The sequence below is a fragment of the Camarhynchus parvulus genome, chromosome 4 (assembly GCF_901933205.1).
Source record: "Camarhynchus parvulus chromosome 4, STF_HiC, whole genome shotgun sequence".
Lineage (NCBI taxonomy): Eukaryota > Metazoa > Chordata > Aves > Passeriformes > Thraupidae > Camarhynchus > Camarhynchus parvulus.
Window position 1 is genome coordinate 9,106,962 of NC_044574.1, and position 288,358 is coordinate 9,395,319.

The 288,358-nt window shown below is 40.4% G+C and overlaps 3 protein-coding genes across 8 annotated transcripts; 2 read left to right on the forward strand and 1 right to left on the reverse strand.

Annotated features, from left to right (window-relative positions):
- Nucleotides 1-30,273: 30,273 nt before the first annotated feature.
- Nucleotides 30,274-176,443, reverse strand: ZFYVE28 (zinc finger FYVE-type containing 28). 3 transcript variants are annotated; one of them, XM_030947288.1, is made up of 14 exons: nt 176,185-176,443; nt 109,609-109,749; nt 91,818-91,955; nt 89,133-89,335; nt 87,327-87,416; nt 84,903-84,992; nt 82,156-82,257; nt 72,830-74,194; nt 61,294-61,398; nt 47,057-47,211; nt 46,330-46,446; nt 44,649-44,753; nt 33,460-33,563; nt 30,274-32,578 (listed from the first exon to the last, which is right to left on the reverse strand). In XM_030947288.1, the coding sequence occupies exons 1-14, from the start codon at nt 176,221-176,223 to the stop codon at nt 32,447-32,449; spliced, it is 2,886 nt and encodes a 961-aa protein (XP_030803148.1). In that variant the 5' UTR covers nt 176,224-176,443; the 3' UTR covers nt 30,274-32,446. The 3 variants fall into 3 exon arrangements, with proteins under 3 accessions (XP_030803148.1, XP_030803150.1, XP_030803151.1); XM_030947290.1 differs by lacking the exon at nt 61,294-61,398; XM_030947291.1 differs by lacking the exons at nt 30,274-32,578; nt 33,460-33,563; nt 44,649-44,753; nt 46,330-46,446; nt 47,057-47,211 and adding an exon at nt 57,322-57,859.
- Nucleotides 176,444-177,045: 602 nt separating this feature from the next.
- On the forward strand, nt 177,046-229,918 carry CFAP99 (cilia and flagella associated protein 99). Its single transcript, XM_030948037.1, has 16 exons — nt 177,046-177,139; nt 179,796-179,923; nt 191,110-191,254; nt 193,305-193,399; nt 199,359-199,471; nt 201,605-201,785; nt 206,763-206,843; nt 209,880-209,945; nt 210,881-210,940; nt 214,824-214,912; nt 217,152-217,356; nt 219,065-219,206; nt 219,993-220,144; nt 222,243-222,448; nt 228,855-229,014; nt 229,626-229,918. Exons 1-16 carry the CDS (start codon nt 177,046-177,048, stop codon nt 229,791-229,793), a joined length of 2,085 nt encoding a protein of 694 aa, XP_030803897.1. The 3' UTR covers nt 229,794-229,918.
- Nucleotides 229,919-235,027: 5,109 nt separating this feature from the next.
- Nucleotides 235,028-251,394, forward strand: RNF4 (ring finger protein 4). 4 transcript variants are annotated; one of them, XM_030948046.1, is made up of 8 exons: nt 235,028-235,054; nt 241,613-241,768; nt 242,231-242,351; nt 243,082-243,161; nt 244,411-244,420; nt 245,512-245,677; nt 248,274-248,322; nt 248,649-248,918. In XM_030948046.1, the coding sequence occupies exons 2-8, from the start codon at nt 241,760-241,762 to the stop codon at nt 248,796-248,798; spliced, it is 585 nt and encodes a 194-aa protein (XP_030803906.1). In that variant the 5' UTR covers nt 235,028-235,054; nt 241,613-241,759; the 3' UTR covers nt 248,799-248,918. The 4 variants fall into 4 exon arrangements, with proteins under 4 accessions (XP_030803906.1, XP_030803907.1, XP_030803908.1 ...); XM_030948047.1 differs by having other exon boundaries at nt 235,054-235,147; nt 248,649-251,394; XM_030948048.1 differs by lacking the exon at nt 235,028-235,054 and adding an exon at nt 235,493-235,787.
- The last annotated feature ends 36,964 nt before the right edge of the window (nt 251,395-288,358 follow it).

Genomic DNA, 288,358 nt, shown 5'->3' on the forward strand with positions numbered 1-288,358 from the left:
AAACATCAGCAGAAATCAAGAAGCAGCAAATGAACAGGGATTGCCTTGCCATCAGGGAATGCTAGGAGGTGGATACAGGCTGCACCAAGAGCAGGCACAGGAAATCTGCTGAGTCCCAAACCCCTCTGATTTATTGCCCTGGTGCAAACCATCTGCCCAGCACATGGTCAGTCAACCTGACGCCTCTAAGAAATCCCACCTGAAAACCCAGCAGGCTGAGACAGGGCAGAAGGGACCACTTGGGTCATAAATACTGCTCTGTGTTTCTGCAGGGAACTGAGCTACATATTTCACTCAGAACGAGTGAGTGATCGAGCTGGTGAGGAATAAGGGTGGGGGTTTTTGTTTTATGGGAAAAAATCTGCAATTTTGGAATTTGTATTCTACTTCGAAGCAGGTAATAAATTTGTCATGGACTGCAATTCCAAAATTGCTTCACATGAGGTAGATCAAAGTGTTTGGTGTCTATGAAATCTGATGTAGGCCTTTAAAAATCATAAATTGTCTTTTTCTATAAAACTGAAAGACATTGAACCAAAACATTCCAAAATATAGAAAAATCTGGAGCAATTTGAGGTTATTTAAATTTTGTCCAATTCAAAGCATTTCTTCAAGAGAATTCTTTTCCCAACACATCAGCATTTCCAAGCAGAAAAAAACACTGGTCCTGTTTCTCATCCCTGGTGTTGTTCTTGCGCCTCTGCTCAAAAACTCCTAAAATTTTGAAGCTGGAGAAGGCGGCTCATGCTGGCAGCAGCTTTGGGGAATAGTCAACATGTGCTGATGAGAGCCCTGGACATGCTGGGATCTCCTGGGATACCCAGAGCAGACACCCAGGCATTCCCCCAGAGCCTTGTCAGCCAGGCACACGTGGCCAGCCGGTTTCTGTCACCACAGGCAGAGCTGGAGGGCAGCGCACACGCGGCTGCCTCTGCACACAACAGCACCCTGACAGGCATTTTCTTGTCTCAACAAATTACCCTGAAGTGCCCTAAAATATTCAGTTTGCTGGAAGGAATTGGAGAAATGTGAGGATGTAGGTTATGTTTTGCTGAGCTGACCAGAAAACTCTTCCTGCAAACAGTCAGGGCATGATATAGCACGGCAGCAGAAGGTGAGAAGGAGATGAAGGCACAACAAAGCAAAAGTCTTGCAGTGACATTTGTCCTGGAGTGTAAATTAAGAGCTGGAAGGGCTTGGTGACAGTCCAGCACACACCAACAGCAGGGTGTGCATCAGGAGCCAGAGGTGACAAGCCCAGCCTGCAGGACCAGCTGCTGAGGCAATGCTAAAGGTAGTCTAAAAATAAAGCACTTATCAGGGTGAGAAGGGCTGAGTATTTCATCACTCTGCCTAGATCGATGACTAGCAAAGCATGAGCAAGGAGGATTTCTGTTTTGTTGGGAGCTGTTTTCTGATTCACAGTTTCCTGGGCTTGGGCAAATACCTTCCATTGACTTAAATCTGTGAGAATGTTGTGTGAGCCCTGGGCTGCACCATCCCTCACCCACTGGCATCTCTGCTCCTTTTGGGGCAGGACAGCAAAACACAGCATTTCTACAGAAAAAATACATAAAACACATGGCTGGCCCAAAAGCTGTAAGAAGCAACAGGTTTGGGGCTCAGCTCCTCCTCTGCCCACCTGCCCCACATGGAAAGGCAAGCAAACCTTTCCCTGCCATCGGAAAAAAAGCTTCACCCCATGTGAGTGACTTGACAAACTCTGTCCTAGGAGATTTGTTATTTAAGGGACATTTCACTGATCACACGGGTAGGTTTGCTTCTTAAGGCCTTGCATCTCAGGGAGACAGGCAGGGAGAGGGCAGGGAAAGGAGCCTGGCAGAGGCAGAGCGTTGGCAGGGCAGTGCTGGTGGCACTGCTGGACCCACGGTGCTGGCCGCCTCTCCACAGGCTATAGGCAGACTCTGAGTTGCACGGGGCAGCTTCACACCCTTGTCCACATGCTGGGACAACCTCCATACACCTGTGGCATCCAGCACCAGCCGCTCCCGCAGCACGGATTCTCAGGCTGCTTTCCCAGAGCTGAGGCAAGGAGAGCTCTGCAGGGACGGAGGGATGGCACAGACACGGTGACAAGCTCAGCGCTGCCATGCGAGGCACGCTGCCGCCGCACCGGGACCATCACCGTGGGAAAGCCTTTGATCTGACCACAGCTCCCGGGGCCGCCTGCCGGACTCCGCTTCCACTCGGGTACCTGCTCTTGTAAACAGCGGCGCCCGCGCACGCAGAAGCCACATCCTGTCATCCCCTTGTGCAATCTGCAGGGCCAGCTCCTCCTTGGCCACAGCGCGGAGGTTGCGACACAAGGGGAGCGACACGTCCGTGTGGGGCAATGGCAATGCGGGGCCGGTTCCCGTCGGGGCGCGGCCCCGGCTCCAAACACCCGCACGCACCCGGGGTTTACTTTTCAAGTGACCAGTGCAGCCTACGTGCATCGGGAGATGGTTTCTGCAAGTAATTCTTCTCCACAGGAACATAGAGCTGACTTTATAATTCATGCATGCCTGGGAAGTTCAATCCAGTCCCACTGGAGTAGCAAGCTTGGTAGGAGTTTATTTATTTAAAAGAGTGCATGCAGTAGCATAGAAAAAAAATCAAATCTATCAGAAACCATAAGTCTTAATCCTAATTTAGCTTCGCTTTTCTTAAAATATGGTCTAGGGAAACTGCTTTTAAAATGTGGCTTCCCTAGTATTGCAATCCCCACACAATACTGTTATAGTACAATAATTAAAACATTTACAAAATGAAGATAATCTATGGCTGATCCAAGTTTCTATGGAAATTTGGAGGCTATGCTGTATGCAGCTGTTCCCAACTAATGCAAAGGTTGGCTGTAACTTTACTTCTGAGCCCATTTGTAACTTGGGGATAATTTATCCATTCTGTTTACACAGTTCTCAGCTTGCACAGCCCTAGAGTGCAACATTGCTATGATTCCCAAGCAAAAGCGTGCTTTATCCTCTTGGCTCAGCCTGAGCAATTAGTGTTCTTAGGCTTAACGAGGCAGCTCTGCTGAAAGGTGTGGGTGCTTGCTCTGGTGTTGCAGACATTGCACTGAATGAGATCTACCAGAACAGCGGATGCACAAGGAGTGGACTGCAAACCCTGCTCACACTGGCCTGTTGTACCCCTAGATTTGGCAGAGGCTCTGCCAGATGATGGGCTGTGGGTATGAGCCCATCCCCACTGGTTCCAGCTAATGGGTTTTGGTGAGCCCATGAAGGGTAAACAAAGACCAGAGGAAGCAGAAAAAAAGACAGTTTTTCCCCCAGGATAAAGCTGGCATCTTAAGGGTAGGAAATTAGTTCTCTCTGAAGTCTTGGGGCACCTTTATACATGCCACCTTCTTAACACTTTCACAGACTCAGATCAGGGGAAGCTGTTGGATGACAAAGAAAAAGGGAAGAAACACCTGAAAAAGGATTTTAAATACAATGATGAAGGACTTTTGGAGCTTACGTTATAAATCAGGGTGATGAAAATCTGGACAACCTGCAACTTCTTGTGGGAGAGCAGAGAGCAGGCACTTGCTACCTGCTCATCATCATGACGTGATTATGTTTTACATTCACTAACTTATCTCCAGTTAGTCCGTGGCTGATACAAGCAGTTTTCACTTTGCAATGTTAAATTACTAATGAAGAAAGTATTAATAACCTCTAAGCAAAGAAAGTTGGTCAGAGGAGCAAAGCTCCAGCAGCTACACAATGGCCCCAGGGGTGTAAAATCTTCAAGCCTCACTGAAACAACAGCATGAAAATCTGCTTTTTACAAAGGGAGAGAAAAACTCTGCCAGTCAGGAGTGCACAGAAGAAAATCTTTCAGCTGAAGTAAGGCCAGAGGTTCCCATCCTGAATAAATATTTAGCACCATTCACCAAATGAATCCCTTAGCATTAGTTTAAACTCAAAGACAGAAAGTCATAAAGCTTCACAGTGGGAATTAAAAAAAAACCCAAACAACTAAAAATAAGCCAAAATACACAAAAGAAACCCCCAATCCCAGTATTTTAATTCCTGTTTGTATTTAGCCACTGCAGGACAGCTGAGTTACAATTGGGATGGAGGTGGTGATGGCTCAAAAGTGTCATTGATTTTAGAAAGTAACTGTATCCAGAGGTCCTCAATCATTTTCCAGTGAAAATAATTTGCAAATAATGATACATATCCCAAGATATTAAAAAGTCTGTCAAAGGGGTCCTACAGGAATGCTGGAAAGTGACTTTTGACTAGAGCATGTAGTGACAAGACAAGGGGTATAGCTTCATACTGACAGAGGGCAGGTTTAGATTAGATATCAGGAAGAAATTCTTTACTGTGAGGGTGAGGACAAGGGATTTGAATACATTTATGTTGCATTGTATAAGCATGTAAGCCAGGCTGAGATCAACCTGAACTCCTCTGCTTCCCCAAAGGGCAGGATGAGCTCAGCCCCAGCAGGCACAGACTCTGCTCTGATGGATAGCAATGTCCTGTTCATCCTCCTTGATCTCCTTGACTTGTGTGTGGGGAATAAGGAAGGGGGTTTGATGTAACACAAGAGTGATTTCTTAGAAGACAACAAGATTTGCTGAGCTGCCTGTGCTAAAGGGTTTTTGCAGAAGCACAAGTCTCTCTCTGTCCATGCCAGGGTTTGCAGCAATAAATAATGGGTTCACTTGGATGCATTCCTTATTGCCTGTGGGAATCCTGTTGCTAAGTCGCACAATTATGTCACCGTGGAGCATCTATGATTTTTTTTGTAGTTGGGTTTCTTTGGTTCCTCAGAAAATCTTCTGGGCATACAGGTTTCCTTAAAGCAAAATCTTAAATTTCCAGTTATGTATTACCTAGATTTTGGCCATCATCTTACCTGTAATCTGGACAGCCCATGAAAACTTGTCTTCATATGGTTCTCTGCTGGGTTATAACAGCGGCCACCTCGTCAGAGCTGCTTACTTTCCTTTTCGGGACAAAACAGATAAAATATTTCAGTGTCTAATAGTATCTGTTTGGATTCATCTGAGTTTAACAATCAGGTCTCCAATGCATTAAGAAGTAATTTGCAGTCTGCGTGCTTTCTAGCCTAGAGAAGCTCTGGATGCCCCCTCCCTGGAAGTGTTCAAGGCCAGGTTGGAGGGGGTCTTTGATCAACCCAGGCTAGCAGGTGGCATCCCTTCCCATGGCAGATGATCTTTAAGGTCCCTTCCAACCCAAACCACTCTGTGATTCTGGTTTGCAGGACACCAGCTCTCTTACTCTGATGGCCAGTTTTGTTGTTCCTATGATTACCCTGTTTTAAAGTCAGAGCCTAAAACTCTGCATGTACTGAAATCTCTCTCTGTACACATAAAGGCTTTGGATTAAAAAAAAAAAAATTAGATTCTGGTATTTTCTTTGTGACTCCTATGGCTACATGCATTAAACCAGCTCTGAGGTTAGACAGCAATTAGAGCAAATGTTAAGATCATCAGCCACTCAGGTCTGTTAAGGCAGAAAACTATTTTTGAGGCAATCCAAGAAACACAGCCCAGCTGTCCAACAACAACACACCTTCCTCATAAAGACACAGGTTTTTGTGCAGCTGCATCTGACCCCTGAGCTCAGAGGAGCCCGAGTGCCAGCTAATAATGCAGCTGCAATGCAGATACATCCTGGGAGCACATTGCCCTTCAGTTTGCTTTCCCAAAAATGGGGGAGGCGTGTGGTGTCCGACTGTGTCCACCCAGTCAGAGAGATACAAGAGAAACCTGTTACAAAGAGCAAACTGAGCCAGACCTGAAACTGTGACAAGATGGTGTAAGCTGGGATCCAGGAGCACGTGAGCTTCTCTTGCAGAACCAGTTGTCCTGATCCCATGCAACTTTGGGTTCCACTGGCAGGGAAGATCCTTTTTCCTGTCAGAAGACAGAGCATGTCCTTCATCAGGCTGCAGCATTTGCATGGCAGAATGCATTCCTGATAGAAATAGCCACAAACTTCCAATTAATTAACAGCTAAAAATGACTTTAAAGAGGTCTTTAATATTTCTTTTTTAACCTCCTCTGGTCCCCTTGAAATTCAATAAAAGAAAAACCTGTGTTAAACTTCTAGGGTGTTTTAATTCACTTTAATTCTCAAATACATCCCATACTTTTAAGAATAAGGGCTGTTGCCTAATGTTCATCCCAATGGCACCTTCTAGGCCATACTGCAAGGATCCATTAAGGTGAAGGCTACATCAACAGCCCTTCTGTTGTACAGCTGCTTTGCCCAAGCAGTGTGGCCATGGTGCTCCTGGGATCCAGAGCAGGGGGGTGGGAGGGCAGGAGCTACCTGGTGGGAGCTTCACAGGATCTCCACTGGCATGGGGGGAGCTTGCAACCACAGTGAAACAAAGGAGGGGCTTTGGTAACAAAACTGACCTTTATGAATATGCTGGTATCATGTCTGCAGACCCTCACAAGATGCCTGTTGGTAAGGAGGAAGGAGCAGGACATGTGCACACATGCAGGGCACACCAGGAGGCATGGGGACTTTTAAGCACCTGCTTTAAAATGATTCAAACCATGTTCTTTTCAACCCTACCTCAGGCAGGCCTCTAACATGTTCCTGGCACCCACACACTGCCTTCTCAGGGTTTAGTCCTGCAATCTGCATCCATCCTTCCCTCTACTATTTGATCAACAAGTTTGTAAAATGCTGATTCTGCAGGGATTTTTCCATTTTTCTCTGAAATGAAACTGTCACATGGAAAGGAGAACTCATCTGTTGTACCAATGTGTGATATAGAAGGGATGCAGATTGCAGAACAGAAAAAATAAGAAAAACAAAAAGACATCAAGGCCATCTTTAAAACAGAAGCAAGACATATTGAGTAGGGAAGAGCTAAGTACCTTGTTTATATACATCTCAAGTGCTTTTTGTTTGTGGAATAAAAAAGAAAAAAGATATCTGGATGTTCATACTCACATGGAGACATTACAGGATCATTACACTTGTAGACTTCCTGTCTTCCCCAGTCCATTAAAATCCCATCCCCACACCTCAAGCAAGATTTCCCTGGAGATGTCACCTTCTTTCATCACATCTAATATCTAATAAAGACATATGAGAATTTAATAACAGACTGCACAGGGGAAACTTCTGTTCAAACAGCCAAGGTTACAGCTGATGAGTTCCTGCTACAGATGCTGAAGAAGTATAAGAGTGACCAGGAAACTGCAGGGTTTTGTTTCGGAGATCGTGCCAGCAAAGCCACTGATATCACCCCAGCAAACCCAAAATTTGTATGAAACAAGACATAAAAAGCTTGTCCAGCCTTTCCAGCTTCATCTGACTGGGTCCAGCTCCCTGTCACTTGGCTCTACAAATTCACAAAATTCTTTGGAGAGGGACTGCCTTCTCCAAAATATCCTGAGAAAACACAGCAAGTGAAAGAGACCAAAGTGGTCAAAGTGAACTTGCACCCATCTTTATCACACTTGCTGAATTTAACAGAGTATTCCTGGATTGCTTAAAATAATCTGCTGCCCTGCTTGAGAAACCAGCCCCTTATTGGTCTCCTGCTGGAATAAGTACTTGCATGAAGAGTGCAGTGTTTTATGCTTCATATGTTTTATCTCCCAGCCCTGATACAGTTTCCACAGCCAAAATTTTCAGGAAGGACCATTGGATTTGGATACTGAAATTGAAAAACCTTAGGAAGATAATGTTTTGGGTATTTTTATCTGGAGGTGAGCAAGCATTGTCATAGCAGCGGCCTTGTATAAAACCATCTCAAAAATTCCAGAAAAACTAGGAAATGAAGGTTGCAAAAATACCACATCATTTCTAAAAATTGTGGCAAGCTAAAATAAAGCACACTGACCTGACAGCTGGGTCTTGAGGCTCTGTATGGCTTATTTATGCAGTGCCTGCCAAGTCCTTTGTCACTCATCTTTTACAAATCTGTGTTCACGTATTCATTCTGCAGAGGTGTACTGGAATGTTTTTCTATAAATGCTTTTCCTGCCAGAGATGGGCAATTGGCTTCATGATTCTTCTCAGGTGTATGTTTAGATGGAGAAGGGAACAAGCCAAGTATAGACAGATGTCTGGTTACAAACATTATATATGTACTATGAGGTAAATAAACATGAGAAATGGAAAATGTTTATTTACTGAGAGATGAGCCAGACAACCAGGGGCAATGCCCTTAAGAGTTAAGCTCCCAGTTTTGCCACTGGTTTGCTGAGGAGGACAGATATGCAAGGTATTGGTGATAGCTGCACCCAGGTTATTATTGAGTAATAAGACCCTTTCACTCCCCCTTTCTCACTAAATTTGTGAATTCAGTTTTTGCCACACTAAAAAATCTCAACTTTTTCTTTTCAACTATTTAATGCAAATTGCCGGATTTCGTGTATGCTTCAGGAGATTCCTTCCAAAGTGGAGTAGGGTTGGTATTCATTTCTGGGCTTTCTCCCAGAAATATCTCTATTTTTCTTCTTCCTTCACAGGCTCACTGATTCCCTTGTTCTGGGCTCCCCACGCTTGGTGTCCTCATCTGGAGATCTCACAGACCTGGTACATCACACATTTGTGTGTCACCACTTCTGCCACCCCAGGGAGTCCTCACTGCTTTGCTGCCAGAGCATTGAGCCATGGGGAAGAAGAGATTTGTAAGGCCCAGAAATAGTCTTAGGGAGAAGAAAGGAAATGCTGAGTGTTGGCTACTTGGCAGAGGCTGCATGTCTGCTGCTGTTGTGGAAAATGCCTGGGAGGCACCATTAACCATTGCTCTTTGCTACAGGCTGGCTTGTGTCCACACCAAGCACCAGCCTCTCTGAAGGGCAGTGGTTACCTTCATGCTGTGCAGCACTTGGCCTGGGTCTCCTCTGAGCTGCCTGCAGAGCCCCACAGATCCCAGGTCAATAACTATTGCATTGGGCACTCTTTTTTACATTTGAAATTCTCTAAGTGGTGAAAGGACTGGGTGGCAGCCTGCCAGCATGATGGTTTTCAGCAGGATCTGAAGGCATTTTAGGTTTTACAGCTCAGCATGGTGGACAAGTGGGCGTGTGGTCTCCTGGGATAGCTGGAGGACCTCCAGGGTAGAGTCTGGTCCAGCTCATGCCAGGCTTCTTTGTGCAACCCTGGAAAAAAGCCCTGTCAGTCGTGTGGAGGTTTCTCCTTGGGGGAAACCAGTTGGTTTGCTCTGGAGCAGAGACAGGAGGGAGCTCATATGCATGCCACAGAGACAGCCGGTGAGCAGAGCCCGGGGGGAACAGAGGCAGCCAAATTGGCTGTGCAGACAAAAGGAGCTCTCATACCCCCACCATGGTGTCACCCAGTGAGATGTTAAACACAGAACAAGCAGTGCAATTTTTCCTGACCATCACCTGCAGGATTGGCAGCATGTCCCTCGCTGGTCACTGTCACAGCCATCAGTCTGGAGGTGACTCTGCCATGTGCTTCCTCAGCCACCATGAACTCCTTGAGCTTTGTCAGATGAGGATGATCTTCATGCCTTGGCTCTGCAATTTTTAAAGGTCAGTATGACTAAACAGCAATTCTTCTGTATCTCTTTCAATTAGCCTTTGGTTTTAGGCCTGTATAGGGGTTTAAACTCAGTCGTAACCTTAAGATGTTAAGATACATGAAACACCTAAACCCAAATGAAACAGCACACAACTGGAGGGTTTCAATATCCCCCCCCAATCCTATTTACAGTCCACATTTGCTGTCCTGATGATATTCTCTAGCATACACAGTCTATTTACAGCAATACATGAAAATGTTTACCTTAAAATATAAATGTAATTATAAAGGTATAATTACAGATATGCTTGCACCTCTTTGAGCCACCTCAAATTACAGTTTCAAATTATAACAATTAAAAAAGATCAAATTAATGACCTTGATTAATTTCATTACAGAGTGGAGCGAGCACCACTCAGCACAGGGTAAGCTTACACTGCCTGACCTCATTTCATCCAGCCTCTTCCTGCAACACAAGAGCTCCTGATGGCACATCAGGTGAGTCGTTCCTCCCAAAGACAGTTGCTAAGCAATCAGCTGCAGGGTTATAAATGTTGAGTGCTTGATATACAGCACAGGGAGGTAGAGATTAAGTCTTTTTTTTTTTGTCTTTCCAGGTATTAAGGGAACCAGGGTGGTTCACCTGAACTGCACTGAAGGAGTTTGGAATGAGAAATCAACCCAGATTTAAGGCAGCCTTCAGTGTTTGTGTACAGATTGAACTGATTTATCGTGCGTGCTATGTGCGGAGTTGCAAAGCCTTGCTATATTAGTGATTTAAAAAGAGGAACAATTTGATTTGTCATTACTAATAGCGATGTAACTAAATTAGTCTCCCACATATTTTATGCTGATGAGGTCTTGCTTAGATTTCCCTTTGTAGATTTACATCCTCACTAGCTTTAATCACAGCTACGAAACATATCATATGAGTAATACTATTATGAAATACTGAAGTCTTTTCAGAGGGGTTTAGAAACCCAAGAAAATCATAGAAGTCAAAATCAAAGGTAAGCTTTAACATTCAGCCCTATGTTGTACATTTGATTAAATATTAATTCACAGCAATGTGTTGGGTACTTAGAACCAAGCTCTCTTGACCCATTTGAAATGCACAGTCACGTATATAAACTTGGCATTTGAAAAAGGACAGGTCAATGCTGTAGATCCCACTTAAATATTTTCTACAGTTCTTGCCTAATTAGCGGTCTAACCCCACTCATATAAGTTGTTGACTTGCTCGCAATTGTGGAATTAGGAAAATATTGCTGTAAGATAGATATGCAGACTTTGAAAAATTAGTCTCTCTCTTCAGTACATTTTTTTAGGATTTTTTGTTGTTGTTGTATTTTTCTTAGGCCTTTGTTTTTGTTTGTTTGTTTTTAATTGGTGTGGGGTTTTTTTGGGGGGGAGGGGTATGTTTTGTTTCTTTAGCAAAACAAGAGATGAAAGGAAGACAATCAAATCCTGGTTTACTCAAAGAATTTGACTTCCCCTACCAACAACAGAAATCACATCTGGAGAGGAACATTAGGAATTGGGCTGCTTTCTGGTTAAAAAGAGGGGGGAAAAGCCACTGGGTAACTTCCTGAACTACTTAGTGGGATACAACGTGAGCAAAGCGGAGGCTCATTTTGCAAGCAGGGAAGCTGAAACATCAGACTACAGCAAGGCACCTCAGCATTTGTCTTCATCAGTGAAGCTGGGAGTAGACAGTGCAGGTTAGCAGAGTGTTGCCTCTGCCTCTGCCCTGCAGCTTCTCACAGTGGTCATTACAGCCTTGGCCATGGCCAAAACATCCACAACTATCAGTGAGCAATTTGCTACTGTCAGCCCTTGCTTTGACCATCAAATAAATGCAGCACTGGGATGGAGACACTTTTTTTTCCCATCCACAGTCATTCCTCAGTGCCAACATCTTGCACTGAAATTTCTTTAAGGTTTTTGCTTGTGTGAAACTGTTAATAGCATTTCATTTGGTATCAAAGCTTTGATCTCCCCACTTAAATACCACATTAATGCAGAGCTCCCCTGGGTGGATGAGTTCACAGTATTAGTTAACCTCTTCTGCTGGAAGTCTCAAATATGATTTAGAAATAATTCTGTGCATTGTGACAGAAACAAAAACTCATCTTTAATTAAAAGTATAAATAAAAAGAATTTCTATCCTTCGACTAACTCAAATTCAGACAGCAGCTTTGTGCTGCTTTTTCACTGCACTAAAGGAAAATTCAAATTCTGCATGCTCAACATACAAGTCTAACTTCTGGTCAGAAACCAGGGCATTTTCCTGAATACCATAAGGCACCTGTGAGCAATAAGCTAGGTAAATCCTCAAAACATTTAGATTTTGATCCTTCTTTTGGGAATAGAAACTGAGCTGCAGATTTTGGGAACACCCAAGTTTCATTACTGCTGTCAACCTGTAAATGTTGTAATGCTATTTAAAACCCCTCTAAGAAGCCCTTCAAGGTGTTGTTAATTTGATCCACAAAGGGATCAAGCTCAAATTTTGCAAGGAGCCTCTCAGTCACTACCCACAGATTTCTGACTTTTAACTGAGAAGGTGCTTGTGGGTGCCTGATCACGTAAATGCTGATGGAGCAGAGCTGTCTGCAGCCTGAGCTTTCCACCTCTCTTCCCAGTAGCTGTGGGGTGTTCTCAAGTACAAAAACAGGTTTATGGGGATTTTACCAAAGCAGCGCCAGAAGGCTGCTTTTTGTTGCCAGTAGCAGTCACTTCATTGCAGGATCAACCCTACACTTATTGGTGGGAGGGGTTGTTTATGTAATTACATTTTTGTGATGTATTTCCAGGCTCTGACCTGTAACCAGTCAATTGAGTACTGCAATCACTAAGATGTGTGCTCATCCTTCTGCCCCTGTATTTCTTGCCAGCCTGGTCCTGGGCAGGAGCAAGGCTGCTGTGGTGGCTGCAGCATCAATCCTGCAATCCTTCACTCTGTCCATAGGCTGGCAGAGCTCAGAGCCCACATCTTGTTTGGGATGACTTCTGCAGGTGCTGGATCATTGTACAAAAGCAAGAGCATCACCACTAGCACATCCAGCATTGTCCTGCCACCGTGCTGCTAAGCGGACTGAATCTCAAGTTAATTCCACTACCGATGTTCCCTTATAATCTCAAGGGAAAAACAAACCCCTGTTTAGAGTGGACAGGGCTGCCACCTGGAGGCACCCCAGTTTTCCTACATAGTCAGTGCAGAGAGGGAAGCCTCTGTGAGAGGTGACTGCAGCTCCAGAGATGTCTGACTGCTCCTGCAGGTCATTTATGCAGCCACATTTCGCTGCTGGGAGTCGTCAATTTTGGCACCACAGTTAAGCAGAGGCTCTATGCTAGAGGCCTGTCTGGGGTTAAGGATTTAATCAGGGAGCACAGTGGTTATTTGCTCCTAAACTCAGCCAGAGCAGTCTCAGGGGTTTTCTCTCCAAGGCCCATGTTCAGGCAGGACCCAAACTCCCACCTCCCCATTGATGTAAAACATAAATAAACAAGGACCAAAAGCGCTTCCATCTTCCCCAGTTACCTCAGGCAGCTCACAACCCCCTCAGCCCTCCCTGATTCCCTCTGGTCAGTACCAGACTGGTTCCTTTTCCAACAGGAGCCTTGCAAAGGCAGTGCTGGGTTCCCAGAGGAGGGGCAGGAGCTCAGCAGGGTTGCGACAGGGCTTGTGGCACAGCAGCGCTGCATCAGAGCCCACGTCAGGCGGTTTGAGCAAGAGGAAACAGCTTCAAAGAATCAAACTTCTGCAGATCTCTTGAGAAGTCTGGGGCAAGGAAGAAACAGAAATGCCACCAAGTACCCAGAAATTTGCCCTGTCAGTATATAGTGATCTTCAGCCCACTCCCCCTCTCCTGCCCAGGCTGGGGGATGAGTAGTTTTGCCTTGCCCAGAGCAGTTTTTGTTGGTTTTTTGTTGTTGTTGTTGGGGTTTTATTGTTTGGTTGGTTTTTTGGTTTGTTTTAGTTGTTTGGTTTTTGCGGGTTTTTGGGGGGTGGTTTGTTGTTTTTTGTATGACATTCTGGGCAGCAAAGCAGCTGAGAAAGTAGGTGGAAAGGAGTTGAGGAAGTGCTTGCTGCTCCTGCCATCTCACCTGCTGTGCTGGCCAAGGTGTTTTCTCCACCTTTGTGACCACAGCTGTGTCCTGGTACTTTGGCAACACCTGGAAGTGCAGTTCAGCAGCAGTAAAGAAAGGGGGAAGGAAAGGAAGGAGCCTCCTAGGAGAACACAGGAGGTCTGTGACAGGAATGAGAAACCTTCAAATATTCATGTCCCACTAGAAAGTCACCATCAGCCTCTGCTCTTCAGGGGCATCACTGGGAGATGCACCTGAGAGCTGCCTCCAGAAAAGGTTATTCTCACAGAAATGTGGCTCTGAGTTTTCTTTTTCCTAAATAACTGATGTAGGGAAAAGGCCAGTGGGACTGTGGGAGTTCCAGGGTCCATGCAAACACCACCATTTTGGCATCCATTTTTGTTTATGTGCAATATGGGGAAGACAGAACCTGATAACACATTTTGGGCTGTGACTTACCCACAGGTGACATTTTGGGCACTGTCTATAAGGAGATGCTTCAAATGAGCAGAGGTGCTGCAAGCCATCACCTGGCAAGCAAATGAGTGCCCACTTCTTTGCCCAAAGAGAAGATTTATTCCCCCACCCCCAAAATACTGATAAGTGCAGGGTTTTCCTCAAATCTCACAGTTAGCATGGTGCCACAGGGAGCCATTCCCAGAGGAAAGGCTGTTTTAACCCATCTCCTCCTAAAGCCCTCTCAGGAGGAGGCCTGGGGTAGACCCCTATTATGTTAGCAAAAACAAAGAAAAATCAAACCAACCAACCAAAAACCCACAAAAACAAAATAAAATAAACAAAAAAACCCCAAACCCAAAACAAAAGGAAAAAAAAACCCTTTTTCCAAACCTGTTTCATTTTCATTTTTCAATATAAATTATACAGGACATGAATTTATAGGCAGACATGAAGTGAATTCACAAAACTGGTTAGGGTCTCAAATCTCTTTTACTTGCCTTACCCAGAGAAAATCTTACCTTTCATTGCCCCTGCCCCTTGCCTTACTCCTAATTTTCTGTTGGCTCTGGTTTCTCAAACCATGTGAAATTTTCTCTCTCTCCCAGGCTGGGTGTCCTCAGTTTGCCAAGGCTTCTGCTTGTTGCGCTCTGTGCTTTCATGCTGAAAAATTAATGTGGAGATCAAGAGCTGAACTCAAACCAATGAACATTGTGGGGCAGTTAAGGACTCCAAACCCAAATCTTATTTGAACATTCCTCCCACATCTCCTCCCACAGAAGCAAAGACCTTCTTAGGCAAAATTGCCTCTTGACATCCCCAGTTTGTATCTCATCTGAGGAGGATCAGGGAAGAAGTCAGTCTGACACGAGGAAACTTCAGCTGAAGTGGAGGACAACAAACCACAAGGTCAAACAGCTTCCCCCATCTCAGTCTCAGCTCAAGGTGACAGCATTCCCCACCCCTGGAAAGGAAAAGAAGGACTGTACTGCACCACAGAGCATCTACACAGCCAACAGCAGAGTAAACTGCGGCCCGCAGGATTTTACCCCCGTATGTTCACAGACTGTTAATGTACAAAACTCATGTTCTCCAGTTTGTTTAAAAACATTCAGTGCCTTTTGTTCCATTTTCTTTTTAATTATTATTTAATGTGATTTGTGGCTTGCTCCTCTCAGCTCAGCTCCAGCATCTCCCTGGGCCTGGATCCTCTCCTATCACTGACAAGCACTGTCTTTGCAGTTGGGTCTTGGTGCTAAAGGAAAGGCAGTTTTAAATTCCCTTTTCACCTCTCTGAAGATGGAAGATTATGGAAGTATAGAAACACTCAGGGATTTGAAAAGCAAGTATCAAAAGAAACCTTATTCTGAAATATATTTACTGAGTCCTTCTTTTAAAAGGAATGAAGAATTTTCTGTCCCATAAGAGCTTTCATTCAGCACAGACTAGCAGCACATTTCCAAGGGGAAATCAGAACACAAATGGTAAAATAAATAATATTTCTCCATCCAAAACAGGCCAAAGATGAAGAAGTTATCCTTCATCTCATCCATGCAGTAAAGATGGGTGCCCAACCAGTGCAGCCCAGTGTTCAAGGGACAGTTGTGTCATTTAACTTGGCCCATCTGGAGGTTCAGTCGTTTCTCAGCAAATGCAATCACTTCCATTAAAAATATTTTAAAAAAAAAAAAAAAAAAAAAAAAAAAAAAAATAAAATAAAAAAAAATAAAATAAAATAAAAAAAAATAAAATAAAATAAAATAGTCAAAGAAAAGTTGTCATTTTATTTCTGGAATGATGTAATGCTGCCAGAACAACTGCACAGGGTTTCGTTGAGAAGGAACTCCTTCATCCTTTCAATGCCCTTTGGGGTCCCTGGGGTGATAGGGCCACATCAGGACAGAGCCCTAGGACAAAAATCCTACTGTTATTCAAACACACTCTCTGAATGGGGTTTTTAACAGGCAGTTTTCCACCATTTTTAGCTTAGTCATAACTACAGGTGTTAGGGTGAAACTGTCCTCCAGAGGTTGCTGCCAGCCTAGGCTATGTTCAGACTCCTCACTGCAGACATCCCTCTCCTCCGCCCTGCAGAGGGTGGGCTCCCTGCTCTTGGTTTTGATAAGCAGGAGGAAGAGGGGATGCTGCCCCTGACATGAGCTGGGAGATGTGCCTGAGAAAGGGCAGCTGCACTGGCCTTCAAAGAATTTCTCTCTTTTTAAATAACACATCAAGATACTTTTTTTTTCATCTTTGTCCCCATTTTCACAAGAAATCCCAGTGTAATTTCCATGCTAATCAGATGAGAGCTTGCAAAATATATTTCCTTCAAGATGTAGAGGAATGCATTAAGTTACCTCCAGGTGACCTGTGACTCCGTCAGTGACACACACTGTTTAAATCCACGCAAACCAAAACCTTGCCCGTGCCACAGGCAAATACCTGGCTTTTCCCATGCTGCTCTCGTGGAGCTGGAAATGCTCGATGAGTGAAGCCTTAGTGATGCATTTCAGCAATAATTCATACTCCATACATAATTTAGGACCTCTCTGCAGTCCCCTGTAACACGCGCTGTACCGCGTGTACACACAGGGCCAGACGGCAGCTTTAAGGAGGCTCCAGGCATAATCCACAGAAAGAAGAAGTTTGATCCATCTCCAATTTGCACCTGCCAGATCATGAAGGGAGCTAATTGGATTAAAATATTGTAATTATCATTTCATTTACATGCAGTAAAACCTTAGGGAAACATTTTAAATGGCAGAAAATTTGAGGATGCAGTCTCTGAAGTCTGCTTCTTAAAAGCCTAATGCTCTCTTGCTTCTTCAATTGCCTGAGACTAGACTTTTATTCCCAGGAAAAGGTGAGTTTGATGAGCTGCTGGTGCAGTGCACAGACCACAAAACACTGCTGGGTTTGATCATGATCATATTTGGCAAGAGTACTTGGATGCTTTTGATATCACCAGTCCACTGTGACTGTGCCCAACTCTCCCTGCTGCCCCAGAGGAAAAATCAGCTTTAAAACACCCATAAATACACATCCAGTTTCAGGGGTAACCATGAGTCTAAAGGAGGAGTGGAAAGACACTCCCTTGGGCTATAGCAGCAGCTCCCATTTCTTCTCCACAGGGAGACAGTGTTTTGGAGCCACAAAGCTGCCCCTGGGGGTGGTGGGGGGGAAGTGAAGCAGTTTCATCCCAGAGAGGGTTAAACTAGGAGCAGCACCTGGCCCCACAGACCTGCCTCACAAGTGGGACATGTATCCCCACATAGGGCTGGAAAACCACCCACCTTCTGGCACATCTCCCAGGAGGGCATTGAGCAGGTCTGTGGCAGCCCAGAAGCCTTGGAAGCAGCAGGCAGCAGGGATGAAGTGCTGAACCTGTGCTGGTGCTGTCGCCAAAGAGCAGGGAGAGTACGCACACATGGTGCTGCACAGTTCCAGAGCCTAATGAAACAGAGCACAGGAAAGGCCAAAAAGAACTCAAACCCTTGTCTCCTCACACCTAGTGGGTCCTCTTTAGGGGATATAATTGTGTAGGGCAGTAGATTTTCTTGGCAGATTTAGAAGCCAGAGCTGGACTTTCCCCACTCGCACAGCTGAATACCTCAGCCAGGATCAGGTGTGCAGCCATTGTCATCTGGGTGCTCAAAGGAGAGTTCAGCGTCACAGTAAGCCTGATTAACTTCTGTATTTCTTCTGCGAAGGGGATTCAGGAGTAAACAGTCACAGCCATGATGGGAAATAACATATCATGTTACAAAGCTTTAGTTCTCACAATCACCTCAGGGTCTGCCCTGTCTCCTGTGGAGCTGATGTGGAGCTACTGGTCAAGAGCAACTTCAAGCATCACTGAGAGGCCAGATCTACACATGTAGAACTTGATGTGCTCATCAAGAGCAGAAAGATGACAACATCAGAACAAGTATTACCCTGATGAGGGAAAAAAAGGAAGGAAACTCCCTTTTAGGGAGTGTATTAAGCCTTTAGATGAGGACAAAAGGCTTTGAGGAGTATAGTGTCTAATTGAGGCCCTGCTCATGCCAGCAGTGAAGCATGGGAGCACATGAGGGCAACTTTAGCAGCTGCCTCGGCGCCTTGCTGTTGGCAGCCTGGAGCCTACCATGGACACACTTACCTGGTCTCAAGGTTGTGGTTTCTTTTTTGGTACAGTCAACTCGATACACAATACATGGATCTGATTTTCAAAGGGCAAGCACTCCACCCAGTCTGGAACCTGGAGACTTTGTAAGATGTGTCCCATTAGACAGGCAAAAATCAATGCCTGCTCAGTCATTAGTCATTCTGGAAACCTCCGCCTTGGTGAGTCAGCCTGGTATCCCTGTTTCCAGTGTACCAGTTTCGGAAATATTTCCTTTTTCTGCTACCCCAAGCTTTCCAACCTGAGCTGCACAGGCAGGAGCCAACCTCCCTGAGAAACTACCCAGATGGGAACATGGCATGAAACTCATTTCTGCTCTCACCATGTCATATCTAATGCCTATAAAAATACTTATCTGATGAGTATCCCTCTCTCCAGAAACAGAACAAACAAGCAAATCTCACCAAAGCAAATTATTGGATGAACCTCTGTTAAATGCACGAGCCCAGGGGAAAAAATAAAAGTCTGAAAAGTAGAATTTGCTGTTACCTTTTTTTGGCTGAGATACCACCAAGAAGGGCAGCACCAAAGGTAGTTGTTCAGAAACACCAGAAACACAGCTGGATCAGAAACAGCATTGCCATTCATGCAATGGTTCTTAGAAGCTTTAGGTCAACCATGACAGTTCTAGCCTGGATTTCTGGTCTCCACCTGGCCACCCCAGAAAATCATCCTGTCTGCCCATTTCTGACAGGCACAGCCTGCTATGGACTACAACAGAGAGTTAATCAGTGTAGTTCTTGTTACTAGAACAGCCACAACTGCTGTGGGTGCATATGATACATGAAGGCACCTTCAGCTGCTCCCCGTTGAATTTCCTAACCTTAGCTGGACACCATGGGAGAGCCCTTCCAGGTCTAAGCCTCTGAATGCAGTCACAACATCATCCCAAGGCTGGGGCATTTTACATCCCCACTCAACAGGCTTTTGCCAATCCTATATCTGACTTCTACTAGGAATGTATATTTGGTCTTTCAGGTCTCCACATTGGAACAGTGGCAATATAAAACTGACTTTGCTACAAAAGACAAAGCAGGTCAATGGAAATAAAACTTTTCATCACTTAGCTGCTTGGCAATGAAACTTTCCCACCTCCTCTCCTTGGAAAGTACCAAGAAGACTCCCAGCAGATTGCTCCCCCAACCAGATACATTTATATGGTCACCCATGAAATGTGCCTTCTTCTTGTGACGGGACAGGAAAAGGAGGTGGCATGAAAAGGATATTCTTCAGCATAGGAAGGAAAACATGCCAGCTAAAAGAAGACTTAGCTTCTGCCTAGGGGTGCCCAACTCTGAGCTGCATCAGATTCCTGCTGTTTCCAAGGGGAGACTTGCAGGACAATGAAACAGGGACATAGATGGCCCAGTCTGGTCCTCTGTGCTTTGGAAAGGACACTTACGTGATGGGAGAGCTGCTGTCTGCCACCCTGCAGAGGAATTTTGCTTGTGGTGTGAACTGTCTGCCTGGGCGCTGTGGAACGGATCGCTCAAGGTTAAATTGGATTAAACTGTTACAGCTCCACTTTCCCACGTGTGGTTTAAATTTAAACTCTATAAATTTCATGGTGAGTTATTAAAACCTTCTTGGCAAGGAGAACTCATCTCATAGAAAAAAAAAAATCTTCTCCAAGTTTGCAAACCCACAGGGAGGCTTTAAGTCAAGTTAACAGTGAGATTTCCAAGTGGAGGGGAAGGAAAAGCTGAGGCATTTAATCAGTGGCATGCAGGAGCCCTGCAGGGCAGCCTGGCCCCACTCTGCCATGTCAGCTGCTCACCAGGTTTTCATGGTCAGCGCCCTGGTCCCACGTGCCATGCCCAGCGGCACAGATGCTTCTGGAGCAGAAGCTGAGCACTGCGCCGTATGGCACATTCAGAAACAGCAGGACCTTCTGGGCTGGATGCACGGAAATTTTTGTAAATACTTGTCAGCATAAATTAACAAACAAGCCTTGGGAGGCCTTGAAATGTCATTCTTCCGAGAAGTTTCATCCTGCCTGTTTTTCCTGGTATCACCCAGCCATGAAGTGATCTTTTCATGGAGTGGATGTAAAATGCCATGCTGAGTTTCAGTAGAAACTGCACAATGATCACAAGTATCAGGCACAGGGATGGCCAGTTCTGCAGGGCTACTGCTCCTCCCCAGGCTGGAGATGCCCTCCAAGAGGAATCTTTTGCCCTATTGTTCCCTGAACCTATGAACCAAAAACCATGGGGGAGACCCCTGACAAGTGCAGGAAGAGAAACAAGTGGAAAACTGAAAGGAAAAACAGCCCTAGACCAATGATTTGTGACAGAGCAGCAGAAAAGCAGAGCTCCTTCCTTCCCACCCCAGGACAGGACATTAAACAGAGCTTTGGCAAGGACAGCACAGCAGACGCACTCTTGCACTCTCCAGACTCTAAATCAGAGGACTAAACTGCAAATCATTCAGAGCTGGTTTCTGTTCTCAGCTGTCATAGCACTGCAGGAGCAACACCAGCCCAGGCTGTTCTGCTCCACGCATTTCCGAAACTTGCCTTGGATGTGCTGCTGTAAATGTTTGCAAACCACTCTGGTCCTCCCAGTGGCTGAGTGGATTTTTCAGCCCAAAGTCTCCAGCAGACTCCCACACCAGCCAAGGTGGGCACAGTTGTCATCTCTGAGACGGTGAATTGCAAAGCTCCTGCCCTCGCCCTTACAGAGCCAGCAAAGGGCTGAGGCAGCCATGCACACTGGGCATGGCCAGGCCAAGGAAACTGAAGAGCAGCTGCTTTGGGCACCCAGTCTTGCCTGCACAACCCCAACTGCCCAGTTCCATTTCTAGACAGCTTGAGAATAGGAAAACACTAAAACGGCCTCTCATATCCGGCTGCAATTCCACGGGGATCTGGAGGCCTGGCTACTTAAGAGGCTTGCTGGCATTTCCTTCTTAATTGGCAAACAGCACTCGAGCAGCGGCCGGTGGCGAGTGCCCGGGCTGAGGGGCTTTGAGTGGACTCCGGCGAGGGATGAGCTCCGTCAGTGCTGGCAGCCCGGCGCTGAGCCAGCTGCGGTTTTGTTTGTTTCTATTGGTTTAGGGTTTTTTGTTGGTTTTTTTGTTTGTTTTTTGTTTTTCAAGTGGGGCTGGCGATTAACGGGGCCGCGGCGTTCCGGGCCCGAGCCCCCTGGCCGCCCCCAGGCCCGCAGGCCGCGGTGCCCGACCCGCACTGCGCCCGGCGGCCGCACGGGGTCACACCGAGACTGCGCCGCGCCCGCCGCCCCGGCCCACAGGCCCGGGACAAACCATCCATCCGCCCCGGGAACAAACCATCCGCGCCGGGAGCCGTGCCTGGCACAGGGGACAAGCGCCGCTGCTTTCTGTCCGGAGAGCTTGGGCATGAAAACACGAATTGCTGCTCTTGCCCCAGCCGGGAGAGCTGCGCGCTCCCCGCCAGGCTCGGCGGCTTCACGCTGCAGATCGCGGTCTCCTGTGGGCTCACTTGAGGCAGGGGCGCTGGGGCCTCCCTCGGTGCCATCCCGGGCGATCGGAGGCTCCGAGGCGCTGGTGCCAGACCCCAACACCGGGTGCCAGCTGCCAGCACCCGCTGGGGACGGGGGCCCCGGAGGACAGCGTGATCCCTGCCGCTGTGCCAGCTCTTGAACCGCTTACATTTGACCCAAATAATGTGCTCTATGTTGGCTTTAACGCTCCTGCGTGACAGCAGAGCAGAGGATGGAAGGACTCGGCACTCACCCCCCCTAACACAATCGGCTTCCACGCAGCTCAAGCACTTGACCTAAAGTCTAATGACTCGGCCGGGCAGAGCCCGGTGCTGTGACAGCAGCAGAACAGCCTGGCTGTGAAAGCGCTGCCCGCTCCCTGTCCCGCGCGGCTGGGACAGCAGCGGTGCAAAAATTGTTATTCGACAAGAAGAACTGGAAAGAACAGCTTTGCTGCATTTTAAATATGAGACGTTTGTTTTGTTGGAAGGTGATTTCAGGATGCTAGGGTGGGCCTTAAAAATACTTAAAAGTTCCAGTGAAGAAAAATAACATTGCAGCTGCTGGATGCAACGGATGCAATGCAGGAGCTGCATTTCGTGCTCCCTCAGAGCAGGGGGACAGGGGACTATCGGTGAAGGCGGGAGGGAAGGGAAGGAGGGAAATTTCAGCACGTGGCAGACTTGGAAGGGCTTGTGCAGATCAGTGATGGCAGAGCAGAGCCTCGGCACAGCCGGGGACAGCGGGGGAATGTCCCAGCACGGGCGGGATGCGCTGGCTGGGCGGCGGCGCAAGCTCTGCTCCCGCGGGTGCTGCGCCAGAGGAGCCCACGCCGGCACCGCCACTGCTGCTGCTGCCAACCACTGCACACAACATTGAGCACAGAGGGCTGCTGAAACAAGCAGATAAAATATGTGTTTGGAAAGAGTGAAACAATCAACAAGGGAGCTAGGAAAGCTGAGCGGCCAGGGATTTGGGTGATGGCTTGGATGTGCTTACGCAGCCCAGGATCCGTGGGGCAAACCTCTAAGATATTTCCCTGAGCAGCTGGGCAGAGACAGCCATTACTGAGTGCAATTAACTGCTTCATTACCACCTAAGCAAAACAAACCCATCAATCTCTGCTGCATTTACCAAAAGGAGAGACTGATACCAAGATACAAACACTGTGCTGCAGACTGCAGGCATGGCACAGTGACTCTGCTGCCCAGACAGTCCCTGGAAGCAGATTTTACATACCCCACACTATTTCAGGTGTGCTGACACACACCAGTGAGCCAGCACTCAGCACCCTCAGGAGCTGAGCTGCCCCACAGTGTTACAAACACCTGCTGAGAGGGAGCTGTAAGCCCAAGTGGGAGTAATGGATTTGAGAGCAGTTTAGCCTTTTAAGGTCCACCTTTAGGCACCTGGACTTGATGCATCCAGCAGGTTTTAACAAGCAAAATGAAGGCCAGAGACTGCTTCTAGACAAGAGCAGATTACCAAAGGGAACCTACAGGGTACAGATCACTTTCAGAGGATCAGGAGAAGCTGTGGTTTTCAAGATGAAGCCCAGAGCCACCCCAGGGTCAGAGCTATCCACCCTTCTTTACAGCAGCATAGACATTTCCTACAAGCTCTTTTCTTCCCACCAGACACATCTCTGATAAGGCTTCAGGTGACAGGCAGGGAGTAAAAGGTCCTCTGGCATGCAGGAGGAACAGGGATAACTGACTCTGAGATCCAAGGTTAAGCTTCAAAGGACCACTAAAACATCAGGGGCTGGAGACTTCAGCATCTCTAAAACCCTTGGTCTACTGAGAAGATTAAGCTCTGAGTACAGTAAAAAGAACTGCACTTACCTCTGTGATTAGATACAAGTGATTTATGAAAGGGATTATTCATGGATGCTTGAGATAGCAGGACAGGATGAGCTGATCTTGTGTTCCCGAGTATTTTAATAAGCTCTTCTGTAGGATGGAGATAACATACCTACAGCAGTGTGAGGGCACAGTAACCAGTGCTGGTGCTGTGGTTGGCAGGGGAAGATCAGGAGCACTGTGCATTGTACAAGGTTAAACTGAGGAAGGAGTTACTGTACAAAATCCTACAGACTCTACTGTGGCACAGTGTTGCAACATCTCTGCTGTGGGGAGGCCCAAAAAAAAAATGCTCACAACAGCCCCTTCATCCTGACCATCTCCGGGACAGGGGCTCAGCAGAAGTGGTGGGAGACAGAAGCCACTTCTCATGCTCAGGCAGAAGAAAGAGATGGCTCCCCCCTCCAGTCCTTCACAGCTGGGTGAGCATATGAATAAATCCCTCTTGTGTAAAAGAAAAAAAAAGTTTACTTCCATCTTCTATTGTGCCTCACTGTAAGGTCTGTGCAGGGCTGGCCACTGTGGTTCCATGCCTGGTTCCTCAGGCAAACCTGCTGCTCTGTGTCCAGCATTTGTGAAGGAAAACAAAGCAGAAGGATCATCTCTTCTCCAGCTGCAGGCAGGGTGTGTGGAAGAAGTAATTCTAGACAGCCATGCTCAGCTCTCACACTGTCTCTGGGACATTGATGGTACCCAGAGCCCAGCCTGGCCTGTGCAGGAGAGATGTGTTCAGCATGACACCAGTATTAATGAGCACAGCAGGAAATCACAGCCAGCTCACAAGGACAGGAGACTGTTCTTGGCAAACTGGGAAGTGACTCCTGTAGCTGATTAGGAATTGCACATTGGGAGGTTTCTGTGCTCAGGGATTTTCCTTCCCCTCTTTTAGATACTGGGCTCCTAAACGGGAGTGGGTTCCTCCCTGAATCCCTCTTCCTTGTGTTTGATCCATTACCTTTCTTTTCCTGCTACTTGTAAGAGCCCAATGCCAGTGTGACTCCAGCCCTGGTGCAGGATTAGCTCTGGGGTGAAACAGGAAGATGGAGAGCACTGGTGGCTTTGCTGCATCCCTCCTGTACATCAGCCCACAGAGAAATCCATTGTCTTGGTAACTTCCTGGACCAATTTATAATCTGAGACCACAAGGACCCTGACCTCTGTCACAGGGTAGCCCCACTGAGTGCTTATTTCTGCCTTAGTCCCCACATGGGTGGCTGCAGCACTGTGCCTGTAAGAAGCACCTGATGTTGTTTGTTAAAAATACTCGTGCTCATAGGTATAGAGTTCATTACAACAATCAGCTCACTGTTCAACAGCTGGTTATGCACAGAGATTTAACATCTTCTTTCTCACCTGTGTTTGTTCAAGTTGACTCAACTTCTGGCCCATTCTGGTTCCCATCAGACCCCTGCCAGGAGGAGCCTGGCCTCCCAGACCTGTGCACCCAGTGTAGGCATTTACTGATGGCGTCTGCAACCCTATCTCTGATACATTCAATAGATTGCAACTCTGAAAGTTTCCAAGCCCTTGGTCACTCCCATGGCTTTTCCCTCACAGCAAAACACACCAGGAACATTTTTAGCAGGACTCTTTCTCAACACCTTCCCCCAACGAGTTCCACCCTCCTTTGTGCCAGGTTCTTTATCCATTTTATAAATACCATAAATAAATGCAAACACTGCAGAGGCTGATGGAGCTGAACACCAGCAGCACAAGAGCACAGAGCAGCCAAGAAGATACAATTTGGCAAGAACAGCCTTCCTCTGGCAGCCAATGCTGTGACAACATCTGAACCTTGGGAAGGCACTGGAAAGGCTCCAGGAGCAGCACATGGGGCAGAGGGTTTTATCACATGGAGCTGGTGTTCTCAGCAGCTTCTGAGCTGTTTGTTCTCAGAGGAAGTGCTTTCATAATTGCTTGATTTGAGGTTAATGATTTTTCTGTTTAAAAACAACCTAATATTATTTAATGATTGGTAGTTATTTGCACTCTGCAATTAGAACACGCTATGAGAATTATTTGTTGCAGGAATGGGAATTGGAGATTTTCAAGAAGTGAACACTTTTTTTTCATTTCTTACTGCAGCAAGCAAGCAGAAAATACATGTAAAAATATAATCAACAAGCAAAAAGACAATAGCCTCTCTGTCCCCTCCACCTGCTAAGGAACAGTGTTTCTTTAACACTGGGTGGGAATAGATAAGTAGCACTCCCAATGGGTTTTTCTGCAAGCTCACTGAAAATACCCTTAATGCAATAGGTAAGACAACATCTTGCACGTCCCTTGGGAGTTGCTTTTAGCAAAACAGCCTGTGGAAAAAAACAAACCTTTGGGCAGTGTCCCTTGGGCTGTCAGCTCCTTGGCTTCTTTCTCCCTCCAGCCTGGACAGGTCTCAGCTCCCCAGCTCAGGGCTGCAGCACCTGTGGGCTTGTGCCTGGCAGTGGCAGAGGCTGGCACTTGTGTTGGGTATTTTCACTAAGCACTCAAGATACCCTTAAGCTTTCACACTTTACATCAGCCTGAATTTTGGATTCTTTACTGCTGCTTTACTTTGGAGTCTTTTCTTTGTTCTTGTCCCAGTGTAAGTCGAAAGTTGCATGGAGGCAGCATCTGGATGCAAGTCTGCATCCTCAGGTTTTCACAAAGCACCTTTTGAGACAGACACCAGACACAGCCATATTTCAAACACTCCCTACAGGAAAGAAATATGGAAACATTTTCCCTGAGACTCAGTTTAGAGTCTAACTCCAATATCATTCCTTTAAAGAGAAAAAAGCAAGAGAAAGGGCAGAAAGCAGAATGTGAGGAAAAAACATGACAGGGAAGAACACCTGTCAGGTGTACAGGTGGGCAAGGTTTTCCCACTTTGTTCTCCAAGCAAGGCTGATGTTCTGTCCTGAAAGAAACTCTAAAAGACATGACAATGACAGGGTATAAAAGAGTCACTGAATTCATTAGTGGTAGTTTTATATTTTGTTCCAAGACACTTGGACCAAGTGGAATTTTCTTCTTTGAACAGAGGTTCTTTACAGGGGAAGTATAGCAATTTCCTTCATTATTTTTTTTAAATTAAGGAAGAGTTATTTCTAGACAAAGAAGTTACAATCACTGGCTCAAACCTGTAAATTTTGGTCCCTTGTACCTTTCCAGCAGCTACAAGTCCTAGACAAAAGCAGGTAGTTCAGAGATGGACACCCAGGACTTTTGGACTACTTGGGGTTCAGTTTTTACTGTATAATTTCCCAGTATTTGAGAGCATCATGGAGTCATTTCTTTTAAATATATTTATGAACTTGAAGTGATTATTTTTCTGTTTATATCTTCAATTATTAATCTCCAGCTTTCTGCAGATAAGCCAAAGAAAGTGAAATCAATTAAAAAAACCAAAACAACACAAAACTAGCAGGCTTTACTGCTGCATAATAAACAGAAAAGCTGCTAGTGAAGCAGCAATAACAAACGATCTTGACCAGAAAAAATAATTATTAAGTACCTCAAGCTGTCATCTCAGAGGCTCCCCAAACACAGAGGAAGATGGCATGGTACAGGTCCTCTGGGGATAAAGCCAGGATAATCTCACTGCTCTTTACATACCTGACAGGTGCCTTCCCATGACCAAGGATCTTACTGGGACAATCCATGCAGAGCCATTGGCCCAGCCCTGGAATGATGAGGGACAACTTTCTTCAAATTGTCCAAAAAAGGCTGAGGCACTTTCACATCATTTTCAGACACACCTCTTATGAAAGACAGGTATTTTTAACATGTTTTACAGGACATCAGCAGAGAGGTTAGCAGTAGAAATGCCATTCAGGACTAGCTCTTACCATGATCTTCAACTGTACTGACAAGTCCATTGGAACCACAGCCTAATTCCAGCTAAAAGCCTGAAAGCTGGCAATTGCTGGTACATTATGTGGAAAGCAGTCACCTCAAACACCCTCCCTGCTGCTGTTTTATATCATTTTTATTAACTCAGTGAATAAAAAAGTCATGGCAGTAACACCAACATTTTATTGCCCTGTGAAGAACTATGTAAAAGTGCAGAAATACATAAATAAGACTTTCTAGAGTAAGACATGAGTTTAAGTGCTTGCTTAAGTGGTGTGAGTGCCTGGCCTGGGGTTATTTTCAGAAAATAAAATCTCAGTATTATGTGAGGTAGTTACAAGCTCAGTAAGCTCTGCCATTCCCAGGCCCAGTGGTCCCTCCCACCCTGGGCTGTGCCAGACACTTCAGGCTCCTGAGAAAGAGCAGATGGGAGCAGCACTCACAGCTGGACATGAGCAGCAGCCCCTCTGCAGTCACTCATGCTCACAGGCACTGCTCCCCAGGGGTGGGAGGTTGACAGGGCCCCACTGTTGGATGGTTTGGACACAGGATTTTCCCTTTTGCAGACAAGTTCAGTCAGAGCCCTAAAAGGCTGCTGGTTGTTTGCAGAGAAAAACTGAGAAAAAAAAATCAGCTTCCTACCTTAGAGTAAAACATGAGGGAAAATAGTTCTTTACACTTCAGAACCTTCATGTTTAGTGAAAACAAGAAATGAAATGAGTTCATGAAAGACTAATTGCCCAGTTTGTTTTATGCATGAGCCCCAGCATTCCTAGCACATGCAGTTACAGCTTGTTTTCAAAGAGACCAATTACTTCATTAAAACATCATCTTCACACTTCCAGAGCTGCTTTAACAAGTCTTCTCCTCTTCATCCTTCTGGCCTATTATTTTACCATTTTTTGGTTTAAGAGCAAAGGAAAAAAGAGCCAAATGGCGATATCTATAATTTACCAACAGCTATTAAAACCTGAGAATTAGGATCTATCCTTTCTCCACCACAAAGTAAAGGAATACTGCAGAACTTTAAACAGCTTGGTGCAAGACCCAAGGTGGTATCTCAGGCAGGATGCTACTGCAGGTACAAGGACACCAAGAGGTTTGAAACAAGCCTGTGCCTGGGAACTTGAAGGGCAAGATCAGGAAACAATAAAGATGAAAGCTCTTTGAGTTGTCTTTATATTTCACTATGTGTAAGATATTCATTGAGGCCACAAAGTCTAGTTTATACACAGCAGAAACTGAAAGCTGAGGGAGGTAAAGGGTGAAAGAGGAGAAAGAAAAAGAGCTAAATCCCCCCCAAAAGAAGTGAAAAGGATGCCTACAGAGATGACAAGAAACATAAAACATAATTCAGTGAAATGCCATCATTAGAAAATAGAGTTCACAGTAAGCTCTAGACTGCAGCACAAACCTTGGTTCCAAATGAAGACATTTGAGCCATCACAGTCCCTGTGAGGAAGCAGAAAGCAGGAGTCTCCATCCTGCATGTGCAGGAGCAGAGTGCTGCAGTCCTGGCGCTGGCAGGGAGATGCTATCGGGGGTTGCCACGGAAACAGCGGCGCAGCCCCAGCAGCTTTGACTTTGCAGGAACTGAGAGTTCAGCGAGGCTCTGAGAGCTGGCTCCTCCAGGGCTGGGATGGGGCTGTGTTTGAGGCTTTCCCACTTCCCCACCCGAGTACAGGCACAAGCACACACAGCCCGTTCCCTCCTCCGTCCTTTCAGCTCAGACAATGCACACAGAGGTCACTCCTCACCCATCACTTCCATCCAGGTTCCCCTCTTACATACCTGACATGCTCTGTGAAAGCTTTTCAGTCTGTTTGAATGTTCTGGACAGGGGTATTCCCTGGAAGCAGAGGTATTTTACTGAAGTTCTTTTCACTGCAGAGGAAGCCTTGATATCCACCAGCTTTACAAACCCAGAGAGAGCTGGAAATGCTGTACAATTTGTACAGAGCCAAAAAGGATCACTCCAGAGTTTACTGTAATTACTTTTTTCCCCCTGGAAACAGGTGTTATTCAGAAGGGAACTGTCATACAGCAGAGTCCAGCACCGGGTGAATTATTGCTGTCTTCGGCAATGCTGCTCTTACCTTATTATCCTCTTCACTCCCATTGTGATACCCCCAACAGGAAAACTGCTGTGAAACATGTTGTATTCTGGAGAAATCCCCTTTTTGATTAAAAAGTCCCTTTAGGATCAATTTCTACTGTTCACTTATTCATACACACCTGAAGGCAGCATTATTTGCCCATAAACATTATGCATGTTAATTCAGATACAATCTCACATTTGTGTGCCAGTTTCCCATCAAGTTTCCCCATTGTTGCACCACTGAAGCCAAGACCCCAATGTAATGGAGCTGTAACATGTTTTCTGTTCAGTGAAATGGCATCCCAGAGCTATGCAGCATTAAGTCCTCTGGAAAAGAAAATAAATTCCCATAAAACCTTTAACAGCTGTATCTCATACAGGGGGCAGAACAAAGCAGCACTGGGCATTTATATTTCCCAAGGATAACTGTGCACAGAGATCCAAGGAGCACTGTTTTCATTGCAGATTTGTATCCCCCACAGGACAGATTATTCAGATGTGACACAGGCAGATCAAACATGCCCGATGACTGAAGTGGCCATTGACACAAGATATTTTGGGAAGGGAGATTTTCAGCTGGTGGCAAGAGATAGCACGAGGCAATGCTAAGTGACAGGCTGGTATTCTAGCTTTGATTTACCACCCCTTCACTGTATGGGTGACTTCCATCTTCAAATTTAAACTCATTTCTTTCACGTTATTTGCAAGGTGAGAAAGAGTTAAGGCCAGTTTGTTTGACAGGATGGCAGCTGTCACTCCATGTAAACAGACCCCAAATGAAAGAGCAATCCAGCACATGGAAGTAGAAAGTCCTGACACTTTAATTATCTGAAGAGATTACAAGATGAAAGTCTTGCTTGAGGCAAATGTATATTAGTATTGATATAGTCATTGTGCTTTTCAGTAAGAGAAATAGGAGTCTGTATTTACATAAGAAACTATAGTGTCTGAGATCTTTAAATATCATATTTATGGAAATGATTCTGAATTACAGCATTTACAAAATAAAAACAAGCTTAAATAAATATTCAGTGCATTAAATAAGATTTTTTCCACAGAAGCAACTTTTTGTGCATATTTATTTCACAATTGAAGTTTGTTGCAATTTTTTTATCCTATAAAAGAAGCATTAAATTTCTTGTGTGTTTTTCTGTTTTTTTTCTTCCTAAAAATAAAACTGCAATAATCATTGCAATGTGAAGCCTGAGATTTAAGCCTGAATAAGTATCATTGCTTGCACCACATTACCCATCTCCCACCAATCACCCAACCCCATGCCTTTCCAAACTCTAGTGAATGCAGACACTCCAACCCAAGGATTTCATGAGAAGGATTTCAGGGATGTAATAATAATAAAAAATATAAATAAGTGAGGATAACACATCAGAGCTGACATTGTCTACAAACAGCATCATAAGGCTTGTGCATTACACATCAACTAAGTGAAGCTGTTTCATCTGAATCAAAATGACAGTAGTGCCAAACTGCAGCACCCTTATATGGCTCATTAACACTGAACAGTAAACCACTGAGCAAAGGGAATGTCCCCAAAAAATAAATAAAATTTAAAAACAAATTAACACTGGCCAGTTTTGCCTTATCAGTTTGAGAGACGACCTTTCTCAGGCGTGATACCACAAACAACTTCCTCACCCATTTCTGTATTTCTCACTTTGAAACACAGTGTGTAGTGCCACAAGTCAGGAAAGGGGGCACAGCAAAGAGCTCTTGATCTCGTTCCCTCTGTAACCACAGCACACACTGCCTTGCTTTTCATGTGGCCAGCTCAAAGCAGGTCCAAATGCCTTTGAAACCTCAGTGCTCAGGGAGCTCTTACTGCAAATAGTTCGTGCAAGATCATAGCATGAATCTGTGTGAGTCTCATTTCTTTCCTGTCTGAGTGGAGATAACAATTATTCCCTGGTGTTTCAAATAAATACAAATGTCTTCTGAGTTGTTAGCATGAGTGAAGTACCAGTATGCACTATTTTACACAGTTACTCTGCCAAATGTGGACAACAAGTACCCTTCTCTGGCTGACCATACTGTGAGAACTTTTGGATATCTCATTACATATTTGCCTTTTAAAAAACCTCAGTATGGGAGAAATAATTTGTCTTGTCTACTAAATTTTGCTGCCAAACTGTCAAAAACCTCTATTATAATATGAATTCGTTTATTTGGTAACCACTTCCTCTGAAGTATGTTAAGTTTTAAATGCTGATATAGAAACCAAACTTCTGTGTCAGACTTTATTAACAAGATTTAGCCTAAATGATCCAGATTATAAATACTTCCAAAACTCCAAACTATGGAAATGGAAGTTGAAAAAATTCTTAGAAGACAATTTGGAGTTATTGCTCTGCTTGGTAAATAAGAGGCAACAGAAATATACTGTTTTAGGGCCTTCAGGGCTTCCTATGGGAGTCACTGAAAATTTTGCCTTTGTAAATATTGAATACAGATTTGAAATATATTTGCTTTTTTTAATCCTAGCATACGTAGCAAAAATCTAGACATGGGGAGGTTAAATGGCAGCAGGTGGGAGAGTGCTGATGCCCACAGCCATGCTGGGATTCCAGTGGGCACAGGAGTGTCTGAGCTTTGGGACTGATCCACTGGGGATGGACTAATTAACTGGCTACTCTGTTCCTAGCATGTAAGATAAGCAGCAATGCCTGTCCAATTCTCTGAGCCCTATTTCCTTCCACACAGTGCATTTGTTCTGCATATGGCATCGTAACATTAATGTTATAAATTTATGGAAGACTGTACTGTAGCCTTGGAGCTACAGACGCCTCGTAGTTCCCTTTAGCAGCTTAGTAAAATGCAATAAAAACTGTCTGTACAAAATTTATAATAATGGATGTCAAAGCCTACGTGCCCTCACTGGGTCCCTCTTTCAAGTTAATTCTTGGCTTAGGTCAAATATATCAGTCCATGTAAGACTCCAGAAGACACAGCAGTAGTTTAATTTGTCAGATACCAGCTCTGTCACTATAGAAAGGAGTGACATGGAACATGTAACAGTGAGTGCAAACACGGACAGGCTTCATCTGGCCATAACGAGGTAATGGAGCAGAGTGGGAGGAACAGCGGGAACAGAAGATCTGAAAAACAAGAGGGAAATTTCTCTTCAGTTCCTCTGAAGAACAGGATGGGACAAAATTGATTTCAAGGGAGGGGCGAGAAGATTGTATGAGCTGGCACCAGCACTGTCCTCAGCAGAGCAAGTGAAGGGCCCCAGCAGGCAATCCTCACCCAGTGTATCTGGCCAGGGTGAGGGTGCCCAGCACTGACAGTAGCCAAGGCTGGCCTGTCCTCCTCTGCAGCTCCATCAGAGGTGCAAAGAAGCATCTCTCCCTTCGTTTTAAAGAAAGGCATGGGGAATATTTGTGAATATCTCTGAATTTCATACTCCTGCAAGTCCACTAGGTAGTTAAAGAAGCAGCTTCTTCCTTTCTAACTTGTACCCCAGCCAGCAAGTGAAATGGGATTGCAGATTTCTGGCTTCCTGTGGTACATGACTGCTTTTTTCTCCCTCGCTCCCTCTTCCACCCCCACAAACTTGCAAAGCAGCAGCCCTACACACCAGAGTGATCCTCCAAAGGTTTGGGAAGAAAGCAAAGGGACACCCTGTCCCTGCAGCTGAGCTGTGTGTGCATCACCCCTGGCAGTGCAGGCTGCCCTGGCTCTTTAGAGCTTACAGCAATAGTCCACAGTGACTCTGTTGGGGTGGGGAGTGTTCTAGGATCTCATCAGGCAATTCTGCCTTTAGCTTTATACACTTATTGCTGTATAAAAGTCAAACCCCTCCCCAGCCCTTTGTAAACATAAGCTGAGAGTTGGCAGCCCAGGCACACAGAAGCACCTGTGAATTGAGAAGCCTGGCTGAGTGTGCACATTTTGCTGTGCAGCCAGGTTCTGTGGTGCACATGAACTTGCTGCTGGCTTTGGTGGGACTTCTTTACAGCCCTGAGTGAGTCATTACCTTGCCACAGCTCCTGCAGTGGTGCTTCCTGCGAATGACTGTGAAAGGAGCCTTGCATGCAGTGCAGTAGCTGCAGACTTCATCTGGAACCCAGTCAGGAGGATCTGGCAGAAACACAGCAACAAAAGGGAACATCAATCAAAAAGGGAATAAAACCAAATATGTGATTACCAGATCCACAAGGAAGGAGGGAGAGTAAAATATAACAGCAGCTGCTTTCCATCTGCATTCCTCCAGGTGCTTTGCAAACAGTAGCTGAGTGAGTTCAGGATGCCCAGGAGGGCTCAACTCCCCTCTTCTCTGCCAGGCACCCACCTTTGGGCAGAGCAGATCAGGCATTAAAATGGCCTATGACAGCTTTGGACTTGAAATAAAATCTATCTTAGTCATATGCAAGTCCAGGGAAAAGGAGATAAGCAAAATAAAGCAGGAAGACAAGAGATGATTAAAGCAGAACTGAATCATAAATGTTTTTATCAGTGCCACCACCATCAAAACAAGCTTTGAGCTGAGATCATTGCCAGCCTCTTCAGCCTTCCCTCCAGAAAGACCAACTGCTTTTCTGCAATTAGGCAAGCAACTGTACAGGTAATAAACCCAAAGCCTGATTACCATCTGTTCAATTATTAGGACTCTTCCTGGAAGTCACCAGTAACTAGAGCAAAACCACAAAATCAAGTGTACACAGCTCAGCAGAGAAAGAACTCGCCCATTACCACGGACAGCTTGTTTCAGTTGTTTATGTCTCCTGTGAGCTCTCCAACCTCCCATAAAAGACAAGCAGGGAAATGATTTGGTTTTGGCAAGGCAGAAGGTATTGGGCTCCCTTCTGTCGAGCTGCTTCTGCTCACGACAGCCTGACATGACCTCAAAGAGTCTGGAGTTACAAGTGTAGAAATGATGAAGCTGACTGCTTGATCAAGTTGGTAAAAATCTAATGAGTGCAAAGCAAGTTCTGTCCAGAAGGAATCCATGGACAGGGTGAACATGAACTGCTGGGTGTATTTATCCAAGTTCCCTCCATGCAGCTCCTTTCTGAGTATTATTTACAATTTGCAAGCCATGCAATTGCTGATTTATAAACCTGACAAGCAAGATCCCTACCTCAAGGAGCATACTATCAAACAACAAAATATATGGTGCAGTTGATGCAGAGGTTAAGAGGACTATAGCTACAGGCAGAAAGATAATTAAATGAAAAATCCACTGGTTTGTTCCAACATAACTATGACCAGTTTTCATGTGTTTGTCACATTGCAACATTTGTCAAATTAGAAGTACAAAGGATATAGCATTCAATGTAAGAAACTGCTCAAAAAGCAGATTAGTAAAAACAAAGAAAACTTAGAATTTGACTCAGCTTTTATAGGCTTCTCTAAACTATTTTAGAGGTTGAACCAGCTTAAGAAAGCTATCCTTCACTTCATGAGCACATCAGTCTGATACAGGTTACACCTACAGGACCAGTAACCAAACCCAGAAGTTGATGGGCAGAGAAATTACTGATGTGGTGGAAAAAAAAGGAGATTGCACATAGAAGTCTTCACCTCATCCCTGAGAGCAGTTCACCAGAAAATGTTCTGTGGGGACACAAGGCTACAAATCCCTGGTTCAGAGGCAGGGTTTCCTTCAGCAGCAGGAACTGCCAGCTTAAGTCAAGCATTAATAACAGTTCAGCCAAGACATTTTTCTTTCCACTTTTTTTTTCCTTTTCTGCAATCTCCCTAGGCATTACATGTATCTTGCCCAGTGAAATTTACTCCTAATATCAGTTTATGATGTAGATTTTGAAAACTTTGTCACTTTCTCTTATCTAAAACCATGGCAAGCCTGATGGAGAATCCCCATGTTCCAGGAGGCCCCTTGGGTTATCAGCTATATCCCAAACAAAAGGCAAAATATGAACCAATAACAATGCTCCTGTTTAAAACTCGTCTCTATATAGATTCTGTTTTCAGGGATTTAACTATCCATTGATTCTCACTCATTTTGAACACCGCAAAATTTAGGAAATTATTCAAGCTCTGTGCCATCTCCCTCTGCAGGCCTGGTGGAAGCAGGGTTGCTAAGATGCTCAATTTGATACTGATGCTTTATAAACTGCATTGCAGGGTGGGCTACCAGGTTCAGACAGCTACTGATTCTAATATTCACAGAACAGCCACAAAGCACAGGCCCTTCCTGTACCCCCTGCAGCATCCCAAGGTGATGTGCCACTTCTGCAGCAGCTGCAGCCATCATCACTCCTTCCCTCACATCACAGCTAGGTCACACACATTATAAGCCAACACAGGCCCACCCCAAAGACTCTAAAACTCAGCAGCAGAAAGCAGCTTTCTTATCAGCTGTTTCATTTTTTTTTAGTTTCTTTGAGGGGCTTTTTTTGTTCGCTTTGTTTTTTGTGAGGGAAAGATAGTTATTTTTTTCTTCCCTCCCCTATATTTTTCTGTTGTTGCCCTTGAAGTGCAATGCTGAAAAAGTTCTTTTTAAACTGATCTTGCACAGATTTGCCTCCATGCTAAATAGAAAAAATAACTGCAAGAAAACCCCCAAAACCCCAACCCCCCAAAAGCAAACAACAAAACCAAACAAAAAAACCAAACAAAAAAACAAAACCAAAAAACACCCAGCAAATTTTGATAAATAATGACCTCAAACTAACAGTAATCATATAATCTGTAATTCACAGTTACAGAATCACTTGACTGACAGATGAATTAATCTGAAAACTTTTGTTTTTGTAACTTGGTTTTCATAAAAAATAATTCACAACTTATTGGCAGTGTACAGAAACAGCACAACCCTCTCCACAGAACACTCTCCCACAGCAGAGGGACTCTCTCTGCCTCCACACTGGTGTCACCTCAGCTGATTCACTGAACGTGAGTGTCACTAGGGTGGCCAAAGGGCACATTTCCCCAGACAGTGACTCAGCAGCAGTACCCGTGCCCCTTGCCTCAGGGGCTTTGTGCCCTCCCAACCACTCACACCAAGATCTGCTGCACTGCAGCACACCCCCAAATAGTAACACTTGGTTATGTAACAGCTTTTAACATTCAAACTGCTGTACAAATGTAATTGCTTTAATCCTCACCACCCAGCTACAGTCAGCGTGTGGGGAGAAATCAGGAGAGGGATGTCTTGCACAGAATCAAAGCAGTGCAGCACTGAAGTGACATTTGAAATGGGGAACTTTGGGCCACTACCCCAAAGCCTTTCCTCCCAGCTGACTGAAAATGCCCTTACACTGACTACAAACACAGAGCTGTGAGAGTTAGAAATCCAATGCAGTGCTGGAGTGGAGCCGAAGTTCTCCCCCTGGCAGGAAGGATGAAGTCCTGGTTTGGTCTCTCTGAGCCCATAGAAGCCCCAGTGGATGCCACCCCTTAGTTCCCTACCCCAGCCTCATCTCACTCAACCTTGGGAGCAGCCCCTGACTTACACACATCAACAACTGAGTCACTGGGCTTTTTATAGAACAGTTTATTGAAATACTCTCTGAAGAGCCCTCTCCTGAGGGGAAAAGCTTCCATGTGAGGAGCAGAGAGTGCGTTACACGAATTAAACCCCGAGCACGAGCCTGGAGCTGTGCAGGGAGCAGGGCAGCAGCACTGCACCCACAGGCTTTCCATGTTGCACTCCTTCTCCAGGCTATGCTGCTCCATTAGCTGTGCATGCTGCAGCAAATACCAACATCCAGTCTCTAAAGCATTATCTGCCTGTGCTTCAGGGATTTGGACAGGGAAGGGAGGGAAAACCTTGTTCCTGGGCTAATTGGCCCAGTGCTTTATCATGCAATGAGAGTTTGGAGAAGTCTGCTGGGAAATGGATGAAGTCCACAGCACAAACATCAAAGAGGAGGAGGAAGGGAAGGAAGGGATTAATGAGACAGAATACAGATATAAATTTTAGAAGAAAACATTAAAAGCATTCATAGGAAAAAGGCAGAGAAATGAAGAGAAACAAGTATTTAAATGACTAAGAAACAAGTTTAGAGAAAGGAAAAAGCACAAGATAAAATTAAATAGTGCTAGGACTGAAAAAGGCTCTTAACTATTCAAGCTTGCATGACAATTTCTCGTAAATCATGAAATTTTACAGTATTTTTATTTATTCTGTAGCTTTTAGCATCCACCTTTATGTGTCTACGTAATGTCTATCTCATTAGGTAAAAAAAATTTCTGCTCCTAAAGTTAAAAGTCAGATAAATCCAAGATGCTGGCGCTTGAAGAAAACCATAATCATGGACAAAAAAAAATCACAGACAAAAAAAAATCACAGACACTGTAAACTGTCAAAAAGAACACATTAATTAATTTGGCATTAAATATGTGCATTATACCTAATGCAGTCCCATCTAATCTTAGAAAACCAAGATGATCATCTCTCTGTCAGAACACAAGAGAAGAGAACATGGATCCAGGTCTATCAGCTGTGATGACTGAAACATTAGCCCAGAAAGCTGAAGTTTTTTCTGTGGTGCTGAGACACAAGAGACCAATGCAGAGAGAGAAACAACCCCAAAAGTTGTTGGAGCTGGCAGAAGGCCTAGGCAGCAAATCTGTACTCTGGTAGGAGACAAATCAGAAGCAAGCACACCACAACTCCCTGCTGAAGAGCAGCTGCTAAATCCTAAACTTGTGGTGTTTGTGTTACAGCCAGACAATTCAGAGAAAACACCCCTTTCTGCATCTTTTGTTTTTATCAATTATTCCTAATGCACAACTCAAACTGAAAGTTCCTCCTGCATTAGATTTCAGAGCACATCATGCAAAATAACCCTGATTACACCAAGCTGACCTGCAGAGTTCTGCTCCCACAGCATCCTGTGGAACTGCCACCGCTGCAGCGTTACCCTCACTGCTGCCAAAGGGGTCAGATGGGGCTGCTGGATCTCTCTGATCAAAGCAGGATTGCAAATTCTCACAGTTTAAAGCAAGGAAAGTTGAAAACTAAGGTGACTTGACTTTACCCCCTCACTTCAACTGCCACAGCAAAATGAACCTTTTTTGTCCCTCATCACACCTGATTTTCCACGTCATTCTGGGCAATCTCTGACTTTGATGTAAGATTCCTACCATGCAATTGTACCAAAGTAATTTTTGTCCTTGCTTAGAAGATTCAGTGCTGATTACAGCCAACTTGACATTTTTCAAAAAATAAATTTTTATGCTTAATATAATTTGATGAAAATTCTGGGGCTAAGGGAGAAAAGAGGTACAGACTTCTTAGCTTCAGCTCTGGTCAAATGACTTTGTTAGGATGGAAATTCTGTGCAAATCTAGAAAGCTTCCACCAAGACACAGAGCTTTGTTTGTTAGGATGGAAATTCTGTGCAAATCTAGAAAGCTTCCACCAAGACACAGAGCTTTGCAAACTTGGGCTCAAGCCTCTGCTCTGCCTGATTCAACATAACCTTGGAATGATGTCCTGTGTCCATTCTGTCCAGGTACATGACCAGCAACTCATTCTTTGGGCAAATTAATTATTTATATAAAATGGAGCAAGTCTCATAGAAAACACTGGTTTTCACTGAGATATGGGTGAAATCTTTACTTTAAATCAGATGGAGCAGAGACTTGGATCTTCCATCTAACCATTAGCAAGAATATTCTCTGTAAGACTTAGCAATCATTATAAAATAGAGAAAAGTTGATAATGAAGATCTACATAAAACATACCAGAACACTCAAAACATGTATTTATTACACAAAACCTAATCAAAATCCCAGTTATGATGTTACAGAGTTGAATAAGTTTGTTCTTTGCAGTATTTAGGGGATGTTTTCTCGTAAGTGCTGCATAGAATTCTCAACAAGTTCCACATAGTGCCAACAAAGAGGGATAGTCTTTGAGAAGGGAAAAGGCTTTGAGCAAGTTCCTAAAGCCTAAATCAGATTGAATTACTGCACTACAACCTAAAACCTGTAAGAATCCTGTAAATCTACATGCATGATTAAATATGTTCAGTTGATTATAAAACATTGGCTCCATATGGAAATTTGATTCCTCTCTCACACAGCATAAGCAGAGCTGCTAAAAAAGGAAAAAGTGAAAAGTTATGTGGACAGAACACCTTTCACCAATGAAGTGTGCAACAGTTTAACTTTCATTTACAAGGTGTTGCTGGTCATCATCATAAATAACAGAGTAACCACAGGCACAAAGAGGACAAAAGAAAAACTGAAGCATTCAGCTGGGGCTGACAGCTATCCCCAGAGCCATGGTGATTAGATTCTGCACATACAGGAGCATGGGTGGGTTTTTGTGACCCAGGAACAAGAACAAGAGCCTGAGCCTGGGACTGTGAACTTCTGAGTTGTGCCTGTGCTGCTGGATAGAAAGCAGTCAGGGCCCGTGACCAAACAGGAGAGGGTGGATGGCAAGGAATCAGGGAGAAATAGAGTGTGCTGTGAAACAAACAGATGCTAACACTACTTGGCACAAGCAGGTATTTGCACTGGCAGCCACAGCAAATCCATTATGTCTGCAGTTTTTAGTAGGTGCTAGCATGCAAGGCAGTTCTGTACAGATGCTAGAGGGATAAGGAGTGAAGATGCTGGTATGGCTGCAGAGACAGCTGAGATGCTACAGCAAATATTTTCATGGAGCACCAACAGCTTCATAATGCTTGCTGGCTTCCTTGAGAAAAATCTTCAGATTTCTAAATATCTCATGTTTGGACAAGAATTATAACTCACTTTCTTAGCCTGCCTTTAACTTCATTAAATGGATCATTCAAAATATTCACGTTTCCCTCTGTTGTAATATATGTACAGTAAAACTCAGATTTGCCCACCTTTAGTATTAAAATCATCAAACCCACAAGGATAAATGTAATGCTCCCAAATATGGTGAGCAGAGTCACACTTAAGCTTTATCCCATTAACAAACTGATAAATTAAAACAATAAAAGGCAATAATTCTCAAGTCAAAGAAGTTAAGAAGTTCCTCTCTGTGTGTGCACATCTATGTACACACATGGGAACCTGCTAAGCAAATACAAAGCAAGTTCTCTGTAGGGCTAGAAATATGATGCCAGATGCATAAATGGCAGAAAGACACAAAACTTCTACTTCCCCAGAGTTTGGTGTTTCTAGAGCTGTACTGGATATTATGAATGACACAGCTCTGCCCTGATCAGGGATGCATTGACACTGGGTTAAATAAGAGCAATTTTCGTACATTTTCAAGATTTCCTTTACACTGTGTGTGACCCATGCTGCCCATTCTCAGTCAGCTCTCATCCAACTGTGCTTTGTCCAAGCTGGAGCTCAGGAACTCCCCAGAAAGGTTCTTCCTGTGCTGGTTTGCAGCTCACCAGGGCACAGGGAGAAAGGCAGTCCCATGGAAGTTCCAGCACATAGGCTCTGTCTGCTGTTACTGCAATTCAGAGCCCAACCTTTTTGCCCAGTGGTAGCCTGCCACTACAATTTGATTTGAGTTTATACACAGAATTTTGTACTCCACTTGCCATCACTTCCATCATACAACCAGGACAAGAAATTTTACTGTATTTAAAAAATATTTATTGAATATTGCATAAATTAATATCCTGCCATAGGAAAATAAAATTGTTTTACACTCTCTCCCTATAAATATATATAATTTCTTAATACTCCATGAAGTATAAATGTATATACTTCCTTGACAAAAATCTTAGAGCATTAGGACAACAAAGATTAACATACAGACCATAGGCTCATGCTTGTTTTGGAATGCCAATTAATCTGTAGTTTGTTGTATTTCAACCTTCAGAAGGTCACAGGATTTAACTCTTAAACCCTTGCCAATGTCAGCTGGCTCATAATAAAAATTCATATTTGTTTTATGTCCTAGACCAGCTGGTGGGTTTTATATACAATAAGAATGAGAAGTCTGACAAAAACAAGTGATTCATCTTCATAATGTGAGTAGAGGCTAAAACATTCAGTACAATCTTAAGGCCATTTATTTGTTCAGGTTACTGGGCTTGCTTTCCATTTTTGGGTTTGTTGTTTTTTTAATACCATTGATTGAATACAATCTAAAACATTTGCTACATTCAGTTAGAGGGATTTATTTGATAATAGGGAAGAGCTTTCCTGGCAGGTAGCTGGCTGGACCTTCTCAATTTGATACATACTCTGCCACAATGGCAGAAGGGAAGAGCTATGATGTGCTCCTTTGCTTTCAATTGTTTTCACTTTCAGTTGAAATAATTGAGTGACCTGAGGTATAGAACTGAGGTACAAAAAAGAATTAATTAACTTTGATGCAATGCTCTCAGTCTTTGTGTTTAATCCCCTTACAGTGATAATTGTGGTGTATTCCTGTACTCCTTCTGACGGCCGCTGACCCAGATTTGGCCTGAAGGACAAACCCACCAAACTCACTGCAAGCAACAGAGAACAATGTTCAAGCAGCAAAAGTTGCCTTATCCACCAGACATCTTCCACCTGCACCCAAACATCACCCAAACAACACCCAGGGGCTCTTCCTTCTACACTGGCCAGCAAAAACAAGACACATGGGGAGGTGTTGTAAAGGGGAAAAGGCAAATGGCTGCTGAGGTTAAAATCTTGGTGGAACATTATGCTCCATGCTGGATGCCTTAGGGATGGCAAAACCATGTATCCCATTAACTGTCCCTGCACACCTCAGCAGAAAAAGTCTGTACAGTGTTGCCAGCAATGACAATTTGTGATCCAAAGGGACAGGGATTCGCATATATTGGAGGTGAGGGGTGTTTCTAAAGTTCCCACAAATTCAGCAAATTGTCCCACTTCAGATGGCCTTTTTAGTAGCCTTTCTGTGATTTCTTGTGTTTGGAAGGTGGAGCTCATCTCCATACTCCTCAGCATCCTGTGTCTCTTTGGGATACACAAAATTCCTGCCCATCAGGAATGGAGCCAATTAAAACTACATTCTTCTATTGACACAGTCAGAGGAGCTGCACTGGTTTGTAGATATTTACAGCATAACTACTTACACATAAGCCAAGGGAGGCTCCCAGAGAAAGCCTGCAAGGAGGCTGGTGCAGACATGGCCAAGCCTCCCAGTGAGCCCCAAAGGCAGAGTACCTGCAGGAGCACCTGCTAACTGGCTTGGTTAAGAGGATATGTTAGCATGGGACATCACTGACAGCCAAGCTCATCCTGGCTTCCACATCTACTTATTCAAATGGGACTTGCTTATCCCACAAAGATCTGCTTCCTACCATGCAGACACACATAAAACATCTGCTATTACGGAATAAAGGTGCAGGCAGGGGGTTGCTTTGGTTGAAGCTATCTCATATGCTATAAATACCACATATCTGGTTTTACCATTCATTTAGGGTAGGGACATAACTGATTCACACTGCCTGGGTGCTGCAGGGCCTTTTGAATCTCCAAAGATTCCCCTTCACTGTGTTGGTCAGAACATCACCTAAGTACCCAGACCATTGTCCTCTTATTTCAGTAAATAACATCCCAACTCATTTCTCCAAACATGAACCGTTCCCCATGCCAATAGCAGCTGCCATGAAAGGCTGAAGAACCTTAAAAGCTGAACAACATACCAGGGAAAAAAAAAGACTTTGCTGTGACAAAATGCACATCCACTGTGAGAGGGTTATGTAGCATCCTGCAGTTCAGACTAACTGGCTTTTAAGTTCTGTAAGTCAAATTCACCAACAGCATCAGCATCAATCCAAAACAAAAGACAAAGAATTGAAGTGGAAGAGAAGGAATAATCTTGCACTCTTATGCAATACACCCTATACATGGTAAGGATTTTGCTTAAAGATTTGTTCCTTCCTGCACCTTCTGTGACATTCTGAATTACAGCACAATAGAAAAATCAATTAAAATGACTACTGAATAGTTCTTTATCTGCCTCCAAATCATCTTCCTCCAGAAGAGATAATATTTCTACAGTGCATTATACATGAATTAGCCCTGCTGTTCTAAATAGATTAGATCCTTTAGCCTGCAGCTTCAGAAGGGTAAGCAAGCAAACCATGGGTTTTATATAAGCACAAAATAAGTTATATTTCTCTAAAATCTAATCTTTAAGAGTTCATTTTTTCCCTCTGTGATATCTGACCTTTTTTACAAATGACATGAACCAATATTTCTTTTCTGTTGGTCACCACCCTCCACATACAAGCAGAGACACACACTGCTTTGCCACCCAGCTCTGTCATCCTGCATTCCAAACCTCTCACTGGAAGGACAGTAGTCTATGTGGACAAATATAAAACAATAAATCAACGTTTTAAAGCACAAGGGAATTACTGCACACTTGAGTTTCTGGGAAGCTCAGAGACAGTTTCATAGCTGATGGTTGTCTTGTACTTCTCACTTGACCACAGCATATTATGGCTCTGGTAATTGGGCTCCTGGAGTGCTGAAACCACCACTTAGCCTTGAAGATCAAAGCTGATTGCTTTCTTGTTTGCTTCATCTCATATATCTCTTTTCTTATTCTTTGACTGCAAGTGCTCTGATATCTTTTAATCAATTTTTTATACTGAGTTTGCCAGAATAGGACTTGAGCCCATAACTAACTCTGAAGAAGCTCAGATTAATAGAAGAGAAACAACTTGTGAGCTTTCAGAATACTTGAACCTCAACCAAAACTCTGAGACTTACATGCATTTTTCATTCTTACCATGTACTCAGTGAGATTTGAGCAACCTCAGCAGACTTATCTAAAGCTATCATTTTCTTTGAAATAATATGGTGAAGAATGTGAAAACATTAGCCAAAATATCTTGATCAAAGACAAAAGTAAACAAAATATGAAAGGTACTCCTACCTTGGGATAAAGCAGCACATCCACATGCAGCAAACGATACGAAAACCCTCTCAAGATTTGGCTGAGACCTTACTTAGGGCTTTGCATCTCACACAGCCCTCAGAAACTCATCAGATGTAACATCATACACTGTATTAAAGCCTTTACTATACAGACCCTTTCTGTACTAATACAGAGCAATTCATAGTGAATATGAGCATTTGTGGATAAGAGTTTCATGAGGCTGTTAGAAAAAACCTGAAAGAAATATGCTCAGTTTACTTTCTGCCTTTGTCTCTAAACCAGCATGACAACATTTTATACTCACTTTCCAGAGCCAAACATTAAAAGACTTTTCATTTTAATGATCACTTCTTTTATACATCAGTGTTGTCTCATTTTAATTCTTAGAAAAAAGAAAATACCTTCAAAGTCCCCATCTCTGGCTTTTGCTGCAAGTTCTGAGGATGATATACTTTCTTGACATAAAGCACAGTCTTCCAATGCTGCATTCCTTAAACCATGATTAACTGTAAAACAATTTAAAAAATACTCATTTTCCCAATTTTCACTTTAAAGATTCCTGTTAGAACTTTTGGGATTAGACCACAGTAACACCTTCTTAGACTTCTTGCTTTTTCTCTACCCTGACACAAACAGTGATTTACAAGTCTCCTGTTCTGCTTTGGGATGACAACAGAAATGAAAGAGGCTGTTATTACAGGACATGCAGTCTTCTTCCTTCTGCTATTTTAGCTGCACCTACATTTTATTTCCTAATTCTTAACTTGGATCCTTTAACACAAGTAGGTTTTGAGAACAATGAGAGTCCCAAGGTGAATAACATACATCAAATCACACATGTCAAAGAGAAACTTCACCCCAAACCTCCCATTTTTCCACTCATTTTGTTTATGCTTACTGTTGTCAATACCTTCTTTTTTAATGCAGGAGTTCATCCACTACAAATTACAACCATCCAAGTACACTTGATTAATATATATTTCCCAGTGATAGTTCTTTACAGCTCCAGTTTCTTTATTACTCTTATTTGAAGGTTCAGGAGCTCTTGTGTACTCTTTCTAGCAATTCTGTCTAACCTCATTTACTTATTTTTTTAACAATAAAAAGCCAGTCTATTTTCACATCATGACAGGCTGCCACCATAAAACTGTTGTGGAAGTTTCAGCCAGAAGTAACAGAAGACTGTAATGCACGTTGTGCATTATCCCAGTGCAGAATTGGGACTGAGTGTAGGTTTTTTCTGCTGACTTGATCCAACTTTTAAACTAAGTGTTTCACATAAAAAACTCAATGCTTTTAAATGAAACTGGGAGAAAGAAAAAGTTTTCGATCTGGAAGAAAGGAAGTAAGAAAACAGAGCGAGCTCTGGTCACTTCAGATGCTGGTATTTCTAATGATAACAAAGGACAAAGGTAATTGCAGCCTTGCTGGGATGACACTGTTATTCTTAGATAAGTTAGCAGACTTGCCACTTAGAAAAGAAATAATAAAAACGTTCTCAACGGGAAAAAAAATCTTTTTTTGGTTCATGATCTAGTTCTGGTTCCATTACTTTAATTATCTAGAAGTGAAATGTGGTATTTTTCTATTTTGAAGCCAAATTCTTCAATTTGTTCAAGACAGGACAAAGATTTCCGCATCTTAGGATGCTCTAAGATGAGCATTCCCATCTTATAGTCTGTTCTTTGGTAATTTAAAATGTACCCACTGTGAAACAAATCTTGGGGGGAGGAAAAGAATCTACAGAGTCCAAACTCTGCATAAATCATGGGCTATAAACTATATGGGCTACAAACACTGTGCTGCTGTTAAATATAGGAATATGGAAACAGCAGATGAACTCTGAGGACTTTAACCCTTTAGTATTTGCCTTAAAATGAACTCCTGTGTTCCTAAACAAGGCTTCATCCTGTTTACAGTCTGTTTCCATTACTCCTTTTAAACTTAGGTGAAATCACTGTACAGTGAATCCTGTCAAAAAGATAACAATATGTTAGGGGAATTTGTGTCAAATAGTTTATGGATTCCCAGTGGGGTACCAGCAGAAATTCATTAGAGAAAACAAATGTTTACAACTTTTACCTTTCTTCTGCTTTTCCTTGTCTTCTGTTTCAGGTTTGGTTGCCATAACTTCAAACAAGGTCTTCAAGATACTTCTCAGATCACTAGCATAGTTTGTCTGCAGCTGGTCAGCAACACCTTGGAGTTTGAGAAAATGGGTAAATCAATTCTAGACTGTTACACCATCCTTTTAAAAAGTATTTAAATCTGCCTGTTAGTACCCAGTAATGGCCTCACTTATTTTGAGGGGATCACTTGTTCACATTAGAAATAAAATTGAACATCTGATTAAACTAATTCTCCTTAATGGCCAAGTTACATTCTGGTTTTTATGCTACCTGCAAGCCAATACATATATTCCATATCCTTTGGCAGGAAATACTGAGAGGTTAATTTTCCATGAAAACAGAACTGCTAAGTCAAATTTCATTCCTTGAACACAACAGGGCATCACCAGGGAAAAACCAAACCTGATACAAGTCCAAATTCTTCAACTTAGTCCAATTCTAGTCCAAGTCCCATTCTTCAATTCTTAGATTACAGGGCTATTATGTCAGCATCTCTGACTCTGTAAGTTCCAAACAGGTAACAGGTCCTTCTAAACCAGACTACAACTGAGGCACCAAAACCAGAGACTTCCTGAAACTTCATCTCTAGTCCTTTCCACCACAACTTGATGTGCAAAAACTCAAAAAATTAAACCAAAAACCCCCTGAAAAATAGTTTAATAATTCAGTGATTCTCATACCTGAGATACAGACAAAAAGGCGGTGAATAAGATCGTTACTGCCATGAAATCTAGATCTGATCTTCTCTCGTGTGGCAATTTTGGCAGCCTGTAAAGCCAGCTGGATTTCTTCCTGATCAATGTCATCAGATGAACAAGAACTTGTCATTAAACTGCTGTCAGAGAAAAAAAATAATGTAAAGGAAAGGAATGTAAATCTTCACTCAGTTGTTCAGGATGTTCAGCAAATCCTAAAGGATTTATGACTCAGGCAAGACTCTATAGTGGCAGAACTAATTCCTGTAAATTCTGGTTGAAGTTAATCAGCACACAACCAATCACCAGCACCTTTGATTTTCACTCTGTGACAGCTGCAAAAAAACTTGAAGCAGAAAATCACTTGTCTGTATTTTACTGCATTTTTCCTTACAAAGTGCTGCGCCATTTTTCACATTAACTTCTTCTAAAAGCTCAATCCTGAGACCATAACTCCACCAAAAATCCTGAAGGGGAATATCAACCTAAAAATGTGAAGGTCAGTTCTGAAGTCAACTTAGAAATTGACGAAGATATAAGTTATCTGAAAAAAAGAAATAAATTCTGAATTATGTTACCTTAATATAGCAAGATCAGAGTCTAAATATAACTTCGCAAAAAAAATGGGAAGAGCAGCAATAAAATATGATTTACACAGTAGAGGTAGGTTAATTTCCTTATAAATGTAACATTAGAAATAGCTGAAATGTCAAACTATTGTGAAGAATGGCTCATCAACTCTAAAGAGATTTAAATGTGCCACCAAATGTCTACTCAAACTTTTAATTTTTTGTTAAAAACCAGATGCCAGACATTCCACACTTTCGCCACCACCACCCCTACCACTTTTCTTTTAGAGAGAAGAAGCTTGAAACAACCTGAGACAGCAGGGAAGCCTTGGAGAGAATCTTCAAATATCAGGAATTACCTTACATATTTGTAAATCAAGATGTTAAAAACAGGCAGCACTTCAGGGAAAAGCAGCACTTTGCCCCTAAAAACTCTGAAATGAGACTAGAGCACAGGATGTAACTATATTGAAGTCCTAAGGATTCACTGTGCTGACCAAAGGAGACAGGAGCTTTATTTGCATTCAAGTCAGAGGAAACATAAAACCATTTTTCTCCACATACTGGAAAGAAATTAATATAGCCAATTATTACCAAAAAACTAGACTATTTTACTTAAAATCATATTTTTGATGTCCAAAACTCCAACACTCTTTACAGACAAACACCGTGTTAAAAGAAGAGTTACTAACTGCATGCATAAGTAGCATGTATAACAAAAAAGTAATTTCTAACACATTTTGAGTTCAATCTGCTTTTGTCAGGTGCAGAAACATTCACCATCTTGCAGATCCCGTCCTTATGGCAGTATGCATGAACAGTTATTTTGGGAGAAGACACATAGGTAGCATTATTATTTATAAAAAAATTTTATAGGATATAGTTTTCCAATTCTACCTGTAGGCTCCACAGGTAATCCTTTGAAATATAAAAGAGAAATAATTATGTCACCCAATCTTAAAAGCCCTAGGCAAAACAGACTGAAAATAAATAAGTACTGCAGATTAATTACTGATAGAAATATCAATGGAAGATGTGTAGCATGAGTACCTTAACTGGCCCCAATTCTTTCAAACACAGAGCAAAGACTAGGCTTGCAGGAGACTCATTTTATTCATGTTATCTGTTGCTACTAACAAAAGAAAATTCTTGTAAGGAGATGTTATTTCTATGTTTACAGTTCCAGCAGCACCATGACTGACTAGGCCTATCAAAGACACTGAGAATGAAGTGAGAATTCTCTTTGAATTTTCCTTTGCTTTTCCATAGGGGATTTAGTAGATATTAGAAAGCAAGCCTGCCAGCATGGAAAGGCCTGTGTTCAGGACAATGAAAAGGTCATGTACAAATGCGGCTTACAAAAGAATAAACTGAAAGGCAGCAAGAGCCAGGAGGAGATTCCTGGCTCACAAGGGTATGCAGTCAGAAGATTCCTGTTCACACAAACCCTCTCACACACAGATAAAGGACTCTGCCTGGCAACAGGGCCAAACAGGCTCTACTTTTTGTTTTACATTAAGAACTTTCTTAGTGATACACACATATGCACCATAAACTGCTCTCCAAGGCAAGCATGGACTCCTGACAAAGCCAGATGCAATCTGTGTAATTATTACTTTAGAAGAAGTTAATGTGAATAACACTAGCTTTTAGAAGTTGTTAATGTGAATAACCCTAATACAAGGTCTCTTCAAAACTCCCAATACACAGAAACTTTAGTGCAGGGGAAAAACAGGGCCACTGAATCAAGGATGACTTTTCCCTCCAAATCACAGCTGAAGAAATACTTCAAAGGAAGGTGTTAGATGGGCAGAGAGCTGTGAAGAGTGCTTTCCAAGAATAAAAGCTACTTGGTCCTTTGCTGTTTTGCAGAAAGGAAGGAAGGCTAATTCCACAATTCTGACCAATTTTAATAATAATGTTTGCCTTTCTGAGCCTCCTCCAGCTTGGAGGAATGCAGTTTTACCTACTTCATTCCGGAACGTGGTTTGACCTACTTCCATTGCAGACTATTCTGTCAGGTTTTGTGGTGTGTCATTAAGACTGGCCATGTCACCACAAGACTGGCTGGGACACTTTTTTCCCCAAAATCCCCAGCAGAGAGCACATGTGAATTGCTCCAGCGCTGTGGGATGGAAGGTCAGCATGTCTGTACAATCACATTTGTGACACATTTGCATATGCACACTCCCATGTAAACCACAGTATCCACATACAGCAGGTTGAGAAAAGAGGATATTTTGTACTTGGGATTGCTTGTACTACTACAAAGCAAAAAAAAAGAACACTCCAGAAAAATTTAAAACTGGACCTAAGAATTTCTACAGAGTCAGAAACAATTACTCTGCCTTTACCAACACAATCAAGTCCAACTAAGACAAAAATGACTCTCAAAGAACATCTAACAACCATCAGTTCTTTACTTTAAAGTATATCTGTTAAAGAATGTAGCCAAAACCACAATATTTTAGAGACAGTAAGAAATACTCTAAGAACAGAAACATTTCAAGTGTTTCAGATAAACAGCAAAAGAGACAGCTATTTTTTAATATGAGAGTATCCCAAACAGTAATGACTGCATCCATGCAAATAGATTCTCATGATTTTGTATATTGATACTATAGAAAACAAACCTGAAATGTGATCTACTGGGTGCAGCTTACCTTTTTTTTTCCTATAAAGAATATCTTTCCTACTTGGCTTATGTAACATGGATAATTTGGATCAATATTTTCAGCCAATACCAGATATTTGGGAAGCATTTCATTCATATCCTACTACACTTGGATGTAGAATGTTTCACAGCCAGCATCCACAGAATCATGTCTCACTGCACAATACAAACAGCCACACTACTGCCATAGACAAGTCCTCATTTTCTCAACTATTTGGTTGAAAGGAACCCTGAATAACCCAATGAATTAAGTTACAAAGAGGTAACACGAAAATACACAAGGAACCCCTTGTGAAACATTTATAATATAAATAATGCTTATCATGCATTAATTTTTCAGGCTGTAAAAACATTGCAAAGCTAACACATCTGAAGGTGAATATTAAGAAATAAGATGTTATGTCAAAGGTTGATTCCAAACAATAAATCTGCTTTTACCTTATAAAGGAACAGATACCCTGTGCCAGATAAAATGAATTAGTTTTTTGTTTAACTTGGCTGCAGCCACTAATTTTAAAATTACATTTCATTTATTACATGAGAAGAGTTGTATGACTCTTCCAACACTTTCAAGGTGTATCTCTACACCTTGCCTGCTTCCAAGGCTTTACTGTGAAATTTAGCCAAATATGTACAAGCAAACAAAAGCCAATAATGTAATTGTACACAATTAAATCTTTCACCAAGATGCAATCTGCTTGACAGCTTTTGTGTTTCAAAGGACACTTCTGAGCCAGTTGAAGTAGCAGTACTCATACATAATGGAAAACAGGACTGTGGAACAAGAAGGTTATGAGAGACATTTTCAGAAAGGGACAGACATTTCAGGTAACTATCTGTGATACTGTAGGCTTTGGGCTGTGCTTGTTGGTCATTGACAATCATCCAAAATCAGTGAAAGCAGCAAAGTCTAAACCCAAACAACCAAAGTCACCAATTCAAAATTGGTCCAAATTTAAATATTTTACATTTGTGCTCAAAACATAGCAACAGCTGTAGAAATCTGTGTCCACTCACAGATGTCTCCTTTCAAATTTGTCTGGAAATGTTTGGTTCTTTAAACCTGAAATCTGCTCTGCATGAATGCAGAATGTATGAGATTCTCTGAAAGAATTTCTCATTATTGACACACCAACCCCCAGAGTATCTTAAAAATGCATTAAATATACAACAGTAACAGACAAAAATAATTTAAAAGCTCTATGTTTCAAACACAATGAATACAAAAAATCAATTGAATTTTCATGTTTTCAAATTAATCACAAAAAACTTTTAAAAATACATGGCTTAGTTTTTTGTTTCTTTATCTTTTGAAATCTTAAATCAGAAGCAATAGTGGATCACTTCTTGCAAAGGAGAAAGCCCAACAGACTCATTATACTCTACATCACAGAATCAGAGAATGGTTAGTGTTGGAAGAGAGCTTGAAAATTATCCAGCTCCAATATAAATATGTGGTGCAATTATGTCACCAAATTGAAAAGGAAATTAAGACCACCCTTTAAGTCTCTGATTTCAGGCAAGGTCTTGAATGACAACTGATTTCCAGGAAAATATCTCAGAAGATTGTCAGTGGTACCTGTAAACAGAGAGGGCTCAAGTTTCAGCCACACAAACTCATCCCAACCAAGTCTAGAAAGAAATCTCTATAACAATATTACAAATGTTTACTTGAAAAGTGTTGATAGATAATTTAATTACTAACCTCACCATTTATGTTATCCAAATACCTGTGACATCAGGGATTCCCATTCACTTGCTCTGGGAATCTCCAGCAAACTACACAAGCAGGGGCAGAAGTAGAATGTAACTCTCTGCAACAAAACAGGTAACACCTTCCTGCTGTAGTGGGAATTTACAGCTGTGATTCCACTTCACAGTGAATTCAAAATCCATGCATTAAATGGTACCATTCTGTTTCATCACATTTTAAGACCAAGGTGCTCTCTAGGAAAGTTTGGTGAGTGATGTACAGTAGCAGGTGAGACTCTTGACAGTAGAGAAAGGTGAAAACTTTCCAAGAAGTTTTCTGTGATTTCAGACATTCCGAATGTTCTACACAGAAGGACATTACACTCATAAAGCTTGCTGGAAGTTTTTACAAAGTGTCAGTAGCCCAATTCTTAAATATAGATTAGTGTTCATTTTAAAATTGATGAGAGACTGTCTACAAATGATAAAGCAGTGCAATTCTTAGGACTTAAATGATATCAATTCATTTGCACCAGTTGGCCTTAACAAATCTCTCATATCCATTATTTAACACCACAGGTATGGAATAACTAAAGATATATACATGTGTAAGTGTGTCATGTATGTGAATTTCCTCATATACAGAGGTACATTTAGAACATTCTAGTTCTTACAATATTTCTCAAAACACATTACCATGAGCTCCCCAACTTTCATTGTTTGCTCATACAGAGTTTAGCACAATGGCCACCTTATGCTCTGTGTACAATATCAATAACATATATTTTTTATCCAATCTACAATATTTAAGATTATCTCCCATTTGAATATTTTCATCCTTATGGTAAATGAAAAAAACCCAAACCAAAATGTTTGCAGGCAAATCTATGTAAATGATTGCATACAATTTCTGAAACAATTTCAGCAAGTTGGTACATTGCTCCCACTGATATTTGTGTAGGCTGTAACTGGAAATCTCACCACTAACCTGTCAGCCAAGCTATTATTCCTCTGCTTCAGAGGGCTGTAAGTCAACTCTGGGTTCCAGTTTGCTAAAAAGAACAAACAGCAACTCCAAAGGCCATGTAAAGGTTCAAACACAATAGTTCAGGGAAGACAAAGGTTGCATCCATGAGAAATGACAAGAGGAAAATTACAGGGTTTAGGTAAGAGATATGTAATTCCTATACCAGTAAGAAAAAAACCCCAACCTACTTCCCATCCTGCTTTTTGCAGTACCTCTGGTGTTTCTCTTTGGATACTCTCAGCAGAAACACAATAAACAGTAGGCTAAAACTTGTTGGTTTCTAACATCTGCTAGTTTTGATATGGTTGGAAGAGAAACTGTGAGAACCATGGCTTCTTACAATTATTTTAAGTGAAGTGAGTGGCTACACACTCAATTTTAGAGTCACTTAAACCCAAGCCAGAACATTATATGCTATTATTTAGGTAATAGCATACAGTTTTTTAGCTAAGGACTATGCTTTAAGGAATGACCCCAGAAGCTACATTTAAAGGAGACTAAAAAAAGCTTTAATGGAGAACTTTATTTCTTGTCTTTTAAACCCTAATATTTTATAAGTGAAGAGGGTTTTAAAATATAACCAAATATAAACCCTTAGCTATTTCCTCTCTCTTCTAAGATAAACAGGTCAAGAGGGTGAAAAACCCCCACCAATCAACCCAACCACCCTTAAAGCACACCAGGGCTTTAGAACCTTGTCTTGAGAAACAAATAATGTAACTGCATGCAAATCCCTCTAGCTAGAAATCACCAAAAGAACTGAACTTGACTGGACAACATAATTACCCATGTGTGAGCAATGCCCAGCTCCATCCACAGGACATGTGCTGGAAGCCCCATCTGCTGTCAACCTCCTGAATTCCTCAGGGGGGAATTATTTTTCACACACTGCAAGATTTGCAGAAGCCTGTCCTTAGCTTCTCTTGCCCCTGTAGAGGTGGGCAATCCAAGGCTGGCTCAGTAAAATAAGGAATTTGTCTAACAAATTCCTAGGTGGTATCTCCAGTCAGGAAAAAGTCCTGAGCATTGAACTCTGTTGAATTTGAAATCAACAGCAACAACTTCTGCTCCAGACCCTGGCAGCTTCTGTAGCTCTCCACTCTGCTGGAAGAATATCTTGAATCTTTCCTCAGCTATTCAGACCTCAAACTGCAGAGAATTCTCACTTGGACTTTGCAAAATCCACAGCTGGTAAAGCAGCATCTTGCTAAACAGATCCGCTGTAAGAAATTCAGCCTAGGAGAATTTATGGCTTACTCAAACTCATCAACACTCTGGACTGGGTTTTCAGATGAATGCAAAGATACAGAATTTCAAATGGAAATTAAAATAAACAACACAGCCAGTGCAGAATTTATCAACTTTAACAGTGCTCTCTCCCAAATAGCTTTTTTGATAATTATAGATAAAACTTCTATAAGTATGCATATGAACAAATAACTGAAGAGCATTAGTAATCAACAGTGGTGCTTTCTAACCATCAAATTTAATGTCAGAGACTTGCAAGGTACCACACTTACTGCTTTTCCTAAATTAAACCAAAAAGGGATAAACCCTGCAAGATAAAGTTATTGTAAAATTCAAGAAAAAACAGAACAGAAAAACCAAAAAGTTACAATATTATTTGGGTTCTACTATGACTTTTTTCAATTCCACCGTGACATTTTTTCCACCACTTTCTGGTAATCAAACTTGCATTTAAAGCTCTCAATCATTCACTCACACAGCAAAAGGATAAATAAAATGAGATTAACAGCAGAAATATTTAAACTTCAGAAATATATATTGAACTGGAAAAACTGAAAGTGAAATCCACAAATAGTATAGAACTTATGATGAAATGGTATGTAAAACCAGCTCTGGTATCCAAGCCAGGGACAGAGATGTATCAGTCCCAGTTTTTACACTTTATGCAGAACCTGACAAAGGACAGGCAGAGCTTGGATACCTGACATAAATATTTCAGGGCAAAGATTAATTTTATAGAGCTCATTAGCAATGTCCTCTGCCATAGGCAAGCCACAGTTCTTCATCACAACAAGTGAGTTAATTCATTAAGCATCCAGCTCCTGCAGATCCACTTCCCAGCACAAGGAACTCTGAGGGATATGGAAACTTGGTAGCATGATATTTTTATGTTGCTTCCATCAGTTCCCTCAAAAAATAATACAAAAATGAGCAGCAGAAACATGAATGCATCCTAGGGTCTAGGAGAATCCCACAGAAATTCCATATCCAGATGTGGTAGCCAAGGCTGAGAAAAGTTAATGGAAATTTTAGATGGAACCTTAAAATTTTAATTAGAAAAGACAGCTTTCTATCTATTTTTCACCATCAATACAGCTGTAAGCATGAGGAAATCCTCTCTTTTTTCCTCCAATCTAATTGTGGTTTTACAATGTATCTTTAGACATGGACAAAAACTCTGCAAAAACTGCAGTTACTATAGTGATTTTAATTACACATAATCTGAAAACTCCCAAACATGCTATTCTAAGGGTTTTACTGAGGGAAAAAACACTAATCTGTAAAATAAAACCTAATTTCTGAAAGCTAGTAATTTTGTTCTATTACTATCATAGGGAACACCAAGTGACATTCAACAGCAGATTTTTTACACATCACTAAAATGAAAATGATTATAATTGTGGCCAAATTGCTAAAAATGAAAATTGCAACTGAGCTATGTAGAAACAAGAACACAAGCCCATTATGATCACTTTGTGTCAGTCTCCAGCCATATGGTATGTTTGATATGCCACTTGGAATACAGCCCCCAAATGGGAAATTTGGAGTGTCTACCAATTCTGCCAGAACTGTCTAATTGCCTCTGCCACTGATGCTAGTCAGCCTAAAATACTGCCCTGTTTTACTTGATTTACACAGAGAGCAATATATTCTATATTTACTTCAACCACATTGAACATTTTAACACCTCTAAAATATGAAGTTTATAATTTTAATAGGGAAAGACCAAAAAACTTCCAGCAACTGAATTCTCACCTTCCCACTGTAACAAGCACTTGTTAGCGTTAGCTGCCTGGGTTATTCCTTGGAAAAAATAAAATCTGCATCCAGTTACTTGTTACTAAAGACAAAGATTTGCATAAAATATAAAATACTCTGTAGACTATCCTAGAAAGGAACACTATAACTTAGAAAATGCGACACCATTTTGAGATTTAATTTTTTTTGTCTTGCAGGGTGAAGAACAAGATAGGCATAAAACACATCAAGAAGAATCCTGGCGGTGAAAACCCAGAGACATCTGCCTCAGTCACACACGTCTCACTGACTAAAATCAGAAGCAAAAGCTGACAGACCTCATCAAAGCTGACTTTTTGTTTTGCTGGTACTGCTCAGCTGGTTGTTGGGGCAAGGGATTTAGCAGCTGAACAAAAAGACTCTATACAGCAACCTATTTATGAGTGTATTAATACTGCCCTCACACTGCTTGAGTGACAGAGCTGTGCAAAACAGCACAGACTCTCACTGCCTAAGAGACACACAAACAGTTTGCAGTTCAAAATCATTAGGCAGGAATAGCATCTATAGTGGAAGTGATTCAGATTTGCTCAAGGTATAAAACCCCTTTCTCTTCCCACAGCTCTGCTCACGGAGCTCTTTATTTCCAGGACTCCAGCAAAAGCCACGTAAAGCCATTACTAACAGCCTTTTTGTGGTTGTGAGCAATCTCTCCATAAAGAGCAGCTCTACAGAAAAAAAGGAGACAGAAAATCTACAGAAATGCACTGATCAGACCCAAAATGACAGTACCAAACTTTAATGCAGAACGAATCTGTCATTTTGCATAGCTACAACATGAGCTGAGCATGTTAACAAAGGCAAAAGTGCAAGACAGAAGAACTGGAGACAGAGCTGATCAGGTGGACTGACCAGTCAGTTAAAATACATTGTTAATGTATTTGTTGTACTCCATATTACGATCTACAAGTTCCTCAGAGTAGCTGTGGTCTCTGCTAAAACCTGCAGGCATGTAATTTGTGCTGTAGCTTTGATAGCTTAAGCTCTGGACCATGAGATGAAAGAACTTAATTCTCCTACTATAATTCACAGTCCTGGAGAACAACCAAGTTCTTTTTCCTTCTTGAATCCTTTTCAAGGCTGAGTTCTACTGATGAGAAAGCACTGTATAAAACCTGCTTCAGTAAGAAACTGTCCTCCCACATGAATTTTGTTTGGTCTGTGAGATGGGCAAGAAACTGGCTCAGAGTCCTCACTCAGAGTGCTGATCCATGGTCTGTACCTGGGCTGGCAGCCTGCCACGAGCGGGAATCCCCAGGAACGGACACTGGGCTTCACTTGTTCAGCATCACCAAAACCATCTGGATGACAAGAGTGCGAGCACCGTCCCCAGGCCTGCTGGTGACACCACACTGGGTGGTGAGGTGGACGTGCCAGCAGGGAAAGCCATGTCACAGAGCAGGACAGGCTGGAACAGGGAGCTGCCAAGAGGAGTGTGGAGTTTCACAGGGACAAGTGCAAGGTCCTGCAGCAGTGCTGACACCAAAGGGCCTGGCACAGGCTGGGATCCTTTGCTGAGGGGGACCTGGGGGTGCACAACAAGAGCTGAACAGGGCTCAGCAGTGAAGCTCTGCAGCAATGACAGCAAATCAGATGCTGCCATGCACCCACAGGGGCACCACCAGCAGAGATGAGAGATGTGACCATCCCAAACCCCCAAGAGCTCTTCAGGCCACACCTGGAGCACTCCTGTGTCCGGCTGTAGTCTACACAGCTCAAAATGGAACAGATGGACTGGAGAGCATCCAAAGGAGAGCCATGAAGATGACGGAGAACTAGCCCTATGAGGAGAGATTGAAGGAATTATATCAGTATTTCATTCCCTGGAGAAGGCTCCAGGGGACCTCATCACTGTACATAAAGAGTGGCTACAGAGAGGATGGGGGTTGACTCTCCACAAGGAGCCACATGGAGAGAACAAGTTGTACCAGGGGAGGTTTCATCTTGATAGAACAAATATTTTACACTAAGAACGATCAATGTCTGCCCACATATACACAAATACAGATATTCTAACTGAAATATCTAGATAAATATCCCACTCTAACTGCTGGCAGATTCTTACTGTTTTGGCATAAACTTGAGTCACAATTCATTGCAGATACTGCCTTTTAAGACTGTAAACAATGTGCTAAAACTTCACCACCAATTTTTTTACATGACTAAAATAGTAGAAAAATATACCAAAAAACCCCAGTAGTTAAGCTGCAATGACATATTTTAAAAAAACTCCAACCTGTTGACTAGGGAAAGTATCTAGTGTAACAATAAGGATAGTTTTAAGAGTTATTACTTATATTTAAAGTTCTCATTTATTGGCTCCTTATAACCTTAAAATAAAGAAGTAGAGTTTACCATGTACAGTTTACTCTAGGCAGACAAACCCTCAAACATAGATTCATAATTTCTTTCTCCCTGGCACTCTTAAAACAAAAACTCCAATGAGACTTGAAATCCACTAATTGTAACTACCCTGTTCTTCTGTTGTCTCACTTATTTTTCCTTATCATTCCCAAATCAACATTTTTCTTGCATTTTCTAGCTGCCGTCTTTCAGAGAACTTAGGTCCAAACTTTGAGCATATCATATTATTCCTTGCTGAGAAAGTTGACTACTGGTATGGGCATCTCAAGTCTGGATACTGCCTAAAGAATATTTTAAAAAAATTATCTTCTGAACTGGGCCGAACATTTAACTTCTTGACCCCCAGACCTCTGAGACTAGAAAGAGGAACATTTTACATAGATCAGGTACCAATGAAATCAAACTGTCCTTAGCAAAACCATTTGAGAACCAAAACCACTGTTTTGAATGGTGCTTTGGGATCCAAGAGTTGAAATTTTCTCCCTGGTTCTCCATTTGGAAAACAATAAATGCCCATTTCTACAGAATTCCATATATTCAATACTTCATTGTCTCAAATCAATTCCATCATTGCTATTTAATACACAATTAGTTCAACATTACTGCTGCAGTTAAACTGGTTTTGCTATTACAGCCAAATTTCCTGAAGATATTCCCAAAACATGCTGCAATCTGACAACATGACTGTCAGTCTCAGTACTGATTATTTAATAGCACAAACGAATTGTTTATGTTTCACAGGAGGATGAAAGAGCACATAACTGCATTTCAAGAATTCTATCTTTTGCCAATTATTTTTCAGATAAAATTGCAAATGTTACATTTAATGTCTAATTTTTGCTAAGTGTAAACATCAAGAAATTAGATACACTAAAATTGCATATTTCAGAAGAAAAAGAAACCAACTCCCAAATTAGGTATTATTTTGGATATTCATATGGCATCATGGAAAACCCAGTTATTTCAGACAAGAACATTTTAGGGATTTTCTTTGCAAGGAACATGTTTGTTGCAGTAAACAAATAATGCAACTCTAGAGAAGCTGTTTAATGGCCAAATAAAACCCTCTAAAGAGAAAACAGAGGAATACCTAAAAATAACATATTCGCAAAAATTATACAAATAGATGCACTGAATATTACATTTCTATGCACAAAGATCTATGAACATACTATTGTAAAGCAGTGAGACTTAAGAGCTGGGGCTTTTTTCTTTTATTTCATTAAAGTGAGCCATTAAAAGAAGTTTTAGCTGTTTTTAAACTATATTTTCCAAAATGGGAAACTTCTGTCATTACAGTCAAGCAAGCATTTTGCTGGTTTGTAGTACTGGGCCACAAACTACATCTCTGGTAATATCCATCAGATTGCAGAAAAATGGACAACTTAGATTTCATCAAGCCACCCAGGGATGATACAATGTTGTTTTTTAGTGGACAAGAGCACAAAGGCACATGTGCAAATACTGCCTGAAAAATCAAACTTTCTTTTTCCTAACTGTCAATACAACTGCAACATCAATGGACAAAGGCAGTCCAGGAAGGCCTTCCAAAGAGGTGGTGCATCTAATCAAGGCTTATTCTCACTGCTCCAGTTATTCCTGAAGAGTCACTGAGGCTACACCTACCATCCATTCACACAGCCCTGTGTGAAACAGTCTTCAATGTACACAGTACTTGGAACAGGGCAACTGTTGCATGCAGATAAACTGGGTTTTGTTTGAAGAACAGTCAAAAGGAAATGTATTTCAAAATGAAAACAATGGAGAACAGTTTTTGTTGCGTCTTTCTGCCCTTATTTTAAAAATACAAAACTCTAAAAAGTTGAACTTGAAGACAGGTATATCCTAAAAAAACCTCCAATTGTTATTTGTAGTATTGCTTCTATCACTATTAGAAAAGTCATCTTATCTCCTTTTTTTATCCCCAAACCTAGATGAAATTTCAAAATCCTGAAGTTCAAATGAAGTTCTGGGGAAAGAAAAACAGATGAAAAAGAGAGGATAAGAAGCAGTGGAGGATGATCTACATCAGCTGAAGTAGTGGTATTTCATCTGTCTGTACCAGAGCAAAAACGTTATTGCACACAGTGCATGCGATACATCTCATACATGTATGTTAATGCAAACAGTGAAAAATGCAAAGATCTCATTTTTATGTTTTAGTTACAGTTTTCTGTCCTAACCTTAATTCCATTATCACTCTCGTTAAGTGCTTTGAGTAAAACTGAAGTTAAAACTCCCATGCAGTTTCAGAAGATGAGAATATAAAATAGTATTGCTAAAAACACCAAGGTCATGGTTTCAATCCCTGTATGGGCCATTCACTTACAAACCGCGCTCCACAACATCTGTGGGGCCCTTCTAACCCAGAATATTCTGTGAAGTCAGAAGCAGCTCTTCACTGTATTCTTACCAGTGTTGGCCAGCAACAGGGTGTAAGTTAAACTGTTAACTGGAACATCTTTTATTTTACAAGGCAAAACTAAATGGAAAAGACATGTTTTTTAGAAACCTAAAGGCTGGCTAAGAAAAACATTTGTAACTTGTCAAGCTACAACCTGAAGTGTCTTCTGAGAATTGCTACATGGATAAATAAAAGTGAGATCATGGACATATGTAAGTGGTTCCTGCATGCATTAAAAACTTTTCCATAAATAGTTGTCTCATTTGTCACAGCACTGAAGAAAGCTGGCAGGTTAAAAAAAATAAATAAAAATCAGAAAGCGCACCTGTTGTTCAAAAGGAAGAATACTCAGAAGTGTTGCTGTCACTTGATTAATCCAATGAAAATTTTTAACCAAGCATAACTCAGTAGCATTTGTCAAATCTGACTGCAAAGTGATGTTATTACCTCAGAGCGTAAATGCTGGAGAGACTACAGGTAGTGACAGAAACACTCTCATAGTCACTGCTGGAGATGGAGCTGAGGGGGGAATCACGTAAGCCATCCTGAGAACTGGAAAAACACACGGAGACAAAATGAACTGCTGAAGCGAGCAAAGGCAAAAACAGCATTGAGATAAGTCATGGCTTGGCATGGGTTATTCAGAAATAAGAATAAACTAGCAGTTGCACTTTTTTGCTCTTCAGAAGATGATACAAACCTATTCTGGTTTTTTTCCCAAAAGGACAGGCAATTCAGCAAAGTCAGTGGGCACACATCTCACAATAACCTTCAATTTAATTCATGCCATACAGTTAAAATATTCAGGAAATAACTGTGAGTCTTACATTTTCATTGGAGATAGAGGAAATAGCTTGCCCATGCTGCTAAGTGTGGTATAACCTTAAATTGAAGACAAAGCTGAAAGTTCATAAAGTCATCTTGGGTTTCAGGCCAAGGCACAGTAATGCATACACTTCAAAAACTTCTGAATATTGTGACAAGTCTGACCTATGTTTGCTCCCCATTGGATGGAAATTCCCCATTGTTTTCTGTTAGAAAACAGAACATTGACACTTGGGTGATGGAGCTGAATACACCCACCCCTAAGTGTGCTCAGTCCCTCCAAGTGCCATATATGTACCTCAAATTTTGTGCTTTGAGCCAACAGAGACCCAGGAAGGAGCAGTCCCATGGCAAACCACTGACACTTCATTAGCAGAAATCCACTAGCTACTAATTAAAAGGATATGACTAATTTAAATGAATGGTACACAACTTGTCTCTGGCATCCCTGGACTAATGAAAAGCCTCTAAATAACACATCATTTCAGATCTTACACCATATTATCAACATAAACTAAAATTAGAGGAGTAAAAATAGTTTCATAAACACTTATAAAACTATCTTGTAAAGACCTATTTCTTGTTTGAATTAGAATTTACTGCTCAGCTACTAGAAATTCCACAAACTGAGAAAAAAAAAATTATATGAGATAAGAAAATACGTAATCTTGAGCAGAGATATCAAAGTTGTATTGGCTCTAGGCAGTGCAGAAGATTCACTCAAGCCAGCTGAACTCAAATGTTCAGTCAACAAATTTTTGGACAATACAAAGAGAAACCTAAGAAACATCTCCAGTTAAAAGAGAGGTACATATATAGGTCAGGGTTATTTCACCTTACTTCTCCACAATTATGAATAGATTTTTTAATGTCCTTTTGCTTTTTAGATATATGCAAGCCAGTTATGTTTCAAGCTCTCTTTTTCTGCCAAATTTACTATTACAGCTATTTTTTCAGCTAGAAGTCTGGAAGAATGCTTAAGGGGAATTCTTCAAAGCAGTGCATGGAAGGTATGTGCTCTAATCCCACTAAGAAATAATAGGATTTGTTTGCATACCTCCCACTAATCACTTGGAAAATGTACCCCTTCATGTTTCTCATTTCTGACTGCCAATCTGAAAATAAATCCCAAGTGTACCATGCTTTAGTTGAAAGGAGAGACTTCACAACCAGAAAATAATTTTATCAGACTTGAACAAAAATCTATTTAACTTTCATTCGTTTTATGTAATTTCCCTTGCTAATTCTGCTCATTATGAAGAGATATATGCATTTAAACAAAGGCTTACTCTTTTATAGCTCATCACCTTTACCCATCCAATCTTACAATATGGTCATGCTACTAAAATGTAATTTTACTGTCTGTTTTACAGCAGCTGAGTGATATTAAAAAAACCATTAGCACACAATTTCACACCATGATTAGGCAGGTGTGGTGGTGTGCTCACCCCCCCTTTTCTTTTTAAACAAAAGCAAGAAATGGCAGTTTGAATGTCTGTACCCAAACTGGGTGCTGGGGAGACAGGTAACACCACAGGAGCCAAGGGCCATACATCTTGCACAGCAGCTGAGGGTGACCCGAGCACACACCAGCCAAAGTACAGTGGGTATGCAAATATGACTGTAAGTCACTCATCTCAGCCCAAAAATAGTGGACAGCCCAGGGCCTGTTGAGCTCTCCTGTGTGGCAGCAGCCTGCATGCCAGGATCTCTCTTGTAGGGATGCCTCTCAAGGCTGAGTGAATCCTTACCACCCCAGATACTGAGCAAGTGAAACTGGGAATAAGCGTGCTGAAATGAGGAAATATTAGCTAAGTGACAAAAAGATTGACTGCACGTACATAAATAATCCTTTAGACATAAACCATTGATCAGGTCTGGGACTAAGTCAGGATCCAGCTCCTCTCTGAACCTCAAGACTCAGTGAAAGGATCTCCTTGGCAACTTTGTTTGACCCTGTCCTCTATGCACTAAATACTGAAGTGTACCTTGTCACTGAACCTTGTTAAACTGCTCTTACATTTACCATGGAATTTTGTTAACTCATTGTCTCACAGCAAATACATCCCTGCTTCTCCCTTGCAAGTCAAGCACATCACTCTTTTCCTCAGAACAAAATAATTTTTGAACAGCAGAATCAGGAAACAAGAACAAGTAGCAAACTCAGCATCTTCTTGTATGCTCTTCCACCTCCCCACCATTTCCAGATTTTGCCAGAGTAAAAATCCTGCCCACTGATTTGGGTAGTAATAATTTTTCTGAAAGATGTCAGGTTTGCTGACCTTCAGTGCTTTCTTTGAAGCTCTGCCTGCTATATTTGCAGTCCAATCAAAATATTTCAGTTACCAGTATTTAGGCACTTTAATTTTCTTAGGTTCTTAGTTTTCTACTTTTTTGTTTTAAAGAATTTAAGATTTAAAGTTCTTCCAGAGAGCCCAAAGGGCTTACATTTTTCCCAAGAACTCAAAAGTTCACACGTTTTTGGGGAGTTAAATGGAAATGCACTAGGCTAAAACATAAACCAAACCAAGCACCACCCTAAAGTACCACCTCTCTGCTAAAAGCAGATATTATTTATTAACAACATTGACCCAAGACATGAAATCACCTTCTATCATCAGCTACCTATATGGAATGGACATTCTGAGACAGAAGGCAAAGCAATAAAGCACCTTCATGGTAAGCAAACCAGTGAGCATGATGAACACAATGGCCCACAGCCAGCTGGCATGATCAACTATCGCAATGCTATCTTTACTTTCATCTTTACAAATGTCTTCTGAACAGGCAGTAAGCCTCACCTCATCTCTCCTCCACACTTTGCCTTTCATTTCAATCTTCTCTCACTCCATGCCAGTTCCTATCAGCACAACTCTTTCTCACCAGTTTCATCATCTCACCAATTTTTAAGCCTTGCCTTAGCCCAGTTTGCCATTCTAAACTGCTTTATAAATGCCTTCATTTCCTACTTCTCAATTTTTCTCTTGGGGCACAAACCTGACCATGCTGAACAATCTGCTGACTTCAGGATGAGATATCCATCCAGTCAGTCATCATTTGGCAATGCAAACTGCTTGAACACACTTGACACAAACCACACTCACAAACATTTGTTTGTTGTAATAAACCATGTGTAGTTTAGGGAATTACAACATGAAAACATTTTTCTCATTCCTGTGTATCCATACACACTGAATCATTGTACTGGAAACAGTATTTATGATTTACAGTGTTTATTACTGATTCATATTCAGGCTCTAACTCTTCACATAAGAAGTTCTATGTTTATTTAGTACTAAGAAATGGGAATCCAATAATGGTAACTATTTTATACTAAGTGTTATACGAACTAGCTTTAAAAAAAAAACCCTTAATAATCACTTCTTTCCCTCTCAGTACACACAGTCTTGGGATAACTGTAGAGTTTTCTTAATATTAATGTCTGCCTGAAGATCCTCTCTGCTTTTCTAAGGTGCTGATAGATCCTGAGGTGAATTGACCTGTTTTTCCCATCTCAAGATTCCCATTGTCAGCTGATGATGGCTCAGCACACACACTCATTAGCACAATTATAAGAGATAATCTGTGCATAAAGCCACATTCTGCAGCTGGGAGCTGCTAACCCTTCCTTTCCACATCAGCCCACAGCTGACCTGAGCTTCATCACTGTCATGCTCATTTGCAGTAATGTTGTTTTGGACTGGGATTCATAGGCCTGCTTAAAATGGGGAATGTGGCAGAAGTTTCTTTCATTTGTAGGTCTTAAACACCTACAAGTGCTGTTTTAAAAATTGCATTCTAGCACTGGATAAAACCACTATCCAGGCTCATCAAAACATAAACATAATTATTCAGCACTTCAGATAAAGTAACAGAATAAAGATTTGAGGACATGGAGCAAAGTGACATGGGGTGTTATGGCTGCCTCTTTTCATGGAACACTGGCAGACTGAACCAATGAACCCTTCACTGAAAGCTGTTGGCCACTTTTTGTAACTATTCTAAAAAGAAAAAACAAACTGAAAGCCACCTTTATTTTATCCACACTTTTTTGTATTGGAATGTGTTTCTAGCCTCTTACATTTAATTAAACCTCCGCTTCAGGGGACAGTTTCTTCATGAATGCTACTAATTGAATACAATTACATTTCATATTACAATAGCTACTTGGCACAAGTATTGTTTGACTGGCTCACTACACTTGGGCTGACTAAAGCCTCGTGTCACACCAAATCCACTCAAAATTATCTTTTAAAACTTTTTAACCTGTTATTTCAGGAATCCCTACATTGAAAGCTAATATGTTTCCCTGCTTCAATTGATATTTGGACCTAGGTAAAAGGGAGGCTGGTATCAAACAGTGACACCAAAGCTTTGTAACAGTAGTGGTGTTATAGGATACTGCACAAAATCAGAGTTCAGCAGGCAAGGTAAAACACTGCCATTTCAAATTTGAGACCTGTGTTGTTAAAAAGAAGGGGAGGAGGGACTGAAAAAATTAATTTCTACTGAATCTGAATTTGGCTAGTTGCACAAAGGCAATAAACAGAATACTAGAAGGGGAACAAAGAACTTCAATCAACAGCCAGATAAAGGATTGCTTAAGGGAAGTTTTGTAGTTAAAAGGCTGATGTTTGATTCCCAATCAAGTACTATTTGCTTTTTGCTCAGAATTTTTGATAAGAATTTTTCTTTCTCCTGAACAGCCAGTTAGAAGACTAATCAGTACAAGACAATAAACAGACATATTTTTGTTTATGTGAACTTGCACAGCTGTCCAATAATCTTTCATGAAAAAGCCAACATTTTCATGTAAAAATATACACAATTTTCTTAAATCTTACTGTGAAGGAAATATTCCAGAAAAGTATGAATTGAAGACATTTAATCAAGTTAATCTGAATTTCAATATCAATTAATTTAATTTTTATAAAGGAATACTTGTAGAAAAGCTAGAAACTCAGACAAGCTAGAAAGGCACTTTGTGTGAATTTGGTTTTGGCTTTTTTAACAAATATTAGCCATCCTCCAAATACAAATGGCTGAATGGCTGTTTTCCATGCATTTATAAAGGTGGAATGGCTTATCTTCAAGTTGCTGCACTGAATATGTGCACACATCACATGTTGCTAAGGAGTGAACAAAATAAAGTACAGGCCAAAAAACATCAAAATTAGAAACCAACTGTCTGAAACAGGTGTTCATTTTTTAATGAAGTTATTCTAATATGCTGAGGAAATAAAATTTTTAATGTATTACGATATAGACTACAGTAAAATGTAAATATTGGACAATATATACAATTTAGGATTAAAGAATTGAAAGACTAAGAAAGGAGACAACTTGATACCAAGCTCAAGAACAAATTATTCCTCTTATTCTAGAGTTGCAATATAGATCAACAAATAGCAAAACATGCTCTTCCAAGGACACCTCATGCTTCCTCCTTACACTGCAAAAGCATGGGGCAAAATATTCTGATTTTTGGGCCCCACAAGTAAATGCAAAATTTGCCAGCATCCAACAGCTGATGGACACAGCTGGAGCTTGCAGGAAGGCTGAAGGTAAGAAATTCTCCTCACTACCAATGCAGCTCCTTTTGAAAACTGTCACTGCAAAAGGCTTCATCAAGAATACATTCAAACTGATCAAGGAAAATGGAAAAAAATTGTAAAACTTAAGTTAGACATTTTAAATAGATCTGCAGTGGAAAAAGTGAGAAACTGCACTTAATCCCTTTTGTTATATCAGAACTGTTCTGAGGTCAGTATGTAGATAAACAAACATGCAACAGAAGCAGGTATTTAAGACTAAAACACGAAAACACCAGTGTTTTATGACAATATCAAACAATTTGCCAAACTTCATAAAACATTAGCAGGTTTACATGGACTCCTCAGCTCCAGAAAGAACAGAAAGACAAATATTTACAAAACACACACAAGAAAATATCTTCCCTCCTTGTAGTTTTCTTTCTTCTCTGAAAGAGCATGAATAATATTACATTTAAATGAACATTTAAAAGAAAGAATCGGTATAGTTTGCTTCCAACTGAAAAACAAGGAATACTAGATAGAGATTTAAAGCTTGGTTTTGGGGTTAACTTATATTCTTTTTTACCCCCAAACACCAAATGGTGTTTTTTCTGTAGTTTTATCATCTTATGTTCTATTCTTACATGGCTTTTTTTAACTGTTTTTCTTACACGACAGCCTTTATTTATCACCTTGTCCCTTCAGCAAGCCAGACACTGCATCTTTGTTAATGCTTTTCTCATATTTGCATCTCATTAGCACTGCTGCCCAAGACTTGTGTGCTGTTGGTGTTTTATATCTTTGAGATACAAGCAAATAATAAAGAAAGATATAAAATCAGCTAACACTTCAAAACCCAAGCAGCAGAGACCTGTCAATATCCAGTGGTGGCTGTCTGTGATGGTGTGACTCCATCAGCACACAAGGGAAGGGCTGTGGAATGTCATTGAGCTGCACTTCTCTAAAGCCTCTGACACAGTCCCCCAGAACATCCCTGGATGCAAACTGGACAGAGATGGACTCAGTGCATGGACTGTATATGGATAAGAAATTGGCTGGATGGTCAGATCCAGAGGGCAGTGGGCAATGGCTCTGGACATCAGTGACAAGTGGTGTCCCTCCAGGGAGCCTACTGGGACCAGTGTTGTTTCACATCTCCATTAATGACGCAGATGAAGGGATTGAGTGCACCCTCAGCACATCTGCAGGTGACACCAAGCTGGGGAGTGCAGCTGACACACCTGAGGGACAGAACTCCATCCACAGGGACCTGGACAAGCTCCACAAGTGGCCCATGGCAATCTCATGGGCTGTAACAAGACCAAGTGCTGGTGATCCAGGGCAGCTCCCAGTGACAGCACAGGCTGGGGATGAACAGATCCAGAGCAGCCCTGAGAAGGACCTGGGGGTGCTGTGGCTGAGAGGCTGGACATGACCCAGCCATGGGCACTCCCAGCCCACAAACCTCCCTGTCCTGGGGTCACCCAAAGCACCGAGGGCAGCAGGTGAGGGAGGGCATTCTGCCCCTCTGCCCCACTCAGGTGAGACCCCACCTGCAGCTCTGCATTCAGCTCTGGGGCCCCACCACAGGAAGGACATGGACCTGTTGGAGCAAGTCCAGAGGAGGCCACCAAGAGGGATGGAGCACCTCTCCTATGAGGAAAGGCTGAGAGAATTGGGATTCTTCAGCCTGGACAAGAGAAGGCTTTAGGGTGACCTAACTGGGGTCGTCCAGTACCAGAAGAGAGCCCACAGGAAGGATGGAGAGAGACTTTTTACAAGGGAGTGACAGGATGAGGAGGGGTGGCTTCAAACTGCAGGAGGGAAGGTTTGTATTAGATAGAAAGAAATTATTAACTGTGAGAGTGGTGAGCCCCTGGCACAGGTTGCCCAGAGAATCTGCAAAGGTCTCATTCCTGGAAGTGTTCAAGGACAGTTTGGACAGGGTTTTGAGCAATCTGGTCCAGTGGGAGGTGTCTCTGCCCATGGTAGTGGTTTGGAACAAGATCTTTAAAGTTCCTTCCAACCCAAACTATTCCATGACTCTATGAAATCTTTAGTAGAAGAGTGTTTGATCTTTACTTTAAACTCCACTGAATTTTGAGGCTAGACAGAGAAGCCTGAAATACCAGCTATTTCAGATACAAGGATTATTATGGTAAACCCATCTGGATCACAGAGATTATACCTATCATGTCATATTGTATAGTAAAATAGTTTAGACTTACTAAAACAAATGATTTGTATCACAACAGTCACATTTGAGAGCTGCTTTATTCAGAAAAGGGAAAAAAAATTTTCTTCTACCTGGTGACTTACAGTAACTAGAAAGTAAATACATTTATCAACTTGATAAATGAGCCTATCCTGCAGCTATTCCATGTGTATGAGATTGCTTATTGTTCTAGCTAATGGGTCCATCATTCTGAAAATAATCTACTGTCTCCAACATTTCCCCTATGGTTAAGCTGGCATTCACAAGCATGTAATAGGGAGCAGTCACAGAAGCCTCATGTGATCTGCCAATTTAAAAATCAAAAAGCAGTGATTAGTCATTGCCCAGGCAGCATGAGTGAGGAAAGGTCCACAAGTTTTGTAACTGAATTATCTCTTTTCCTGATAACATGACTAGTGATTCACAGGCAAGACCCCAATCTTGTATATATACATTTAAGGCAAAAATAGGATCTATCCATAGGTAACTTTTTAATCTAGCTCTCAGTAGAACCCCAGCATCTACATCTTTCACAGAATATACTAAGGAGTTAGTATCAGAATGCTTCCAAATAAAGTAGCAACAATCTAGTAACAAAACACCTCCATCCCTACTGCTCTACTCCTGCAAGGGTGGAATACTTGACAACTAATAACAGATGTACTGTAGTCTCAAAAATGAATATACCTCATTAGAAGTAACCAACAAAGTATCTGTGTAAAAGGCTATGGTGAAAACAGAAGATCCAACTAACCTGTTAACAAAATACTCAAAAACATTCACCCAAGAGTTTTAGAACTCAAGAATGAATAAGATGAATTATTAAGCTCTCTTTTAAAACTTCCTTGATGCCTGGAGTCTTAAGCTGGCCATTCCTAAAAAAAAAGGACTCCATAGGGATTCAAAACAACTCAAGCTCTGCGAGCCTGATGATCACACCAAGCAACTTAATATGTATCTAAAGCTAAAATAAGTAGACAGCAATATGAAGGTCTGTCTGGGAAGATATAAGGTGACTTCTGCAGAAGGAACCTCTTGGGAGCTCTGTGAAGGGGTCAAGAAGCTTGTGAAAAATGGTGATTCATCTGTCAAGCCTCTGGATTTCTGAAAAGGTTCTGTCAAAATGCTTCCCTAGAGGCTTGTAAGAAAACTAAGGAGCTACAGCGTAAGAGGGAGGGGCCCAAAAGGACAGATAATTCTTAATCACAAATTGGGAGAAGCTGTTAAACAATCACTTCTCAGAAAGGTGGGATTTCAGGGTTGAGGTTCTTCAGCACCCTGGAAGCTTTGTTTTTGCCTATGATCTGCAAAAACAGGGAAAGCAATGAGCTCTGACAGGTTACCACCAATGCAAAATTATTCAGGGTAACAACCAGAATAGACTGCACAACTGCCCAAGATCCTAAAGTCTGAGTAACAAGTAAAAAAATGGCAAGACTTAAACACATGGAGAACAATTTCAGCATCAGATACAGAATGACAGCCTCTGAGACCACAAGCAAAATCCTGGGGCTTTAGCAGACAACTTCAAAAAGAATCTCAGCACACCACTTAGTAAGAATTCCAAGTCAAATACTGAAAACCATTGAAAACAACTGAAAACAATTATGCCACTGTGCACATCCACAGTTTGCTCATATCTTGAGTAAGTGCAGCTCTGATTCACTTATTGCTAAGAGGAAATTGCATAATTGAAAATTGTTTAGGGCAAGAGATAAGGCATGATCAAAGGTACAGACAATTTGTGGACAACTTCTGAACAAGCAGGCTCTGACTTTTCCAATCTGCAAAAGTAACCACACTGACAAAATGTGACTTAGGTCTACAAAATCACAACAGGCAGGAGAGGCCAGACAGGAATCAGGAGCAAACAAATGCAAACAGGAAGACAGACTTACAGAACTCTCCGTAAAAGGACAATTCTCAGATAAAGTTTTAAAGAATATTAGCAGAGGTTGGATAAGACAGTGGAGAAATTACTACATTCATAAAACATGGGAAGCTGAAATGGCAGCTTACAGATATATATAATTTTATTCTATTTTTCAGACCTGTTCTCAAAAATTCATTTAATATCTATCCTACTCAAGGCAAAAACTGGTAGACAAAGAGTCTGAATTTTGTATTATTTATGAGGAAACTGATTAAACACAGCAATTACTTTTACACAGTCTTCCATCTGAAGTGCTGTAAAATCATGGAATGTCAAAGGGATTTGTGAATTACATATTAAAATGAAGTCCACTTAGAAACCCTTTTGTAAGGCCTTGAATATGATCATACTTGCAAGCCTAAAATAGCAAATAGTCAGAATAATGAAATAGGTAAGTAGAGTTTTGGGCATGTTAAGTCATATTTAACCTGTAAAAGCAATTAGGTCTAGGCCAAAGAACTCATGATTCTATTTCCACTACCATAATTCAATTGGTATACTTATTTCTGTAGCTTTTATATTGTGGTTATGCTTTGTGGTTCAAGCTACCTCCACTGTGTTATCCTGAACTCTGTGAACATAACAAAATGAGAGAGCCTGCATCACACGCACACAGAAAGCCAGCTGTCACAGAAATACAGAAAACAAAGGTAACTTATCTCTAATGTCTTCCCTCTGCTTCATGACATTAATACTTCAGGGAAACTGAGGACTCACTACAAAACAGGTTATCCTCTAAACAGTAAACCAAAACCAAGTCAGGTTTTCTACTGATCTGTGTAAGATCTCTTGTGTCTAATCAAAGTTGAGCTGAAGTGTGGCATTTTCTTTATTACAGGTATTATGATGTTATCTCCCTGGTATCAAGTAAGTTCCTTACTGTCATTAAATATACAGAACCTTAATCCATGACCTCCACTCTTCTATCAACTTTGGCTGAGATGGTCCAACAGGTTTAAGAGCCACTTTGCTCTTTGTTAGGCTCCTTCAGCACACACACATTGTGTGTGCCCACAGGCAACATGGTCACATCAACCCCTTTCTCTCCAAGGAAGCCAAGGTAAAATGTGTTTAGATAACAACTTAATCCCATGCACTGATGCAAAAGTTAACTTTTTAGTATTTGCCAGACACACTTCTCCAATAAAACAGCAGAGGACAAGGGAAGTAATGACCCAGGTACTGTTTAGCAGCAGTGCCCTCTTGGATACATTAAGCAGGTAATGTAACATTGATTTCAATGATACAGAGACACTGGATGATTAAAATTCAGATTTCCAAATCTTCTGTAGAAAAGCTGATGTCCAATAAAAAGCTATCTGCATTAAAAAATATAGATGGATAAATTCCTTAATCCTGCAACACTCTATTGTCCTTAAAATCAACACTAAGGATACACCAGTCACTGCAGTACAAGGATACAGGAATTTATGCACATGCAAATTACTACCAAGACATCAATCAAGTTGCTCTTACCTTGAACTAGATCTTGACTTTACATCTTCCTTTGCTGTCCTTTCACTACTAGCATCTTCATTGTAGTCCATTTTTTTATCACACAGTTCTTTCCTCTTCTCCCACTTCTTCTGCTGATTTGAGATGCTTTCTGCTTCTCCTTGGGAGTCACTTTCTACTTCTACCTGTGAACCTGAGGAATGTGCCAGGCACTTAGAGGAGGTTGGCAGTTTTTGCTCTTCACTGCCAAAGTCTCTTTCTGCTAACAAAGCAGAAGTTTCAGGTTTTAATGTCTCCTGCTCAGGGACTGAATTGTCCAAGTTATCTACATGGTCCATTTCCTTAGACTTTACTAATGTGTATGAAGCATTTACAACACCTCCTGCAGAATGTTTAGTCTTTAAACCTTCAACACCGTCCTCCCTGCTGTCTTCACAGCTGCCACAACACACACAGGAATTAATCAGGCAGTTTGTGGCAGCTATACTGAGTTTATGGGACTCATCCTCCTCCTCATTTGCTAATGGATTAGCAGATCCAGGAATACAACTAATAGCTGCTTCTGGGGTTGTTACTGGGGATTCTGAGCTAGAGGGAGATTTAGGATTGAATATTACAGTAGCAGATATTTTCATTCCCCCTGTCCTGTGCGCGATCACTTCCGCCGTTTCCGCGTCATCGGCGTACGCATCCCAGCCATTGAGGTATAACTGTGAGTCTGCCCCTTCCAGACAGCTGCATGAATTTGGAACTGAAATGCCAGGCATGTGCTTGCCATCTTCAACATTGTTATTATTGCTTAAGTCACTTTCAGCATCTTTTAAAAGCAAAGTTTCCTCAGTCTGATGGCCATTCTCATAAAGCAAAGCATCTCTATATTGCAGGTTCTGTTTTGAATCGTGGCAAGGGTTATTCACCCAAGCAAAAGTATCACTTACTGAATCCAACCCTGCCAGAGCTTCTCCTGCTCCATCTAGGTCATCCATAAAAAACACTCTGTCCTCTTCATCAGTTAAGTTGTCAAGATGGTGTCTTGTTGGTGAAGCTTCTGTGCTAGAACTGTTTCTTAGGCTAGCTCTGTGAGCTGGAGACTGACAGATGCTCGGAGGGGAAAGCAGAGAAGACATTTCATCGCCGACTCTGTGCACCATCCTGTTCAGCTGCTCCAGCTCCTGCTCATCATACTGCATGGAACAAGCCAGCTCAGCCTCTGTGTTCTCAGCTTTTGCTGAAAGTTCCTTAGGAGGCAAAGCTGCAGTTATTCCTGGTGCAATGACAGAGGGTACTTCAGGATCTGCTCTGACAGGAAAATCCACATCTTGGGAGATGCACAGGTTACGTTCCAGTGTGTGCAGTTCATCCTCGGTCAGCGTCTGAAGGAGATCCCTGAAAATGGAGAAATACACACATCACTTGTCATTTACAATCATGAGGCATTGATGTCACAGATTTCAAAAAAGCTTTTACTGTTAATGCAGAAATCTAGAACTTGAGGGCACAGAATACTTTTGACTGTGTAATTCAGTGCATTTGGCATTCATATCCAGAGCATGTGACTACTGATGCCTGAATTTGAGATTACTCATGCAAATAGAGGGCATAAAATTATATACATGCTTGCAGTGAAGCCTCAAAATAAACCAAAACACACACAAAAATGGAACTTGTCCCCTCCCCATCATTTGTAGTGAAAATGTCACCCACAATTAGATTTATTTCATCATTTTACTTTTTTAATTCACAAATTTGGCTTTGATTAGCAAACCAATTTTCCATCCTTCAAGTTGATTCAGAAAATTATTCTGCAAAACAGTACTGCAGAAGTTTCACAGCATTACACTGCCAGATAAAAGAATTCAATAAAACAGTAATATTGCTTATGCAACACTGGTACCTGGAAGCCAAATCACTGAAACTGGGATTGGAAGTTGGTTCTCTCCTGCCTCAAACACTGAACTCAATCTCCTGGCTCTGTCTGGCATAAACTTCATTTTCTTCACAGTGGCTACTATGGGGCTGTGTTTTGGATTTGTGCTGGAAGCAGTGCTGATAACCCAGGGGTGTTTTGTTGTTGCTGCCCAGGACTCACACACAGCCAAGGCCTTTCCTGCTCCTCACCCCACCCCAGCAGCGAGGGGGCCGGGGGTGCACGAGGAGCTGGGAGGGGACACAGCTGGGGCAGCTGACCCCAAATGACCCAAGGATATTCCACACTATATAGATGGCATCAGGCTCAGGATATAAAGCTGGGGAAGGAGGAGGAAGGGGGGTTGTTTGGAGTGATGGCATTTGTCATCCCGAGTCACCGTTACGTGTGATGGAGCCCGGCTGCCCTGGGCATGGCTGAACACCTGCCTGGGGAAGTGGTGAATTTATTCTTGGCTTTGCTTTGCTTGTTTGGGGCTTTTGCTTTATCCATTAAACTGTCTATATCTCATCCCATGACTTTTCTTCCTTCTACTCTTCTGCTTTTCCCCCCAGACCCACTGGAGGGTGAGCAAGTTGGCTGTGCAGGGCTGAGCTGTCAGCTGGGGTGAAGCCACAACACCAGGTCATTAAGGACTAAATAAAGCTCCTGCATGATGTTAAGGACAAGGCAGGTCTGGAAGCAAACACTGAGCAATTTAGCAAACTGTGTTTTCTATAGACATGCAGCATCTCCAGTGTTACCAAGTGTCCTCAGTACTGCAGTTTAGGACTATGGGCACCTGAAAACAAAGTGTTATTAAGTGCTTGGTAACTTAAAAACAAATCTGCAGACACAGCAGCATGTAATTTTAGGCCTGAATTTGATTTACATTATCCTTCTCAATTAGAAGTCACATATACAAATATCCTCTGTCAAGAACTGCTGCCACCATTTCCAAAGATCAGTAAGTGTATTTTAGCATAAAAAAAATGCAAAACCTGTTCAACAGAGGTTAGGAGTCCATTATTCCTCATGTGTTTAGGAATAACTTGTAAGCAGGTGACATACAGTTGGCATAATAACAATAATATGCACATATTAAAAGAATTCCCTTAAAGGAGTAACTTTGGTATAAAGAAGAGGCCAAAAACCACCAAAGAAACATTCAATACATGTCACACCTTGATTTCCAGTAAATGGTTTACATTCTTAACTTTCTAACTCAAAGATCAAATATTTTTGCAAGTACTACCAATTTTTCAAATAGGTCAAAATATACATCACTAGTATCTGACCTGTATATCAGCTACCTTCAGTTTGAAAAAGCTAACAGTTTAGACAAACATTCTTAAGTCAGAAAAAAATTATGGCTATTCCACACCATTAACATTTTATTTCTTTTAAAAAATCTTGCTTTATATGAGTAATATGACCCTGAAAAAAGTTCTAAGCTTCCAGAAGTACCACTTATAAGAACAATTGCACTATTGTATCCTCCCTTTTCACACTCTGTAACAGAGAAGTCAGAATTTCCTAGAATCGTTCTACCTGCATCTTCAAATCTAAGGTTTGACAATTTTTTTTTGTCATAAAAAAGTAAGAAAGGAAAATGGGCAATCTTTGTTAGACCCACCTGCCTAATAAGCTATAAACCAGTACTGCTATTTAGCATACTAGAACATTTTAAATACCTATATATTCCTTTTGTCTACACAGTATGCAGTGATACCACCTTATTATTACTCAGATCTTGTATTTAACCAGTGGCTGTAAGAGATTAGGCACTTGAACATCACCTTAAAAACAGAGAATGGCTTAAGTTTTAGGGCCAACATAAAAACAGTAGTATTCTCATCAGTTATTTTGGAAAAAATTATACCAATAGGATGGAAAAAAACATAGAATAACATGATTTCTGCCATGAAGCTTTGCATTATGAATTTCCATTGTGTTAGTGAAGAAACACTAACGTAGAATTTTATAAACAAAGTAATGTGAGATTTTAAAAACAGTTGGGGTTTTAATTTTTAAAAACCACAACAAACAAGAGTAAGCACAGAGATGTAACAGTGAAGGGTTTAAGCTTGTCCCTCACATATTCAAAAGTGTAAAGACATAGGAAATTTCTGGGTTGGGCCAGGGTCCATCAAGTAGAGAATCCTGGCTCCTCATGGGTCCTAAGAAGAGCAAAAGCACAGGACAGACCCACAGGGATCCCTGTGAGTGCATCCTCATGGCTGCCAGCAGCCAGGAATCCCTGAACCAAGGCAGCATCCCTGTGCTCCACAATCCACAGGGAGCTTTTCTTGCACAAACTAAAAACTGTGTGTCAGCAACTGAGCAACAGAAAACTCCTTAAACATCAGCTACACTTCTCCATACACCACAGTCACACACACTTCTCAAAACAAGAAAAGAATGAGCAACTTCTACAAACAGAGACTGTACCAGCAACATTCAAAGGAATTTGCTTTCCATCCAAGCCCATCAGTATAATTGAGAATGATCCACTGGGCCCAGGGAAAATCTAAGATTGAACCTTTGGACTTGCAACATCTATTCCGGGGTCTTATTCAGTACAGAACACCCATGGCAGCACCCAGGATTAGTGAATGTCTGCGTGTCCAGAGCTACTCTGCTTCCCTTCCAAAGGCTCAGAGAGCCTGGCTGCTCAGACCTATCCAACACAGGTTTCACACATTCACTGTAAATTCAGGGCTGGAAACACATATTTACTTTATACTGGCTAGCTCCATGGACTTGAGTAATAAATTCTAATTCTGCCAATAACAACACCTCAAAATTTAAGAGCAACTGTATGCAGTTGTGAGGATAGTAAATAAAGCCTGGTTAAAAAAATAATAATAACAAGAACAACAACAACCACCAGTGGAATCAGCTGACAATCCTCACGTCTTTTTAGGTGAGTCAGATCCATGTAGCCTTGGAAGAACAACATAACCAGCTGAATTACACATGGTAGTCTATCAGCCCTGTAATTTCAGTAGAGAAATAATCCTGCTTTAAATTCAAAGGGAATATGCTCATTTTCCTAATCCAAACACTGGAAATTTTGCTATTAACAAATACAGCTTATTCTAAAAGAGGTTCAAGTAATTATCTTCACTTCTCTGGTTAAAAATTCCCTAGATTCATCAGTCATTTTTAAGGATGACAAATGTTTGAACAACAGGTACCTTTTAGATACACTGTACACTAGATTATACAGGACTCACTGCCAATCTGTCATGTTGTAAAATGACTATGAAGATACTGAAAATGAATGTTAACCAATATATGGAAAGAAATGTGACATTTTACCACTAAAAACTGAACATCAAGCATCATCAGTAAACTTTAAGCTTTAATTAAACTGTAGCTACTTCAGTGGTTCATTTCCTTTTTGCCGAAGAAACTTTAACTCATTGTGCTTATATGGACAAAAAGGATTTCTCTCTCTGCTTACATTACTCAGAAGCCACAGGTGAAGTCAGCTTCTGCAATCCACCCTCAGGGGCTGCAGTGTGCTTTCTTCTCACAGGGGCTTCAGAAAATACTGAATTTTAAAAAGTGCATGTTGAGGTTTAACCTGCTTTTTACTCTTTTGGCATTGTATCACAGAAAGGCAATCTAGCCTTCAAACTACAAGGAACATTCTTCTTTCAGGGGTCACAGCCACTCTCAGAAAAACAAAGCAAGTTCTTCAGATGTGCTCTGCCTGTTACAAGCAGCAGTAGAGACTTGCTCTGCCTACTGCAAAACCAATGAACATATTTTACTCTACTGCCAATATCCAGGGTACAGAAATGACAAAAAAGCTTCAAAGACATGAGGCCATATGTCCTTAAAGACAAGTTCAGCTTAACAGAGGTCAGGGCCACAAACCTGCACATTTCTCAAGCCTCCTCCATTAACTTTGCTCCTATTCTGACTAGAATTTTAAACTGCCTTGTTGTCAGAGAACAGCTTCATTGCTATTGCCAGCCTGTGCTTCAGTTCATGCTCCAAAGGGAGCACAACCAGCTGCCCCAATGGAGTTGCCACTGTAGGAGCCTGCTGCAGGTACAGGGATGCCAGACACATCCCCCCACTCCTGCCGCGCCCTGCTCTGCTCACCAAAGTCCACAGATGTGTCTGACACCCCCACACTGAGAAACCAACACTGAGATATGTGACAAATTGCACTGACACTCCTTTACTGCCACAGTTTTGAATCAACTCCAAGTTTTGAACACAGCCACCTCAGAAAAACTAATCCAGTTTCCCCCCAACCACTGTGCACACCTAATTTAAGGAAAACAAATTTACACTGCCCCCACCCAATTCTTTAAAACACAGAGTGTGTATACTGCATTTAATTTCTAGTCAATGATACAGAAAGGTTTCAGTGTATTTAAAGTGGTATGATCCTCTGATTCTGCACCACTTGATGTGCACCTCCCTTGATTCTGCACCACCAAAATCCACGGGGACCCTGCCATCACTTGGAATGGTCTAGAAACAAGCACCAGGAAAGCAAAGAGCTCTGAAACAGGGCAGGATAAAGGAGTGCTGCAAAATCCCAAGTTTGCTGACTTTTGAAAATCCCTGTACAGCAGCCTCAAAGGAACATATAGTATAGGTAGTGTTTTATCACAAGAATGTTCAGTGTGACAGGCCCTCAGTGACATATCTGTGCACAGAGCAGGTGATGTGATCTGGGTATTTCCTAAGCAGAGTGCAGCAGTTTGGCAGAAATGGTTCAAACACCTTTGTTTCAAAGGGACAGGGATAGCACTACTACATAATTATGCTTTGGTAGATGTAATGCTAATGTTTTACACACAAAATAAAAGTCAACACAAGCACCTGGCTTAGATATTAATTAAAACATTCAAAGCCATAATTTGCTGCTCAACCTTTCCAAAAACTCAGCAAGAACCTTTACTGCTTTTTCTCAGGGTCTCAACAATCTCTATTGTTTTCAAAGTTGTCAGCCACCCGTAGGACACCAAAAATTTTCATACCTAATAGATATTTATCTTCTCTGCTAATTCTGATTTAATTATGTGGATAAACATAATTAAATATAGTACTTATCTTTGTCTTATGGATATTTTAGGATAATACAGTTTAAAATTAATTACCTGTAATCCTACAAAATAATCAGCTCTGTCTATGATGTTACTCCATGAGCTAAAATACTTAGTTGGCTAAAAAGTTATAGAAATTAACAGAGAAATTCACTGGGATGTGATCACATCCTGCAGTAAGAGGTTCTATATTCTTACAGCAGGCACACAACTGGAATACAAAATGCAGCTGTTTTTAACAGAAGACTTCTGAATCTATTTTCATGTCTTAACTGTTGGTGCTGGAGACTGGAGAAAGACTCCAGGGAAAAACACTCTTCCTCTGTTGGGGAGCAGAAGTATTGGTATCAAATATCATTCCAGCTTCTTCATAGGTTTCTAAGAACCTTCTCACAGAGTATGGATTGCAGCTTGATGAGTTAAAAAAAAATACTGATAAGGAAAAAAAAACCCTACACAGCTTAGGGACTTTTAAAATTAATTCAATTACTCTGTATGAACAGCACACTTATTTGCATCTCATTGTTATTTTCATTCAATGTATTTTCCATTCAAGATTATTACTAAAGGATCTTTCTGAGCTCAGTTCTTGCCACTATTTGAGTTCCTTCAATTCAGAGACTGCCAGACATGGAATTTCATATTACTTCTTGCTTGAATTTTTGCTCTGATAGATGTTATCTCAGTAAGAACACTTTGCCAACTTTGTCTCCTAGACAACTGAAGTCACATTTTTTAATGTTCCCTTTCCTTTACAGAATAAATACAAGTCTTAAAGTATATCAGAACTTAGACAAAATTGAATATGAAAGATTTCTATTTTCTAAAGTTTGCATTGAAAACTGTAGTTATTGAACAAACAAGGATTTTACACATTTGTTTTCAATCCCAGAGCTACATTCAGTAAAAAATGAAAATTAAATGAAAATTAAATGGGCTGAGCAATACACTGACTTCATTGATTTTCATTTTCCACGTTGTGGAATATGAGGAAAATAAAGCAGAAAATAAAGATTATGAGAAGAATATTAGCTTTTAAATATCTTTTTGGCTTTAGACAGCAAGTGGAATGCTGGGGAAAATATCTGCAATAGCCACATATTGGGAATAAGGCATTTTAATGTGAACTTCATGGACTTTTCAAGCTTCAGTACCAATAAAGCTTTTTCCTCCTTCTAACTTCAGTTTTGCCCCTCAGTTCATGTTGTTATTCTTAACCCAGTGTTTTAAAATACCATAATTACTCAAAAAACCCCAATAAACCAAACATGTTCATTTGTCAATTTTAATTCTCAGATTTCAATATGAATATCACTAATGTACCTAAAAATAAGACTTCTAGACAAAAATACTAGGAAGCTTTCAAGGGACACACAAGGATGTGGTCTAGGTATTTATAAAGGCTAACTTTAGAAATAGCTCCCCTCTGAACCACCCCTGACAGAGCTCACATTCTCCCTCAGGAGATGCCTCACCTCTAAGGGATGAGAGGCGATCAATCTGGATATAAACTATGTGAAAACTATTCTTGTATCAGACTGCCACCATGACATCCAGGGAAGGCAATAAACTGCTGAAAATTGGACACAGGGAAAAAACCCAAACCTTTCAAATTACCTCTAGAGATTTCTAGGAACAAAAGTTGCAGTTGGTCTATAAATCTGAATTATGAGAAAATAACAGGGGTAATGGATTATGAAATTTTTTTAACACCCAGATAGAATACCTGAAGAGTGAACATAAAGATCCTTTAAAGATACAGCTCAATTTCTCCAAAGTAACAGATCAGTCTCCTAAAAACCTCAGCTAAGAAAACAAGATTTTAATGTTCTTTAAACTTGAGCCATAGCCCACATCTCCAATGGGTAACCCACACTGAAGCATTATGGAAAGAAGTATAAAGTGATTCATCCTGTAAAAAACAAATTTACAATATGAAAAACTGATAGTCATTTCTATTAGGTTAAGAATTATCTGAGTATTGCATCATAGCATAACAAGAAAATGTAATAAGCCCAGTTAAGCAGAAACATGGATGCTAATTAGAAACAGAATCTCCCAAAAATAAACTCTAACTTTAGTACTTCAGGCATCATCTAACCAGAAGGAAAATGTGAAATGCTATAAAATGATACTCAAAAAAAAAAAAACCAAAAAAACTATCGCAGAGATTAAAAGTTCAGAAAACTACCATGAAATGAAAAACTACATTTAGTTATTTCATGGGTATATCAGGCTGATGAGAGGAAAATGCTGTTTATGGTTGACATAGCAAACAGAAACACTTTCTTAAGCATTTAGGAGTTTTCAGGGCTCTGATTTTCACTTCAGAAGAGAAGCAATTACAACTATCATTTATTACTTGCCTTATTTTTCTTAGCAAAGTGTGAAAAGGTCTGAAGAGCTCAGACATATCTTCTGGTTTATGGTCCAAGTTTAATGGTCCCTCGGAGTAGACAACAAGGCCACTGTAATTCAAACACATGCATGAACACACACAAATGAAAATTTTATTACACAGAGCAACCACTGAATAGTCAGAAAAGCAACTGTACATAAGCATTAGAACAACATTTAACTACATCTCATTATCTTATTTTTGTCTTATTCACCCACAGCTAGAATTAGATGCTATTTAAAGTAACAGGAAAAAGATCCCTTCCACTCTGTTCCCCTTTCTTAAACATGGCAGAAAAAGCAATGGAAGCATAAAGGGAAGAACAGACATTTATTTCAATGCTGCAGCTGAATTAAAACAAAACACAAAAAAAACCCCAAACCCACAAAGAAAACCCCACAAAGGAAACCTATTATCAAGTACATTGGGGAAGGGCCACTGATTTGAGATATTGCAGATGGCATTTCCTTTCCAGTCTATAATTTCCAGGTAAGGAAGCTGACTCCTGAGCTCCTAGTTTTCTACCTCCAAGATAAATATAACATGGTATTGACATATGGTAAAAAAAGAAAACAGATTTTCTAATCACATAAAACACATTTTGAAGAAACCATGCTTTTAAATCAACTCAGCACTTGTACAAATTTCCCTGGAAAGAGGTAAATTCACAATCCTGAGAGCTTGCAGGTATTTCACTGTAGGTATCTCAACAGCCCCTCCTGACCAAATCATCACTGCCCAAACCTGTTTGTGTGCCATGGATTAAACAAAATTCACCTTCAGATCTGCTGTGCCACACCATACAGGGTCTGAGAGGATTCCCAAAGGCACCACTTTGCTTAAAACTATCTCACTTTGCCTAAAACTATTTCATCCTGTGCCCACTGCAAAAGCAATGTATGTTTCCCAAAGGCAACCCATTCTCACAGCTGAGATTCCATCAGTTTTCTTTTTCCAAGGCCATTTTCCCTTTCCTGTCCATAGTGTCAGTGCTCTGTTACCCAAGATATTTCAAAGGCATGTTCCTTTCCTTAAACTCAAATTCCATATTGCTCCAGAGAGCTATCCAGCACCCAAATCACCCACAGTAACACAAGTCAAAGTCTTTTGGTCCCCAGCCCCTCCCTAGCAAGCACCTGTGTGACCACCAAAGACTCTTGGAGACACAGCAGCAGAGCTGCTGTCAGCAGCTATATGAATTTCTCTGAAGTATTAAAAAAAAAAAAAGACTAGGGAATTAAGGTTTTGAGGGCAAGAGCAGGGAAGAGGAGAGGGGAGCCAGAAAAAGTTGCTTTCTTTGCAAGTCACTTTTTTTTTTGTGGCTTAAGACAAATTATCTTGTTGCCAGGGTTACATAATTTTATCTTTTTCTCTATGCTTGCCAAGCTTCAACAAGCAGGCTGCCACCAAGTGAAGCAGTTATTGCTGACTCTTATGTTCTGCATAAGCAAATGTTACTACTCTGCTCAGTGAAAACTCAAGGCTACTCTACTCAAACTTCTACCTGATGCAACTCACTGCTCCTTTGGCTTTCAGGCAGTTTGCTTGCCAGAATTTAACTCTTGGAAGAAATTAAAAAAAAAAAAGTGGGCTAGAAAGTGGCACTACAGAAAAAAATAAAAATATCATGAAATGGCTTCTGTGCATGTGTAACATTTGAAAGAGCTCTGTGATACTTCATGACAGTCATTTAGTTTCTTATCAGTAGATAATTCTCTTCTTCTCTATCCTTCTTTGTAGTTTGGGATAGACATGATCTATTTGCCAGAGAGCCCTGGTTTTCCAGTTTGTGTTGATGTGTTCTCCTTCACTGCGTCTTCCAGCAGCTTCGAACTGAGTTCTCACATTCCTGTTGTCTTCCAATAATCAGATTATTACTGCTATTATTTTTAGAATGACAGTTAGAGACAATATACCATTTAACAGGAACAACAGGCCACAGGGATTTCCTGAGGAGAAGTGTATTACACTCAGGATCTGAGGGTTTTTATTTCCCTCAATTATCCTACTTATATTAGCTAACTGTAAAACATTCACAATGGTAAAATATTAAAAATATGCTGGCTTTACTCCAGAGAAACTGCTGCCTTAGTAAACCATGAAGACTCATTAGGAAAAATGCATCTGATTTGTTCAATATTGCAAAAACTGCATGAAGCAAAACCACTGTCAGTTTAGTTGAGTGGTCAATACAAGGCACAAATCTACACAAAAGTTACACATGTTAACACTTCCCTCCAAGAGAATTAAGCCTAACTCAACAGTTACAATGCAGTTTGCCATGATAACTCCTTCTGAACCTAGAGTCATTCAGAAAAAACACACACATTTAATTGAAAATGTGTAGTTTTCAAGACTTGTATCCTTATGTCATCCTATTTTTGAGTGTCACAAAATATGTGCTTTCAACAGATATTTCTAAGAACATGATATTACAAAGACTGATGTTCCCAATTTTTAAATTTTGCTGGAGGATGCTTGGTCAATTGTTCCTGCCTGCTCTATTTCGAGATCTACCATCTTTCTTTTTTTTGTCTTGCTATTCTACATTAAACTGGTAATGATTTAGAACAAAACAATCCTCCCCTTTAATTTTTTTTAAAGTTAAAGCAAAATCAGGTGAAAGACAGACCATCAAAATTCTAAACACAGCTTTTCTAATCTTCAATAAACCTTTCAATGAGGCAGAGCAGAGAGCAGTTAAAAATTACTTACCATACAATGGCTAATCTTGGAATTGTAAACATTAAAGCTGGTTCATAGTCATCTATCATATCTTGAGTGAGGTATCCAAGCCTTAAGGCTCTAAGCAGAAGAATAATATTACTTAGTAAGACATCAAAGTCTTGAAGAACACATTTCACTAAGGAAAAATCTGAAAAAATTGTTATAAGCCAAACCAAACTAACAGTATTTAACAGTATTATGCACTGGGTTTGTACTATCTAAACCACTATGTATATAACTGATTGCTTAAGTCTCTGCTTTAAAGAAAAAAATAGTACAATAAAAACATAAATGCAAGAAAAAAACCCTTTAAGCATTTAAAGCTTTTATAGTCATTCAAAACACAATTCACTTTTATGAAATTTGCTCTATTTACTATTTCATGTCAAGCTTCAGCTTGACACTGAAAACCACTGGTGCTGGCAATTTTTCAAATAAAAGAAACATTTTTAAAGTAATAGCAGAAAGTACTTGGTTTCATTTTCAAATACAAATTGCTCTAATTATCAAGGTCAATCTCCCCCTTGACTAATAAAAAACCTAAAACACCACCCACGAACAGCCCAGTTCTACACAATAACTTACTGAAGTCTAGGGATTTAATATTTCGGGGAGACTTCACTGTCCTCAAATAACTTCTCAAATGTCTTAAGCCCCTTTTAAGCTAAATCTCATTTTGCTTGGATTTTTTATTTTGCTATATTTTCCAGGCTGCTTCACAATTTCCAGATTTCACCATATGTTTCATAACACCCTCAAATTTCTTCTCTGACTTGTTCACATCAGTGTGTAAGATTGTAGTGAAAACTGCACATGAGTCCTGCTTTTGATCCCCAAAAGAATGGAAATAACTTTTTCTTATTCCTTGTCAGCATTTTCCAGCCAGTACTGCTGGGGGTGGATGGGACACAACCACAAAGCAAACCCTGGTTGGTGCCAAGAGTGGACGGACACACTGGTGTGTCGCCCATCCTCACTCCCTGTTCCTTCCTACAGCCCAGACAGATTTCCCGAAGCTACAAGTAAGAAACCATCTTTTTCCTCTTACTGGGCAAATGCAGAATCCCAGAACTGTCAGGGTTGGAATGGACCTCTGGAGATCACCCAGTCCAGGTGACACAGGAACACATCCAGGTGGGTTTGGAATGTCTCCAGAGAGGGAGACTGACTCCACAACCTCCATGGGCAACTGTTCTGCCACCTCAAAGTAGAGAAATTCTTCCCCATGCTGGTGTGAACCTCTTTTGTTGTAATTTATGGCTGGTACTCCTTGTCCTGTCCCTGGGCACCATGGAAGAGAGTCTGGCACCATCCTCTTACACACACCTTTGAGATATTTGTGTGCATGGATCAGATCCCCTCAGTCCTGTCTCTCTAATAGGACCAGCTCCCCCGGCCTCTCCTCCTAAGAGAGATGCTCCACATGTGTATGCCACAGGTGAGTATGTGCATGTGTGGTGGCTCCCTGACTGATGGAAGGTAATTCCTCCTACTTGTGACCTTTTCTGAGTTGTAATCCTGTCCCCAAAATGCCTGAAACACCTCTGATCTTGGTGGCATGTACAGATTGTGGTAGTGTGCTCTCCACTCCTCCATTTCTTGTTGAAAGGATCGACCACACCAGACCCAGGGTCCTCTTCCCAAGCTCTCCTGACGTGACAGTGAAACCAACACTTATCCTAAGGGCCTCTTAAGTCAACTGGTATCTAATAATTCTACACAGAACATGATACATTAATTTCTTTCCTAAGAACAGTGCTGCACTGCTCAAGACCTCACTTAGGCTGAGTATTTCACATGCTGCTCCCCTCTACTGCCCATCTGCAGGCTACTTAATCTGTCACAAGGGAGAAGAAAAAAAGCTGTTCAACACAGTATATTACAAATTCACACTTTTCTTGGCACCTTATACTTCTAGAAGAACCTATGGACTGCTGAATGAATTTCTTTCATCATTCTCCCTTCATACACATAGAGTCAAAGACCAGTCCTTTGAGATTTTCAAGAGCTTTTATGAGTTCTTTATGAAAATCACTGGAGGTTCACAGATTATTTGAATCATCTCCCCATGTATTCTTGCATGAAACATCATTAAGTCTTGATGCCTTGAACAGACTAAGCTTATTTAAATGCTGAGTCTTCATGTACACATCTGTAACTAGGCATACCAGCAATACAGTTCTTGTTGGATTATTAACTCTTGTGTTTTGTTTTGTATTTTTTTAATGTAGAAAACAAAAAACCATTGTTTTGTGCCTGCCAAGCATGCTTAAAACCTTTGAATTTGGAGAGTTACTAGAAATGCAAAATACCTGGTGTTTTATGACAATTCTTCAATATTAATAGTTAGTGTACTTCAATAAAAACTCAGGCAAAGCAAACACAAAAATAAAGATCTAGTCCTTAACTTACCTCTCCACAGTTTCACAGAACAGTACAATAACCTCTTGCTGTACATAGTATTCTTTTGGAGACTTCACAGGTACCATGGCTGACACGTAACTACAAAAAATATAAAATAATGTACCACTGTTTCACGTGCTTTAACAATAAACCAAACATAGGAGAAATCATCTTAGAAACCTAAGATGATTTCCTGCACCAATTTGTATTTATTTCAACAGCACTCACTATGAAAACTGTACCATGTAAGAATCTATGAGAAACACAGCCAAATTACTTACTGTAGTGGAATTGAAGCAGCGGAAGTCAGCAGTAATTTAGAAATATTATAATTATATTGCACATTTATGATACAATGATGTAATTATGATAGCACATTTAGCTATCAGAACCCTTTACTGTGTGGCACAGTGCCTTGGAAGGATCTTTACTGTCCCATCTTAAAGACAGAATAGTTTACTCTGCATTTCCTCAATTAAAAAAATCTGACTTAAAACAAACATTTTATCTATAACAATTTTACCTGAAATTAGATGAGTAAAATTCAGTTACCCAGATGACACAGTTTATGACACCTAAAATTTGGCCTCATTTCTGTGTGGAATTACTAGCAAAAGCACTAATTCAACAAGGTAAGAAACACTGGTAGAATTTCGGTGGTTTTCTGTCATTCTGCTACTTAATTGGTAATTTGTAGAATACAAGTAACACAGAAAGGGAAGAAGCTGTTTGCAAAACAATGGTGAAGAAAAATGCTGTACATAGAGAGTGGCATTGACAGGCCAAAAACTGCACAGACACTGCCAAGAACCAGTTACTGATGTCACTGGTGTCTGCACTCAAACCTACACTTAAAAACATGTTTTTAGACAACATTTTCAATTAAACTGTTTTCAGTGTAAGAGAATAATGATGCCTTTTCTAATCAGATTGAAAGAACTCAAGAGAAAAACAACTTTGAGGAAGGGCAAGCAGTGAAGTGGGACATGACAGTCTATAGATGATTGCCAAGAAATATTAAAAGACTACCCAATTCTAAGAAACATGTTCTGCTGCTAAGGGCAGCAGTGACTGTGTCATATTAGATCCATAGATAATCCTGCCCATTATCTTGTCTGTGGCCAGCACCACAAACATCTAACACACAGCCAGGTAGCTGGCTACACTCTAAAGCACAGTGCCAGACTGGTCAATGTGACCCTTGATGCAAAATAGCATCACCCCAAAAAGTTATTTTTACTTAAGCTATAAACCTCAAAGTTATTTTTCAATCACAAGTTTTCAAATCAGTGATTTCCTGTGGTTAATTATGGTTCATGTAAAAGCACTTCCTCCATCAGAATTCAATTTGCCTTCCTAAATTCACTGGGTACATCTTGCTTGTACCACTAAGCACAAGAGAACAAAACCTCTGTCTCTAGAATATTCATTATCATTCTTTTCTTTTTAAACATCTATTTGTTGTTTTTTCTCTGACAAAGAAAACATTAAGAGATTTATGGTTTCCTTTTGTGCCTTGGAAATTCTCCCTCAAATGCCATATGCCAGTATGCAAATGGGGGACTATAGTTTAGTTGAAGAGAGTAAATGTTGATTGCTAAAAAGCTATTTAGTTTTTATTATTGCTACACTGGAAGGAGAAATCTAACAATACACAAATTACTAAAGAATTCAAATACAATGACAAAAAAATTACGTCCTCTTTCCACTCAAAGAATATAGAGTTAAAGAGTCAATTTCCAAAAGCCAACAAGCCAAAAACCAGCTGCAGTGGCTAAGACATGGCTCACAACACAATTACTTCATCTCTTCTACCTTAATTCAAACTCAGCAAAAAGGACATCAAAATGCTTGAGGGAATCTTTCATTTTTTCTGTGTAGAGGTTCAAATCCCTTAAGGCCTGGTCACGGATGATATTTCTGACTTCCTCCAGGCTTCGGGTCAGGTCCTTGGCCAAGGGCCTCATGGCCATACTCTCAATTTCACGATTCATAATAATTGAACCAGCAGCCAAACACTATGAAAGACATGAAGAGATAAAATATTAGTTTTTACAAAGTAAAAATACTTCTAATAATCAAAAACGAAGCACAAGATGTGCTATTTAATAAGATGTGCTTTTGAACAAGGACAGTACTTAGCCCCCGTTGGCTGCAAATTATTAAATAAGTGAAAGATTTAAGGCTGGTACGTCAAGAGTCAAAAGCTTTCACAGAAAAGGTTAGGGAGCAGCTCAGCCAGGGAGAGATGAGGAAAGAAAAAGGTTAAAGTACAAGAATGACTCAGGGTGACCACAGTGCTGACAGAAGAAGTAAAGTGATTCTCCCACCAGTTAGGCAATAAACATTAGTAGCATAGATCCTCTATGCACACACAGATTCCTTAGATGAAAGATATGGGAATCCGGCAACACTACAGTCCCTGGACTGGTTTGATTTGGGCTTTGATCTGGATTTTTTCTTTTATTGTAAAATAAATCTCTTGCTTATAAAAAGAACAAATTCAACTGCAATGTCTTTTTCAGCAAAACTGCTCACACTGGCTATCACACAGGAATCCAGTTAGGCCAGTATCCTGCTTCCCACAGAAATCATGATGATATACAAAAATCAGGTCACTGAGTGATTCTTCCCTTCCAGTATCTGGAAAACAACTATTTAAGACTCCTTGCCCCAGGCACTTTACATGGACTCTCTCTGACCAGCTGAAAAAGACATTAACAGTAGACTTTGACTGTAACACATTAATAAAACTTGTTTTAAAATCTTGCCACTAAACACAACTGCTGGCTTTCTTCTTTTATGGTTACATTTGGAAGACAATGAGCACCAATACAAATCACACCTACTGCATTAATAGAAATACTTCTGCTAACAGAGAAAATACAAATTTGCTCTCAAAGATCACGTTTTTTTTTTCCCCTTTTTAAAATCTCCATTTGCAGCTGTATCACTCCCCTCTCCCAGGCATCCTGTGGATGGGAGCCACAGTATGAGGAACCTGCAATCCCAGAAGGGATCCTTTCTCAGCAGTCTGATGCATTGATTTGAGGGCACTCAGAGAAGATCGTGTGCTTACTTCTTATCAGCCAAAGCAGTGTTTGTGGGAAGTATGGATAGAGTAAGTGTTACCTGCTGAGAGGGATTCTCAGCCTGATAACTCAGTGATTGTACTGACAAGGACAGAAGTGTGTACTCATAAAGCTCACACAACCTTCTTGCTCCATGAATTTACAGGAGGACAGTGCCTATAGCAGTAGGAGTTGGCATTACATCACCACTGCATATGTTCCTTTCCCTGAAACCAACAGGTCTCTCCAGCCTGAGGGTTGCACAGGGAAAGTTGGATTTGGAAACAGGTTTAGCTTATATAACACAGCAGTGAATAAAACAAGACTTAGGACAGGATTACAAAGCATTGACATACCAAATTAATTTTGTAAATTCTATCTGACTTCTCTGACTCAGAGGAGCCCACAATTAACAAGTGTCAAAGCAAGTTTCAGGAACAGAATATATGGAGGCATATCGCACTGAACAAGATGGGAAATCTTGATGGAGAACATGCACTCGAAAAAGAAAGGAGAAATTGGTAGAGGGAAAAAAAAGGATATTAACAGGAGGCCAAGGATTGCTTCAAATACAGGAGAGGCAACACTGACAATAAGACCACAACATGACGTCGTGTGGTGGGATGCCTGGACTAACCCCAGTCTCAACAAATCCATGGTGTCACCTTAAGGCCAGTAAAGTGACGAGTTTATCACTAAAGATGCCACAATGATTTACTTTTTTTAGCCAAAGACATCAGTACTAATAAATAAATATCTTGTATATTGTTTTGACACTTCAGGCTTCCTTCGGTTAAATAACAGAAGCTTATTCACTACAATAATTCCTTGTTCCCACAGGTTGCTCTAGAAGCAAGTCTTTGAGAGAAACCAGGTAAGAGAAGAATAGTGGACTTGAGTGTTCTGCAGAGGAACTATTGTATTTTTGGCATACACATTAAACAAGGAAGCTATGTGCAACAAATGACAGCCTGAGGTTGAATATTTAGGATGAATTATAGCATAACAGAGCCATTAAAATAAAGTGACAGCATGCACTTCTATTTGTTGGAGATGAACTTTTGTCCCGTTAAAACTCCATAATACACTTTTATTTGTTTGTAAGATCTTTGAAACACAAGATGGCTGATCAGAAAAAAAACCCAAACAAAAACATCACTCAGATGCTAACCCACAAAAGAAAAGTTTTTCACTATAGAATACTGACAACACAGAATTATGAAAATAACCTGGTATGTTCTTAGCCCAACCAAAACCAAAGTTAAAGAACCCCATTTCTCTGAGCAGCCCCAGAGCAAGTTCTCTTGTTTATTCTGCCCCGTAATTCCTTTTTGGACCTCTCTCAGAAAAGCCTGAAAAGGTTCTTGTGGCTTTACACAACAAAAAAGGTGTCTATTAATCCTAAAGAACAGAGGTGTAACAGACCTACCTCTGCTCCAAACCAAAGCTGTCCTGCAAGGTTGTCATGGCGAATTTCCTCTGGAAACTTCACACAAAAGTCTCTATTGGCCCGTTCATGTGGAATGCATTCATCCATGATTTGGTTTATGATGTTCAAAACATTATCCTGAAGCAAAACACAGGATACCATATATACTGTTTGCACAGAAAACATTTTTTCCTCTAAAATAGACTTTATTAGTGAGGTACCAACCAATTAAGACAGAAAACGCAGTGTTTAGCTCTCATGGTCTTCATATACACAGTGAAAACAAGAGGAGAATACTGCACAGAACCAAGAGCAGCAAACTGCACTCTTTGTAGTTTTCCTGGAACTGTTTCTCAGATTAGTTCACTTTGACTACTTTAATGGGACTTCTGATGAGGAGGCATGACAAAGAGTTCATTACCTCCAGCTATCTGTACCTATCAGTAAATAAACTAGAAGTGAATTATACTTATTCCATTTCCTCTCACCAGCCCCAACAATACACACTCCCCTTATTCCCACAAAGAGCACCTGACAGGGCACCTTGCAGTTGTTAGAAACTGAGTTATGTTGGGATCATTTAAGCTCATCCTGGTAATCTAAAGCACTTTACACACCTGAATCCCCAGTGGGCAACGGCTGGCACACTCACCAACCACCTCATCCCCCAGACACCAGGAGGATAAGGGGCCACCACACAAATTAGAGTTTTAATAACTGCTCTGATCTACCTCTGCACCAGGACAATGATCAAAGACCTACAAGCAGTTTCTTGATATGCAGTAAATAATCTGTATTCATTTATTTGAAAAGATAATTTTCACATTCCCCTGCTGGGAACTGTACAGAATTTAATTAACATAATAAAGGTAGATTGAGAGCATGAAAAAGGCTGAGTGCTTTCATAAAGATGTTTTGTCTTCTGCTTCTTCCGCTATTTACAGAATTCACATTCTATTTAAAGTATTTCTCAAACAACTACCACCACATCTGTCTATACAAAATTGTTTAACAGACAGAATTGCCTTAAATCTACACTTCACTGGCTTATTTTCACGTGAATTTAAAAAACAATAGAAAACAGGAATTTTGAAGAAACCTGCCCCTTTAATATGTTCCCCATCAAAAAAAGAAAAAAAACACTTTAGCTAGAAAGAATGATCCACATTTCCTGCAATTTCTCCACAGACTGCTGCACATGCTGTTGCCATAAAATAATCTTAACATTAAGGCTGTAATTACAGTTGTCTTCATCCAAAATAAGGGAATAAATTAACGATCAGCAATATTTATTACACACTGGTATAAGGTACTTGATGTGCTAACCATTAAAACAGTTTCACAATAAAGCATTTTTTGCAAACCTGTCATGACATAAATTTCATTTCAATAAAGTTGTAAAAAACAAACAAAAACTCCATCTCATACAGTTAAAACACATGAGGAAGTGTAACCATCTTCTCTAGATGTAAGACTGAAAATCAAATGCCCTGTAGCCCCTCCAGGGCATCACAACACAGACCATGGCCAGCAGGTATGAGAAGAGATAAGAAAAGAAAACTAGAATCACTGACACAAAATACCTGATTTAAGAGATGAAACCTCCCCATTGTACTGCCAGGATCAGTGGGGCAAGAGGATCCCTTAGAACCCAAAGAGATTCCCCTTGTAGGAACTGCAGGAAAAACCAACCTTAACAACTCCCTGGGTCATTGCAAGGAGAACTGAAGTTCAAATGCTGGAAGAGAACAGAGCAGAGATGCCCAGACCCTGCTGCAGCAGCAGCACCCTGAACCCCTGGCTGCAGAACACTCACCACCTCTCCCTCCAGGACAACAGGAAGTTAGACAAACAATCACATCCAAACTGGCATGACACTTTAGGGTCGGAAGAAGAATAATAGCAAGTTTCCTATGCCCCTTCCATTTTTTAATTCGTGGTATTGAGTATACTTCTCTCACTAATATTTAGCTGAATCTACCTGGGAACTAAAGTATTTTGAAAGTAAGCCTCCTAAGAAAAACAACTCCTAAACTACCCAGCTCCCACCCAAAGTAACAGAGCAAAGACTGAAACTGAGGATAAAAACATTTACATTGTAGAAAGGCATGAGTCACTCATGAAGTGTTTCAAATCTGTTATTACTGATCTATTTTGAGACCAGGTGCTTTGCCTGTAGCTCTCACTTTATAACTAGTGCAATACAAGTTGGTCTTTATCATCAGGATGAAAAAGCCAGATTCCTGTTTTCAGAGAATTAATCAAAGTTTGTAAAGGCCTTTTTGCATTGGAGAGATATAGTGGTAAAAAGCAATCTTACCAGTTAAAATTTTACAAAAGTTTCACAAAATGCAGAGAAATATTAAGGCAGGAAACTGAGAAGAACACTCAAATCTGGTTATATCAGACTGTAAGTAATCCAATTACATTTTATTTTAGGACAGGATATTCCAATTTATTTTACTTGCCAACCAACTTTAATATGGGGAAATGCAATTTTTCTCTTACTTTTTTTCCCCTAAAATGCTACACAGAATAAGAGGAAAAGCCATATTAAAAAACTTTGCTCCCTAAATTTTATTTTACTTCAGTGGATTATTTTTTAAATGCAATCTTATTTGACAGCAGCTACAAGAGAGATTGAATTTCCCTTATATAACCACCTATATACATATTCAAAATTCCTGAGTTTTAAAGAAGATTTTACACAAAGAGAATAAAGAAAGAGCACTCACAGCTGGTAAGCAACTGTTCCATGGTTTTGCTCTGTTTTCCTAATCATTATACCTGTTAAAAAGCTCTAAGTTTCTGTCTAAATCATCTCATAATTACTACAAGCATCATGAAATTTTTTACCTTAATGCACTTAAATATTGCAAATAAGGCAAGATGATGCAACGAAGATAATTCAACTTTTTACAATATACTAATGTTTAAGCATATAATTTATTTTCTTCCCACTTAAAAGACACTTAATATTCTTCCCAATTTCTTCAACATTCCTATAATCTCTAGATGCTTCTGCTCCAGAGCACCCAAGATCTACCAAGACATTGCCATGTATGCCAAACTTTGAGTCAGGTATTTTTGGTAATATGTGCAGTACTGCTAAGTTAAAGTAATTAGAATTTTAATATACATGTCCCAATGGAGATAAATCACAATAGCTCCATCTCCAGTAGCAGTTGTCTGTATCCTTCACACGGGCAGCTGATTATTCTGTCAGAGAGCTGAGTGAAAAAACCAATTAAAAAGATGGGCATCTTTTCCTGCCTCGTCTAGCAGGGATACAGGAAGATTAGGAAAGAACAGTTGATGGAACTTGGATATAAAATGTACAAATACTGAAAGATTTCTACAAGGTAAATTGCTTTTGCTGTTTCAGGATGTACAATTTCCCAAACTCTCTGTTGTTCTACAGGGTTTATTTTATTGTCCTACAGAAGAAAAAAACCCAAACCAACAATTCTCCATCACTTCCCTCTTCCATTTTTCTTATGACACCCAGAGCAGAGTAACTTACATTAAAAATCTGGAATATTTGCTCCCATAATAATTTCAGATCTCAGATGCTTTAAAACTGGAAGGATGCCAGCCAATTTAGACAGACTATCCAAGGCATTGTAAGCAAATTAGTCTTTTCTTTAGAAGAGCTTCAAGAAACATTCAATTTATTTAATTACAGTATTCTGCTTTGTAAGCTAATAACAAATGGGTTTGGATACATGGCAGCACTGAAATTTTGCTCCAATTTAAGCAACAGAAATCAATTAGTTGGAATTGAAGTAGTAAATCTTTCACTTGATCCATCTTTCTACATAAAAGCCTCTGGATTTTAATGCCTCTTTGGGTGGCTTTATCTGTTATCTTTTGGTTTATCTGCACACTGGGATGTGCAGAGTTTTGTTCCAGGTGCTCTGCGGAGGCTTTACAGGAGCACAGGCAGCCACTGCAGAGATTCTGCTTTGGGATTTACTCCAAACTCCTAATTTCCTGGAAAACACAGCTCAGAGTTTCACATAACAGACAGCACTTAAATTTCATTTTGAGAGGGAAGACGAGTGATAGTGAGACAACGTATGTAGGTAGACACAGTAGAGGACAAAAAGTTGGTTTATTTTTGGCCCATCAGTAATTACCCATATATTAAATAATTAGAGCATAAAGCTAACATCAATTGCTGCATTAGCTTCCTGAATAGGTACCCAAAAGTACCAAGAAATTAATCTTCCTTATACTATGAAACATAAGTTTAGAGCAACAAAAGGCAAACTAATCTACCTTTTTGTACATGTCATCAATGAAATTTATGCTGTTCTTCTACAACATTAAATGTAATAAGACCTTTCTGAGGTCTTTTGCAAGACTTCTTCAAAGGAAGGTAACTTCCTGCGCTGTTTAGTACCTCTTTAACAGCCATGTTTTGAATTATCAGTAAAATCCAGCTAAGGCAATGTAGTCTATGACAGCATCACCATGAGCTGAATGGATATTTCAGCCTCCTCATTTAAGTAAGTCCATGACATTTTTTGTTACCTTTTTTAGCTTGGTAAGTTCCAGAACTCCTTCAACATCACATTATGGCAATCAGAAGTCACTGATGAACAAAAATTAATGCCAAAAATAAAGGCTGATTTTATTGTAATTAAAGCAATTAGCAAATATTTAGGGTTTTATGGGCTACTTTAACAAAAGAATCCAGTACTAAGGTGGTGTCCTCTCTGATGTAACAAACAGGTTCTCAATGTACACACAGAAGTCCTGGCTTCAGAGCCCAGACAGTTGTTTCACATAAGAGATCCAAAGCCTCTCTATGGTTTTCCCTCCAGTCCATCTTGCACAGATCCAAAGGCTGAGCTTTTCAGACTGTCCGCATCCCTCTGCTGAGGAGATGAACTCTTCCACCCAACTTGGTGTCATCCACAAACTGGGGGTGCAACTCATGAGATTCCACTTTCTAAAAGTAACAGAATTTTTCTATGTATGAACTTTGGGGAGCAGCTCCTAGTTTAACCCATCCCACTAGAGAGTAATACCAAAACTCACCATGAAAAGGCACCTTTGACATCTAGCAATTTAAATTTTGTATTGCCCCAGCCTAGCAACAACAACTCTCAATAAATAAAAGAGGAATCCCCATTCACAGAGGGCAGAATGAAGGAGATGTCATCATGAATTACTGCCATCTTCACTCTGCCTTCCCCTGCTGCAGTGAAAGCATCCTGCATCCCCAACACATTCATTGCTGAGTTGGAGTGGATCCAGCTTTCTTCCCTATGGTTCTCTGCTGCAAATGAATTCCCTAACCTGCAGTGCACAGCATTTTCATTCCACTGTCCACAGTCTTAGATAACAGGAGCTTCTCACAATGACCCATGTGATCCCTGTGAGCAAGTGGAAACACATGAAAAAACTTGTTAACGTGAGAAACTACAGTTTAAGACTACAGCACTAAACATTATTAGAATCCTGTTTTTAAGGAGAAAATATATTTAAACATGAATCACTCCCTACATAAGATCAAATATGAAATGTAGAAAGAAAATACAATTCCTGTTAGTTGATGGAGTTGTACTGATGGCCCAACTTACAGTCAAGCATTTTACTTTTTATAGCCATTTGCTAATTATTCTGTAGTGACCAGAAGCTTCCCAAAAATTAAGAAAAGCTGTTAAAAGCCAACATTTTAAAAGACACATTTAATTATTTTATTTACTGATAACGAATGTTTAACTCTGCAGGTTTGTTTTTCACCCAACTACAACATTCCACAGATCACCTGACATTACTGGAGGAAAAAAGGCAAATTAACATCTGTGAACCAAACCCAACAGACAAAAACCCCAACTCTTCTGATACTTGTAAGTTACTTAGTGTATTTAGAACAACCATACTCAAGTTCATTTGCAGTGAAGTATGGTGAAAACATATGAAAGGGTTGACAAGTCTGCCTGCTTGCAAAATAAATGTTAAGAGCTTTCACTCAATGGCAAACCCAAGTAGGAAGCAGGTACCTGACACCAACTGTTTGAAGATGTCAGGCAGCACAGAGAAGACATCTGTTAGAGCAATGCAAATACACAAGTCATCACTACTAGGAGTAATGAAATGACAAATGTTGCCATCAGTTATAAAACAACTGAACTGGAAATGAAACTCTAAAGGAAAACCACCCAAATTTACAAGCTCTATGAGGACAGAAAAAAAGTAAAGTAGGTATGTGCATTGTCTCAGATTTAAGTTTAATCTTGACATCATCACTTTAAAATGGCTCTTCTCAGTTTTTCTTCTTTTTTTTTTCTACACTGGTATTGTCCCCACCAAAATTAAATTGGAAGACATTGTATAAAAGAAAATAATTTTCTCTGAGTAAGTCTTAGCTCACTCTCATGTCAAACAGCTTATTCCTGGCCTTTCCTACCTCTGCATCAAGTCTCTTAAATACAAACCTTACGAGAACTTTCTTCCAGAGTTCACCAGCTCTGTTCCAGTTTAGAAAGAGCCTCAAACACAGATACAATTCAGAAAACAATCACGATTCCCTCCTCACCACAGATCAATGAGGAACACCCAACAGGTTGGACAGAGTTTGCTTTTGGCTCTTACTTCTTCACTGTATTGTTAAAAGGTATCTTTGTCTGCTACGGTTTCTAAACTTTGTGAACATGAAGGTTTCTTTCCGTCAACTTCCTCCCTTGATCTCAGTAATTACCCCGCTGTCTCCTTCACTGACCTCTCCTAACACAACTAATATAATGTCTCTAGGGTTACAAATTAGACAGGCAAGAAAGACCTGGCCCTTACTTCAGCTAAAAGTACTCCTGGTTCAATCCACACTGTTGAACCTCTGTATCAATTAACAAAATAACATCAGGAATAGATTCTTGCCAGCTTCTAACCAATCATTACATTTCAGAACCCAGCAGGGAGCTCCTTTCACTTTTGGCTAATTTGTCTCCTTTAATGAGATCTATTTCCACCTAATTCTACAAGAAAATGTTCTTCAATGGACAGATGCAATCAAACAGGAACACATCCCACCTCTGAACCGTCTCACTGTTCACAGTGACTATGGTATGTACTCCCAGTTTGCTCCTGTCAAGGATGTTAATGATACAATTAGTATTTCATAGATAACTCACTGCCAACCCACTACAGCAGTGCCCTCTGAGTGCTTTAGCAGCTCCTCACAGGTACCCTCTCCATCAAGGGATGCTCCTTGATGCTGACTTCCTTTGCAAAAACTGCTTCTCTTCAGCACGGATCCAATTCCAATAAAGCATAGAATGAAAGAGCATGCATTTCCCCCCCTAGAGATTCTTTCTCCTCATAGCACTTGAACTCATCAGATAGCAGGAGACACCTTCAGATAAGGTTTTTTTACACCTGAAACACAAAGCCACTTTCCATCACGGACTGGCGTCAGGCCATTTTGCAGAGTCAGCCTTTGGCAGCCAGGCCAGCTGGAGACTCAGCCCTTTATCTCCCCATCTCACCCACCCTGCAGTCCCTATCCCCATGTCCCACCAGCACTCAGTGCTCTTGTGCTGGGGACATTTGGGAAGGGTTTCAGTACACAGAGCCAGAGTGACCCACGTCATTTCACTGCTCAGGTTCACAGACTCCACAAATACATGCATCAGTACAGCTGAACAAGTGTTTGCAATGTAAAGCTGACCACAGCTTATTTAAACTAACCTTGGATAAGGATCTAAAACTTCAAAGCTCTCTCAAAGCTGTGCTTTTTGAGGGGTGCCATGCACAAGTGTGGGAATAAGAACAAGAATAGTGTCAATTTTTAAACTGACGCTGCCAACAGACCATGGGATAATGCCTAAGGAACTGTGTGTGATAACACAGAAATACACATTGGAACAGGGTTATTTTTATATAAAATCAAAGTTCATTTCTCTTGTTTGCCCATGCTCAACTACATAGCCAAGCAATAAAGTTAAGATATTTACTGAAACTAAAATGTTTATAACATTTCTACCAAGTGCCCAAGGGCTTGCTTGAATCAAAGACTGGGCAGAGCTGCTAAAACTATCACAGACCTCTGACCAAAACCACTCAAATAGACAGAAATATTTCCTTCTGAAACCACTCTATGCCTTTCCATTAATACAGTTATAAAGCTCACTCATAACCCACAGCACTGGTACATTTAAAAGTCTTTACCTGCTAGGAAAGAAAACACATTTAGCATTAAAAATCAATGAAAAATCTGATTTCACTGAGTACAGAATTAATTGAGTTATGCTGAAGTTGTGCACCAGCAGACAAAAGACAAAGAAAGGCCAATTGTGAAATTACACCACAAATACAGAGTTATATCCAACAACACTTCAGCTGAAAACCAAGGAGCCCGAACCTTTGGAGACTTTCATTCAAATAATTTCTACAGTCTGTCTATTTTAAATGAGTGATTTAAAGTTCTCCTAAAAACTTACATCAAGATAATGCTGCTTTCCTGGTTAAGGAATCCCCTCATAATATTCTTTTCTCAATTATAAATTATGATATTTGCATTTCAGAATAAGCCAGACAACCACAAATGTTTTAATTAGATCTACTGAGAAAACTCATCACATCCCAGCTACAGGGTTAAAATATTTTACAGTCAAATTTGCAAAATCCCTATGGAGGAATATTGTACAAATAATAAACATGGCTGGCACTGAGGCCAGAGGTTTGTACAAACGTATGAAAATGAAAAATAATTTCTCATACCTGTTATCAGGTAAGTCAAAGGTAAACATGACTCTGAAAGCCTGCTAGATTCCATCTCTGATTATTTGTGTCTGCATCAGACCCAAACAGAAAAAAGTGAACAAAAAACACACCAAAAAAGACTTTTTCACAGTATCAGAACAATTCCAAAACAAAAATTACCAGAGCTTACATCACAAAGGGAGTTTAGCTCAGAGCCTCAGTTGCACAAATCAATTGAACAAGCTTTGCAGCCTCCAGAGGACCATCACTTACCACCTCTACATGAACTATTACTGTGTTTGGTTATGAGCCCTGTGTATGTGGAATAGCAACAACCTCAGCAGCAGTTACAGACACTGCAGGGCAAGTGAGAAACCAAAGAATACAAATATCTGCTGCTTGGCATTTGTGTAAGTCATCTTCAGGCACAGAAACCTTGAGACCTCTAGAGAAGTGAAAATGTATTCTCAGGGCAAACCTAAGAATTTATATTATGTACAACATAAGTTAGCATCAAGAGCACTACATTTTCTGGATTAAATTCTGAGCTTCCCTCAGAACTATGGAACAAGGAGCAGTATAAACATGTAAGAAGTATCTAGCTTTATCTCTTCACCAGGTGAAGAACCGTGTACTTGGGGTAATGCTGCTGCTGCTCACCTCAACACCACTTTGAGAAGTGTTGAAAAAATAGCACTACTCTAAAAAAATGGAAATACAGCAGGAGATGGGTGGTATAAGCAAAAAAGGTAAGCTTCCTTAACCAAGAGAACATTTTCTGCATAATTAATTTTATACAAGTATAGATTTCCCAAAGCCTTTAAAATGGGAAGTTTTTATGAGTGCAAGCAGTGCATAAACATGCAGGAACAAAGCCCATTGTCTGAGCCTGCTCTCCAACAGCAAATCCATCCTTATCACAAGCTGTTTTCATATCAGTCATTTCAAACTTCTTCAAAGCAACACTAGCTTGCTAATACATGTAATACTTTCAAAAATCAATCATTTTTTAAATTGTCTTAAAGTCTGCATTATTTTTCACCAAGAACACTGTGCAGCAATGAATTAACACAAATTCTTTCAAAAGCATAAGCTGGAGGCAGAAGACAACCAGTGATTCTTTACCCCAAAAGGAACTTGGGGTAATGAGTGAACTATTTAAGTTTCTCATTCTCTCTGGCTAATTATAAAGTTGCAATGACTGAACAAGCCACTCTAATGGCCAACAATTTATTTTCTTCCCATCACCTTAAATTCCAGCCATTCGATTAGTAGTTTATTGTTAAATTATACACTAATAGTAATGAAAGGGCAGTCTGAAGTTAATCTATTCTCTCAAACTCCAAAACATTTTGCAATCCCTCCTTCCAACGTGTAGAAGTCCTTGTTGTGTCCAATATTTAACATATATAGATATATATTTAATATATTTAAGACCTAAAGGCTTTCATCTCAAGGTGCAGCAGGAGGATCCAGCAGGAGGAGCTCAAAGCCTTTGCCCAGCCCCAGAGATTTGGCATCATTGGCATGAGTAGAACCTGTGGGATGAGTTCTGTGACTGGAGTGCCCTGCTGGAGGGGTCCAGGCTCTCCAGGACATGGCTGGCACTGTGTGTAATGCAGGGCTGGAGTGCACAGAGCCTGGAGCTGGCAGTGGCACAGTGAGAACCACCGGGGAAGGACTAAGGGACAAACAAATCAATTTGGGATGTTATCCCAGGAGGAGGAAAGTGAGGGGAGACCTCAGTGCAGTTACAAATTCCTCATGAGGGGAAGAGGAGGCACAGACACTGATCTCTGTGGTGACAGTGACAGGAATGAGGGAACAGCCTGAAGTTGAGTCAGGGGAGCTTTAAGTTGGATATTAGGGAAAGGTTCTGCCCCCAGGGGGTGGCTGGGCACTGACCAGGCTCCCCAGGGCCTTGGTCACAGCATCAGCCTGGCAGAGCTCAAAGGGTGTTTGGACAATGCTCTGGGGCACAGGGGGTGACTCCTGGGGATGGGGCTGTGTGTGGCCAGGAACTGATGATCCTTCCAACTCACGATGTTCCATTCACGGATTTTGTTTAATGAAAACTTATAACAACCTGACACATGAGAAAACCAGACTGCAGATTATTCCACAAAATATTCCTCATAATAATCCATTAGTATGAAATGAATTACTTCTTATTAAAAAACAGGCTTTAACTTTCAAGTATGGTAAGGTCACAATGAAAATTAAATTCCACTGCTAAGAACTGACTTGAAAAAAATACTAACTTGCCTTCTTGTCTTTCTTATCATACTTTCCCAGTATTAAAGGAAAAAATAAATAAAGGAAAGGGATTTTTCTATATGATTAAGTGAAAAGGCTTCTAGCACAGGAAAGAGACTTAATCCCTGAGTACAAAAACATGACAAAATAAATAATTTGCACGTATTGTTAATCTTGCTAACGTGGAGCTACCATATCCATATGGAGAAAAGAAGGAAAACTGCAGCATATTTAAGTCATGAGACTACATAAACAATTCAGACTACATAAAAAATTCAGTGGCTGATACTGAAATCTATCCTTCTTTGCAACAGTAAAAAAAAAAAAAATTAAAATTTAGCCAATCACACTATAGCAGAGCTGACAGCAATCCTCTGATGGCACTGCTGAAGAGTGTGGCAGAACTGTAAAGCCCTTGACAGTCAGACACATCACATTACATTAATTCCTACATAACTGGGTCTGGTACAGTATCTTACTTCACAAAGGCTCAGAAAAGTCAGCCTTTAAATGACCTGGCTCCATTGTCCTCATTTAGCCTTCAAATGCTCTGGGAATGACACCCCTGTGTCTCGGGCCCCCTGCCAATACTCATTCAAGGTACCAACGTGCCAATTGTTAGCAATATAAAAACTATGACTAAGGGCAAATAATCATAATTAAGAAATGAAAAATCATTTTATCTTTTGAAGCTGAGTGTTGGAAGACTCCAATACCTCTGAAATTAAGAGTCTTCTGTAGCTGGGTTCTCTTTCACAAAGAAGAAAATGTATTTTTAAATTTGAGTAAAACTTGTGACCAAAAGAAGAAACTGTTCTAATTGAAGTACAGATAAAATATTCATTTTGCTCTCCTGTTAGCACCTCATGTTTTATATGGATGACTACCTCATCCACCAAAGGCAGTGGTTTTCCACAGGAGTTTGCATGCAATGATTGTGGTCATCATGAGCAGATGGTACAGCACAACCTTGCATCACAGCTCTTCAGCAGCAACCTATGGCCACCCCAGCATGCACCATTTAACATAATACAATCATATTCCTTTTTCACTGATAAAAAATTAATAGTGTTTTGTACACAAAGATAAGTTCTCTTTTCATTATTTAGCAACTTGTCAATCCAGATTGAGTTTCACCCTTGTGCATTATTGATTACCACCTGTGTTGTCATTTCACGCTACATCAACTTTTGTTTATTTTTAAATATATATAATAAGAAAACTCAAATGTCACACACTGAAGAACCTTTCCATTTCCCACTACAGAGAAATCAATGCATGCTCTATGATAATTCACTCAGCTCAGTCATGTTTCTCTTCCACTCTGGAGATGTTACTAAGCAATTTGCAAACCCTGCAACAGCTTCACAGGTCTGTGTGATGGTGTTATGTTGAAAGTTTTGTTTGTTTGGAGTTAGATTTTTGCTGGTTTGTTGTTTTCATTTGTTTGGTTTTGTTTTGGATGTTTGTGGTTTTTTGTTTTGTTTGAGTTTGTGTTACTGTCGTTGGGGTCTTGTGGGGTTTTCTTAATTAAACCAAAAACCAATACAGACATCTGCCCAGATACATGGTGGAAGCTGCTGTGAAAGACAGCTGGACTGCTATCCCCTATCAGGCTGAAATTGGTAACCACCCCCTAAAGTGACCCATTATCAAACACAATCACTGCTTTGCTCAGACAGAACACAGTGCCAGAGCTTCCCCACTTCTGTCTAGACTTGTTTTATCCATCTCCCTCTTCAGAAAGCAAATAGCATTCCTAAGTTTTTAAGATACACCAAAAACATATTTCAAAGATAAAGAGCATATGTTTTCTTTTTGTGTTAAAGTTTTGATTCAACAAGGCCAAGTGCAAGGTCCCTCCCCACGTTGGGGAAATCTAATGAGAGGTGTCCCCAGTGATAGCAGGGAGTTGGAGCTGGGTGATATTAAAGGTTTCTTCCAACCCAAACTATCCAATGAGTGTGATTTTAGCATGTGACAAAGCAGATTCCCCAAGCATGCTCCCAGCAGCACTGTTCCTTTACTCTTTGTTTGCCATATTCAATTTATATCATCTTTATATCAATTTATATCATCTTTCTGCACCCCACAGTAAGCTCCTTCAGCCTGGAACACATATTCTGTTATGGTGAGGACAAAGCTTTGTTTCCACTGACACTTGTACATCAACTTCTTTCATAGTGATGCTTTCAGTTGTTAAATTGAGCTTGAAGAAATATGGAGATAAGTGTGGTTGAAACACAGCAGTTTTGATAAAATTCACCACATATTTTGTATTGCTACAGAAACTGAGACAGACAAGTGATAAAACACAACACTGAAATATGATTAGCTTTCTCTGAGGGCTCCAACTCCTCAGCAACATTTACTTAGGCTACAGAGGATAACAAAGTTCAGGTTCACAGGTGCCTCCTTCTCAGCACTGTATAAAGGAGTGACCTATACAGGAGGCAGTCCACTAAAGACTGCCTTCTAAAGCCTCATGTTACAGCAACTGGAACTGCTAAAGCTCAGCTGGAAACACTGGGCTGCCAATTGCAGTAATTCAGGAGGTGCTTCCCAAGAAGGCAAACAGCAGGAAAGGAGTGAAGAACCAGTGTAATGTACTGCCAGACAGTGCAGCACCCATCACTCCTAGCAGGGAGCCAGAAACAGTCATGTCTCACAAATATTATAAATTCCCCATTTTACTGTGCTGTGGAACAGTGCAAAAGGACAGCACAGCCAGGAGAGTCTATGGTTTGCTCAGGTCAGTGCCCTGATGGGGCAAATTCCTTCCTTGTGCACTTCAGCAGATCAAGAGACACTGCTGAGACACAATCTGCAGGAATAATGCTGATAAAACCACGCTGGAGCTGACTCATGTGCTATTCTGAGAGCTCACTACTGTACACAGAGAAATAATTCTCAGTGTACTGAAACAGCAAGCAAGGACTATGATCCTAAACATTCTCACCTGTTATGCACAAGTTTGTTACTGGTGAAATCCTAACAAATTCCTGCTTTAGAAAAAAAGGGTTTTTTTACTCTTTACTCTAAAACAAAAGGAATGAACTTTTGTAATATTTAACAATAAACCCAACTCCATAGCCAATAAATTGTTTTAAACCAGTTTACCAAGTCAACTAACAAAATATTAATCAATGTGAAAACAGCAACAATCAAAGCAAATTAATTTAGAGAATGATAGTGAATGCATCAGTGAACAATTCAAAAGTGTACATGAGTTACCATCACTTCTTGTAAAATTCAATACTGTGTGATGTTGTGAAAAGCATAGGAAAGGACACCTTGTTATACCACTGATATAAAAATACTGCAATGATCTGTGTTGCAGGGAAAAACCCTCAGATGAACAAGCACTGCATATTGCTGAAGACTCACTAATGCAGAGACTTTTTTTTTAAGGAAAAAGTTTTCCCTCTAGAACCATCAATCAATCAAGCTCAATAATCCAAAATTTTACATTCTACCTACCTTTTGGTTCATTTAAGAAAAACTCACACAGCTTTTCATCATGCATCTCAGCACACTTTAGGTATTGTTAATCTTAACAGAAACCAGTAAAGAAGTGTTTTATTCTGTTGAATAGGTATTAATTACACAACAAATTCAAGATACTGTATTGATAGATATGTTATGATTTCACAAAGTTTTACCACTGACATGCAAAAAGCAAAGCAAAATGAGGGATGGCATTTTTATAATAGGCTATCATAACGCGAAAACAGTGTTACATCACATTATTGTGAAAATGAAAAGCTTTGAAAACCATTCTCTTACTCATCTTACCACTCTTACTCATGGATTATGCTACTCAGCATCCTGCTGTACAGTCAGCCCACAGCATTTGAAAACCAAGCTGCGAGATGTTCAGAAATTTTGAGAAGTTAATTTACTGTAAAAAGTGTGATTCTTATCAGCAGACAGTATTATGACAAAGCAGAAGACAACACTCAGAGTTGCAGTTCTTTACTAAGAAAGCATCAACAGACTTGAAGACTGCAGTTCTCTGCACATCCACAATGCACCAGTATCTTCAACCTGCCCTGACTAATTCTGCCAGTTTTGTTAACATAGAAAACTTGAAGTATGTCCACTATAAAGTGTTACATCCTTTAGGCAGAGACATTCTGGTTTGTCTGAGTCTGTTCACACACTACAGCAAACTTGGAGATCTTTAACAAAACTATCAGAAGTTCAGAGTAGATACAAAGATTTAAATCTTAGCTCTTCAGATATGGTTAAGAGCCAACAGCACACCCAACTTCTCTCCAAGAAGATTCACAGTTTCTAAGACTTGTTAGCATTAAAAAAAAATCACACTAATTTAAAGGCATTTCCTCTCTCTAATTGATAAAAATAAAATTCCAAACCATCATATGTTAATCAGGCAGACACTAGCAGTGAATGATTTGAAAATAAGCAACCCAGGAACAACGAATTAATTTAAAAAACAGACGCCAAGATAGGACATGGAATTTTAGAAATCCTTGTCCCTAAAAAACACTAAAATCTGATAGAAATGCTATGCCTCTAAATTTCATGGAGATAAAAATTGGGAGTAATCTGGAGATCTTAAAACTACAGTTTCCATGGAAAAGCTAGCACAAAATAGGAAAAAAAAATCATGCAAAGACTGGGAGTCTGGTAAACTATGTTCTGTGGTCACAAAACACTTTTCAAAAGCATTGCTTGAAGAGTCAGAAAGTACACATTTCTAAAGAAAACGTCTCAGAATTGCATGACAGTTTTTGCAGACACCAGAGGCATTGCACAATGCAGCTGTTACCCTCCTTTTACATGAAAAACCTTCCACCACAATTCTGAGCCCAGGGCTGGCTGTTGGTTCTCCATCATTCTCAAACCCCATCACACCTTAGGCTAAAACCAATTTTTCCTCCTATGTGTGATTTTTGGTCAGCAAATATCTACATTTTGAGTCCTTACTAAAACACTGTTCCTTCTCTTGTTTGGAAATTACAGGACAAATTCTTAAAAGAAACGAAAAAACATTGCATTTACACAAAGTACTACAAAATAATGTAAGACCTAATTAAGCAAAGCCATTTTTGACATGACATTTGACAATGATCTGACCTATTCTACAGAACTTTTAAAACTACAAATTCCAAAAATAGCTACATAAAAAACCCCTCCATCTTTTCTTTCAGTTCTAGCAACAGATTGTTTTAGTAACAGCAATCTGTTTGGCAAATGAAATTACCAGACATCAGAAGATATTAAGAGTCACAAGGTAGTGAATCACTACAGAACAAGCCAAGCAAACTGACCAAGGAGCAGTCAGAGTCTGCATTTCCTGCACTCCTACAGGTGAAACATACAGATAAGTTATTTTTTTTAATAGAACAGCTCTTCAGGCCTGCCTATACTACAGGAAACACATCAGAAAGCCTGTGTGCCTGCAGGGAAACGGAATAAATTGTCACTGCCAAGGATAAAGCAACCAAGCAGATTTGTCTTGCACAATGATAGTGCTAACCCACCCTTAATAACAGAAAACCTTTCCTGCCAGTCTGGAAAGAATTTGAGTAGAAAGTTTGTGGAACATTCACTACTGGAGGTTTTGTAGAAGTCAGATAAATATTTGTGAAGTGTGCTTTGGGTACAGCTGATCTGTCATACAGAAGACTGAAGTCTTCCCCTGAAGGCAACTTTCACATCTATTTTTTTCATTCCAAGTCACAGCATTTTTAATTGTTAGTAAACTTACAGCTCCCAGTTTGGTAAACCCTTAAAGTTACATTTTTCTGTAGGAACAATACAGTGAAATTGTGAAGATATTCAAAGTCAGCAGAAGTATTAAAATTGTTTCTGACAGAACAACATATTCACTGGCTACTCTTTCTCTGTAAGCACACTTCAAAAAGCTGCACTTTTAAAATTTAGTTTTCTTGCAAGCAAACATAAAGCACCTGACTGCTTTTCTTTTCAACAGACTCAGCTAACCTAATGTGAACACTTCCTACAATGATCAGAGCACTTTTCTGGAAACTCATTGTAACATGATTAGTGATGAAATTTTTCCACATAATGAAGTTTAGTACATTTTATTAGGAGTAACAGGAAGAAATTGTAGCAAGGGTGAATCAAAATACATTCTTTACACTTAAGTGAATCATATTTTACTTGCTGGAGATGTACATGTTTATTTATTACTATGGTCCTTCCACTTAAAATTGTCCTGAGGTGACAGCAAACGTTTACTTTTCATAGAGAAATCCTCATACCACCTGAGCATCATGTATTTTAGACTTGAAGCTACTCCAGTTCAAATTGTATTTCTTGGGTATGACTGGGAGAGGAAATATCAAAGCGTTCATGTAAATATGAAGGGTACAAAAATGTAGATCCTTTCTACCTCTAAAAATTTGAATTACCTGAACATCACATAACCCTCTGAATGTAATTCATTTACTAATGAAAAACTCAGAGATTCATGAGGCATGAAAGATGAGCAGCTACAAATGACATGCCTATTTTTTGCTACTTGAAATTTTGAAACATTTCTCATGCCCTGTAAGCTCTGTATGCTTATTTTATAGAAAGGAAACAAAGTTTATAATGTGTATTCTTATTCAGGGAAAGCCTCAACACTCTTAAATGAGATGTAGGAAATTTAATTCATGGATAGCATTTTCAAGAATATACCCTTTAAAGTAATGAAAGGCATGTATCTAACAAAGGTTCATTTTAAAAAGCTCTGACAATAAAAACTAACTAATACAAAAAAAAAAAAGGAATACATTAAATGTACATAAAAATCCCAGTGAAATCAGGAAGTTGTCACTTTGATTACCTGACAGGAGCGAAACTGGTTGACCAGCAGTGTACATCTCTGTGGGTCCTTTCTTCCATCCAAACTGTCCAGTTCAGCTGCCACTTGATTTAGTTCCTCATCAGCATAGTAGAACTGAGCAAGGAGCTGAGGGTCTGTTCTCTGCATTGGAGACATGGACAATATTACATTACTATTGCAAAAAAACCCAAATCAATCCCAAAAACTAAAACAACTTTAGCTCGTTGTATTTACTGTGATTTTTTTGAACATATAAGCCAGATAAGCAGTATAGCAGTATGGAAAAGAATGATATTGAGATTATTTACACACACTCAAATTTTTTTTTCTACTTTGAAGAAAAAAAAAACTCCCAAAAAACATCTCACATAATAAATCTGAGACATTACTCAGCTACCATTATCTCCAAAACCACCCTGTCATTCTCACTTCTTGTGGTACAATTATCTGGAGGAGCCAACAAGTGAATCAGAAGGTTTGTTTATTGAACAGAAGCAGACTTCAGCTCTAGGCAGAACAAGACAAAGTTGCTTTCCAAGTTAAAACAAACAAACTATACCCCCCAAACCTATCAAGCAATGGAATCATCTATCAGGCACCATGGTAACCTTTGCAGCATGGTCTGCTCAGAATCCTCCCTTTGAGCATCACAAGAATGAAGCCACAGAAGAAAAAGGTACTGAATCTGCCAGGGCCAAACAGATGCAAACACTTTATAACACTACTATCACTAAACAAGGCATTACAGAGAGAAAATGATGTCACAAACCTTTCAGGTGGCAAAGAACAGAATCATCACAATGGATTTCTGGCCACATTAAAACAAAGCAGCAACTATAATAAAAAGACCAAACAAATAAAGGAATGCCTCCTCAAAAACACTGAGAAATATTAATAGTAAAGGTTTACACCATAAAAGGATTTTTTTGAACATTAACAGCTAGGAGTTCTGGTTCCAACATCTTAATTGTAAGCTGTCAAAAATCTACACTCTTGAATAATGTCTTCACTATAGCCCTGATATAAATGTGCCCAGGGAGAAGAATAAAGCTTGTGATATATGGTCAGGGAAACAAACAAAATTCAAAATGAATGATAATAAGGAGAGCATGTAATTACTACTAAATTTTACGTTGTTTAGTTATAAATTTCTGTATTTATAGTCAAGCTTAGTAAAACATTTCTTTAAGCATTCTCTACCTGATGATTTTATTATTTCTGATTTTTATGTTTTCCTTCAGCATTTATCCACAACCTCTAGACAATAAACAAAGATGCAGGAGTCTGTGTATATGGAATTGTGACAAAGCATGACTGCTGATTTTTAAGCATCTAAATTGCACTGCAGAAGCAAAATAAGGCAATTTATTAAGACTGGTCTCAGGCAAGACAAGTATGCCTGAGACACTTAGCTCCCACATGGCTGATTTTTTCAAACGGAGGAACAGAAGTTTTAATTGAGTTCTCTCAACTGTGTTATGTTTGGTGTGGATTAGCAGTGTGATCTTTGATTAATTGTGTCAATCATATGTGGTCCCTGGCAAGATGAAACTGCATGAAACTCTAAACCTCTTCACAGGGGGCCACTTAAAGCAAATAAAACAGAAGTTTACTAATTCAATTTACTGCACTAGGTAACAGAAAATTAGGGATGGTGTCATATTCAATGCCAATTTTTATTTTGAGTTTATGCAAAATATGGTTCAAATAATTTAATCCAAACTCCTTACTATTCTTTGGCAGAATGAGAATTAGCAATTCCCATCCTTGGTACTAAAATTAATAGAAAGACTTAATTTGAAAACATCTCATGGAGATCCTACCACTTACCCTGGTAGTTTGTTTCAGGAAATAATCCCATTTAACAACAAATTAATGCATCCAAGTTCTTCTTTTGATTTGCTGGACTTCACCAACGCTGCTCATTTTGCCTTATTCAGCATTAATTCTATTTGCCTATTTCTGTTTTCACTGACTGCAGCAACCCCTTTAACCATGTCACCACTGTGGGATGCACTCATGGGTTTGGGATTTCTGGGGAGAATTTTTGTTTGGTTGCACAGGAAGGTTTTTTGGACATGGTGATATTGCTGTTATCATCCCAACAGCCTCTTCAGTACCAGCTCTCCAGGCAGGAATCTCATTCTGCAAGCACACCTTGCATTCCTTCTGCCTAATATCTCTTTATATTCCACATATTCAGCCCAATAAATGGCCCAGGTTATCCTGACAATCTTTACAGCCAGCACAATGTACCACACCACTGGAGAACACTCTTCACAGATCTGAAACCATCATTTCATAGATGGGTCAAAAACTGCTTTCCCCATTTGTATGCTGTACAAAAACTATCATTCCAGCCAGTACCAAAACAGGGATCAGCACACCGCAAACTAAACAAAAAAAAACTCCAACCAAACAAAATAACACACATTTAGCCATGCTATACAATAATACACCGTTCTTTTCTTTTATGAAAGATCACTCACTGAATATTTATTTTAATGATTTTTACTTTTTAATAAGTTCCACTCAACCAGTCAGATACCAAAATCAGAAGATGCCTGCCTGTCACCCAGTAAGTCAGTATAAAACTGTCCATACAAAAAAGTTGCATGAACTATTGAGCTGGTTACATTCTGGCTTTACCCATCAAGTCTGACCAATGTACAGTGACCAGGATTAGGTTAATTCAGTTTATTGCATAATGAATTCTGATCTGATTTTTCAAAAAGGATTTAAATGGACTATAAGAGAATGTTAAAAACATCTTAATTTAAGAGACCTGTTAGCTAGTTACGGGTTATTAGATAAATAACAGGTCTGTAGAATTATTTATTGCATGTTATCAAAGGAAAAGATGCTATTCTCACATCTTGTAAACAAGTTGGTAGACCAAAACCAGGAACTCTCCCTAAAAAATAGTGACAACTAACAGAGAGGAAAAATTCTAGCACAGACTTCCCAACCCGGGACAGAGACCAAAAAATAAACTACCAACAAGAAGCCAGGGTGCCAACAGAACAATCCCAAACCACACAGTAATTCTGCAATCTAAGAATAATTTTGAAAATCACATTTACAGACACAAGGGTGGTTCTTAGGGACATGTCCCCTTTTTGAAAGAAACTTGCAAGTACTTTTTGCATGACTTTTAACAGCAGCTTTCAAGTATCAACACCACCTCTTTTTGAGTAACATAAAATGTGTCATCTTAGACCTGACAGCAGCCCATAATTTGAACATTAAAGGGAAAGTTTTCCCCAGGTTTACGTGATCCTTTGTAGAGAAGTACAGATTTTGTTCAGGCTTTTTCTTCTGCTGAGATTGCAACAGGAATGCAGCAGCCACCAAAAGAAGACATGTTGATCCCAAATAAGCCAAAGAACAGACAGAAGCAAGGGAACCATGCAAATAAGCAAGATCCCAGCTAGTGATAGCACTATCTTCTGAAGCCTGCCAGCTGTCCTCTGGAAAATAATATCAATCATTTTTGAACTGCTGATCTAAAGTCTTCAGAACAACAGCTAAAACCCAACCTTGCTTAAAATAAATTCCATGGACTTGAAAAGCTCCAGATCTCCCATTGTTCACTGGCACTCTTCCAGCACTAAGCACTTGTATTTCTGCCACACACTCAGAAACCCTGACTTGATCCCTATGGAACAAAACTATAGAGAAAAGCAATAATTATATGCCTTTTCTGATGGTAACTCCAGATTGCCTTTTGACATGGGAACAAAGTAAACCTACATCCATGGGGGTAACTTTTCAAGGAGCACATGGTAAAAGGTGCATTTTACACAAATACATGTATTTTATTACACATTGTATGAACTCCCTCACAATCACAGGACAATATTTGGTGACAGAACATGTGCAATATTTTTAACTGCTGCAGGGTCCAAATGACAGCAGGAAAGTTAAACATGAGCTCAACCATTCCTATGGAGTTTTGGAGAGGCCATCACATTCACATCAGTGGAACTGCCTTGCATCTATGCAGCTTCCTTTATTCCCCCTGTGGTAAGGGAAAGGGTTGTTTTAAAAGCCTGGACAGCAAGGAGTTAATGCATTGCTATACCTCAAACACCAATTTCTCACTCAAGTGAGAAAGTCAGAACAGGATGTGCCTGGAAATGGGGGCTGTGCAAACACAGGGCAGCACCTTCCTGGAGCTAATCTTCCCATTCAGGTCCATGGTGAACGCACAAAATAAAGTGGAGAAGCATGGAAGTGGGGTCAAGGAGTGGACAGGACCAAGAGAGGGGCTCAAGACTACTCAGGACCTAAAAGTGCTCCCTCACTCTTTTTGGGAATTCTCCATCAGAGCACTGTACATAGCCCATAGTGTGGCATGAGACTTGGAGAATCCCACCCAGGAAGGGATCCAGGCATTCCCATGCCAGCTTGAATGTACATAACCTGACAAAATTCTTGTTTCATGGGCCCCCACTCCCAAAGGATCACATCTGTGAACACTAGAACAGCAAAACAGTAATCAAGCCTCACCACTGGACCCACAGCTGGTGTCACCTTTCCTCTCAACTATCTGCTCTTCTTCTCTTTCCTTTCCTTACATACTTTGTGATATTTTTATACATTTATAGAAGAGAAACAAAATGCCCACATACTTTCCACTGCAACTGGATTGTTTTAAAATAAATCTGCCTCATAAATACACTGGTCATTCAGTGTCTTTTCACTGTAATTCAGCCCAAGGATTTTATTAACAGGAATCTCAGTCTGTCTTAGAGGGAGGTCATAACAATAGTGTGTCTCTAATAAGGAGGGTCCAGCTGTTCTCAGTCTAAATCTGTTGCCTACTACATTTTCAAGGAAAGGAAAGAGGCACAGGATCAACCTCAAACTTTCCAAACCCCAAAATAACTACTGCCATTATCAGACAGTCCCAAACATGAACAATTACTGCATAGCAGAGAAATTTTTTAGAAGGGACTTCCCAAGAGAAAGCACATTCCCTTTAGGATGAGAATTCATGAAAGCTATAGGTTAGAAAGTTGCTTCTATCTGCAGTGTACAGAAAATAATGGTTCTGTATTGGAAAACAACTCCTTGTACCAGGTGGCAATGTGGTCTGTGCAAAAGGCAGAATTAGGCCCTAAAACTTGAAAGGCACTGATGAGCCAATTCAGTATTTTCAGAAATTACAAATGATGTTGCATGTAACTAGTTTTAAGCTAAAAATTTAACTAACTACATAACATTATCAGGAAAAAAAATTGTTCAAAAGTCAGAGGAATTAGGCACAAAGTCCAAACTTTACTTATCCCCATTTTGAAAATGTAATGTACTTACAGCAACAAAAACTTAATCAATTGACAACTTTTTACACCAGTCAGTTGCAGTATAGGTTTAACTGGCAGATGACAAATTCCAAAGACTGAAAGTACTTCTTCAAAAAGAGATATCAGCAAGTTGTTACATCTGCTTATTTCTCACCTCACAAGTAAACAAGTGTATTCACATCCTTTGGACAGGAACTTGGAATGTGTCATTAATTTCCAAATGCTGATAAATAGCATTTACCTCTAACAAGCAGGTGAGTCAAAAATTCTGGCATTTAACTGTCAGAAGGTTTAGCAGCAAAAAATTTTTCTTCATACTAAATGAAAAAGGAACTGCTGTTGCAAGTTCATAGTTGGGGGGTTGTTTGATTCTGGATTTTTACTTAGTTTGTGGTATTTTCCTTTTAATCTACTATCTGAAGTGCTATCTGTTAAAGAAAAAAAGGGAAAAAAATCCCTCAACAGTCATATTTTGTACCATGTCATGAAGTCTTACGCTAGCATTGCACATGCATAAAAAGAAAAAGGATTCAGAGATGAAGACAACAATTGATAATTGATCACGAGGATATGTAAAAAAAGCACTGTGAAAAAAGCTACAGCCTGGTTAAAGCTTTGCCAGCTGCTCTGTGTTTATCTATAGAATATCATTACACAAGCAAGAAAGACACGTGAACAGCTTGTTAACACAATAAAATGCTAGCAGCACCTTGAGCAAAAAGACAAACAAAACAAACAACCCCAGTGAGATAATGATTCATAGGACAACAAAAATCAGGTGGATAAATTTTTCCCATGTTCTCTACACTGGGTATAATTCAAACTCCCCAAAAAGGAAAATCTTATAACTGTTATGCTTATCTAGAGTATCAAACATCTGAGACTGCCATGCTGTGGGTTCTCACTCACGATAGATCAAGTCAGCGTACGTAGTTTCTATTTTTGAGTGTTCATCATACTAATCTGAAAAAGCATGTGCTCAAATCTATATTTTCTGGGGGAAGCACACCAGCATATGCTGAATACAAATTACTGAACCTTTTGGACATCCATTCTGCAGAACAGGAGTGCTCTGCAGCTGAGCCACAGCCTTGATTTCTAGAAGAGAACATGGACCCCAGAAGAGAAAGGGGTTTTGCTGTAGGGGAGTGATGGAGCAGCCACTTCTACCAAGTGAAGAGTGGGAACCTTCAAGGTTGCCCACTGTTCCAGCCTATGGTAGGCTATTCTTAATTAGCAAAAAGTTAACCTTACCCATACTGCATCTGTTCTGCTCATGATGGCAACTGGTGAGTGATTTCCCTGTCTTTATCCCGACCCATCAGTTTTTTCATCCTATTTTCTTCCCCTGGCCTGTTATGCACAGGAGTGAGAGAATGGCTGGGTGGGCACCCAGCAGTCAGACAATGTCAACCCACTCCTCTGAATTTGTAAAACACTTATCCAAAGCCTCTCCCAGCAGCTAATGTCTCAGAGTCTGACCTTAAGCTAATGAGATTTCATTCTCAGCTGTTGCAAGAACAATCAAGTTTAAAGAATATATATTTACTTAGAAACAAATTCAGCTTGTCAGGAAACATCTTGAAATATACAAATCACTCTTAAATATTTTTTCCTCAATGCTTTTATGCAGTTTGCTTCAGATTTGTCTAGATTTTTGTATTTAAACATTACACTAAGCATCTCTTCATACAAAATTGATCCTCCAGTGCTTTTAGTGATTTGTTACCTATCAAGAGGAAAAGAGCCAATTTAGCTCCCTGGGCTTGTTGATTGATTATGTTCAATTCCAGATGTACAGCCCCACCACGCACAGAGGAATCCTGTGGCATTTGCAAGTGGCACCCAGCAATTTGTCCTGCAGCAATGCAAACCACCCTGCCACACTACATTTCACAACTTACCACATTAGAGGACTTTCAACCCACTCCAGTTATGTCATACCATGTCTAATGGATGTGTCTAAATATTTATAACAACTCCTAAATATTTAGGCAAACAATGACCTCTTCGACATGTCTAACATGGTAATTTCTCCTGAGTTATTATGTTGCTATAACCTTTTTTCCTTTCAGAGCCAGACCTTCATTCTAAAAGAACCCAATAAATGAAAAAGCCCAACAACCTCAAGCAACTACTTAATGCAGTTAAAGGACAGTTTTGAAGACTCTTTTTGGCTATCACCTTTGAGCACACACATGCCTAAATTACTTTTTCCCTCCCAAGTCTACAGTCCCAGTATTTTGGTCATGCTTAGCAGACCTGATAAAATATGAACTTTGCTTTGCTGTTCAGAACTAACTCATTTTGAACAATATGCCCTATACAGTTTTTAACTTCTAGATCATAACAAGAATATATTAATCAGAACATAGACAAAGCTCCAACAAGAGGGAAAACTGACCCAGCAAGTTGAAGCCTGCTGACTGTAAAAGAGTTGCTCCACAGTCCTTCTCAGGTATTAACAGGCAGAGCACATTCCTCAGTTTCTTCATGTTCAAAGCACTTTTTTTTTTTTGTTTTTTTTTGTTCAGCAAACTCAGGTAAGTCTGAGGTGTTCTATATCATATTTTCATAAAAGCACCATCATCTGTGTAAAGCTGCTCATATATAATCTCATTTGCCTTGTAGGAGACTTTCAATAAACTCAAGATGAACACCTTGACAGATGTTTGGGATTTAACTACCTTGGCATCATATCAGTAGCACAATCAATCATTGCAACAAAAAGATTTCATCAAAACTTTGTTTCCAAGTGCATCTGTTCAAACCTGGTGATGAAAGAAACTGCTTGTACAGCCCTCAGCACAGAAACTTTTCCCAGCTTCTGCCTTCTGACAATAACTTCAAATGAATGTTTGCATAAGTAAATCTTTTGATCTTATTTCCACTATTTCAGCTAAATCATATAAGCAGGTAGCTTTCCAAGTGCCATCATCAGTCACGCTGTTTGCTACTCAGTTTTCCAGGTAACAGCAAGCTCCAGTGGTGGTTTGTCCCATGATCAGCACAGCACCCATCTATGCAGCTTCGCCCGTGTCTAACACTCCTGACACAGTCCTCAATCTCAAGGATTTAAAACCATCTCTCTCTGCAGAAACTCCCCACTTCCTTGTAGGCAGAGCCTACCTGAAGTTTTAGGGAACTTTTAGGAATTTCATTGCTTTTAACCACTTGATACTGTGATCAGTATCCTTTTTCCAAGCACACTTGAGCATGAAGAGTAGCTTCGAAAATTACCAGAACATCAGCAAAAATAAAGGGAGAGGAAAGGCACCAGACAGACAGACCAACAGCAGGCCTTTAAACCATGTTTAAAAATTTTGAAGCAGTCCAACAACAACAAATTATATTCAAGTACACAAAAAGCAGGTATTTGCTGGAGCCAGGAAACAGACTGGATGCTAGTGCATGGCAGAAGGCTCCCATGCATCCCTGCTCCTACTCCCTGCTGAACTGAGTAATTTTTTTTTGCTCAATTAGGCATTCACAGGTCTTTTCAGACAATATCCTCAAGGTCTGTCCTTGGTCTCCTGGTCACGCAGAAAATCTCTCCTGGGAGACAAATGGGTTTGTACAGCTATTGCTGTTTTCTGTGCCAGCTCAGCACACGGTTTGAGTTTGACCAGTTCTCCTCATCAGCATGCATGTTGGATAAGCTCTATCAGTCTTCAGCTATTCTCCACCCACAACTGCTCCTTTTAAATCAAGACACAGAATGCACAAAAACTAAGCAGAAATTAAAGGCAACCGTGAATGCTTTTCATGCTTAATAGGAAGTTCTGTATCTATTTATTGAGAGGAACAATAAAACAAAAATCCAAACAAAACAAAACACAAAAATACCTCAAACCCTCTACTCAATACATATAAGTGATTCATGTAAGGATTTAAAAATCACTTATTGTTTCTTCTGGAAAGATCAAGCTCCTCTGACCTGGCTGCTGCCTCTTCAGGTACTTATAAAAACCTACATAATTATGGCACGACCTATTTAATGAATGGATACTTTTCCCACATTCTCAACAACAGCTTTCAGAGGAGCTATTACACATACACTCTATTGCCTATTACCCTTTATTGACCAGCAATATTGCTTTCACTGCTGGTTGTCCCCAAATGCATTTTGCAAACTACTGGTTGCCAGGTATTTCTATAGAATGCTAAATAGCACAAGAGACAAAGGCATTAATTGCAGAACTGATGTGAAAAGGAAATTCAATACCAGTAATGCTCACTGTAATATTTACAATGCCTTGGAAAGAATATGATTCAAACTAGTTTTCCTTCACTGTATTTGATAATAGTATTGAAAAACATTACATTTGAGACACCACAAAAAGGAGAAATGTGATGTTTGAAAAACAAAGTTAGCTTAAGTAATGCAAAAATACCAGCTCATAAGTAAAAATTGACTTCTATTTCAATGCAAACACCTGCTGCAGACCTTTATTAGCAGACAGTAGAAACCTTTACCTTGCAACACTGCTGAATATCTTCTCTACCATCCCTGCACTATGCAGGCTCTACAGCCCAGTCAGTCCAGAAATGAACACTAACTAGGGACCATACCAAAATCACAGAAAGACTCAAGACACCTCACATGTAAGGGGGCAGAGAACTCCTGTGCTTCCAAAGCCTTAAGGAAGGACACCTGCTGGAGCAGCTTTAGCTTTTATTTCAATACATAACAGGTTAAACTGTTCCATTGGTTTCACCGCGAATACTGCATTTGACACAAGGTTTAGCATAAATGCAGTCTTGGATCAAAGCTCATAATTTCTCCTCAGCTGCAAAACAGTGAATATTTTTCCATAAACAACATAAAATCCAAGTGTCAACGTTTCCTGACATTTCTGAAATCCAAGTTCTTAATTATTGCCATTAATTTCAAGACTGCTCTGAAAACAATCAGTAACAGTTGCATCCAGCCTGACTTGCACAGTTTTCTAAACCTACAGTCACACAATCACATTACTTACCTAAACCATGTCAATTTGCTCTAGAAGGGACAAGAACAACCACAGGCATTCTCCTATTCCTCATTTTTCCTGCTCTAGCCTTTCTGTTTCGTGTAACAAATGCAAAGTGAAGGTCCAAACCTGGAAGTTCTTTCCCACAGTGCTCTTGCCTAAACCAGACACAAGTCTTTCCAGCCCAATCAGTATTTTGTGGTTCCATTCCAAGGTTCAAAGATGAGATCTCCAGATCCCTCTAGATCTGCCAGGGGCATAATGGTACAATTTCCTTCTGAAGGCAAGAGACACCAGTTAAAGCTTACTGAAATAAAAATCTCTTTTTTGCCCTTTCTTGCTACTTTAGAGACAAACTGCCTTGCATCTGAATTTAGCTCCAGCTTTTTCTGTCTTGCTCCCTCCAGCAGTGGTTACACCACACCTGAGCCACAGCTCTGCTTTAATTTCCAAAATCCAGTGTGTATGACACAAGCAAGCCTGCAGACTGAAAATGTCTGCAGAGCTTCAGGGACTACCAATGATGATCTAAAAAAAATCTCAATGCATTATTAAACACAAACCTCCTGCTTTTAATACACATGACCCAAGGAACTGTGGAAAAATACTTAAAGGAGACCTGTTATTTTACACTTTTGTTGCATCCTGCAAACACAGTCAAAGCAATTAATTGAAAAGTCTTACAGTAAAATGTTTTTGGTTATTCCTCCAAGCAGTTACTTCATCTAGTCAGGCAACAGTTTCCTCATGCACTGAATATTCTACAATTTCTAATACTATATTGCTTTTCCTTACTAAGTTATAGGTGAAACACAGCATTTGTTTTCAAAGAAAATGGAATGAAGACTGACAGGGAGTTTTTTTTTTAAACTGCATATATTCATACCAATACACCATAACTCAGATTTTTTCGCTATTTGTTTTCCTTGATATATTTTCTACATTATTTGTAATTATTAATGATATTCATAGAAAATCATTACAAGACAGGCTAAAAGCGAGCACATCCAATTAAAGGTTCTGTTCAGGAAGATAACATCATCTCTGAAGTTAATGTATCACATGCCAAAATTGTGCTGTGAACACAAACACCATTCAAAACCATGACTAATATCCATAATCAAAGTATGTGTTGAGAGAAATTTCATCCATTTACTTTTTTATTTATTTATTTGAAAGAAAAAAGGAAGTCCAGAATTTATCAACTGGAAATGACAGGCAAAAGAATATAACTTGGAACTCATGAAGTGTGGGGATATGCATGTATTTTCAAGGGCCATCGAAGATTATTTATATTCAGCAAAACACAATTATGATTTTGAAATGGACTGAAAATAGAAATGTAAATCAAGTTGGCAGTGTATTTCTACTCTCCAAGCAGCTACTGCTTGATTGCTTGTGTTACTACCTACACGAGCCTAAGGACTGGTCAGGACCCAATACAACCTGAGACAAAAAAGGGCATTACCTGTAGGGGGGTGAGTGGGTCTAATTACAGTAAGATGGTAAAAGTACTGACTGATTACAACACAATGACTCATTATGGAGACATGTATTTATATATTAATTCCACATTCAGCAAAATAATCTGGCACAAATACCCAGGTGTATCAATGTAGATTGTTTCAGAAAGACCAGTTAGAAACAGGCAGCTCCACATTTAAATTACACAAAACCCACATGTGAAATATTGTGGTCACTGTCTAAAGTGTCACTGAATGCTGGAAGTGCTGCAATCAGGAAGGCAATGAAAATCTGAGGTACAAGATACAAAAAAAAGAACAACCAAAAGCACTGAGACAAAGCCAAACTCAGTACTAGTGTTGAGAACAGAGCAAACATAGGAAACAAAGATATAAACTGAAAAGATGGATTTATAAATCCAACACAAACTTTCCTCTTCGAAAAGCATCTTAGAGTTCCATAGTAAATCCAGTCCTTCTCACTGGTAACTTCTGAGCATCAAACCCTAAAGCTAAATTCTAAAGGTGTGATGAATGCAGGGCTCCTGGCAAGACAAATCCTAAAGTGCCAGATCCTTTCAGTGGTGCCCAGGGACAGGACAAGCAGTAATGGCCATAAAATAAAGCACAACAAGTTTCAATCAACACGAGTCAGAACTTTACGTTGAGGGTGGCAGGGCACTGGACAGGCTGCCCAGGGAGGTCGTGGAGTCTCCCTCTCTAAACATGAAAAATCCACCTGAACACATTCCTATGTAACCTTCTCCAGGTGCCCCTGCCTTGGCAGGGATGTTGGACTGGATCATCTGCAGAGATCCCTTCCAACTCTAAACTATTCTGTGATTCTGTAAATTAAATAATTTGAATTATGAAAATTACATTAATAGCCATTGTATATATAAAATCGTATTAGTAAAGGAAAACTTCAAGAAAGCTATGCAAGTTATTTTATTCCATAAAGGAAAAACTAAATTACCTGTGAAGTGAGACTTGCTAAATTACCAGAAGAGCTATTACAAACATTTTTATTTCCCATGAAATAATTTCATTATGCAAAATATGAAAAACCAGGAGACTGCTAGACTTCCTAATGTTTATATATAATGTTTCTTACCACAGGGTTGTTTGCACTTGTAAAGCACAGACATAGAGAACGTCCCAAACACCCCAAATTTCTGCAAAGGAGCTTAGTGAGGCTGTGGTCTGCAGAGTCACATGGGTGACTGTTCCTGCCCAGCAGGACCTGCACTCAGCCCAGAATGCCAGGTGGCCCAACAGAGCCTTGTGATTACCATAAGAGAACAAAAGAGAGAAATTTCTTTTACACACTAATTTCTCTCTGAATAAATAGTTGCATAAAAATATGTACAGCACTTCGAGCAAGATATACTGCAGGAAAAAACCTGAAAAACCCCAAAAATTGGAATTAAAAGAGAAAAGTTCATTTTCTCTTCATTCTGCTCAGGTCAGCACCGATTCAGAACTCCACTGCACACGCTGTCCTCTGCAACAGATGGGAAAACTCCCCAGCAGAGCAGTGTTATACACTTCAACAATTAATTGTAGAGGACAACCTGACTCTCATACATTTCATTTTATGTGCTGAGGAATTTATTCTGACTTGCAGTGGATGACAGTCCAATAAAGCCTTGCCTTAATACCTCACCATAAGCATTGCTCAGTACGGGGGACTGCAGTTTGAAAACTGACACTGCCCTTATAACCAACTCACTCAATCATGTCAACCTCCAAAAAAACCCCACTATAACAAAGCATTATCACAAAATCTTACTGGTTAACAGCAACTAGAGCAAACCACTTGAAATTACAAAAACAAGCTTTTTCCTCATTCTCTGCAACACCCCAAAGTCTCTTTCATGCTGCCACAAGACAGATTTACTGATTTATATACAAGGAGAAAAAAATTTTGCTGGTTGTCACTGGAAAAGTTCACATCAAAGCACCAAACTGACAGATTGAACTGATTTCTGATAATGAACTAATAAAACAGAATGCATGTTACAAAGCTGAAATAAAACTTCTTAACTCTTGGCTTATTCTATGTATCTCACATACACAGAACAGGTTTTCTTCAACATCTACTTGGTCAGTGGCACCTTGAAAGAGTGGCAATAAAACCAATTCTGAACACACTTCAGGCAGACCTCAGTCACTAATTTTCTTTTATATACTTTGAAGACATATGAAGAAACATTCTCAGAGAGAAATTAAATATGTCTGAATTTCCTAAGGTGGTAGTTCCTTGATTCACATTCCCACTTACTGAGTCCTTTCAGAGGTTTCTAAACCCTTACCCAGCCAAAGCATTAACTCCACCTAGACTGGAATAACATGCTCTGAGGATTTTTTCCCCATTCATAAAATCGGCACAGTTCCTAGCTGGAAAAGAGTCAAAAGTAGCAGTTTTTCAGACTATTTCTCAAGTTTGTCTGTCAGCTTGTGCCAAGAAAAATTTCACTTAGGCATAAGCAGACACAGCACCCCAGAAACAGAGAGGAAAAGAAAGCATAATGCCAAAGAGTCCAGAGGAAAATCAAAATTTGGTAGAGTCAAATCCCAGCCCATACCCTGAGAACCGGGCATTAAGAATCTTCAGTTTTAATGAGTCCACACCTGTGCAGCAGACCATGAAGACAAAGTAAAAGGACCAAATGCTGCAAAGACAGAGCATAGGCTGGAACCAACATATTGCAGACACTGCCTTCAGAACTTTTCAGTTCTAGGCAGCAGATGGCTCAGCTATGCCAAAATACTTCTGAAGTACAAGATGTGTTCATTCATGGAAGCTCCTGTTACTTGGTTTTCCCATTTGTCCTCTAGGATCAGGCTGCTGAGGCAGCCCTCTGCCAGCATGTTATTTCTCCTCAGAAAAACATTAACAGACTGAAGGGGAAAAGCTGAAATCATACCTGATGGCTCCAAAATTACACTGGGCTTAGCAGCCTTGGCTTGTAAAAAAAACCAAAAACAACCCCAAACAAACAAGAAAGAAAACAATAAACCAAAACAAAACCAACCAACCCCCAAAAAAACCCCCAACAAACTCACCCAGGAAAACAGGTCAAATATAAAGAACCAAAACTAATTTTAAGAAAAAACAGTAGTCATGTGCTCAGGGAGATGAGATGTACTGGTTTAGTTGGCCACTGCCACAAGCTTGCCCTGAAATCTCTGCACCAAGAGAGAAGCCAATGAACTGAGATCAAACTAATCAAGATTAGAACACTGGTGGGACACTGATACAAAGAGAAATGGCAGATATAGAAAAAAGAATCTCCTCAAAACTACATCTATTACTGAGGAAAAGTATCTACCAATTTTTTTCCCACTAACTGATGGAAAAGCCTTGGATTAAAGCCATGTCCTGCCTGCAATACAGCTTCACTGAATATACTAAACACATTCCAAAATAACCCAATCCTCACTTGGATATTGGCAATACCTCATTCAAGACGACACCAATGTTCTTGCATCAAGCCAAAACCAACCAACAGTTCATGATTATTACTGTGAATTCATCAAGAAACCAGTAATTACAACATATGTTGTTTTGATTATAAGAAAATCAGAAAAGTGAAAAGGACACTTCCCATTCCGAGGAGAAAAAATAATCTCATCAGTGGAATTTAATTACTTGCTTTAAGTGTAAGTAGTTTTAGCAGGAACATATTGCAGGATGCATTCATTTGAGTGTATACACTGGTGGATTTATTTTTCCTAATGCCTTCAAATCACTGATTCTGCTGGACCTGATGGCAAAACTTACAGTGCAGCAAAGGAGGACTAGAGAAGAAAAGAGAAATGTGAGCTCTCTAAGAGGAGAAGTTTTTACATACATTCAGGTTTATTCTCTTGATAGTTTGAAATTTTTCTCCTTAAAATCAACATCTAGTAGATTCTCATCAGGATGTACATTGCCATAAAAGCTGTATTAGTTTATTATATAAATTTCTGATATGATAGCTGAAAAATAATTTTAGACAATCAGATGACCCATCACAGTTCACATCTGCACCAGCAGAAATTCAAATACAGCACTAGGGCAGTGAGACATTTCTAGAGAATCTTGACATCTGGTTTCTAAACCCACAAAAAGCTGTTATGGTTATTTTGGCTCAGTTTAAAAACAAACTACTAAAGCTCTGCAGCATACTGGGGAAAAAATGTTTAAAGCTGGTTTATGTGCAAGAGCCTATTATAATGTAGCATTATACATAAGGTTCCCCAGTGACTGCTTCACACAGAAAAGGTTAAATTGCTTAGAGAAACTGTTTTGCAAGATGCTAGAAAATGAATCCTGTTTCTTATTGTAAGCCATTGCCATTCAGACATCGTGCCACCCTGCCAAGATAAATATGAATCCATTTGCATATACCCAGGTGAAATTTTGCACAGAGTAATAAGAAACTACAAAGAAATTTTTAAAAAATGCTAATTAGCTTCCACATCCAGCTTTGCAGAACACAGTAATATAGTTCTGTCTAAGAAATAGCTGCATTCCTGTTTCTTTCAGCATTCTGCAGCATATGGATGAACAGCCAGGCTGAAGGCAGACTGACAGATTTACTGATTTATATACAAGGGGAAAAAAATTTTACTGGTTGCCATTGGAAAAGTTCACATAAAGCACCAAACTGACAGATTGAACTGATTTCTGATAATGAACTAATAAAACAGAATGCATGTTACAAAGCTGAAATAAAACTTCTTAACTCTTTGCTTATTCTTTGTATCTCATATACACACAAATCTGGTTTTTTGCAACATCTCCTTTTCAGTGGCACCTTGAAAGAGTGGATATAAAAACAATTGTAAACACATTTCAGATGAACATGACAACGAAGTCTTAATACCAAAAAAAAGTGGGCATTCACAGGTTTTATACCACTGCTCGTAACTCTTATCTTCCATCTTTTGGCCATTGGCAAAAGAACTAATTTTATTCCAGCTTGGCAATAACCTAAGTAATTAGAGTTTTCAAGAAACTGCTGTGTCCTTTTCTACAGTTTAATAACCAACCTTAATGTAAAATTTATATTACTGTAGGCTTCATCATGATCTGGCTATGCTTCAGTGCTCCCAAATCATTCTGAGAAACCATCTCCAGCTTCAAGACTTAACCTTCAGAGCAAGTGTTAAAGAAAAAGCCAGAAGGAAGAGCCTCAACAAAGAGAAGGCAAGAATCAGGCTGGCTCAGCAGACAGGCCAGCAGCTCCACACCCTCTTCCTCCCTTGCCCTTCTGCAACTCGGGGTGAATTCCTTGTCTACACTGTTCAGGTGGTCACTTGTGCTGTTTTTCTGTATGACAAGTAAATGTGAAGTGTAAGAACATATTATCAGACTTAGTAAGACATCTTGCTTTCAGAAGCTGCTTTCTGCTTGTAGGTACAGCCTTCACAACAATTTGTTGCAGAGCAACAATTACTTAGATTTGACTTCTCAGTCAAGTGACTACAGACATGTTACTATTTGAACATTCAACAGTGAAGGAGAACAAACCAGAAAAGACAACCTGGAGTTGTCACTTCTGCTTTTACCCAAACTTCTATAGAAAACAAACAAAAAATACAACATCATATTCCAGTAGCATTTAGCACGTGCTTGGTATCAGATTCATAGGTTCAAGATGAAAAGCAACCTAGAGAACACAGAAAGACAACTCAAACTATTCCCCATTTTCTTTAATCAGACAGCAACTAGCATTTTTCCAATTTACAAAGCAGTGCTACCCTTTGACAAGGTAACCCACCTAGCTGATCAGGGCAAGTGAGGTGACATAACCACTTTGGATTTCAGTAAAGCTTTCAGTGCTGTCTCCCAGTATCCTTCTGGATAAAATGTCCAACAAACAGCTGGTCAAAACATCATGTAATGGACATCCTCATTAATGACCTGGATGCAGGACTGGAAGGGACCTGAGCAAGCTCACAGATGATACAACACTGGGAGGAGCTGCTGACTCCCTTGAGGGCAGAGAGGTCCTGCAGACAGACCTCCACAAACGTGAGGGCTGGGCAGTCAAAAACCATGTGAGGTTCAACAGGGACAGTGCCGGATTCTGCGCCTGGGATGGAGCAACCCTGGGTGTACGGACAGCCTGGGGAATGAGGGGCTGGAGAGCAGTGCCAGGGAAAGGGACCTGGGGCTCTGGGCAGTGGAAAGTTGAAGGTGAGACAGCAGTGCCCTGGCAGCCAGGAGGGACATCAGGCTCTGCATGGGAGGGGATTGTCCTGCTCTGCTTGGGGCTGGGGCAGCCTCACCTCAAGTCCTGCGTGCTTAATTAATACTTGGCTCCCTCCACTAAATAATGAAGAAAATTTACAAAACTAAGTGCCTCTTCTAGTAAACCAATCTTTATTGGCATCCTCTGCTAAAAGGATATTAAAAGGATGCTGCTGCATATTGTTTACATCAGAGGCAATGTAAATAAAAAAAATTAATACACACAAACTTAAGACAGGTTTTTATTTGTAGACTAGAAATTGAATAAAAAACCCAAGAAATCAAGACAAATGACTGTAGCATACAAAGTAAAGAACTTATTCTTTTTTCAAAGGATCATCACACACCAACTCTGAGATAAACCAAAGGCACAAATTGTGTTTCAGCAGGGAGAAGTCTAACCTGTGACTTCACAGAGAAATGATGCCCTATTGTAAATGCTGGTTCACCAACAAGGGGAGAGAATGATGGACCTGACTCCATCTTATCAGAAGGCTAATTTACTACTTTATTATACTATATTATATTAAAGAATACTATACTATACTAAAGAATACAGAAATGATACTTACTGAATGCTAAAAAGATAATAATGAGAACTCGTGACTCTTTCCAGAGTCCCGACACAGCTTGGCCCTGATTGGCCAAGAGTCAAAACAACTCACACCAGAATCCAATGAAACAATCACCTGTGGGTAAACAATCTCCAAACACGTTCCACATGAGCACAGCACAGGAGAAGTAAATGAGATAAGAATTGTTTTCCCTTTCTCTGAGGCCTCTCTCAATGCCTTTCAGCTTCCCAGGAGAAAAACCCTGGGCAAAGGAATTTTTTCAGAGAATGTGGATGCTACAACGCCCTTTCAGCCCAACATCCCTGAGGCCTCAGAGTGGAGAGGTGAAGAACTGTTACCCCACACAAAGACCCAGGCAAAGCCTGCATGAACCAGCAGAAAGCACCACTGTGAGCCTGACACCTTGGTTATTCCACCCCTGGAGCTGAGTAGCACTTACACAATTTAGCAGCAATCATACCAAGTGTTTTGCAGTGGCATTTGTTACATGCTTGAAAGCACAAAAGGAAAACCATGACTCAGGAAAATGAGGTAAGAAGCAGGCTTTCACAGTTAATGTGTGGTAATGTAATGCACAATAATCTCAGTTCATGATCACATATCTGAATTAAAATGAACCTTCAAGACAACAAATATTCTAAGAAATTTGCATTTTTAGCACAGAAACCAAGGGAACTCAGAATTGCCACTAAATTACAGAACTGGAAAATCCTGTTTTCCTCACTGTCGGTGAAAACAGAAAAAATGTGAACTTATTCTGAGGAATGTGACTATACAGTAGGAATTACAAAAGAGAAAATATTTTGGGCAAAACAGTGAAATAAGTCTTCATACACATTGGAAAATAAGGTTTCAGGACAGAAAAGGAGCCAAAATCCAAACCTGAAAATGGGAAGTCAAACTTATTTTCAGCTTCATCTAAAGGTGTCACTATCCAGCCAAAGTGGAAGCATGGAACCAATCAATTTCACAATTCATCTTTACAATGTTACATACAACTTTCCTCATTATTTACTCATAAAAGTAAAGAAGAAGAAAATGGTATGCCAACAATATAAGTAACTGAATTAATTCAAGCTTCACAAGTAACTTTTTCCTCTTTGCAACTCTGTTAAAAAAAAAAACAACCAAACAAACAATCCAGGCTACCTAAGAAACCATGGAACCTCAATTTTTTTCATGTTCGGCAGCATTGCCAGGTTTTTCTCTTTTCCTGAATTTTTCACTAGAGTCAATTTTACAGATGTTCACAGACACACAAGCGTTGATGCAGTGTGAGGATTAGAGAAAACACAACCAACAGAACAAATAAGATATCCAAACAAGAAGCCTTCAGATCTGTCTTGGCCTTCCCTGTTTATACAGAAGTGTTCACATGCCTCTAAGGAAAAACAGATCCTTTCAACCAAGAATATTTCATGGGAAGCTTTCTTATTCTTTACTCCTTTCATGAAAGCTTGGTTATAAATGTCTGTGTTTCACAGTTCTCAGCTTTATTACACAAGACCTCCCTTTTGCTGCAACCATGTCTGCAGGAAACTTACTCTACTGATTTCTCATTGAAATAAAATTGTTATTCCACCAAAGGTTGCCCAGTTTGGGGGATGCATCATCAAAACATTGCAAATGTCAAGTTCTCTGCTTTTTACAATCACATTATTAAATGGCCACGTTGGGCAGGTAGGAGTAAAAACCAGGAACCTCAGCTACAGTTTTAGGCAGCTAATGTGATATGGATTGTACCCTGAAGCACTGCTAGGCTGGTGACATTTTGGTATCATTTTCTTCATGATATAAAGAAGCAGTAAGCGGAAAACTGTATTGATTATAAATATTTATTCTATTGATTAAATAAGGCAAGGGGGGGTCAAGGAAACAGAAATGAGGAGGCTCCTAAGGAAACAGCAGAACTTGCCTTCTCTAACCTCTTGTAGCTGAGATTTGCAGTATCATTCAATTACTTTGTTTTCTCTTACTGTGTTTCTTTTAGGTTTCTAATTTTTATTCAAGTGATTAAACACTGCAGTTCTTTAAAAGCCATTTTACAAACCTTTCCATTACTCAAGAGGCTGTACAAAATAGTATTAAAAAATAAGATGAAAAAGCAGGAAGAGCCAACAAATGGATTAAATAAGGAATGAATATCTCTGATTTTAATCCTATTTTAACTTTCATGTCTGGTGAACAATGAGAAAACTACCAGCTTTGGGCCTGGCAACTGCTGTATCAATGTCTGCTACCAGCAATAGCACTGAATCCATCTGTGACTATGGAACAGTTCAAGGACTTTAACAATATGATTACAGCCTTTAATTTTCACCTGCAACTGTATGATTAAGTTTAATAAAACTGTGGTCTACACTGACTCACATTCTTGTGTCACCAAGGAACATTTGTTGCACCAGACACATAACATGCCCATCCTGTATGTGGAAAATTAAGGTAACATTTCACAGCACTCCCTTCTTGCAAAGCATTGCAATACAGAAGAACATTCTGAGAATAAAGCTGTGTTTGTAAAGCACTTGGAGATTCTCAGATAAAAGATATTATAATTAAAAATTAAATTACTCCAAACTAGTGGGAGGCTTTTTGCACCTTTCCCTAACAGAGCTCACACCCCCACACACAGTACCACCACTATAATGCTCCTGCACAGACAGAATCTAAGCTAATTCCAAAGTTCAACCCTGCCTGAAGTTACAAATCTGAAACTCTTGCAGCTAAGGAAATTCAGCTCTTTCATGTAACTAAGACTGAAACACACTAAATCTTAAGCTTTCAGCCTCACTTAGATCAGGAATCAATGTGGTAACCCTTCAGTGAGCTTAAAATATATTGCCACCATTACTTTTTTTCATAATTTCAAACAAATACCTACAGGAAAATATAATGAATAAGCAGTAAGAAAAGTTACTGAGACATTCAAATAAAAAAATTGTGAGCACCTGTTCACAAGATTTTTCTTATCATCTGGCACTTTTATTACTTATGAGTCAAGTTAAAAAAAGCCCAGAATGCTTTGCTGAAATATTTTTCATGTATACAGCAATCATTTCATACAACAGAAGAGCTATAGTTCACATTTTAAAGCCCACTATATCTGAAAACCCACACACACATTGTAATGGTCTCTACACTGAAAGTAAAAAGGTTTTAAGGTGGCCCTGACATCAACAATTTATTGCACAGCTACTCATATGTGTATTATGTTTTGTCCTAAAAAGACACAACTCTAAAATGAGACTCTTGGCATTACTGAACATGGGGAGGACAGCAATAACCATAAAAATAAAAGTTACACACACCAGCTGTTGCATAATTTGGAAGCATCAAAAGCTATCACTTATTTGCTTTTATCATCAAAAGAGATGTCTGGAAAAAAAGCAACTTCAGAACCAGTTCAGTGAAGACCTCACAGGCAACTGAAAATGAATGGGGAAGTTGATCTTGCACACTTCTACCAGAACTACAGAGTGGTTTGGGTTGGAAGAGACCTTTAAAGGTCATCTAGCCCTTTGCAATGAGGGGGGAGTATCTTGAACTAGATCAGATTGCTCAGACCCCATCCAAGCTGGCCTAGAGTATTTCCAGGGATGGGGCATCCACAGCTACTCTGGATAACCTGATCACCACCCTCATAGTGCTTATTCCTTATCTACAACCTAAATCAAAGCTCTTTGAGCTTAGGGCCATTAGCCCTTGTCCTGTTAAAAAGTCTGTCCCCATTGATCCTCAGGCTCCCTTCTGTACTGGAAAACTGCCATGAGGTGTCCTTGGAGCCTCCTCTTCTCCAGGCTGAACAGTCCCAGCTCCCTCAGCCTGTCCCACATCAAAGGATGCTTCCAGCCCTCTGAGCATCTTTGTGGTCTCCTCTGGACTCACTCCAAGAGGTTCCTGTCCTGCCTGGGGCCCCAGAGCTGCCCAGAGCACTCCAGGGTGGCACCTCTGACAGGAGGGAGCAGAAGCTCAAAGCCAGAGCAATGAGCTGCACGCATCAGGGTACCTGGGCAGTAATGGCTACAGATGTCACACATTCAGGTAACTCCACTGGATACCTGGTTATGAAGCATCCTTCAACAGTGGCAAGTGTTCATAAATCCATGATTGACAAGGGCAATCAAGATACCAAAAATCAGAAAATCTACCCAAACCAGAAGATAATGATTGACATCAGTCAGCTACCAAGACTTCACCACATGAAACCACGGCATTTCTAACCAGCCTTTTTCCCCCCCCATCCTATTTAACATTCAAAATTTGCAGAACAAACTTCAGCTTTTACACAGCCAAGTTTTGGGCAGACAGGCTCCCTCCCTTCTTTTCTGGTTAGGCAAAACAGGAGATCTGCCTGTCTTTATAATCTCTATTGGCAAGAGAAACCTACCCTGAAAAAAGCTAAAGCATCCCTTCCCAACAGCCTTCTAAATGTTGCATACAACAGGGAAAGTAAGCTGCTGTGCTGAATACAGAACTAAAAAAACCCCAACCAAACCCATATATGTCTTTTACAATTACATAACATTACATTCTGTCTCTAAAAAAATACAAACCACAGAAAACAAACAAACAAAATAACCACATAAAAACCTGGCAGATTTTACAAATATTGTCTCCCTCCCTTTGCCATCTAAATAGGAAAGACAAGTAGTAAAAACCAGCAATTGTTTCAAAACATTTACAATTTTGAATATATTAACACTTGACAGAATCTCCAAACAAGCTGGGTTGGAAGGGATCTTTAAAGGACATCTGGTCCAACCCCCCTGCCGTGGGCAGGGGCATCTTTCACTGGATCTGCTTGCTCAAAAGATTTCCCTATTTTAAGCATTAAATTCTCTCCTAGCCTTGACTGGGTCTCTCATGCTTTTTCAGAGCGTATTATTGCTGCCAGTGGTTGCATAAGAGAATTACTGAGATTTTCAGAAATGCCAGCAGAAGTAAAAATCGCAACCTTGGGAACAAAACAAATTCAATTATCTGCAACTATTCCCAGGATACATTATTTTTCACAAGCAATAACCTGGAAATATCTTTAATTTTAAGACCCACCCTCTAAAGCAAAATACATTTTTTTAAATGGAGTTATGTATTTGTACATCTTCAAGTGTTTTTAAATATACAACTCACTTCCTATAACATATGGTAGATAAAAACCAGACAAGTAATATCAGGGGCCTGGTGCATTTGTAAAGTTCCTTCCATCTTCTGCTTAAAAAAAAAAAAGAAAGATCAGTTAAAAAAAAAAAGATCAGTTAAAAAAAAAAAGAAAGATCAGTCAGGCTGCAAGCAGAGTTGTGCTGAGTGTGAGCAGGCCCTCTAGCAGGGAGATTATGTGATTATTTTGGGATGCCGCAGTCATGTGGCTGCACAGCAAAGCTTTTGTGGGAAACATGACACAATCCCAGTGCACTCCAACTGCTGCCAGCAACTCGCCCGAGTGCATTTCCCTCCAACACACCCACAGCTACAGCAAAGGAATTACAGATTTCAGGGCTATGGCCTCAACTAATCAGGGAGGTTTTATTCCCTCTTGCTGTAAATTTAGAGGCTCATCTCTCATTTTTCACTGGGTATCACTTTATGATTATCTACCCCAAAAGCATCTCCCTGGGTATTGCATTTATTCAGTGTTAGTCCTTCTGCCAGACAGGTGTGTTTTTCAAACACTGTCATATAGTCTCACATTGTACTTTCCAGAAAAACACCAGACTTGCTAAAAATATTTCACTCTATTACATCTCAAAGACCAACTCATTGTTTAATTTATTTAACTAATTCTGCCTCTCAAGCTGTCTTAAACTCAGACTATTTCCACATTCAAGTGCAACGGTTAAAGATATACAAAATACTAGCCTCTAGGTAGGACAACCTCTATAAAAACTGAGTACAAAATTAAGTATGTTAGATGTTAAATAACAAAACACTTTTATAACAGAACAGACTTGAAAGTTTTATTTATATATTTACCTCCTATCACATGACTCATCACTAGTTTGCTTTTACCTATAAATATGACATACTCACTGCCAGGTACATGGAGTACTGGAAAACACAATGTAATTACCTGACTTCAGGATAATAGGCATTTGACCATAAAAATCAAACCTGGTAATTCAATACTTGCACGGGGTATTTTTGCAGCAGGTAAATTCTCCTTCTAAAAGCTCATACAAATAATATTCAGCAATCAAAACCAATTCCTGTCTAGCAAAAATTAGCAAAATGCTATTGAACATAAAACCTCATATAAAAAGTAACAGAAACATCCAGTCACCACAGAAATACTCCACAACACCTGGGAAAGAAACGCCTATTCCCAGATTCAAATCAACTCATTTAACAACCTCAGGAGTGAGCTTTCCTGTGTCTAGGAACACATCTTACTCATCTGCTGTGGAACTTAGGCAATCCAAGGGCACAGCTCAACCACAGCCCTGCTACCAGAAAGTTCCTTCGTTCTGGCTGCACAGCCACCAGTGGGGCTCTAGGCTGGGAGTCAGGAGGGATTTACAAACTGCAATTCTAACACAGAATTTATATTCCAGCCTTTGCCAATTCCTGCAATAAAGGCTTGTCATATTGACAAGATATGTTCTTTGCCCTGTTTGTGTGAGCCAAACTGAAGGCCATACACTGCACCAGCTCAACTCTTTCCCTGAAAACCTCCCCAAACCTTTTACAACTGTTTTTTTTCTGATATTTATTAAAACCACAAGGTGTGTGATTTCATCCATTGCAGACACCATCCCCAGGACATCAAGGTTTGCTGGTGTACCTGGCTGAACTCAGAGCCTGTCTGTGTGCAGCAGCTCAGAATAGCACAGGGGGTGAGGCAGAGTTTAATTCATGCTCCACTACAGCTGAACACAGCAGCAGCAATTCCCTGTTTTTCCTTGGGAACACACTAAATGAGCCAAGCTGTAACATGCAACTCGTTAATGACTTCAGAAGTTAAAACCTTTCAAGTTAAAAACATGCAACAAAAGGCATGTTATTATTTTGACCTGTCTACAATAAACCACAAACTAATAAACATATTTCTAAAACCAACTCATGCAGTTTGGAGAAACACTTTTTTCCCCAGTAAGCTGAAATAATACTTGAGAGGGGAAGAGAAAAAAACAGGTAGGATGAAAACCAAGACTGCTGCATTTTGTAAGGAGACCACATCTACTGATGCATCATTAAATATAAAGGTTCTCTTAACATTTTTAGGATGGACTCTTAAATCTAAAATTTTTCACATGCTTTGCAACTGATTCTCACATTATCTTAATTCTTACACCTTCTAAGATTTTCATCCCACTATAATTACATGAGCAAACTAAAGCTTCTTTATATCACTTCCTGACTCGCTGCTCGTACCTTCCTAAGGTGTCAAATAGAGTTTAGGTATTTACTGAACATTTCAAAGGCTTTCAACTTACAGTACAACATCCAAATCCACTGACATGACATTTTGTAAAACTCCTTCTGAACTGAAATACAAATCTGAAGATACAGCCTCTCAAAGCAGGTCACCATGGAGTCTCAGGCAGAGCTCTTTGAGAGAGGGAGAACTAATGCTGACTGATGCCATAAATACCATTTTGAAACAGAAAGACAAAGAGCAGGTGGGACAATCTGCTGGACAATGTAAGCCATTTTTCAGGGCTGATTATTAATATTCTTCTCAGCTATCAATCCTAAGGTGCTCTCATTATACACATATTGAAAAAAATAATTACAGTATGAAAAAATCTGCCAGAGATTACAGATTGAGAAGAGAATTTTTTTCATCAATATGTAAAAGGTATCCATAGTAAACAGGTGGAACAGATGACCAGTGTTTATGGTGTTGTTGAGCTATTATGGATTCATTCGATGAGCAGACCAGTCCTGTGTGACTCTCAGCCCTTCCCACAGCTCATTAGAGCTTTGTAACTGCCCTGTTTGCCAGCCAGTATCAGACAGTATAAAACTAAACCAAACAAACTTATTTCAGACTTCCTTTTCTCACTTTCAGTAACTTCTCTTTGCTTCTGCCAGATTAATTCAGCTATTTAATTCCTGGACTTCATGGCTATAGAACTGCATTTACACCTTGTAAACACAGAATTTTAACATCACTGAGTATCTCTAATTATGCTGATATGTAGCAACATGATACAAGTCTCCCAAGTAAAAACTGATGAAGCTGCATCTGGTTAATTTTACAGGGAATTTGAACAGAACAGTAAAACACATCAAGTATCCTATTTATCTCAGGTGTTAAGATACTGAAAGAACTGCATTCTGCATTAAACATTTATTTGACGACCTAATAATTTTATTTACTGTAGAACCTGTTTACCAACTTTAACTTTTCATTTTTCCCATACTGAAGTCAAAGGTCTGATACATCTGTTTGTAGCTTAATGCATTTGCTTACCCAAGCAGAAAAAGAGCTCTACAGTCAGATTATATCAATTTGCTCACAAGGCACAGTCTGTAATTAATAATTCCCTACTCTGACAAGTCAATACAGCAATCTCCCATTCTGTAACTATCACTCTGTAAATACACATTACAAAGACACAACATTCTAAAGAAACAAACTCCAAATCCTCAAGCACAGTCTCTCCAATAGTTTGTTTACTCACTCAGCTGAACACAAAACAGTCTGACAGTCACCAAGTGACATCTGCTCACTACAGAAACCTTTCAAAAAGCAACAGCAGATACCACTAGCATCAACTTCGTCAGAAGGAACCAAAACAAACTGAAACCAAATGAACAAGCCTCACTTTGCTGTTGTCTTTCCACAGAACTTCGTTTAAAAGCCTGTCTTATACCTTCAACACCACCACCTGATCAGGGCTAGGGTTGGGAAGCACAAAACAAGCGATTGCCCATACTGGTTTCTATCCCATGCATGCTAACCAGCTACACCAACCCCCTTAAGCATGCTTAAACATCATTTACCTTGCAACTCTGCAGGTAAATCCCTGTCCCTGAGCAGCAGACTGCATCATCTTACTTCACACAACAGGCCTGGCCTCATATCCATCCTCAATTTGCTTTTAGAGCCTATTCAGTACAAGTCACCCAGTGAGGGAGTTTGAAGTGAGTTGATTCCAGAGAGCTGCTGAACACCCACCTGGCACTAACCCACTATCCTCTCCCATGGGATGAAGTGAAAAAGAGAAGGAAGCTAAAAAGACCCACGGATCAATATGATGACAGTTTAATACCAGCATAAAGGAATTCATTCCCTACTCTGAAGATATGTCCAGCAGCCCCCTGGGAAGAGGAGCCTCAGCACAACGAACACTGGACTGTGAAGACAAGTATCACAGCCAAAAACACCCTCTCCCTTGCTCCTCTTCTCCTGAGGTTTCACTAGTGAGCACAGCATCATATGGCATGGCATATAACACATAACACCCCTTTGGGCAGTTGAGGTCAGCTGTCCTGGCTGTGTCTCCTCACAGCCTTGTGGCCAGCACTGTTTTAGCCACCAGTGAGAGACACAGCCCCACAACTGCTCTGCAAACAGACAACTTCATAATACCACCCCAGCCAGACCCAGCACTATTACTACATTTCTCTGAGATTCCAAATGTAAGACTTCTTTCTTCAGTCCCAGGATCCTGGCTAGAAAACTACTTCCCATTACTATCCTGAAAAACAAAAGAACGGGATGGGGCCCTTTAGAAGGGTCCCCCCATCTTTATAGGCATTTTCAGACACTTTTTTAAATGCTCATTGTGCATAACTTTCTTAGCTAGAAGTCAGTGACAGATTCTTGAAGTCACTTCATGTCCAGCCCACCACAGAGCAGAGGACCATGAATGGCAGAGGCAGGCATGAGACAAAAAGGCTCACAGGAGTGAGCTGTGACTTGCAACATGTGGGGTTTGTTTTGCTGGAGGAATTGTTGCTTGGTTAGCTTAAAAAAACACTCACAAAACCATACAGCAATTCATCAGAAGGTACCTAGGTATTACTAGGCCAAAAGTAGAAGAGGAACACATGCATTTTTTCTATTTTCCTTTTTATTTTAAATCTTTATGCTTCTTCTCTGGGCAGCAAGGGTACCCCAAATGTGTATTAATCTGGTTGCCCTGGTGCTCATTAGTGCTGCACTCAAAATGCTGCCAACAGTTTGCACAAGCATTTCTTGGCTGGAGGAGGTAAATATTTGACAGGCTGATGTACAGCCAGTCTTACTTGGTTAAGCACAGGTTACTCAAAACCATGTTGTTATTCACGTTCAATTACCCCAAATGCAGTTACTGTCTCTAAGGACCTGTTGAATAGCAGATATTCCAAACTTGTGTTCAGTACTGAAGCCATGTGTTAATGCTTGCTTCATGAGAGAAGGAATGCAGAGAATCAACCATCTGGAATATTCAAATTCAGAGTTTTGCATATATTTTAAAGAGTCACCTTATTGTGACTGTCTCCATAAGTCAACAGGAAAAAATTAAAAACAAAACTTGGAAGACTTTAAGCACCATCTAAGATCAGTATTAATGAACACTTTACTACAAATCTGGGAGAGATTCAAATCTCAAATGAATCACACTGTCTATTACTAATATTCAAGTTAAACCATAACATTTACATTCAAGATTTTGCAATCAGCTGCCATATATAGCTAATTCCCAGGATTTTTCATTAAAGTGGATTTGGAAGAGAACTCTTCAATCCAAACTGACAATTATCTGCTACATAAACTAACCAACTTTAGGCAGGTTTCATTATGATGGACACTAAAGATGATGAACCAGCAGAGGTTCCTGCTTTTTTATAGTGTACCTTTGCATCTTTTGTTTTCTTCCACACAACTGTAAAACCCCAAAGAAGACAAACTATAAGATGATAGGACATCATTCTAAATCAACTTTGTCAGGATGCTTTTTCTTTGTTAAATTCTGCTTAGCTAATGACAACCTATTCCCCACCATTTCTTCCTTGAGCCATTACCATAATAAAACTTGGTGCCATTTAGCACCAAGGAAACCCATCTGCTAACACATGGACAGCTAGTATCTTTGACAACCTAATTTTCATCAAGGACGGGAGAAGAAATGACCTCTTGCTAACACTACATCTATCACAAATGAGATCAGCCTGTGCTTTTCATTATTCGACATGGATTACATTTGGAAGGGAAAACGCACTGCTGCATTAATGCATCTCACTGTGCAAAACATCATCTGCAATTGTACAAGTTTCAAGGCAGAAAGAAGCACATAAGGGAAAGGGATTTCTTTAGGGAAATCAAGAAATGACTGAAGGATGACTCAAACTGATGAACTCAGATTTATAACTTTCTTCTTATGTATAAATTAGAATAGACAATTCAAGTTTCAGTTTTATGTTTAAACATCTGGAAGACATGAAGACTACACATTGTAGTCTGTAACACCTGGTCATCATCCTAGCACTGTGTGTTTGTTTACAAACTCCAAAGGTACTATAGAGGTTACAGCAGGAGACAAATCTTCACAGAAGTGATAGCAAAGCCCCAGAGCTGAGTCTGTAAATACAAAGATAAGAGCTATGTAAATTCCATATGGTTCTATAGAGAAAACAAAAAAACATAAGAAGTGAAAGAAAATAGATCTATTGCACATTCTGACATACTGCTACCATAGGAGGCCAAACATCCCCATCCTGCTTCACCCAGCTCTGGGACAGGGGCAGTGCCAAGCTCCCCTTCACATCCACTGAGCATCCTGTGGCTCCCACAAGAACATCACATGCGGTAAGAGCAAAACCAAACCCCAAAAGAACAACAAAACAAAACAAAAAAAAAAAAAAAAAAAAAAAAAAAAACAAAAAAAAACACCACACAACAAACCACCCAAAAAAAACCCACTCATAAAATACCAGCAAATCTAGGAAACACAAAAGGATGAAAGATTTCACATCTCCCTCCTCAGCTCCATGCATAAATCCCTGAGCATATCTACAAGGAACATGTTAACTGAATAAATTTATTCATGTTACCATAGATTTTAGAATAGTTATGATTTAGGAACCAAGATTTTCTTTTCCCTCATGCATCAATACCATTATTAGCATACTCCAATTACAAAATTCTCTGCAGCTCATTTTCAAGGTATCAAGTATTCAGTATTTGAGAATACTGACCTAAGCTCTGGTTACATTGAAACAGGAACAAATAACAAAGTATGGTCATACAGAATCAGTGCAAGTGTGTGATTAACAGTTTATTTTGTTTACAGGTTGCTGTATGCTGTGGCCTCTGCATAGGTTGCTGCTGAACTTCCAGATCACCCTTTAATAAGTTTAACCTTGCATTTCAATGCACTGTGCCAGAACTCGCAGTGAGGCAAGTAAAAATACTGTGCTGCTTTATAAATCAGTTCTTCATGGACAACAGTGGCAATAAAAGCCCACTAAGAAAACTGATGTGAGGATAAATGCATTTTAAAAAGCCCAAACACCTTTAAATCCCCTTTAAAGGGATCACAGACAACACAAATTCATATTACTCAGTTTAGTTCAACTTCAGGATCATCCTTCATGCCTATTCACAAGAAAAAGCCTAAATAAAGAATGGTTGAGATCTCTTCTATCTTCTTTTCTTATGGCCTCAGTAGACACTAAAGAACACAAAGCACATTGACACAAAATCCCTTTACCACTTTTCACAGAAAAAAATATAAGAGAAAGGGATAGCTGAGGAAAATATGATGTATTCAAGAAGCATACAGAAGGAAAAGAAACCCAAACTAACTTCTGATGAAAAGATTTTCTGTTCTCTTGAAGCCTCTGAACTTATATTCACTTCAACACTCTGGTCCTTTTTCCATCTTGACAAGAGACTTGTTTTAGTGGCTGACACTCCACAAAACACCCCCAGAATAAAGGAGATGTATCAGGATGGTAAATGTCATTAAAGTAAAATAGAAGGATGAGAGATAAAGCAGGAAAATATTTCTAGCCAATTTTAGTATTAAATTATTTAAGCAAAATTTTCCATTCTTGAAGTCACCATTTTGAATTCCTCCTTACATATCTTATACCTTCTCTCACACAACTGTTTCTCTAGATGACCAAAATACAAAGGGTTAAGAAGAAATTTAGTATCCTTAGTGTCCTGAAAAAAATTTCTACAAAATTAAAAAAAAAAAAAACCAAAACATGCTGTCCTTTTGGAATTTCCTTTAGTCCATTAATAACCAGAGTTCTTACTACCTATTTGAAATGATCCTTGTGCCAGTATGGTACAGAACAGCAGATCTGAGCAATTTTTAAACAAATATACTCTAGGCTTGTATTTCCAAGGCTATAATTACATGAAACACTGGCAATTTTTATGAATGACATCACTATCAGACCTGATTTATATTCCAAAAATCTCCTAGTAGTTATGGACATGCAAGTCATTTTACTTATTTAAGTACATACATGAATCTGGAATTATATGAACTAGGCATACAGAGTTCTATGGCAATAACTTGCAGGTTCAAAACAAGAATATTCAATGTTGTTGCTCTACTTTGTGATGTCTGTAAGACACATGTTCCTCACTGAAGAGTTAAATACTCTCCTGTCTCACATCCTTACATAATTACCAGACAATAATTACGAGAGTTTATTAGAATTTCGTTTTTTTCCTAAATGTACTTTTAAACTAGCAAATGCTGGCACTGATTTTTTTATGCATGTTCTTACTGAATAGCATGTCACATATGCCATTTGAGCTTTTAAATTTTTAGCCTTACAGCTTAAATTATTGGCCTGCAAAAACCTCCATGTGGATTTATAAGTGCTGTCTGAAGAATTCACTTGAGCAGCTTTAAAATACTCAGAAGGAGACAGCACAACATCTGTCCCTGACAAGCTGCTGAAAACCAGGCAGGAAGCCAAGCACTCCCCAAAGTTCCAGCCCAGCAAAATCAGGCAGTCTTGAACAGCTGCAAAGCAAGAACTGCTTTTAACATTAAATCAAAGAAATCAAAGCTTGTGATAAGCATGCAGCAGTTGTTCCTTGAAGTTAACCAAGGAAAGAGAGGCACAGCTTAACTCGCCCGTATCAACGTATTACAGCTTATTATTATTTTACTGATGAAGTTGTTTGTGTCTCTTAAAATTACATTAGATTTAAAATACAGGGAAGGCTTCACTGCTTTGGAAAACTAAACAAATCCCCCTCTGAGGATTTTACTATGCAAATTCACAGGAGAAAATAGAGGGAGGAGAACAGTAGAAGAAGAAAGACCACCACAAATTAGACTTAAGATGCTTCTGTTCATCAGTTTCATGTCCAGAGCCTTCCCACAGATTTCAACTTCTTTTGGGGGTTTGTTTTGCTCTTAAGGAAACAAGAATACAAATTGTAACATGTTGGGCAGCAAGTGCAACCATCTGTATGGCAGATACTTGTCAAGCGGGGCTATCTCTCACTTTGAATGACCACATTCACACTCCTCGGGGGGACCTCGCTGATAACTATTGAATATCGGTCATGACTGATAAGAACTATAACATCCCATTGTGAGATGTCCGCCCAGAGGGAGGAGCCAAGCACTGCTACGATATACTCCAAATTCTGAAATTGCAGTTTCAGTTTATTTCTCCACGAGATTCCCCAGAGGAACAGCAGCTACCTTTTCCTCCTGGATCTTCAGAGGAAGACTACATTTCTCTACAGATTCCCCTTGCTCCAACAGAACCACACCTGATACTTCAGAGACTGCAGCCACATTTTCAATCGGACTGCCACCAGCACCCTGACCAACAGGGTGTCAGGTTGGGTTCTACTCTGTCAGTGTTGTTCCAGTGGACTGTATTGTTTATTTTATTCTTTTATTTCTTCCCTATTAAAGAACTGTTATTGCCTGCTCCCATATCTTTGCCTGAGAACCCCTTAATTTAAAATTGTAGCAATTCGGAGGGGTGGGGAGGGTTTACATTCTCAATTTCAGGGGAGGCTCCTGCCTTCCTTAGCAGACTCCTGTCTTTCCAAACCAAGACATAACAATGAAAACTACAAAACAGAGTGAAAAAAGCTTTTAAGATCAAATGGAGATAAGCAGAGGTCCAAAAAGATGAAAGAAAGAAAGGTAATTGGTAATTCTGAGAGTGGAATTCTAAAAGAAAACTCTAAATTTTGCTCAACTCCTGGTGAATGCAGAAAGCTAAAAATTAACAAACAAGAAAACCAGTCTGTTTTATTACTTAAAAGAATGTCAGAATGTTTCAAGAAGAGAATAAAAGTATCAACTCTTTCAAGATCAAAAAAGAGAACTCAAAATGCTTTTTCTAGCAATAAGCAACAAGTAACGGGGGTTTGAACACGGTGCATTAAAAAAAAACTAAAAGCACGAATTCTTGAGCTACAAAATAAATCTTGAGTAAAATTTCATCTAAACACATGCAGTCCCATGTTTTGAGTCACAAGTGTTCATCTACACACTTTTTCTTCTGTATAATAGATTTACCTACATTTTTCCTTTTTCTGCCTTCTTCCAGATCATGAAGATTGAAGTTAAAGAAAAAAAAAAAAGCTAAGTCACACAACCTTCAACTGCCTTCTGGTTTGATGCATGGTATGATATATTAGGCTGCAGGACAGTGAAGGGATGCTGTACCTGGAACATGGAGGCCAGTGAACCAGCTGGGGAGCAGCTTACCACACTGCCCAGGAGGGACAGCCCTTAAGCAACAACCTCCTGGTCATGGGGAGGGGAAAAAAGCTTCCCCCAGAATGCACTGTTGCCATGTGTTGATTTTATGTATCCCACTGGCCCTTCCCCTCTGTTCTGCCCCTGTGCTCTCATCTCATTCATTCTGATGTTCTGCCCTGCCCTCTCTAGCCCTATTTAAACCCCTGCTCTCTGTCTCAGAGAGTTCTTCATCCCTGGAAGCCCTGGGGTAGGAGCTCAATAAAGACACTCCATGGAACCCCATAAAAAGAGTCTGTCCCTTCCTTCTGCATCACTCATGGCTGAAGTCACCCCAGAGCTGAAATCCCTGGGCCAGAGCGAGCTGTGCCTGTGCACCCAGGACATCTTTTAAAGACTTCTCTGGGAAGGTCACAGCACTCTGCCACCTCCTCCTGCTGTGACAAGGAAAGGCTCAGGGCCACTGGGATTCCTGGTGAGCCTGCCCTGTGCTGCAGGTCCTGCACAGCTGGCAGCAGGCTCAGCCAGAACAGCTCCCAGAGCCCAGCAAAGCAGGAGCCAGGTGAGGGACCCTGATGTTCAATGTGCAGGACATGGGGAGCCTGCAGTTCTGCAAACCTGGGGCTGTGCAAGAAGCTCACCCTGTGAAGAGGAAAGGGGGGAACTGAAGGAGATCCCTGCCAGGCTGGGCTGTTGGCAAATGCAGTGAACAGGTCTGACAACTTTAATTACCAGAACCATATAATAAAGCACCTTTCAGACACACGTCCTGACTTCCTATTTACTTCCTGGTGCTTTCCAAGCCCTGACAGCGCCCTGTCCCATTACCTGCCCATGCTGCAGTAATAGGGTGAAGTGAGGTTTTCATACTGGTGCTTCCAAAATGCAAATGCCTAGTGACAGGCAGCATGCTCAGAAAGAACCTGTATGCAGTAATTCCCTTCCCCATCAGTCTAAAACAAGTCAAGCATCATCCTTCAAAAATCATACAAGCCCACCAACTTTTGTTGCTCTTGCTACCTTTTGTTTTTTTGAGATTATGTGATACTTCAAAGGCTGCTCCATTGTTGCTCTGAATATACTTTCCTTGGTTTTACTATCATGAAAGTTTGTGATTGAAACTTTCATGCCCACTCTTGTCTGGGTATTTGACTAAGTAAAAACTAGCTAAATTTTACCTAGACCATTTAAAATATAAAAGGAGAGGCTTGTCCAAACTTACTGACAGCTTGGAGAAAAGCAGAATTACTAGATAATCAGAAGGACACAGGAGTGATTTCACATTAAATATAAGATTCATCTAATTTAACTTGTGGCTGCCATGCAATGATGTCCTGGAGAATAACTCTCTGAACATCATTCACCTTCAAGTCAAATTATTTATCTTAGAGTGCCATGGGAAAACACAGCCTTGAAGCACCACAGTGAAAATAAAAATAGCATCCATAGCTTTCCCTCTAATACAGCAGGTATTGACAAACTAATTTTTTCCATTATTCTTCACAGGTTTGCACTTAATCTATTTTTTAACTTCAGTTGCTCTAGGAACCAGGCCTATACCAATGCAGAGAAAGAACTGAAGTCACAACAGGCAACCTTCAATCCCGCTCAGAGAAAACACAAGCTGAAATGCTCTTTAAAAAACCCCAGAATTGATACCAGAATCTTCTTTGGTAAAGTAAGATTTAAATGACACATTTTTCTCCAATGGCAGCTACATACAATGTGATACTCCAACTGTACATACATTGTACAAATTATGACATGTTCTTCATTTAACTCTAACTAAAATTACAATAAACATTATTTTATAAGTTGCTTCAGAAAGTTGCAATTAGACTATTCAAACACCTTTACTAAAGCAACATAACTGAAACATTAAACTCCACAAAACTAGTAAATTTCACAAATAATAACTCATCCAAGATTAGGAAAGGGGACTCTTTCTCCAGCCTACCATGCTGCTGGTTTTAGAAATTCTGTATTAGATTTTCAGGGACTGGCGGAAGGAGTGAGTAAACAGAAACCACAAAGAAATATTTGGAAGACATTTCTCATGTAAAAACACAGGTATGGCACCAGGGATAAGGACACTTGGGATCAATGGTCTGCAATGTGTGCAAAGAGCTCATGCTCAGCTCCTGTGCTGCCTTTAGGTTTAGGCTTTATGAGTAAAATGCTGATGGGAGCTTATGACTTGTGTATTTATCCATCAGAAGACCTAAACTCTTGTCCATGCATGAAACATGATGATTAATTATCACCATCTATCATAATCTTGAGCCTCCAAACTTGGTACAAATCCACATATTGGTAGAAGTGCAAAGCAGGCAGTCTGGTTCTTTTGAAACAGCATTAAACAAAATTACTTGGACTTGGAAAAGAGAGTGGCTTCCACAAACTCCATTATGGTGGTATCTGAAAACCAGTATTACCAGTATGACACAAGATGCTACAGAACCTTACTGTTCCAAAGGGGGAAAAACCCACAAACACAAAACTTCATAAATATTTGCAGCTAGACTAGGGGAGATGAAAAGGGCTAAGATAAAGTTCCTACTCAGACACCTCGGCTCCACAAGTGTTTTGTGTTTATTTGTTTAAGGAAAAGGAAATAAGCAAAATAAGCAAGGCTCCTCTTTCTCCAAAGATCTGCCAGCAGCTGCAGCATTGCCTTTGCCCTGAGCTTCACCCAGGTGATGTTTCATAACTCTGGTTATGAAAACATGGAATAAATTCCCTCTCCTAGCCAACAGGACATGTTCTCATCTCTCGCCTCTCCAGGATGTCCTTTTCTCTCTCACCTTACCATCCACCTCAACACTGTTGCGCATTGGTCTGAACTTTCTGAATATTTGGAGAGAGAAAGAGCTTCAGGATTTTCACATATAAACTGGGGAACAAGATATGCCTAGCATGCTAATTAATCCCAGAAGCAGTTTAGCTACAGCCAACATTTTTAAGATTACACTGCAGGAGAAAAAAAACCAACAAGGAGTTCTTGTCAGGGAGCAGCAGGGAGGAAAGCAAAGAACACAAGCTGGGTATTACTGTCCAACTGCAGAGCTGACCTTTCAATATTAAACAAAACCTCCTACATATGCTGGAATTTGGTGAGCTAGGTGGCTCAGGCAGGAAAACAAAGAAAACAAAGGAAATATGCACCTGCTATATTAGGGAAGAGGGAGACAGTGAAAAGCAGCTCCATTTAAGCATATATGGTCACAGTAACCAATCCCAGTGATTAGAGTGACCACATGAATCTAAATGGGAAAAAAATATGTGAAGAAGTCAATGAAATTAATGGTGAATGAATTAAGAGACAAAAGTAGCAGTCTGCTCAATGTGTACAGGAACACTGTATCACATTGATCCTAGGGAAAAAGCATTTGGACAAAAGGACACACAGATTAGAGGCAAAGTCTATGCAGGGCCTGAAATGGCACAGCCAAGAGAACTAAGGGTGAAATCAGGATGGATGGTGGGACTATCCAAAGAGAGATCAAGAAACATGGCAGGCAAGAACTGAGGTAAAAAAGCACTGGGAGGTACTGGACACATGTTTCAACCTGAACTGAAATGCTCAAAAAGGTTTTTAGAGTAGTGAGTTTATGCACTTCTCCTCTCTCCAGGACAGAGAAAGCTACAGGAAACAAAAACAACAGCAAGGACGTGATGTTCCTTTCTAGGTCACCCCCAGCAGTCCCATCCAGCACGGTGCCACCGTGTGCAGCTACACTTGGGGACGTCTCCCAGACCTGATCTGATCTCTCTGAAGGTGGCACAGCTGTCTGTCACCTTTGCCACCTGCAAAAGCCACCAGCAAATGCTGCATCCTCCCTGAGCCAGGCAGACTCTGCCATGGGAAGGGGCCTCCTCTGATGCCTCTCCCACAGCCCAGGGCTCAGGGCAGGTGTCAGCACCACATTCCCCTGCAAAACAGGCTCTCTCCAGCCTTTCACCTACATTTAGATATCAAACAACTTTTAACTGCATCCTTCCACTGCCTTGAACTGTGAAACAAATAGAAGAGTAAAACAAAAAAAGCTGTAAGACAGGCAGGGTTTTATAATACAGTAAAATTCCTCTTTATAGCTGGGTGTAGTGTGCCAAGTTTATTTTTAAAATGCCTTCAGGGCTAAACTGCAGAAAATAGAGCTTGCAGATAAGAATACCACTAGTTCTCTTAGAGGTGAATACAAGAAGCTGTGTACTATCAGGAACCACATACAGAAAAACACACAAGAAGACACAAAATCATTTCATCATTAGAAAAACTGTACTGTTCAAAAAGACTAACACTGCCTAACACTACAGAGAACCTACCACATTATCTGCCAGCACTAAGGGAATTTCAGGAATATTTCTATTATAATACTGATGTTTTCTATTTATCACAACTCTCCAGAGCAAGCTTACAAATCAATATTTTTCAAAGAGTATCACCCACATAAACAAAATTGCTCACCCCTCCAGAAGAAAAGGTCTAAAGTTACATTAAAGCAAGTGAGAAAGAAAAAATATAACCTTTTCTCACAAAGAGAAATCTTGAAATGTGCAACAATTACAAGCAGTTCTAGTCAGTCATAATTCTAAACTGAGAAAGATCAAGTTTGGCATGTTAATATCTACCTCTGGGAAAGCCAAGAGACAAGCAAATTGCTCCATAAACATCTCCATCTTATTGCTGGCTATGATGACTTTATGACAACTTACTGCAACTGTGTACTTTTAAAAAGCACAGAAGCTACTCTGAATCTGTAATATTCACAGCAACATCTGCAACATTCTGGAATTTTCATGGTCACACTGCACCTGCAAGGAAAAGCCTGCCTGGCATCTGGACTTTACCAAACTCACCACATTTCAAGGTTCACTTTTAGGGTATTTTTTCTGTTAAGCATTTCAGTTTTCTCACAGATGTTTCTATGAAATTTAAACCCTTTAAACAATAGCTAGCAGAAGGTTTTTGTCACAAAATAAAAAAAAACCAAACAGATATATGAGAATTAGAATTAATTCCTCAATACTTTAGAGAACTATGTCTGATTGATAAAATAAATGAAAGAAGTGTAAGCCTTAGCATCAAGCAAAGGTCCTCAGAAGAGATAACTCAGGAAACCTTTACTACTTACAGTTAATGTCTGACATCTTTAAAAAGGCTCTATTTCACGTCAAGATTAGCACTTACATTAGAAAAGATGATTTTTAAGGGAAAGTCAGACATGCAACATTAATATACCTGGATTTTCACAATCCTTTTTAATCTCCTCACCTATTCCCCGGACCAAAAGTTTTCTTTTCAGATGCTCTCACAGTTATTTATAAACAAAAGCAAAGTTAAAAGCAAGCATTCAGGATTCTTCACATTTCCTCATAAAAGTGACCATTACAGTTTTCAGGAAAACAAGGGGAAATAAAGTACTTCCAAGCCATTCTGTATATTGTCTCAGAATCATTCAAACTGCTCTTTTATTGAATACTTGCAATGGAACCATAATTCTATTTGTCTTTATTCCTATTGTCATAAAAACATGTTGAGTCTGCCAACTTTTACCAACTTTCTTCCTAAAAGGAGGGTCAACGTTTGGTATTCATCTCTTACTCAATTCTCAAAACACTGCATTAAAAAGGTAACCATAAAAATGGGCTCAGACCTAATGTAAATGATCACATGTTATAACATTATTGCAAAGAGATTTTTATAACTAATTCCAAAGTGTATGTTCTGTTCTACAAAGAATCTAATGTTCTTCACAGCACTCACTGTGAGATTTGAACAAGAAATTCCAAGAGAAACATCTTTTCTTATCAAAGAGCTTTTTCTTATCAAGCAACACACAAGAATTTAGCTGAAGAAATTTCTTTCATCAGTCAACCCACAGAGGAGGTGAGATTGTAGTCAAGGCAGAAGAGTAACTACTGTGTCAGACTGAGTTAAGGGATGCAGGTTACAGTCTCAGCTCAGCCTCAGCCAGCCCTACACTCTCCATTTCAGTTTTCCACTGGAGATTAGGTTCATTTTCACCTATAGAAATGAAAGCCTTTCAAAGGAGATACTGGATTAGTTTGAAGCAATAAGATGCAATTTAAAACTTGATTTCTCTGAAGTACATCAAGAAAGCACAAGAAAGGGGTTTCAGTTCTTCAAATCTAATTGCATACATTTGTACTCCAAACTCAAGTCTCAATACACAAAATAGGATTTTCCAAAAATACTGCAGACTTCTCTCTTACCTAACAAGCAGAGCCTACTAAATCAGAACCCTACATAAAGTAAAGAATGAAAAACTATTTAATTCCTTTTTGAAGCTTGCACAAAAACAAAAAAAACAGCAGGCTAGCATCAATACTGAAAAAGATTATTCGGCTTCAGGTATTTTGTATTCCTCCTTATTTCTGTTGCAGATTCATCTTGTAAAATGAGAGGGTTTATATATTCATTTCTCTGGAAAAATAAATTTTCCTTTAAAAAAAAAGGTTTATAAGCAGTTTGTATGAATAATAAGTTTTTAATCCTCTGAATCCTAAGGCAGCACAAGGCTTCAAGTGGTGACATGGAAACCAAAACCAGAACAAGACACAGAAGGTGTAAATGGCTGAACCACACCTCATTTTCCTGCGACCTGAAATGTTAAAAAAAGTTTGAGATAATACCTTGCTTCTCCCAAACATCAGAGTTCAAATGCTCCTAAGAGGAAAGCTGGAAAGTCAGAAAAATATTTGAACAAACCACAGGAAATAATCAAAGTATCTGACTTCCTCAAACAGATTTAAATCATATTACATCTATAATAAAATCTGTATTTATTCTAGAAATTTCTCCTATGAGACCTTATTAACAATCATATTAACTGTAGATGAGTGCAAGTTAGGAAAAGTACAGGTATAAACATTATATTACAGTACATAAATTGCCATTCAGGCTATAAAACTCCTGCCCTATTATCCTACATCTCCTTAAAACCAGACAAAAGTTTATTTGTGAACTTCCTGAACATGTCCAACAGACAGCTTCAGAACTATAAGAAGTGTTGGTTTTATTTACTCTATTGTGTTTTCTTAGAGCATGCAAGTGTTAGACAACTTCCCAAAATGTTCCACGGTTGGGACTGGGTTTTGGTTTTTTCAGGCTGGGTACTTTGGATTTATTTGGTCACAGTAATATTGTCTATTAATAATAAAAAGAAAGTACACAAATAGCTTCAGGGAGAAGGAATGAAAAAGAACCCTTGTGATGATGCAGTATATTGATGATATACAAATCACATTATTTCCAAAACAGCTCCAGCTGATCAAGTTTTATGCTATTCATGCTATACAGAAAGCTAAGGAAAATGTGATCACTGTACCAGTCAGGATAAAGCCAACACAGAACCTGACATAAATAATATCACAGAACATCATTTAGTACTTAAACCATTCCAAAATTATAATAATCACAGAAGCACAAACTGCTTATAACAACTAAAGCTGGAATAAATACATGAAATTCTCAGTCACCCTGCTGCAAAGCTGCTTATTCAAGTTACTCGTGCATCATTCAAACTTCCAGCTTGGTATTTCTTCAAGCATCACATTCACTGTTTCTAAATGTAGTCTACTTGTCTGAAACTTTTCACCAAGATACAAAAAAAATCAACGTTATATAAAGCACTCTTTCCTGATACTGATGATGCACAATGTGAGTCACCACTTCAAAGCCTCCAACACACCAGCACAAGACACATTCTTTTAAGTCACGAATAAACCCTAAAGTGGTTTCTTCTGTCTTGCTTCTAATGAACCATCCTTGGTTCCCAAAGCAAACTGAAACCCTGACACTCAAGAGAATATGAGCTCCACAAGCAGAAATTAAAACTTCTTAACAATACATACATCTTTAACTCACTATTTGCCAGATTTGTTATTTTTAAAGCTTTTCTAGAAAGGCTGGAAAAACAGAATCACCAGGGAAACTGGTGTTAATGTTGTATCTTTGCTCATTTCTTTCCCAGGCTCTTTACAGTAGATTTGCAGTGTGGTTCCATGATCTGCAACAGAAAGGGGTGGAGAGGGAGAGAGGGTTTGAAAGTTTAGTGCACACTCTGCCAGTGGCAAGAGCCAGGCCATCCCAGGTGAGGACTCACTCAATGTAAGACAGATAAGCTAAATAACTTCACTGTTACATGAACTGCCAGTCATTTTTTTGATGTGCAATAACCTGTTGATATGACTTGGCCCTGAAAAATAAGACAGGAAACTCTTTTATTCAAAGAGGAAAAAAATCTGAAAATTATTCTTGCTGAGGAAACGATCATTCTGTCCTGGCTGGTGACAGCTTCATCCATAAAAAGCTTTTACTCAAACACTTGCACCCCCAGCCCACCTGAGCTGCGCACACCTGCATGTGTGAGTGTGAGTGTGCAGGCAGACACCTCCTCCAGCCCAGACAAGCAACACTGCAGGGGTGGGCCACAGAGAGCCCAGCAATAAGAAGCCACTGCTGCAATAGCCCAGTTAGGTGTGGAAAAATATCCCAAATTGATAGTCCACCTCAAGCATGCACTGCAACTCCTAAGTATCACTTTATTATGACAAAACTCTAATTATAAAGTCAACATATGGGTACAGATAAATGTGCACACCCAGACAGATGCACATGTAAGTTTACAAGCAAATACACTCAAGGAAGTCACAAGAGAAAGGCAATAATTTGGGTTATTTCTGAACAACAAAGTGAAAGGATGCCCAGATGAACTGAAACAGCCCTGCCAGTGGGAAGCACACAATGCCAGGGACCAACACCAAACCCTCAGAACTGGGTGATGCAGCAGGAGAGATACTGCTCCACTGGAAGAAGTAAATCTGCACAAAAACCAAAGGAATTTCCTAGGGAACTATTTTTGTTGTCTTTTGCCATTTGAGGGGTCAGCATCCTCAAAGAATATCTCTACAAGCAATGACCCAGAACGAGTGAGGTGCTCACAGCTATCTGAATTTATTCACCACCAGGAATCATTTTCATAGCAGTACAACCACTTCATCAGATAGATGTTCCACCACATTTTCATCTTTTTCCTTCTTTAAGAGGAATATTGCCAATTGGTGGAAGGTCACTATTCCTCTCATGATTCCCAAGATCCCAATCTAGAAAGGTCTTGCCTTTTATCACTGAAGCAAAAGCTAAAAATGTTATCGATGTACCTTGGATCATCTCAGATAAATACTGATGGTGGTGCTTTACACTGTAAATGCAGCTTTATTCTTGTTTCTACTTAGTCTGCTTTGAAAAGGAAGCAATTACATTTCTCAGCTATTTCCACATGATTTCTGGTAAGGCCATCATGAATGCCATGTGAAATTTTTGGCTATGGAAAAGATTGCTTTTCCAAGAATGCAATGTTTTGTGATGAAATACAGCATTGTAAACTATTACCAATAATTATATTTTTAATTCACAAGTATAATGTGAAAACATAGCTTTTTTTGTCAAATAATAGCTTTTCACATCCAAGTTTCTATTGCAATTTAGCCAGAACAGCAAGAACTAACACAGATCAGAGCTGAGCTCTGACAGTATTAGCACGTTGTGAATAAAGTACACCAGCTCTGCAAAAGTAATTCAATCAAATATAACAAGCTATGAATATATATATAAAATTTGCTGTGAATGGCATCAAATGTAGGTATTCAAAAACTTGTTGACTGTACAAAATCTTACAAGGAACTCCCCACATTTCTAGCCATAGAATAGGGTTTTGGTTGGGTTTTTTGTTTGTTTCAACTATGACTTAAGCACACAGTCTCTTATTACAACTAGAGTACAGGTGAAATCTAGATAAGATACTTAACATGGTTCTCTAATGCAAATTTATAATTTCAAAATCAGTAACAGCTTAAGGAACATTCCTGCTCACTCTTTTCTTGTGTGGTTTCTTCCTCAACCCTCACCCTCCTCTTTTTGCTCTGCAACTTCAGTTCCAGCACAGTGCAATTGCAACATCACTAGAGAGATGCAGAATGCAGGGAAAATAAAAATACAAGAAGGTTAAATAGATGCGAATAACTCAGGACCCTAAACTGCCTTAGGAACAGAAATTCTTAACATGTCTGAAAAAACCCTCCAACACTTTTCCACACAGCAGAAAGCCCAACTCATGCCACTATCCTGAACAATAAAACATGCTAAACTGGAACTTGCTGACACAAGAGCTCAGCTCCCTTCCACTGTGACATGGGTAAAGCAAGGGGCAGCTGGCTGGGACACTGTGAGCCAGCTCTGGGCTGCTCCCAGCCAGACAGGCACTCCTCATGGCAGTGCAGCAATGCAGTCATGTCACCTCTGCTCCCCTAAAATGACCTGTCATGCACAGCACTGAACTCAGTGCACAAGCAGAAATCGGAGAGGTTGCTAACTAACAGAGCTGTAACAGCATCTGCCAAAGAACCAGGGACAAGCTCTGCCAGGGGCACACCTCACTCTGTAGTCCACCAGAACCTGGTACTTCTATACATGGCTTTTTCAGTTCTGATTAAATGAACTACACATAGATAGCATATTATGGATTAAAAATTCCACATGAGAAAATCTGCCACCACCACACTTCTGCAAAAGTTACACCATATCAGAAAACTCTCTGCAGAACTATGCTGTACTATTAATTCATAATTTTTTAAGTGTATATTTAAATTCTCACTGAATGCTGGCTGGCATTAGTTCTGCCAGACAGCAAGAAAGTTCCTGGAAACATCTCACAGAAAACATCCCTGTAGCCCCACTGCTACCAAAACTGTGCCATGCCAACCCAAACCAAGCCCTAAAGCCACTGCTGAACAAAGCTAAAGATTCTCTTCACAACATGAAAATGGCAGGCAATAGTTATTGCAAATGAATGATTGTGTCTTCCAGCAAGGCTTGGGTCTAATAATTCAGTCACATTATTGCAGTGTGTCACTGATGACAGCTGAAAGTGAGCAATAGTGCTGTCCACAAAGGACAGAGAACACCAAAAAGAACAAAGTCAAAAGGCATAAAGAAAAAATCAAAATGCGCTCAGACATCACAACAAAGCTCATACTGACATTTTTCTGTTGAAATCTATTCTATGAAAATGCTGATATCAGTTTTACTCAGAAAGAGGATTTCCCTCTGTTCACTAGTACCTATTTTGGAAAGGTAGATCATAACTTCTGGGGTACATTGATCAGAGATTTTTAGAAGGTAAATCCAAACAACTCACCCTGATTGAAGTTTTAGGAAGCTACCTTCCAAAGTGCCTGATCATCACCCCCCCATACACTAGTTAGTGATTTTATGTGACTTGCCTGCAACAAGCAAAATCCATTATGAAACCAAACACCAGCATTCAAGAACTTCTGACTTCTGGGCCTGTATAAAAATTCAGTAGTTTTAAACCCTGCCACAACACCAGCTTTATTTCTTTGTTAAAGAAAACAAAAGAGCACAAACGACTTGATGCTGAAGAACATATTCTACCTTTAAAAAGAAGCTATAAATCCTTTCAATCCGTAAATACCTGTTGTAAACTTATGTGGTGACTCCAATAGTCACATTTTATGCAGAAAAGCTGTGCTGTTTCAGGTAGTTCTCAGTTGATTGCCCACACATAGGTACCAACAGCAAATTCAGTAATTAGCAGAAAACAGTGCACATTTTTCAACAGTAGATGTTCTGTCTAAACAACACAAGAGAGTGATTTTTCCAGCAAAAAGCCTGGTCATTCAGTGGACAGAATCAAGTATTGGGAGGTTTTGCACACTGCATGTACTTCACATCATGAACCTCACTGTGACTAAGTCACCTCCACTAGATTATCACCTATCATCACATTTGCTCCAAGTTCCACAGTGTCTGTGTGCTTGAAAATTCCCAGGCACACTGTTACTGAAACATGAGAAAAGGTGCAATTTCAGTCCTTTGACATCCTTCATATCCACCTGTAGTGGCAAAATCTTTTGGGCTTGGAGGCCGAGTCAGACCTATAATGAAACTTTGAAGATCTTGGTTTGAAGACTCAGGAGGTATTAACAAACTTCAAATTTATTTCTTCAAAGGAAAACAGTGAGAAAGAAAATTGATTGCAACTAAAGGATTACTGGCAGCGGAGTGTTGATGTTTTGGTTTCTGTAATTTAATTACAAAAGTCATCAGGCAAGATGAGAAAGAAGCACAGATATACATTTGCCATAGATTGACCTTATCAACAGGTGGCCTTTAACACTGCCCATGCATCAAGACCATGATCCTAGACAGCTATAACAGTACGTGCTGCTTATGGAAACAGACAGAAAAAGAAACTGGAAAAAAGACACAATTTATGAGTACTCTTTATCTCCATCTGCTGCTCAGCTAAGAATGAAGAATTCCAGGAGAAACTAGTAGAAATCAGTTTCATGGGAAGTTTATACAAGTACAAGCCTTAAATTACCCAATTCTATTGCATTGTTTAAGCAAAGCAGCACACAGATTAAAATTTGCTAGATTATGCTGTGTATTCAGTTCTTACCCATAATAATCTGTTCACCTAGAAATAAATAATATTAAAATGTATACCAAGAAATACAAAAGACCTGTTAAAATTTCAAAGGAAATAGAAGAAACTTGTACCCAATTCCCTGCAATCTTTTCTACATGTACCAACCACAAGCAAAAACAATTTCAAGCAAAGATTCACTCATCGAGTTGCTGGAAAATATAACAAAACAAATAAAAACAACCAAACAACCCCCCCAACACATCTGATTTTCAGTGAGGTTATCATTTTAAAATACTGTGTTGATTTATAATGCCTATTAAGAGACTTGTGCTATTAAAATACAAATGAGACGTTCAGGTTTCTTTCTACCTGCTGCATTATACTTGTTTTAAAACACATCCCTAAAGCCTACTAAAATGTGCACTCAAAATGCTAAATTGTAAGGACTGAAAAAAGTGATTCAAGATTACATTTTCAGCTGTTTCTAAAAGTTTCCTAGTTTCCCTGCATGACTGCATGTCTGAAGATGCATAATTACTTTCAATAAAACTAACAAGTAAAAATCCACGTTAAAGCTGACATGTTGCAACTAGAAAGCACTTTTGCAATTTATATGTCAACAAAGAGAACATGCAAATTATGTAAGCAAATGGTTGTTAGACATTCAAATGTTTCAGTTTTACAAGTAATGAGAGTTCTTCTATAGTGAAATTTATTCAGACAATTGGTGATGGGCAACAGTGCTTTTCAGCTCAAACTGCATAGTACGAATAGTAAAAAAAAAGAATACTTGATTTAAAGTATTGTTACTTGCTGAACTAGCTCAGACATATTTCAAATTCAGTTGTCAACACAGAGTCACCTCCACTTAAGATGTGCATTCAGTTTCTGTACTAAGTGATTTTATGAATTAATTACTCAATCTAATTTATAATTACTAATTACCTGGGGGGATTTACACATGCAGTTATTAGAAAACACCTTTGAGAATAACTGAAGCTGTTGGATCTCACTGCCACAGTCTGAAGAATCAGTTTCTGCACACCACAGCAACTCTACCTGATGCTATGAAATTGATAAATTGCAAAATACTTCAACTGGCTGCACCAAATCTTCCATGAGCTGCATCAGGGATGCCACAGGGACAGAAAAGATACCAAAAGCTCAGTTGAAGGGCAGCTAGATCACACATTTTTTTAATAAGTAAAACTAGGCAGGCCTAGCCTCAAAGCCTTAGCCCAAGTACCTTCCAAAAGCTGGGTAAGAAATTTTACTTTCAAGTGAAGAGCATGACAAGAGCTCCCTTTCAAGAGGACTAGGATATCACTCTAAATAAATATATATCTTTTCAATTTTTTAGCACAATTTAAGGTTAATCTAGGGTTAAATTAGGGCAAATCTAGTCTTGCTGGAAGAAAAGAAGAGGCCATGACTCCCAAGAAACTGAATCGATTAAGAAGGGCTGATCAGGTCGCTTTAAAGCAGATCAGTAGAAAATTCAACTCATGGACAAGGTGGATAAAAGACATTGCTAAAGTATAAACAAAACTACATTTCTACTAAATTTGTTGAAGGGAAAAGCAGAAGTAAGCAGCACTCAGAAGTATTGAAATTTAGGAATGATTACTCTATAATCAGATTAATTCCTATCTAAGAGGCAAACTTCTGCATCTTTCATATGACAACCCGAGGGCTCTGCTTTACCATATTGTTACTTCAAGCTGTAACTCAATTTTAGTGTCCCATTCTCACAAGATATTTTGCTCACATTTAACAACTCTTTAGAAAAAGCTGCTACAAATATCAGTTAAAACTCAAACATTGGTGATGTCCAGAAGAGTGAGGCAGCAGGATACAAGAGGGGCTAATCCAGTCTTTTTGCATAATCTGAATTATTCCCCAGGGTGTTTATTTTACCCTCAAGGTTTACACATTAAATACATGGATGCAAAGAACCATAAAATAATGAAATCAATACAATTTCAGGTCACACTGTTTTTAGGAAAATATCTAAATTGTGCAGGAGTCTTGACCTAGACATTTCTAGAAGTGCCTTTCAAGTGACATTCATCTACCTAGACATAAATCAAAAAGGTCATTGCAACACAACCTTGCTACCTTTAGCCAAACCACCACAGGCAATGGAAATCAAGATATTGAGCAAAAGAAACCCCAGGAGATGCCCAACAAAATCCTGGTAACTCTTTTAACCCTCAGTAACTCAATCTTCATGCTATAATATAAGCCCTACCCAAGCAATCCAATCCCTTTCCTCTACTGGGGGATGACAAACAAGAACATGATAAATGTGGCCTGACAACCCTGACTATCTTTCTCAAAAAAAGCTATTTTGGCTAGTTCTGGTATTAAGAAGAATCTGTCACAAACATTTTTAATTCAATTTAAGATGATGAAGGGGCTGGAGCACTGCTCCTATGAGAAAAGTCTGAGAGAGCTGGGACTGTTCATCCTGAAGAAGAGAGCAAGGTCTCATCAACATCTGTAAATATGCAAAGAGAGGGGGCACAAAGGATGGAGACAGGCTCTTCCAGAGGCCCCCAGTGTCAGTACCAAAGGCAATGGGCACAAACTGGAACATCTGGAAACACTTTTTTACTGTGAGGGTGACTGAGCCCTGGCACAGCTTGCCCAGAGACATGGTGGAATCTCCATCTTTGGAGATACTCAAAAGCCTGAGTTGATCCTGGGCAACTGGCTCTGGATGTGCCTGTTTGAGCAGCAGGGCTGGTCTCTGGTTTGACCTCCAGAGATCCCTTTTGACCTCAACCATCCTGTGATTCTACAGTTCAGGTGAGGAAAAAAAATGCTTAAAGACATAAAACAAAGATCATGATCCTTTCTCAAATTTTCTCTGTAGACATGGCAAAATTAACAAGAAAATTATACTAACTAATAGAATATAATTTTGTATTTAATTCTACAGTTAAGTATTATTAAAATTATAAAATACAATATTTTGAAATGCAAGATTAAAATACAATATTGTAATCCTGGAAAGTTATTTTCTTTCATCCATCCCAACTAAACCAAAAAGCTACCTTAACATAAATGCAATATTTTCTAGTCCCTAAACAAAAAATCAGCCAAAGTGTGTATTTTCTGAAACAGTAACTGGATTTCACCTTGAGGCAGTTGCTGCCATTAAAAGCATTCCGGCACCAACAAGAATACCATTATTAAAAACTGTATGAAAGCACTCAAACCAAGTTTTTGTCAATCTCACTAAAAACAAATCTAGCAAATCTTTTTTTTTATTCCTGGAAGCCATTATACCTTCAAAACAACAATTCAGGATATCTGATGCTGTTCTCACGAGATAAAAGGACAAAATCAGCAGAGAAAAACAGACTAAGACAACATGATCATTATTGTGAACATTCTCTAGTATCAGGCTAAATAAGTGGTTTGTTTTTTTACAGAAGAATGGGACTTCAGGAAAGGTCAGAAACTGGAGGAATCCTATAGCCTATACTATACACACTCTTAACTGATAGCTATGACATTTCCATTCTCTGATATCCCTAAAATCTGAATTATTTTTCTGGCGTGGGGGAGGGCAAAGCATGAAAGTACCTCTTCCATTGAAAATACTACTGCTTCAACTGCTGAAAGCAGATTTGCCAGCTCACTTTAGGAATTCCAAGAGGAGCATGCACAGAAACAAGACTTGCAGGAATGTGACTTGCCCTGCTTAGCAGTCAGCAGAAAGAATAAGAGGCAAGCTCTTCTAGGAGCAAAGTCACACTAAAATGTAGCTACAGATGCTCCAGACTGTCTCAGCAGAAGCGTCTTTCACTTCCTCCATGTGGGAAGCAGAGAAGCCTCACCAGGCTAAAGTTAGCCTTTCAATAGCTTGGCAGAACCTCTTCCCTTAGAAAACAGAGGAGTGCTCCTCCCTCCCTGCAACTCTTGTGAGCCTGCATAACTGCAAGTACTCTATCTGCAAATGGAGAAGGCAGAAAAAGTCAATGCAGCTTTATTTTAAAGCTTTATGGTTTTGGAAAATGAGGTTGCTCAAGGTGCGCTCAGTGCCAGCAGCACAGACATGGAACAGGAGACGGGCAGAGGCAGCAGCCCAGGCTCTCCTCATGTGCCACCATCTCCAATAGAACCACCTGCAAAATTACTCAATTCCTCTTTCTTTCATCAACTCACAGGCACCTTCGGGAAACCTCTACCACAATAATATAGAAGAATAAACAGCTCCACTCTGGATTTTGGTTACTTTCATTACAGAGAGGAAGTTATAACTGTCTCTTCAGAGAAAACCTTCTTTAGAGACTTCTCTAAAAATAGCCTAAAGCCTATCCAACCTCTCATGAAAAGAAAACCTTTCAGGATGCCTCAAAATAGCATTTTAGAAGCCAAAGCCTAGAAGGTTTAGAAGAACAAAACCTAAATCAGCAAATGCAGCTATATTCCAAGTACCCAGAGTCAAAGCTTCTGTGTAAAAAAGTTATTTTCCCAGATGAATTTTCCCCACCAAAACTGAAGATTCCTTATGCTCATCATAAAAAATCCACCCACACCATGCACCCACATATAAACCTGCCAAGAAGACTTAGAATGAAACAGAACAAACCCTTTTTCACGGTGTATGGTCCAATAAATAAGTATCAGTCATTGAACACGAAAAGTTAACTGTCAAAACCTGTTCTTCCTCAAAAAAGGATTGGGGAAAAAATCTGCCATTTTATTTTCTGACTTTAAAAAAAAAATAAAAAGAAAATATATTAACTTCATTGCCTCGTTCAATACCTTTAGTCACATCATGTGTATTTAGGTTCTCTCTCAGATCTTTGCTCATGTTCTGCTTTTGACCTAAGGCAATCTCATTCAATATGGAAGAATGTGAAGTTTTTAACTGCACTTTGTAAGAAGTTCATGAATCCACAGGCTTGGAAATGTTCATTTCCCCAATATTACAAAAGATTCAATTTCACAGATGAACTTTATTGAGTTGCTGTTGCCAAGAGTAATCCCACTTCTCTCAATCCTCCACCCTCAGCCCTGCACACCTGCCTGGCTACCACTCAGGTCTTGGATGAGAACAGCTCATCTGGCCCTCCACTGTCAAACTGATTTAACCAGCAAATGTGGGGGGAGAAGCTTTCCAAGGGGCAAAAAGAGGAGTGGGAAAGAGTTCAGTTCTCCTTACACTTGTCCAAAGTGCTTTCTTCCAGGCTGAGTCAGCTCACAAGGGCTCCAACAAATGCCAAAGCTGGAGGAACAGGGAAAGAGGCCAGGAATGGTCACAGTGCTGCCAGGCTGGTTTAGATTGGCACTGGGAGTTGGAAGGGAACAAAATGCAGAGCAATAGGTTGCCCAGAGAGATGGTGAAAACCACTTCTGCCAAATTAGAAGAACAGGTCAGCAACAGGCCCTCGCACCCCAGGGCCAACAGTGCATCCTGAGCACTGCTGGCAAGGAGAGGGAGGTAAATCTGCCTTCCAGTCAGGACTAGGGAGGCATCTGGAGGGCTGGGTCCACCTCTGGACCTCCTAGTAAAGGAACAGCACAGACATACTGGAGGTAGTGCATCTAAAGCTGATGATTTTGGCCTAGAAACATCGGTCATGCTAGGACAGAAGTAGAACGGATTAGCCTGGAGAAAGCCCAGAGTGGATCTTATCAATGTATATAAATATCAGATGGGAGAATGGAAAGAATACTCAGAGACTTGTGGTGATACCTAGTGAGAGCAAAAGAGGCAGCAGATACAAACTGAAATATGAGAAATTTCATCCAAACATCAAGAAATGCATTTTTACTCTAAAGGTGACTGAGCAGTGTCACAGGTTGCTCAGATGCCATCTTCAGAGGCATCTGAAACCTGACTAGACCTGGTCCTGAAAAGCCAAGGGGCAGGGACTAGACAATTTTAACAGGTCTGTTCCAATATCACCCTCTGCCCAGTTCCGTGATTAACACAGTTACAAATCATCTATCATGTACAAAAAGCTATGATAGTATCACCCAAAACCAGGCAATTCTTCACAGACAAAGAATTCCTATATGCTTCATGAGTTATCATGACAATATCCTGAATGAATCCTTTAAAAATACTGAAAGAACACAAAGAAGGCTTGACATGATCCTGGCATAAATACTATGACTGATTTAGTAAAAAATGACAAGAATTAAATTACTTTTGTACATTAAGAAGAGCATTCACCTGTGAAAACAACTCACATGCTCATGGTTCATCTGTGTAGTCTCATGCCTTACCACACTCTTGTGCAAACTACAGCAGCTCACACCAAGGAGGGTCAGACTGCTCAACAGCAAATTAGAGGAAACCCAAACATTTGCAAAAAGGCCACAGCATTGGAAATACATTTGGTCACTTCTTTCCCAAGCTGACCTGAAGCAATACCCCAGCATGACACCAGCAATTAGCCTGTTGCTGAACATGGAGCTGTGACATGACTCACAGGTTACCAAATCCTGAAACCTGAGATCACAAGTCAGCAAACTGGCAGCTCAAAAGGCAATACTTCTTCAGCTTTTCTCCTCAACTTGTTAAACAGCATTATAACTTGCCTGTCACACAGATCTAATTCTCACACCATTCCCACATTCCCACTGGACATTTTACTTTTCTGAATGAACCTACAGCAACTGCTGAGAGTTTTCTTTTCAGGAGAGGTGCAGTAGGATAACAGACACAAAAGGTCTACAATATGCTAATTAATTCTTTTCCCTACAGATCTACTATCATACTTTGATGGGCCTAGAGAGCAGCATAAAGCACCCAGATACTCAATTTTTCTTTTTGAATATTCATTCCATTAATCTATCACCAGAAATGTACAAAGCTCATTTAAATATTATTATGAGGCTGCAGAGGGTGCTCCAACACTGCTTAATAGACAGTTTCTATTCAATCCCATATTCCTCAGCAAATCCCTCACTGAAACAATTAGGATTTGGAAATAATTCTGAAGGCTGGTTAAGAACAGACTTCCCTTAACACCTTGTTTTATCCAGAGAGAAAAGTGATAAGAATCACAAAAGAAATTCTCCTCCCCACACCAACATAAGGTGTTACCAGTGGAAATAGCATCAGGAATGCAGCCCTTCTCCACCACATTGCCTTTTTCCTGCACCTAATTGCTCCACATGAATCTCATGGACTGGGGACCAGGGAAAGGAGGCACACAGATATGGAAACACATTATGGACTAGCATCCTCCACATTGCTTTAAGTTGCTCAAGCAAATTACCTCCCTAGAAGCAGCTTCTGCTGCTTTTAGAGTTGCTCCTCAAGAAGAGCAAAACTTTCAGCTCTTTTCGTGACCACTGAGTGCCACTCAGTGCAGAATGCAGTGACTTGTGCAGGTACTGCTTGCTTTACTGGAGAGGTGGGGGCAGGAATTTACAAAGTAAGAGTACCTCTACTTGTGTATCCCAGATGTTACTTTTTTATTTAGCTGTGCAGAAGTTTTATTTGCTAGCTTTCAAAAAACAAAGTGCAAGGGGAAAAAAAGGAAAAAAAACAACTGCTTTTGGTTAAAATTAACAAGGATTTGTATTCTCCTCTTTCTTACAGTCTTCTAAATCTCATTACAGTAAGCACACAGTGAAAAATATTACAGTATCTGACAATATTGTCATTTCAATATATTAATTCTGAGCCAGCTGATGAAAATTAAATAGAGGAAATGCTTTTAAAGTATTTAACATTTTTTAATGTTTAAATAGTGTAATTAGCCAATCTTTTACTCTACTGGTTCCAAGCCCAAAATTAACAAGTTTTAGGTTTGATAATTCACATATGGAACTTGAAACAGAGAACAGATATGCCAAACTCACAGTAAAGCATTCACCACATACCTTCACAGCTCTTTTTGGTAAGAACAGCTAGCTCAAAGCACCACGCAGTTCAAGAGTGAAAATCTTGTCCTTTGCATAAATATCACTGCCTTGCCCTGCTACTCCTGCAGAGGTTTGCTTCCAACACGTGCTACCTGTGCCTCTAACACTGCAAGATTACTTGCATTAACATTTTATACAAGGTCTGCACTTTAATGCCACCTAAAAATAACTTTGGGTGAACCTATTTTATGCCAAAGAATTGAATCAAAAGCCCAACTCCCAGTCCCACATGACTTCACCTGGGTTTCAGACCGGCCTCTGTGTTACAGAAATGAACACTTCCATACAAAACACAGAACAATAGAATTGGTGCAATTTGGGTTGGGGTTTCATTTTACCAGTATTTATACTACGAGTAGAACATAAAACAGAAGCCCTAAAGAAGGTACAACTCCACAGCTGGTACGAGGGAATATAAAGACCATCCTGCCACCAAAGGAGGAGTTTGTGCTGCCCCCTCCCCAGTTAAGTTGGTAACTGAGCCTGTAAAACTATATAAAAAAAGAAAGGAAGTTTCCACCTGGGCTAGAAAGATGATCCAGTGCAAGACACAGCTACTTAATTTCCAACACCAGGGAGGTAAGACAGCAAGCAGCACATGGCTGCAAGCTGAAAAACCAACTGAGCACCAACAGCATTTCTGCACTTTCGTTACTGTCCTGGTTGACTCAAAATTCACAACAGGAGAGAACAAAAAAATCTTGATGAGAGTAAGATATCCTGGACACTGGAGACAGGCAAATATGCTTCTCTTTGCTCTGATGTGATCACTATTGCACTAATACATTTGACCATATCTTATTTTACAGAAGATTTCAGTCATTGCAATAGAAAAGTTACCTAACAGGCAGTAAAAGGAGGGAGTAATAAACAGTGTGTAGTAACAAGGTTCAAGTAACCAGACTGAGTAACTAAAATCCACATCCTATCATGAGTTTGCAAGAACAGGTTCAAAGGTTAAGATTAGTCATTACTTATAAAACTTTTAGCCAACACTGTAAAGGCTGTTTACAGCACAGGTACCAGCACTTAGCATCTAATTCCTGCTTTACTATGCAGCATTACATCAGCAACTTGATTTCACAAAGAGCAAGCAAAAAATAAAATCTGGAAGTAAAAGGCCCCACCTCAGTTGAGGACTCACACCCTCTAAATTACAGAAGCATTTTAGTGGAAGGAAACTCTTTTTTTTTCCCCCTCAGAAGTTTTGCAATTCCCTATACACCAGAGATGCTACCACGAGGGGGAGATGAGACAGACAGAACTAACTGGAGGGATGGCTAGTGAGGCATCATTTTGACCATGACTAATTAACAGTTGAAAATCACCATTACCTATCTCCCATATGTTCTCATTTGTAAGGAGGAGTTGGACACTGAATCTAAACATATGGCAACAGTAAGTTGCACTCCAATCTTTGAATAGCAAAGTACATACAATCTGCTTCAGCTGTAAAATGATATTGCAGGGTAACCTAAAAGGAAAAATCATCTCATAAAAAGCACTGGAGAGAAAGAAGTGGCAAATAAGGAATAAAATGGTTGGCTGAGAAACACCCAAATTAAGCTTTTCTGGCTAGTTTGGCTATTGACCTACATTTAGGGCACCAAATTACCCCTTCTCACCCTCATGACTCAGTCCCCCATTTCAGAGACAGGAAGCATGACTATTGGTATTTGAAAGATGCACAGATGATACCCAAGTTTTGGATCACACACAACATGCAGGCACATGTAGATATATATAGACAAAAATAACTGTAAAAAGAGCTGGAACCAATCTCTCAACATTTCACTGCTTGACCTGACTGATAACAAGTGACTCAGGGCTTAAACAAAAATTGTGCTTATCTTTCCTACAGTGAAACTAATGTTTCCAGGAGAAAGGTTGCCACCTCTTAACCCTTCAGGATTACTCATGAATTATTGTCTTACATAGCATATGATTTCTCACAAAGTACGGATTTCTACCAGACACATTTCTTTTCTAAATTAATCAAAAAGCCAATCAAGCTGATCAAATGCACTGAGCAAGTCAGGTATTATATAACAGACAACCTCTTTGTTTCACACAGAAATAAATACAATGAGGCACCTACAATTCACCAACAATATTTGTTAACATCAGAACAGTAGATTATATATCCATGAAGACAGATATACACATATTACACCAAGAAATTAACAGAACATTTCTAATGCAGAGCAAAACATGGGTTTAATATTTTCATACTGAAAGCATGTAATCTTTTTAAAGATTCATTCATTTTTGAAAAAATTGCATCCCAGATCTGTATCTAAAAATACTTCAAAATTCAGAAGTAAGAGTTCTTTTAACATTAACTTATTGGTTTATTTTATCAATTATACACAGGACTGTCTACTATGAAACTGCCAAATAGTAACTCTCAAATTTCAATAGAAAAAGACATCATCTGAAAAATAGCTACAACATAAGACTAAGGTTTCCTGAAATAAAGTAATTGTCAAAGGAAATAGTGTGGCAAATTAATCGAGAAAATACGACTTTAAAAATCACTGGACAAAAAAAAACTGTCACCAGAACCCAGACTCTAAAATAAAGATAAATGCCTAAATGCCCAATAAGAAGCCTTGCTTCCTTGTCTCTTCTAGTGAGAGATGTGAAGAGAAAAAACCCTACTGCCTTTCTACTTCAGTCCTTGTCTTCCTACTGTCACCACTACTATCAGGTCTAGTATTTGTCAAGTATCCTGACTGAAATCAAGAAGGAAAGAAATTTATAGCAGGTTTGCAATTATGCACAAAACCCTACCAAAAAATCTAGGTGGAAGTAATGTTAGGGAAACAGAAAACACCGCAAGCAGTAAACAGAACTTTTGGACACAAGGGTATGATATAGCCTAGGGGAAAAAATTAGAAAGAAACCAACAACAATTTATAAACCAAGTAACAGCAAAGCAAACAAAAAAACAGCCACAAAAACCAGTCTTACTGAAAATGAGAATACTTGCTGTGGATATAATATTCTCTTCAAACATACTCAGTCAGCTGCTTCAACAAAACCATTAAAAAGGAATTATCAAAATACAATAAAACTACCAAAGATACCCTTTCATAAAATAATTCCAGAACACCTCCACAATAGCTGAAACCAGACTCTCCAACAGGAAGACATCAGTTCTCAACCACTTCAATATAAAGAAAATATTAGCCAAATTAACAATTAACACCAGTGAGCACCTGTCAGTGCACAATAAGCACTTTTTAACATAAGGCCTCTTCCATTATTTCCTGCTGATCATGACATAACTTCCTTATGCTCAACTTTTCACAAAAAAAAAGTAAGATAGCTGTGCAGTGCAGAGAAGATCATTCTCAAAAGAACAGTGCTACCTATGGTCTTGAGAACAAACCTTTAGGTCCAGCCAAACTCTCCACCATGAACGTTCATATCAAAGAGAAACAGACTTAAAGAACAATCACTGCAATCAAAATCACAGCCACACAAACAAGATCTGTGTGTACACTTGCAATAAACACCCATGGCACCACATGTCCTTACCTCGTGTAACCACCACTCATCACCAAGGAACACAGAAAAAGCCAGCTGCCATTCCCACTTCATCTCTTACACCTTGGTGAGGACCTGCAAGACTCCTTAAAATACACAGCAAAATAAATCACAGGTTCCAGATGAGATTTGAAGGCACTTTGCATTTCTGCCTGTTCCTTACATCATATTAACTCTTTCTTATTCTGTAAGGGCTTCCATCCATCCTGCACCATAAAATGACATCAGCTCCATCAAGACATTTTTGTAAGGCTGCTGACTAGACCAGATGTCCTGGTCCAGCTTTACAAAAAATACTTAGAAAATAAACATTAAATATCTAGCAATGCAGACATCCACTCTCTATATAGGCATCTTGAAAATAAAGTAAAAAACAGACAGTGCTTTGAGAGGATTTGGAAGGTTTTACAGGAAGAATGCTGGTATTTTCTCATTTGTATGCTAAGAGCACAAAGACTTCAACAACTGGACCAACACAGAAAGGTAACATTTCTGCCTGGAGATTGCTGCCTACAGAGGGAGAATTAGACAAAGAGACATTACTATGAGAGCCCTCACCATTCGTAAAAAAGTTTATTAGATGACAAACATCCAAAAGCCATTTCTAGACAAACACTCAAGATCCCTTTCAAGCCCAGGTAATTTCTTGGCAGGAAACAATGACCTGAGAAAACTGTGGTTTTGAACACCTGATGAACTTCAGAATGTCAGGAAATGTTTCCTACATTAAAAGGCTACAAAGGAAGGTCAGACTTAGAAGAATGCAAAGCAGAAATGCAGAACACCCTGAGCATCCAGTTAGTTCAGTCACCTATGATGCTCAAAGATCAAAGTGCCCCTTGATGACAGGAATTAACACATTCCAGCATAAACATCACCCTGATTTAAATTAACCTGTGTTCTATTTCAAAATCAAGAGCAGGCATTTTGAAAGAGTACGAGAGTGATCCTCCTTTTTTCCTCTCTCAGAGTATTTTCCTCCATTTCTATGCCAAGTCTTCTCTTCAACTCATCTTCTTCACCTGTCTCCTCCAGTTTCTTTTCCCCCCATCTGCTTCCCTTTCATTCATTCACTCACCAAAATGGTGTACCCAGTACTGATGTGATGCCTACTCTTACATTATTCCTTCTGAATGGTTATCAAGTATGAATAAAGACCCTACAGGAGAAGAAAAACAAGCTTGTGGCCTACCAAGACTAAGCAAAGTGGAGGCACAACTCAGCTCCTGTTTATCAGCTTTTCAGGGCATCTTCTTCCTAAACAGTATCAAAAGCAGTAACAGCAACGGAGGAGAGGGTGGTGAATGTAGAGGGACCAGAGGAAGAACCACCATCTATGGGATCAGGAAGGTGAAAAGGAATTGTCAAGCTAGAGGCCTAAATAGTAATGCAAAAGAGCCACTGACTACTGGAGTGACAGCAGGAAAGCCCTACAGGCTGCAGGGTAGAACAGACAAACAGGATGTTGTCAGTCTGACCCTCGTCATCAAAATAAATAAGAGCAAGCCCTTACAGTCACTCCAGCAAGGCATACTGAGCCAGGAATACATTATAGTTAATTTGTCCAAACATTCTATCTCCCAAAAAAACCTCATTCTTTGCTCCACCCTAAATCTAGACTTCTAGAAAATGCATTACAACTTCTGTCACTCACCTGTTTTCAAGAAGCAGGCAGCTGACATTGCCTCAAAGGAAAAGCAAATCCTAGGTTATTTATTATCTGGTGGACTGAGCTGTCCACCAGAGCCAGGCTCAGTGCTTTGCTTTAGCTGACTTAGGAGCAGCTCGAGCTTGTAGGATTCAAGAGCCTCAGCTAGCAGGGAATGCAGCAGCTCCCCTCCTGAATGCAAGCAGGGGCACATGGCCAAGCATGGCATCATGGCCATGGCACATGGGCCAGTGATCCCAGCTGGTCATTTGAGATACAATGAATAGTTGGAATATTGAGTAAGTTCAAGATGAAAACAAAGACTCAGCTGAGAGCAGGTAAGACAGACTCAAATTTAGCATCATCCTCCAGTAAAACAATCAGGCTGGAGAAACTTGCTCTTTCACAGGCACTGTGAAGGTGGGTCAGTCTATAAAAGTGAGCCAAATAAACATACAGAGCCTTCAATTAATTTATTTTCAACACCATTATTTAAAAATAGTTTTACTGAATTAATTTAAGTCAATGTTGCCGGCACAACTGCCAGGAAAGTAGATCATCATAACTATTAAAGCAGTTAAATGCAGCACATTGACAGCATTTGCACTGTTTATTTTTCAGTTAGTTCAGTAAGAAAATGTTCTACTGTGATCCAGTGCTGAGGATATTCTTAGTGGGAGTTTTTTTGTCATTTCTCTAAAATAACCTAGGACAAATGCATTGGGATTTCTAAGAAGTAATTTTTTTGTAAATTCTGTTAAGTACCATCACATTGTGGGAGGAGAACAACAGAATCTAAACATCCAAATCAGGTTTCCTGGAGAAACACCAGAGGATGAGTCTGCACGACAAGGGACACATTAGGTAACACCACTGTTCTTTTCTTTAGAACATTTAGAAAATGTTCTAAAGAAAATGTTTATTCCACTGGAATCAAACTCAGCTTTAAGCACTGAGAAGCCAGCAGTCATGGAGACCAGAAATATGAATGAATTGAAAAAGTCATTAAAAGAAACAATTTCATGAGCTGTTGAATTATAAAAGCGCAATCTGTAGCTCAACAAACTCCTGTGCTGCAGACTAACAAACTTTTTAAAAGAGCCCAGAAGAAACAGCAGTTTCCATTTGTCTCTTTGTCCCTGGGCATCTGCTGCAGGACAGAGAAAGAGATAACCACCAGACATCACATCAGGCTAGACAGACCTTGGATCTGATATATTATGATTCAGCTCACAGCAATCCACATCAAAAAATAATTTCACAAGGTACAAATACATTTCACACCAGAGTAATTAAAAAAAACCAAGCTATTCTCTTAGACAATTGCAATAGTGGCCTCCTTCCCTTTTTCAGCTACAGGTAAACCAAGGCTAAGAAACAATATGACTGCAGGTACTTGTCTTGATTTAGCTGCAGTGCTACAATACATCAGCAAAGAATTATTAGCTCCCACACTTGTGTTCAAACCACTAGATGGTGCTTCTAAAATGAAGCAATTCAATATGCAAAACTCTGAATAATGCATGATGATTTATAAGTTGCCTTCCTCGGGATTGTTATCAATAACACTGATTAATGTAGTTAAATAGCTGCAGACTCTGATCAGAGAGGGGCAACAAGAATAATTACACAGATAAGTGAGATCAAAGAGCTGATCATTAAAACAGTGACTTTTCAAAAACCCAGTAACAGCTGTTTTCTCAAGGAAGAAAAACTCCTCAATCTTCTGTCTTGCAAAGTCATTAGCTGCTAATATAAATATTACACTAAATAATAAATTTTGTTCACAGACTGCTGTGCCCAAAGGTTTTGAATACTGTATGGCACCAGTCAAATGAAAGTAAGTTATAAATAGCTTTTACCTGTTCTTTCACTGCTCATTCTAAGACATTTTTCCCAAGAATAAACTTGCTCTAATTCTCTTCTGTGAACAGCAAACCTTTCACTTTTAAGATTTGAAAATCATAGCTAAAATAAGATGCTAGCTGCTTTCCATCTATCACTGGGAAATCATCCTTCCTTTTTTATTCACTCCCCCAAACTATTATCAATAGTTGCCTGGCAATTCCAGCAGCTTTGTCCTTTTACATTTCTGACCATTTCCATCCATTTAAATGCTGCTCAAAATAATTCTCTCTCCTCCTGCATCTCATTCAACTGACCCAATTTTAAAAATGCTTTTTGCATTATGTTAAGCACAGTTAACTGTGTACTTTTTTACTACCTTCCATTCTTCTAACGAACTTCTATTCATATTTAAAATCCCTTTTTCTACTTACAATCTTTTCCTACAAAAAATCCTGCAAACATGTTTCTTCTCATACCATTAAAGAAACCAAATCAGCTATTTCCTATTGTATTTCCCATCTTTTACTTTTTGGAGTCCGGTCTGACATTAAGCAACCCTGGCAAGATTACTCTTTGTGAAGTTTTTGATGTTCAACATTCACCCAGGACTTTTTTTTCCTTCCTTTTTCTTTTTTTTTTTTTTTAGCACTTCTCCTTGTGCACAGTAATGTAGAATTTCCTAGAGGTTATTTGGCTATTTTTGAGTTTTGCCACTGGCTCTCACTTTTCTACTTTAAGTAATTGCTCTAGATTCACTAGGCATACTCTCTTCATCTTGCTTGCTTGTTCCAAGATACCCTTTTACTATCTATTAAGCTTTTTCTTAAATTAGCATACCTATCTGCTGTTTCAAGTCCTTTAACAACTATTAGTAGCAACAATTATTACTAACTATGGCTCACTTTCATAGAAATATAGCTAAAAAGAACCTTAAAAATGGTAAGAAAAAGGCACTATGCACAGACATGGAAACAAGCCTTCTCCAAGTATCTGCCATTCCACCTATCCCTAAATGCTATTTCTGCTCACAGAGCACCACATATTAACAGGCAGCAAGGACCTCTTGAAGATGTATCTGCTAATCCAGCTGCAGAAAGTAATTATCAGATTTAAGAAACCCACGAACAGTATTTCAGAACAAACACATGGGAAGAAAGCAACTACAGTTCCCAGCATCTCAAGCACTCTAGGGGGAGAAGATGCTCAGCCTCTGAAGGGTGTGAAAGAGCTGTGCTGAGTACCCACTTGGCAGTAAGTGTTCACTCCCAGCTACAAGTTGGGGCCATTTCCTGAACCCACCTTCACATCCCCATGGGAGTTAGAGAGCCTTTGATTTACAACAGGCACTGAGGGCACAGCTGCACTTCGGTCAGTCTTAGAGGAGGGGGTGTTAAAAACCACACCTGCAAAACCTCCAGACTTCATGCATATTTTGTGAGCATCCTTTAACTGGAACCAGGCATTCACAAAGCAGTAGCTTTACTACCAACAACTACAGATTTGGACTGAAACATAAGAAATTCTTAACTGCTAGAAGTTCACATTTACTATGTGAAAGAAACTAGGAGCAAGAAAATCCAGAGACATAAACACCAAATAAGCAATATTTTTAAAATAAAAATATGAAAAATAAACAGACACTGAAGATGTTTCAGTTTGTTATGTTAAACAGATTAAAAAACATATTCAAGTTGTGGTTAGAGACAGACTTTTTTCTCCCCATCATACACAAAACAGCTCTTTCAAAATATCAATAAACATGAGCTCAATTCAAAGCAGGTACCCCTGTGAGCTAGTTACCCACGCATTTTTCAAGCTAGTCTCCAGATTTAAGCAGCAGCATTCATAGATATTATTCTGAATTCTCTGGACATCAAATGCATTTCAAATCTCTACAAAACCAGCCCAGTTCTGTATTTTGGCTGGACGCTCAGATCTGCCTGGGAGCAGGTTCTGACTGGACACCTGTGGAGTGCTCCAGCAGGTACAAGATAAGAAATTCCCTGAAGTGGCAGGGAACAAATGTTTTATTATATCTGTGCACACAGACAAATATCTTGATTTAGACAGGTTCATTCTTTTGTCTCAGGAAGGTGGTGATGCCTGGGAATCCTGCAGTGTCCTGAGCAGGTCAAACAGAGTAACTATTGTTCCACTGATGTGCTGCAATTCAAGAACACTACTGCTTCAAATCACCCCTCCGCAAAAGTGTTCAGAGGCAAACACCATCCTCTCCCCTCCAAACACTTAAAAAGGCATTGAATCCACAGTCCCCAAAAGCAAAACACATATTACAGACAACACTTTAAAAATTAAACAACAATCGATGTGACACAGGAGGCTGGAAACAAAATCTTGTCTCTGCTCTGTCTCCAACACATCAGTTAAAAGTCTGTCTCCCAGCAGCTCTATAGATCACATCACTGCTATTTATTTCATTCTCTGCTTACCTCCACCATTGGCACTTGATCTGGTTTATCAGAATCTGGCAGATCAGCATACTTGAGGAACAGAGCTGGGCAGGAAGAGCACTGACTGAACAAAGATCCAGGGAAGTCGTGCTGCTCTCGTGACATGCTCCCAACATTAGTCAAGGCTTTCCACTTCCTACACCCACATTTCCTCTGCCATTCTTGCTATGTTCAAACAGAGGCAGCAGTTACCAAGTAAATATCCTTGCCTGGATGCAGGTCCTGCATCTTGCAGTAACTGATGATCACCCCAAGACTTTTGTGAATCCACCTTGTTATGCACTCTGTTCTATTCCATTTCCTTGTCTCCACCATTTAAAACGATTAAGCTGAATTAATTTACATATTTTGGGGCTGTGTTTTTTCAGGGATGAATTATGAAATAGTTCCCCTAGGATTAAGCTAAACCATATATTCAGGTTTCTGAGCAGGCTGTACTATGAATTTGCTGCACTCTGATGTCATCCCACCCCTTGCCTTCAAAAGTACCTCTGAAAAGCCATCAAAGCTCTGGGCCAAACATCCAGTGGTGCCAAAATCTGATGCCTTGCAGAGGTACTATTACATGGAAGTAGGACCTGGAATACTTCAGAAGAAATATTCCCCACCACCAGGAGTAGCAAAACCTACCTGATAAAATGCACCTGGAGCCCATAGTGCCTAACAGAGAGTTACAAGTAACATAAATCCTGAGACCTGAGAGCCCTCACCAGAATAAGTATTAAGTAAAGTCCTCCTCAAAACACATTACATTCAAAACAGACCCTGGAACCCACTGATCTTTTGGGTAGGAATCCTTGCAAATTCCTTTAAGTACAAAAGCAAGAAATAGACAAGGAAAGGTACAGTCTCTACATGTGAGAGCCTCTGTCTCACCCGCTATAAAAGAAGTGCTATTCAAACCTCTGTGTATTTAATGACATGATCCACACCCACTCAACAGCACACCAGGAAAAATGCCTTTTTCTGAAGCTCTTACAATTCACCAGCAACCCATTCTGAATACCAGAACAAAAATGATGTTGCAAGCTACTGAAACTAAGAAAAACTGTTGGCAAAGGTACAAATACACAACAAAAAGCAGTGGTGCTGGTTCTAAACCAACAGCAATAGGTGTTCCTGATTTATGAGGCCCAGTGTCTTGCAACAGGCTTGAAAAGTTCCTTCACCCCAGAGAAGTCCCACAGAACTTTAAGTATACATTGTTTGATACAGACCCTGAATGCCAAACACACACCTAACAACAAAGGCATAGGATATTAAAAAACAAGTTTTATTACAAAAATATAAATCTCCATTAGAAAGAAAAACAAGGTGAAATCTAATGAGTTTTGTTTAAAAAAACAGTGAAAAAGCCATATTCACAAAGATTTCCTCTGCATTTAAGATTAACAGTATTTCTTTTTGTTCAATGACTATTCTTCCCTTAGTTTTTCCCTTGTATAAAACATACAAAAATAAGATAATTCAATTGAAGCTATCTATAACTTATTAGCGTATTTTTGGTTACTAAATCTCTTTATTATCTCCATTGCAGTTATTAGCAGCAATATCTGACAATTATGTGTTCTTCAGCAGTACTCAGGAGTTAGGACTGCATGTAAAATCCATAAAGCCAGCAAAATATGAACTTTTATTTTGCAGCATCACCTCGGCTTTTTTTTTTTTCACTGCAACACACTGGCCATAATTCAGCCAAAAGAACCGAGTACATGGAAGGTTTACAAACTGAGACCCAACACTGACAGTAAAGCATAGGAAAAAACGAATGACAGTGACCAAGAGGAGCCAAAATTAAATCAAACACTTCAGAAAGTGAATAACGATACTGACTGCTGTAATGCCTGGACAAGAAAAAGATGCTATGGATGTTCAAAACCAGTAATGTCCTTGATTTACGAGCCGAACATCACATGCCAGACAAGATCACCCTCCAGACAGTTGTTACTTAACCCGAGCCAGAAGATGATAATTTCATGGCAAAGCAAACTGCGATTCTTGGATTCCTTCCAAGAATTTCAAAGCGAGAAGGGCACAAAACACTCACCTACAGAGCACCTTCCAATAAATCTCCTAACTTACCAAGTTTCCAGGTGCACACACAGAGCGTTAATGGCACAACAGGAGCGCCCGAACATCTCCGGGCTCGGGGCTCGGCGCACCCGCAGCGCAGCCGGGAGCGCTGCCCGGGCACGGCCGCCAGCCCCGCAGCCCCTCGGCGGTGCCGGGCAGAGCCCCGAGCCCGCCCCGGCTCGGAGCAGCCCCGCGGCCGCCGCTCTGCTTTGTCATCCCCCGCCGCAGCGGGCGCCGCGCTCCGGCCGCGGCCGCCGGGACCCGCCGGGCGCCCGCGGGCTCCGCTCGCCCCTCACGGCGCCTCCGGCCGCGGAGCGACCCGCGGCTGCGCGCCCGGCTCCGCCGCCACCGCGTCCCGACTTCAGCCGCGGGGTGACGGTGACCCCGGGCAGCGGCGGCTCCTCGTAACTTGCCTTGGGTTTGTAGAGCCACTTTCGGAACCTGTTCATCATCACCGCGGCCGCTGACACCCCGCTGCCGCCGCCGCTGCCGCCCCGGGAGCTGCCGGCTCCGTACCCGCGCCGCTCACAGGAGCGAGGCGAGCCGTGCCCCTCGCTGGGAGGCTCCGCCGGGTCGCGTTCTCCTCCTGCGCCGCCGCCTGGTCCCGCGGAGCGGCCGCCGGGCGCTCCCGTCAGCGCAGGGACCGTCCGGCGGCTCCGCGCGCTCCGCGCCGCCCCGACCGCCCCCAAAACATTGCGCGGCCGGCGGCAGCGCCGCCCCACCGCGCATGCGCGACACCGCCCCCACGCCCTCCCCTCCCCACCCAATTGGGGGGCGGGCCGGGGTGGGCCGGCGCAGTCGCCCCGCCCACCCGGCTGCTCATTTGCGTAACACGCGCAGGGGGCGGAGAGACTGCGTGCCGCGCAGGCCACGCCCCGGAGACCGCCTTGTTGCAGTGGCTGCCGGGAGTTGTAGTTTTCTGCGGACCGCGCTGCACGCGTCCGCTCGGGAACCGCAGGCTCTACCTGCGCCCGCCAGCGCTGTCCGTGTCCCGGCAACCGGCACGTCGCCGACCGCCGGCTGCCCGTGAGCGGAAACACTGTGGGGGGAGAGGCACTAGCTCCTTGGCAACGGCTGCAAACAACCGCCGCCATCTTGTTTCTCCGCCCGTGTAGTTCCGAGTCCACGGTCGCACCGTTTTGCAACATTGAGGCGGCTCGCAACAGGACTACAGCTCCCAGCAGCCCTCGCGCTCCCTGGCAACGGCGCGCGCGGGGTCTCTGCTCCTGGAGGGACACGGACGGCACGGGCCCGGCGGGAGCGCTGGGAACGGGATGGGGAGCGCCGGGAACAGCCGGGAGCGGCAGCGGCAGCGGCGGGGACAGCCGGGGACGGCAGCGGCAGCGGCGGTGCAAGGCAAATGTGGCCGTACGTGACACCTCCGGAAAGAGCCGGGTGCAATCCCCGATGCGTGCAAGTGGCGGGTGCCACGGGCAGGCTCGTGGCTCCTTCTTCCCTTTATTTTCACACAATCACAGAATCACAGAAGGGTTTGGGTAGGAAGGAACCCTAAAGTTCATCCGTCCCCAGCGCCCCCGCCATGGGCAGGGACACTTCCACTGTCCCAGGTTGCTCGAAGCCCCATCCAGCCTGGCCTTGGACACTGCCAGGGATGAGGGATGGGGCAGCCACAGATTCTCTGGGCAGCCTGGGCCAGTGCCTCACCACCCTCACAGGGAAGAATTCCTCCTCAATATCTAATCTAAACCTGCTCTCTTTCAGCGTTCATATTTATTAGGTGTTCATAAGTACAATAGGAAACATCAAGGGGCCTGTGTTACGCTGTGGACAGGGTTGCTGGGCTTTGCTCCCTGGAATTTTGCCAGCCTTGGTGTCCATTTGCTAACCCGCCTCGTAAACGTAACACAACCTATTTGCAGAAGGTTTTGTACAATAAGTATTTAATGGTGGAATTCTACAAGATAAGAGATAAAAAATACCATGTCGTGTTAAGGAAAACACTTGCAGTAGGTATGCAAAACATTGAAATACACGAAAATTAAAATTAAGATCCTCAAAGTGAACATTTTCCGTCTGATCTGTCTGGATTTTGCAGGGAGGCTTAGTTCAGCTCTTTTAAAGAAGGACAGCTTACATTAGAGGAAATGCAATCACAGTCTTTCTAGGCTGGGAATGTGGGAGCAGATGTAAAACCTGAAAGAACCTTTCAGGTCATTGAAACCAATTCCTACAATTGTGGCCACTCTTATCCTATGTAATTGCTTTCAAAATATCTCCAAGCTCCACTGTAAAGTAAGGTTATATCAGGTTCTCACCTCTTATAATTGAAATCTACAGCTGATAATGGAAGAAAATTTCTGCCATTTTATACACAGTATAAATTTATGTCATTTTTATAGATAAGAATTGGAGTAGTTTTCTAAATGATTGTGTGAAAATAAGGGTGCATATCATGCCAAAAGCATTTTATTCCTGATGTGTATGTTTTAAAACATTGACAATAATAATAGCAGCTTCTTTCATTAGAAGTGGGGTCCTTTCTATTAAGAACCCCTGTATGTTCAGAGATCTGAAGGCTTTACTACACATCTTGGTTTTCACTTTCCAATTTTGGGGTTTAGTGATTGTTATCTGGGGGGAGGCATGGATATCGGAGCATGAGAGCTCAGATTTCTTACTGGTATGCCAGAAGAAAAACCATTTGTTACTGGCAGAGCTGTTGGAGCCTGAATTATGATTTAGTCTGAAGTACAGAGATATTTCTCCCTTGCTTATCCAAAATCCCTTGTGAGTGTAAGAGCCTTGGCAGGTTCTTACCTGAGAAACAAATGATTCTCAGAGGAGGGGAGTAAGTGATTCCCTTGCACAGTGATGCCTCTTTCTGTATTTGCCATCCCTTGTCATGATCCAACCCTGTTTTGCTGGACTTTTTTTTTATTTGGACATTTTGTCTTGATCATAACAGGCACCTAAATGGCTATATTGAATATAATCACAAACAAACTCTTTTTTTCAGTTCTTCAAGATTAGTAATGAAAAGTGCTATTTAGGCAATTATTGAGAAAGATGGTGCTGAAAGGCAGAGTACAATACAACTGTGTCTGGAAATATTATCCTAATATTTAAAAGCAAGAAATGAATTATGTTTACCACAATGAGAATGAATCATCTGGATCAGGCATTCTTTTCTGACATCAAAATATGATGATATATAGAATACAAGAATTATTTTCAAAATTACATTTTTATTTTCACCATGGAAAGTTACTTTTGCTCTCTTTTTTTCCCATTGCTAAACCAGCTTAATGACTTTCAGGCCTGATAATTGCTGTCATTGCTCCTTCATACACAACAACATGTGTGTGTAGGAACAGATGCATTATAGTTCTTGTCATCTGAACATTAAAATCGAAGTAACAAGTCCTACACATTCTCAGACATATGGGTAAGGCTTCATTTGAGATAGACAAAGTCCAGTCATTTCACAAGCAAAGCATCAAGCATAAATACTGAACTGCTGTGCCTTCAGAAGCCTTGGCAGTGGCCCAGACCACTGAAATGCTGTGATCACGGCCCAGCCTGCTGACCAACAGTCATTGCTTCCTTAGAATTCCTCTCTGTTCCTGTTCTTTTGTTTCTTTTGAAAAACAGACTGTTTACAGCAACATGTGATGAAATTTAACACTAAAATTTTGCTTTCTGATACATCTCACTGGGAAGAGCAGTGTGTTAAGTAGGACCTGTATGCACACAGGCAAAAATCCATGCTTTTTTCTATATTATCTTTAATTCTATTTTGTCAAATAACCTGGTGCTGTAACATTTATCCTTAACATATTTTGAGATTTTTGCAATATGTAATTTTGTCTTCTATTTTCTCAATGTTTGTACTGTATTTTCATTTCTTCTGTCAGCTGTTCTGAGTAACTGTGGTTTTGAAATCTTGACCTAAATGTTCTCTTCTCCATTACTGCAGTGTAACTTCTGTATGAGCCTATCACCACCATGCATTATGCCACAACTGAAGGAGGCACGAAAAAATAATGATTTTCTGTATTTATAGGATTCTCCATGGTGAAGATGGTCAGCCATAGAGAACTTATTGCACTAATAGTGCAACAGCTTAACAAGTTTAACCCTGAAAATCAGAGCTTGGAGGATTTCCTGAATGAAACAGCTATGATGTTGCAGGTATATTAAGTTTTGGTTTATCTTACACAGTTTACTTTGTTACTGTGTGATTTTAAATGCAAAGGTATCTGTTTTCTAACATGTTGTTGTAACTTTTATTGATTTCCCCTACAGTGACATTTTTTGTTAGTGAGTAAAGTCCAAATTTCTTATGGTTATCACCAGAAAACAAGGCAATAAAGATCAGAGGGGTTGAAAAACTGCTTGGGTATCAACAAGAAAAGTGGAAAAAAAAGCAACAACCTTCTAAAATTGATGAGATAGTCATAGGGAAAATTTCTGTTCCACTTCTGACTAAGCTGTTTTGAAGATTCTTGTTCTTTTCTTCCTCCCAAGTAGAAGTTTCTGACAGCACCACCCATTTGTATGGACAAATGCAGTTCAGAAGCTGAGTCACAGGGTCAGGTATTCTTGCTTTGAGGACATAAGTGACCACCAGAACAGTGGGATAGAACAGTGACAATAAATCAGCCAGCAGATTCTAATTTAATACTGCAAGTAACCAGAGCATGATTTTCCCATTTGTGTCTGTTCTGGCTGAAGCAGTTCCCATCCCTTCCTGACCATAGTGTGTCACCTCTCTGTCCTCAGTGTCACCCTGACTTGTGCTGAGGCAGCTGGTGGAGTCAATCAGCTTTAGCAAACCTCTAAGGGAAGCCAGCAATGTTGTTTAGACTGCTATTGTCTGTGTGTGCCATTGTTATCAAATGGCGTTGTTGGGGTCCTGATTCCACACTGCCATGTGGCTCCAGTGCTCATTTCCCCTTCTGACAATAAGGTAGAAACCACTGCTGTGCCAGTCAGACAATCTTTTGCATTGATTTTGCATAAATACAATGACTAAAAGAATATAAAACCATGGAGGTGTGATAAGGAAGCTGGGGCTGAGCAGTGGCTTCACACCCATTCCTTGGGTGCTTGCCTTCTCCAGCAGTTGCCACTCAGGCCCCTTCCTTCCTGCCCTCCTGCCTTGTAGTCCTGGCATAACTCTTTGTGATTCATACTCTGAATTACATCGGGGAACTGATCCAGTTTCAAAATAATCATTTTTCACTGGGCAGAGAGCAGGTAAATCCAGTTACCACTGCTGCCAAAATAAATGCTTATAAAAATGAGTCTTCAGATCATTGTTCTTCTCAGCCCAGGAAAAGTGGTAGAAAGACAAAACTCCAGTAACTCCATTAGAGAAATATGAATCTAAAGTTTCATAATAAACCTTCTCAGAAGGGGAAGGACAAGGAGGATAGCTGAGGCCAAAGGTAAGGCCAAAATCTTTCTCTGGGCTAGTTTTTGGTCACCTACTACACAGGATTTATCAAAGAAAGTAAAAAGTAAGATCTGTGTTTATATAAAATTCAGCTTTGTTTCAGTAGCAAAGAGGTGATTCAAATTCATCATGAAAAACTCACTTCTTTCTTTTCTGTTTCATAAGAGGAATATGATCCTAAAAATACTGTAGCATTTTTGTACACGTGATTTCCAGGCTTGGTAATTTACCAATTAGCCAATATTAACTAACCCGTGCAGAAACTTCCTTCAGTTTGTATCCTGATTAACAGCCTGGCTCTAAACCACAGACTAGATTTATATTTGTTTGTCTCATCCAGCAGCATAACAAATAGCAAAGCTCAGGTTGTCTGACCAAAAAAAAAATCCGAAGAGTCAGATTCCAAGAGATGAAATCTAAGTAATTAAAAGACACAGCTCCATAATTATTTATTTGCTGATTTAGGTGTGCAGTATATCACAGTTGATTTCTCTACAAGTCTTCTGTTCTTTTAAACTCTTTTAATAGTTTTCCATTCCCTTAGAGTGCATTCAGATATTAACACTGTAGGTTTCATTCATGGTGTATATCTTTATTGTATTTGGATGGTTTAGAGTCTTTATATCTTCTAATGTGATATCTGAGGTGTCTTGTTTAGTTCTTTGATAACTTGATGACCTCCATGAAATGTCCTCCTTAGCCTATTGTTCACCTGTCTGGGGATGTTCCTGATGAAAGCAACAATTTTGGGCTAGATTATTTCTCTCAAAATAAAAACACAGTACATCCAAGTCATTCCAGAACAGGGTCAAGGGAGTTCAGTGCCCCATTGGCAGGGGCTGCAGGAGCCACTGTGATGCCAGTCTTGTCAAGTGCCAGATCCTCAAAATAAGAACCTCTGACAGCCACACATTGTCACCTGAACTGCCAGGAGCCAAGGACATTTTGCAGAGCAAAACCTCTGTCAGAATAAAGTAGATTTTAAGAGCAATATGTGTAGGAACTGATTGAAATGAAACAAAATTACTCCTTTGGAAATCTAATAAAGGAAATGAAGAGATGGGCATCCTTGGCTGCTCAGAAATGGGGAAGACATCAGTAAAGAGTAAGAAATGAAATGCAGAATGGAACTGAGTTGTGAAGCATCTTGACAGGCAGCTTTAGTTTAATGTGCTAGAATCAACTGTGAGATGGTAGGTGGAGTAAGTGGGTCAGATCAATGGACTGGCAGGATGAACTTAACAGTAGCATTCCAGATGGTTGGTTTACTGAGATGGGATTGGTTAAACCCACAACAGAGACACTTATTTCAATAAAGCAGAAAATTCTGAGATACTACCTTAGATTTTTAGCTAGGAAGTGATAGGAAAATACTATTTGACATATGCTGTTCAAAAAGAGTGAAGAAGATGTGCACATGAACTGGTGATGATACCCTGGGGAGTAATCTGCATGTAAAATGACCTCTGGAGTTATGGCTTTAACTGACAGGCAGGGTGGCAATAGAACCAATAACTAAGGAAAGAAGAAGCATGAGAGTGCTGAAGCTTTGTCTTTGTACTGTTGAAATGAAACTGACAACAATGAGAAGGAAATGTCCCAGAGAAGGGTCAGCATCCTAGGCTGAAGTTTAGGGCTCTTATTTGTGTACATGATAAATGGGAATATGTTATGAAAGGAAGTTGGATGCAGTGCTACAGGAGGGAGTCTGGAAGGCACAATCTGTCTTGATCCAAATATCCCTGTCAACCATTTACCAACTGCAGGAGACCGTTCTTGTGGGAATCCTTGCAAATTAAAGCCATAAAAATAGCTGGTGAACCAAGGCACAGAAAAAGAAGTGAAAGTGGGCAAACAATTATATTTTAAAGTGAAGGACTTTACAATATGAATGTATAAGAAAAAGAAAGAGGCAAGAAATAAATTGGGTTGAAGCCATCTGGTTGAAAATATACTTGATTTGCAGATGATAGTAAGAAGGAGTTAATAGATTTCCATATTGTATCTTTACTAAGTATACAATCAGTCATTGTTGAATATTCTGATCAAAATCCAACAGGTTTCTTTTGGTTTCACTCTGCTGCTGCAAAGGTGACAACAGTTCAGAGCACAGTCAATCTTCAGCAAAATATTATTTTTTATTTCTAGATGCACATGAGGTTATGTAAATAATTAAAAGTCAAAATACATGATTATGTGAAATAGTATATTTTGGTCTTTCATAAAAACTATGTAGAAATGTTTATATTTTGACAGTGCACAATGGCTGTATTGTAGAGGTTTGGAATACTCTGCTAGCCAAATATTGAGTAGATGGCAGAGAAGGATAAACTGAGTTCTGTTCTATGCTTCATCCTTTTTCTATCTCTGTCCTTTCTCTTGCCCTCAAGTTTACTCGCCCAGGTGTCTTTATTTAACCTGTCCCAGTTCCATCTCTTCAAGTGGTCCCAGTGCTATTGTCCCTGTGCAGCAAGTCCTGCTCACCTCTTTGGTATTGTTCTCTCACCTCAAAGTTCTTGCACATGCAGTTCCAATCTCTACTGTACCTCAGTCAAATGAGAAATCTCTCTCTCTCTCTTTTCAAACTGAAGCCCACAAGAGGCAGAAGCCACAGAAGATAGGTGAGACAGGATCTCTTCTCTCAGTTTGAGCTCCCACACTGAGCCAGCATGGCTTGTCCTGTGTTGTAATGAAAGCTCTGCTTGCCCTGGACTGGCCATGGACACACAGAATCTTCAGGGGAGTTCACTGCTTAAATTCACACAAAACAAATGCAAACGGCTGTTTTTCACTTGTGCATGGATTTTTCGTAAGAAAACCCAAAGGCCAGAGTTTGTAAGGCACTGCTGACCCCTGTGTGCCATTTTGAAAATACATCCCCAACTGTTTCCCTGCATTTGGTTTGAAACTACTCAATATTTCCAAATAGTTAGATAAAAACTTGGAAAAATGACAACTTCCTGCCAAAAATCAGTTACTTCTATGAGGTCATGTGAGCTGCTCTCAACTTGTTCCTCTCAAATAACATGGGAGGTTACCCCTTAACTTCAGCAGAAGCAGAACCAACCTCTTGAATATTATTATTATTTTAACTTCTTAATGCATCTTTATAATTTTATTCAAATGTCTGTTCCATCTTAGCATATTCTCTCAGTGTAGGAAATCTTGTTTCAAGCTTTGAGACAAAAATCCCTTTGGAAAACATTTGGCTGTACACTCTGCTTCTGAATATACTTCCAAAGTTAGCAGCATTACCCTGTACATACCTTGGTGTTCATGAGAAAAGCAGTTTATTTGTAGGAAATGGTGGCATTAGATTCTGCTCTCCAGAGATTTTTTCCTGGCTGTATGTGGGATTTACACAGCCCATTTACAGCAGCCATGGCTGCACACCTAATCCCTGTGTGCTGCTTGAAAGAAGCACCCATCTTGCCCTGCATTTTTGTAATTGAGGTAGATCAAGAAGATACCACATCAAATAACCACTGGGATACATTTTTCACTCATTGCACTTTGCAGCCACTCAGTGTTTCAATATACAAATAGGAAATCAGAAAATTAGTGCCAAAAAAAAGAAAGTGAGGTTAAAGAAAGGTAAACTATTACTGGGACAGAAGTTCAGGTTTGTCTGAACCACTGCATGTATAAAGATAGAATGTTCTTCTGGTGTGATGGAAATGCAAAAACAAATTGCTGAGTGCCAGGGAGCTGTCAGTGTTTAAAACCAAGGTGTCAGGAGAGAACACAATCTCTACAAGGCCACTCAGGAAGCAAGAAAGACACATCCAAATCTCAGTTCCTATCTTCCAACTCCATTTCAGACTTCTGTATAAAAATGGAGTTAGGAAAACTCACTGATTATCATCCTTTTGTTTTAGAGAAAAAGAGATAAAATATGGAAGGATTTTAAATTATTGAATAATGGGAGATTAATAACACAATTTCCTCTAACTAGAAGGTTATGATCAAAATCAGTCTAGAGGTGTTAAACTCCATATATTTTATTTCTGCTACATGTAAACTTTACACCATAAAAGAAATTTCTGTTTATTGTTCTCAGTGAGTGATCAGACTTTATGTTCTTCCTGGAGCTTTGAGTTGTAATTTAGTTATTTACAGTCTTCATGTTTATTGTACTGTAGTTTACAATGTTTCTTACATAATATTGGACTTGTTTTTCATTGCAAATATTTTCAATAAAACCACAGATTCATTAGCAATATGATGGATGACTCCTAGTTGCAAAAACAAACTCTCAGCTTCAATCACAAAGAATCATTCCCTCAAACCTCCTAAAAACAAATAAGTCCAGTTAAATGCTTTTACTTCAATATTTGACCTTGTTGCTATTAAAACAGAATTCAATTTGAATTATCCTGAATAAGACATTAACTTTTAAAAATTCCTAAGTCTGTCTCACATCTTTAAATTATTATATATTCACATTCAAATTTACATCTGTTCCTGTTGTTCTTCATTTGAATGGCCAGATTACTTCTCCTTGTTTATCTTCCTAAAGGATTTTTAATGCTCCTTTTATCAGACTGATGCTGTCCAGATAACATTTTCATTCCTGTGTACTAAACCCCCTTCCTTTTATTAAGCATTCTTCACTTAAATCTATCAAAAATGATCCATGTTCAAAGGTGATCTTTCATCCAGTGCATGTTGTACACAAGGATATCATTCCATCAGACCTTTTATAGGACTGGACTGCATCTGTTCATTTTGAAAAGATTAAATTTTCTACCTAACTGAAGCATCCCAGGTATTATTCTTCCTTGTGACTGTCAGAATCAAGCTTTGGCCATGATAACTGGAGACAGATTTTAACACAGGAGTTACCGGGCAATGTCTGTGCCTCTCTCTATGCACATAACTCCCTTCATTTTCAGTTGGATTATCTGCTTCAATCAGAGCTGCAGGATCAGACCCATCATATTGACCTTCCTCCATACATCCCAGCTACGGAAGAGCTTATTTCTGTAAAACCAGAACTGCCACCCCAAATTCACTGTTCTGCTCCTTTATCCCTTCATGCTGATAGCAAGATATGTTTATGAGCTTCCCATTTCACAAGAACATGGTGTGATTTGGCACAACTCTCCATAGTGCTGGTTCAGCTGTGTCTCATACATGCCCACTTAACTGATTTTACTCAATTGGGAGTAAAATCCTTAAATGTCAAAAGTCATAGATTTAAATATGAAGACAATGTAATGCAAGAATTATAGATTTGGTGCAATAAAAAATCCTACTAAATTATAGAAGTCTAATTTGTATTTTTAGTTACTGACATAAATTTAGACTAGGATCTTTGTAAGGAAATGATGGAATTTGAGTTTTCTGCAGTGTTCTGGGATCTGATATTAAGTAAAAGGGAAAATAATGTTCCCCGTACCTCTTAATAAAGCATTGGTCAGCACTGTCTGCTCTAGATGAAAATACTAGCTTGTGACTGCAACATAGATGGTGAATAGTAGAAGCAGGATATTTTCCTACTTAAATCCAAAGATCCCAGGGGTTTTTCCCCCTGACTTCAGAGAGAAAGAAGACTGGGTTCTGGTGACTGATTCACACCCTGGTGACATCAGTAGGAATATTTTCTTTCATTTTTACAGCATTTTGATTAGACCCTTGGAGAGGACTAGCACTGATAAATGAAGCACTCTAAAATAATCAGGCTGTATCTGCAAAATGTGCATGTTCTTCCTAGAAGACAAGTTCACTACATACTATTGCACAGTTCTCTCAGGAGGTGAAAGCTTTTTTATCTTTTCATCAAATATTATCTTCTTTCTAAAATATTTGTTTCACCTAAATTATGTCCTTAGCCTGAGAAGTCTCAAACAGAGCATGGGTGATATTTTTTTCCTTTTTTCACTCCAGAGAGAAGAGCTTTTCTTTCTCTCCTTTTCTGATTTCTCTGGCCCCTTCACACACGTCCCACTGTAACCAGCCTTATTATGATACACCCATGGTGGAAAAGCTTCCCTTTTGCAGATATTTCTCCATTTAATTCATGCTATTTCTTGTAGTAACCCATGCTGGAAATTGTTTATGTTCAAAGCCCTTCTTACCCAGTCTCTTCTCTCCTTGAGGAAACCTGACTGATTCCCAGCTACAGCTGTGTGCCAGAGAGCAGGAAAAACACATCCATGGAAGCAGGCTACAGGTATTAGGGTCTTCCCAAAAGGGGAAAGTAAAACTAATCAGCACATAATTAGACAAGAATCACATTTTCTTCCCAGTACCATTCAGGATAAATTCAGACAGAATTGGGGTTTTTTAACAACTTAAACACTTAGTAATTAGAAAAAGCTGGAATTCAATGCCATAGAGAGAATACTGTCAGATATTTGTATCTGTTCAAGATCTGTTTTGTCTTCTGACATTTTTAATATTCAATGAACAGAAGATGATCACTGCATGTGTTACTTTCACCTGTAAATTGTCTGGCCTTCCTTACGCTGAAGGGCTCAGACATACCTGCAAACTTTGCTAACTGCTAACTGTTTCAGAAAAATGTGTGATTAAAGTGTACTTAAAAAGGTAAAAAGTTGCTTTGATGGACAGAATAAATGCTCACAAATTAGTGTTTATTAATTTTTGTTGGCACCAATGACTTGGTGTGTTGCTTGGAGCAAATCTAATCTCTTACCTGCTCCATGCCATAGTTCCTGCATGTACAAAATTATATTAGCCAAAAGCAATCTCATTAAATACAATTAATGCCAGTGAAGTGTTTTGAAAACCTCATACAGAAGGTGCTATAAATATACAATCTGTCATACTGTACCATTTCAGGATCACTTGACCTTCTCTGAAAATACATCCCACTGACATAAAGCTCAGCACAAAGCCCCACAGAAAGAATTCATTTAGAAATTAGTGCTAGAAATTACACCTACCCAACATGTTATTTTCCCAAAGCCATTATTATTTCAGATATACAGATAAACTGTAAATACCCTTGATGAAATTTGTAAAGGACACAATGCACTTTTTATTGAGAGAGTATCCTAACTGGTTTAAAGCACTGGCTCGGGTTTGATTCACCAGATTATCTGCAGGGCTTAACCAACACCTGGCTCACCTTTGGGATTTCCTGTCCAAGTCCTCCTCCTGCCCAGTCTTGTTTAGTTGAGTAGTGATGAGATCACTTCCTTAGGTGATACAGCTGCAGGCTGCTCAACTAATCTCAATTTTTACAGGTAGAAACAGAACACTTGGTACCTTCTGTGTCTGAAAGCAGATTCAGCTGATTATGTTTCATGCCAAGACATTTTGTCCTGTGGTCCCCAGGACTGCCAGTCAGTGCTGATGTTGGGGGGCACAGCTGTCCCCAAGCTGCTCTTTCTGTCACCCTGTTGCTTGTCTCAAGGCCATATAGTGGTTATTCTTGCTCAAGGTGTAAGAAAGAGTAAGAACTTCTGTGTTCATCCTAATACTTCTGACTGAGTTGTTAACTCAGAGCAGCAAAGTGGAGTAAATGTAGACAGGCAATTGCATTTTTATGCTGTAGTCTCCACTGCATAGGAGATGACTGGGGCACAAGTGGTGTCCTGTTGTTCCCTGTTTGTCTGCTTTTGGCCACCTCTGCAAAGTGCATTTGAAAAGCACAGGTTTGCCATAGCACTTCATATCAAATTACCCAGAACATGAATGCAGAAATTCTGATCTAATAAAGATCTTGAAAACAACTGAAATTTAACTTTCTAGCAGAGATAGTTGAGAGAATTTCTGTTGGGCTTGTTTCTTACAGGCTTGACCACTTTTATGATGGACTTTCTGTTTACTAACAGAGATACTATTTTCTGCAGTTTCTTCATAAATAACACCATTTGCTCAAGGCAGCAATTGTTTTAGATTCAAAATGTCACAATCCTGCTTTCATTGGAACTACATCCTCTCTGACTCTGCCATTTAGTTATTCAGGTTTGCTTTTGCCTTTTTTAGTAAATTCTTACGAGATCTCATATCAAATATTCTTAGACATCTCATATCAAATATTATATATATATATATGTATGTATGTATATCTATGTATTTCATCATTTAATAGGGGCTTAGATTTATGAGTTTTCTTTGTTACCTAAATCTTCATCCATAAAAGGTGTACTTGGAATGAATTGTGTGCCTTACAAGAATCCGCAGTACTTAGCAAGATGGAGTCCATACTTTCCTTCTTTTTTTTTTTCTTTTTTTTCATATTTTAAGATTTTTTTCAGTCTCTTTCCTAATTTTTCCTGCTGACAATGCACAAATTAAAAGGAATGAAATCTGGATTTTAAACAGGATTAGTGAAAAAAATTTATGCTTGCTCTGAATGACGACCTGAGAAAACACACTTTGAATTCTTCTGCATATTTTTTTACATTTAAATACTAGAATGGTAATTTTAAAGTTTTGCCTTATATTTGCTTGATCTCAAAGCCCTGTATAGTGTCACTCATCAGAAAACTCAGAGTTCCATCCAATAGCCTCTAACAATACCCATAAAGTAGAAATTAATCACATTAGGGAAATAAAGCAGTCAAGGGGGTAGCAGACAGCTACCTGGCAAGGTGAACATCTCATCTGATACGTTATTGCGGCTCCATTGTTCCCACACCTCTGAGCTCTGGGAGAGATCACACATCAAATGTGCACTACACATTTTCAGAAGATGCACTTAGCCTTTTTTCTTAGCTTCTTATCTAACCTCCTTAAATCAAAGGATCATTATTGTTTGTCATTTTGTCATAGCTCAGCTGACCATTTTCAATTCATATAATAACAAACTGGTCTGGGCCTCAGATTTTATTGCAATGTTTAAAGGCTCATCCTAGAAGTTTTAATTGGCTCATCCTAGAAGTTTATCTCATATAGTTGTAGGGGGATAGAACATGAGTAAATAAAGGTCGTATAGAAAGCAATCTTACCCCCTAAAAAGTTGCAGCTGAGCCAATTACTAAGGATTAGGAGCAGGCCTGATTTTAACAGGCCACAGCTGTAGCCAATAAGAAGAGTGTTATAAAAGAGTTAGTTGGTTGAAGGAACTGGAGTCAGTTGGCTGCTGTGAGGACAAGGAAGAGTCAGTGCCTAGAGGAGCTGCCTATGAGAAACATCAAGGAGGTACAAAACTTCAGCAGTGTGGAACCCTTGCAATATAATGGTAATAGAACTGCTGCAATATATGGCAACATATAGTAGCAGATATTGCATAGGTTTTTTATTGTGATTGAATCTCTCTGTAAAGTTGAGGAGCATTCAGACTTTTTAAAGAGTTTATGGGGTAGGATCCAGAAGGAAGGGACCATCCCACTCTCCTGTTCTCTTGGGATACTGCACAAACATTACAAGTGACCAGGAGCATTAGCTGGATAAGAACCAGTCTGCATTAAAAAGAATCCTGGAATTTACTGGTTTAGCTTAAATTAGTCATGTTCTCCAAAGTTGGGTTTCAGTAGTAGTTAAGAGTCTTTTCCATAATCTCTGTCCAGCTTCTCCCCTCAGTTTAGTCTCCCTAAGTAGCACAGGCTTCACCCACAAAGAAGAGGTTTCCTGAGGGAAAACAAAATCTTATTGGAACTTTCTCATACTGTTGATTAAGTTAATCATTGCTCATAGCTCAGAGACTTCAGATTTTCTTTGCATCAACTGCTGACATTCACACATGAAGGTCGTTTAACTCAAAGCTTATGTCAGCAGGTAAAATGAGCACTTAACATTGGAGAAAGTTACATTTTACTTAACAAGGGCCATTAGTTTGCTAAGACTGCCCTTATTTGATAGCATTAGAAGGGCAGCAGCCCTGCCAAAGGCACAGCTGTTCATTGTTCATGTTTTCCAGTTACTTCAAAATAATTGTACTTTTTGTACACAACTATTTTCTTTCCAGAACACATTAATCATTATTAAATTTGTATCTTTATAGACTCTTAATGTGACAGAAGAAAAATTTGTATTGGATACGCTAGCAGGATGCACAGAATATAAATCCATGTTGGATGTGGTGGTGAATGCCTTTTATGTTCAGGATGGGAGATACTGCCCCATTTCTGAGCGTAATCTCTACATGGGTAAGTTGTCCTTACAGTACCAAATGTGTTTACCACAAAATTTCAAAAAATATAATCTTACTAGTGTAAGTCTTGGTATTACATTATACTGGAAGCACTGTTATTGTGTCTAGTGCAGTGTGAAGTACAGGACCTTTTCTAATGTCCTAGTGAATGTGAACTCCAAAATCTGAAATTTTATTTAGTCTGAAATCTTACAGGTGTTAACTGGAATTTTACCTAAGAAGGGTAAGATGCAGTTGGAAAATAGCAGCAGTGGCTGGAAGAAACATCTTGGAAGTTTAACCATCCTTCAGTGATTTCCCTTTATTCTCTTCTATGCAACCCCGTACCTCTGCCATTCAGATACAGAAATGTGTAACAAAGCTCTTTGTGCTGAGGAACACAGCACATCTCACAGTTTCAGACACAATTGTCTCTATCCATGCGTGGGTTTCTTCATTACTGACCATCACAATAACATAAGTAACTTAAGATACTACCATCTATCTCCAGGAGTGAAGTCAATTACTTTCATTTTATTAGTTACTTGGTTAGAATCAGTTCTGTATCCACCCAGTTAATTAGGGTAGTTACTATCCCCAAGGTTGTTTCAGGTATTTATAAGTACATGAAAAATTAATTTTAAAAATATGTTCTGCTATTTATTTGATAAACACGTGCTGGGGTTGATCTGTTAAGTCCCTAAATAAGCTGGAATCCCAAATACCTCTGTCACTGGTTCTCTAAGTCAGATAAGTTCTGAATCTTTGTGGGTATATTTAAAAGTCAATTTAATTCAAAGTGGTTGAAAAATACAAAGAAATGTATCTAATATAAATATATCTACATTTTATGTTTTAAAAACTAGTAAATTTTTATTGCAATTCTGGTTGTTTCTGTCACGATCTGGAAAAATACAGAAATCTAAATCAAACAACAAACAAAAGGGAGCCTGAACTGTCAAGGATGAAATTATTAGTGTATGGGGTTTATTCTGAATGATAATGCTTCATTGTCTCCATTTCTCCAGAGCCATGTTTTTCATTGTCTGGGGCACATAAATTATACCTTTAAGCTGAGTGATGAGTAAATTGGATTGTCAGGACTGGTCCACTCAAAAGCTTCCATTAATCATAGGCAGAGGGTAGGAACAGAAAATGTTCCTTTATCAACAAGTTGAGAGTCTAAGGTCATTGGCTTACATTTTTTTAAGCTGCTTGTGATTCCCTTTGCCAAGCTGCATTGACACTTAAATGATCAAAGCTGCTTATAAAGGCTGTTGCTATGTGTGAGCAGATTTGAATTTAACAAAGCTTGTAGGAGATAAACGTATATTCTGCTAAGACTGATTAAATACGTTGCTGAACTAAAGCACATGAGATTGAAGCCTGAAGATACACTGAGTTGGCTGCAGCACATTGGCCAGAATTTCCTGATTTTACCATCACAGTTTGGTGGCAGCTAAAACACTGCACTGTAAGTGAAACCTGATTGATCAAAGTGAGTGGGGACAAATGAAAGCTGATACAGGAACCCATGAACTTTACAGGTCTACTAAAATTCCACAGCACTGACTGTGCCTCTTCCTCTATCACAGAATAGAATCATAAATCATTTAGGTTGGAAAAGACCTCTAAGATCATTGAATTGTGTACTTGCCATAGAGGGTGCAAGATTCAGGTTTGAAATTTCACAATTTAAAAACTTGATTTTATTCCAATTCAGAATAAAAACAAAGGTTACAACATTTTAGGAAACATGGTCACTTGGGAAAAAAAAGCAAAGTAAATACCAGAATTATTAAATTTTATATTTGAGTTTTTTGTTATCTATAATGTTATGTGTAATAAACTATGAATTTGTAACTGAAAAGTAAGAGCTATCCTCTCTGAAAACATTAAAACCAGAGTATGTTGAAAAATTCACTATCAAAACTGTTTAAGGTAACAGTCTAAATCACAGAGCATGTTGAGCAAAGGGTTATTAGGTTTAGTATAGGTTTATTAGAATTGATCATAGGTTTATTAGAATTGCCTGCTGTATTTTAAATGTATGTATCTTTTGATAGTTATCTGTTATCTAGCTACTTTTCAACTGGAAGAGATTGGTCTTCAGCACTTCAGCAGAATTGTGAAATCCTTGGACACTGCAAAAATGCAACAGGTACAAAACATTTTAAAAAATAATTATCTCTTCATTGTGCTTGATTAATGAGATAACTTTTCTCAACTTTGAGAATAAATTAAAATTGAGAAATTACTGTTATTTTCTGTTAAAATTCAGAAATTAAATTAGTATTTTTTTACCAAAAAACCCTTCAATTTCTTTACTTGCAGGGGGATTCTTATATTCAGTCAAAGATCAGTTTAAATGTATTTTATATAATCTGAGAAGATCAAATAATCACATAATTTACAGTTTATGTCATTTACAATTGTCCCTTTAAGTTGCACACTCACTCTTGCCTCTGCTCACATTATTTCTTTTTCTTTCTTCTTCATTATTTCTCTGCTCACATTATTTCTTTAAAATCAAGTTTTTAAATTGTGAAACTTTAGACAGGAGGTGTTTTTTCCATATGCAATGAATCTATTGAAACTTGCAGTTCCTGATGTTTAGTGTTCCCTTGAACAATCCAGTGCCACTTTCATTAGCAAGCCTATTGTGCTTCCATCACTTTTTCTCCTTCCCAAAAAAACACTGGCTGGCTGGGAGCTATACATGTACCAATTGCCCCAGTACAACATGCAACTGACCAAACCACTGCTGCCAAATAAAAAGTGGCACAAAAAAATTCTGCTTCCCTGTCCTTTTCTGAAGTAATGAATTTGGGGTTTCCTCCTCTATTTGTTTGCTATTTTTATTATAACTGTAGAAATATAATTATCTTCTGCTTCTCTTTCAGAATCAAAGTGCTAATTATCTTAAAAGCTATGTTGTACAGAGGAGCAGAAGGATAAACTGAGCAGCAGTGCTTTCTCATAAACCCTGTTTTCTCAGGAAAATGGGCTAAAAATTAAATCACTGGTGACACAGCATCTGTAACCTTTGATTATCCAGATGTTTCAAAGCATAGCCCAAACACGCTGTTTGAATAACAAAGATGGAATTAAAGAGATAGGCAAATTTTAATAATTGATACTCAAAAGGCTAAGGTTTATCCTTATAGTGATTACTTTGAATGTTCATGTGGGTGCCAGTGTCTCTTTAATGAGTAGAGTTGCTTTGCAATAGGGACAGAGTAGGTTAAATTGTCTGGTTTTAGATGGACTTACTATGGAATGCTTATTAATTCCATTCAGAGACAAAAATTATATATTTCATTAACAGTTAAAAAGAACAGAGGAGTGGCTGGAAGAATTATGATAATCTGGTAGACAGACAAATTACTCTGTCTAAAATGCTGTCCCAGGCCCTTCTTTGGTAAACATCTTAGCCAGGAGCTACTGGATTGGCTGCATCTTGAGCTCATTCAGCTAGCAACACAATTTTCCCACATCATGCCAATTAGCTCTTGTTGATTCCATTCATCTAGCTTTATGTGGCTTAAGCATCAGTGCCCTGATGTTCTGGTTTAGATAATGCCTCTTTCCTTGTCTGGAATAACTCTTTTCTGATAGGAAAGTGCTGCATATTCCAATGTTGTGCACCTGCTATCATTGTAGCAGGTGTAACTTGGTTTGCTTCAGTATCTTACCAGATCTTCATCACCATGGTACCTAGATTTCCTTTTTCTGGTATTAGAACAGTTTCTTTGTCTCCAAAGTGATGCTAGATTAAATTAATGCACCTGCAGCAGAGGGTTTAGAAGCAGCATTTTGTCCCCCCAGCAACAGAGACAAAAGAGCAGAAGGCAGATTTGCAGCCTTAGCAACAAAAGTTATCAGAAATTTGGGAACCTCCTTCAGGATACTGACCTCTAGATTTTGCCTGATGACTATTGTGTCTGAGTTCAGTTAGGACACCGAAAAAATATTCTCTATATTTATGTAGGACAGATTTACTTCAATTAAAAATAAATTTAGCACATCAAAGGATGAATGGAATTTTCTTCATCATGCAGATAAACCTCACTCAGATGAACAGTCTTCAGGTGAATGATGTTAACCTATGGGAGATTTAAGACCTTTCTCTTAAAGACCTCTATGATAGAATCCATTCAACTCAAAGTCAGTGTTTCCCTGTGTTTGATGAATGTTGAAATATTTTCATTTAGGCAGAATAACAATGCTACCTCACTTGCACATGTTCATCTGCTTGAACAGCAAATCACAAACTCTCATTCTGTAATATTAAGAATACATGCAAAATTTTTTATGGTGATATAATTACAGAACCATGGGATAAAACCCATTATTGTAACTTTAGTGTGATTATCCTTTTAAGAAATTAGCCATGCATTGCTGGCTCAAATCTATTTTTGTATTCTAGTATTCTACGTGCTATTTTTCTACATTTATTTTAAAATTTAAGGGTTTGTGTGTTAGGGAAAATATGCTATTGAAATAAAAAGTTGAAGTAAACAGCTTTGTAATTTCTGAATTGTCTTGTAAAAATACGAAATACAAAGTGTTTTCTTTCTAGCAGTTAAGAACCTGTTTTTTCTGCTTTATATTCTGATTGCTTCTAAAAGCAGTTCTACAGAACTTGAGATAATCAAGGGAATATCACTACATAAGAACTGGGCATTATAATAGAATTTAAGATGAGGTAGGAATAGTAGGATATGATCAGCCTTATGGTGGATGGTGGGTAAAACCAGTCTAAGTTGGGTCAATAATGTTTTCAGGCAGTGGTTGATGTGTGTGGAGAAACGGAACATGCTGTTTCCTGCAGTTAATTCCTTAACTCAAGATTCAAAATCTTATATTGTGAATGTAAGCATTTCAGCTTTGCAAATGCCTACATGGATGTAAAGATAATACCAGATGAGAAATTTTCCCTTTCTTTGTTTTCTGGAAATCTGTATGATCCCACTGTGTAAAAGTGTGTTAAGAATATTAAGTTCAAACTCTCAAAAGTAAGGTATTAATTCAGCCCACCTGTAAAAGTGCATTACAAAACAGTCTTTAATTAGACACAGTTGTGTTACTACAGCCAGAGTATACATTAAAATATAAACATGGGTACAATTCATTGCTGGTGTAATTCCATCACTTCCAGAAGGGAAATGGTTCTTCATTATCATGCTGTCTGAGTTGTGAAAGTTTTGGACAGAGCAGTAAGCAGAATAATGCTGTTACCAAATGACTACCAGTGACTTTGGATGTTACCAGGCTCTGTTTCCTTAGCAAACAGAAATCTGAGAGAAGCCCCATTCTGCTGCTCTAAAAGCAATGACTGCTGATACTGGGTTTTCCACCTGTGTCACTTGTGGCTAAAGACAAACAGAAATATTAGAGATTTTTCCTAGCAATTCAGTTCACAAAACAGAAAAGTTTCTTTTGTCTTATCACCATCTGTGGTAGGGATTATCCATACTAAGACTGTGGACTTTGATTCAGGCACACTCTGGTCAGAAATTATGTCCAGTCATCCTACATTGCCATTTGCAATACCTGCAGTGCCTGGATGACCATTCCAGGGCTGTGTTCCAAGAATTCTTTAGTGTGATGCATATTGTGGCATATCCTTACTGTAGCATTTCTCTGGAGACTGAGACTAAAACAGTACAAAAATATAGATCTCAGTGTTGATATCTGATTACACAGTTAGATATCAACATTCTCTGTACCTCAGGAGTACATAATAGCATTTCTCAACCACATAATTACCTATTTGTTTTAATTTAGGGGGAAATGTTAGTAACTAGTACAGGAGTGGAGCTGCTGTAGGAAGCCTCAAGCTGTAAAAGCCAGCTGTTAAATACAGCACTAGAAATCACTGGGTGCCTTTATTATAGTTTCATCTGCCTTGAAAAGTTAGTTGAGTTGCTTTGTAAAAGATAGTTACAGCAAATATGACAGAGAGTCAGTTTGAGCTGAAACAGCAATTCAGAGGTGTGGTTTCACGTGGCTCTGTAGTGGACAACTGACTGAAGCCTTTGAGGATGGACTGGGATGTAGAAGAGAACACAGAGAGGGAGTTCAGCTTAATGGAAGCTAGTGAAAAAAACCTGGAATATTTACACATCACCACCTGCAGTATTTGTATTTCTGTGAGCTCTCTGAATACCTAGAAATTTGAAACCAGGTCAAACCTCAAGGTCTGTTATATTTTAAGTGTATCAGCTCATGATCAGTACTGTATTATGATCCCTGTATACACACGTGTCTCCGTGGGTTTTTATAAACTTCATGTATAGTCAGGGTTTCCCATAAGATCAGTGCTGTGGTAGGGGATATAGTCACTGTAATCACACCAACTGCTGGGATAACTGGATGTGCAATCTTCTTACAATCACTGGTAGAAGTAGTGTCTACACCATGCATCCCTTCTGGTGGAAGGTATGAATTCAGTCTAGACTTCTGACATTGTATTTACACATTGCAGAAGTACAAATTACTGTTAGGTGGCAAATTAAATCTAATATGCATGTGCTACAGTGGAAGATCCTCTGTAAAGACAGTGAATGACTTTCTAGACCAATGGGATGAAATGCATCCCCCACCATATGCTTATTAAACACCACAGAACCTGGAAGCATCAAAAACCCAATTTCTTTGCAATTCAACACTTAATTTATAATCAAGCTTTTAGGGATGAAAAAACTTCTTTTGGATGGTGTATTGATAAGAGGACACCTGCAAGTTCAGGGACCAGCAGTAGTTTCTGGACAAGAATGGAAATCCAAGGGGGTAATATTTAGTCCTGCAGTGCTGATCAGTCTTTTGACTACCAAAAGCACAATGGATTAAAATATGGCTAAATTTAAAGGTTAATTCCTTGGACATGGTCACATCAAGACTATGGATTTCAAGTAGCAGGTTTTTTAGATCTGTTGAACATCTGCAGCAAACACCTTGAGTCGAATCTGAGTTGTTTGTAGCTGGATTGTTCACAAAGTTCTGAGGCACCTTGGGCCTGGCACCACATTTGAATTAAGAAGCTCCCTGGTAATTCTGCAGAACTAAAAAGTCAAAAAATTCCATGGCTCTGTGTAGAACAGCTTAAGGTGTGGCTCATGCTAAGTCTAATCTTTTAAACTCTGAAAGTCTCCATTTGAAGCATCTCCAAGTGACAGTGCACTGCTTCCCAGTATGTCTCAGAATGTCAAAATTATTTAGCGGACCTTTTTGCTTTTACTGTGATTATTTCAGTGCCATACTTGTACTTTCATTTCCAATAGTTTTAATGGAAGAGCTAAGGTTCAAGTTTGGAATTTATATTGCTGTAAATGATGCAGGCTGAATCTGAGTGCCATTTTTCAAGTGTTTCAAAAGGCCAATTGAATACTTCAAGATTTAAAGAAAGGCTTTTGACCTTCTGGTGAATTGGAGTGGCAAACAAAAGTTCAAATGTTAGTTGTTATTTCTCCAGCATGTAGACTCCTACCATGTATAAGTGTGCCAAATCTCAGTCTTTTCTTTTAATGGGAATATGCCTATTAATTATATTTCACTAAAAGAAAAAGCCACATTGCAAAGCATTTACTATAGTTTTCACCAATTATCTCTGCCCAGTTCCCAGGGAGCTGAAAAGAATTTAAATCATTCAGGTGCAGTGTCTGGCCTGACATATTTCTGGCTTCTTGGGTCTTCTAGTTCTAGATAATCAGAAGTCCACTTGGGTATATTTGACTCTGAAACTCTAGTGTAAAATTACACTAAGATCAGTGTATTCCAGTTGTAATTAATTTTGAATAAAACCTTTGTTTCACAATGTTTGAAGCAAATTAAAGATGAATCAACACATCTCTATGTTGTATCCTGTAGTTTATTTTTTGTTTTGCCACAAAAAATTTTTAGTATCTATTAGTGTCTCACAAAATAGAGCTAAAAGACATGGAACTGTCCACCAGCTAATAAGAACCTAAAAATACCAAGCATCTGTGTTTGTAATTACAAGGTGAAATACAAGCAAGTTCTTCAGCAGTGTTTGTAGTAAAAGCAACTATCTTTTTGTAGTCTTATATGCACCATGTCTCCAACATTCATCTTTAAAAGAAACCACTTTTTATTAGTTTCTTAGGTTCTTCTTCAATGACTTGTATCTGAACACATGGATAAAAGATGAATGGAGTCACATCTATGATTCAGTGTATGTGAAAGAGAACTTGATTGATCCACTGCTAAGGTAAGTAGTGTTTAAGTAGCCTCTGGCCACCTCAAAGTTTAAAAGCTGGGGAAAACTTCCCCTGAAAGCTCATATTTCTGTTAAAGTGTTTCTCCTATTGAAGTCACTCAGAACCCTCCTTGTCTACACAAGTCTTTAGCAATCCCTTTTACTTACCCAGAGGCAAGGTTCTCTCTCAGAAAAGTCCTTTCACAGCTGTTGTACATTTACTTCCTAATGCCCCTGAATAGATAAAACATCATACTCTGAAAAAAAGTAAAACAGAAGGTTCAAATAATCTTAGAGTCTTGCCTCATCAGACACTTCAACATCTGTATGACATTAACTGTTTTAAAAAATGTTTGACTTCCCTGATTTTGGCTTTATGCACAGATCTGTTTATACTGATGGTCATAAAATCCTTTCTGAGCAAATCAGATAAGCATATAAGTAAGTATTTTAAAGTTATTATTTATTTACACAGTTGCAGCATCATTTAACAGCTTAAATGCTCTGAGGTGCAACAGCTCATTGATTAGGTGGTGATATGGTAGCAACTGTACCCTTGCCAAACTGGAACATTTTCATGTGTAGAAATAGTAGCTCTGCAGCCTACTGGGTCAATTTTTATTCTCACTTTTAGCCAGAAGAGATAAATTACACCAATGTGGCTGCAGTCACACATCCTTCTCAATGCAGTATAGATTAACCCAGATGATGGCAAAAAATGTTAGACAAAAACATGCTATGAACAATATCAGCTGAGTTTTGCATCTGGTTCTGTCATATCAAAGTCCCTAGAATAATCCTTTCACACTGTGTAGTTTATTAGCACTTTAGCAAATATATAACATGTATTTGGCTTGCACTATTCTGAATTCCACTGAGTTCTACAGGAATCACAGGGATATATCTGAAGTCAGAATTTGACTCAAAATATTCCATTGTAGTGATTCTAGTTATAATAAATGCTTAGAATAGTATAAAAGTACAGATGGAGAGGTATGGAGACACACATCCATACCCACAGAGCTCTTGCTCGTACACATTCATGCAGGCTGAGGCTTAGGCCACTGCTTGTTTCATTAGCACCAAGTTTATTGGAGCTGCCCTTCACAGTCAGTTACACTCGGTGTAATGAACCCATGTTTTGCCTGGAAGTGGCAAATGTAAGTTATACAAGAATGTTCAAGACTAGATTTGGTTACTGGGTTTGAAACATCCTTCAGGGGTCTGAGGATGCAGTGATGAATTTAGTCAGTTCAGTGGCTGCAATTCTTTTAAATGTGTCTTTGTGTTCCTCTTTCTAATATCAGTGAGGTTAATATAAAGAGTTTTATTTATTTTAGTGGAGCTTCATTACTTGCATAAGCTACTTGCAAGCCTCACCCTGTAATGACAGTAACAAAGTAACAGTCATATAAACAATTTACTGTAAATTTTCATTGTCATCTGCTTTTTAAGTTCTGTGGAAGTTCCATTGCATGTGTAATATATAAGGATATAACATATACAGAGGAAGAATATCTGGCTTGAAGCTGTCACTGTAATTAGAATGTGATACCCTGTTTGTGTTCTACCTTTAATCTGCATTTTCCTGTCAATCCTTAGAAGAAGTCTGAACCTTGATATAAGCCCAAAGCTACAGAAATCAAAATCTTCTTGGCTGCCTCCGGGGCTTACTGAAGGTTCATTTGATAATTCACCAAACTCCTTGGATCTTTCTGTTTTTTCTGTTAGAACTGCCTGTGCTCTAAGATTGATCTGCATGTGCTCTGTTGGTACATGTGCAGCACTCAGACCACTGCTCATAGTCAGTCTCTTCATCTAAGCATGTCAAGTGTGCAATTAGCCTATGACAGCTGCTTTTCTGACCCCTAATCTGGTCGTGCCACAAAACCAACTGGTCAGATAGTTGTTTATTCCATAAAAACTGTGGCTATTTCACCACTAGTAATCTGAGTGGAGAGCATCTATCAAGAGGTGAAATAACACAGTGTAGCTAAATCCCGAGTACAGATAGGTTAGTTTTAATAAAATTGAATGGCAGAAAGCATTACAGGATTTGCACCAATGCCAACCTCATCTACTGTTTGTAAGGTTGTATGAAAGAGAAAAACAAAATAAAATTGAAAAATCTGGGTTTATTTGAAGGTGGCAGCCAAAAGTGCAGCAACTGATTGAAAAGCTCACAGATAAATTAAGTAATCGTTCCAGCACTGTCAAGACTTCGAGAGTCACTCAGCCAAAGGAATTTAATTTGACTGTACCCAAGCCACGTGCCATTCCTCCACCTTCACCAGCACCTCTGCCAGTACTGCCAAAAAGACAACCTGTAAGTTGGTTTATTTTTTGAAAGACACTAAATTTCATGTATGCTTTTGCAGAAAATGGTAGGGGAGCTAATAATCTAAATTTAGGTTTTTTTGCAAATGAATTCTCATTAAAATAAATGGAGAAGCAGTTTCACTGGAAATGAGATGGACTCTAGGTTTGCAGCTCCTCCTTGAAGATGGTATTTTATTTTTATTTGTCTTAATGCTGAACCTTTAAAATTAAAGCTTTCAGTTTAAATTCATTGCTCATGTAAAAATGAGAGTAGGTTTGTCTTTGAAATGCTGTTATTTTACTTATTGTCTCAGATTGTGATTTAGTTACACTGGTACAAATCAGAGACCCACAGTTGATGTTATCTCACTGGGGGTAAAGCAAACAGGATCTGGGATTAAGCTACTATGACTGACTTAATAAAGACTGCAAAATCATCTGTATTTAAATACAGTGGGAAGTGAGCTTAGAAATCATGGATTTGGGCATTATCTGTCACCTTGTATTAGCACTTCAGGTTTTAAATAATGCATGTGTTGAATGCTCTTAGAAACCATTACATCTTAGGATGGCAGAGCAATTTAATGGTAGTGTGTTATACAGTTAATGGGATTTTGCATTGAAACAGCTTAATACCAGGCTCTGAAAAACTGCATTTAATAACTACTTAATCAGTATAGGAATGAGTCATGTTGCTGTCATTTTAGAACTTTATGCTGTGCAGCCCCTCTTAGAATAAATTTGCTTCAATGCAGATGCATTTAGTGAAGTTCATTTGTGTTGTTTGGATTATACTAAATTTGGTTTACATTCTGGCCAGGTTTGCAAATTTAAAGCTTGTGTGAATCTAAAGCCATTAGGGTAGTAGTGACATATCTACTATTCATTTCTGTACCTCTCTCAGCAAATTAAGATTCACTTTACTTTGCCACATTGTTGCCAGTATCACCAATGTACATCCTGAAATGAACAGAGACTGAAAACACAGCTCACATGGCAGGAGAAGGTCACTAGGGTGAGAGCCAGCCATAGTGTGGCTCCTGCATGGTGGAGGGTTCTCTGTAATTCAGAGGAACACAAAGAAATAAAACTCTTCCACATTATATCCTATAATCTGCTGCAGAAATGCTCTCATCCATTTTCTCACAAAATTGTTCATTTTATGAGATACCAATTTTTTACTCATGGTTCTCATGCACCTGTAAAAGAACTTGTCATGTGGTTTTTCAGCAGGGACTGTTGTAGCCACTATCCACAGTTACTGCTCCACATTGGAACAGCTGTACGCAACTATATGGAGGCAGCTGGAATTTGAGCAATAGGTTATTGCATCCCTGTGCTGCAATTAGTTCATTCTGATTAGCAGGATTATTATTCTTTTAGGTATTGCTTTCTAGCATTATTTTATTCCAGGCATTTGTTTCCAAGTAAGATGAGCTGTGTCACATACGCTGGGTCAGGAGCTAGGATGGCACTGCCATCCTGTGTGCTGAGCACACACTGCCTTCCCAGGGGAGGGCTGGGCTGTGGGTTATTGCAGAGGGCAGGGCAGTTGTCCTAGCGACCTATAACGAGATGGGATTCCCTGTAGCATTCATATTCTCTGAAAAAATCCCTTTGCCCAGGATTTTTCTCCTGGGAAGCTGAGAGCCCTCAGAGAAAATGAAAGTAATTCTTACCTCATTTACTTCTCCTGTGCTGTGCTCATGTGGAATGTGTTTGGAGATTATTTACCCACAGGTGATTGTTTCATTGGATTCTGCTGTGAGTTGTTTTGACTCTTTGGCCAATCAGGGCCAAGCTGTGTCAGGACTCTGGAAAGAGTAATGAGTTTTCATTACTATCTTTTTAGCATTCAGTAAGTATCTTTTCTGTATTCTTTAGTATAGTATAGTATTCTTTAATATAATATAGTATCATAAAGTAATAAATTAACCTTCTGAGAACATGGAGTCAGGTTCATCATTCCTCCCTTCGTCGGGGCATTCCTTGCAAATACAATAATTCCCCACTGGCCTTGGAAAGTAACTGGCCTTGGGGTAACATAGCCCTAGAAGCTTAGGATAATCATTTATCATCATAAATGTTCATCAAAAATGGGGGTCACTAGTAGGGGAATAGAATATAGGTAAATAAAGGTAGTATAGAAAGTAATCTTATCTCCTAAAGAGTTGCAGCTGAGCAAATTACTAAAGATTAGGAGCAGGGCTGATTTTAACAGGCCACAGCTGTAGCCAATAAGAAGAGTGTTATAAAAGAGTGGATTGGTTGGTTGAGGGGGAACTGGAGTCAGTTGGTTACTGTGAGGATAAGGAAGAGTCAGTGCCTAGAGGAGCTGCCTGCAAGAAACGTCAAGGAGGTATGAAACTCTAGCAATATGGAACCTTTGCAATGTAATGAATATAGAACCTTTGTAATATAATGACAACAGTCACTAAGTAAAAAGGAAAAACATTTTAATTTTGAGATTTAATAATAAAACAATTCACTCCAAATATTTGGTCCAAAGGTTATAAATTCATGTCTCCACTGGCCTTGGCACACATGCACATGGATGCAGACACAAGAGTGCCCATGTGCATGCACACATTCATAAATACAGTTCTACAAGGAAAAATGAGTGCTTTACCTTGAGGTGTGCAAAGGAAGCAAATGCAGACAGGTGCATAAACCTGATAACAGGTGAAATTATTTAGACACATTTGACTTTCTTGGATATCTTGGCCTAGAGTACTAAAATCCATTCTTTTAATATCAGCGCTATATTAAAATGATAAGATGATGCAATTATTTTATTTTAAAATTTTCTAGAAACCAGTTGTATATTAAAAGAAAGGCTTCACTGGGATGTTATTGTAACGCCATTCAGCCAAATTTAATGTATTTTTTAGATATTTTTTCTATTATTGCAGGCTGTGCTTCATGAGTGAAGCTACGGATTGTTTAAAATAATTAAATGAGTGAAATAATTTAGCCAGTACAGAGGATTCTATTTGCAAATAACAGACCCACCAATATATTTGTGATCTTATCTATAAAAATAAAACCACATAATAAAATAGCATTGCATTAGCTTTCCCTTGTCCATCTTATGACAGTAACTTTAAAAAATAGAAGAGTGATGAACACCATAGTTCAAAGTGATTATTCTTTTTTCTCTTCCTTAAACTTCTTGTGGTAGCTGCTCCCTAAATAATCCTCTGGTGAAGGGATGTCCCACAGGCTATGTGAGGCTGACCACTGCCTGGGGAGGGAAAGCAAAGTTGGTGTCTCTTATTCCCAACCCCCTTTTTCACATTTGGATTAATTAGGTACAGTTTGGCCTTTTTTGATCTCTCTGTTGCTGTAATTTATTATTTATTTATAGTGACATTTTATCCTCTTCCAACAATTGGATAATTGCTGTATTGTCTATCTGCTTATACTCATCCCCATGGGCTAAATCACAAGGCAAAGAATGTTTTTGCAACAGCTGATGGAAAAGGCTCCTCCTTCAATTGCTTGGAATAAGCATAGCAGTTTCTGAGGAGAGATTTTCAGCTTACTCTGGCAGATGAGTGCAGTTTGCAGGTAAAGCACATGAGTAGGAAGAAGAGTGAAATAAACTGATACTCGCTGCCTTTGGAACCCTTTGCAAATCATCTGAGCTTTCATTTCTCCATCCATAAAAGCATAATAAAAATTCTTAGATACTTCTGGGAAATACTTTCACTGCTACTTCATTTTAAAAGCTCACAAAAATACTTAAGCAGTCTCACCATGCATTTAATTGCTGGCTTCTTCTGTTTGTGCATTTGCTTTACCTGTAGCTAAAGATGTCACATAGCAAAGCAGTGTAAAGTCCATCAGATTCATGATTTTTGAAAGTGTAGTTCATTATATAGTCCCGTACAGCTAGATGGGATTCCCGTGTTCCCTGAACTGACCTCCAGTACAAGACAGAAAATATATTTTCCCCATTAATCCTTGCATTAATTCCGTAACTTTTAATCGATCTAGCACATTTTTAGCAAGAAAAATATTTAGGCAGGTGTCCAGTAAACTGTCAGACTCTCTCACCCACTCCTCTCAAGGAGACATCCAGTCTTTTTTCAGAGCTTACTCTGGGATAAATTTATTGCTCCAGCAAATACAGAAATAAACCTGAAGTCCCAGTGTCCTGCTGATCCAACTGGCAGCCAGTCCTGTCCTGGTCATTTTAGCTGACATGTGATTGCTTTCACAGCTCTTTGATGCTGGAAGGACTCTCTGAGTCCTTTACCTCCCAAACATTTAATCCACAACTCCAGTGGTTTTCCCTAACAAGGACATTGGGACAGCTATGGTAAACCAAAGGCCCATTTTGCTCAGTGTATTTTTCCCAGCAGTGCTTAAACACTGAGCTCTGGGAAGACTAGAGGGATGGGACATCTGCTGCTTTTCTCCAGCTTCCTTCTCAGGGTCCCACCATTTCAAGTCAAAGACCTCCTCAGTTAGAATGAAGTTCCTGGGTATTTATTAAACTTCAAAGGATTTCTCTTCCCTGAACTTCTTTAGAGTCTGTAACTTGTTCCTACCACCACACACGCTGCCACAGCTTAACTTGATTCAGCTGCCCTATCTGTTGTTGCTGTGAAAGTCAAGTTTATGAAATGCCAAACAGAACTGTTCCCATTCTGTAAACATTTTTCTCCCCTTGATAGGACCTATAGGATTTATTATTGCTTTAGCCTTTCTTGTACTACTTCCAATATTGTCTTTCTTTCTGGTCTTTTGAGCAGAGGTTATGTTATATTGGACAGAACTGAAAAGCTGGGTAGCTCCAACTAATTGGAATCTGTCCTTGTCTTCTAGAGTGGCACTAATAGAAAAGAATCAATATTTTAAAAAATTAACTGCTCCTGTTCTCTGGTAAAAGTGGATGAGCTTTTTTTTTGCCTGCAAGAATGTGTCACTTGGAATGTTTTATATCCCATATTATAGAGATTTTTGTCTTTTAATATAGGTTCCTCCAAGCATCTACAAGCCTCCAAAGGAAAGAAAGCAACTAGAGGAAATCAAAACAAAAAATATCCAAAAAGCAAAAGTAAGTATATTTTGTTCTTCTTCTATCCTTTTCTTTCTTCTAAACTGGTTTTTCTTTATTGTTTTTTCTTCACAAATCTTAGAACTTTATCTGAAATATATCTGCTTTTGAAACTAAATGGCTCATGGCTTTTTCTCTAGAGTCATGAAGTTTGTATCCTCTACTCTGTTTTAGCACCCTTTTCCTATCTTCATTATTTTATTATTTATAGTCCAGGACAAGGTCCACCTTTTACTCACTATATAAGTGAAATTTTGCAAGCAGCCATGTAAAGTAGCAGAAACATGATTACTTTATTTTCTTCACAATGGTTCTTCTAGTCCCATGGACATGTGGATATATAAGGTATTCACTTATTTATTGAGGCTTCAAATTACAAAATAGGTTCCATATTTTTGGAGGTTTTTTTCTGTAATAACTGAAAAATAACCACGTTTATTCATTGTTTAAAAATGCCAGCAGATTCTGACTTCTTTTTTGTGCAGATTTCATACTCTTACATATTCTTCATACATTCCCTTCAGCAGACTGAGAGTGTGAAGTCATCCTGGATTGTAAAGAAACTGAGTACATGGTCTGTGTGTTAAGACAGCAGGAGAAGGGAGGGCCTGGAAAAAACAAACAGATCTGGATATTTGATCCAAACTTCGACATGAATCTTGTTGAATGAGGTCATAGTTAAAGCAGATTGTTGTTGTCTTCTCCTTGGAAAGGAATTAATTAAATGTCCATTTCCACTTTCTTTCTCCATTCCCACACTGTAGTCACCATATCCAATCAAATAACAATATAAACTTGATAAAAGGTATGCCATGTGACTCCTTGTCAGAAGCCTCCCAGCCCCATTCTGAAAATGCCTGACCGGTTTTTACTAGCCAATACAAGTCTATTCATTACTGTTCTGGGCTATCCTCATGTCCATGTGAAAGGGACACTGATTCTGTTCCTAAACTATGGTGAAAGCTTTAATGTGTGACAGATTCTGACTATGCATTCCTTTTGCTGGTCCATCACCTATGATTGATATTTCATTATAAAACAATACAGCATTATTTTTTATCCTTTTATAGTTTCCATATCTTGGGGAAAGCACATCTATTTGTCTGTGTGCTTATTTGCATCTTAAAAACTTTCTAGAAAAACTGGGAAAGAAAAGCCAAATATCACAGTGCCTATACCATTAAAAATCTGTGACAACTGTAAAATCACTTAGGAACCAACCACATTCTTCAATAAAGAAAATGCATTAATACAAGAAACAAAGATAAACCACGACAGAATTTACAGCTACAGTACCAGCAGTTTTTGTCACTTCTGGAATGCTATTAAAGGCATCCAGAGCATTCACAAAGGTCAATTCCCTAGACTGTTTGCTAAACAAGCTGAAATGATTGGTCCTAGCAGAATTTTGTATGAAAAATGCCATTTGTTTCATAGCATTTCTGCAGAAGCTGTAGCTGTAACTGTACAAACCACATCTCAGCATCTGTGAGGAATGAGAACACTGGAAGCCACACTCTAGACAGTTATAGAAACACTGATGTTATCAGCTGCTGCCCAGAAAGCCATTTAGAAAATCTAGTCTGTGTTTTGCAGCTTTGATTAGAGATTTGGTTTACAACCAAAATAAATATCAAAAAACTAGAAATATGGTTGCCTGTACTTCCCCATATAATGACTTGGCTTTAATGCTAGGGGTGTGCGTATAGAATCAGCCCCTGGTGGAGTGATACCCTGAACATAATTCTCTACTGTATCTCAAAACCAAAGCCATTGTGTGTCAGCAGTCTGGAAACAGTTCCTGCCAATGGTACTGATGTGCCATGGATAATTATGATATTTTTAAGCTGGTATCTGGACAAGCAGCATGTTTCATATGGGCAGGCCTATCAAAAGCCTGATGTCCTGTGCAAGGATACATCCAGGCAGAACTGTGTACAAAATCAATACTTGCTTACTTCAGGCCTTTAATCAGGAGTGAAAATGTATGTAAATACTAAGTCAAGCTTTTGGAATCCATCTTGGGACCAGTGTTGTTTCACATCTCCATTAATGGCACAGATGAAGGGATTGAGTGCACCCTCAGCACATCTGCAGGTGACACCAAGCTGGGGAGTGCAGCTGACACACCTGAGGGACAGAACTCCATCCACAGGGACCTGGACAAGCTCCACAAGTGGCCCATGGCAATCTCATGGGCTGTAACAAGACCAAGTGCTGGTGACCCAGGGCAGCTCCCAGTGACAGCACAGGCTGGGGATGAACAGATCCAGAGCAGCCCTGAGAAGGACCTGGGGGTGCTGTGGCTGAGAGGCTGGACATGACCCAGCCATGGGCACTCCCAGCCCACAAACTTCCCTGTCCTGGGGTCACCCAAAGCACCGTGGGCAGCAGGTGAGGGAGGGCATTCTGCCCCTCTGCCCCACTCAGGTGAGACCCCACCTGCAGCTCTGCATTCAGCTCTGGGGACCCACCACAGGAAGGACATGGACCTGTTGGAGCAAGTCCAGAGGAGGCCACCAAGAGGGATGGAGCACCTCTCCTATGAGGAAAGGCTGAGAGAATTGGGATTCTTCAGCCTGGACAAGAGAAGGCTTCAGGCTGACCTAACTGGGGTCTTCCAGTACCAGAAGAGAGCCCACAAGAAGGATGGAGAGAGACTTTTACAAGGGAGCGACATGATGAGGAGGGGTGGCTTCAAACTGCAGGAGGGAAGATTTGTATTAGATATTAGGAAGAAATTCTTAACTGTGAGGATGGTGAGGCACTCTCACATGATGCTTAGAAAAGATGTGGATGCCCCATCCCTGAAAGTGTTTAAGGCCGTGTGGGATGGAACTCAGCAATCTGGTCCAGTGGGAGGTGTCCCTGCCTATGGCAGAGGCTTTGGAACAAGATGATCTTTAAGGTCCAAGCCAAGCCATTCTATAATTCTGTGAATATAGTGGTTGGGGCTATAAGACTTTTTGAGATATAAAATTATTCTTAGAGAATTTAAATGTAACACACTCTTTAAGCTAATTGTTTTAATTTTAGGATCTGCTCCTGGAAGCAAATACTAACCAGTTCAGGTGTGCAACTATCAAGCCTGAAAAGAGAGAGGTATGGTGCAAAACACATGCTGAAAAATTCCCCAGTAGGGAGATGAACTATGACTGGAGTATTTAAAGATATCTTAGTGTATTTAAAAATATGTTTATTTGGTCTTAAGAATTTTGTGCTATGATTTATAGCTATAGTGTCATTTCACATCCCTATACCAGCATTTGCCTCTTTTTATGCATAATGCACAACCCCCTTTTCTTATACTTCTAGTGCTGCTCTATAATTTTCCTAATTTTGAGACAAGCAACCATTCTGTGAAACTGCTCCAACAAATCTCCAAACTGGCAATATTTCTCTAAATCCACATATTATTTTTCCATTAACTTTGATGCCACAGAGCAGCCAAGCTGAGGGAATAATGCTCCCGTTCATACAGAATCCTTGCTTTGGTTGATTCCCAGTTCACAGTTAAGTCACCAATCTATGTATGTAATATATTCATTTCAGCATCAGTGCTGCATATTCTATTCACTGTGTTCATCCTCATGATACCAGACAGTTTCACATCAGTATCTATAGCTAACATCATTAAATTAACAAGCATCAGTAGAATTCTACCACTAATTAATAATTCCATGAAGTGTGTTTGACATCCTATTTTGTCCTCTCAGCATCTATTTCAGTTTAAAGATTAATATATTCATATATAGATGTGTAATATTTCATAGCCAAAGAAAGAATCACTGTCACTTCTTAGCATTATTTAGTCAATATTTGGACCTACCTTTGTATGTTCATGCTCCCACTAGGTTGGGTGTACATAGCAAGTTTTTGTGTATTTTACACTTCCAAAATATGTAGAATTTTTTACTCTCCAAAGAATATTTGATGAATATTCATATGTTACTTTTGATAAATACCTAATATCTTTTGCTGAGTAATTGGAAATTTGTTTCTGAAATGAAATAATTTATTTTTGGTTTGAACTACAGAACATACATGACAGTATGGAGAGTAAACCAGTGTTCAAGGCTCAAAAGATCCAAAGCAAGGTGAGTAACCTTTAAGGAACTGTTGTCAAATGTACTTGAAAATTTGACACAAGTGCAAATCTTGTCATGATGGAAACTCAACTTGAATCTGTGTTTTTACACTAAGGTCTTTGGCCAGGAGCATGGCATGGATTGGGTCTGTGGTTCATACATTTTGTCCTATGCACCATTAATAATCCACAAAGACATGGTCAGGGAGTGACAAGAGCAGGGCTTCCATGATGGAAGAGAAATAAGGAGCCAAAGGTGATGAAAGGCAGTGCACCTCACCATGCAGGACACACTATCTGAAACTGAGGAGGTTGGTGGCAGTGATGGGTTCTGCTGATAGCAAGTCACCCTTGGACAAAACAAGGTAACGAGTCAGGTCTGGGGTCCACCCAGAAGTCCAGTCAGGAGACAAAGCTACAACAGTAACTGAGGTCAGGAGACAGAAATGGAGAGACAACCAGAAGTAGAATTCCCAGCATAATGGAAACTGAAACCCATGTCTGAGTCTAACTGGGACTCCTAGGCCAGTGAGAAGATGGTGTGAGTGGAGGTCCTGGGTAAGACTGGCCAGGGAGATCAAAAACTTTTGGTTCCCTGAGGTAAATTGTGTGAAATTGCACAATGTAACCATATTGCCTTAAAAGTGTTTTCAGTTACAAAGGGAGAAGATTTTATGTAAAATAGTATGAAAAGAGAATTGTCCCCAGCAAAAAAAGAATTGTGAAACCTTGGTTTAAGAACTCAGCATAAGGACAGAACAATCTTGCATCAGTACATCACTGTTTCAAAATGAGATCCTAAAGAATGCTGAGCAATCATTGCAGCTAATGACTGTCTGATACACAATATACAATCAGGCTGGGTGCTTGCCTTGTTTCCTTCAGACACATACTGAGGTCGTGAAATCCACTATCCTGATTGCTTCTCTTGTAGAATTTTCAAGGGTCAGAGAATTGTAAACATGAGAAAAGAGCTGTTCAGCCTTAACAGTGCAAAACATGAAATCTCACATTGCTGTTTCTGCAATAACTGCACTACAGATTATCTTTAGTTTTGTATCGTTCAATCTGGCACCTTTCATTTGTTTCAAGTTCCTATACAGAATAATTTCAGCTGTGCTTGTATTGTGGTCTCAAATATCTTGTGAGCAGGTCTGCCTACTCTTTAAAACTGTGTGTTTAGGTACAGCTCATAAACACTGTGAAAAGATTGATTCTCCACTTGGGGGACTGGGCATCTGGCAAGTATTTCTAAAGCCTGTCTGGCATTTATCACACACTGAAGTTATCTTTAGTAACAGTATCAGCTACTCAGTCTGCTTGCTTACAGTCCAGCAGCATTTAAATCACAGTAAGGTAATAAAATCCTAGTTCATTTTGCACAAAAAGAGAAAAAAACCCAAACCAGGAAACATTTACAGAGTTAAAACAAACATACAAGTCCTGTAATTAAGTGGACTCAGTTCAAAACTGTGTATTCCATTGCCCTTTCTGATAATACAAAATAACAAAACTTTAGTGCAGACTAACAAGAGTCAAGCCATCTACCTAAATTGCATTAAGAAAAATATGGATCTGGCATCCTCTGGCATTGATTAGGGCCACTTGTAAAACTTGCTGGTATCTCCTCTAGACGCATAAGCAGTTTTATCTTGTCTAAACACATTTGCCTTAAGGTTGGTTAGTTGATATTCAAGATGCTGCTGTAACTTTCAAGCAGAGATAGGCATATTGTTATTGACTTTTAAAATACTTTCAATTCCTGGTGCCTTCCTGCCTGTGCCACTCTCTGAGTAGACAAATCCTAAGAGGATGACTTATCCAAGATATAGATAGATAGATATATATATAATTTTAATCTATCTTCAAATTAATGAAATTATATAATGTTTTAACCAACTAGTATTTTGCTTTCCTCTTTTTAGAACACTCACAGTATATGAAATAGGTTTTTTTTCATTTTAGAGACATATATCATGTGCAGCAGCAATTATTTCTCTTGCTGTTCCTAAGTATTTATTCATCTTTTTCACTGGGAGAATGAGACAGTACAAATGCATCATCACTCTGTCTCAGTCTGCCTCTTGTTCATATCATATTTGCTCTTTACATATTTATTGGTTGTGGCAAGTTGTTGCATGTTCATTAGGTGGCAATAGCGAATATGATATTTTCCCACAAGAATTAGTGCTCTCTAATTTTCCCACTTACTTCCATTTTCTCATCTTGAAAAAAGGGAAGATATCTCACAACAGGAAGAGAACGAGTAAAATTCAGAACTTCCTTGATACTATATGACATAGAAGAATTTATTCAGTTATTTTACTTATACCTGCCTGCACATGTCTTGGGAGTCCGAGTTATTTCAACTATATTGCCATATTTCTGTTTCAATGTCAGTCAGATTTCTCGTCAATAAACTGTGAAACTGAAGTTCAAGGTATTTCCATCAATAATCATTCTTATTTCAGTTCTCTATCCAAATTATAGTTGGTGAATACAGAACATGAAATCTGTATACACAGAAAACTGTCAAAAGTATAGAAACATCTACATGTGTCAGAAAATGTCTAAGGAAACATTTTATACACAGTACAAGAATAAAATACAAACTGTTCATATAATGCAGAAGGCTTTGAGATGTGCTGAGATGCAGATCAAAAGGTACAACATCATTGGGCATTAAGAAGTCACAGTAAGTCAAAGAAATGAAATACATTAGTTTGGATTATTTTGCTAAATTCTTCAAGTTATTATCATTTTGTCAAGAAACTGACAGGTAATTAATTTTTTTGCATTAAAATATGCTATCTATGTAAAAACAGTAATTTTACTTAGTGAATTCTAGGTGATGGAATGTGTTTGCTATCCTCGACCTACCTAATTAATATAATTTATAACACATGCTTTTTCCAGTTATGTATTTCAGGAGACTTCAGTTCATATTTCTGCATACAATATTTGCAGTATGTAGCTTGAGTGATTCTGTGCATCTGTTTCTCAGCTACTCATTAAGTTCTTCATTTGGAATTTAAATACATGTTTGAATTCTGAACACAGAACTTGTCTGGATTTAAGTCAAACGTGTTATGATTAAGCTTTGTTTTCTGCAGGAATGATCCCAGTTCTTATTTCAGCAGCACTGCTTTGCCTTGGTTCAGATCAGGTCTCTTGCATGTGTCTGCAAAGGTGACCCATTTTCTCTACCTGTTCAGGGAACAATTTTAACTGGCAGAGAAATTGATCCTTTCCTCCCTCAGTATTTAGAAGTTGTCTGGGAGTCAGTCTTAACACAATACTTTGAAGAGTTAACAAAGCAGCCACAGGATCTAGTCCAAGTTACACCTTGAGGCCTGAAAGTCACTAAGAACTGTTCTTCACTGGTACTGTCTAGAAAATGGATATGGCAATGGGTGATTCCAGTTGTCTTGGAAATACTTCTACATTGTAATAGTGATTATTTATAAAATGCTTCCAAGATCTCCCTATGAAAGGTGCCACTTTTGTTTTACTTCACTGTTCTGGCTCACTGAACATCTTTCAGAGAGGCAGTTTATTGTCTTTGTCCAAAACAGATCAAATCCTTTTGCACAGCATATACGAGCACTGGAAAATATGAAAGGAAGTGAACACATTCTATGGGATTTGACATGGTCCAAAACTGATTACAAATTTATAATCCACTTGGGGGACTTTGCTGATTTCTTAAGCAGCTTGAGTGGTTTATGAACAGCATGCAATTTCATTGTGAATGTCAGATTAATGCTAGATGAATGCTTTAACCAAAATTTATGCTGTCTTGGGTCAATTTATTTAACCCACTGAGATGTTTTTATACTCTGTTTCATGGTTTACATTACTAACTATGGAATACACATTCCCTTTCCTGACAGATTGACAATATACCCATTAAATTGAACACAGCAGCTATTTTGAGGGAGGGTGCCCTCTACCAGAGGAAATTGGAAGAGGAGCTCAAAAGGTAGGACCACACTCCATTTAAGATTGCTTTTCACATCCCTGGACTTAGGATTTGAGCCACATCAAAAATAATTAAGTAAATTCCAGGTAAACTAAACTAATGGTTCTGTTGTATGGCTTTTTATTCTACAAAAACAGTTGACAAAGGAAGAGAGAAGTGGATTTAATTGGGCTGAAGAAAAGGTCTACAGTAAAGTAATTCTTTTTGTGTAGATGCTGTGCAGTGTTACTGTGTTCTGATTTAGCACTCTGGCCAGTGTCCACTTGCAAAGTCCAACAGGTATCACTTTTATATTTATTCCAGTTCTCCTGACTAAATAATGACCTGAATAGACATCTATTTCTGTGTCCTTTGTACAAGATGCATCTATATTAAGCCAAATAATTTCATATATCTCCATTTTTTCAATGCTTGTGGTCAACTACATGCCAAGTTTGATACTTGAACTTGTTTATATGTACATAAAAATACCTGTCCATTTCTATCACAGTAAGATATAGCACACTAAGAATGTGCTGTTCCTTAAAGCAAGATAAGCCAAGAGCTGAGAGTGACAGGAGGACATGCAGGGACAGTGTCCTCACTGACAGCAGCTCCACAGTCCCCTGGCAGGCAGCAGGACAGATTCAGGGACAGGCAGCAGGGTCAGCCAAGGGTGCTACAACAGTCTGGGCCAAGGTCCAGTCAGGAAGCCAAGTCAAGAAGGAAGGGTCAACCCAGCTCTGAGCTGGATGCAGGCTGACCTATGGAGTAGCTTAGGCAAGGACCAAGGCTGTTAACTCGGGCTTGAATGTGTCTCCTGGGAAGAAACTGCACACAAACCAACCAGGATTTTCCATAGCTCTTCCTCACACAGTTCTTTTCACTCCAGTCCCATCCAGTGTTAGACAGTCACACTGCAGCAGAGCTGTCTTTGAACACAAGCACTGAATCCAGGGTGTGGAGAAGGGGGGTAATAAGAGGTTGCAGGTCCTTTTGTGCATTTAGCACTCTAAGAAACCTTGGCAAAAGGATTCCTCCTTATTCAGCAACACAAGTTTTCAGGGGATGTTTACTAGGGAAAGGGTGGCTCCTGGATGGCCACTGAAGGTTGTGTTCTACAGCTAGACTCACATAACATTTTCGCTAAAAAACTTCACAAAGATAAAACTTATATCATGTTATCCTGCTTTAGTATTACTTCTAATCCACCTGGCTTAGCAGGCTAAGCACTAAATATTGATAGCATTTGAAATCCTAGAAGGACTGTGTAGGTTTGGATTTGATCTTTGGACCTAACAGTATTGGTTCATGCATCAGGATTTTAGCAGGTAGATATTAAACATCACTCAGGTTCTGTTATCAGCTATTCACATATATTGAGGTTCTCCCATATTACATATGCTACTGTTCGCTCTAGCTGGCAGAATTTATTCCATTCAGCAAAGGAACAGTTCCCTGTAACTTGACACTATTTTATCTTAATGAGTTTTAATCTTCAGCTGCATTTAAGACAAAACAGATATATATATATATATAAAGAGATAAATATATATAGATATATATAGAAATAGATGTATCTCATGTATATGCATTGGGGAGCAGCAGTAAGAGGCAATTCACTCCGTGTTTGTGTCTCTGGCCTAGTTATTGGCTCATTCCCTCCTCTGCTGCAGGACTTTCGTGGGCCTGCCCCAGGGCTTTGCTATGTTCTTCTCTCTCAGCTGAGCACAAAAAATAGGGACGCGAATTTAAGAGCTGAATACTTCTTTGCCTCATTACAGCAATATTATTTAATTGACAAAAAACAGAAACAGTGTTAAGCAGAAGTTTTTTGTTCTCTGTGTTAAAGTTTACAAGAAGATTGTCAAAGAGGAAAGTTATTTGTTCTTTCAACCTCTAAGCAAAGCAGTCCTCTGAGAAAATGTATATCCCTTTACCTGATTCTCTCTGCTCCTCATAAGAATCCATACATAGCTAAAGTTTGCCCTCTCTTGGGGCTTTGTTTTACTGAAAACTTTCAGGTCCATGCTCTCATGCACTTTTTTCCAGTCTGGCTTTCTCAGGCTTTACACATAGTAGGAACACCTCTTAGACTGGAATTAAAATGTATCTGTCAAATGACTTTGTGATTACTGCCTTTTTTCCTCTGCAGAGATCAAACACTTTCTATCAAAGGCTATGGAAATGCTTTACAAACCAAGGCAGGGCTACAAAGCCAGATTCCTGAAATACTGTTCTCCTTTTTTCTCTCTTGCAGAGTTGAAAATTTGCAACAAGGGGCTGGAGACTCATCTGAATTCTTGGAATGGCAGAAACAGATGCGTGGAAAAGATGTGGAAGATCAACTGGCTGAAATAGAGTGTAGGAGGCTTCAAGGAAAACTGAGTTATGAAGAGGCAGTTCTAGCCCATCAGAATGTAATCCAAGAAAATAAGAAGAAAGCTGATCTATTGAGAGAAGAGGTAATACATACAGGGAGGCTCATATTTTGCTGATTTCCAATCTGTGCAAATCATAGCACAGATGATACCTGCTATTAGAGGTGTAAAATTCTATGCAGTGTCTTTACTCACTGAAGTCTGCAAAGGGAAAAAGAGGGCTCTAACTTCCAGATACAGCAATGCTGTACATGAAAGTACTTTTTACAAGTGTTTTTTAAAATTTGATTAACACTTATGAAGTAAATTGAATAAAAGCAGAAGGTCAAAGAATGCTCCCCTATATTCTGTCATTATGCAAATACTTTTTAAACAGATACTGAGATACTAAGCACCATTAGCATTGAAATCAACAATATATAACTGATTTCTTGTCAAAATGAGAGCCACAAATATGAAAGTATTTGTTTTCTTAAACTGATATAATTCAATTTACTTCATACTATCTGACACATTCAGATTTCTCTTAGGTAAAAATTCAGACAGACAACCCTCTTTGGATCCATCTGTATGGAAAACTGCATATTTATGCCAAGAAATATTTTCACACTGTTTTCAATCTGGCAAATCACAGTTTCTCAAAATCATTGCTAGATCTTTTTGTTATTTTCACAACTCACATTACATTTTCCCAGTGCTCTTCTTGTAAACTAAACAGGTGATCAAGAATCACCAAATACTACAGATTTGAAACTTTTCATAGCCACCACCATATTCTTTTTTATTTCTCCAGTTTGTTGCTATGCCCTGTAGGCTAGTACCTGTCTTTTGACTATCTCACAAATGTCAGTGCAATGTCTCAGCAACATAAAATGAAACCACAAATGTACAAAATTTTCATAAAGACCATGCTATAAAAGGAAAATTTGCCTAATGAGTTCCTTTTCTGTCCTATAATACCTTTCAATCTTTTTTGGCATTGAGTCTTCATGTTTGTTTAGAAAGACTATAGCAAGAACTTAAAGTGAACCCTAGTGTACAACTGAACGTAGTATAATTGCTCATCCTCATTCCAAAAGTATTGAAATTGCTATATTCACTTCCACTTCAGAGCATATGTGTTTTATTTGCTAGCAGAAATGTCCCAAAATGAATAGATTTGGGGATGTGCAAGTAAGACTTGCTCTAACCCAACCAATTCCACATAGCTCCCTTTGCTTGTAAACAAGCAGAGCATGTCATCCACGTGCAGACATTCTCCAATGTTCAGCTGTTGTGCTGACCGGCTTCTTTTAAAACTCTGCTCTTCCATCTAAAACAGGAAGAGCAGCAAGGAATCTAGTCCGAGAAAATCAATTTTCCTGCTCCTTCTTCCTTTCCTCTGACAAAGAAAGGAACATGGTACCCAAAAGTGGACTAGACATTACAGAGCTGTGACTTGGGCCCAAGAAGTTCCTGCAGGCACACAACTAGCAGTATATTAGATTAGCACACTTGTTGCTATCTCACAACCAGATCCAGAAATTACTCCTTCTGTCTGCTCTTGGAAACATGTAGGAGGGAATTATGGAAAGCAGCAGTACAAATGTCATGCAGGGCAGTAGTGTGTAAATAAAACACAGAGAGGGGAGCTTAAATCCGTGACTCTTTCTTGTCCCCACTGTCCTTTTCTACTTTTGTGGATGATGTAATAGTTTGAATCAGGGTAATGAAACAGGGTAATTTTCCTTACCCTGTTTCAATGATTTGAGGCTTATCAGGAGTTGTGTTCACCTGTTTGTTTGTGATTTAGAAAGCAGAGTTGATGCACCTGTATGCAGAGAAACGTCTACAGGAGCAGAAAGAAATGAAAGAGCTGGTGGAACAGGTCATGGAAGGACACAAGAATGTAAAGCAAGTAAAAGAAAAGATCCAGGAATACAAACAACAGATAGGTATATATATTGCCAGAAAAAATGAGAGGTGATGCTAAATATCCCCAAATTACTTCATATTTCTTTTAGTAGGCCAATTACAATATTTACAGAAGGGAAAGTGAAACTGAGGGAAAGATCCAGGCTATACATTCCCATGAATGTATGAATGTGAATTCAGGAATCAGTTGGCAATGGACAGATCAGAAATTCTAAGCTACTGGTCATTGGAATTACTCTTAGTTTAAACAGGAGATATACATCACGAATGTTCTGCAGCCAGCTTCCCTTCCAGCTAAAAGTAACACGTATAAATGACTCTACTTTTTTTGTCAAATGCAGACTTCTCTGCTTGTGTATCTCCATACTTGTACTCATAAGGATTGAGGCAGGCAAAGAGTGTTCGTCACTCCAGAATGGACTAGCAGAGCCTACCAGCCTTTGCAATTCAGTCATTTCTAGGATATACATAGCTTGGAAGACTATGAATATTTTCTATTTTATAATATCCTTTATTAAGTAATAAAACAGTATGTACAAATGAGAGCAGAAATTACAAAGCAGTAATTCAAAGTGTCTCTGTATGTATATAGTACATTTATGTGCTGAATAGAAGGATAGATGGTGGAGGTGGGAAGTACTCATTTGTTTCTTTAATGATTCCTCCCACCAATACCAGACTGTTCCCTCAAGTACCTTTAGATCAGTATTATTATCATTATTCATTAATGCATATGAATTTTCCTCCAGATGGACTACTTGTTAAAATAGGCAAACAGCTAACTGAGATTAATTCTTATCTTTCAGTTCAGCAGGTTTGTGAAGAAACTGGAGAACTCCTCCGGCAAGCTTTAGAAGAACAGGAGGAGAAGAACAGGAAAAGATATGAACTCATTCAACAAATACGAGCTATTGAGTCTACACCTAGCATCAGACACAAGTTTGTTGATTTAACAGAGGTAAACTCAAAAGGAAAAACTACAGTTTTTACATAAATGTGTACTGTATGTGTTTCACACATTCAGAGGGATTGTGTAGTGCAGATATATCACAGTCTGGATGGATGAAGTACAAAGTGACCTCATACATGTTGTATTTTGTCATATTGCATGACAAAAGTTAGCTATGAAATGGGACATTGACTAAGTCTATAAAATGAAAATTTTATCAAGAAGAATATTCTGATGGCAAGTGAAATCTTAGTCCTCTTAAACCTTCTTTGAATTTTGCCAATGGGATCTGAGTTTCCCAATATCTTACAAAAATAGTCTGGACAGTGATTACAAGATGTTCCGTGCATCCTTCACAAGTTCAAAGATTTGTCAGGGTAAGAACTGAATCAACACAAAGTTTGGACTCATGTACACTTAGTTATATTGCAGTAGTGATGGCCATGGTAATTATTAACAAGATTAATTTCCTTTGCTTTCAAAACTGTCAACATTGAGGTATATGAAAGAGATTGTCAAGAGAACCCAAAACCTTCTGAGCTGTTACAATTCTGTGTAAATAACTTGTGTAAGTCTATAATTTATAATAACTGTATTAACTGTATCTCAAACTTCTTGGACTTGCTGTTGATGCACAACAGCATCCAGGAATCTCTTATTTTATTTGTTAACTTAATCAGAAGCAGATTAGCAGATTGGACATAAGAAATACATTTTTTACAACGAGTGTGATGAACCACTGGCACAGGTTGCCCAGAGAAGTTGTGGATGCCCCTTCCCTGGAAGTGTTCAAGGCTGGGCTGGATGGGGCTTGAAGTAGCCTGATCAGGAGGATGTTCTTGGCCATGGCAGGGCTTTTGGACTGGTCTTTAAGGTCCCTTCCAACTTAAATTGTTAAATTGTTCTGTGAATCTGTATCACAGATTCACTGTTCCATCATACTGACTATTACAGTAGCACTCTAGTGAATTGGCACACTTTTGGTGATAGCTTGCCCTGGTTTCCTTTCTACAAAAGGCCTTTTTCAGGCTTAGTGCAATTAAGTATTTGTCCATAAAATTCCCATTTATTCTCCTAATTTTTAAAGTACCAGTTCTTCCCTTCATGGTACTTTAGTTCCTTGAATACAGCAGTATCTACTGTGTGACTATAGAACTTTTCTTATTTTAGGAACTACTTCACTGGCTTCACTAAGCATTTTTGAAATGCAGACACTCAAAACATTCAGCTTCTACCACTCTATGCCTCAAGCAAATTCTCTTTCCTAGACATGTTTGATGTCTCCTTGTCATGCTCAAACACTACCACTGAGAGAGATAGATAGATAGATAGATATAGAGATATGTACCTGTTGCAAAACATTTCCCTTTCACGTCCTGTGAATACAACTCTATGGTCATTTCAAGTTTAATGGTGGACTTAAAAGAAAGGAAAAGTATATATAAGAGCAAGGGCCTAAAACTGAAAGCCTTCACCAAGCTGTTTGGAAATGATCCATCTTTGTTTGCAAACTAAAGTGTAGAAGTCTCACTTTAGATCTCAGCATCTCATTATCACTCACATTGCAAAGTGGCTATTAAAAAGCCATCATTAAACATTCAGGTTCAAATATTTCAAATTTGGGCAATAGGATCTGAATTTTCTGGGTATGAAGCATTGTTTAGTCCTAATAATTTCAGATAAAAACAGTATATACCATTATAGATCAAATGCATACTTTGGAAATAGATAAATACAAAAAATGTATATTTTTAGTGTAAAGTCTGTTCTGGTTTCACACATTAAAAAAATTAGTTTTACACATTTTAAAAATTCAAAAGTCTAATTAAAACTAAAAGTCAAGTAGATTTTGAGAGCAAATATATTGTATCTATGATTAATCCTCTACATATTTCTCTGCTTTTTCTTAAAATATTTTATGAAAGATATACTCTGGATTTTAAAACCAGTTTTTAAATACCAGTTAGTTTAGGACCATTCCTATATTTCTGGAAATCAGAATATATTCAGCGTGAATTGGAACACAATCAAAATACTCTGGTTTTACTCATTTACTCTCCCCTTGGTATTTACAGTGTTATTTAAAGCTATATTTTGTGTTCTCTAGACTGGTGGCCATGGTTTATTTGGTGAAATGTCAGTAGTGGAACTACGTGAACGCCTTGCCCTACTCAAGGAAGCACAGAAGGCAGCAGAGGAAGAGAAGAGAGATCAGATAATTCATGAAAAACAAGCTAAGGAACAACTTATTCTAGACAAACTGGACCAGATTTCCCAATTCAGAGCAGAACTTGAACGAGCAGCTGCTTTCAAGTCAGTATAAAACAGCATGTGACATTTAAGACATTGCAACTTTGTTAATATTTTGCCAGCCCTTGAGGAGAAGAACAAGTAGAGAGCAAAATACAGGCCTTCTGTACTTTTGTCAAGGATTACACTGGGGCCAGGATTTCCTTTTAATTCTTGAAAATAATTTTCATCAGATTTAACAAATCTTTTTCATCATTCATGGTTGAAGACATTCCATAGGCTAGTGTTGACAGTATTGCCCCAGGATTCAGAGCCAATAATAGAAATTTAGCAAGAAGTTTTGCCTTTCTTCTGTTCCTTTTCAGCTAATCAGAACTAATTTGATGTTGACACTTAAAGTTGTTTCTCATTCTCATCCAAACCAATATTGGAGCTGTATTTTTCTTCCTTGAATTTCATCTGTAATGTTAAAAGGAAGGTCTTATTCGAGAAGTTAAAAATATTTTAGGAAGATTTTTTAATAGCAATAATGAGCTATAAATTAAATACATTATAGCACTAGATCAAAAAGAAGTTCTTTGCTTACAGGCTGAGCAAATTCTGCATTCATGACTAATATTTATTATTCATTATCAAATTTATTAATCATTGTCATAAAGGATACATAATCATCACAGATGCTTCACATACGCAGAAGAAAGGTCCCTTCCACAAGGGTTTCAAAATCTAAGTTAATGCTATTTACAAATAAAGCTGAGCAGGAAGAAAGCCTGTGTAAAAGTATACAACATGGCACACCTCTTACTCTTACACCATTTTTACTGTATCTTAAATATTTGCCACTCTTTCCTTTCAAATTGTCTTTTATCTTTTCCCTTTTGTGTCTTTGAAAAATAAGTCCTTGTCTTGCTATATTTATATTGCAAACTGATGTTCAAGCTGACATTCAGAAGGCATATTCTATAAGGCTATAAACACGTGTTTTTAGACATGTCTTAGATTCACATTTATTGCCAGAGGTGGCTTCTTAGAGTTCAATTCATGTTAATCATTTATCATCCAATTCTACACCTCAGTTACAGAAGGCAGTATTGATGTATTCCTTTAGTTTTCACTCTTCTCAGCTGTAATTTGGTTTGTTGCTGATAGCCAGTCTCCAAAGACTGGGGTTTTACTATGTTAGTGCTTGAGAAGATAGTTTAATGTATTTAATGAATCAATAACTGCAGCTGCAGTGGATTGACTCCACAGAGCAGTGACCTTCTTTTCTATGGCATGTATCAAGAAAAGATTTTAAGACTTAACAACCTAAAATGGAGTTGGAGCTGGAAATATACTCTCATTGCTAAACACTCAGTATTGTGAAAGCCTGTGGGAATAACTCAAGCCACTGCTTTCCACTAGAGAGGCAAACTAAGCATTAAGAACTTGTGTATTACATAAAACCTGTTTCACTGGTACCTGCTTAAAGAATCATCTGTTCTAGATGTGCAATCTGTGAATTTTCCATAGGGCCGGGTTCCTTTAAACTAGATTCTTTGGCTTAATTCAGAACTAAAACTGTTCTGATCCTAAAATAAGCTGTGCTTGAATGAGAAGCTTTAAATTAACTTTTTGTTCTGTCATTTGAAATGCTTTTTAGAACAGATCAACATGCCAAAGATAGTAGAATCCAAATTAAATTATACACTAAATTTCAAGCCTCTGACTCAATCAGTCAGTCTGGTCAGATTCTTGATAAGTTATACAGTAATTTTAATGGAGCCCTATCTGCTTTCTAAATAAAGAAATATAATGTTTCATTATAGATGTTAGAAGGCATTTTCCTTTCATGGTTCCTAGGAATTTATGTATGTATACGATTTATGTATATGTTGGAAGTAATTCCTATAAAAAGGCATCATCATAGTACACCAAAAATGTCATTCTTTGGAAGTGTATTTCATGCATTTTCATACAGAATCCAAATCTCTGGTGTTATTTTTGTTAATACAGAAATATGGCATGCTGGCCATGGCACTTACAAATGCTAGACACTTTCATGCAGTTTTTATTTCTCTCAATAGAAACTATGGGCTTTGTGTATTAAACCTTAACTGCAGACCTTGATTCCTGAAATACCTCTCAAACCAGTGTGAGTGATTAATTGTTTGGGTTCTATTACTCATATGCTGCACAGGAGGTGTAAAAAGCTAATTTTTATGTTTACAGAATTGATTCATCATTATAGGGATAGAATAGCAGATCTTACCAATGGTCCTCAGAAGTTAGCCTTATGCATCAATATAAAATTATGTGTTACATCCTAAATTTCATTATGTTGAAGGCTACTACTAATCAGCTAAAGTATGGCAGCTAAACTATGCTAAACACCTGCTTTAGTGACAGCTGGAGTTTAATCAGGTCCCTACCAAGCAGGTTCCTTTCAACAACATTCACAGTCATACATCAACACAAAAGAAGCACGTTGTGCAAGCATATAATGAGCTATATTAAACAAAATAGGAAATGGAACATGTAAAATTACAGAGACATTGGCCTTTAATAGACTGCAAGCTGTGACATCTATCACAGCAATGGCTTTGTGAGTGCTTGCAGGATGGTACATATACTGGACATCCCTTTAATTGCTAGAATTTCACACAGTTTGAAAATCAGCACTGTCATTTGAAGTGGACAAGCAATTCTGCTCTCAGCCTTCAAACTCAAGCACCAGCAGAGTTGTGTGTGTTTGAATACATGCTAATGTGCTCACATGACATGCCTGTGTACTTGAGATACAACTCCCTTTCCTTCTAGTGAGGGACATGTATTACTGCAATCAATCTGATGCCCTAAGGGTCACACAGTAGTTCAAACCAGTTGCTCTGAGGCTCCCTCCATCCACATTTTCTGTGGTTTGGGGGCAGAGTTACTTTGTGCTGGACTCGAGGTTTGGGACTGCAAGCTCTCACCCTTCACATGGTTCAAAGCTGTCAGAAGAGAGCAGGACTGATCCTCCCTGAGTTCCCTGTGTGTGAGGAAGATGTACAGATTGCCACCAAGTCAAGAATTCCCTGGATCCCCATCTCACACTGTGGTAATGCTGTGGCATGCTGGGCTCCCAGCACTGCATTACAAATGATGGTGTGTTTGCCAAGATGGCAGAGCAATCCTTTCTCTGCCTGCCACTGCCAGGGCTCAAATCCCTCCCTGACAAGGGGCATCAACCACACACACTGAGACAAAGGTAACCCCCTTCTCTTGGTCTGAGGTGGGGAAGGGTGGGCATAGTGTGAAGGCAGCCAGAGCAGGAAATGGAGGGAAAGGGGGAGGAGGTAGTGAAGGACTCATCATCATTGAAACAAAAGGGGGAAATTCATCAGTAATGAAGGATGAGAAATGAGAAATGTGAAGAGAAGCTGTAAAAAAAAGCCAGGCTTTTCTCAATGGTCACCACTGAAGGGACAAGAGGAGTATCAGGAAACACTTTTTACTGTGGAGATGACCAAGCATTGGCACAGATTGTCCAGAGAGGTGGTGGAGTCTCCATCCTTGGAGGTGTTCAAAAGCCATCTGGACACAGACCAGGGCATGCAGCTCAAGGTGGCTCTGCTTAAGCAGATGGGGTGGTCAAAATGACCCCCAGAGGTCCCTTCTAGACTCAGCCATTCATTCTCAGATTCAGTGACAGAACTTTGATTATGCAACTTCAAAATTTTTATTTCATGTGAAGAAAACACTGTTATGAATAACAATCATTTCCCCACCTAAAATTAGGGGCTTAATAAGTTATTTTTTTTGGAAGGGAGCCAGATTTTGAGTGCTTAAATCACTCACATTAGTACAAAACAATAATCAGTCTAATAGTGTAGTGTTCTTAAATGTCAAAATAGAGACTGCCTTATCAGTGAATTGTTAACAATTAGACACATCCACTTTGCTAACTGCAGTAACTTGGAATTATATGGTGTAGGACCGAAAAAGGCAAGGTACTGTGAAGTATAGACAGCCATACTCACTGAGGCTACAAGAAACTTTTTTTAATATTGTTATTTGCACTATAAACAATTCTGTTTAAAAAAAATATTTGTGTTTTGCACAAGACTCCTTTTTGTAAGGTGAACTCAAGTCCTACAAGTATTGAGTCAGTTAAGAGCTGACTACAGCTCTTACATACATCTATCTCTTTATACTTTTGATGGAAAGCTGGAGTTTGAAAATGTAAATGAAGAGCCAAATATAGATTATAGGAGGAAACCTCTGTGCAAATCTTCAAATTTCCCATTTTTTAAATAGCTGAGAAGGATTTTCATAAATTATCACATAATTTTCTATTGATCTGGAGAGGATTTTTCTGTGTACTAGCCCATTCTGACTGGCTGTTACCTTACTTCCTTAGGAAATTCATGATATGAGGTGACAGAGATCATATGAGGTTTTTCTATCCTGAGCCCTCAAAATTCTCAACTGATGACAGAAAACCAGATTTTTTTTTCCATTCCTTCCTCTCTTGGAGTTTCTGTTATGATATGGTGTGGCATCTGAAAATCTATGGGATTGGCAGCTTTTTGGAATAGTGTAGATGACTGGCACAAGACTACATTTAGAAGAGGAATGAATATTACTCTGGAAATAAGCAACTATTTACAATGTTAATATAGAAGCAGCTGCTGCTGCTTCCTGATGTTAAACCTCTTGCTATATTTCCTTTACTTGTATTTACAAGGATCTGGATTTGCATGTAAGGAAGGATTTTGTTGTTTATTCTCATGGACAAGATTTACTCATCAAGTCTTTACTTAAAACTATACTGTTATATTCTCCTTTATCCTTTGGAATGCAATGCCTTCATACAGTGCAAATAGAAATAAACCATGTCCTCAATCAAGTGATAGCATACAATTTTTAGATTTACAATATAGTGTTAAAAATTAATCTCAGTGTAGCAGAGTATATCACAATCTTAAAGAGGATAAGGAAACATTATCCCAACCAGATAGCATGACACACGGAGCAGAGGAGTTCAGGAAAAGTAATTGGAAATGAGAAGCCAAGCTTAACTGTGTCCCTTACTTGGAGTTCACAGTCACATTTCAGAATGTGACACAGGTCATATTTCCCCTTCATCCAGTTCCTAAGGATTTGGGGACCTCTATTCTGGAATGGCTGCACTGAAGAAAACTTGTTATCACAGAGAGTTTCCTAAAGCAGAGATAAAGCTAACAAGGCAGGCAAAAGCCATCTCTCCCAAGATGAAAGAAGTGTTTGGATCCTTGCATCCTTGATACAGACACTTTTTAAAGGCAAATTGGTGGGTTTAGCATCAGAAGGTAGTTCTTCCTTCTTCCCCATCTGCCAGCTTCTTGAGAAGTCTTATACTGAAACCACCCAAGATATAAGGAAAGAGTTCAGTTGTAAAACATTTCTTTTCAAAAGGCAACTTGTCTGTAAAACTAGTCCTGCCACTGACAGAATGAGAGCTACAGAATCAGTAGACAGTGCCCCAGTGCACTCTGACCTGGGTCATTTGGAGTGTTTATTTGGTTTCCAATAAAAGCAATTGCCACGTTGCACCACTGCAACATAAAAAGACATTTTATAAAACTATCCTTTGCCAGCTGCTCCTAGCAGATCTAACATGGCTATACAATTGTGTATATTCCTTGGAAGATCTGACACTTCCTTTAGCTCTGAATTTAGCCAGAGAATCATATAGCTGCTCATGACATAATATTAACTCTACAATTTGATCTTACTAAGCTAAATTCGAGGGCAATATTGAATAACAGAGAAAGTTGTCACTCTGTAACATGGTGTAACTTACATGGAGAAGTTGTGAGTAAATTGGGCCAATTGGGTGAAAGTATGTAAAACCAGATGAAATGGAAATTCCAGAGGACAGAAAATTGGCTACAATAGAAGGGGATGGAAAGGAAGAGTATCCAATAATGTCTCTGGTATGCCTTACTTTTAGGCTGCACATGCTGATATCAATTTATGCTCACACAGAGCAACTAACCTTAATTAATACATCACCATTCCATTGATTCTGTATCTGGGCATTGGGATTACACAGAAAAAAATATATTTTATTTGCCAAGGAATACAGCAATCAAGATGAATACTAATGATCATATAAGGCAAACTCCATTGTTCACACAAGCAAAGAGCTGTAGTATTATCTCATTTGCACATTTTTTTCTAAAGAATTTCATGTCAGGCTTGAATACTTAAGATATTGTCATCATGGCATCCTGTGGGAAAAAATTATTTGATGTGGTTTAGTAATGCTGTTCTGTAAACAACAAGAGGCAAATGTGAGTACCGCATGCAAGTTATGTTTATATGATTTAAATCTCTTTTGAGTCTAACTGGTTCTCAGAAGCAAGAGCAAATTCATTATTACCAAGGTAATGTGTGCTCAGATGGACTTATTCTGTGGGATGATAATATTTTACCTTCTCATTGTTTCTTTTTGACTTTTCAGGCAAGAAGAAACGAAAAAGTCCCAGCCTGTTGAAAGGCCCATGAAAGATGAACGCATTTTAAACCTGCAGAAGAAGATTGTAGAAAGAACAATGGAGCGTAAAAAGCAAGAAGGACTCTTGAAGATTAGCCCCCAGAAAACCAGAATTGTGTCAAGCAAGGTCTGGTTATTACATAAGGAGAAAAGATCTGCAATAGACCTGCTGTTCACAGACCTCTGCTCAAGTGCCAGCACTGGCAAGGGGGCAGAGGCAGATGGTGCCATTCATGGCTGCCAATAACAACACCCTGCCCCCTGCCTAGGCACCGTTTCTCCAGCCTGGCCTTGACCTCACCTTCTTTTCACACATTCTGCTGTCACAGAGCAGGACTCATCCATTCAACACCTGCCTTCCCACTCTTACCACCACACACTCATCCCACCAAGACAGCATCTTACCCCATCTCCACCTCTTGTCTTTCCCAGCTTCCTATCACACACATCCTATCATGCCATACTGGGATGCTCACCCCTCTCCCACCAAGGCATGTTACAGTTTATCATTCCCATGGTTTTGTGGAGAGTTGCAGCAGTGTTTAAGTCACCTTAAACTGGGCAACTCACTCTGCTTGCTTTTCTGTTCATCATGCCAAGCTTGATGCTAACAAGTTTCCCAATCATGTGCGCAAACAGTGTTGTCAGCCAGCAGGATTATCAAATAGAAGTTTAGTGCATTTGCTAAAGAGAACCACTGTATCACCTGCAGTCTGATCATCTCTGTTTTTCCTGCAGGATTCTTTTCAAAGGAACCATTGGAAAGAACTGGAAGAGAGTCGGGAAAGACAATTCAGAATGCTTCAGCATGGCTTTATGGACAGAGAGGCAGTTCAGAAAAGGGAGCTCATTGCAGCAGCAAGAACTGGAGCCAAATCCTGTATACTGCGCTCTGATCTAAAATAAAATACATTTGGAACAAATTCAGGCCTGCTGGAAATATCCCAGTGTACCTATTTACTACAAGGTTGAGTTTTATTCTTATTTCACCTTTACAGTGTGATTAGAAAAATGTGGGTCTTACAGGCACAAAGAATAAAAAGGTGTGGGGGGTTGTAATACCATTTAATTTTTATGTTCTTTTATAATGATAAAATGATTAATTATATAATGATTTCTTCTGCTAGAATCAAAAGCTTTAAGAAACTGAAACTTTGTCATCTGAACTCAACCCCAGCAGAATGGCAAATATCTGTGTAAGAATGTCAGGACCTGTATTTCTGGTTTGTACACTATGCAATGGTTTGCTACACTCATTTTTCCAAAATAATAAAAATGAGGGCAAACTTCAGAAAATATTTGTTTACATTATGCATCTTTTCAGAAGGCATGATCAGCCCAAGTTACTGTCGTTTTACACGACAGTAACTATGTAAGAGGATTGCCAGTTTCAACACTGTTTTAGAGGATGAGGGAAAAACTGTTTAGAAGGTTTAGAGGATGTGAAAGCCTCCAGAAGTCAGAGTCTGGATTCAGTGACCCAGCCAGGCCATTCCTCTATTTGCAGACATAAATTTCTTCAGTCTTAAAACAGTAAAAGGAGAACATAACATTGATCTCTTTAGGGAGCTGCTTCCAGAAAAAAAGTAAAAATTCTGTTACTCACCTGGAAGATAATTTGCCCTCTGACAATTTCTATACTGTGTAAAACAGCTTTTAAATCACAAAACTTATCCAGACACAAAGCCAAGGAGGATATAAATCAAAATTAAAATCTGCCCAGCATTAGGACTATGTAAGGTATTTCTATTTTAACTCAATGCCAGTTACTAAGTGTTTAATTATGGCTATTGCAAATATTTAAATTGAAGGAGACTGTCACTGACGTTAGAGTAAGGCAGCTGCTTCTAATGCTCTCACAACATTGCATTTCTCCCTTTTTACTGAAGGAGGTTTAATGGAATTCTTTTATTGCCACCTAGCTGTGAAAATCACTTCCACAACCCACAAGCTGATAAAATCTGCTTTTTTTTCACTCCAAGTAAATGCTCCAGTAGTCCACAAAGGCAATGCAGGTAGGGCTCAAGCTCCAGAGCAAGAGTTAAGGAACACAGGAGAGTGAAAGAAGGAATCATAGAAGTAAAACTACATAGAAAAGGGAACCATGATACCATGTCTAGTACAGTATTGTATATCTTTAAATTACATACCCTTGGTGGCAGGGAGTTTCCACAAAGTCTTCCTTTGTGGTTTTTCAGCATTCTTTTGCACTGCATTCCAGAGCAACAAAGCTAACTGGTGACTCTTAACACCTTGATTTTCCAGAAGCCAGCAATTAACAACTGACACTCATGCTCTAGGATATTGCATGGCTGAACAGTTCTCAAACCTTTTCATAAGAATTCTAAAAAAAAAAAAAAAAAAGGTATCATTAAGCAGATATTGAGATAGTGGAAATTTCAAATCCCCATCACACTGCAGGCTTCTTCCCCTGTGATTTTGGACCAAGTTTTCAAAATTCTTCTTGAATTGCAATCAAGCTGGTTCAGAATTATTTCCTTCTCTATATTTTCTTTGCTCTCAAATGAAAGGACTGAGGAATTGAAGAATCTCAGTAATCCAGCTGTGGAATTTTTGCCTTCAGAGATCACAAATAGCCCTGTTACTACTTTGGGATCTGATGCATAAAGTCATCTACAGAATCAACATTTGGAGGAATGTAAAAGAATATCTTTTGAAGAAAATACAAATATGTTCCTATATTGGTATTTTTGTATCAATATAGTCTATTGATTTTTCAGTGATGGCAGGCCTTGCAACAGAATACACAGAATAACATAAAAATACCAGCTTGCTCCTGACAAATGTGTATAACTTGATGCTGAACACAGCAGATCCTCTCCAGAACCACTCTGCCCTGGTTCCTGGAGCACATTTCCTAGTATTCCTGTGTGGTACATGGAAACCTGAGGTGAGCAATGCAGAGCAATCAGAGGTCTGGTGGGACTTGTTAGCCTTGTGTTACAAAAGCAGCTGCAGTGGCACTGGAGCCAGGTGAGCTGCGAAGACACCCAGCTCACTGAGACTTGCTGCCTCAGCTGGTGCCTGTGGCAGGGACCATGCACCACCTGCAGCAGCCACACACAGATAACCGAGGGAGCAACGCCTCTGCACTTGCTTCACGGAAACGCAGGTGATGAATAATTCATGATTCACTCATTTACACATTTGTTACGCCATTTGCAGCCAAGAAGAGGAGCCTGAGTGAACAAGGCTGACTCTGAAATCATCCATCAAAACAGAGTAACAAAATCAGAGGCTGCACCTGTCTGATCACAGTGACAGACTCATAAGGAAACATTTCTAGTGCTGGAAGCTGCACATTCAGAGAGCTCTCATTTCAGCACAAGCAGCCAGACCACATGTCCTAGGGTGAAGTTATGATGTTTGTATCCCCATGCATGTGTTCTGTTTATGCTGGATATTATGTTCTGTGCCTTCAAGAGTGCCTCTGAAGAGTCAAAGTTTTGGTTTGGTTTGGTTTGGTTTGGTTTGGTTTGGTTTCTTATCAGCCGCTCCCCCGCGGCTGGCAGGACACAGAGACAGGGCAGTACATAGTGCTGCTTGTGCTTTTTGCTTGGCTTTTTGTTTTGCTCTTGCTCTTGCTCCTGCATTGATCTTGTTTTTTGCTTCTGCTCATTAGTTAGTTTAGCTAAGCAGTCTGAATTTTCCCTGGACTGTTTTTCCTTTCCCTTTTTTGGAACTACTTGAGCCTGCTCCGGACTGGGGCCTGGGGACATCGAAGTTTGCACCTTGTGGCTGCAGCAGCTGCCCCAGCACCGGAGGGACTGAGAACAGAGCGACCACCCCCAAGAGAGACTTTCTGAATTTGTTATCTTTTTCAGAGCAGTGAAAGAGTGGTGTCATCTGGTATTGTTCATTTTGTGTGCTGGGGGTGCTGTACCTGTTAAATAAACAGGTTCTTTCCACTTCTCTCCAAGGGATCCTTCCTGAACTGGTTGGAGGGAGGAGCCGTGTGGGTTTGCTTTCTGGAGGGGCCCCTTTTTGGAGGTTTTCTCCCAAATTTGCCCTAAACCAGGACACCACAGAAGTTTTCACATGCCACTAAGGAGGTGAAGGAGGTATAACAAAGCCCAGATTAGCTGAGGAAGACCAAGGGGTTTTGCCATGTGACAGGCACTGGACACAGGGTGCCACCCACTCAGGTACCACCGTCACTGCTGGTGGCATTTGGCATCTTCCACATCAGCCTCAGGAACAAGGGAAAGCTCACAGTCAGTGACTGCCATACCAAGTAATCCAAACTGCCCTAGAGAACATAGGTGTTTTATTATTTGAATTAAATTAAAGACACAGAAATGATTATTTTGGCATGACAGGGAAAAAAATACCCAGTACAAATCTCCAGCACTCCTCTCCCAGAGGAGGAGAAGGGAATACAAGTCACTAGGGGAAGCTACTAGTTCATCTATAAACAGCCAAATTGCCAGGCACAGGGCAATAAACCCAGAAAAGGACAGCTGCTTATTGTGCTAAGGTAAAACTGTTGGAGAAACCCCTTTTTGATAGTGAGGTGAGGGCCTTGAAACACCTCTGCAATTGTTATGAGTTAGACATTGGATCTGGAGTGATTATTCCATGGGCAAGAGGTAACTATCTCCCACACTGATGGCTCTGATGAATTTTTCTCAGTCTTTTGGAAACACACTGAGAAAAATATTTTTTTCACAGAAAGGGTGATTTGATATTGGAATGAACTGTCCAGGGAGGTGGTGGAGTCACCATCCCTGGGGGTGTTTAAGGGAAGACTGGATATGGCCATGGTATTGTCAGTGAAAATGGAGAATAAAACTCCTTAACACCAATACAGTGCAAAGAAGCAGGCGTTACTTTAGTACTACACCAGATGCACAGGGAGTAACTTGGCCTAATGCCTGCCTGAAGATGATATATGTGTTTCTTAGCCAGAGATCACAGAATCACAGAATGTGCTGAGTTGGAAGGGACCCACAAGGATCATTGAGCTCACTTCCTGGCCCTGCACAGCACCTTCCCCAGGAATCACATCATGTGCTTGTCCCGAGAGCGTGGTGCAAACACTCCTTGAACTCTGTCAGGCTGGTGCTGTGATCACTTCCCTGTTCCACTGCCCAGCCATCCCCTGGGTGAAGAACCTTTTTCTAATATTCAACTTAAACCTCCCTGACACAACTTCAGACCATTCCCTTGGGGCCTGTCACTCACCACAGAGCAGGGATCAGTTTCTGTTCCTCTTCTTCCCCTCATGAGGAATTTGTAACTGCAAGGAGGTCTCTGTCTTCTCAGGCTCCTCTTCCCCAGGCTGAACAGACCAAGTGCCTTCAGCAGCTCCTCACACAGCTTCTCCTCAAGGCACTTCACCATCTTTGTCACCCTCCTTTGCATGTCCTCTATTAGTTTAATATCTTCCTTATATTGTGGTGTACATATTAATCAGAGAAGTGTTAGATATGAAGTTGCATGGGTTTGCCCAGCGAGCCTCAGAGAGGCCTCTTGAGGGTCTTTAGGAACTCCTGGTGGTCTGCCTGGTGTTGGTTTTCGCCCTTGGTATAAAAGCTGCACAATGTTTCTGAGGGAACTGCATTGGGCTGACTTGGCTTGTCACAAGGGGCAGTAACCACCACAGAGCTCCATCGAGTGCTCCTTCTGCAGGAGCAGTTTATAACACTGGGGCTGACATGGTATTGTTCAGTCATCAGTTGGATTTGATTATCTCAAAGGTCTTTCCCGACCTAATTGATCCCACAATTTTGAGACTGCGGAACGTTTCCAGAAGCCGGGGGGGGGGAATAGGGAACCCCACCCCAAAGCTCACACACACTCCACCTCCAGGTACAACAGCTCCGGAGAACACAGCAAAAACAGGGTCTGGCTTCGGCCGCCCTTTCAGAGTCTGTCAGGGCCGAACGAACCCGAGGACCAGGAGATCTTTCCCAAGCGGTGGCGAGCGAACTCAATGGGCCTCTAAACCCCGCTTAGGCCCCACGCCCGCGCGGAACTACAGCTCCCAGCACGCCCCGCGGCAGCCGAGGAGGTGGGGCCGCCCGTCTATCCGCTGTCTGATTGACGTGCGCGTCGGCCACTCCGCGAGCGCAGAGCCGCAGCTCAGCCAATGGTAAGCGAGCGAGGGCGGGCGCTGCCGTGGGCCGCTGCCGGCCGCCTCTGAGGTGAGCGCGGCGGGCCGGGGGCTCGGCCGGGGGAGGGGGGAGCGGCGCTGCTGGGTCCGTCCCTCCCGCTTGCCCGACGGTCCGGGGCGGCAGGTGAGGGAGGGGACGGGAAGGGAGGGGGAAGCGGAAGGGGAAGCGGCAGTTCCCGGTCGCAGTCGGGGGAGCCGAGGAGATGCGGCCGTTCCTGCCGGTGCGCGGGGCTGGGCCGGCGCCGCCCCCGCTCCGGCCTGAGGACGGTGCCCGAGCCCCTTCCCCGGGTGCGGCCCTGTCCGAGGGGCTCCCACGCAGCCCCCGCCGGGAGCCGCGTGGCGGGTCCGCCCTGCCCGGCCCGGCCCGGCCGGGTGCTCGGGGCCGGCTCCGCCACCGCCCGGTTCGCGGGGCGGCCCCGTCGCTTCTGCCCTGCCCGGAGCGGCGGGGGCGGCAGGGCCGAGGTGCGGGCACGGGCACGGCCGGGCTATCGCTGTCCTGCCCCGCCTCCCCGGAAGGGTCTGTTCTTCTCCGGAGGAACGGCCGGGGCTCGGTGGATGGAGCTACATGAAGTTGTCGCTCTGCCCTCCCATTTTGTGTGACAGCAGGAGTGGGGGGAATGTTCCTCGCCTACCTCAGCCCGCACCTGCACTTCATTACAGGATGTGGAAAGACTCAACTATTTTTTTTTTAATTTTTTTTTCTGTATTCTGTTTTTGGGATTATTGAAAGTGAGTTGTGGCGTCTCTCGGAGAAACTTGTTCAAGTAAGAGCAATGAGCTTTACTTCTGGCCTGTATCAATTTTTCTTTGCCATGTCTGGAATAGGACATACGGCCGATGAAAAGGTTCAGTGTGTTGTTTTGTTCTGTGGGTGGGTTTGAGGGATTTCTTGGCTGGTTTTGGAACTGTTTTGGGTTTTTTAGGTTATTCATGAACATGTCATATTTGTCTCTAGGTGTAACTGCCTGCTTAAAGCAAGCAGACTGGTGTATTTTTGTTTCTACGCTGGTTATCTCTCATCTTTACTCTTTTTATGGTGCCTCTCACCAAGGTCTCTTAGTATGGGACCGTTTTACCTAATTTGGATAACAGACTCAGTTTCTTTTTTCACTAAAGTTTAAGAAAATGAAAGCATCTTTAAAAGTACTGGAAGCACAGGATAGGAAGGTGTAAAAGAGTGAAAAATTAGTGTTCTCCGTGGCAAAAAAAAAAAAAAAAAATTGAGACCAGCACTTTGTGCCTGGTATGTGTGTCTTCTGAAGACAAAAATGCTGTTATGTAGATGCATCTTTGATGCAATGTTTCCTGTTGTTAGGGGTGCAAAAAGACATCTGGGGTAGAAGTGAGAAGCATTAAAAGCATGGTGATGCCTGGGACTGGCTGCCTAGAACAGAGGCTAGACAGAGTTAAAGTGGGTATTTACTAAAGGCTTTTAACAGATACACCTTGGGCAGTGCAAGAGCCTTGCAGAGGCTACAAGCAAGATGGAGAACAGTCACGAGTTTTTCGGGCAGATATATGTTTGGTCTATTTGCATATCAGGGGTTAATTGTTCAATTACAGCTTCAGGTAATGAAGTGACATTCTCCCAGTTTACTTGCCCCCAATTTACTGTTGTTTATACTTTTTGGGCCTGAGGCTGTGATGATGACCTTGGTTTTCAGGCCTGGAAGGATTGTTTTTTCTGACCAAACTGTGATGAGAGCTTACTAACACTCTATACGAAAATTCAGAGTTAAACACTAATCCAGTACAGGATCTGAAAAATACAAAATTAAAATGTAAGGCATCATTTGGATATTCAGTTTTGACAAATTCAACATATAATTGTGTTGTCAGCTGTGCCTTGCACATTCCCAATGTTTGGATCGACATTATTGGTTTCTTTAAGTAGGTGCTTCAGTGTATTTGTCACGTTTAAGATAAATATGAACTTAAGTCTTGTCTGTGTTAGTGAGACAGAGAAAATGTCTTATCTCTTGCTTCAGACAATTTGCCTCCATTCACGTGGGAGACCTAGACTTCGTTTTGAGGGTGGTGCAAGAAAAGTTTTCGGTATTTTAAAGAATCAGTTGGTTTTGAGTGGTAATTCAAACATGTTTGATTAACTCAGCGAAAATGTTGACTTTTTTTTAGAGGAAAAAACAAGATACTTAAATGATGAATAGCAGTAGTTACCACTCCTAGTGTAAACATTCTTAATTTAAATAGCTTGACCTTTTCTCTCAAGTACAGAGAAAAGTTGGTACTTGTAGACTTTGAAATGTTCCTTGTTCTGAGATCAACACTGTTTAGGAACAATGACTGCATGTGCAAAACTCTGCAGATGATAGGAAGGGGAGTGGCCTCTTCTGGTACTGTACTGTCCTGCAGTGAAGCAATAGAAAAGTCTGTACAAGTTAAAACTATTTATTGGCTTGCTAAGTTGATCTGCTAGGTTTTTACACAAAGAAAAGTATTTTTGCCTCTTAAAAAGTCGTAATTTTAGAATTTGAAATTGGTGTCTGTGTGCATCTTGCTAGAAATCTCACAGATAACTGCAGCTAAAGTTGGGAGTGATGTCTGTGGATTGAGGGGGGGAAATTGCTGCAGTAATTCTTTGTGTTAACAACTCCTGAGAGTCTTGGTGCTGGTTGGTTTCATAGTGACTGCTGGAAGAAGAGCGTTATAGGCTTTATCATTAACTTGGGCTGTCCAGACCTGTGTAACAAACTATATTATTAAGTTGTCCTGCAGTTGTGAAGATTTTTGAGCAATTTTTCCACATGAGTGTATCTCTTAACATGCAATGCGTATGCCCCGTTCCTGTACATTACTAAACTTGATCTGTGGTGTCTGTAAGAAAGTGAACTCTGCTTTGTTTTCAGAATGTTAGGGCTCTTGATGTTCATTGAGGTTTCCCAAGTAAGCCAATAACATGTGGAAATCTATAGCCCTCAGAAAAGATTTGTTCTTAAAAAACAAAAATGTTACTGGATCATAAGACTCTTCCTATAGTCTTAATAAATTCCAGCAGTTTGGTTTTCTTAGTAAACAGCACTCTTCTGAGATGAGCTATGTTGATATTGGTCAACCTATCTGTGATGATTTGAGGTAGTTTTACAGTGATGAGCTTCCCTGTGGCTGTCTATTCTCAATTCTTCAGAAGCAGCTTCTGAAGAGGTATTGAGCCATTGGCAGACAGAACATTTGTGCCTTATATGTACTCTCTGCATTAATCATAAAGAAACCCAGTTGTCATTGTTCTAAGATTCTGAAAATTAAACCATTTAAATAGCAACAGTGTGCTGCTCTGCCACTTATGTCAGAAGGTGGTTCTGTCCTCCACTGCAGTTGAGGGTTGACATAAGATCCTCTGAGATATTTCACAGCAATCCTATGTTCACAAACATTACAGTTATCCTGTAAATAATCTGGGGTTTTGTGTCTGGGTAAAGAATGAATATGAGTATTTAAAGTGGATAGGACGGTCTTAACAGGTCTTCTATTGTGTGTTACTTCAGTTTTCACCATAACTTTAAAATTTAAATTGGATGGCTTCATTTTTTCTTCTGTTACAGCTCTTTGGCATTTAAGCCTCTCATAGCCAAAGAGAATCTGTGCAAGTTTTGTTTGGAGTCATCACAGGTGTTCCCCACAATATTTTTAACCTTTCTAAATATACTTGGTTAACAAACCATTGCACTTATTCAGTATTAAGTTTGAAAAGCAGCAGGTCTTGTGAAACCTTCTGAGTATTACATTCAGACCTGTGCTGCTGATGAATACAATAGGCTTATTTTTTGCTGTCATTCAGCTGTGCAGATATGTCAATATTGTTGTTCTGAAAGAGTCTGTTTAAAAACGGTTCTGACAACTTGTAATTTAAAATAAGCTTATATAAAGTTCATTTCTTTATATTTCTCAGATGTGTGCACCAACTAACATTTCCCAGCTTTTTAATGTCCAGGTATTTTTTCCAATTCAATATCTGAGGAGAATGAAAGAAAACGTCTTGGCTTTCTTGATGAAATAAAACTTACAGATTATCTAATGGCTTAACTTCTTAATATACCTCATGTGTTGCTCACTCTTGTTCATCCTCTTGCTGTGTGCAGAAAACTGGCTTACCTAAGTAATTTTTAATTTCATTTGTAGCTTGTCAGTGAAGATAGTAACTTGTCTTGAAGCAATTATTTTGAAAGAGCAGATATGTAAGGCTTAGGGATGGTTCTCTCCCTTGCCTCCATCCCTCATCCCTTGTGCTGTGTCTTCTCCTTCCCCTCTCTCTTCCCATGGTCTCCTAAAACCTCCAAATCCATGAATAATAGTCATATTGAACTAGGAGCTTGTATAGCACATAGCAAATGTGCTCACAGAACAGTCTCACTGTTTTTCTGGTTTTTCTTTGGTTGGGTTTTTGTATGATTGCAGCATTAGTCATGGTCTGGTTTAAAAAGTTCTTGTCTCCTATCCCAGAAACTCAGTAAAGTGAGTAAAATAGTATCTTCCCAAGAATGTTGATAACACAGAGAAGCTTTCTTTCCGAACAAGTGAAATGAAATCTGGACCTTAAGAACAGTAGGATGAAGTGTTAAAAGAGAATTCTCATTACCTGGACACAAAATGTTATGGAAATGATTGCATGGGTCAGTCCTGCATTGAGGCAGCAAGAGACTGAAGTCAGTCTGCCTTCTCTGGTAGCCTGAGTCTTCAACATCCCAGGTGACAACATAAGGCTATTTCTTATCTACCAGGAAAGCTGAACATGTCAGTTTAGATGTCTAAAAAAAAAATCGGGAGAGGGTGTTCACATAATAGTTCTGAAAATGAGATCTATTGTGCCCATGGACTCACTAAGCATTAAGTCTGGCCTATGTGGTTCGACTGGGGGCAAAAAAAAAAGGCACCTTGACTTTCATTTTGCCTTTTGTGCTGGTTTTAAAATGAAAAAATGTGAGAAAATTGATGAGTGGTGTATTGTGTTGCTTACAGCAATACATAAATACATCTTTGGGCTTCATAATAAGCATCAAATTGAGTGTAAGCATTTTTCTCAAGGGTGGTTTTTTAAATAATGTCACAGTTCAGTGTTAACAGGTCTCTTAAGAAAGTAATTTAAGAAATGGAGTAAGTTGAAGCAGAAAAAAGATCAGTCAGGTTCCTTTAATTGAAGGCTAGGATTGACTACCAGTGCTGTTCCATCCCACTGTGTGTTCACATGTTTCTCCATCTGGGAGTAGGCTACAGAGTGTGTGCTGGTCTTTGTGGCAAAAATCAGTCAGCTCTGGAGACAGTTCAGCAGTTCTTGTTTAAAATAGTGTCCCAGTTTTGGACAAATTTAGGAGGAAACATCCTGAAAGGCTGTCTCCTCTAATAGAAGGCTGATTTCAGCAACCCCTCCCCCACAGGTTCAAAAGGAATTCCCTTGGAGAAAGTGAAAAAACTCTGTTTATTTAACAATCAGATTGCTCACAGGTAAGAAAAAAAGGAGTGAATAATTTTAAATAATGAAACCTCTCACTGCTCTGAAGAGATGGTAGATTCAGAGTCCTTTCTGTCGGTGTGGCTCAGTAGTGGGGGCTCCCAGGTGATGTTGCAGTGTTTTGGACTGGAGAAAAGCTGAACAGTTCCAGAAGAAGAAGCCATAGTCCTAGGAAAAAGCTTACTGCCTCAGCTAAAGAACAAGAGGCTAGCTAAAAAAACAGGGAACAACTCTGTCTCTCTCTCTAGAGAAAGAAAGCTGGGAGAAACCCAGATGCTTCTCTGTTTTTGAACACAGGCACCACAATAATTCCACTACTTCTCCCCTCTCTCTCAGCTCTAACTTGGTGCTGAAGGCTCTGCTCTGTGTCTGAGCACAGAGCAGACAACAGGGGATACCAGGGTGTACAGTCACCTCAAGACACAGAGTTGTTCTGTTCCTGGTGCCTCCACCATGTCCACTCACACCCAGCCCCACCGTGTGTTGGACAGGTGGTAACTGTAGCACAGGCAGGCTCAGGATGGGCCCTTCAGTACCTGTCAGTTACTCAGAGCTCCCTTTATGCTTGTGACCTCTCGCCCTTGGCAGGCAGCTGGGCGTGCACATGTACCGGTAACAGAGCAGCTACAGGGAGCTCCGATTCTCCTGCACATCAGCAACTATTTTGAAACTGAAATTTGTCTGCCTCACTTGCTTTGAATTCCTCTCAAGCTGTTTGGCTCCCAGCTGTTGGAATCTGGAGATGGGTTGCTGAAGAAAGCTGTTCATCTGGAGTTTAGATTCTCTGAAGATGGCTGTTTATGACAAAATTCCCACTGATTCCTGCCCACAGGCATTGCCTTGAGTGTCATTCGGTTGCTTTTCAGTTCAATGTCATTGGGATTTGTTAATATTCTTGTAGTTTGCTGTCAAACTCACTTTTCCAGGTGTTTAGTTCACGGGTGAGAATGACTGAGGCTTCAGGCCCAGCTGCAGGTGTCTGAGGCTCACATACTGAACTTGGGGACTTCCCTCTCCTCTGGCTTTGGGCAGAAACTGGTGGTTCAGCAATGGGAATCTGGGAGCAGGGGGGATTGGAGAGTACAAGCATTGCAGACAGGTAACCTTCTCTCTTCTCTTTCATAGGTTTGGAATCCTCTAATCTTCAGAAACCTGGAGTTTTTATCAGTGAGCTACCTAAAGGAATCTAAAGAAATTATAGCTATAGCTTCCTTGCCGTTACTTTTTTGGTGTTTGTACCTCTTTTTCAGTGGTTTTAGATCAAGAAACACTATGAGCACAGTAAGTATTTTGCTTCTCAGTCTAAACCTGATTCTTGAAACATGTGTTCCATTGTATTTCTGCAAACTGTTTTAAGAGTTTCTAGCTAATACACAGGAACATAAGTATATTGAATCTTGGTGTACATTCAAATTTTTAATCACTCTAGGTGCTAGCAGTAGTACAGAAATGCTCACAATGTCAGCAAAACCCAATAAACTGTGAACTAGTTTCTCATTTGCAAACCATCATGATAGGCTTTTTCTTGGTGAGGCAGCTGGTAAGAGATCTGGATCTGGGCTGATGTTTTTATCCTTGCTGGAATTGATTCGGGTAAGAATAGCCCATCCCACCTTTTGATGACTATTGCAGCCATTCCAGGAGTGTTTTCTGTACCTTTGTGTGCTTTCATTGGTGTTGCAAAATTGAGGGCTGTGTTAATACTGCTTGCACAGAAAATGTTAAGTCTTTGTTCTCTCTTAGACTCAACGGAAGCGCCGTGGAGGAACAGTTAATTCTAGGCAAGCTCGAAAAAGAAGCAGGCTCATGGCTTCTACTGCTGAAATGGCTTCAGAAGCAGAGCCAATAGAACTTGAAGAAAGTGGTAAGCTTTCTTTTGAAGTGATAAGAACAGAAAGTGCTTCTGCAGGGTTTGGGTACAGCTGAACATGTATTTTTGCCAGTTTCTAGGCTGTTTACTGGAGAAGAAGGGAAATATGATTTTAGGAAGTGCCTAGTGGCACACACTATGGTACGGCTAAATAACAAGCCTACTGAAAACTGGTTTGGCTTGTTACTGAGCTACAATGCATTTGCCACTAGTGATAGATGAGTTGCACAGGAAAAGTCCTCAAGAGCTGCTCAAACATCTGCATGTCTGTTCAGATAAGATGGGACTTAGAGCAGCTGCCACTACACAGGGTGGCAAACTAAATTTCCAAACTCCCAAGTTTGAAGAAGATGAGGAAAACTTTGTATCATTAATTGTGCCCAATCCCTCAAGGGAACATGCACAGCACAGTGCTATTATATCCTATATGATTCATGTTATATTTCTGTGTGATAAGCATTCTCCTGTCAGATGAATTGTCTGTTGCTGTTGTCATCTGACAGAATTGTGTGAGGAGCTTAGCTGCTCTTTTGCATTTCAGCTTGCTGAAGACAGGGCTGGTAAAGCTCTCTGTGGGTTGCTGAGGGCAAAGCTGGAGTGAGATGTTGAACTCATTCCTGAAGAGAAGATGGACAGGAGATGGTTGAATCTTAGGCTGTTACACAGTGGCAGGCAATTTTCCTCCTCTGCAATCTTTGACCTTGATTCTAACTTTGTTTTTCAGCTGGTGAAGAAGTAGTAGATCTCACATGTGAATCTTCTGATCCTGTGGTCGTTGATCTAACTCACAATGATTCCATTGTGGTAAGTAGTGAATAGCACACTTGCCTAAATATTGTAGTCAAATTAGTTTTCTCATGTGTTGCCTGATAGAATCTGACTTTAAGGGTAAGTTTTAAATTCAGATTTGGCTTGTCAGGGCCTGAAGTCCTGTGTTACAGATAACAAAGAAGCTGCTCTGGAGCTGTACTTGCAGTTAGTGATAGGGTAGTATAAAATAACCTGGAGTTTATATAGATCAGTCATAAGTAATGTAACATAGAGATGTAGTTGATAGTTGAATTTTTTCTAGATATATCAAAGGTAGAATCATAGAATTGTTCAGGTTGGAAAGGACATCTATGATCATCAAGTCCAGCCACTCACCCAGCACTGCCAGGTCCACAACCAAGCCAGGCCCATAAGCACCACATCTGCTTATCTTGGAAATATCTCTGGGGTGATTTCAAGCCAATGCCGCTGGGCTGCCCTGGGCAGCCCCTTGCAGTGCTTGACAACTCTTGCTGAAGAATTTTTTCTAATACCCCTATAGGCAAATGATTTAAAGAAAAAGCCAAGGGAAAGAAGAGTAAGTAAAATAAGTTCAGGTTAATACTCCCAGAAGTCTTTAAAACACCTTATTTTTTTCTGCTCTTTTGAAAGCTAGAATAGTCTTCGATCCAGCTGACAATGTTGTTTATTCCCTCAGGGTTAGGATGCCACTGCTACTGTGCCAAGCAGAAGCAAGCAACAGGAATAGCATAGGGAGTGTTTCTTGCTGGGGTCATTCCTGAGCCTTTGCAAAGGAAGGGCCTCAAACTCCAAAAACAAACAACAGAATTTGCAATTACCCTGCTCCAGTTCCGCCAAGAGAGGTTGGGGGTTGGGTTTCTTTTCTTCAGCAGCTGCTGTAGCATGAAATGTTTATGGACATCAGTGCTGAATTGGCCTGTTTGAGGAGAAAGAGGGAAAGAATCACCCAAAACCCTAAACCATGGAACTGAAATGGGGGAGCAGGGAGGAGGGCATTCAGGTGGTTCATAAGTTGCTTCTGTTGCTACCCCATTGGAGCAGTGGGAGCAGAACCATCAGCATCCACATAGTTATTTACAGTGAAGCATTTTATATACTACTTTTAATAGCCCTAATCAAAATAAGAGTAATAGCCTATCATTCTTGGCTTGTTTTGTTGGAACTGCTGTGCCTAGCTGGTCTTTGTATGTAAGACCAGGGGTGCACAACAAAGTCTAATTGTATTTTCTTTTCTCTCCCTTCCCATGTGTATTGATGCAAGATTGTTGAAGGTGAGTTGACATTTTAAAATTGATAATGAAATTTTCCTAAATGTAATAATTATTTTTGATTGCCTTTTTCAATTAATTTGAGCAGCATTTCTTGAAACTGCAAAAGGCCAGTGCCTTAGAAAATGAATCCAGTCTCTGTTTGATAGTCAGTATCAGAGCTTGTAGAAAGTACCTGAAAAAAAATATATCAAAAGCTGCTCTAAATACTTATTTTCTAAAGACAGAATTTCTTTAAGCCCCAAGTTGATGATAATTTTAATTAGCACTAGAATATTGGTTGTGAATGAAAAAAAAAAGTCAGAAGTGTTGTTTAACCTGTATTGCAGTAAAGGAAGTAAAGAAAGTGATTTGTGCTTGTAGTATGCACTAGTCTAACATGCTTCAAATTTTCCAGTGAGAAATACTAATTTTTTTTCTACTTTAGATGTTAAAATAGTTACAGGTCTAAAGAAGTTAATCTTTTACATCTTTCAGATGTAGTTCTAATTACATATTGGAGATGCATTAGTATGTTGTCAGCTGCTTATCTAGAACATAATCTGTTCTGTGCTCTGAGTGAAGCAAGGGTAAGTGAAAAATGCCTGCAATAAAAGTTGTAGCTGAACACTTAGGCAGGAAGTGGTTTTAATTTTGTGACTTTTTGTGTTGTCTTATTGTTTAGTAGCTTGATTATTTCTACACGGATACTGGAGTTGCAGAGATAAACTTGTGTTCAGTCCTCTCTCTTCCAGATCACAGCAGTTGTTGCAGTTCCTCAACATAGAATTGTAGCAGTTTCTGTCAGTAAGGATTGGGAGAAGTGTCTTCCCTTTATAGGGGAGATTAATTCACAGATAGTGTAATTACATGGAATGTGTGATGCAGAGGATCTTCAGGATTAAGTTTTAGCTGTTTGTAGGTTGAAGAGATCAAATTATTTGTGTCAGTATGTAGCAGAATATTCACAATGTCTGGATATGTTCAGCCTTAATATTTAGAAACTAGTTTAAGATTGCTCTTAACCCAGCTGAATATGGTCTAATTTTGCATTTCAGGGATAGTTTCAGGGAGTGAGATAATAGTATAGCTAACTTAACAAAATTAAATTACAGAGAACCAACGACAAAGGAGAAATCTGAGACTAAGGAGCCAGAGACAGGCAGACAGCTGTGTGCTGAGCAGTGATGATGAAGATGAAACCAGAGATAACGACGTGTACGTGGCTGATAAAGCAGCTCGAGAACTGGGACCGCTGGAAGAGGAAACTGCAAGTTCAAAGTACGTACACCTCATGAGCTGCCGAACATGGAGTTGTGCTTTTTTGAGACAGACAGGACTGAGTTGTATTTGTCATCACCTGACTTCCTTTGAAGCCTTCACTTTCTCAGTTCCCTCTTTTAATGAGTATGACATCCCACATTGCATGATAGTCAAATGATACCATTTTCACTTGAGGATGAAAAGCCAGCCCAAAACAGATCTACAGCTTTGTGTACAGCCTTAAAGATGAGTGTGGGGTATGGCAAGGAAGTAGGAATTAGTCACAGGCCAAAGCTCATAATGTATTGCATTTCCTTTTCCTACAAAGCTCCAGTAGTTACATTAGATATAAAATACTTCTGTTGGTGTCCATAAGGTTTGGTATCACGAGACTGGCAGGCAGCAGACTGGCAAATTCCAGTAAAAACCCTTATGTGTTCCTGCTTTTTTTTACATACTGTGCCAGTTGCTGCCTTTCTCAAAGCAACCACTGTGCTTCCCAAGGTATACTTGCAAGGGGATCCTGGAGGTCATGCTCTTATGGTCAATTCTTCTGTCCCATGGATGTCATGGAGCCCTGATATGTTTGCATGTGGGATGTGAATCTTGCTTTTTGAGTCAGTAGAGACCCCATTCTGCAGAGAAAGAGTAAATCCTGCTGCAGTGTGTTAGGCTAAGGAAATGAAATCCGGTGTCTATGTGACTAGGCAAGTTGAAGTGATGCCTCAAGTTTTTAGCTTTTATATTTTTCAGATTCTGTACTGCATTAGTGTATAATTCTGAACTCTATATAGAATGCTAGTTAGATTTTTTCCCATTTTGTTTGGACTAAACAATCCTTCTGTGAGCCAAGGTCACACCATTTGCCTCAGGCCCTGGAAAGTGTAAACAAAAATTAATTAGGGGAGGGGGAAGCAAACTGGGGGAATATGACTTCATTACCTGAAACTCTAATTGGACAATTAACTTCTGATATGCAAATAGACCAAACTTATATCCAGCTGAGAAACTCATGCCTGTTGTCCATCTTGGATGTGGCCTCTGTGAGGCTTTGTGCTGCCCAAGGTGTATCCTTTGAAGGCCTTTTAATAAATACCCACTTTATTCTTTCAACTTTGTCCAGCCTCTCTTCTAGGTAGCCTCTCCAAGGCATCAGAAGGACATAGGAATTGTAGTATAAACTTATTTTAAAGTGGGCTTTGGGTTTTTTTGTGGGGAGAAGGATAAATACAGGGTTAAATGAAGCTGATGTGCTTTGAGCCTTTTGGATTACTGAAAGGCAGTGTAGGAGAGACCTTGAATATGTAGCTTTTGGGTGCCAGGTCATAAACATGTCACTGAAAAGTCTTATGTTACTCTGATCCATAATGTGCTTTGCCAATGGAGTGTAAATGTTTAAATTTTGGTTGTGAAGTACTTGAGAGAACAAACACCACTAATTGGATAATATAAAAAGGTAATAGTTTGTTCCTTCAGCCTCCTCTGTTAAAGCTTGCACCTTCCTGGTCTATGTAGGTAAGGCTGAAAGAACTCAGTGTTGCAGCATTTAACATTGACAAAAGGGTCCTTCCTGGTGCTGGGGATTGCCAGAGCCATCTGTAGTGTTGGACTCTTCATCCTTCTAAGATCATCAATTGGAATTTCTTACTGGAGTGTTATAGCTGGTGCCTCAAGAATTTGAGGAGTACAAATGGGAGAATTAGTGGAGTTAAATTCTGTAGGTGAAACTAGGGGTGGATGTTAGTAGTGCTTCCTGCTTGAATTGAAAATAATGGAATAAAGACCATCTCATGCTTTCTATGCCTGTTTGATTAATAAATTACAAACTCTGGTTCAGCATGGGCAGTGACATAAGAAAGCCAAATATTTAGGTAAGGAGTTCTGAAGGTTTAAACTAGGGATTCTTTTGTAAAGAAAAGTATCAAGAAGCTCTTTTTGTTTCTGCTAGCTGCTACTATTCAGCTCTTGGGCTGGGCCATGTTCCCTAGGCAGCTGAGCTGTGTCTGTTGCTGAGTGTGTATGCAGTACTGCTCTCCTGGAGGCTGAAGGCAGCAGAGGCTCATCTGTAACCACAGCTCAGTAGCAGACACTGAGTCAGCATTTCCATCTTGAAACTGGAAATTTGGGGTTGACTATTTCCTTGTGTCACTGTGTTCCTGACCTACATTTTATAAGGAGGAGTTCTTGAAGTGCCTGTGTTACTGGGCTGTTGCTAAATGAGAGCGGGGGATTTTGGAACTTCTGACAACCTCTTCCCTTTCTAGAATGACTCATTTCCAAGGCAGAGCTCAGTGCTTTTGTTACAGAGCTGTCACTGATGGCCTGTTGGAGATTAGTGCTGAACAGAGCAAGAGACTGCTGTGAGTTCTTGTGCTAGACCAGGGTGACTGAGTGCATCTTCCCCCTAGGGAGAACCTTTCTTTTAGGACAGAGAGACCCAATCTTGTTATTACATGCCACAAACTGAGGAGTTAAAGGTACACAGGAATCTTGACAAGAAATGGACCATGGTGCTCTGAGATGGTGACGTGACATTTTGTGTGTGGGTAAGCCTTGATGTGCAGTGAAATTAATGGCTGCATGTTCTTTTTTCTTCTGTTCTCTGTACCACAAGGCCATCTGGTACTGTTAGCTGTCCAATTTGCATGGATGTCTACTCAGAGGTAAGGACCCACATGCTGTCATCCTTTATATGCTGTGTGAGGGAGAGAGGGGCAGAGGGGGCTCATTTAGCTGCTGTGGGATGTTACAGAGAGCTGGCTTGAAGCACAGAGCTTGCCTTGAAGCTCATAATAACTTATCAGTCTAAGTCACCTCTTGGTGGTGGGGGTAGAGGGAGGAACCCTTGGCAGGATGGCACTGAAAGATCTTCAAGTTCCTTATTATTCTAAGAGTAAAGGGACATCTAAGTCCTGTTTGTGTGATGGCAGTAGACCAGCAAAGTTGAATTCTTTACTTCTCATGCCTGTTGTTGTTTCTTTTCTTCCAGATTGTGCAAAGTGGACGACTGATTGTGTCAACAAAATGTGGCCATGTCTTCTGCAGTCAGTGCCTCCGTGATTCCCTTAGGAATGCCAACTCTTGCCCAACTTGCAGGAAGAAACTCACTCACAGACAGTATCATCCCATTTATATATGAGTACTTTTATTTCTCAGGACAGACTCAACTGGATTTTGGGGGAAATGTTATATTTTCAGTGCTCTGAAGATTTAAAGAGCAGCAGGTTGTGCACAAATCCAAATAAAACTGGTTTTTTTGGAGACCAACTTGAACGTATCTAGACAGCTTTTTTATGGTCCAAGTTGCTTCTTGTTACGTTCCTGGTTATCATGCTACATCAATGACTGTCTAACTAGATCAGCAACCTAGACCAGGAAGGAAGCAGTTAATCCATTTCCTTCTACTTTTTTTAATGCTTAAATGAGGGAGTGTGAATATTTTGTTTTTTCTTACTCTATTAATTATTCCTACCTTCACATACAGGTATGGAATAGTTTCCTTTCAGAAGAGAGATTAGCAATTCACCATTTCATTACGCTTTTTTTCATCCTGTAAGAAGCTCATGACTCTTGCTTTCTTGCATATCATCTTTGCCCTAGTAGAGTGAGTACTGTACTGAAGGGTGTTTTTTTCATAAATCAGTCTTAAATTGACAACAAAGGTTATGCAATAAAGTGACCTGCTGTTAACCAGCAGTCAGGTGTTTTGAGCAGCAGACTTGAACATGCAGATGTTTTTATGAACTCCATGAGATCCCAGGTACATAGACACATTTCAGCATGTACAATGTGAAAATAATTCCTTGATTGTTTCAGCTGCCAAGAATTCCTGTATTTTAATCCCAACACTGAATTTATTTTCTCACGTGATGAGATGGTCTCTTGGGTTTACTTGTGCTGTAACACTGTCCTAATAACTGTCAATAATACAGTCTTTTCTAGGCTTCCTAGTGATGAAAGCAAAGAAGCAAATTCATCTGTATGCTGAATACCAAAATATCTACAGATCTTCTTACTGTATCAGCTGTTCCCAGTGTAATGCTTTAAGTTCAGTGTGTTCTCTTTGCTGTTCTCACTGGTTGGTACACTGACACCTGACTGGTTGTAGCCTGGTAAATAGCATTGAAAGTTAAATTACTGTACTGCCATTTTTGAGTGGAGGCTTTAAAAAGTGTTTGGTAGCAATGTTGACAACCAGTTAGAGAAAAGTTTAATTTCCCTTTGCCCTGAGGACTGTCCAGTTTTTTTTAAATGCAGTTTTAAAAAAGAAGTCGGATCTATCTCCTAGGAAAGACAGTTCCTCTAGTTGAGAAGGCAGGAGTACACCAGTTGATGCACTCTTATCCAGTCACTTTTTCCCCAGAACCGAGTTCTAAAAGTCTATTTTAAACTTACAGCTAAAATGTCCAAGCTGATCTGGAGTCCAGGGTGAGCTGATACAAACAGGTTGATGTGGACAAGATGATTAAAATCAGTGGTTTATGATCCACAGCTGTGGTAGATGCATCCATGAGAACCTCCAGATTTAAACCTGGCCACTTCTCTGAAGTCGGTTGCTTATAGAAACCATTATAAAAACCATTCTGTGCCCTGGTGCAGCACAACTGAAGGGTGTGTTTAGTTAATGTTGGTATCACAAGTGTCTTTGCTAACCTGTCCTTATCTGTAGGAAACCTTTAATAAAAGCAGCTCTTCTAAATTAGCTGTCTCAAGCTGCCTTGCAACCCAAAGTAAAGTTGACTTTTTTTTTTTTTAATTAAGGTGTTTCTGGATATAGAAATAGAGAGTTTTGTTACATAAAGGCTGCCTGAAGAAATGCAGCACTTTCACCCCTCTGGTTTGGAGTGGCTTTGGTTCAGTGCTGTTAGCAGGAATATGCAGTTTGTGTTGTAGCAGTAGGGTGACTCCTACAAAGTTGCACACAGGTGGTTCCTGTGTGCTCCCATGGGTGAGATAAACAAGCAAGGACTACAGCTGTCTCAGGATACTGCTGTGACAGTGATGGCTGCAGTTGTGTCCCAAAAAGCAGAGTTGATGCTTAAAGTATTAATTGTGTGAGGAGAAGCAGGCCAACATTAAAATTGTAGTGACCCACAGGGGTCACAGAAGCTACTTTGTCCCAGTAGCTTAGCAAAGAAAGAATAAATTATGGCTGGTTTTCCTGGGGTGGCTGCTGGGTGAAAGGAAGGATCAGGAGAGGATTTAAGGGATTACTACTGAGGATGAGGGTGAGTCAAGTCACTTAACCATGCATCTTTCACAGTCTACTAGCCATGGCCTAAATGATTTTGCACAACTTCCTCCATGTAAATACCACTTTAGAGTTAGTGTCTCAATAAATAGATCTAATCAAAATTTAGATATCATAAACTATAACAGAGAGTTTTTAGCTTTTGTGTACCCTGTGAAGTGCCACAAATTTTGTGCATCTCAAAAAGGATATTATGTCTCAGTACATGGGAAAAAATTGGAAATTCATTACATGCTTTTTTCTTCAAGGGAAAAAAAAAGTCTGATATATTTCAGTTCCAGCAATATTTCACATTGGCAAGAACTCATAGAAAATGAAAAAATCTTTATATTAAGTAGATGTCTGTCTTGTTGTATATAGTTCAATTTTTCCTGTATTTAATTGTATTCAAGTCTGTCTGCCCATCTATGTTGAACTCTGCTGGTAGGCAGAGGGTTCTCTTAACAGGTGAAAATAAAATGATTGGATTGATCAATCACAAGTGCTTCTTTTCGTTGTGCTGGAGTCATTGATTTGGGGGGAAATAATCCTGAAGGCCAAAGCCTTTCAGATTCTGGGGCCAGTGTGGGTTGTGTGGGGCAAAGGAGAAAGGCACCACCTGGGGCAGGAGGGATGTGTGGGGACAAGAGGCTGAAGTCCTGCTCAGGAGGGGGACAATGGGGCAATGCAGATGTGGCTTTGTGGGTGGGGGGAGCCTGGCAGCCAGGGCCAGAGATAGCAGTGAAGAGGGGCAGAGGGTGTTGGGCCACCTCCCTGGGGCTCCCATTGCTGGCTGGGTGAAGCAGCCACTGGAGAGAGGGCAAGGAGGAATGCTGAGGAGAGAACTGGACACAGGGTAGTTTCAAAGTCACAATAAAGCTCACCCGATTTTTTTTTTCTCCAAAGAAACTAAGGAGATGCTGTTTCCTGAAGGTCTTGGCTTATCCCTCTTATTTGCTTTTATTGTATTTTGTTCTCTTTTACTCTTTATATTGTACACATATGGAGTAGCTGCCTTTCCAAATGCTGATGAGTAATTTGCTATTTCATTACACTTTTGTTTTATCCTAAAATAAGCTTATAACTTTTTTGCTTTCTGCTGTAGTATCTTTGCCGTATTACACCACATTCTGTAATAATGGATCCTTTTTTTTACAAGTCAGGATTAAAGTGAAAACCTCCATCATGCAATAATGTCACCTGCTGTTCAACAGCTGTCAGATGTTTTAAACAGAGGGCTGTGTGGACAGGAAGACTGTTTGTTGTTATGGGGAGTCCTTGCTGCTTCAGTTAAGCCCTTGATCTGCTTCTGGTGGAACATTGGATCCATCAGATCTGCTCTCTGATTTGCAGCCAGATTTGGCACTTTGGGTGGATGAAGCAGGCAGCAACTGCAGAAAGCTGTTCTCACTTGGGGTTTGATTCTGTATCACAGTTTTGGAAAGCAGAAGGGGTGGATATGAAACAAACCAGACTGAAAACCAGGTCCAGGGCATACCAGCCCTGGTCTAAGGAGCTGGGTATGAACCATGGTGCAGTGGCTGGGCTGAACATGGGATCTGGGTAATGTTTGCGGTGCTGCAGTGTCTGAACTGAAGGCTCAGATTGGGTGGATGATCCTGGGGGCTGGAGAGGAGACCATGGCTATGGACTGGGGACCAGTGCAGGAACATCACTCTCTAGAAATTGGAGCTACAGAGCAAAATGTACAGATGTGTTTGCGGCTTTTTGTGTGTGAGCAGACAGTTGGCAAAGGGGAATTGCCAAGGGTAAGTGTTGGTGTATGGCAGGTGAAACATTAGCAGGGCCATAGCTACATTCTGGTTGCAGAGCTCAAACCTCCATTTCCCTGGATTAGGATGGTGACACAGGTCTGGGGCTAGGCTGACAGGTGACATGATGCCATCTATGAAGCTTTGTTAACTGTAGAGATGTGTCCTTGCATTGTGTCTGATCTACACTTGCTGGCAGTGTGTGGAGGGATAGAATGTAAGAAAACAAAGAGTGCAGAAGGCAGTCTCACACCTGAGGAGTTGCAGCTGTACCAATCACCAAAGATTAGGAACAGGCCTGCACTTAATAGGCCACAGCTGTGTCCCATAAGAAGACGACTGCTGCAAAAGAGTGGAGTTTGTTGGTTGTGCTGTGAGGAGATGCACATGAGAAATCACTGAGAAGGTATGGGAACTTTGCAATAAGATGGCAACAGCAGTGAATGCTAATTTTACGTGTTCTGTAAAAATCTATTCTCTAGGTCAAGAGCATGCCATTGAGCCCTTGGGCTTCTGAGGATGGTTTTACCTCCAACTACTTTGTCTTTTTTTATGTCAATGTTGCCTGATGATGTAAAATCCAGCTTGGTTTTTTGTCTTTCATCTAAAGACCAAATTCATTGTGGTTTCTACAGTTGACTTAGGGCCTGTGAACAATGAGATGCTTTAGAGCTGCTTCATATTCTTCCTGGAATCCTAAATCCTCCTACAGTTTTTCTTTGAGAGTTCTGGGAAGGTAAAAGGAACAGGAATATCTGGTCTGGGGCTTCTCTCCCACCACCACCGCCTAATGAGGTTTCTATATCCAGCACACAAAAAATTAGGTCACTCAAGAACTGTTATTCCTTTTTCACCCTTTTTCTCTTGATGCCCTCGTGCCTCACGATGGGCCCCAAAATCTGTCTTGGTTTGAAAGACAGAGGTCTGCTAAGGAAGGCAGGAGCCTCCCTTGGAATGGAAAATGTAAACCCTCTCCTTCTGAATTGGCCACTTTTTGTGTTTTTCTTAAGTACCCAGTTGTTAGTGTTTCCTAGGAAGTTATGGGAAAAAATTCTATAAGTAAAAAGGAACAAAAGGAAAGAGACCTAACCCCCAGCACCAGAGGAGAGCATTGCCATCTCTGTCAAGGAGAGTTGTTGGTGCTGTGTCCAAATGCAGTCCAAGAGTCTGAGGTGTCCCTTCAGAGAGGGGTCCCAGCCATGGCAGTGGTGCAGGATGAATGCAGAGGTGATGTGATATGTACTGGGTTTGTTGGGAAGGAGATGGAGGTCTCAAAGGCCATTTCAAAAATATTTTGATTGCTTGCCCCATCTTTCACTCAGTAAAGCCCTTGATTACACCAGCAATGTAAACCTGAAGGCCTCACCTCCCCCTAGTAACTCTGCTACCCATAGACTGTAGATTCAGACTTTATATATTTTTGTTTTCCATAGTAGATGTTACCTTGAGGTTTTAGGTAAGCATTTAAAAGCAGATACATTAGGAATGGACAACTGCTTATTTCTAATCCTGTTTTCTCTCTCATATTTAATGAAGAAGATATTAGCATTAAAAGTCTTACGCAGAAAAACAACAGGTTATGATATTGATTTAATGCAGAGGTTACAGAGGTCCAGGGATTAATGGTCATAGAGGTGTGTCTATATAAGCACTTGCAGGTGTCAATTTTAAACACATTCTAATTCTTTATGGGGGAACTTTTTCACAGAGAGCACACCAAACATGTTCATATATAGTAAGGGATTCTTCCTTCCTGGGGAAAGAGAAGGGCCTCTGCTTTCTCTAGCAGTAGTTTATCCCACTTAGTGCCTTATGGGATAGATAGAGCAGCATTATTTTTTTATGTAAACTTCTGTGTAGCTCTTTTTGCACATCTTGACTTGCTGCATCATCACAAGTGCGCAATTCATAATTAGTGTGATTAAAAGCACATATATTGCAGTGGAAAGGAACACGAAAGTTAGTCATTAAAACTCTGCTGCAAAGAGGGGGTGTGCTATCTCTTCTTTCCTTTGCCAAAAATTCCTCCACAAATCTAATTTCAAGCCTTGCTCAGCAGAGGAAGGGTATGAAGCTGGCTATTTCCATGACCAGTATTAGAACTCCACTTCCCCAAATCATTTATTAGTTGCCACAAAGATTGAAGTGTATTTCTAACTAATTCAGAAATCAAAATTTTAGACATGGATCATGCATATATTTGTGCCTTCCTTCTTACTTGAGTGCAGACAAATGAATTTTAAAAATAGCCTGGGGTGAAGGTTTAAGTCATTCGTTTTACAAGGCTCTTTAAAAGCTTCTTTCCTAACCTGCCAAATTATAGGCTGGCTATAATTTGTTTAAGTCTTTCAACATTTAGGAAAGTGCCTGCCGCATATTGAAGCATTAACTCCCCTTAGCTGAGCAAATTGAGCACGGGGCTGCAGGAGCAGCCGGAGCTCCGCTGGGAAGGAGCTGCCTGCTCCACTCCAGGCCTCATGAATTGCAAAGAGCTAATTAGAATAAATGCTCACACAAGACTGATTTTCTGACACTTCTGCCTAAGAAATATTTGAAGTGCTTTGGGCATTCTGAGGGTTCTCTGTCTGTAGAGATGGTTTGTTAGACTTGCCATCAGTGTTCCTTTCATTTTTGTCTTCTCCCACCTCTCATATCTGAAGGCAGAGAGCATTGTGTGGAACAAAGTGCTGCTCAGTCAGTGTCACCATCATTCAGAAAGAAAGGGGACTTCCAGCTGGAAGTGCTTGGACCCTAAAATTGATTTTTTATTATTTATTTCATTAAAAATCAGCCCGTTCTATAAACTTCTACAGCCATCTGCAGGAGCTGGAAATTGTCCCCCAAAGCTGTTTTTGGAGGGGAGCAGAGATTACCAATTCAAGCAGTGTTGGAGGCTGGGGATTTAATAAATGCCACCAGGGTCCCAGGCATGAACTCAGGCAGAGCTCTCATTTTGGACCCTCCTTCCCTGAGAAATCAGGGCTGTTGTTTGCCCTGTGTCCAGGGGTGCCCAGGGCAAAGGCTGATGCCCAGTTTGCTGGATCTGCTCCGAGCCTGCCACTCCCTCTGGCAGCATTGGGGTTTCACTGAGCCACAGCAGGGCAGTACCTGTTCCTCTGAAGAGATGAATGAAATAATTGTGTTGTGTGCACAGCAGCTCCTTGGAAATGCAAGAGCAGTAGAAAGAGTTTGCAATTAAAAAATGGGCAGTTACATCTCAGCATTGCTGCCTTGATATTTTATAGGATTTTATTGGTTTTAGTATTGTTTTGTATCTTTTAGGATGCCTGAAAAAAGCTTTTTGGACATTATTTTGAAAGCAAATGTTTATGTATTTATCTATCCTACACACTGATTTTACAGCTGGACTTGCAATGCTTGGGTATCCCGGACAAGAGTGAGACTGTCAAGTCTAACCTCCTCAGTCATCCCTCTGGGCTTCCTCATCTGAAATTGCAAATATCCACAAGACTGCACCCTTAATATCTGAAACATCCCCTGGGTAAGGTGTTGTGTTTGCAGCCTGGGAAATACCTTGTGGTCCTGGGCTTGTGTCCTGCATCCCACATTCCCTACCACAGTGATGCCCAGATGGAATTATGCCAAGCCAGACTGGGATACAAGGCAGTTCACTAGGACAGAAAACACTTGGTGTCTGGTTTAGGTTAGATCCAGCACCCAGGAGGATTTTGAGGCTGTTGCTGGGACACACCTGGTGTTTGACAGTGCAGCTTTGCCTGTTCCTGGCAGGCAGGAGCTCATGTCCCAAGCTGAGTTATGTTGCTCCTACCTCGTGCTGCAGCCAAGATCTCATGGGAGAGACCATCCAGCACTGACATGCCTGGAGAGACTTGGGAACCTGCCCCCTGCTGCCAGCTTTCTTCTGGAAAAGGGTTTTGTGCCAGGTGGGAGCATGTGGGAAATGTCCTCTGGGATGTGCCTACCTCAGAGACAGGAGAGAGCAACAGTGCATGGCAGACTTGGGTTTCTGCCAGTCCTTTGTGTGGGCTTTTATGCTTTTCTGCTTGTGGGATTAATCAAAACTTACAAATGGGATAAAACCAAGGTGAGGAGATACAATGGTGGCTGGTACTGCTCCATCTTGGTCTGGGCACACACTGACAGAGGTCTGGGGTAAGGGTTTCCAGCCAAGTCCAAAACATCTGTGCATATAAGTCACCATTGTCTTTATTCCTCTTGTGGTGCCAGCTTGAAGGAACGCTGACCCAACCTTTCTTGGCAAAAGCAAAGTCTAGACAAGATGGCCTAGCACCCTGTCCAGCTGAATCTTAAAAATGTCAAGTGCTGGGGAGTCCCCCACGTCTCTGAGGAGTTTATCCCCATGACTGACTGTTCTCTGTGTGAAAAAATTTTCCTCTTTTGTCCAGTCTCACCAGGAGTAACTTGTACCTGTTACCTCCCCTCTTTTCCATGTGACTCTTTGTAAAAAGGGAGTCTCATCTTCTTTGTAGCCACCCTTTAAGTACTGGGACACAGCAATAAAGTCTCCCCTAAGCCTTTTCCCAAGTTCTCCCAGCCTTTTCTGTAATGGCTGGTTCCCAATCCTCTGATCACCTTTCTGACCCTTCTCTGGGCCCTCTCCAGCCTGTTCATGTCTTTTTTGTGTAGTGAGGACCAAAAGTGAACTTTGTATTCCAGGTGTGGCTTGACAAGTGGGATAATGACATATTTGTCTTTGTTGGTGATGCCCTTGTTAATGCAACCCAGAATCCTGCTGGCTTTCTTTTTATATTGTGTTGAAATATTGTTGGAACGCTGAGTTGCAGATTTTGTTCATTAAACAACAGTAATGAAAATGATTAAAAATGAATGTCTTTCTAACTAGTCTACTTTTGCTTTATGTGTTCAGTAATTTGAAGAAATTAGTGGTGAATAGCAAATTTTGTCAGTGCTGTGAATAATTATACCTGCAATTATTAAACACTTGTTATTAAAGTTGATGAGGAAGCTGGCAGTTCCTGTTGAAACTGCATACTGTTAATACTAAAGAAGCCAAGAGGAAAACAATGGAGATGATTAGGGATCTTGGTGGGACATATTGAAGAAATCTGACTTTTATTCAGCCTAACAAGGGAACTGTTAGAGAGGATTTAACTCAAGTGTTTAGTACATTGAAATTTATTGCAGTGACAGGCCCAATAAGAGGGAAGCAATTATTAAACGTTAATGGCAAACATTAAAATGTGCAGTTGTGGTTCTCCCCTTCAGCACTAAGCTGTGAGCCAGGCATCTCACCAATATCTTCCCTTAGGTTTTACATGTGAGACAAGAGGAGAAACCTCTGACCAACACATGGGTGGACAGATGGACAGAAAAAGACGCAGCTCACAGAAGGGCAGTTGGGATTTAGCAATGGAGTCTCTGTGAGGAGCTTCCCAACCCTTGGGAGTGTCCCATAGTGAACCAGTAAAAAGTGAGCAATGTTTCTCCATTGCCTCTGAAGATTTGAGGTTTGACAGTTAAAGCTTTGAACTGCTTCATTCTAGGAAATGAGGCAGGCTGTGTGAGGTCATTAAAAGGCCTTGCAGTTGATACTTCAGGCAAACCAGCAAGGAACACTTGAATACATCAGGTGAATTTCACCTGGATACCAACGAGCAGCCAATGAACTTTGGGGGAGCAAAGAGCTTCTCCCCTGATGTGCTGTTGCTGTGAGGGGGACTTGAGGTTTCCACTCTCAAAACCCTCCCGAAGTAAGGGCCCAAGCTGCCACAGAGGCTGCTGCAAAATCTGCCAAGGGCTGGAGTCTTTGCTGTCTGTGTGGCTGCCTGGGATCACATCAGCACAGATCTTCCCTCCTGCACTCTGGGAGCCAGGGCTGGGCCCATGGTGCTCTAAGCCCCTCCTGTGCTTCTCGTGGCATTTTCCCACCTTTCCATTTTCTCTCTTTCCCTCCTCTTTTATAAAAAAATAAAGCTGAATTATCACTTAGAATACCAACATTTAACCTTGTTTGTGTTTTAATCTCACTTTTGGGTATGTTTAGAACCTGATTCCTCTCTGCAGCTGAGAATTGAGGCAAAACTTGCCTCTCCTCATCTTCAGCAGATTGGAACAAATGCAGCCTTGTGCAAGTCCTGAAGGGACATTTGGGGTAGTCAAGTTCATAGCATAGTGTTGGTCACTTGTGCTCTTAATGCTGCCCCTCTTGGCTGGACATCCCTCTCACCAATGAGGAAAAGAACGTCCTGCCTCTTGCTGAAGAAAAAATCTTGAAAATATTTCTATGGAAAATAAATAAGGCCCCTCTCAGGGTTTTCTGGGCAGCCTAGAAATTAAGAATTACAAAGAATCATCAAAAACAGAAAATATTTTTCTTCAAGAGCTAAGTATTTTCTTGAAAACCACTTTTATTTATGATTGTGGTCATAAATCAGTGCAGGACGCTGATACACAGCATGCCGCTCTTGCTGACTTCCCCACAGCAAAGTACATGGGCCTTTGTGAGCTCCTGTGCTGAGCCAAAAGAGGAATCCCTCCCCTCCTAGCTCAAATTTGTTTCAATTCATGCTGATTTTAATTCCTATTATTTTTTCTGTCACAGTAATTTCTCTGTCAAGCTGCTGAGCACCCTTCTAGGTGGTGACTGGTGAGGCAGCGTCTGCCTCTGGGGCTGCTGCCTGGCTTGGCCACTCGTGAGCTCATTGTGACTTTGCCAGGTGCACTTCAGGGTGGGCCAGTCCAGGAGCAGAGGCCAGACAAGCCATTTTCCCCATTCTCTGGCTGGAGAAAGGACAAGAGTCTGCCAACAGCATAAAATATTGGCACTGCTACTTGGAGAGGCAAAGACCGGACCCTGTTCAGAACTCAGGACCACCTCCAAAGCTGTTTTTTCCAGGAGCCCTGACAACTGCTAGCACATTTGGTTGGTACAAGGCCAGCTGGTGTTGTAAAAGGGTCAAAAGGTGGGAAGATATTGATTTGCCTGACACAGAAGGTGGTCACTGGTGCTCTGGTGCATGCCACCACATTGGTCACCTGTGGGCCAGTGAGGAGCTGAGGATCCCTGAGTGATAAATTCACATCATATTTTTGCCCTGGAGGAAAGGTTCCCAATGTGCTTAAACAACAACCATCTCTGTGTGCTCCAGGGTCTGTGAGGAAAAAGAAATTATGGCTCAGATTAGAGAGGTGAACAAAGTAAACACTCATATTTTTCAAATGACCTCAGCTCCAGAGGAGAGATTAACAGGCAGCATTGGGATGTCTCCATTAAACAGATCTCCACCTAATGGCTTCAGCTAGGCAGAAATATTTTTTTCCTACTGCTGTAGAGCAGATGAAACTACTAGAGGAAAATAATGGATATTAACTTTCAAAAGCATGGTGATTTGGGCTGAAATAAAATTCCTGTGGTTGACACTATGTACTTGAGTTATAAGATCAAGTAGTGATTTACTTATGAAATTGCTACGGGGAGGTCTTTGAAGTGGTGAATTGGGCTAAAGCATGCCATAATATATTTAGCAACAGATAATGCAAATTGCAGAAGAAGAGAAGAGGAGAGGAAAATAAATTAACTCTTTAAAATGTTGTTGAGTATTTATGGGGAGGTAATAGGTTTCATGTGAATCAGAACATTAATCCTGGGGTCCTGGAGAAATGCCATATCCAGTAATTGCATTTTGTTAGCCCAAGTCACATCCACAGCAAAACGCTGCAGGCTTACACCTATTACAAGCCCCTCCACCACACAGGGAAATACTTCCACCTCTCTCCTGCCCTCCTCGGGGTTCCCAAGTCCCCTCTGAGGTTATCCTGATGTTTCAAGACTCTTAAAGATGAAAAGTGTCTGTATTCTCACAGGAAATCTGTCAGTGCTGCTGCTAGCAGTGCCAGCCTGTGCCTGTGCCCAGCTGGAACCTGGGGATGGCCACAGAGGAGGTGTCAGGTTCCTTCACTGGCCTGACATGGACAGTCAAGTGATAGGCTGAACAAGCCCAGTGCCAGCAGCTGCTCCCCACAGGACTGGTGCTCCAGACCCTTCTCCAACTTCCTTGCCCTCCTCTGGACATGCTTCCACACCTCAGTGTCTTTCTTGTAGTGGTTGGGCCCCAAACTGAGCACAGGATTTGAGGTCTCAGGCTCTCAAATCCCAAACAGGATCTGAGGTCTCATGCTTCCCAGGGAAACAGGTGCACCCCACTCCTGAGTGGGCGGCCAGGTGCCCAAGGGAGACTGGCAACAGCCCCAGGAACAGGGCAGGGCCTCTTCTCATCCCAGAGCTGCTGCATGAGCACAGCCCACAGCATTATGTGATGTGCCCCAAGCTGAGGACAGTAACTGCTTCCAGGCAGGGGACTGCAGCCCTTGCTTGCAGCAGCCTCTTTCCCTTTGCCCTCGTCTGCCTTGTTGGACCTTTTTGTGAGCCCTGAAGGCCCCTGCAAGAGCTGTAAATCAGTAACAAGGAGCCCGTTGCAGAAGTTCAGTATGTCAGAGACAGATTAAAAGACCATCACTTTCATGAGCAGACCTAAGTGTTGAGAGAGATTTATTTCGAAACAGCTTTTGAGCTCTTTGGTGCTCCCTGTGCCAGTTAGAAGAAATGTCTATTAAGTCTGTAATCTGCCAGTAGCTATATACACAAAATGCACTGAACTGATGCTTGTAGCCTCATTGAGATGCCTTTTGTGCCCTCTGGATGTACCAGTGCTGCCTGGAGCTCAGCACAGTAAATAGATATGCGTGTTCTTACACAGATAGAAAGCAGAGCTGCTGTAGGCCAAGGATTTGCACAGCAGAGGTTTCAGTGTGCTTTTGATTTTCCATGTGGCTTTCATGGTTTTCCACGGAAAATAAACTTTCAGTATTTCCCTACCACGCCCTAGCCCAATTCCTCTGGGTAAAAATAACAAATACATGACCTAATGCAGTGCTGTGCTGGTGGATGTGGAGGCAGAGGATTTGCAGCATCCCATGGTGATGCTCAGGCACCATTCCACAGCTGACAGCAGCTCTTAGAGGGGCAGTCAAGCCTCTCTGTGCCAGGCTAAGCAGTGCTAGCAGAGGTAATCCTGAACTGCTGAACTGGCCCCAGGATGTCTCTCTTGCAATAGAGGTCATGCCCTGCATCTTGCCTACAAAGCAGGAGAGTCCTCCTGGTCCTCCCTCTGCAAAGCAGATCCTGCTGTGGGAATGGTGATGCCCCTGTGGGATTGTGCCTGAGGAGGGGAATAAACCACCCATCCCACACAGACACCAGTACATTTGTAGTCTATCACATTTTAACATCCAAAAAAAGTGCTTCTGTGATGGATGATTTACTTATTTGTTTTGCTTCCTGAATAACCACAGACACTAGTCCAGCTTCCATTGCATCAGGGACCATGGTTGAAAAGACTTCCAGCTCAGTGGGTGCTTGTTTGCATGACCACAGTTGTATTCTGCTCCTGGTGAGGACTGCAGGGAGGAGGGGAGATGACCAGGCTCTCTTCATCTCCATCCATCCTCCCCTTTCCCAGTTTTCTGGACTTGGGGAGTTTCTTGGTCAGGCTGGGGCAGACCTTGCTCTGTTCCCTCCACCAGTGCCTTTCAATGTGCTGACAGAAGCGATTCAAGCGTCCGTGATGTATTCACTGCTCACCATCTCCCTGCCTTCATTTCATAGAATATCCTGAGTTGGAAGGGACCCACAAGGATCACCAAGTCCAGTTCCTGGCCCTGCACAAAACAACCCCAATAATCACCCCATGGGCCTGAGAGCACTGCCTGTGTTCCAGGCCTGGCACTGGCTGCAGAAGCAGTGACCTGAGGCAGCCATCCTGGCCTTAATGAGAGTCCTGTGTAGAACAGCAACCTGGCACACTTACCTTAACTTTGATAAAGACTCTCTGTTCTCTTGGGAAAGGTGCATAGCAGAGAAGTGACTGCAGCCATAAACACCATGTGTGAATGTTTTTCCTTTGGCTCCCAGGACGCTGGGAGGCAGCACGTTTGAGTGAATGGCCACTAAGGGCAGAAATGTCTGCTCTAAAGAGTGCTTGGTGCTGTGGCTGTGCCTGGTTTGTCTTTCCTTCTGTACTCCAAGACTTGTTTTAAACTTTCCCAGGTAGATACATAAATACTGGATTGTGTGTAATAAAGATGGATCCTGCTGGAAGAAGCAGTGGTCTCTGTTGGTTTTTTTTCCAAGCTGTTGCATTGGCTTTATCAATTATCCTTTCAAATGTCTGGCATTGATTTCTCAGTGGCAGACAGCAGCCTGGATGAGCTGTTGCTCGGCCTTGCTGGACACCAACATTATCCTGCAAGAACAGGCTTTCATGTTTTGAAATGCCCATTTTACCCAAGTGAGTATGGTATACACTTATGGTTCCCACATGGAGCTATTGGAAGGAAAACCAGAAAGGAAACAAGCATCTTCTGGAGTCAGCTTTTTGTTTTCTTAGCACACTGACTGAAATGTGTCTGTTAAACTATTGCTTGCAAAACCACAGGGTATTATGACATTTTGAGCTGAAGGAGTTCAGTAGAAAGACTCCAGGGAATCAGTCTTAAAATAATGTAATTTTTGGATTGTGGCAAAACTATGAGAGGAAATTCCAGAAAGATATTTTAAGTTTAAAAAGTGTTCCCCAAGATTTCAGGAGGTCCAAGGGCAGGGAGGGATGAAATGCTGTACCCACAGCCAGCCCTTCCTCTAGACAGACCTCAGGAGGGAGCATCTACATTTTGATTTATAAAGTCAGTCCTCCTCAGGCAACTCAAGACTTAATACTAGGCATAAACAACATTTGTAACCATTATCTTACAGGACAAAACTAAACCAGTATCAAATGATTGATTTTGTTGTTTACAACATAGATACAATGCTCATTCCTAGGTGCAAGAAATGTCCTTATTTTTTTTTCTTACCAGTCTTTAAAAATTGGTTACTAATAGATCTTTCTGTCTTTTTCCTACCTCCTTTCAAACAATGGCCCATCCAAGGGCATCTCTGAGCTACAGCTGCTGTTACCTGCAAGAGAATACATAACAGGCTTCACCTCCAGGCATCACCTTGGAAACGGCAGAGCGGCTTTGTGCAGTGTCCAGGGGAGAGTGGGATGCTCTGCAGAGAATGAAAAGGCATTGCCCTTCTCCAAAGAGCTCTCAGTTGTTGTTTGTGGCAGCAACAGTCCCAGGTGGAGGCAGACTGAGGTGGGCTGATGCTGCCCATTGTCAGCCTTGACTCCAGAGCCCTGGGCACGGCGGGGTCAGAGCAGTTTGGGCACAGCTCGTGGCACCCAGGCCTGGGCTGCTGTTTCAGGACCTGTGTGAGTGTCAGTGGTGCAGCTCTGGTGAGCACATCCCTCAATGTCTCTTTTGCTATGGCAAGGAGGAGTCTTTGCACTGCGTCAAAATGTTCTGCATTGTGCAGGGAGCCTCTGGCCACTGCAGCAACATTACTCTGATTACAAGGAGTGCTAAAATAAATCACATCCTCCACTGGCTGATGTCACTGTGGAAAGGAATGGCCTCACTGCCTGCAAATCTGTGGCCTTAATAGACAAAATGTATGCATACATGGAAAGGGTGTATTCATAAAAGGCAAAGCAGAAAACCAATAGCATGTAGAAAAAAAATAGGTGAGTGACACAGACACTTACAGAGCTGTAGAATGAAGTCAGACTATTGTTTCTATCTTCTTTTAATCACATTTTATCCCAACAGCCCAGTATTGTCACACACCCTCACCCTGGGCACATGGAATAGCTCTGCTGGCTGCTGGAGCCAGCTGCAAAGTCTCTTGTGAGGTTTTGGGCACCCCAGGGATCCCTTCCAACACATTGCCATAAATAAAACCAAGTAAGGGCCTGGGAAGGCACCTGTAGCATAGGTCAGCATTTATCCTGCTACAAACAAAGGGGATCCTGCTTGTTTTACCTCATTACTTGGGAATTTGGAAAGAGCTATCCTGTGCAAAAGCATGGAGTGTTGGGGAGATGCCCTGTGCTGAGGGAGTGTTGCAGCCTGCAGTGGCATGACAGCCACATGTGCTCTGTGTTTATCATGAACTGAGCTGCTCTTTGTCATTTTTACACTGCAAAACACAGTTCTGGGGTTTCTGGTGAGACTGAAGCTGGAAAAAAGGCAGAAGGGCAGCAGAGAGTGTGTGACCAAGGGTCAGAAGGAGCAAGCACTAATTGTCTCCAGCTTGCCAGCTGGCTGTGGTATTTGTACACACCTTTATTTCTCAAGGTGATATGGGGGTGCTGTAAGAATAATGAGCTCTTCAGCTTGCAGGCAGAAGGATGCTTTTACTAAAGGTGTGACATACTGAGAATGCTCCTGACACTGGAAAGACATTTACCTTCATGCTTGGTCTCGATGAGACAGAAAAGTCACCTGGCTAAAAGGTGGAGAGGCTGTACCTGGGGGGGAAATCAAGCTTTTCCCTTCTCACTGCTTTCACTGTCCACCTTGGGAGCTCACATCATGCACCTTCAACACTCAGCACAGCCAGCTGCCCAAAGAGGGAGGCAATTCCTCCTGGTGCCAGTGGCCACACAAAACCCAATGCACAATTTTCACCGTGGATGGAGGCAGACAGGACTCAGGTCTCTGGGCACAATTTCATGGAGATAAAACCAGGAGAATGTCATCAGCTGATGTTCCAGGGCTGTGCGTGTGGGGGTGGCCTCACTGCATCTCCATCAGGCTCAGAGGAAAGAGGAAAGATCAGAGGAAAGATGTGGCCACGCTGAGCAATTTGGCAGCCAGGCAGGATGGCTACAAACCATAAAGCAGACAGGTTAATTTACTACCTTAACTGGAAATCAAATCTTCACAGAGAGTGAAGCAAGCAAAAAACCCACAAACATCTGTCTTTGGTGCTGCTGAGAGTCTGGGAAAAGAAGCTCACCTGCATCTCAGGATGATGGAGGCACCAACAGGGCTTTGGGCTTTGGGAAGTGATTGCTTGTCACAGTGGGAAGTGAAAGCCATTAATTAGCATTGCAATTGGGGAAAACAGAACTCTATTATATGAACAAGGGCAAATCAGCCTTTTTATTTACAAATGTTTAGGTTTTTCAGCTGAAGGCCTGGGCTTGAAGATGTCCAGCCAAGCAAAACCTCCCCACTGCTTTGACAAAGCCAGGACTTCCTTCCCTTACAGTGATCATAAATGAGGGGAAAAAAGAGAAAATGGGTGTTTAGTGTTGCCTGGACTTGCTGAGAAAGCAGAAAGTTACATTTGTTTGTATGTACCCTAAGCAATAATTTTAAAGAAAATTTGTGACTTTTTTTTTAAGAAAGAGGTTTCATCCCTTGTGCTGAGGGAACATGGATGAGCTCACATGTCCTGCAGTGGGGCATTTTCAGATTGTCACAACACTTTGTAACACTTTGTGGGGCACAGACCTGCAAAGGTGCTTTGCTCATGAGCTGATTTTGCACACAGGCAGGATACAGTGAAAGAAAGGGTGACTCAAAACCTCCACATTTTTCCTGGTCCCCTCTGCCTTTTGTTTTTCTGTTTGAACTGCATTTTCTGTACCATCTCCTGCTTTCTGCTAACACACCCTCACCCCTTCCCCTCTTGGCTGCCAAAGAAGCTTGCTGGAGGCTTTTCAGGAGACCCTCACCACACCTGAAGTCCAAGAAACATCTCCAAAAATCCATGTCTTCCTGTCTTGCCTGCAGTCACTTCCTCTCTTCCTGTGACACTCGTGGGACACTCACCTGCTCTCCCTGCCCAAGTCCCAGCTCTTCCTGACCTGCAGCTCTGTGAGGTCGTGTTCTGGCCTTTTTGGGGGTATGTCTTCCACAGCAGCTGTGTTTCCTTCATTTACCAGGATAACAGGAGGAACACACTGTAAAAACTCACCCGTGCTAACTAGGCCAAGCAGATGAGACTTCTTGCAGTTTAACAGTACCAGGGGAAGCATTTTCCAATGTTATGCAGAACTTGAAAAATGGTCAACGATTTTTTCTATGCCATTGAAATTCCACTGGCTTTTTATATGATGTTAGTGTTGTGTTTTTTAAGAGAAAATGAGCGTTTAGTTCAACTATGGCAGATTTTTTACAGAGCAGTCTTACTTTATAGATGGGATTTATATGGTTCTTGCAGTAAGGCATCATGACAGGCTCAGAAAGAAGATTTGCACCATGAGTTTTATTTCCACTTAATTCTTGGGAAACTGAACCCAAGGAGGTTAAACAGAGGGTGGGAATCATGGAGGGCATTGGGCAGAAAGGAAACTTCACCCATGCCTGTACTTCCTGAACCAGAGCACAAGCAGCATCTGTGGGTGACCCAGGTTAGATCAATTTCTAAAGGGCATCCTCAGGAGAAAATCTCCTTCCAAGAAACACATTTCTGGCAGCCCTTCCCCTACTAGCTTTCTAAGCTTTCAAGCTGCCAAAAATGAATTGCTCTCTTTGACAAAGCTTTAGAATTAATTCAGGCTGAATCTGCTGCCCCTTCTGGATTTGAGTTATTATCCATTATTTTCATCTACAATGCATTTGGCTACCACACACTTTTAAATTAAAACATTTTTCCACTTTTTTTTTCTTTTGCACTTTGAAGAAAATAAAATTGCTTGAAATGTAGAGAGGTAACCCTTCCTTGAGTAGTGCAGGATATTCAAGTAAATCTTTAGCAAAGAGTATTACTCACAACAGCAAGTTATTTTACTGAAGCATATGATGTAGTTGTTTTATATATCATTTATTTGCAGACATATAATGAAATATCTCTTCTTTGTTCAGTCTGTTTCCAATTTAGTCACCAAGAAATAAAATAATTAGGAAAATACACCCATGTCTTATCTGGCACAACAGCAGTGCCATATTTTTAATTTGGAATGAGATGACTGGAAGTGCTTCATTAGCTGAAGACAGGGAGCTGTTATATGGCCTGTGGAAGCGGAAATGTGATAGAAATAAATGTAAATAAAGTTATCATAACCAAACCCAACTGTATCCCTTGACTTCAGTTGGCATGAATTATCGACAATAATGTAGACATTTTAAAAGGGGAAAGAGAAAATTTATCATTTCTCAGTCAGCCTTGACTCAATTAACCAGGATGGGAAGAATTTATGCTTGAAAAATGATTTCTGATTATTTAAAGTTGCAGGGCTTCTCACTGTTGTTCTGAATAATTTGGGCAACATCCTGGAGGGTTTTGGAACAAAGGGAGGGGGCAGGCAGGAAGGAAGGCAGGAAGGCAGGCAGGCAGGAAGGAAGGAAGGAAGGAAGGAAGGAAGGAAGGAAGGAAGGAAGGAAGGAAGGAAGGAAGGAAGGAAGGAAGGAAGGAAGGAAGGAAGGAAGGAAGGAAGGAAGGAAGGAAGGAAGGAAGGAAGGAAGGAAGGAAGGAAGGAAGGAAGGAAGGAAGGAAGGAAGGAAGGAAGGAAGGAAGGAGCTGCTTTTGTGCCCCAGCTGTGTTTACAAGCTGTCTGTTGATGTTCACTGTAACTGGTTGGGCTGTGTGTGGTGCAATGTTTGCAATGCCCAATCTTTCCTTGTTTCACCCTTTTCACAAATAAATGGCACCTGGTTGATGGTACAAGGCACTCTCTGAAAGTGGATGCTTTAAAAGTCCTGGTTTCTCTCCGAGATTAAAAGTGATGGTATGCTCAAAGATGTGTGCTAAATGTTCCTTTTACTTTCATGTACAAGTCAGTTCACATGAAATTTCTACTACTTCAAAATAAATAAATAAATAGATCAATAGATAATCTAGCAAAGGCCCCAAACCCCAGCAATTGTAGCCTTCTGCTAATGGCTTGTGCCCTGAAACAGTGTACATTAAAAAGCCATTTCTGCTGAAGCTTTTGATAGTGCACTTGACATTTCTGATACTGAAGGGGCACAGAAAATGCCTCTGCCAGCCTTGCTAATGCACAAACTGCTTCCTTACACTTACAGAAATGCCTCTTGCAAGCACATACTGTGCAAACATGTCAGTGTTTATTAAATCTGGGGCTGAGATGTGGAACGGCCTCAGTTTCCTCTGATACCAAGGCAGATGATGTTCCCCTCCCTGCAGGAACAGCTCTTAGCTGCTAAATAATGCTATATTCTCATTCTTCCTCAAGTAAATTCCCTTTCTCTAGCAATCTCACACTCTTGGAGTGATGCCAGCCTTATCCAAATGTGACTTGCCCTTTGGGGAATTTCCTTGAATAATTTCTCTTGTAGGGATGAGAGAAGCTGAGAATTATGGCACCCTGTATTCATATAAATACCATGAAATGGTTGTTTACAGAGAACTGCTTATCAATCCAGCAAAAAGCCCCACTGTGCAAATGATGTGAATTGGTTAGAATAACAGGTAACTCTTGAAGGACCTGCAGCTGAAATCCAGACATATTTATACTTGCTGCTATGAGATTTCTGGTGCTTGGTGTCTCTTTGGAACACATCATTAAATTAATTGTTCATTTTCTGAGGATTAAAAGACCAGGTTTGGACTTTAGGAGACAAGATGAAAATGATTCAACAATGTAGGGACAAACCCAGTCAGTTGCAATAATCTCATCAAATATTTAAGTTGAAATACAGATGCTTATTGTGGTAAGAAAGTTGCTCTGGACTGGAATTTCACAGCTGGTTTTGGTATCTTTGATCTTGAACCAAAAATTAGCCCCCAACACCCCCGGTCTGGAGACATCTCTGCAAGGCCACCTGTAAATCTCAGTCTCCATGGAAATAGGCTGCTCTATGAAGGGTGGAAAAGTTTCCCATGGGGTTGGACTCTGAGTCTTCACAGTCCTTCTCTGTCCTTCCCAGCTCTCTCGTTTCCTCTCTGCCTGGCCAGGCAAGAGGCAGCATCTTTTATGCTGTGCTGACATGGGCTGACTGGCCAGTGAGTTTTTGCCTCCCTGATAAGGGACTGGAAGTGTTTTTCCCTTGGTGGGACTACCCTGGGATGTGAAAGCTAATATGTGCCTGGAACTCATAAAATGGCATACCTGTGGGGTCACTGCCTCTGTCAAATGGGACTGAAAGAGATTGGTGGATTAAAAAATTCTTAATTGGGTCACTGAGACAAGGTGTTAGCATTGGTTTGGTTTCCTTTTCCCACTACAGTTGTGAACAGCTTGTAGAAATTACTTTCCTAGCTTATTTTGGTTTTTAGTGCTTAAACTTTTATGTTCTTTTGCAGACAAAAACCCCACTCCAAACATGGGCTCTATCTGCTGTGTTGCATTGTGTGAATCAGGTTAAACTTGTGTCAGGGGTAAAAGCAGCAAAGTTTAGTTTTGGTGCTGTGTCCTCCAGTGAGTCATGCAGCTGAAGCATGATGGTTTGGGATCAGTGTCTGCATCACAGCTTAGGGTGCAAAGAGGACAGGCTCATGGGGGTTTGACTCCATTCCTGCAAAACAGATAAAGGCTTTAGATGGATCTCTTCTGTCTCAGACTCTGCCCAGAAATGGGCACTGCCACACTGCAGAAGACCTGGGGAAGAGAGGCAAAGGTCAAGAACAGGAAACACAGGATTATCAGCTTCACCTGAGTTCCTGCTACTCTGTTTGAGCAGGTCACCATAAAAAGCAGTGCCATAGCGAACAGTGCCATGTGACCACATGTCCTTTGTATTTTTAAGGTTGGGGCCAGACATCTTCTGGAAAGCACTGTCATCCAGAAACTGATTGGGGGGCATCACAATAATAAGTGAAATCTTAAGGGTTATGTTGAAGGTAGTCTGGTAAACTTGGTTTGTCCAGGCTTTAAAGCAGCACTAAGAGCATCCTAAGGCCCAGTCCTCCACCTTGTGTCAGGATGGACAAAAGATGCTGACTGAGACTGCTGTTAATTCCCCAGGGGCTTGCTGGTGTGGAGATGCTCCTATCTGGGACTTTCTCTCTTGTGACATCCAGGAAAGATGATGCAAACCCATAAACCCCCTCACTGTTACTCTGGGCTCAACTACTTTACAAATGTCAATTAAAATTCATGAACTGGATTGCTCAGAGATGAACAGAGGCAAACAGGAAATTTTTATCCTTTTTCTCTGTTGGGTTTCTTAGACATAGGGTGGAAACTTGGGTAATCCATGAGCTCTGTCTCTTCATGTTATGAAGAGATCGGCTAATAAAATGACAATTCAGTGACAGGGAAAAATAAATTATTGAAGAAACAGCTGACAGAAGAGCAACGGGATACTCTTTTTTTCCCCCCATGATCATAAATTTAAAAGCCAAAGCAGAAAGATAAACAGTAAGAAAGATTCATCACTTGCATTGTTCATTTTGATAATGTTAAAAAGCTCCAGATGAAAAGAGTGCAAAAGCAGAACATGTTTCTTTTGGTACAACTCACAAAGAAATTGGACATGTGCTCGTAGGTGCTAATGGCTGCCAGGAGGCAGGTTCTGATCTTTCAGCTGTCACACTCTGGATTAAAACTGATGGATGGATTTGGCATCTTTTAAAAGGTGAAATGAAAAGGTCAAAAGAGCCCCAGACCTTGTTATAAAGCAGTTGTTGGAAACAGAAGGAAGACTCCTAGAATAATTTGAACCTGACGTGCGGAACCAACCAAAAATGCTGGGAGACCTCTCAGTGAATGGCTGCCAATGCTTCATTTTAAGGGTTGGTGAGAGGAAAAGGCAGGGAAATGGAACATCCCTGATGATTGTGGCCTTCAGAGGGATTGGAAAGCCTGGGCTCCTGAAGGCAGGGAGCTGGCTGGGCAGGCAGGACTGGAAACTGTGAGCAAGGAAACTGCTGCTGTATTTTCTTGCTGTGCAGGGACTCTGTGAATAGAGAAGATCACACTATGAAAATATCCTCTTCAGTCCCCCAGCACACCATCAAAGCTCTGAATGTGTAGTTAACACCTATTCTGAAAGGTGGAAATTGGATTTTCTTCCCAAATGCTAGCTGAGAGACTAAACATCATTCCCTGTACACTTTAATTCAAAGATTTGAAAGCATCTGAGGGCAGACTTGTCCAAGCTGCTCTGCTTCATTTTGAGCTGCTGCTGGAATTGCTGGTAGGAGGACATCCTCCAGCTGTGTGCCAGTAACCTGCAGCCACAGCCTTTCCCTCACAGAGGGGGAACCTCATGCTCTAGTTAGGAAAAACTGGAACCAGTGCAGTCTTACCTGCTGTCCTAGTACTGATGTGCAAAACATTTCTTTGTTTCACAAGGGCAACAAGGGCAACAAGGGGACAGCAAAGTTACTTTTTTAATGCAGAAAAGGCAACGAATTTCATTATGTAAAATGCCAGCTGGCAGAGAAGCAACATTACATGACATAGCCCATATTTCAGTGGCCAGAATTAGGTAATTCTTTATACAATGCAGGTTATGTTTCAAAAGGCATTCTTCAGAATAGGCTGAAAGAGTCTACTCCAAATGGGGAAAAAATGAGAATCAAAGTAATGCTTCGAAAAAAGTTGCTGAATTAAGATCAGTTCAGTACAGATGTATGCTCTAGCATTCCCATTGTAAGAAACTGACCTTCATTCAGTTCTTTACTGTTATTTGGAAAGACAAAAAATATTTTCTTGCTTTTTTGCTTCTGCATTTATTGTTTATAAGTTCAGCACAACACAGGAGTCTTTCAGCACAGGCACTGAGAACAAGAAGCCAGGAATCACACATCTTCCCAGCTACAGCAAGCACCAAGTCGAGGTTCCCCTGGGACACTGTTCTCATGGTGGATGCCCTGGAGTAAGTCTGACTTTGTGCAAGACCTCTGTGCTTATGGCTTTAAAAAAACACATAGTTCAAGGACCAGAAGGTTGTCTAGGAAAAAATCCAAGAACCATAAAGTCAAAGGGGTCATAAGGCTCCTGAAATGAAGTTTTATTATCCAGCATGTGAGATTCCTTTTATTTTGCTCTAAACCTCTTGAGCATTAGACAAAGTCTTCTCAGCTGAGGCATCTGGCTGTGAAACAAATTACAGAGGTGATTGGGTGAAACTAATTTTGGCCATCTAAAGGAAAAGCTGCAGTCTTTTGCTTCACAGAAAGCCTTGCTGGAAGAATGATGCTGCTTTCATTATTCTTCAGTTTAGTCCCACCAAGCAATCAGAAACTCTCTCAACCAAACCCAATAAATTGATAACCTCACCCAGAGAACATTTACTTCCTTTGTAAAGGAGGGAGTGCCTTGACTCCGTGGTCATCCAGGAGTTTGCTGTCAATATCCATCATACCTGAAAGGAGCTCAGATACTCTGGAATTGGGTGTGAGAAGTGCAGGTAAGGTGATTAAAAGGCAGGCAGTGTACATAGATGCTATGATGCTGCACACTTATGTGTAAACACCTCCTTCCCTATACCTACCCACCTGCATGTTCACTCTCCTGTAGAGGAAAATGAACTTCTATTAAAATGGCAGCTTTTTGGACAGCAAAGACAAATTAATGCCAGTTGCTGAAGTTGTCCAGACTGGACCCAAACCACACACAATTCTGCTGTCTCCCAGGGGCTTGGGCAAGGGGCATTACTGGAAAATTATGCAGCCTAGTAAGGCTCTCTGATTACTATCTGCTATTGGTCGTTCGAGCTGGCAGCAATGAAATAACAAAGAGAAGCCTGAGGGCAATCAAAAGAGACCTCAGGGCCTGGGACAATAGGCAGAAGGATAGGGAGCACAGGTGCTGATTCCTTTGATCCTTCCAGTTACAAGGAAAAATTATGTTAGGCAGATCCATCAGGTCAATATGTGGCTCCAAGATTGATGTAATTGGAAAAATTTTGAGTTTGTTGCTCATGAGATGATCTACTCAACAGCTGGTCTACTGAGCACTGATGTGATGCACCTGACTCAGAGAGAGAAAAGAGTTGTAGCACAGGAGCTCTTGGGGCTCCTTGACAGAGCTTTGAAGTAGCTTGGGAGGGGGAAAGGGATAAAACCAGTCTTACCTGTGAGAAATGAGGGCACTGCGTGCTAAAATCTTGAGGAAATGAGCACTACTGGGATCCCTTAATCTGCTTTACAAGGTATTGGCTACAATGTACCACACCTGAAATGTTTCTAGACTAATTAACAAGGCATAAGGAACAAAGCCAAAGAGCTTGAAGCTTTGGCCCAGTCTAGGGAGATGAGTCCTGTTACTGGAATGCCATTTCGGATGCTTCTTGGCTCTCCAGGAGGGATAACAGGGCAGAAGAGGCAGAGGGATGGTGCTGTATGGAACAGAAGAGTTAGAATATATGGAGCTCACAGCTGATGATGGAACAGTTGAAAGCCTCTGGATTACAATCAAGTGGCAAACAAATAATGTGGATGTCATTGTGGGAGTCAGCTACAGACCTACAGCCAGGATGATGATGCTGACAAAGTCTTTGAGGAATTAAGGGACAGCTCCAAGCCAACTGCTCCTGGCCTTACTGGGGACTTCAGCTTGCCAGAAATTAACTGGAAGCATCACAGCTGGTACAACTGAGGCCAGAAGATTCCTAAAACACCTGGATGTGCTTTAAACTGCCCATGGCATTGCCATGTGTGTGAGTTGCTCCTTTGAGTTCAGTCTATTACCAATGTCATCAAGTAGCACCTGTAAAATTGGGAACTAAATGCACAATTAAGAACCCCTTGAAATGAAAGAAACCATAAATTTCAACCTCCCTGGCACAAAAACTATTATTTCAAAAAATGTAATGACTAACTGGTGTCTTAATTTTTACTTGAGGTTATAACAGTAGTTCAGTGTATAGACTCCTTACATCATTCTGCGTGCAACAGGAGATCAGTACAAATATTCCAGTGAGGTGGTAAAACCATATTGAGTTTTTCCAGCCACCCTGACATCCTGAAGGCAGAACTCAAAGGTAACTGTGACCTGAGCTCTCTGTTCAGCCTTTTATTGACTTAATGGCTCACAGGGAAAATTACAATGCTGCTAAAACTGGGTTGGTTCAAAGGAAGAGCATGAGAAAGCCCTGCAGTGATCTGCACTGTTTATGCAGTGAGTTTTTATATATGGCATTCCTGGAAAATGTGAAAAATTTTCAGAGTATAAATAAATTTTCCCCCAAAAGGGTTTTGAAATGCCATGCTTTAGATTAACAGTGAGGTAAATTAGCTTGTTCAAATGACTGAGTTTATTTTCTTATGGATGAGATGGAATGTTATAAGTAATTTAATTCAAGTAAGGACAAGAAGCATAGTCATAGGTCTCCACAGCAGTCAAATTAATTTCCTCTGCCTTTTGTTCCAGTTCGTACAAACATTCAAATCCACCATCAAAGTAGCAAGTTCATTTCTAAAACAGCCTATTGCCTCAGCAGCTATTGTAAGGGGTAGCTAAGTTCAGTGCAAACCTGTAAGAGTACTTCATTTCCCTGAGTATTTACCTGCAGGTTTAAAAAAAGACCCTGTCCTTCACAGGTCTCACTGTCCTGTGCTGTGAATTTTATTACTGAAAGCTGGATTTAAAAAAAATCTTCAGGATGTCCCTTATTTTCTGAAGTGTAAAAGGAAAGCATTTGTTTCTGCAATAAGATTATCAGAATTAAATACTGTGATGTCAGACTAAGTAGCATTACTTTAGCTCCTGTATGGTTGAGTGATTTTACTATAATAGTTTCTCATAATAATGCTTTTTATCTGTAATACATAGGGGATAGAGAGACTGACAGAGCTATAATCTTTCTTTCAAAAGCACGGTGTTAAATGAAGAGGGTTCAAGTGAAAATATAATTTGGAAAGGAAGATAAAGACAGCCCTATATAAGACTGTGTCATCATTTCAAGTGAAAGATGTTAGCTCTGAAAATAATGCCATATATTACAAAGATAAGTCAACTTCAAATTTGTACTTCAGGGTCTGGAATTTATTTGTTTGTGGCAAAAGGCTGTGTATGCTTATGTGTACACAGCTACTCTTGCCACTGCTATTTGCTCTTTATGCAGGGCTGTCTGTGCTGAGCACTGAATGCATTTTTGAAGATGAGGGACCTGCCACAAAAAAACCCTTTTCATCTATAGAATCAACAAACATGTTCTCCTGGTTTCACAGCTGTCTCTGTGTAAAAGCAAAGTTCCTCTTGTGTACTGAAGCAAACTAAGGCTGGAACAGCTTCAGTGTGGACGGCAGCTTCTACTGGCCTTCTTCCATTGCCCTCCCAAAACTCCTGAGGCTGTCTTTCCCTTGATCTTTTAAGTGTATGGTCATTGGTGAATAAAAGGCAAATATGCCAGTGCTCCTGAACTATCCTCAGACCATCACAACCACTCAATGTCTTCACAATTTTAATGCTGCAAGAGAGATTTTAGACTGTCCTAAGTAATTAGATGTGCTCACACCTAGGATTTTTGCATTACACCACCCAAAGTTAAAGCATTTCATTGTATCCAGAGAAGGGCGATGGAGCATAGGTCTGAGGGGGAGCAGCTGAGGGAGCTGGGGATGTTCAGCCTGGAGAAAAGGAGGCTCAGGGGAGACCTTACAGATCCCTGCTACAGGGAAGGAGGCTGTAGCCAGGTGGGGGTTGGCTTCTTCTTCAGAAAATTACATGGTAAGAGGACACAGTCTTGAGCTGTGCCAGGGGAGGTTTAGGCTGGACATTAGGATGAGTTTTTCCACAGAAAGGGTGATTAGACATTGGAATGGGCTGCACAGGGAGGTGGTGGAGTCCCATCCCTGGAGGTGTTTAAGTGAAGACTGGACATGGCACTCAGTGCCATGGTCTAATTGACATGGTGGTGTTTGGTCATAGGTTGGACTCAATAACAGGTCTTTTCCAACCTAATGGATTCCATGATCTCATGAAGTTACCACCTGTTTTAATGTGCTCACATCTATGATTTTTGCATCGCACCACCTAGACATGTCAAAGCGCAGAGCTCCAGCGTTTCACCTTTCCTGGGCCTGTGTGTGACCGTGCACTGTGAGGAGAACATGGAATCATGGAATCTTTCAGGTTCTTAAAGACATCTGAGACCAGTGAGTCCAACCATTAACCCAGCACTGCCAAGCCTCCCACTAGACTATGTGGCAAACTTCTAAACTATCACGAAGCACCACAGCTATACGTTTATTGAGCACTTCCAGGGACGGTGACTCAGGCAGTGGCCTCTTGGCACCTCAGGGCACAGCCGTGCCCTCAGCCCCAGTGCGTGTGTTGCGACCTCCATTTTCAGCCTGCCTTATGTGGGACTTGGGAGCAGTGCTGCCTGTGTTGTTCTGAGGGATGATTGTACAGAGACAGTATGACAAAAGAGCCCTACATTTAAGGGCTGTGTTATGTCGGAACAGCAGGTGGGCTGCCGCCCCTTACTCGGAGCTTTGACTAAACATCCCCTCACGCCTCATCTCCGAGCGCTGCGGCCCCTTTAAGGAGTCACATGGCTTTTGGGCGGTGCTGTAGTCCCTTGACCGGGGTGGCAACGCCGGTCGGCGCGGCTAACGGCAGACCGGAGGACTACAACTCCCAGCAGCCATCGCGGGGACAGATGAGCTCATCCGCCGCGCCCAGGCGGGCGTCGCGATGCACGCTGGGAAGTGTAGTCCAATGCTAGCACCGATACTAGGCTAGGGCGATGTGCAGAACTACGCCTCCCAGCGTGCCGAGCGCGGCCAGTTCCCGTCAGCGCCGAGGGGGAGCCCCCCAACGTAAAGGGGGATCACTTTCCCCTTGTGTCCGCCATATTGGACGGTAACTCTGCCCAGCGGCGCCGGGGCCGAGCGAGTCCCCGTGGCCGTGACAGCCCCGCTTCGCCCGCGCCGCCCTGGGAGCTCCGGCCCCGCCCGGCCTCGCCAGCCCCGGGCGCTTGGCGCGACCCCGCGCCCCTTCCCCCCACCTCCTCCTCCTCCCGGCGCTCCCTCCTCCCGTGCCCGGGTGTCAGCACCATGAGTCCGGCCGACGCCAAGCGCGGAGCGAAGCGCCGGAAGAACAAGCGGGGCGGCGGCCTCGGCAGCACCGGCGGGCCGGGACCCAGCGGCGGCACCGGCGGGCTGGGCAAGGCCGGGGGTGCGGCGGCAACGGCCCCCGCCCCGCCGGGCGCGGTGGGCGCCCTGCTGACAGCTCCGGGCGGCGGCAGCGGAGCCCCGGGCGGCGGCGGGGCCGCGGCGGGACACGGCGAGGTGAGCGGGGCCGGGGCGGGCGCGGTGACATCGCACACCCGCGCTGGCAGCCGGGGCTGCGCCGCGACATCCCCCCGTGCCCCCGGGCCGCTCGGGCCCCGGCGGGGTCTCGGGGCTGCGGGGAGGGGGCGGTGGGGCTGGGGCTGGGCAGCGGCCGCAGCTCCCCACCCTTTGTGGGGGAAGGGCCGCGCCGGCTGCGCGGGGCCGCCGCGTCCTGGGGTTTGTCCTGAAATCAGCTTCGGCCTCCCCAGCCGCGGGGTCTCACCTTAATGGAGGAGATGGAACAAATAGGCGGGCAGGCCTTGAGAAAGCAAAAAGACACCTCCATTACGCCCTTTTTGCAGTGACCAACTTCGTCATTAAGCATAGGAGGTTCATTGTAGCTTGGACTGTGGTTGGCACTCTGGTGCCTTGGAATAATTCAGATCTGTTACATTATTTCATATTATGGTGAAATTTATTCGAGCAGATTGTGTAGTTTAACTGATTTTTTTTTCCAAGAAAAAATACTCAAGGATCAAGCCCTTAAAAAGGTGTCCTATTAGTTCCAGTAGCAAAAGAGCAAATAAGTTCATGTTCCTTTCTCTTGTGAAGGTTACCTCAAGTTTTTCGTTATCAACACAGAGCTTGTGTTCAGGTATCATATTTACAGCAGCATTTCCTGCTGACAGCATCTTCAGACTTCCATGTGCATGTCATACCACCTGCTCTGTTTCCTCTTGCTCTCATAAACTTGTTGTGCACATGAAAGGGAAATGAAAGAATTGGCTTTTGTGATGTAGCATGTCTGAAATGCCATGATACAACAAATGGGTTTATTTTGTTCTCCATGTAGTTTTGTGCCCATCTATTTTGCTGGGTCAACAATCAATCTGGTGATTGTAGGTTGACTTTTTTCCCCTCGGTTTAAAGCTTGCTTTCATACACTTTCATACTTGGCTAGTGTACTTTAGATTAACCGCTTCTGTATGTCTGTCCTAATCTGACACTTCATGCATAATTTCCTTTTGGGACAGTAGCCTATATGTGACTTAGATACCCAGAAGAATGATGTGCCTAATGGCAAGAGGTGTGCAGGTTTTTATTTGCAACTTTGCAAGTCATCACTCAACACTATTCTAACTAAACCTGTACCCAGGAAGATGTGTCTCGTTTTGTTTTATGTCTTAGATCACAAGCCTTTACAGGCACAGGTTCCTAGATATTGTTAGACATCATCATGCCAAGGGAAGTAAAACCAGCAGCAACATGATGCTCAGGATGGGACATTGATGTGGCTCCATTACCCCCAATATTTTGATGTTTGTTGCTTGTGGTTATGTGTAGTCTAGAACTTTGGTTCTCATCAGACTGTATGGGATCTTTCTGAAATTGATCTTGAAAGCCAAAATCATTGCTAGTCTACCTACTTCGTGTTCCTTATTTCTTTCAGACTAGGCAGTTCCAAATAAAATCTCTCTGAAAGTATGTCATGTCTTGAAAATTAAGTACTGTGTTTCAGCACTAAATTTTTGGGAGAATGCATCTGTCTATTACACTTGCTTACATGTTACTCATACGTTTGTAAGTGTACACAACATGTGATTTAATGCATTTCTGACTTTGTCTTAATTGGTCTCTTTTTGCCTCTATTAGATGTGTGAGTTGTCAAATGATTCCATTTCCATTTGTAGTGTGATACAAGTGATTCTGAAGACTGATGGGCAAGGGGGGGGGGGGAGTTAAGTCAGTTAAACAAACAGATTAGTTAAACTAGAGTACACCTGCAGCAGAGATGTTGATCAATCAAACAGTAAGCATTTTAGAATGAGGTTTTGGGGACAGGTAAATGCCTGTGCTCAGTTTCTAGATAGGTAAATGCTTATACCCCATAATGCTGCTTTAAAGTTGGTGTTGCTTACTCCATGGTGGTTTCAGTGACCTCTTTCTTGACACTTCCAATAGCTTTCCAATGGTTGTGACGTGAAAATTGCCAGTACTTAAAAATTTGCTGATAATCTTGTTGCAAAGATGAAATCTTAAAGTGTCATTGCATGACTCTTGCTGATGTGAAAATAGGATCACCTTAATGGTGTGTAAAAATTTGATAGTTTAAGGTACATGGTCAAAACAAGACTTGGTTTTTTGGGTGAAAGACTAGATGTTTTTTGTGGATGAAGTTGAGAAACAAAACTGTATTTTACGGGACGGATCACTTCTAAATTAGGTGCAATGTTTGTTTTGCCTGGATGGAGAGTAAGCAACACACTAATAGCTGCAAAGTAGTAACCAGACTTGCTTTACTTTCATCTTACCCAGAATAATGTGAAGTTCCCTTTGGTGGGTAAGAGCAATCATCAACCAGTTCTCTGCTGAACTAACTTATATTTTATTTAATCTTTGAAAAGATGTGAAATATAACCACCAGCCCGCCACAAATGTAGTGTTTGCTGCGCAGTGTAGTGTGTTCTACTTGTTGTCATGCTCTCATTGCTCTCATGTAGTTTCCAGCTTTTGTCACTTACCTGGTTTTAGGGAAGCCATTCTGGGTGGGGTGGGCACATCCTTCTGTTAGTGCTCTGTTAGGTGATTCTTCCAAAACTTGTCTAAAAGACAGAATGAAACAGGATGTTAAATGAATAATCCTGTGTGTGGTCCACATTCTTGTGTGTCAATAATTGTTCAGGATAATGTATCCTTCATAAAACAGGTTGACTGTAGTTTAAAAATGAATGTATTATGGTTCAGACTAAGAGCTCATGCGCCAGTATTGAAATTCTAGCTAACCCTGTTAGTGCTAACAAATAAATTTGAATTGATGTTTTTATACATCTTATCTGGAGGGTTTTTGAAGACTGTAGGCTAAATTCTCTATTAGAGAACATGCTGAGTCTTGTTCTGGGATGCAAGTGGGCAACTCCTAATGGGATCTTCCTGGAAGGAATGTTATTCCATGCACATGCTTTATACCCTCTGAATTCATCCTCTGAGGCACTGTCAGGTGGTTTGGAGTGCTAGTGAAGTTAAGGGTGCATTGGCAGTGTATCAGTGCAAGAGAGTCTCAGTTTTGAAAACCTGTAACTGTGTCAACTTTAACTGGAACTGGAAACCGAGACATTTAGTTGTCCAGTGCTGCTGCAGGACTTCTCTAGGATTTTTTCTTTTTAATATGTGTATTTATAGAAATAGATGTTGCTTTCTGTTCTGTTTTGGTTTTGTTTTAATTCAGTAATGAATTGCATCAGGCTTTCTTGATTTGATCCTATGAATTTTTGACGGACAGTTGGATTATTGATGTTGTGAGAGGCATTATCTCTAGCAACCACTGCATAATTCATACATATACTATAGCAAAATTGGCTATTCATTAGTATGTTCAGGTATTTTGGAGGGAAGAGTGGTGTGTCAGTAGCTGATCAACTACAGAAATAGTTTTTGTTACAGTCTGACCAATCTTGTGTTATTAAAGGGAGTAATTTAGTAGCCATTTTACAATTCTCTCATTTGCATTTTTCAAAGTATTGTATGTCAAATATAGTAGTGTATTGAATCTTCTTACATTGGACAGCTGTTTGAGAATTTCATAGAATACTTCAGCAGACTAATTTTTTATTATGGGGTACTGCTTTTTAAATAGAGATTCTATACATAGCAGAATGTACATTGCCAATTTCTTCAGCAGCTTTGTAGCTCATTGTGTTTTAGTGATATCTGTGTTTGATTTGTGATTCCAGATTTTCCCTGTTCTCTCTTCCCCTTCCATGATTCAAACACTCATAAGAGGAGCTTTGTCAGGGGCTCAGAAGTTCAGCAAATAGCTAGCTTTTGTGCTTTTATGTAGGGCCTCCTCCTCTCCAAAAGCAAACTTTTTTGGCCATTTTTTGTCAAGGCTCAGGTAAACTAGATAAATTCAAATTAATAAAACAGTATTCTAACCTCTGCTCCTCAGGCTGAGGCAGCCGGTACTTAGAAACACTGACTTGAAGAAAAACAAGCCTTTGTGACAGTCAGGTAGTAAATTTCTTCCTCTGATTAAAGGTAGTTCACTTTATTTTTTTTTAATAGACATGCAGTGCCTGCCCTGAAGAGCTTATGCTCTGCTTTTTGTAATAAAAGGAGACAGAATGGGATAAAACTATTAGGATTTGCTTTAGATGGTATGGTTGAGTTAACTTGCTAATTTAGAAGCAGAATCTAAACAGAACATTTCAAACTTTAAAACAAGCTTAGTGGTTGCATAACATTGACATTATTAGCTCTTTCATAGCTTCTTCCCATGCTCAGTTCAGGCATTTTTCAGCTAATAGACCTGAGACCAGAGGCACAGAACCAGTGATTGGGTCAGATCTCATGATGCTGCCCTGGGAAGAGAGTGCCTGTGTGTACTCATGACCTTGATGTATATCCAATCCCTGAGCAGTCCATTTCTCCCCCACCTCCTGCACCTGCAAAATCATGGTCACCTGATAATGACAATAATTGGTTGTGAATTGTTAAATGAAACAACCAAAATACCAAAAGTGTGTCTGAAAATAATGGCATCTGGTTCAGCAGTGTCTAACCTGTATCAACTAAGGATCCTCCTGTACCTTTCTTAGGAGACATTTGATTGCAGGTGTGAAGGCAGAGGATTTTTTTTCTCCTTGCTGTATTGGTTGCAAAATATGAGAGATTGAGAGAGAGAAATTTTTTACTCTAAAAAACATAGTGACTCCCTTCCTCTCCTCCCTTTTGTTTCCTGACTGTGGAAGCAAAACCTTGGTGATTTAATTTGGAACTAGATTAGTTTGAAAGTTAGTTCTGAAATAGGTGTATATTGATGAGAATATCCAGGGTTCTTATCCTGCAAGTTTTTTGACCCCAAACAGTATGTGAAGCTTTATGTAAGTATTTAATACTACATTATTTTCTTGGTTATGGCATTTTTCCTGTTGTAGTGGTATCTCATCTTGGGGGGAGTTTTTGGATACTTTCTCCTTTACAACAGGAGATCCAGTCAGCCTCTCTTCTGCCTGCCAAGGAGAGCTGAGAGGGTGTGGAAATTCAGTTTGGTGGTGCTTGGTGCCTATGAGAGTAATGTTCAGACCTGGATCTGTGTGTTTAGCAAGGGTGGTCCTGAACAAATACAGACCTGCTGAAGACATATTGTGGAGAAGTGATTGGGAGGAATAACTGGGAAATAAACTTGCTTTATTAGGATGTACAGGACTTCATGGGTGTGCTAGGCAGTGTTCTGGGTTTGTATGGATCTGAGTAATCAAAGAAGGTTTAATATTTATTGGGGCTCCTTCACTGAGGAGAGGAGGTCATATATCCCCTTTTATTAAGGTAATGGAAACAGTCCCTACATTTTCCTTTCTTGTGGTATTTTTTTTAAAATTTAATAGTGGCAAAGGTAGCTGTGGACTGGTCTGTTTTGACAAAGAATATTCCATATGTGGAATTTTCCTAGGATAATGAAACATAATGAAATATTTTAGTTAAATGTCTCAAAGAATACTGCAGTTCAGTTCCTTCTTTGCTGCAAATGAAGAGTTCAACAGGGAAATTACATTTATGATGTTACTCTTAATGGTATTACAGGAACTGCCTAAATTGAGGCTTTTCTGAGAATGCAGTAGAATAAATATGCCTTTTTTTTTTTGACACAGCAATCACTTAATTTTGTGTTGTAAAAATTCAAGGCAGCCTATGACATTACTGACCTTCACCTCCTCCCCTGTGAGGAAACACACCAGAAATACTATCAAAGATACATCTGAGCAGCATAGCCATTTACATGAGGTAAATATTTTTTCCTAAATATTCTTTTGTTATTTACATTTTTAAGAGAGGATGTACAGCTGCTTTAGTGATGCAGAAGTTAGTCCAGGCACTGTTTTGCAAAGTGGATTTTAGGGGGAATATTAATGGGGTTGCCTGTGAGCCTCTTCTAAGCTGTTGAACTGAAGTTGTTCATGTTGAAGTGGTGAAAAACTTCCTTGGGGTGGGAACTTTAACCCACTTAAATAATCAACTTAAATAATAAATAATAAAGTTCTTAAATAATCAACTCCCCTTCTTTTGCAAAAGCCACAAAGGTAGTTCTCTCCATCTCAAAATTCCTAGCAATGCTAGAACCTGCTCAGGCATCTGAGAGACAGGTTCCTGTTCTGCATCACTCTGTAGAGGGGCCATCTCTCTCCACTCTTTATTGAAGGGAGCCTGGAGACATTTTGGCATAAGCTGAGTGCTGAAGTCAGATAAGGTGAAAAACCTATGTAGGAGGCCATGCTTAGCCTCTACCTGCCTACTCAGTTATGGTTTCTTCCTCTTAAAAAAACAAAAAAAGTTGGAGCTCAAACAGGTTATGATACAAGACCCCTTGGGTCATATCGTAAATCTTAAAGAGTAACTTTGCTCATTTATAAGGTGGAAATAAAAGATTTACTTCACTGTACATTTTTCAGAAAATCTCTGTGTGCTTCCATGAAATATTCCTATACACAGTCTCTCCTCAGGCGTAGAGGAACAAGCCACACTAGGTTGTGGGTGCCTCTGAATTGTTACTTGGTGTGGAAGGTCACAAAGTGTTCATGCACAGTAGTCCTTTACATTAGTCCTCCTTTCACACACTGATCTGTTGACCTGGCTTGTAGTAGCTTTGACAGGTGTTTACTTGCAAAGGATGTTCAAAAACATGAGACAACAATCACCCAGGTAAATAACTAAGTTTTTACAAGGTCACAAATGTAATTATTTTGAAGTCCAGAGCTGTGGACTGCCTGGATCTTGAGCAAACTTGTCACTTATGGCATCTGGACTTCAGGGATTCTCTTATGGACTCGTCTCCTACTCCTGTTAGAATGTGCCTGTGGGAGGTAAATTGCTTGTGGTCCAGGAGGAGCCACAATGGGCAGTGAGGACTAATTTCTGGGAGGGTTCCTGGATGACGGTTGCTCATAGGAAAAAGCTGCTGGCTTTTTTTTTCCCTTTAACTGCTTTGGCAGCAGTTCAGTGGTCTGTGTTGAGCTGCAGACAGATGGAGGATGTGATCAGCTGTTGGGGCAGTGTTTGCTGCTCTAAATAGCTGTTTCTTCTCTTCTCCAGGGAGAGGTAGCAGGCTGGATGGAAGTGTCTGGCTGGCGGCACAGAACACATCACTGTTCGAGATGTAAATTTTCAGATGCCCATCTTTATTCTTCCAGATATTAATTATGCCTACAATATCAAAAGTGATTGTTTAGTCATGGCTTGCAATGCAATGTCAGCCTTGCTCACTTTGATTCCTAAGTCAGTTGTTGCTCTTTTTGGAAATAGTGGTTTTGCTACTTAAAGCAAGACCAAACTGTGTAGAGAACTGGGCAGTGTTTGGTTTATGTCACAAACCTGTACGTGTGCTGTAGACATGAGCTATTAACATATGCATGCGTTGCTAGAATATAAAACTCTAGTGATTGATATCTGTTATTAAATAATAAATGATTGATAAGTTAGCTGTGGTAGTTAAATCCAGTAGTTGTAATTTAAAAAAGTCAAGGGCTCCATGGAACCATAAGTATTTGTAATTTTATGAATTAGGAATAAAGACACTGGCAACTGAAGCCCACTCAAAGGGTTTTGCTACTTTGACTTGTGTGGACAACAGTAAATTAATTAAGATATGTTTTTGTATCATTATCTTTTTACTTCCTCCTTGAGGTTTCACCTCCTTGAGGAAATCTGCAGGCATAGCAGAAGTAACCTCTAAAGTTAGTCCTCAGAAAGGGTACTGGAAAGTAAGGAGTGAGTAGTAGGCATGTTTCTCTACAGCATCAGAATCTGAAGGAGGTTTTACAGTACTGGGAATCTCAGTTGTAACACTCATAAAGGTATTGAGAAGGAGGGAAATGAATATGGCATGTTGTGTTAGGACCACCTGGCTCCTGAGCCAGCTTTTATTAAAAGTGGTTATCTAAGCTAATATATGATCTGGATTTAGGGTAGTCAGCTGCCTCTCAGGTGGGCTTGGCACAGCTGTGTGCTGGCAGGGCTGGCTGCTGCCAGAGCTAGTGCAGGATAACTCAGTGTTAGTGTTGAGCTCTGCCCACCAGCCATCATTTAGGAGCTCTAAACATGGATATTTGCCAGCTAGACTGACATCTGAACAAGACCCTGAAGCAGCACCTTTTTTGTAGAAAAACACTGCTTTTTTGGGGACTGGTCTTTTTCACTCTGCTTTTATTCTCCTCATATGTCAGAAGAAACAGGTGGCACTTACAGGCTTGGTAAATTAACAGAAGTCTGTGGGTAGTGAATGAGGGTGGGGTCTTTAGAGGGATAGAATAAGACTAAAATGTGGGGTTTTTTCCTCTTGGATGAAGTAGGAGATGAGTTAATGTGAATGAGGGGAGAAAACTGTAAAAGAGCAAGCAGGCATTGTTGATGGTACATGAAATATGCTTGGCCTTTTGAGATGGACAATTGAGTTCAAGAAAAAAAGACTGCTGAATGCACTAGCTAAGCATGGCATGATGTAGACTTGTGTTTTGAATTTGACTGAAAGTTTTGGTTATGTGCCTCAGGTTTGAATGTCTGTTGTGATACCAGGATTGTAAAGTGAGGGAAGGAAAAGAAGACTATCAGTTGAATAATTTTCCTGAAAGCAGTTTGTTAATTAATGCAAGCCATGACTCTTAAGTCTGTGTATTAGGGGATATTTCATCATGTGTAGCATTGCAATAGGTTGGAAACCATATTATGCAGTGTACATGTAGTGCCGTAAGGCTCTACCTTGACTCCTGTTCTGCTTTCAGCTTTGTGCTGAAACTGCATCAGTGATGGCTCCTTAGAAGCAAAAGATGTGGCTTTAGGCAGGGGTGCCAGACTTGAATACACTCCACCACCCACTTCTCTCTTTGAGGCTTTTTTCAAAGAGAGAGACCTAGTACAAACAGCTGTATGTTGATGTGGTTGAAGTCAGTGCACTAACTGTGAGCACTGCAAACTTTATGATTTCTTCTGTATTTTGAGGCTAAAATAATTAAGGTTTTAAAGTAGGAAATTTTTTAATATCAAAGCTTGTTTTCTGGTTTTTGGTGGTGGGGTGTTATTGAGTTTGTTTGTTTGTTTCCCTCCATGCAGAAATAGAAACTTGAGCTCTCAGAGCAGAAGACTTCCTAAGCTGGAGAGGTGATGATGACATTGAATTTTACAGATAATTGCTGCAGTTGGATGGGACCACTGGTGGGGTCATCTGGTCCAACCTGCCTGCTGGAGTAGGGTCTTCCTAGAGCATCTTGCTGTACAGGTGGTTTCCAGACAGTTCTGGAATATCTGGAATGCAGTGAGGAAGAATCCACAGCATCTCTGGGCAGCCTGTTCCAGGGTTCAGTCACCTGCATAGTGAGGAAGTTCTTTCCAGGTGGAACTTCCTGTGCATCAGTTTCCAGCTCTTGCCTCTTGTGCTATTGCCTGGCACCACTGAGTAGAACCTGGTTCCATGTGCTTGACACCCTCCTCTCAGATGCTTGTAGACATTGATAAGATGTACTCTTGGTCGTCTTTTCTTCTCGAGGCTGACCAGGTATTTCAGATATTTCTGCTATTAGGTGCTTTTTCCCACTGAGATTGGTAGTTTAAATTAAAAATGCCTTGAGAAAAACATGTTGTAATAGGCAGACTTTTGTTACTTTATAAATATTAAAGGAAGTTAAGGAAATCTCTTTCAAGTTCTGTAACTATATTAAACTTAACAGTTGACAATTTCAAATGTGTTGTAGGGAATATTTCACTGAGATAGATATGACACTCTGAATTTGGATAACATTAATGATGCAAGCCCAGAGACACTTCCACGGGCAGATGTATGAGTGAGAATGTGTGTGTGCATGAGGCTTTTTGGAACATGGTGTTTTTAAATATGGGTTAAAGAGGTTGCTATGTAAGTGTAGGAATGAAGTAAGTACTTTGTATGTGTGCATGGAAATTATTTCTGAATAGGAGAACGCACATATATGTGGGCTGCCAGTGGACAAAGTATCTGAGGAAATATTTCAAGGTTCTTTGCCACACTGTGTCTCTTCCTGAAACCAGTCACAGGAAACAGAAGAGTTGCCCTTAAAAAGCAATTTTGAGCCACAGTACGGTTCTGCCAGCCTTTAGTGTTTAATTGGTGTGGAGTTAATGACCATAAGATTTCTTAATTGCCATAATGCTTCCAGGCTGCTTATCTTCAATCAGCTGCTGCCACAACAGATGGTGGTTTAGCTGAGGTTCACTAGAAGTTTTTCACAAATTTGTTTTAGTGGCTTTAACTTATCTGTGTGGCTGTAGCTAATGTGTAGTTGAAACCCAGATCTTTACTGGAATAGGCTTCAGATGAATTAAGGTTTTAGCTTGTCATCCAGCAAGAGATAGAACTCTCCTTTACTGTCACAGAAACTTTGCTGTTTTATCTGTGTGATCATCTTTATTCTATCTTCACATTTTTTCCTGGCTGCTCCCAAGATTTGGCTCTACTATGCTGTCATTCTCCACTTCTTTTCAGGGACTCTGCAGGGAATTGTACTGGTGGCTGCTGTGATTTGAGACAGCTTGCAGCAGCAGCCTGAAGCTGACTAGGCTGGGGTTTTTTAGTATCATAAGTCTGAGCTACAAGAATGAAAGTGGACAAAGTTAAAAGTTCCATAATTTTTAGATATAAAAAAAGCTTTAAAAAAGATTCTTATGCTTTCAAAGGAAAAAAAAACACA

Bases quoted from the DNA above. Each gene is read 5' to 3' on its own strand.
- CFAP99 (XM_030948037.1), top strand. From the start codon at position 177,046: ATGGGGAGCGCCGGGAACAGCCGGGAGCGGCAGCGGCAGCGGCGGGGA. The intron at 191,255-193,304 runs GTAAGTTGTCCT...ATCTTTTGATAG, and splicing joins TGAGCGTAATCTCTACATGG to TTATCTGTTATCTAGCTACT. The intron at 206,844-209,879 runs GTAAGTATATTT...TTTTAATTTTAG, and splicing joins AAAATATCCAAAAAGCAAAA to GATCTGCTCCTGGAAGCAAA.
- ZFYVE28 (XM_030947288.1), bottom strand. From the start codon at position 176,223: ATGATGAACAGGTTCCGAAAGTGGCTCTACAAACCCAAG. The intron at 87,417-89,132 runs GTAGAAGAGATG...TATTTTTTGTAG, and splicing joins TTTGCTGAGTTTGAATTAAG to TTACGTGTCAGCCATGGTAC. The intron at 33,564-44,648 runs GTATTTTCTTTT...TGTTTCTGCCAG, and splicing joins CAGAGATGGGGACTTTGAAG to ATCCTCCTGACTGGGTTCCA.
- RNF4 (XM_030948046.1), top strand. The intron at 242,352-243,081 runs GTAAGCTTTCTT...TTTGTTTTTCAG, and splicing joins AATAGAACTTGAAGAAAGTG to CTGGTGAAGAAGTAGTAGAT. The intron at 245,678-248,273 runs GTACGTACACCT...CTGTACCACAAG, and splicing joins GAGGAAACTGCAAGTTCAAA to GCCATCTGGTACTGTTAGCT.